Source organism: Sciurus carolinensis, chromosome 4, assembly GCF_902686445.1.
Source record: "Sciurus carolinensis chromosome 4, mSciCar1.2, whole genome shotgun sequence".
Taxonomy (NCBI): domain Eukaryota; kingdom Metazoa; phylum Chordata; class Mammalia; order Rodentia; family Sciuridae; genus Sciurus; species Sciurus carolinensis.
In genome coordinates, this window is record NC_062216.1 from 29,090,052 (window position 1) to 29,333,844 (window position 243,793).

The 243,793-nt window shown below is 35.1% G+C and overlaps 1 protein-coding gene and 1 pseudogene across 1 annotated transcript; both read left to right on the forward strand.

Moving 5' to 3' along the window:
• Window positions 1–87,508: 87,508 nt before the first annotated feature.
• Window positions 87,509–230,858, forward strand: LOC124982670 (disintegrin and metalloproteinase domain-containing protein 21-like). The gene is made up of 2 exons (XM_047549651.1): window positions 87,509–89,585; window positions 230,779–230,858. The coding sequence occupies exons 1-2, from the start codon at window positions 87,509–87,511 to the stop codon at window positions 230,856–230,858; spliced, it is 2,157 nt and encodes a 718-aa protein (XP_047405607.1).
• LOC124982671 (calcineurin B homologous protein 1-like) lies at window positions 230,858–231,549 on the forward strand (annotated as a pseudogene).
• The last annotated feature ends 12,244 nt before the right edge of the window (window positions 231,550–243,793 follow it).

Genomic DNA, 243,793 nt, shown 5'->3' on the forward strand with positions numbered 1-243,793 from the left:
GATTCAGTTACTCCACTCCTTAAAGTATCCCAATGACTATTATTTTCTGAGAAAGTTCAAATTTCTCTGTGAGGTGTTCTAATTTTTTTCTTAAATTTGCCCCAATTGCCTTCTGAGCTAAATTTCATATTGGTTAAGAGAACATACCTTACCCTCCAAAAATGCTGAAAATGTACTTTCCAAGCCCTTTTTTATGCTGCTTCCTCTGCTAATTCTTCTTCTGATTAAACTGTTTCTATGAATATTGCTTAAATTGCTAATTTACATATAGTTCACATTAAATTAGACTGTGTGTCTCAGAAAATCAAGAGGAGCAGAATATTTGTAGTGATAGTTTGCAAAGAAATAAATTAAGAGCAAAAAATTTCCCTGAAGCCAAAATGTTGGGCAAAGGGGTACAGTAAAAGGTGACAGAGAGTAATCGTGATCCCCTGGCAATCTGTGGATACCAGAGCCCTAAAACTTTTTAAAATGTGAGAGGGAATAAGCCTGAAGAGAAAGGGAAAGCACATTTTAATAATGAATTAAAGAATTAAAATACAAAAACAAGTTTAAGCTTAGAACTAATGCTGATAAATCAACAAAGGACCCAGATTTCCTCTTACCTAAGTATGAATATTAAAAATAGCTCAAGGGAAAATTTTTGGTTTATTATCTTTCTAGATAAAAGAAGACTCTGGAGTGGAAAAACAGAAATTCAATTAAAATGTCAAATACAAAGCCAATTTTATGGTGAAATATTGTAATAGATCTTGACTACTGTCATTAACTTATAAAGTAGCTTATGAAGTGAAATTTATTAAGAATAAATAACAGAATTTGAATGTTCAAACAACATAGGGAAGTGATTGCACTAGCAACATTCTTGATAGGAATCTTTTTAAGTTCAGTAAAAATCTTGATACATGCATCTATAAAAAATATTCTCACTTTATTCCTGTTTCTTCATTTGAGATTTTTTTCTATACAATTAGTTCACATATTTTCTGATGGCTTGACTTTTATTTGATCTGTATGCTTTTGCTACTGTGCTAAATATGTGTTTCAAAATTATCTGAGATATAGTAATGATAGAGAACTAACAAGAACCATATCTTGTTTTGAATCTAGACTGTTGGTGATTTATAAGAACTGCTCAATTAATATGGTAAAAACATTTAAGGAGACTGGATTGCAGCAAACAGATACCAGGCCTACTGAGACCAAGTAAAAGAAAATCATTTACAAAATATATATGAGTTTAAATGACAGCATAGTCTGGAGAGATGAAAGTCAAACAAATTAAATCAGAATCCAATGGCAATTATGTTTCTAAATGCCCTGCAGTCCATTTAGAAATGTAAAATACACAGGCATTTAAAAAATTTCATTAAGTTGTTCTTTCTCTACTGAGAGAGTACTTTCAAATTTATGGGTATGCTACAAGCTTTATACTGATTCAGTATATTATCTAACAGCTAGGTTTTTATCTAATAGTATAGTTATGTTTGAATTTGTTTGCTTTTAGTTTTATTGAATTTATTTTGGAAATGCAATTATTAAAAAAGCAACAGTTTTTCATTATGAAAGTGATATTTCTTTTTTGGTGGGGGGAGGACATGTATTCAACTAATTGCCAATAATTCTTAATGGAAAGCTACTTATTAAAAAAGTACTGTTTCACTTTTTTCTTCCCTACAGAATAAACACTGAATGTCTATATTAGAAGCTTCTTAATTAATAATGCATGGAATAATATTGGATTAAAAATTTCTAATAAAGTATTACTTATTGTATTGTCAACAATTTTACTTTTAAATAAGTATTTTAATTGTATATATAAGTATAGGTATATATATCTGTATGCATATATGTATATATTAATTTGTTATATATGTTAAATTAAAAGTGACATATATGTGTATACATGTCCCATTCGAGAAAGGAACTGAGAGCAAAAATTAACTCCTGACTCAGCAAGTTTGTGGTTGGTGGAGATCCTTTCCAAGGACTCAAATCTCAGGTCTTCAATTGTTGCACAATAGTGACAGGATTTGTTTATACTAGAGATGTTCACCTTTTAGTCAACTGCCCATTTGCCTTATATACTACATACTAAAATATCATTCTTTGCTGTCTTATAAACAGTGCCAAATTGATGAATGATGGTGAGGTGGATGGGTTCAGTGTGTGGGAGCAATGTTTAGAGTGACCCTGTAGCAGTGGGCCTCATGATACATCCAAGGCAATGATAAAAGACCAATATGCATAAAACTCAGAGTCACAGAATGGTAGTACTGGATGAAGTTGGTGAGGAAGTTAAGAGAAACATTTTTTGCGATAGGTAGGCCATACAAATAGTCTTATCATAACCATAAGAACAAAAAGCCTCAAAAATAAGAATAAATTTGCATTTTTGTCAAAGACTGTCTAAGTGTAGTATGGAGAAGATTTTCAAGGGGTACAGAACCATATAGATAGACCCAACGTCAGCTAATATTCACTGAAAGTGAAATAGACAATTGATAACACACACACGCACACACACACACACACACATGTACGAACAACATATAGGCAGCATTCATAGGACTTATCTAATTCTTAAGATGAGCCGGGTGTTGATGCATGTGAATATGATTTAGATTAATAGGTTCTATATTTGTTTATGAATACTTTCTTTTCAGAAAAAATACATGATGCATATTGATTGCATTGGTGAATCTACTTGATATAGACATTCTAAAAATCAACTTAGCGATGCACATTAGGCCAGATTTTTTCAAAGTTACCTAAAAGAAAGGACACCCAAAGAGATATTATGGGCAAACATACCCATTATAGCATACATTTAAATGCAAAAACCTGAAAATTTATCTCTGAAATTAAGAGAAAGATGAAAGATAGAAAAGACTAATAACTAAATAGGTATAGAGTGATTAATAGGCTGTCCCTTAAAATGATACTTTCAGCATAGAATATTATCATAAAAATATTTTGAAATAAAAATGATTATATTTAAATATACTAATATTGGTATTAAAATAAAATGGAGGGCATTTACTTTCTAGTTCTGAAAACCATTTCAGAAACACTAAAGGTCTATTGAGTATCAACTAGAAGGAGATAGTCTTTCAGTGGAACATCTAAACTGGCATATGTCAAGAATATGTGAGATAGCTAAGATGTCTGAGAATGTTAGCTAGTGGAGTTGCTGTTATTAAATGACTTTTTGTGGTTAAGGTGTTATGATTTTCTTCTATGGGGATTTACAAAGCTTAGAAAGAGTCCTGTTTCAGAATTTTTCCCTGTAAGAACACAGTTTCACTCCCTGGGGTTCCATTGACCACAGCTAAATTGGTTGACATGAAAGAAAGACAATCAGATTCTCAGACCATGGTAGCCTTTCTTTGCAGCCAAGTAGGCTGCAAAAAATTGAAATGATTGAAGCTGATGTACAGAAAGAAGCTTTGTGGTTTTCTTATAACTTTTCACTTACTGGCTCCCCCTACTTCCTGTTCGGTTCGAGCCTCAGGTTGCATTAAATGTATATGTATTTCTGTAACAAATTCTACCTTCAGCAGCACTTTAGAAATGCATGACAGAAATAGAGAATAGACGTGCTTTATTTGCTTGAGAGATCACAACAAAGGCCAAGCCATAGATTTTCTTAGAGCATCAGGTATTGAAATGTTTAGAATTTTTCTCCCTAGGCAGGTAAATTTTTAAAACAGAGTAGGTGGCCTCATGAGCTTCCCAACACTAGCAGTGTTCAACCAGAGGTCATGTGACTTATTGAGAGTAAAGTCAGAGGACTTCTTTATTAAATAGGAAGATGGGCTAAAATTCTCTCTTTTTTCAGAAGAAAAAAACCAAATGAGTCTGGTAAAGCTTTTGTTATCATCTTTTGTGTCAGCGATGCATAAGTATTTAATGATGTTAATGTTACTGATGAGTCAGTTGGCATAGTTAATGCCAGTGTAAAATATTCTTGAGAGGGCAAAAGAATAATTATTGAGAAATTTGTTTTTGTAATGAATTTGATAATTAACTCTGCAACTTCACATTGCACTAGAGGTCATGCAATTCATATCAATGAATAAAAGATAAATGATTAGAGAGAAATGGTTATAGAATGGACAATGTACATCTCAGGGAAATACTATAGTCATTATTGCCAATCCATGCTGATTAAGAGAAAATGATTTCCTGAAAATGAATAATTAATTTTAAGAAATGTGTTATCATTGTTGCAAGAAAAGTGGTAGTACTTAAAGAATTAAATTAGAAACCATATTTAGTAATAATAAATGCCAAATGTCAATCCTACTCTTTGATAGGCATTATGGAAAACATTTCATTTATTTAACATAATCTTTTAAATAAGCATTAGCGGATGAGAAAACTAAATCACAATTTAAGTTTGTTGATTTAGGATATGTAGGTGTAACAAGAATTAATACTCAGGTCAAATTGAGTCAAGGTGAGTCATGGCTGGCTTCTCTAACCATCAACCTAGAAATATTAGTAGATTAAAATGACAAAATAATAGTTCTTCCTCATTTCACAATTCGGTGTGATTTGGGCTGGATAGAGGAGATGTTAGGCCTCCAGAAATTCATGAAACCAGGTTTCTTCCATCTAGTAACTTCCTTGACCTCTGGGGTCTGAAGAGTTTTGCTACATTTTCTGCATTCAGTTAATGAATGAAGATAGAAAATCTGGAGGGTGGCTGAATGTAGCATATGTCACTTTCCTAACCAGAAGCTGCAGTGCAGAGTTACCTAACAGTAGGGATTCAGGAAACTTTCCTACATCTGATTTGCATAACCCAACTACTTAGTTGAACATTTCATTTTCTCATCACTCATTATGACCACCTACATGTATTGTGTTTTAAGTAGTCAGGCCTTTATTGCTTTTATTTAGAGAAAATAGAAGAGAAAAGCAATTATTTGGTCTGATGCACAGAAAATTAAGTGGATACACTAAGCTAATGAGGCTTTTCAAAACCAGACCAGAATACCAATCTTTCAAGACTCTTACAGTTTAGGAGTTGGCCCCTAAACATTTCCCAAAGGTTCATGTATTGAAAACTTGGTTTCCAGTTAATGGTGCTGCTAGGAGGTGTTGGAACCTTTAGGATGAAAGGAAGTCAGGGCATTCCCTGACCGGGGCATTCCTTGAAGGGGATATAGGGACTCTGATTCCTCCCTGCCTCTCTTTTTGCTTTCTAGCACCAAATGGTGAGCAGCCTTATCTGTCCTGCATTTTTGCCATGATGTACTGTGCTGCCACCAGCCCAAAGCAAAGTGGCCAAGTGACTATAGACTAAAATCTTTGAATCTAAGGGTCAAAATTAATTTTTCCTCCTGATCTCAGGTATTTTTTTCTTAGCAATGGAAAGCTGATAAATGCAGAAAATGGGTATGGAAATTGAGGTCATTACTGTGACTAAATCTGATAATGTGGTTCAGAACCTTTTAGAAATGGTTTATGGGAGGAGTTTGGAAAAGTTCAGCGAAATCCAGTTAGGGAAATCCTGGAATGCTGTAAGGAGAGCTTAACAGGAGATTTCAGTGGGAGCTCAGAAAACCAGAATGTTCATAGAAATGCAGACAGAAAAGGTCATGCTGATGAGTTTTCAGATGGAAATAAAGACTTGGGATTTGAAATAGTAGCCACTTGCATTCTATTCTGATGAAGACCTTGTGTCTACATTTTATCCATGAGACTTAGTGGAGGCTGAGTTTAAAGGTGACAAACTAGTGTATCCAGTAGAGGAAATTTCAAGATAACACAGCATGCAGACTGTGGTGCGGGTATCATTAGCTGCTTGAAACCAAAATGACAATGAAAACAGAGCAAAAAGCACAGCAGAAAAATCTGAAGCAAGTATTCTTTGAAGTTAAGAATCCACAGAGGCTTCTTGCTTTTTGTCTACCATTCTGACTTCTGACTTCTTGGCATTATCATATTATGATGCTATTTCCCTTGTCACTCTTGTTTGTATTTTATAGCTACTGCTTATTTCTTTGTGGCCTTTCAGAAGATTCTCTCTGTGAGCAGCCTGAGAATGTACTCCATCTTTTCTCTTTCTTCACCTTCTTAATCATCTCTTTCTTGTTCAGAATCAGGTGTTGTCCTTATGCCTGCTTTCATTCTTTCAGAGCTGCTTTCTAGATGGTTCTTCTCTTGACCTTTCTTTCTGGTCTTCTTCACTTACCACGTCTGTCACTCTCTGAGGACTGATCACTCTGGGGTTGTCTTTGGTGATAGAGTGCTGAAAACACAGTTGCCATTCTTCCCCTTTTGGACTCACTTTTGGGTTAGCAGATGTGCTTGCTTTCATTGCTCTAGTCTCAGAGTCTACTTGTTTCTCTGCCCTTCTCTTCTGAAAACTTTCATAAAGGTTTTGCCAATTATTCTAGTCACCTTCTCACTGTTGGCTTTTTCACTTTCTCACTGCTGACTTTTTCTTCATGGTCAGTATCTTGCTCTGAATTCCTACTTTCTCTTCAATGGCAACATCAGGTGACGCATTTGATGACTTAGTTAATGTCTGATGACTTGAAACATTACACTCTGGGCTTGCTGTTTCTCCTCTGTAAACCCTCATTAAAGCATATTCATTTATTTGGTTTGTTGTGCTTTCCCTTTTCTGAGCAAGGAAATGAGTCTCTTGGTTCTAAGAGAGCAGTCTCGTGAGTTACATAAAAGAAAATTGGTAGCATGTTTAGTGAATGGATTGAAACTCCCACCAAGAACTTAATCTACTCAAGCTGGCAAGAAAAATAATTTTTCATCACGGTGAAGTTGAGATCTCCAGTTTCAACACTGTGAGTCATATTTTAGTGGCGATGACAGGAATCTCAGCTTTAGAAAGTAGCTGTAGAGGTGTAGATAGGGAGGGGATGAGACTGGGTGGGCAAGTGTGAGCAGAGGCAGGAGACTGTGATGTGAGCTACAGCCTTCAAGAGAGAGGATTATAATTTAGATGTTAAGGTGTTATAGTTTTATGATGTCACCATATGTATAGATGATGCCTCCAATAAGTGCTTCTCAAGTCCAGAACTTCTGAATATTCAGCAGGTCCCTCTCTCCTCACCTCAGTTATTCACTTCAAGATTTTAGTCTAGATGTCATTCATACCAGTAACTAAGCCATTTCCAAAATCTAATTTTCAAATGATCCCCTTCTCTCATTATACAACTTTTAATTTTCCATCTCAGGCTCTTCTAGTCACCCAGCTCTAACAATTGCTTGATTCCCTGATAGTTGAGTTTACCTTCTTTGGATTGTCTCCATTCTCTGTCATTCTCTCATTGCCTTTTTTTAAACTAGCTTACCTTTCCCTTACCCATCCTTAGCTGTCTTTTCCCTCTTTCCCTGCATTTACTCATCCAATTCTTCATTGATGTCATGGTTACATTCAAGAATCTAAATAACTTCATTGACTGTTCTCATTAAATTCAACACCAAAAGCCCCAAATATGCTACCAGGCAATTCTTTTTCAATTCTTTTCCACTTTGCAGGGAAATCCTACCACCTCTCTCATGTACTCAGTCGATGACCTTATTTGTTAAATCACTGTGAAAATACAAGTGAACAGAAGCATAGTTCCATTATGTCACCAATACACCTACTTTTCCCCCCATACTCCTTTGCTCCTTTCACCACAGAGAAACAGAGTCATTTGGTTCTTTCTGTGTCTTCTCAAAGGCTTGACTCCTATAATTTCCCACTTTGTCTCTGGGATCATTAGTTTTCTCCTCCTAACCTTGCTGGTAATTGATATCGGCATTCAAATAACCCAAAATAAGCCTCACCTTAAAATCATTTTCCCATAAAACCCAAATTTCTTTTGATATCAACACAATTCATTATTTACTTGAGAGTTATCTGTATTTTTCTGCTCAATTTCCATTCTTACAAATCCTTTGCCTCTCAATAAGTTGATCATACTAACCATTATTTTGAAATTCCTCTATTAAAGACCTCCATTTTTTATATTAGCCATTCTAATCTAATAGGTATGAAATCATGTCGATTGTGGTTTTAAGTGTATTTTCCTGATGGTTAGTGGTCTTCATCACATATCTATTACCCGTTTGTATGTCTTCTTTTTGGAAAGATAATGAATGTTACTGAAATGTAGAGGAAGGGGAGACTCTTGTAGGCCCTTGTTGAAATGTAATCAATATAGCCTTTTTAGAAAAGAGTATAGAGCTTCCTCAAAAAAGTAAAACAGAATTACTGTATTATTCAGTGACCGCTCTTATGGGTATATATAAAAAAAGGATTTAGAATCAGTATGTTCAAGAGATACCCAGACACCAATGTTCATTGTAGCACTATTTGCAATAACCAAGTTATGGAATCAGCCTAAGTATCTGTCAACTGACGAATGAATAAAGAAAATGTGGTAAAAATATGCTTGTTGGGGTTTTCTGTTTATTGGTTTTTTCAACTAGCCTCCTTCTAATATTCCTTAACTAGTTCCTCTTTAATTTTTTTACCTCCAAAACTTACAGCACTTGAGTGCCTAGTCCTGAGCCCCCTTCTCTTCTATATCCATTTTTACTCTCTAAGAAATTCCATCTAAACCATTCCATATAACTACCATCAGTGAATTTCTCAGTTTTACGATTGTCTTTAAATAAGGTGACCTCCCAAATGACCTATCTCACTATTTTTTTCTTTATGAATATAACTCCATTCATGAAATTGCACATTCTGAAATTTTAATTTATCATCAATATCTGTTTCACTTTTTCTATCAAATCCATGAGAAAATCACCATCAGTCAAATTATGTTCTAACTCTTACTGATCTTTTTAAAAAATAATCCCTTTATAATACCCTAATTCAAATATCCCAGTCTCCTTAAACAATCTACATGAAATGGATTGTTTATTATCCTTCTTGCTAGTGGCCTGTTCTCCATTGTATCACATGAACTTTTGAAAATGTATATGAGACCTTCATCTGTTCAAAATTCTTCAATTTTTTTCTCTACATATCTAAACCAACAGACAAACTTTTGTTCACTAACATAAAACTCTTCATAGTCCAGACTCTGGCTACCACTCTCAACTCACATCCTCTTTATTCTCCATGCGCCAGACTCCAGACATCCAGGTCTCTTAGTATTTTTTGAATATACCAGATATGCCTCTAAATCTGCTGTGCCATCTTCCTGGAACAAAAGTCCTTGAGTGACTCATTCATTGACTTCCACCAGCTGTCTTCTGAAACCACATTATCATGGAGGCCTATCTTAAGTATTCTATCTCCAGCATCATCTTCAGTCTTACTATATATAGACCCTTATCTTACTTTAATTTTTTTTTTAGAATTTAAATCAACATGGGCTGGAGTTGAGGCTCAGTGGTGGAGTGCTTGCCTCACATGTGAGAGGCACTGAGTTTGAGCACTACATAAAAACAAATAAATAAAGGTATCGTATTCATCTATAACTAATATATATATATATATATATACATGTATATATATATGAATGTAAATCAACTTGCTAGGGTATATTGTCATATTATTAAAATACTCATATTTTATTATCTCTCTCTTGCTAATAAGATTTTCTTTTTTATTGCCTGCCATATCCCTGGTGACTAGAAAGAACTAGGCACATAATAAACCTTGAATAAATATTTGTGAATGGTTAAAAGAATAAATCAACTAAGTTCCAAAATTATACTGTATTTTAAGCATTTAAAAACTAGCATTTTATGCTAATTTTGCTGTTTTTATTGTTTTGACCTCTGTATATGTTGATGATATAAATGGAGCAATATATGCCTATTTATTTATTTAACAAATGCTTGTAAAATACTTAATAAGCACTCGCTACTATTCTAAGCACTTTGCACCAATATTAAATCTTAATAACTACCAAATTACTCCAGGAATCACTTGGTTTTTCCCTTCCTATCACTGAATCTCATTGCTTATTTATTTCATTAATTGATGCTCCTCCTTTCCCAGGATTCCTTATCTATTTAGTTTTACATTGGACTCTTTTATTCTTAACTTTTTAGTTGTATGGACTTGACAACTACAATATTTGCTCATCTTATTCTTGGCCTTCTTCCATGCATTCTAAATCAGTGCTGGGACTGTCCACCTGGTTTGGACTTCAAACTTCTCAAAGCATTTCTTGTTAGTTTGATGACATCATACAGGTGGGTATCTCTTCCCCTCACATGATTGGAGCAAGTTGCATGCCCAGCCATCTCATGGCCTCTCTATTAGGAAAAAACCTAATTGTCTATATAAAACTTCAAGAAGTTTATTTATTTCCCTATACCATGGAGGACATTTGTCATTTATAGATTAGATAAGGCGCTATGTGAGTACTGTATTTTTCATTACTAGCAGACACAAAGAATGAGAATGGTATAAAATTAGTCATTATTTAAAATAATGCTGGAAACTGTCAATTACCTGGAAAGGCAGAGTTTGAGTGGTGTTTGTTGAAAGTATAAATTAGCATTACACTTTGGAGAAGCAATTTGGCATTATGAATTAAGTATCTTTAAATTATTTATACATTTTACCTGGCAATTTTAATGTGAGAATTAAGTTGAAGGAAATTAATCTAAGCTCTAGGCACAAATATGTTGTTCATTAAATCATTTATGATTTGAAAAAAAATGGAAACTACTCAAATGTCCCAAAGGAGAAATATGAGGAAAAGGTAAATTCCATGAAATATTATGTAGCCAATTAAATTATGTATGAATAGTGCTAATGCCATGTAATACAGCTTCTGAATAATAAAAAAGGGAATGTATCAGTTCTCTCAGGAAATAGAAGGCATGCTCCAGTTGGATCATTTGAACTAATGGGGGGTTATTTACAAAGTTGTAGGAAGCAGAGGGAGTAGTGCAAAACCTGAGGCTTAGTCCTGATTGAGCAAGAACTGGAAATCTTTATGCTGGAGAGAGTATGGTATGGAGAGATCTTCCTTTTCTTCATTACCACACAGGGAGTAGATGGTGGAATAAAAACCTTGCTTACTCTCCTTTCTCCACTCTCCTGCTATAACTCACCATTGTTTGAACCTTGGGCCTTCTGGGAAACTGAGATAGTGTGAAGGTACCCCTTCAAACCCAGTTCTTAGGATCAAGACAGAAAGATTTCAGACACGCAGCTCAAGATAACAGGCATGAGTTTATTAGAAGCCTTAGGAAAGGGTGAAAGGATACACTCTCCAGGGAGAAAGTGAGTCCTCTCAGAGAGGAGAGAGACTGTATGCCTCTCCTGCACCCCAGTTTTATTGAGAGTACCAGGGAAGTTTCTAGAGAGTCCTGCTCCTTCCTCCTTTTTGGACTGACAGCAGGATGACATCAGACTTTCAAGTCCCCACTGCCATAACAACTCTAGGTCACTTTGGCTCATGCTAGCCAGTTTTAACCAGACCTTGTTCTGACAGATTTTCTGGTTAGGGGGAATTCTTCTTATCTCCACGAGTTCTGGGACCTGTAAGTGTAAAATTCACAAAAGCTTCCTCCTTCAGAGCATTTTGGGCTTACATTTGCCCTGCTCATAACAACAAGTCCTTTGCTGAGTGTTTTAGTCAGAGTTCTCTAGAGGAACAGGATCAAAAGGAAGTATGATTATTAAAAAGGGGATTTATTAGATTGGCTGACACAACCAGAAGTTGGATAGTCCACAATGGCCATTGGCAGGCTGAAGAACTGGAAGAATCAGTAGCTGTGCAGTCCAAGAGGCAGAAGCCCCGGAACAAGAGGGATCAACAGTGCTTCTCTAGTCTGAGACCAAGGCTTCTGGAATCTCCCTAGAGTATCACTGGTAGAGTCTGCTTTGGAAGAGTGAAGAAGCAAGAGTAGGATATCCTCAGACAATGGAAGCAGCAATTCAAGAAGAGTCCAACTTGTATCTGCATCTGCTTCCTTGTTCTTCCAAATTTTATTCCATCCAACCCCCACCATTCTATTGGGCGATGCTGCCCACGCTTAGGGAGGGTCTCCACTTCAGTTTTCTATCCCACATTCTAATCATTCCTAGACATAACCTCTTTGACACAGTCAGAGGCCTCTTAATTCATCAGCATCTCTTAATTCAACCAAGTCAACCATTCAAATTAACCATTACACTGAGAACTGTAATATAGACCCTGTTGACTTAAGCCAGGCAGGGCTGCAGGTAGAATGCCTTTTAGAAAAGAAGTCATGTGGGGATCAGCACAGTGGGCCCCTTTTATGGAATTATTTCCTATTCCTTATCAACATGATTTGCATATAGGCTGCTCCTGTGACTCCTGCCCTCCTGCCATGGGCTGTGGAGGGAGACTGACCACTGCAGCAAAGCCAAGAGTTCAAAGAGACATCCAAATTAACTACGGTTTACTGTCTATGCCTTCCTTTTTAAATTACAAGGCTTCAACAGACTCTATAGTTCCAAAATACATGTGGGCATTATGAATGTATTTCTCAGTTTTGGATCTCCTTTTCATTTTCTTAATAGTGTCTTGAAGTATATTTATTGGGTTTTATTATAGCTTGTGATTTTGTTTTTCATCTAGCATTTTTTTCTTTCTCAAAGTTTGTAAAGTTATCCCGTGTTTGTAAAAGTTAAATATTTCCTTTTTTACATTTAAATACACAATCCACTTAAGTTTTCAACATGATCTGAGGCAGGAGTTTAGGTGGTGATGATAATTAGTGCTGTCGTTTTATTGAAATGAATATTCAGTTGGTACAAAAGAGCTTCTTTAGAAATTTCTTTCTTTCTTTTCTCTCTCTCTCTTTCTTTCTTTTTTCTTCTCTTTTTTTCTCTCTCGCTCTCTCACCTCCTTCCTTCCTTCCTTCTTTCCTTCCTCCTTCCTTCCTTCTTCCTTCCTTCCTTCCTTCCTTCCTTCCTTCCTTCCTTCCTTCCTTCCTTCCTTCCTTCCTTCCTTCCTTCCTTCCTTCCTTCCTTCCTTCCTTCCTTCCTTCCTTCCTTCCTTCCTTCCTTCCTTCTTTCTTTCCAGTGCTGGGAATTGGGTTGGGCCTTGTGCATGCTAGGTGAGAACTCTACCAGAGTCACGTGCCCAGCCCCCAACCTTTCTTTTTTGAAAAACTTTGACTTTTTTTTTTCAAAAAGTTATTTACTATACATGTATAGGTCTACTTCTGGAACTCTCATACACTTCACTGACCTCTTTGGATATATTTTTCCCTATTACACCTATCTTGATTACTACAATTTTATTATAAGATTTGAAATCAGATAGTATTAATTACCTTACTCTTATTCTTTTAAAAAAATCATTTTGTCTACTATGGATCCCTTACATTTCCAAGTAATATTCAACTTATTTTTAATAAGTTGTATTATTAATAAACCTTTCTGAAAATAAAAGCTAATTGGTTACTGATTTAGGTTTCCTTAAATTTATTGACTAATACATATACTAAGAATTGGCAACAAATAATTTTGACTCTTTAAATCTGTAAATGTAATCTTTTCTTACTTATTTAAATAGTTTCAATTTCTCTTGGCCATATTTTCCTGTTTTGTTTTGGTACTGGGGATTGAACCCAGGGTGCTTTACCACTGAGTTACATCACTAGCCCTTTTAATTTTTTTTTTTCTTTTTAAATTTTGAGACAAATTCTTGCTAAGTTGCTAAGGATGGTCTTGAACTTGAGATCCCCCTGCCTTAACCTCCTGAGTCTCTAGGATTACAGGCACATACAACTGTGCCTGGTTAATATTTTCAGGGTTATTTTTGTGTGTGTGCTAATAACAGTAACTCATTTGCAATATTTCACCACATTTTTAAAATGTCGGTTTTCAGTTTTAAAAAAATTATTTCTTTTATTTTATTCGTTCTTCTTAGTTATACATGACATTAGTATCCATTTTGTAAAAATATACAAGCATGGGATATATTTTATTCTAATTAGGACTCCATTCTTGTTCGTGGGCAAAATGGTAGGATTCACTTAGATATTTTCATATGTGTACATAGGAAAATTATGTTAGATATATTTTACTGTCTTTCCCATTCCTATCCACCTTCCTTTTCTTTCATTCCCTGTATGGCTAATCTACTAAACTTCTCTTCTTTCTCTTCGCCATTTATTGTGGTTTAGCTTCTCCATTTCAGCAAAAACATACAACCTTTGGGTTTTTTGGGATTGGATTATTTCAGTTAGCATGATGTTCTCCAGATCTATCCATTTACTGGCAAATATCACAAAGTCATTTTTCTTTAAGGCTGAGTAATATCCCATTGTGTATATATACCACAATTTCATTATCTATTCATCTGTTGATGGGTATCTAGGTTGGTTCCATAGCTTAACTATTGTAAATTGTGCTGCTATAAACATCAATGTGGTTGTGTCACTGTAATATGCAGATTTTAAATTCTTTGGATGTATACCAAGGAATGGGATAACTGGGTCAAATGGTGGTTCCATTCCTAGCTTTTTGAAGAATCTTCATACTGCTTTCCAGAGAGGTTGCACCCATTTGTAGTCCTACAAACAATGTATGAGCATTCCCTTCTCCCCACATCCTCAACAACATTTGTTGTTACTTTTATTCTTAATAATTGACATTCTGACTGCAGTGAGATGGAATCTCAGTGCAGTTTTAATTTTCATTTCTTTAATTGCTTGAGATGATGTGAATATTTTATAACTATTTTTTGAAATTTGCTTCAAAATATTTCAAGACTTGATGCTGAAAATGATAGTGTTTATTATCATTTCCACTTATTATACAAAAATAAAAATGACTTTTTATATTACTTTATAATCTTCAGTTTTGTTACATTCACTTATTTTTTCCAATAATCTTTTTATAGATTTGTTTGAATTTTAAAATTCTTATTATCATGTCTTTTATAAATAATTTCAGCTTTGTTTTTCCTTTCCAATATATATGCCTTTAATTTTTTTTGGTACTGGAGATTGAACTCAAGGGCACTCAACCTCTGAGCCACATTCCTGGCCCTGTTTTATATTTTATTGAGAGACAGGGTCTCACTGAGTTGCTTAGCAGCTCTTGCTGTTGCTAAGGTTGACTTTGAACTCACAATCCTCTTGCCTTAGAGCAAGAACATTAGAATATTCAAATAATTCTTTTTTAATTTTTTTAGATATTTAATGCTATTTATTCCTTCATATATTCCTGATATTGGTATGTTTTTCTCTTTCCATTTTTACCATCTTTAAAAACTTTCTAAAGAACAAAATTCAGTATTTCTATATACTCCATTTAACCTGGGGATAGCATGAAAGGTGATTTTTATTTACTCTTCTTCATGATACTATATATTTTTCAAAATTTCCACAAAGATAATGTGCTTCTTCAAACAGAAAATGGAAACAGTGTCTACTACACAAATTAAATTTAAGGAAGTATGGTTAAATGAGTGTGGTTTAAAGTATCTCACGGGAAGAAAGCATATTATGTGTTTAAATATAAATGTATTGCTTACTGAAATATGCATAGAATAATGAATAGAGTAGTCACAAATAGATATTAACTTAAAATAAACAGTAACTATTTTCAGAAGCAAAAAATGCCTGCCTACCTTTCCTTTTCCTTTTCTTCTGTCCTTCATTTTTTCTTGTAAAATGCAACATTAAAAAATAACAATAATCCTATCCAACATTTTTCAAATGGCATTTGCCATATTAGATTGAAATTTTGGAATATAATTTTCTCAGTACAACCTTTGTCCTCAAAGTATTGGAAAAATATTATGCAGCAACTTTTACAGAACATGTGCCATTTTTATCATCAATCTCCTTCATTTCCCCTAACTCTATTTAAGAATATTGCTTTTAAAAATTCTTTTGGGTCTATAATTTGTATTAACACTGATAAATATGGTAATTCTATGATGATAGATGATAGGAAACCATGAAAGTAGTAAAACAGTGAATGTTAGCTTGTTCAACAACTTAAATTGTGGACTCAGCTGACCAGCATTTGACTATCAGTTTGCATGTGGCTTTACTTTCCTTAACCTGTTGTGATCATTTATTATTGATTAATTCATAGCTGAATATTTCATATATGTCATTCTTGCCTTCTGCATAACTTATTTCCTCTATTTTTTTCTATTCTTTTTTTTTTTTTTCTCTGTACCAGGGATTGAGCCCAGGGGTACTTAACCACTGAGCCACATTCCCAGCCTATTTTTTTTCTCTCTTTTTTTTTTTTTTTTAATTTTGAGACAGTGTCTCCCTAAGTTGCTCTTGGCCTGGATAATTTGCTGAGGCTGGCTTTGAACTTATGATCCTCCTGCCTCAGCGTCCTGAGCTGCTGGGATTATAGGCATGCACCACCACATCTGGCCTTCCTCTACTTTTCTTAATAATTGCTAGACTTATATTCTCTTTTTAGATAGCTAATGCTCTTTGCTCTTCAGAGAACCACATCCTTCTCACCCACAGGTTCTCACACACTGAAGGCCTAAGGTTATTCACCAATGATGCTGCAAGGTTCTGAAGCTGGGTGCAGACTCCATATGTATGCTTCTCAGGACATAAAAAGGGCATGTTATCGTGACTATAAGACATCTGAAAAGATCATTTTTTTGCGTGTGTATTAATGTAAAATTATGTAAGAATTTAAATTACAAAAATACATTTTATTTGAAAATGTGATGTCAGACACAGTTTGGTTTGATGGGACAAATTGATCATTTGGGAAGGAGAAATGTTGAAGTATGTACACAGATGATAAGATTGCGATTTATAACATGATGAAGCAGAGAGAAATAATATTTGGAAGCTCAAATAATGGTTTGTTATTTGTCACACTTCAGTGCAAAGTAACAGACAGTTTAGACAAAAAAATATTTTGCCTGAATGAATATTAAATAATGTATTAATGCAAATAATTTGAGTATACTCATACCTAATCAACTTATATTTTATTTTATGCATAATATTCTACAAAAAATATTATTCTCTGGTCAAATTCTTTTTTCTTTCTTTTTTTCTTCAAAGTGATATCAGATGCAAAAGTGCCTCATCTGTGTAGAGTTAATTGGCTGGCTGGATTAGTTACTTTCTGCTGATTTCATGTTATTGTGCATACAATATTTAAAAGAGCATTGCTAAATCTAGGCATGATTAACTATCTGGAAATGCTACAAACATAGCAGATTTGACTTATCTAAGTGGAAATGCTTTTTAGTTTTTCATGAAAATAATTTGGTCAGTCATTAGCTTACTAAAAATGTTGCTGTAGGTGTTGTCGATTTGAATTAACTAAAATCTCCATCTTCCAAGTTATATATGAATTTGATCTCCTCCTAAAAGGACCATGTTTTATGTATCATTTCCTTTTCTTTACCTTTTTCTTACCTCTTGCCCTACCACGGTACCTATCAGAGAAATTCTTCCAGGATATATTGGTTCTATACTGATACCTGTGTAGCCTTCAGTGACAACAATACAGGAGGACGGTGCATGTTTTTTGTGTAGAAGCAGTGACAGAAAGAAATCCAAAGAGTGGAGGTTCTCCTTCAGGAGCCAGGCAGTCTGCCTTTCAACTGAGACCCTGACAGAGGAAAAGGTGATTTCAATTCCCCAAGAAACTACAAGGTAGGTTTCCTCCACGGTCATAAATATCTCAAATGCCCTTTGGATATCTGTGTACAATATTTTGCCTACTCTTCTTAGTGAGAATCTGATACTCTTGTATATATTCAATATATTTAGTTTAAATGAAAAATTAGAGATGGAAAAAATTGTTTAAATGCAGAAATGTAAGTACCAATTATTTATTAGCCTACTTTTGTTCAAATGCAATCCAAAAAACTCTGTTCTTGAGTATTCAAACATGAAAACCAATTAGTATTAACTCAGAGGAAGTTTCTACATCAAATATCTTTGCCTGTCTCTTTTATGATATTGTTTTAAAAAAATGATGAACTGCCAATTAGGGAAAAGATAGATGTCTTCAGGTATCTCAGGCTAATGAGACCATCTGTCTTATAAAACTTTAACTGTCACTAAGAGAGAGAATTTACTTGACAACCATTTATTTAGGCATAAAAGGGCAGTGAGTATCTGGAAGCTAAATATCCTTATACTTTAAAGAATTGTTACATAGACAAAAGAGAATGATTATAACTATCGTAAAACATTGGAACTGAATTAAGGTCAACATCTGCAATGTTCTGACTAAATGGGCATGTTTGGGGCCTTTATAGTATCTGCAATTGAGTAGTGTAAGGAGAAAAGACAGGGAGACTTAAAAACAGAGAGCAAAGGGTCAGATGATTGGAAGTGTTCAAAGCTTTCAGGCAATTTTATTTGAAGATGTATCAAGGGGAATGTCAGATGGAGGAAGGAAAACCATTAGAAAGTGTGGACTTTCTAAGCCATCCTTGTGTGAAGATGAAGTTCCTTGGAGGGTCCCTGTGGTGCACAGCTGGTAATTTGCATCTTAGAGATCTTCCTTGTGTCTTTAGTTACATCTCATTTTTCTGTGAGTTTCCTGTTGTAGGCAAGACATCCTATTTGACAGATGACCACACAATTTTGTGTGATAGAACAGGGCCTAAAAACAAGGTCAGCTATCTCTGAGGCTCTGTTCTTTTTTAGCCGCACTGTACAAACAGGATGTTTCCCAGTCTGTCCTCATCTAGGAATAAGATGGTTCCCTTGTCCCCAGTTCAATATGCACTACAGCTTCTTACTTGAGTATCAAATGCAGAGACTACACAGGCTGCTGGAGGTTTAATTGAGAGTGCCTAGCATGCTTTGCTAGTCTCCAACCTCAGCAGTCTAGAAACAACTGAGCACTGAGTAGATGCAATTTCCTCTGAGCCGAATGCAGAGGTAGCAAAAGGACAGAGAGTGTACTGCTTTCTATGAGGTGTGGTGGAACATTTGCCAACTCTCCCCAGAAAGGACAGGGTCGACTCAAGTAATTTTCCTTCTCTGTTTAGTAACAACAGTTTACTGTGATTAAAAAAAAAAAGAAGAAGAAGAAAGAAAGAAAAAAAGAAAGAAAGAAAGAAAGAGAAAGAAAGAAAAAAGCTTGGTATTAAAAACGAACCCCCCCCCCACACACACACACAAAAAAAACATGTTGGTAAATCTTGAGCAGGTTCAGGTAAGTGTTTTTGAAGTTCATGTAATTATTTTGTATAACAGAAAATAACCTACAGAATTAATATCCTGATAGCCTACAGAATTAGGCTGTCCTAAGTCTACAGGTTTAAAACCCTGATTGATAGCAAAATATTTACAACATGAATTACCAACTTTAAGTAAACAGACTCAGGAAACTTCCTAAAAATAAAACAAAAACAAAAATCACTCTCAAAGTGGCCCAAGTCAGTAATTCTAGCAATTTGGGAGACTAAGGTGGGAAAATCACAAATTCTAGATCAGTCTGGGTAGTTTAGTAAGAGAGTGTGTCAAAATAAAAACTAAAAAGGGCTGGGAATGTAATTCAATGGTAGAGCACCCCTGGGTTCAATTCCTACTACTGCCAAAACAAAACAAAAACCACTTAGTACTATTTTCTAGTGAGCCCAATTTAATCTTGGTTTCACAAACCCCAAGAAACTTGAGGATTCTTCAGTATACAGACAACATTCATAGCAGTGGAATCATAATACTATGGTGCAACTTCTGACTCTTTGTAGTAGACCTGTTTATTTGGGTTATGGTTTAACTGCAATTTTCTATAACATGCTGCATTTTTTATTTGTGCATTCATTCAGTTTATATTTACTGGGAAGCTATCAAGTCTCTGCCCTATTTTCAAACTATAACATTTTATTACTCTGGAGAACAAATTAGCCCAGCTAGGTATATTCTCCTGACTTCAGGGAACATTTCAAATAACAAGATACATAGGGAATGCTGACCCTATGCAGACTACCAGCTCAGATATTCTTCTTAAAATGCTCTTAATAAGTACAATTTCCAGTTTGTTTGTTTGGAATAACATGGTATTGAATATTAACAAAGATACGAGTTCACCGGAGCTACAGCCCAAATCATTAGCATTCATGAGACAAAAATGAAATTAAGATAAAAGAAGAATTCATGATAAAAGTGGATGTTATGTCTTCTGATGTTTTCAGCAAAAAAAAAAAAAAAAAAAAAAAAAAAAAGCTTTCGTTTTAATTTTTCAGGTATTTGATAGTCAGCATCAATTTAAAATAACCTTGACTTGGATCTAGATTTCAATACTCACTTATTTGTTCTAACCAATAAAAGTAAAGTCCCTAAAATTATTTGTAAGTTGTACTCAATCCTATAAATTGTATCTGCATTAAGTTCATGACTGTCTTGATTTCCTCACTCTCTCTGACACCAGCTTAGGTCCTGGTGAAGCATACATGCTCAAGTTAGTCCTTTAATGATTAATGACATTTGCTATGCAATAGAGAATTGATCATAAGATGATCATTATGTATCTAATTTTATATAGTTTTATATATTTCTTAAGAAGAACTGCAAATTAGCACACTTCAAAATGAAATTCACCTGCCCATTCCTTTTCAAATTAGCTTGTAGGGAGTTTTCAGAGGACACTGTAGGAATGAAAGTAGAATGAGAAAAACAGTAAAGTGTGCATAAGAGAACATATAAACCATGATAAAGGTCACCAGCAAATTGTAATTAAGTATAAAAGCTGGCTCTATGATTTTTGGCACCCGGAGCCAGAGGTTAAGAATTTGGCTTTCATTATCAAAGGGGGAATATATGTCAGCTCTCAAAGGAACGCAAGATGTTCTAGGACTAGACTGGCTAGCAATAGTGTCTGGCAATTCATAACAGACACAGTAGAAAGGCAACTCAACACATCAGGGGTTCTTCTCACACACAATGAGATGTTTAAGGACAGGCAGTTGTGGTGTTGGTTTACTGGGGCAGGAATGTCAGGCAGGGTGCAGCTTTCTGCCATTCTCCTGATTTTTATCTGGTGTTCCAGAATAGATTTCAGAACTTCAGCCACCTAACTCCCAGAGAGATCATGTGTGAGACCCTAGCCATGTTTGAGAAATGTTGGTATTATGTCACAAAACCCCACAGGTAAAAACTGGAGTTCAAATTTTAAGGTCCTGAGCTCAGACTGGGTCTCTACTATAAAAGATGGGATTCATGCAACAGAGACAAGTCTAAGATTCTTTCTTGAGATCTGGCATAAAAAGTGGTGTTTGTGTACCTAGAACAATAAAGAAGCCAATGTTAAATGAAACAAATCTAACAAGGCTGAGGGTAGAGTTAATTTTAAGACTGTACTTCCTTTAACATTTCCTAGACTAGCCATGAGGTTTTTCCCAGAATATGATATGAAGTCAAGTGTACAAGTGGATGCAAATTATGGGAATTGAAATACTGTCATAGTAGGAACTAAATTAGTCCAAACACTAATTTACAAATGGATATCAGACACTTTGGTGCAAAAATTTAACACTGATAAAACAGAAAATAAAGGAAACACATTTTGAGTTAAGGGGGTAGAATTCACAGGATACAGATTTAATAAATCTAGTATCCCATTGAACATAAATGTATTTCTTCTAATATACCATTTAAACATTGCAACACATTTTGAGGAGGATTCCATGGTCCTTTACATGTAATTACATATAACAGTATTTAGGAAATGTTAAAAATGTTGACCCACTCAATTTAATTGCTTTTGCAAATTCATTGAAGATAGTATTTTTTGACAATGCCAAAATACAGAAAATTGCAATTCAATTTATGCTTCTGAATTTATGCCTTCTATGTGGAAATTTTAATCTTGATAAATGATGTCACTAAACATATATTCAATACAATTCTTAAAGTATTGCTACAGAGAATGGTGTATGTAATACACCATTAATATTTTATTCTTCCTGGGTTCCAAGAAAATTGTAACAATTCTAAAGTCATTGTTGTTTTGAATGCCCTAAGACTGAAAGTCCATATATCCTAGAATTTGAAAAAAGAAAAAGCTTTGGTTTTGTAAAGACTTTTCTTTAACTTATATTTTAGTGCATTTGGATGAAATGGATAATGGGAAGCTGTACTTTCCATCTGAAAGGAACATCTGTATAATGCTAGCACTTTGCAAGTGAAAAACTTAACTACCTATCTTAAGTGGTAGGAATTACGGAGATGTAACTGAAGGGAGTCATTTTAAAATGGAGATTGTTGCTGTTGTTGTAATGACTTAGAAAGTGTACCCTCAAGTTTCTTAACTATACACTAAAATTTAGACAAAACACTTTTGAAATGCTTATCCATTAATATTTGTATTATTTTTTGAGATGTCAGAATAAGTTTTTTAAAGAAGCACACATTTTGATCAATACTGATTTTTACATTCCCCACCAAAAGTCTCCCTGGAGATGCTGTAGGACTGCTTCAGCAACTGTTCCCACTGCGCTCTGAGAATCATGGAAGTAATTAATTTGAAAAGAAGGAGAAAACTGGCCACTTCAGGAGTGACTTAACAGGAATAAAGAATGAGTTTTCCAGTTATTTGTAATCATTGTCCAAAGGATCATGGTTTACCACTGAGCATAACAAATATAATGCAGATAAACAAAGGTGTAATACTGAGTAAGTAAGTATCAAGATAAGGTAGAGGATTTTCCCCCCAAAATTCTTTAAGTAATGTTGGAAAGAAAGTCTGTCTATCTGTCAAAGGGAAAAAAAAACATGTTGATGCAATTGAGATTTCTTTTAATAGCTCACATCAATATGAAAAGTATCTCTTCAAGTGCTTCTGCTTACCGTGTTTGAACTGCAAATACAGTGGGGGCGACAGCACATTCCCATGGCGAGGCACACTTATTTTCCCATTCCGGTGACAGTCCACTAGGATGTAAAAATTCTCTCCTTCAACCCATGACTCAGAAATCCAGGTTCTTTTCTTCTTGTGATCTTGCTATCTCCTGGGAGTCCTCTATTCCCAGCTGGCAAACAGAAAAAGAGAATAAATAAGGCAAACTCACTTCTTAACCATGTCCGCCTGGAAGTGCCTCCCATTCACAGTTCTCTGCCTGGAATATTTGTATGGACCCCATATGATTCCCCAGCAAGAGGAGCTGAGCAACCACTTTGTAGTCACATTTCCACACTATGAAAGGCGAGTAAGATTTTAGTGGATAGCTGGCTGACAGTAAAAACCCAAAATTATTTATTTTGATTTTGCATTACAAAATCTTGGTGGAAGATCAGAGCTGTACAGAATAATATTATGTAATATAGTGTCCTTATCTCAGGACACTATAATTTAAAAACAAAATAAAAGCTCTAACGTTTTATCTGAGATCAAGAAGTCAGTAGCAACATATTACAGTTGGATATGTGTACTCCAAGAGCCCAGATACAAATGTTACCTAGACAGACATTGTTAAACGTGCATTCCACACTGCAGGCATGAATTTATTATATATTAGCTGTGTACAACATGACATATCAAGCGAGTCAGAAAAAATGTATCAAAGATTCTTCTAGAATTCCATAATAGCTATCCTCCTTTCATTTCTTATAAGTGAAACACAAATCCCTTCTCTGTATGTAAATAAACAATGCGTGGCCATGCCTGCAGTAACTGAGACATTTTCTTCCCACATTATGTAAATTGAATCATCCACAGTGGATAGGATATTCTGGCTCATTTCATAAGGCACATTTTCAGAGTGTTCATATTGAGTTTATGCTTTTCAATTTTCTGATTTAAAATACATAGGCTATTAGACCAGAAGTCTGCTTTGATATTATGTACCCCACCCTAACTTTCTTTTTAAACAAAACTAAGAAGCAGAAGTGTCTGTTTACTGGACATGAAGCAGCTAAGCTGTGCAGAGCAGACACTGAGCTTGCATGTGGATCAGGCCCCCTAACCCATCAGGCTACTATCTGATTATATTATTGTCTTTACCAATGAAAGTATACGAATGTTGTCTGTATTTTATTCAATTAAGCATCAACTGAAAGTAAATCTAGAGACTGGTATGGTTTTTCATCATCATAAGCACATTCTTCTGACATGTAATCTATAAATAAATACCAAGATAAAAAGCCAAAATCAAGATGTGATTTATTTTTTTTTTCAGTCAACCGGTGACAAGGTTTTGAACTACCAGAGAATAAATAATTATAGCTGTTCTTGCAACATAAAGCAGATACTAGTAAATGTCATTTATTCCTGAGATACTTTGTTTACTTTCAGAAAGTCAAAACTCTTTATACAGAGGTAGAAAAGTAATGTGACCAAAATTGAAAATAACTAACTTGAATTGGGGAATCTTTGGTCAAATGCTTTCTTTACTTTCTTTACTGTGTCCAGAATATCACCTAGCATACAATAGTGGGAAATTAATAGACTAGTTTATTCATTCATATGTTCATTGATTATTCATTTTAAAAGGACACAATATATATATGAACACAAAGTTATAAATAAATATTACTATGGCTATTTTTTATTTTAAAGTTACAGACTTACAGTGACACCTGAAATGACCTAAGGTACTGAGCATTAATGTGAAATTATCATAAAAAAAAGAGATTTTGAAATTAGTAGCTTATTTTTTCTGCCCTAGGAGAGATGATGTGTATACAAAATATATAATCTCCTGTACTTAACAATTTAGTTGTTATTTACAGATTCAACACACTTAATTTTAATAAAACATTAGTTTCCTTAAGATGAATAAATTTTTTAAATTTAGGTAGAAATTACAAAATGGGAGAGGAGTTATTCAATGAACAACTGAACTCAAAGCACAAGGGTAAAAGTCTTTGTTGGTGATAAGCCAAGAATTATGCTCTGATTTGACAAGGAGATCTACTTGGACATATCACCTTTGCAAAGCAGAAATACTTTTATATGTGGTCCTAATCTTCCCACTTTTGACAGAGACAGGAAAGAATCAGAGAAGAAGTTTTCAAGTGGGACTAAACTAAATGATTTTTTTTTGTTTTTTTTTTTTTTTTATTTATTTATTTTTTTTACGTTTACATAGGGTAATGATGTTTATTATATTTTTCCCCTCCCCCCCACCCCTCCCACCCCTCCCACCCCTCCCACCCCTCTTTTCCCTCTACACAGTCCTTCTTTCCTTCATTCTTACTGCTCTCCTTAGCCTAACTCTAAACCTAAACCCTAAACCTAATGCTAGCCCCTCCCACCCCCCATTATATGTCCTCATCCGCTTATCAGCGAGATCATTCGTCCTTTAGTTTTTTGAGATTGGCTTATCTCACTTAGCATGATATTCTCCAATTTCGACCATTTGCCTACAAATGCCATAATTTTATCATTCTTCATTGCGGAGTAATATTCCATTGTATAAATATGCCACAGTTTCTTTATCCATTCATCAACTGAAGGGCATCTAGGTTGGTTCCACAATCTGGCTATGGTGAATTGAGCAGCAATGAACATTGATGTGGCTGTATCTCTGTAGTATGCTGATTTTAAGTCCTTTGGGTATAGGCCAAGGAGTGGGATAGCTGGGTCAAATGGTGTTTCCATTCCAAGCTTTCTGAGGAATCTCCACACTGCTTTCCAGAGTGGTTGCACTAATTTGCAACCCCACCAGCAATGTATGAGTGTTCCTTTTTCACCACATCCTCGCCAACACCTATTGTTGCTTGTATTCTTGATAATCGCCATTCTAATTGGGGTGAGATGAAATCTTAGGGTGGTTTTGATTTGCATTTCCCTTATTACTAGGGATGTTGAACATTTTTTCATATATCTGGTGATTACTTGTACATCTTCTTCTGTGAAGTGTCTGTTCATTTCCTTAGCCCATTTGTTGATTGGATTATTTGTATACTTCGTGTAGAGTTTTTTGAGTTCTTTATAGATTCTGGAAATTAGCGCTCTATCTGAGGTATGGTTGGCAAAGATATTCTCCCACTCTGTAGGCTCTCTCTTCACATTTCTGATAGTTTCCTTTGCTGAGAGAAAGCTTTTTAGTTTGAATCTATCCCAGTTGTTGATTCTTGCTTTTATTTCTTGTGCTATGGGAGTCCTGTTAAGGAAATCTGATCCTGAGCCAACAAGTTGAAGATTTGGACCTACTTTTTCTTCTATAAGATGCAGGGTCTCTGGTCTGATTCCGAGGTCCTTGATCCATTTTGAGTTGAGTTTTGTGTAGGGTGAGAGATAGGGGTTTAGTTTCATTCTATTGCATATAGTTTTCCAGTTTTCCCAGCACCATTTGTTGAAGAGGCTATCTTTTCTCCATTGCATATTGTTGGAACCTTTGTCTAGTATGAGAAAATTGTATTTATTTGGGTTTGTGTCCATGTCCTCTATTCTGTACCATTGATCTACCTGTCTATTTTGGTACCAATACCATGCCGTTTTTGTTACTATTGCTTTGTAGTAGAGTTGAAGATCTGGTATTGCAATACCCCCTGCTTCGCTCTTGCTACTGAGGATTGCTTTAGCTATTCTAGGTTTTTTATTCTTCCAGATGAATTTCATAATTGCTTGCTCTATTTCTGCGAGGTACATCATTGGGATTTTAATTGGAATTGCATTGAATCTGTATAGAACTTTAGGTAGTATAGCCATTTTGACGATATTAATTCTGCCTATCCAGGAACATGGGAGATCTTTCCATCTTCTAAGGTTTTCTTGAATTTCTTTCTTTAGTGTTCTGTAGTTCTCATTGTAGAGGTCTTTCACCTCTTTTGTGAGATTGATTCCCAAGTATTTTATTTTTTTCGATGCTATTGTGAATGGAGTAGTTTTCCTAATTTCTCTTTCTGAAGATTCATCACTTATGTATAAAAATGCATTGGATTTATGAGCATTGATCTTGTAACCTGCTACTTTACTGAATTCACTTATGAGTTCTAAAAGTTTTCTGGTGGAATTTCCAGGTTCCTCTAAATATATAATCATGTCATCAGCGAACAGGGATAGTTTGAGTTCTTCTTTTCCTATTCGTATCCCTTTAATTTCTTTGGTTTGTCTGATTGCTCTGGCTAGAGTCTCAAGGACGATGTTGAATAGAAGCGGTGAAAGGGGGCATCCCTGCCTTGTTCCAGTTTTTAGGGGGAACGCTTTCAGTTTTTCACCATTTAGAATGATATTAGCCATGGGCTTAGCGTAGATGGCCTTTATAATGTTTAGGAATGTTCCCATTACCCCAATTTTTTCTAGTGTTTTGAGCATGAAGGGATGCTGTATTTTATCAAATGCTTTTTCTGCATCTATTGAAATAATCATGTGATTCTTAACTTTAAGTCTGTTGATATGGTGAATGACATTTATTGATTTCCGAATGTTGAACCAACCTTGCATCCCTGGGATAAAACCCACTTGATCGTGGTGCACTATCTTTTTAATATATATTTGTATGCGATTTGCTAAAATTTTGTTGAGAATTTTGCATCGATGTTCATTAAGGATATTGGTCTGAAATTTTCTTTCCTTGATGTGTCTCTGTCTGGTTTAGGTATCAGGGTGATATTGGCTTCATAGAACGAGTTTGGTAGGGTTCCCTCCTCTTCTATTTCATGGAATAGTTTGAGGAGTATTGGAATGAGCTCTTCTTTAAAGGTTTTGTAGAACTCAGCTGAGAACCCATCTGGTCCTGGACTTTTCTTTGTTGGTAGGCTTTTGATGACCTCTTCTATTTCATTGCTTGAAATTGGTTTATTTAGGTTGTGTATGTCCTCCTCGTTCAGTTTATGTAATTCATATGTCTCTAGAAATTTGTTGATGTCTTCGAGGTTTTCTTTTTTGTTGGAGTATAGATTTTCGAAATAGCTTCTAATTATGTTTTGTATTTCACTCGTGTCTGTTGTGATGTTTCCTTGTTCATTCCGAATTTTAGTAATTTGAGTTTTCTCCCTCTTTCTCTTTGTTAGTGTGGCTAAGGGTTTATCAATTTTATTTATTTTTTCAAAGAACCAACTATTTATTTTATTAATTTTTCCGATTGTTTCTTTTGTTTCGATTTCGTTGATTTTGGCTCTGATTTTAACTATTTCCTGTCTTCTACTACTTTTGGTATTGGTCTGCTCTTCTTTTTCTAGTGCTTTGAGCTGTAGTGTTAAGTCGTTTATTTGTTGATTTCTACTTCTTTTTTTGAATGCACCCCATGAAATAAATCTTCCTCTAAGTACTGCTTTCATAGTGTCCCAGAGATTTTGATTATGATGTGTCTTTGTTCTCGTTTACTTCTGAGAATTTTTTTATTTCCCTCCTGATGTCTTCTGTTATCCATTCATCATATAATAGTGTATTATTTAGTCTCCAGGTATTGGAGAAGTTTCTGTTTTTTATTCTGTCATTTATTTCTAATTTCAATCCATTATGATCTGATAGAGTACAAGGTAGTATCTCTATCTTCTTGTATTTACTAACAGTAGCTTTGTGGCATAAAATATGGTCTATTTTAGAGAAGGATCCATGTGCTGCTGAGAAGAAAGTGTATTCATTCTTTGTTGGATGGTATATTCTATATATGTCCGTTAAGTCTAAATTGCTGATTGTGTTGTTGAGATCTATAGTTTCTTTATTCAATTTTTGTTTGGACGATCTATCCAGTGGTGAGAGAGGTGTGTTAAAATCGCCTAGTATTATTGTGTTGTGGTCTATTTGATTTCTGGAATTGAGAAGGATTTGTTTGACGTACGTGGATGAGCCAATGTTCGGGGCATAGATATTTATGATTGTTATGTCTTGCTGATTTATGCTTCCCTTAAGCAGCATGTAGTGTCCTTCTTTATCCCTTCTGACTAGTTTTGGTTTGAAGTCCACATTATCTGAGATGAGGATGGATACTCCAGCTTTTTTGCTGTGTCCGTGTGCATGGTATGTTTTTCCCCATCCTTTCACCTTTAGTCTATGGGTGTCTCTTTCTATGAGATGTGTCTCTTGCAGGCAGCATATTGTTGGATTTTTCTTTTTAATCCAATCTGCCAGTCTGTGTCTTTTGATTGATGAATTCAGGCCATTAACATTCAGGGTTATTATTGTGATATGATTTGTATTCCCAGTCAATTGACTCATATTTGTTTTTGACATGATTCGGTTTCTCCTTTATTTGGCTATTCCTTTAGGCTAGCGCCTCCTGTTGCTGATTTGCATCGTTGTTTTTCATCTCTTCCTCATGGAATATTTTGCTGAGAATGTTCTGTAATGCTGGCTTTCTTTTTGTAAATTCCTTTAGCTTTTGTTTATCATGGAAGGATCTTATTTCATCGTCAAATTTGAAGGTAAGTTTTGCTGGGTATAAGATTCTTGGTTGGCATCCATTTTCTTTCAGGGCTTGGTATATGTTGTTCCAGGCCCTTCTAGCTTTTAGGGTCTGGATTGAAAAATCTGCTGATATTCTTATTGGTTTCCCTCTGAATGTAATTTGATTCTTTTCTCTCGCGGCCTTTAAAATTCTGTCTTTATTTTGTATGTTAGGTATTTTCATAATAATGTGCCTTGGTGTGGGTCTGTTGTAATTTTGTATGTTTGGAGTTCTATAAGCCTCTTGTACTTGGTTTTCCATTTCGTTCTTCAGATTTGGGAAATTTTCTGTTATTATTTCATTGAATAGATTGTTCATTCCTTTGGTTTGTTTCTCTAAGCCTTCCTCAATCCCAATAATTCTCAAATTTGGCCTTTTCATGATATCCCATAGTTCTTGGAGATTCTGTTCATGATTTCTTACCATCTTCTCTGTTTGTTCCACTTTGTTTTCAAGGTTAAATATTTTGTCTTCAATGTCTGAGGTTCTGTCTTCCAGGTGTTCTATCCTATTGGTTATGCTTTCTATGGAGTTTTTAACTTGGTTTATTGTTTCCTTCATTTCAAGGATTTCAGTTTGGTTTTTTTTCAGTATCTCTAACTCTTTATTGAAATGATCTCTTGCTTCCCGTATTTGGTCTTTTAACTGTTGATTGGTGCGATCATTTAATGCCTGCATTTGCTCTTTCATCTCCTCCTTCAATGCCTGCATTTGCTCTTTCATCTCCTCATTAGCTTCCCTGATCGTTTTAATTACGTACATTCTGAACTCCCTTTCTGACATTTCTTCTGCTGTGCTGTCATTGGGTTTTATTGATGTAGTATCTAGGTTTGTTTGGGACATTTTCTTCCCTTGTTTTCTCATAATGGTCAGTTGTCAGTGGGACCCTGAGATATTGCAGTTTTCCACTATTGGCTTATAGTGTCCCAGTAGATTTCCAGTGTATCACCTCCCAGCCTTCAGTAGCCTGATGTCTTGGAGGAATCTGATAAAGCAGCTCATTCGAAGAATACTGCCCCTAGCCCCCTACTGGTTCCACGTTTTGGAACTGGCTCTGTGCGGAAATGCTCTCACTGTGGGCCTGCACCGTGCAGCTGGCCGTGTGGGAAGAGCTCACTGCCGGAGTGTGGAAGACTACCTTGGGAAGACTCAAGCTGCCCTGCCCGGCTCTGCTAAGCCACCTCTATCTGGGCCTGCCACCCGGGCTGAGCTTTACCCAGTGGGCAGACTCACCCGTGGCTCCACTTCAGTTCGAGTCTCTCAATGCCTCCCCTTCTTAACTCCTGGGTTGTGGAGCGACCGGAGGTGCAGTCTCCCTCTAGGCCGCCATCTTGGATCGCCCCGTGAAGAGAGCCCGCAGCCGGAGTGGGCAGAGCCGCCTGAAGAGGTCTCCTGCTGCCCTGCCCTTATCCCTGAGGCTGACTGCAGATCGAGGCTCTCCGCTGGTTCTTTGCAGGAGTACACTGCACTGCAGGGGCTCCGGGACTCGGAGCGTGCTCTGTTCAGACAGGCTCTCACTAGCGGGCCAGTTCCGTTCCGAGAACCTGGAGAAGCTGGCTGTGTGGGCGGGGCCCACCGCCGGAGTGCGCAGGACTGCCTGTGGATGACTCTAGCTGCCCTGCCCGGCTCCGATAAGCCACCTCTATCTGGGCCTGCCACCCGGGCCGAGCTTTACCCAGTGGGCAGACTCACCCGTGGCTCCACTTCAGTCCGAGTCTCTCAATGCCTCCCCTTCTTAACTCCTGGGTTCTGGAGCGACCGGGGGTGCAGTCTCCCTCTAGGCCGCCATCTTGGATTGCCCTAAATGATGTTTTATTATAATAGCACGCCATGCCAATAGACTTTCCAAACTTGCTATGCTTTAAAAATACTAAGTTATCTATATATTTACATTTTCTGACTAAATTCAACTGAGAAGAGAACGTTTTGATATTGCATCTGGCAAGGAATAAGTATTCATAATATATAAATAATTCTTCTATCTGTATATTAGAAGCAAAAACATTTAAAAGTACAAAATATTTGAACTAACACCTCACAAAACACAATATGAGAATTACCAATAAATACACGAAAAGATGCTCAGCACCTTTAGTCATCAATGAAGTATAAATTCAGTCGATGAGAAAACCACTAAACACCCATGAGAATGGCCAAAAGTTAAGCTGACTGAATGTACCAAGTGTTTGTGAAGTTTTGAAGCAACTAGGAACATTCATACATTGCTGTGCAAATGTAAAAGGGTTTGGCAGTTTATTATAAACTACATGTTTCCCATAAACAAAAATAGTGAAAATTATATGCCAATACAAATGATTGTACAAACATGTTCAAAAGAATTATACTTGTTACCCAGAAACCAATGTAACAGAAAATCCATCAATAAGTGAAAGAATAGAAATGATGATGATGCAAACACATAATGGAATACTGCTCAAAAATAAATAAGACATGACTGCTAATCTCTCACACTATGGCTGAAAGCACATTCAAAAGCACATGTGGCAGGATTCATTTGTATTAAATTCTGGAATAAACTGATCAGTGGTTACGGAAAGTACATCAATAATCATCTAAAGCTAGTCAAGTTGGGGGCAAGTGGGTGATACAAAGAGGGAAGAGGCAACTTGAAGGAAATGTGTGATTAATTTTAGCTGTGGTTAAAATATGAATTTTTCATGACTCGCTCAAATTGTACACTTTTAAAAGGGGGCATTTTATATTAATCATGTGTTGATACAAATGATATTTTAATAAGACACACATTCTAATAAGAAAGAATTGAGCAGACTTTTCAGTAAAGAAAGTATTCAAGTGGCAAATAATTACACAAAAAATTGCTCAATTTCATTAATCATGAGAAAATGGTAAAGGCAAATTAAACCTAAAGATACCTCTACACACCTACACAAATGGGTTACATCTGACAACAGTAAGTACTGGTGAGCAGAGCAACTAAAGCTTTCAGATGATGCCAAGGTTATATAAGTTCACAAACACTTTTAGTAATTTTCTTATCATGTTAGTATAAAACTAACCTGTGATTTGGCCATTTTACTCTTATATATTTTTAGAAGAAATATAAAAACTATGACCCTGAAAATACTGGTAAATTTTAAAGGTTCAAACTAGTTTAAATGTCCATAAACTGGAGAATGAATCAAAATTGTAGTGCATGCATAAAATGGAATATTATTCAGCAGAAAGAAGACTGGGGTACATGACAGGATGGGTGAATCTTGAAAGAAATTTTAAGTAACAGGTAAATTAATCTATTATGATGCAAATTAAATAGTGGTTGGCTCTGGCTGGTGGGTCTTGATTGGAAGTGAACATTAGGAATTTTCTGGAATAATAGAAAAATCTGTGTTGATTGGGTGGTGGCTATGCAGATGAATGCATTGATTAAATCATCAAATCATACACTTTAGGTTCATGCATTCTGATCATCTGACAGAAATGTTAACTCAACAGAAATATACAAGTTTTACAGAAAGTAATTTTAAAAGAAACTCTAAATGTATAAGAAAACATAACAAATGGGCAGATGTATCATGTCCTCATTAAAATGAAATCAAAGTTCAGAAAGATAGCAATTACCTGTAAATTAATTTAGGAAGCTTATGCCATTACAATAGTCCAGTCTTATTAGATATGTTAAAATATAATTCTTTAATAATTTACACAGTATGATATCAGTCATATGAATAAAGAGTCAAATTAATTGATCTTAAGGGAAATTTTCAGAAAAGGTACAAATGTGTAGGAACATAGGATATAATAAAGTTATCATTTAAAATTGATAAAAGAAATTGTGTTTTCCAATAAAGTATTGCAAACAACTGGCTAAATATCTGGAAAATAAATTTATATTTATGTCTTATAACTTATACCAGAATAAATCCCAGTTTGCTTGCAGATTTAATATAACATATGAAAACGGACACACTAAAAGAAGAAAGTTAGCTTTTCTAAAATTAGGAAAGATTTTCTAAAAGTGACACAAAGTAGAGGTCACATTAGAAAAGACTGATAAATCTAAGTACAAAATATATACTCTATTTAAACAAAATTTTAAAAGAATCAAAAGACAAATGGCAAATAAAGATATAGGGAGCAATTTATAAAAATGGTTCACAAAAAATGGGAATGCATATAGTCTTTTTTTCATATATTAAAATACTCATTAAAAGATAAGTTAAAACTACATTTATAACCATTTTCCACTTAGTAGATTCAGAAAGATTGTCCAGTTTAATAGTACACTGGCTTTTAAAAGACATCCTCATATATGACTAGAAAGAATATAAATTGTTAAAACCTCTATAGAGGACAATAGAGCAAAATTTATCAAGATACTAGAGGCAATTAAATTTGGAACAGTAATATCATTTTTAAAAATCATCTTAATATATGAAAGTAGTATATGTACAAATTATATTTGTATCCTGATGTGATATTCTTCCAAAGTATTGCTTTTCCCTGTTCCTCAGCTATCTCTAGGATTGTGTGAAGAAGTCAGCTCAGGAGAGAAAGTTCTGACCTGTTCCCTTTCTTCAACCTATTGTGGAACAGAATGAAAGAAAATTTGGTTCATATTTCTGCCATTTTCACATAGTTTATTTTACAGTTAATTTCATGTGGATGTACATGATGGTGAGATTTACTGTACATAGGAAAGTTATGTCAGATTTATTTCAATATTATCAATAGGAAAATTATTCTCACCTGGTAAATAATAATGATATATATTTTTAAAATAATATCTATCTATCTGTAATTGATAAAATTGCCATCTTATGGATATAGTGTAATAGAGTTGGTGTTTTTATACAATTTGATATATTTTAAAAAATAAGTCTGTGAAATATAATATTATATTCTCCCTAGAATAGATAAGTAAGCTGAGAGTCAGCAAGTTGAAATAAGTTACCAAAGTCCATATTACTAATTAAGCTAACAAATCTAGAATTAGAGTTTACTTTCAGGTTTAGAGTGAAGAAACATTTTTACACACATTTCGTAACAATGATCTCAATCCCAGCTCAATATAAATTGTGTTTGCTAAACTGTATCTTAATTATTTAACTGACTATATATATTTTTTTTGGTCAAAATCATTTATTCAGACTCTAAACTGTGGAAGTTCTATTAAACTCTTGAGGCACTAATCAAGTAAGCCAAGGATGTAATTTGCCATTTCTTATATTATGACTAATTTTATTAAAACAAATAAAAAAACCACACACAAAAGAAGACCCCACAAATAAACAATCAAAATAAAACCCTGATCCCTGACTTTTCTAATTTTAGATTACATATAAATGGGATAACCTGAACAATAATTGTACTATTGATCTTCTCTGTTTTTCTATCTTCAAAAAGATATATCATTTCAATGCACCAATCACACTATAAACCACATTCATCATTAGACACCATCTCTGTTTTCATCCTCTTTCAAATGAGGAAACATACCTATATGTAGACAAGAATAAGAGATTATCTTACACAAGGAAAGCAATTGATGATTGTTTTTAAAACTTTTCCAATAATTGTCTATGATCAAAGATGCTATAAGAGATCAAAATAGAAAGTGAATTTCTTTGAACTTCTTAGTTATTACATAGAAAATAACTAAATCCATTTTATAGAAATCATTTCCAGCCTGAAGAATGCTTCACTTCTGGAGGTTACCATATATGGTCAAGTATTCCCCCAAAGAGGTGACAACATGGTTGGACTCCCTGTGTTCTCTATGTCTGCATTGTCTAAGCAGCAGATGGAATGAGGAAAATGTGTAGGGAAGATGTCTTTGATGGAATAGACTGAGTTTGGAATGTAAGAGGCAATCACATAATCTTAGTACTTAAGCTCTATGAAGAAAGTTTTTGCATTTCTTTAAAAGTTCAATGTGACTGACAGCATTAATCATTTGTAAAGTCCTAAGTCAGTGCTTTTTAGTTCCCCATCAGAGTGCATTTCATCACATACTTGCATTCATGAATCTTATGTTTTAAAGACTCCTTTGCACTCCTTTTTCTAAAGGTGTGGGGTTGTGGAAGATGATTGCAATTTTTAAAAGGCAAATTAATGCAATAAAATAGGAAAAGGACTAAATATTTAGTGACAAATTTTCAGTCTTAGGACCTCACTTGAAAGTCCCAAACCTCCTTATATTATTAAGTCATTTCATTTTCCACACCTTTCTATGAACTTCTGAAAAATAATCCGAACAAAGCCTTAAAGTATTCTGTACTTTGTTATTGTCCAATTCCAAGATATGAAATAAAATTCCAGCTTGAGAATCATGAATTTAATAACTTTAGAGTATCATAGAATGCATTTAGAAAAAAGGCCTCCAAAGCATGGATTGCCTTCTGAAAGCTGAACAGGGCTTCTTAATGGTCTGGTTAAATAAAAGTCAAAGGTTCAGTTTCCAAAAACCAATTTAGCTATACTTGGTTTCTTGCCAAACTTCTTGATCTTCACAATTACTAACTTTTGTTGATAAAGAGGGATTTAGTGAGAGCCAGTTTCTGAAATGGTACAAATTCTTCCCACACTTCAAAAAATAGCTAAGGGCAAATAATATTAACAGAAGTGGGACAGTAATACCACTTTTATTTGAGAAGGCTTACAAATGAATAATATTTTGAAAACATTTCCTCTCTATTGGGGCAGAGAATTGAATGTGTATTTGCTGAAGTTAAAGCAATCCAAAATTTAATTTGTCGGCTATGGATCTACTTTAGGAGCATATAGGAAACACCTTTAGGCTGGCATGAAGATTTATTTCAGTGTGCATCTTGTGCATCCAGCTAATTCACTTTCTTTCCCTTGACAAATTTCAGTTTAAGACTGATATTGTGAGAATAACTCGGACTCAAATTCTAGTGTTTATACAGGGAGTGAGTTGACTACATTGGCCTGAAATAAATGGCCTACTTTTTCTTGTTAAAACCTTTACAAGTCTGTGCACTAAAATAGGTTCATTGATCATTGGTAAATGTTCATTTATCATTTGATTCATCCTTTGTGAAATTTAACACATTTGTTAAAAATGCAACTTTACTCAAACCAAATATTGAAGTTATAAAAGTTCAAAAAATGTATAACTGTATGTTATTCTGAAACCAGATGTTAACAAAATTCTCATTTTTGTTTCTTTTTTTCATTATAAATGAACAATTCTTATTTAAAGTGAGAAATCAAAATGAGATACTAAATTGTATTCAGTGATTGACTTTAGCATTTTATTACAGTGTTTGCTTGCTTGCTTGTTTTATGTGGACAATTGAAACTGGCAGGTAGAAGTCAAATAAAAAAAGTTAGTAAAAAGCAAATGTGAGACACCGAATGGAAGCTAAAATAGGGGTATTTCAGCATAAAGAACTTAAAGGAGTAAAAGGAAAGCGAGAAGGAAGGTGAAATCAGTACAAATGATTCAAATAAACCTCTAAGTTTCTATGGGAATCCTTGTATCAGGAGTTTGCAGTGAAGGAAGCTATAAACACTGAGTGGCAATCCAGAGAGGAGGTTGAATGTAATAAGAAGCACGTCAGGCAAAGTGCAGGGCTTCTGATATAATATAATGGCTGCAGCAATCCTGGACCAGTTACTAAAACTTTCAGCCTTAATGGCCTATTTTGTAAAATGGTTATAAGAATAGTCATTTGGAGGATGCCATTAGTATTGTTATTAGGATCTAATTATAAAGTAGGAAAAACAGCTAGCAAATGCTACTTACTCTTATTAACCTTCTCTGCAAGCTACCCAATCCTCCAAGCTTTTCTTGGAGGAGCTTCTTTCATTTCCTTTGGTTTGTGTTATGATTTAGATGTGGCGTCCCCCAAAAGCTCATGTGTGAGGAAAATGCAAGAAGGTTCAGAGGAGAAATGATTGGATTATAAGAATCTTAACCCAATCAGTGAATTAATCCCCTGATAGGGATTAATGAGTGGCAATTGAAGTGGTAGGGTGTGGCTGGAGGAGGTAAAATTGGGGCACTTTGGGGTATATGTTTGTATCAGGCCAGTAGAGACTCTCTCTCTCCTCCCTGGTCACCATGTGAGCTGCTTTCCTCCTCCACACTGTTCCACCATGATGTTCTGCCTCACCTCAATCCTCTGAAGAAAGGAGCCAGTCTTCCATGGACGAAGCCCTCTGAAACCATGAACCCTCTAAATAAACCTTTCCTCCTCAAATTGTTCTGATCAGATTCTTAAGTCACAGCAGCAAAATAATTGACTAAAACTGTTTGTCTCTCTCCAACGTGTGGTGATCTCACGTGGAACGATCCTTCCTTTCACTCCTCTTTAGCCCCCTATGCTTGGAACTGACAGCTTTCCTTAAGTCATTGGCAGTAGAATCTCCTGGATGCCTGCTTCTTGTGGGTATTTTTGTGCCCACCCCGAAATGACTGAACCTAAATCTCTGAGGGTGAAAATTAGAAAAATATTTTCACAACAAATCCTCGGATGATTTTTAACTGCACTTTGGAAACCACAACTGACTGATTACAGTTACCTCTTCTTTCAAAATAGATACTTGCAATGTATTATTTTTTTTTAAATCATATGCAGTTTTTATTTACTTTTTTATTATTTGTTCTGTTTAGATATATATGACAGTAGAGTGCATTTTGGCATATTGTACATACTCAGAGTAGAACTTATTCTAATTAGAATCCTTTTCCTGTGGTTGTACATGATGTGGAGTTACCCTGGTCATGTATTCATATACAAGGATAGAAAAGTTATATTGGATCAATTCTTCTTTCTTTCCCATTCCCCTATCCACTCCCTTCCCTTCATTCTCCTTTTTCTAATCCAATGGACTTCTATTCTTTCCCTCCCACCCTCCCTTGCGGGTTAGCATTCGCATATCAGAGAAAGCATTCCAGCTTCAGTTTGGGGGGATTGGCTTATTTCACTTAGCATGATATTCTCCAGTTCCATCCACTTACCAGCAAATGTCATAATTTCATTCTTTTTTATAGCTCAGTAATATTCCACATTTTCTTTATCAGTTTATCTGTTGAAGGACACCTAGATTGTGGCCACATCACTGTAGTACGCTGATTTTAAGTCCTTTGGGTGCAAACTGAAGAGTGTAATAATGGGGGTTCCACTTCAAGTTTTCTAAGGAATCTTCATATACAGAGTATACAACTGCTTTCTATAGTGGTTGCACCAATTTGTAGTTCCACCAGCAATGTTTAAGTGTACCTTTTTCTCCACATCCTCACCAACATTTATTGTTGCTTGTATTCTTTTTAATTGCCATTCTTACTGGAGTGAGATAGAAACTCAATGTAGCTTTAATTTGCATTTCTCTAATTGCTAGAGATGTTGAACACTTTTTCATGTATTTTTTTGACTATATCTTATACTAGACAAAGGTGCCATAAACATTCATTGGAGAAAAGACAGCCTCTTCAACAAATAGTGCTGGGAAAACTGGAAATCCATACATAGCAAAATGAAATTAAGCCTCTATCTGTCACCCTGCACAAAACTCAACTCAAAGTGGATCAAGCCTCTAAGCGTTAGACCATCTTGAGACCCTGTGCTTTCCAGAAGAAAACAGAAGGTCTAACTCTCCATCGTGTCAGTTTAGGAACCAAATTCCTCAATAAGACTCTTAAAGTGCAAGAATCTATAATTGGTTTGGTATCAAACTAAAAAGCTTCTCCACAGCAAAGAAAACAATCAAGAAAGTGAAGAGAGCCCACTGAATGGGGGAAAAAAAATCTTTACCACCTGCACCTCAGATAGAGCTTTAATCTTCAGGATACACAACTCAATGTATTAATTTTTCACCTTTGTTGGAAATTCTAGTACATAGACAGCTCCCTGCCCATTTTCTTGTCTTCTGAGGAGTACATAGACAGCTCCTTGCCCATTTACCTGTCTTCTGAGGCCAAAATACCTTTGTATGATATTCATTTCATGCTTGATCATAGGCGACTACAAGGCATTGCCTGGCAGGTCTCTGGGGAAAATTTGCCTTCCCCACATCAGGGTTGGCACACAGCAAATGCACAAAGGAACCCTGACCATTAGCTCTTCTATGTATCTGAATTCCTAGTCCAGTACCTTTTTATCTGGGGTCTTCCTTAGAGGTCTTCTTTTCTGGGAAAATAGTCATATGGGAAAAGGTGGGGAAACCCAAATACACATTTTTCTGCTTTGGCTCAGTACACAGTATTTTCCCACTAGAAATTCCTTCGCCTTTCCCTCTCTCTTCCCTCTGCTATAAAATTGCAGTAGACTTTTTTTGGTTTGGGGGCTCCCTCAGCAAAAAAGATGACCTACATTTTTTGTGCTGATGTAACTGACCTTCAACCATGGGGAGTCCAGTGTCAGAACTTACTCTGGTTTAGCCTCTCGTTTATATGATAGCAGGAATGATTGAAAGCTTGGCTGGTACTTTCATTTTCTGCTTACTGTTTTTTTAGGTGCAGTTCTGGCTCCTCAGCTCTCTCTGCAGCTCAGCAGGGCTCATGATAGCTCCATGTTCCCACTCCTGTGCAAATCTTCCCTAATGTTATTTTGTATTTTGAAGCATCAGGGAGAAAAAAGCAGGGTGTGGGGGGGGACTGTTTACAAAAAGATGAATCCTGATGAAACCTGCCTCTCTTCATTCCCTGAGCTCAAGGCTGCAGGAAAATCTCACCACCATCTAAAACTTCACAGCTGTAATTTGATAGTGACCAATCTTATCTGGGCTCTCAACACTGGTAGCCATCCTCCTGTTTCTTCCTGAGCCCTGGTAGTTCACCAACTGCTCATGACCTGATTTACATTTTCCACCATATTTGGCTTCTTTTTTTAAAAAAAATAGTGGTGCATTATAATTACACAAAATAGTGGGATTTATTGTTATATATTTGTATATGCAATGTAGTTTGGTCTGTTGAATTGCCCGGTACCTCCATACCTGACTTCTGATATCTTTGTTTCCCCTGGGGGTCCCAGGAGATTCTTTTATTCATATCTTATAAGATGAAATAGAAATGATAGAACAAAAATGTCATCAATTTCCTTTCAACAATCCTAACAAGCTCATCCTTTCTTCTTCTCTCGTTGATAGCAGTCTAATATCTTGTACTTGTGCTCCATTTATTATTTCATACCTTCTCAAAGACTTTATTATATGATTTTTTTCTCCGTTTTCTGAATTGACAAACCTCTTACATTCTTCTCTGATTCACATTAAATTTTAAATAGCCTCAAATTTCCCCACCTGCTAAGAAACTGATAACTAAATAGCCTCACTTACCCTACACACTTACTCCTTTCCACTATTTAATAATCCCAGTTGATAAACAACTCTATTTTCTAACTATTTAGTATTTGAAATGTAACTGGTGCAACTGAGGAACTGATCATCCAATATTATTTAATTTTGTTTTATTTTGACTTTAAATAGACATCAATGGATAGTGTCTATCAGATTGGACAAGCAGACCCCAAAATAGAGTGAAACTTGAATTTCAAAGCTTATCATGATAACTTAAGTAACAAAACAAAATCCCCATATAAACAAACTTTAAAGTGTTAAGAACTTAGTTATGATTTGGCATAACCAAAATCATGTTTGCACTTCACAATTTTTCCATTTCCAACAGTTTATGCTTCTCTAAGCACATCTATTCCATAGAGATGCCTAGGTATGGTTTTTTGGTTATAAATAAAAGATTGTCCTTAGACACGGTGTTATAATAAAAATAAGTGTGTATTATAGAATATTTCCATCACTGCAGAGAGTTGTAGGGGGCATATACCTTTGTCAAAAATAATGCTATCCAGCCAACGTGAGAGTGGTGGACATACGCAGGACAAAGGAAGTTCTATTTTTTATACATTAAAGGCATATATTTGTGGGCACAAAATGCCTGGTATGCCTTGTATTTTCACACACTGCTACCAGTTTTGCCACTGATTTTATATGAGTTATAAGTGAAACATGGAAGAGTTATTCTTAGATACACATTGAACTGTTAAAATTTCATAGCCAGTACCAGTTCCAGTGGACCATTCCAAAATACAGTTTCCAATTAGAATTCTTTTTATCTGTTTACTCACACACAATCTATAAGTCCCTCTTAAAATAACAACAGAATGCTATAGCTACAATTTTTCATCACTACTGCTTTCTACATCTCTTCTAAATGGTATGCATACAGTAATTGTTTTTCCCTCCCAGCATTAGTTTTATCAGTCAAGTACTGGCATATGTGAAATACCATAAACTATGAAAAGTATTAAAAAGTAAGGTATAATTGCTTTTCCTTAGAATGTTTTCTCTTTATGTAGACAAGGGTAAGAATGTGAATTACCAGCAGTTTATAAAAGCATACACTGAATTTTAAATAGTTCTTGCCTCTGTCTTCATTTCAGGTTGCTATAAGTGGGAAATTCTGTATCTTTCCAATCAAGTATGCAAGGAGAAACCTAGATGAAACTGAAATTTGTAGACTTTGACTTTCAAAGTCTCTTAATGATATTTCTGCCCACACACTAATGCTTTTTCACACCCACCACACTTTAGTGATGTTTCTGCCCACTGCTCACATTATTCCAAGATAAATAAGTTAATTTGAAACACTGAAACAAATAGTTACATTTACTAGTTATTTGTCCTCCAGAGTATTGACACACAGGATAACACAATCTATGTATATTTTCCCAATTAATCCTCACAATGTAGCATAATAATTTAAGACAGTGATTAGCAGAAATGTGGTCATAGTAACTAGAAGAATGTGGAGCCATATGGCATGGCTTGATTCCTGGTTTCCACACTTCTAGTCATATCTACCTGAACAAATTATCTAAATCCTCTGTACATTCCTTACCAGTATAGAAAATGATCACGCCTACCCACAAGAATCCTTACGAAGATGACAAGAGCTCATATTGTAAAAATTTAGCATAGACCTTAAAAACAGATATAGTCATTCTCTTAGATCCTGGGAATATAGCTGTTGAAGACTGACTTTCTCCATGAGAATTGCCTTCAGTCAGAGGAAGCATTATGCTCAAGGTTAAGGCCTACTTTCAGTTGGGAAACCCACATCAAATATGGTCAATGTGTTGGTAGAGAGGCTCAGTCCTTTGCCTCAATGTGGGACATTGCTGAAGGGCCACTGAAATATCAGAGCTCCCTATGCAGTCAGCAAAGGCCTCTGTGTGATTACATCACAAGTTAACTTTTCCTCTTTCCACTTCTACTTCTCTTCTTTTACAGGCAGTGTTTCTAAGATCTTTCTCACATAAACATCCTGCAGATCAAACTCTATTTCAGAGTTTCTTCCTTAAACCCACATTCACTCTTGGTTTCTAAGAGTAACTTGTGAAGCATTTTCTAGTATGTGATTGTGGAGCTGAATAGCCCACTGATCTCAATGGGATGACAGAGAAGAACTAATTACTGATGTCAGGTGGTACGCTGACAGGCAGGACAATCTGTGCCGGTAGAATTGTTAAACTTGCACCAGTAGTAAACTTGAATGGGGCCACTGATGGTGCAATTGCTTAGGCATTTGTGACATCCAGGTATTCACTAGTAGCTAGAAAGAGCATAGAATTCAATTGCTCTCAATCTGAGCACTACTGGTGCATTGTAGAAATAAGTTCAAAGACTAAGAGTGATAAGTCACCAACCTAATGAGAGGTGTGAAAGTCAGAGGGCCTCCACATGGACTCATATAACAGATTTTCAACTATTGCAGTTGAGGATTAAGCCCAGGGCCTAGTTAGAAGAATAGCACACTCCAGAGAGAGTTGAATTTTCATAGCCAGGAAGTCTGCTATTCCAAGAACCTGTTCAGAAAGAAGTGGGGCTCTTAGATCTGAGGTGGGATATCTGGAGGAATGCCCTTGGAACATTTGGGTCTACACAAGTGGCCCTCTTCTGCCACATAAGATTTTATGTCCTTTTCTTGCTTAAAGATGACACTGAGGACTCTGACTTTTGAAATAAATATCATCTCCCTCAGGACTTTCCTTACTTTCACCCCTTGCTACCTGGATAATAGCAAGTGCCAAGATGCAACATAAATGGATTAATAAAAGTTAGACCTGCTTAGAGATGAAGAGTCTATCTCCAATAAAAAATAAGGGTAAAGAAGCTGCAAAACAATGGACAGCCTAAATTCTATTAGGTTGTAACTGTTAATTTTAGGTTCAGCAACAGGTGGCTTAGACTCCAATGTCATCTATCATTCTTTCATGGGTATCTTTAGTTTGGACTTAGGAGATGATAGTACCTTATGTCTAATGAAAAAAAGAGTTATAGCTTTTGAAAGGTGTAGCTGAAATATAGACTTAAAAATAATACAATATGAACAGAATAATACTCTACCAAGCACCAATATACATCCACAAGCAATGAAAATCACATGGCATTGTGTCCCCATATATATAACACATGGGTTGATAGGAAAGATTTAGAAGTAGGCATGGATTCACTGACCATTGCTTGAGGAATCTTTGATGTTCAGCCCCATAGTTCCAGGCACTGAGGGTCCAGAGATCCTGACAACTTAGGAGATACAAACTGTTATGGAAGGGTAACAGTTCCACCAGGACACACAGTGGGAGTCTCACAAACACAAAACTTAAAAACTTACAAACAAAACTATGTATTGGTTTTATTACTATTATAAAAATGTACAACACAAAATCATCCAGGCTAGGAGAGATATGATCTAGAATCACACAGCCTTCAATATAACAGGAATATGTTACTATATTATAAATACTTTTTTATGTATGCACATGAAACTGATGGTCTGCCCATTCTCTGACATTCCCTGAAGACAATGAAACCATAGACCATGTTACACTATGCCCTGGTATGGGGGTCTTCTCTGCCACCTCCCACGTGGAGGAGAAAAGGGTTAACTGCCAGAGGAGGATGTTGGCGATTTTTCTAATACATATCTCATCAATAAACACACAAGAGTCAAAACTCTTTTTATATGAGAGGGGTCGTGACAGGTCTGGCCATACCCACTCTGGCCTCTTACAACAACATGGAGTCACTCATCTCTCCTTTAATTATAATATACAGGTAAATGAGTCAAGGTCCAGAAGGAGCTTCTTCTGTGATGGACAGGATAGGGTGGAGTTAGGGAAGCCATTCTTTTAGGGGAAAATTCCAGAAGGAGACAGGGAACCACTCCCACGCAGTACCACATACTTCCCGGCAGTTCCTAGAAGCCAGGCCTCTGCATCCCATGGCTCAACCTATTCTGATTCTGCTAAATAAGGATGGCATCCCACACTCTGGTGGTTTGGCTTAAGGGAGATAATCATATAGAGTACAATGTGGTTGACACTACCTGAAGAAGTTTTTCAGTACATTGATTCTGTATGTTCATTTTGGCATATTTAGGGTACTCCATTATTAAATACACACATACACAAACACACAAACAAGTTACAGAGAAGTCAGTTACCTGTAGTCACTTGGGTAGTCAAAGAAAATAGTTGTTACTCCAAATCAGGTCTGAATGTGGCCAACATTTGCAACCAAAGGATAGATTAAAATATCAGAAATGTTTGTAATAAATGTTAACAATCATAACACTTTAATTGTGATTACAACTTGACTCAGTGTGGATAATCCTTTTGTGTTCCTCAATTAAAACCCCTAAAGAATTTGTATGATGTCCACACAGTGACAAAATCACACAGGACACATTTCTCAGAAAGCATCCCCATTGTTATGTGACTGTATTGCCTTTCAAAACTCTGTACTGTTCCCAAATGGAAATTTCACTGGAACTATTTAAAGGTTACTGAAGCACACTGAGAAATAAAATAAAATAATTAAATACTTTAAAATAGTGACATTTGTTTTAAAAAGTGCCCTATATTAAGAACTACCTCAATTATCCCAAAGCTTATGAATACATTTTTAAAATGAACCTGAGAATAAAGTAAAAGACTGGGGAAAATTAAAGTTTTACCCTTGTCCCTATTCCTTTTCAAGGAGCTAATTTTATAATTAATTCTTTATATTTCTGTCAAAAAGTTTCCTAAGTCCAGTGTATATAAATAATAATAATTGTGCAAATAATTATAATTGTCCTAGATATGCTCTTTTGTGTATTGTTTTATTCACTTAATAATGCATCTTGGAGGTCTTCCAACACCAGGACATGTAGATCCTCCTCCTTGTATTTAATAACTGCATTCTGAGCACGTAAATTATTTTGTGTAACCAACCCTATATTCATGATTTTTAGTTCATATCCACTCTTTTGCTGTTTCTAAGTTGAATAAAGCATGCTTGGTTATGTATCTTGGAAGATTTGAGAGAATAAGCATGGGGTGAATTTCTAACTGAATCTCTGGTTAATGAGGACATGCACATTAACTTCTACTTAATACTGGCTATTAATTTTCCAACATGGTTGCACCAGTTCTTAAGTCCAAAGTGGCTAATAATAGGACCTTGTGAACCAGCATGACATTTTTGATTCCACAGTGGCTAATCTTAAAAGTACTCATATTCTCACAAGACAGTTAACAAATGTCTATACTTTGTTCCTTCTGCATAAGAAAAATAGCATGTTTAATCTTTCTTTCTTGTATTTTTTTGCCTATGTGAATTTGATTTACTATAAATTTAAAATGCATCTCCTTGGCATCTTTCCAATTAGTTTAGTCTCTTTTTTTGAAATTAGTCTGTAAATTCTCTCTACAAACTATTAGCTTTTTCTATTCACAACATGAGTTACAACTTCTTTTGCCTCATTATGCTTTCTTATAAGGATATTTATGTGCAAAATCTTATAAAAGACTTTCTGTAATTTATAAAAGACTATGATGCTAAGTGGAAAACTGAAGAACTGGAACAAAGTCTTCTATCATCATTTTTGTTTCTTTACTTTTTACATTTGCTTATATTTGATAACACTCTAAATTTTAAACTTATACTTGCATGAGTGGCAGTGCCTATTTCAACTAGAAAAATCCAGACAGTTTAAAAGTTAAAACCTTTGTCTCTGAGTAAGGAAATACCAATATTAACTGTGTACAATAAGAAGCTTCATGAATGTAATACTTTTTATAACATGTAGTGCAATTTCTCTTATCCCTTTTTAGAAGTGGAGAAATTAAAGCTCAGAGATATGAAGTAAATGTCACAGAGTTCATTCTGAACATATATAGTTCTTACTGATGTTAGTTCCCATCAATTTTTTTCTGTGTCAGTAGTTAAGTCTCAGCTTAACTCAAGTTTGTTTGCATAGAAGTTATTATGTCAAGGCTTTGTGTGTGTATATGTGTTTCATACTAACTCGCCACTTTTTCAGAAAATACTTCTTAGAGTAAATATGTCTTATTTGGTCACATTTTTAAAATGAGAAAATTAAGTACTTGAGCCTTAAAATTTTTAGCTATAATTAAAAAAAACAGGTCTGCATAATCCAATTTAATTTTGAAAAATTATATGTTAAAATATTATTGAGTGGAAGAAATAGGTAACCATAAAAAAAGATGAATTCCATAGATTGGTGGTTTGATACGTTATCATTTATTTTTGGCAAAAATTTATAAAAGTCAGTTGTACAATTGAGAGCACTTTCTCTTCATGTGTGTCCTGACTGCACAATATGCACTAGCATTCAACAATAATACTGCTCCGTTTTGGATTAAAAATGCAGTTAATTGCATCCTCCCCATTCCCTTCCTCTAAAGTGTTCTAAACTTTTGTGAACTATACTAATATTGCATAGTTATATTGTACTATAACTGGCAGCAATGGCAGTGTACCTGTTCCATGCTACTTCATTATTTTCACTGACCCCAGGGTACTGCAGGTGTTCTCACCAGAGATGCTGCTTCTACCTGATTCTGGTGATAGTTATTTATTGACATCTGCCATAAGTGGAGAAGAGCAGACTTAGGGTAGTTGCTATGGTCCCCTATGACCTCCTGTCCCAAGGGCTATACTTTTGGCATCCTTTTCCTTATGACCATGGACCTCCTCCAGTCTGTGGATTCCTTCAGCATTCCTATAGGAACTAAGTAATATGTAGCTATGTTGCCTTTCCCAATGTCTGAAACTCTTTTAAGTTAGCTTGATGTGTTTGAGATACATCCTTTCTATATGCTAACCTACTAATCAGGTACTGCCTTAGTTACAGAACTTGGCACAGTGGGTTTTTTTGTTTGTTTGTTTTGTTTTGTTATTGTTTTCTTTGAAACTCCCTGAATTACTGTGATTTCTATTACTTTCTTATGGTTTCCATGAAAAGCAGTATCTGGGGCAGAAAGAAGAAAGGAGTGATTGCCAGAAACACACTACTCAGGAAACCAGCATTTAAGATCTTATCAGATACCTCCAGTACTCTTTTTCTTGCCATAAACCTGTTGAATTTATGTCTTTTAGAGCAGAAATAACTTCCCTCAGCACCATGAGGTCTTCCCTATTCTGTGGATTATAGATTAAACTTAAAGCTCTTAGTTCACCAAGCTTTTGTTCTTTATCTTTAAAGTAATTTCAAAGACTCTTTTCTCTTCAAGGTCTCACCAGAAACTTTAAAGGACTTATTCTGGAATATAAAGATGCTACTCCTTTATCTCCATATATTGCCTTCCTCTTAGGACAGTGCTACAGAAATAGCTTGGATGGCAGAGGATGTAGAGAAAGTCCTGAGCATAGGGAATCAGAGGAGAGGTCTTGGGAAGGATCAAATAATCTTTCAGTATTTCAACTGCTAAACTGGACTCTTATACTAGTATAAGTTGGGGGCAGTAGTCAAGTTAGACCAAGGTGTCAGGAGGGGTCACATTTGCTCTGAGGGGACTAAGACATCCCCCTTCATTCCTCATAGCAGTGGCTGATCCATAACAGACAATCTTTGTTCTGCGCAGTGGACTCTCACTGCAGTTCTGCACAGCTGATGGCTGCTTTCTTCACTTTCTTTACTTAGTTTTGAGAACACCATACCTCAGCTTTCCTACTACCTCTCCAGTTGCTTCCTCTCAGTGTCCTTCACTTCTTTATCTTTTAAAATTGGGACATCTTAACCTCAATCTGTAGAGCATTTTTGTAATCAACCAGAGTAATCCTTTGTAGTCTTGTGGCTTTGAATAATCTAAGCTCTCTAATTATTGCCAATTTTTGACTTTTAATTAGGAGATTTGAGGATTTACTCATTTTCTCATACATATATATAATATGTAATGTATTAAGATATCATCTGTATGACATCTTAAATATGATATATTCAAAAACAGACTCACTTTTCCTAAAACATCTTCCCGTCTCAATAAGAGTAATTCCAACCTTCATATTTTTTATGGTTTGACTCTAAGGTGTCCTCTAAAACCTCCTGTTAATGCAGGAATATTCAGAGGTTAAAGGATTAGATTATGAGAGTTGTAACCTAATCAGTCCATACCAGTGGGAATGGACTGACTGGGTGGTAACTGTAGGCAGATGGGCTGTGGCTAGGGGAGGTGCATCTTTGGGGGTGTGCCCTGGAAGGGTGCATCTACCCTGTGACCCCTTTATCCCTTCCTCTCTGTCTCTCTGCCTCTAATCCATGTCCCTGTCAAGAGCTGAGCAGCTTCCTTCTCTGGGATCTTACCCCTTGATGTGCTATCTCACTTTGGGCTCAGACCAAGGAAGTTGCCCATATATGAACTGAGACCTCTGAAAGAAATCATGAATCCAAATAAGGTTTCCCTCCACTAAGTTGTTCTTTTTGGGTATTTTGGTCACAGCAATGCAAAAGTTGACTTAAATGCTATTATTATGTCTTAGACCACTTTTCTTCCCCTCACACCTCAAATCCAATCTGTAGTAAATTCTGTCAGTTTTATCTTCAAAATATATTCAGAATTTGATCAATTCTCCCCACCTCAACAGGTACCACCTTTACTTAACCACTATCATTTCATTTTGTTAAATAAGTGCTTTTTAATTGAAAATTCTTGATTTTCATTTTTACCTTGTCTTCTCCCAATCCATGCTGCATACCATTTCCAGAGACAGCTTATTCCAACATAAGAAGAAACTTTAATATTCCAAAATTCTCCAGTAGTTTTCAGATTACTTAAGAAAAAAATAAATAAAGACTAGAATTATAACTCAGGGGTGATAGAAGTGGTGGAGTGCATTATGCAAGGCTCTGGATTTGATCCCCAGCATCGAGAAACAAACAAACAAGCAAACAAGGACAGAACATTATCCTTACAAACACTAAATAGGTCACATATAATCAAGTTCTTGCTAAACTCACCATTAGTCCCTAAACGTTATTCACTTATGAATTAATGTCCAGCCACACAGGACTCCTTGCTGTGTGTTGAACATTCTCTTGACTCAGGGCTTTTGCACTTGCTGCTCTCACTACTTTGAGCAATCTTCTTATGAGTTGCCTAGGTAACAGAGCCTATGGAAACATTTTAGGGCTCATCTTTTGTTGGTTGTTGTAATAGCAGGAAAACAAGAGCATGGGAAAAAGAGAAGTAGGTCAAGGAGGGATGAAGGCAAATAGAGTGTTGTGTGTGCCTGAGCTGGTGACTGACTTACTGAAAAATATAGCTGGTTCCTCCTTGGGCAATTCGTTACTCTGGAGAGGTTGCATGGATATACTCTTTCTTAGGAGAAATTATGAAAGGAATGAGGGAGAAGAATTTAGTTCCAACCTTCTTTTTATCTCCCATTGCTTAATATTCAACCTATAGAAATTCAACTCCCACATACTTCAGTAACACTGAAAAGCAAAAAAGCATAACTGAATGATTTGGATCAGCGTTTGCACTGAATCTGGCACAGCCCACCCATTGTACACATTCAACACCTACTCAAAGTCAGTCTTAGCATTTCTATCTAGAGAGGGAGTACAAGTTGATAGAGATGAACCAGTTACCCAGAGATCCAAAACTGCAACTCCTGGGATTACAATTAGTCCTGGAGCCATAGCCGATCTTTTTCAACATTCCTCAACTTCCTATTCCAGATTTCCTTTATTTGCTGCCAGAAATTCGGCATACTAATTTTGCATGCCTGGAAAGATTCCCCAAACATGAGAGATCAGAATTCTTTGTGGCCTTGTTCTTCACAGAGCATGGTTGTTATAATTCCCATCTTGTTATTATGGAACATACATGTCTCAAAAGATGCCTCAGTAAATCCTGTGGGCTTCAGATATATTCCTCAGTGCTTCATTGTGTAATAGCAATTTCAGTTCCCAAAAGTGCATTTTACTGTGAAGCTAGTTAATCTTAGATCCAAAACCGTTAGACTTCATGGGCCCCTACTAAAACTCTGAAACTAATTTTAATAGCAATTTTTATTTTCTTTTTTAAAAAGCATGTCCCCATTTTATAAGCCTCAGGCCAAACAAAATTTGGATATGTCGGAGTAAATTATTTTAAGTATGGCTATTCCTTTTCTTTTTTTTTTTTTTCTGTTGTTCTGTTGGTTTAAAACATCTAAATAAGTGGTATTAACTTTTCTAGTTTAGTGCAGTGCATATTAGGTCTCCTGATAGACACAGAAAAATATGACCTCTGACAAAACTTATAGTTGCCAAACCAGCAATTTCAATTCCATAATTGGTCACCAGAATGATATTAGAAGAACCAATTCTATCTTCACTTTTTTATTCCTGGGTTCATATATGCCATTTTTTTAAGAATACAGTACCATATACAGGTCATTGGTTCAAAGCAGAAATTGCAATTTGGAGGACAGAATCCTTAGCCTAAGGTAGAATCTTAAACAAGCTTTTGACATGTTTGCCCACTCTTCTATTAAGTGAACTAGCTCTAAGTTATAAGGTACATGGTATGACCATGAATTCTATGATTATAAACATATCATGTGTTTTCCTTGCCATGAGATTGGTCATTTGTCTGAAGCAAAGTTTAATTGAATACATGGTCAATAGAACATTCCTTCTGTGTGGCATTAGATAGGGTTATATGCAGTCCTTATACCCCAGGCTCAATCACGAAGACAATGATGATGTTCAGTGATTTCAATAAAAATTGAGATCTCATCTATCCTGTTGACAATAATGTGATTGATATCAGGCAATCTTTTTAGTGGGTCATCAGATGCACTGAGCAGAAAACTATGACTGAGCAAATCTGGGGAGGTGCATAAACAGGACTTGTGCCTTTAGTTTAATCCTATGTATCCTCCTTTATTTTCTTTGAAATACACATTACCATCTAACATATTAAATATTGCATGATAACTTTTAATGTGATATCATCACTCTAAAACCTAAGTTTCATGAAGGTACATGTTTTGCCCTTTTAACCCAGTAGCTAAAACATTTTGGTGAATACTTGGTTATCAATACATACTTCATAAATAAATAAATAAATGCATTTGGAGTATTAACTCTAGAGTCACTGAGGTCTCCACAAGTAATGGTGTATCATTCGGAAGTAGCAGAGCTCATTAGGAAGTCACCGTGGAAGAACACAGTTGATGGTCAGGAGGCTTGCAACCGAGACACACGTGCTCTCTGCTCTTCACTCAGCCAGTGCATTCATATTTGGGAAGTAGTGTAAAGAATTGAAGTTTTCTTTTAAAAGAAGAAAGAAAAATTTAAAAAAAAATCCCAACCTAATTTTTGGAGGAGAGATATGCAAAATTACTGTTAAAGATGTTTATTGATTCCTGAGCCAGGAAGATTTAATTTGTACAATACATTAACATTTCTAAAGAACAAATGTGTCAATCAGAAGAAAGGGTAAGTTTGGTTAGTCACAAAAGCATACAGATATGAGAATTACAGGGTGAAAATTTGTCCGTGCTCATATAAATGCTGTCCATGGGGCAAGGTTTGCTGACTTAGTGACAGAAAAAGCTTAGTCTCCGTGACATTTATAAAATGTTAACATTGATCAAAATGGATATTTCTGTCTATCCTAGCCCAATACATTAAATATTCAAATCCTGTAACTAACTGTTTGTTATAAATCCATGTCACTTCTGTGCTTTTCATCATGAAAGTAAAGCTTCCCTTATGGCTTCCTTTTTGAAGAGAAGATGTGAGAAGAATTTTTGGAACATCCATACGCAATAATATTGGATAATGTTGTGTTCCTTCATTTTTTTCTGCAAGTTTGGAAATTTCATAAACCAAGATATTTCAGAAAGCATTGTGGGAAAAGCACAGCATTTTAAGTTCTATTTATTTTGCTTTGGAATGTTATTTTTTTAAGACTCAAAATTAATGTCACCAAAATTCTATAAAATAAGAAATATTTTAGTTCCAAAGCAGTAGAAAACATAAAACTCAGAATTAATCATTTAAGTTCAGTATACTGAGCTTTATGAATACTCACTGTGAACTTGCACTTTTTCTTCCAGTTTGAGCAAAGACTAGTACATTTGTTCTCTAATCCTGTTGTCTGGCAGTATTAGTCATTGTTTTAGAACAGCTTGGATGACTCTCCTATATAATTTTATAGGTTCCTGGACTGTAGCACTTCTCACTGTGATGTAATTTCCTGTTTGCTTGTGTACTGGATTTGAATTAGTTTAAGTTCATAATTAGAGGACATTTTGTTCTTTATTCTTCCAAATGTTAAAGACTTAACTTGGCCCTCAACAGGATGAGTTGTTAAAATTTTTTTCCTAAAATGTTTTTGTTAGGTACATTCCTATTCTTACTGTGATAAAATGATTCTAAGTGACTTAATTTTTTTTTCAGAAAGTATGGTCATTTGTCCTCTGATCTTTAGTTTAAAAATGGTTGTTAAACATCATGGAGAAGAGTGTGGTGGAGGAAAGCGGCTCACATGATGATCAGACAGCGGAGAGACAGAGACCAAGCTCAGTCCACCAATATATAACCCAAAGGCATGCCCCCCATGACCCACCTCTTCCAGTCACATCTCAGTTTCTACTCAGTTAATCCCTATCAGGGGATTAATGCACTGATTGGGTTAAGACTCTCATAATCCAAACATTTTACCTCTGAATATTCTTGCATTGTCTCGTACAAGATTTTGGGGAACACCTCACATGTGAACCATAACAATGGTCATTTCTGAACTGTGTATTACTCATCATCTCATGCCCACTATCCTCACTATTTAAATGTGTGCTTGAATCCACATCAACCAAAACAGCACCAAAGGCTCTTTTCCCAGTGCAGAATGCCTACTTGTTTCACAGGTACACACCATCCAGCAGTCTTGGATCTGAACAGAAGTGAGGTGCAGGCTGATGTCACTACTGGGATCTATTGTATACCTATATTATAAAATATATATCTTTCTTATCTATCATCTATAGATAATATATCTATAATTCATAGTTTACTATAGATTGTACTGTCTTTATTTTGGATCTACCATTTCCTCAAATCCTAAGGAGGAGAGATATGCAAATTTGCCTTTGAAGATATTTATTGATTCCTGAGCCATAAAGACATATATTGATTCCAACTCCATTCCATCATCAGCAACCTAATGTCATCAACTTAATTAGTTATCCCATGTGATTTGAAAGTTCCATTAGTTCTCCACTACAGGCAAATGAAAAAAACAATTTCCTGACTCAAATTTGAGTTCCATTATGCTCTTAATGTTAGGATGGATGGTGATAAGAAGAAATTGAGTAAATAATTTTTCATCATTTGGCTTTTTTTCTGAACATTCTATAGAAGTGACCAGAGATCAGAAATGAATCTTCGATTAAATTATTCATCCGCATTTGTCAGTCTCTCCATTATACCACAAGTTCCTTGGTCCATGGACTTTTTTGTCCATTGTCACTCTTTAAGGGCCTATTCTGGAAACTGGAATATAGAAAATGTTCAAAAAGTATTTGTTCAATGAAAGACTGAACTTGAAAAACAAGTGTTAGCTAATAAGACAAGGGAAATTGTCAGTCGATTAATGTGACTTTCTTATAGAAAATTATGAACTCATTTTAGCAGCTATCTACTTCAATATAAATTAATAAATGGATATTAAACTTGTATGTGTACATTTCTGGCAGTATAATTCATTTGTGTCCATTACTGAAACACAGGTTAATGCTTAAATACTGCCAAACTTACTTTCTAAAACATGAAATGTTAAGAAACAGTTTATAACCATTTGCCCCTTTTCATATGCTTTTTCTTTGGGGAATTAGATAATTTCTGTTTGTTATTTTATACATTTTGCTTTCTGACAATCTTGGGAGTTTATTCTACGAGTGTTTAGGTAATGTTGTGTGTGATTGATATGGTTAACATAGTCAGAGTAGGCTAATGTATACAGAACAAGCTCCCCTCTTATGTCTCTTCTGGACATTATCATCTAACTGATCTTCTTTGAACCCTTCTTTATAGCAAAGCTTGGAACCAATTTATCAATTCACCTATGAGGCATAGGTTGCCTGCATGTTATATCTTTGGAAGAAAAAACTTAGCATGACTTTTTAAAAATTTTAACCGAAGGATATTTTTGACTTTCCCATTTCGTTGGTTAATTTTGGATGCAACAGGATATCAGCTCTTTATGTCCCTCAACACACAATCTAATTTAATCATACATGCTTACTTTTTCATAGATACTGTTAATTCATAAACAATTTACATTAATCATATATTGCTGGTATATAAAACAAGATTGTGATATGTTTATTTTAGTATTCTATTGCACCAGGGAATACACAAATGATAAAGTAAATAAGTTCAACCTTCTTAAGAATCAAAACAGAAAATACTACCCAGTCAGAATTTATTTTATTAATTTCATCTATCCATTGGGCAATTCGTCTTTCCAAAATTATTTGGCCTAAGTGAATTCATTGAGCTCAGAAATCCAAATAGGTTAGGGTTAATTCAGTTATATCTTTTAGTTATCAAATACCTCACAAGAAAAAAACAAATTTAGGATAAGCAACCCAGAGGCTAGCTCTTAGGAATTTTTGGATGGCTATGGTGGCACATGCCTGTAATCCCAGCAACTTCAGAGGCTGAGAAAGGAGGATCACAAGTTCTAGGCCAGACCCTACCTGCCTACAGTTACCAGTTAATCTCTATCAGGGGATTAATGCACTGATTAGATTAATACTCTCATAATCCAGTCATTTCACCTCTAAACTTTCTTGCATTGTCTCACAATGAGTTTTTGGGAGACATCTCATCTAAACCATAACAGGGTGTATACCAAGGATTGGTAGAGCTGGATCATGTGATATTCCTGTTTTCAGTTTTTAAAGAATATGCAGACACTTTTCTATAGTGGCTGTACATTTTTATTGCCATGAGGGCTATCTTTTTTATTAGGCATATATAAATTCTATTTTCCCTTGACTTAGTTAAGCAAGGTTTGAAATTCTCCAAAAGATTCTCATTCTTAAATGAAAGAAACATAATACAAAGTGAAATAGAACAGAAATACAGAAAACCAGAAGATCTATTCCATTTTACTCCAGGATAAAATTCAAACAAAAAGTCAAAACCCATCTGACACACAAAAGGTCACAAGTTTCTTCTCCTTGAAATGTCTCACAGGATTTCACTTCTAACAGAACTCTCACAAATTTTTCACAAACTGACTTCAGTATGGCTCTCTTGTCTTCCTGAAATATACTGTATTCACTTGTCACTTTTTCTTGTTTTATCAGCTGTTCTTTCTCTCACCAGAAATCCCTATACCTCTCTCACCAGAAAAAAATGTCAGTTCCACAGCAAATAGCACCTCATCTCAGATGACATTTCATGGCAACTGCAGAGGTAAATGTTTTTTTTTTTTTTAAATCTCACCACTTTTTGATTACAATGTCCACATTTATTTACCCCTTCATTATAATGGATTTCTTCAATAATTGCTTCAAAAACTTCCCTATCAAATGAAGAACTTATTCAGGGTTTATATGTATTATTTTTGTATTTTCAGTGATTAACAAACTAGTTTGTCCATAGTAGCATATAATAATTTTACCAAACTGATAAAATGAAAATTTGGGATACTTAGTCTCTGAATCCCAAATACAGTTTATATTTATTTATATTTGTTTAAACACATAATAATTCTATATATTTATGGGTGCAGCATAATGTTTTTCAAAACATATTTCTTACTTAATGATCAAATCAGGATATTTAACTTATCCATAATGTCAAACATTTATCATTTCTTTTTTGATAAAACATTCAAAAATCCACATTTGTACCTATTTGAAATATGTAATGCAATATTTCTGATTAAATCACCCTTTTGTGTAACAGTACACTGAATTTATTCCTTCTTACTTAGCTGTGACTTTGCACCTACTAAACAATCTCTGTATATATCCTCCTTACCTTCCCTAGCCTCTGGTGGGCACTATTCTACTTCTTACTTCTATGAGCTGAGCTTGTGAGTGAATCACATAATATCTGTCTTATTTCATTTAGCATTATGTCCTCCAGATCCATCCATGCTATAATTTCATTCTCTTTTTGTTAGTGAATATTACTCCCTTGTGTATGTCTGCACCACATTTTTTGGTATTTCATTTACATGTAAATGAACACCTAGGTTGATTCTGTATATTGGCCATTGATGATTTTGTTGCACTAAATGGTGCAGATATTTTTTCAACATACTCATTTCATTTCCTTTGGGCGTATACCCCCTAGTGGAATTGCTGGATCAACATTTGCTGGATTGTTTCTTTTTTTAAGTTGTCTTTAATCACCTCTATACTCTTCTCTTTTCCTTGGTGGTTGTGTCAACTTACCTTCCTACAAATAGTATAAAGAATTCCCCTTTTTTAATATCATTGATGACATTTATTATCTTTTGTCATTTTGATAATAGTCATGGTAACTGGGATGAGAAGCTATCTTACTGCAGTTTGGATTTTCACCTCCCTGATGATGAGTGATGTCTAGCGCTTTTTCATATACATGTTGACTATTTGTAAATCTTCTTTTGAGAGGTTTCTATTCAGTTCTTTTGCCTATGTTTAAAATCAAATTATTATTATTATTATTATCATTATTATCACTTTATTCTTGAATTGTTAAAATTCCTGGTAATATTCTGGACATTAACTTCTTTTCAAATATGTACTTTGTAAATATTTTCTCCCTTTCTATGGTTATCTCTATATTTTGTTGTTTTCCTTTGCTATGCAAAAGGTTTTTTAGTTTGAGGTAATAAATCCTTGCCCAGACCAATGTCATAGAGACATACAATCTTTCCTTGATGATTTCTTCTAATAGTTCTTTAGTTTCAGTCTTTACATTTGAGTCTTTCTCCATTTTGAATTGATTTTTGTAGATGATGAGAAATAGTCTCACTTTTCTGGATGTGGACCTTATTTTCCTAGAACCATTTACTGAAAAGAAAGTCCTTTCCCAAATGTGCATTCTCGTCATTTTTTCCAAAGATAAGTTGGATGTTCGCATATGGATTTATTTCTGGGCTCTCTATTCTATTCCATTGCATCATATGTCCATTTTTGTACCCTTTCTTTGTTGTTTTAATTATTATAGCTTCATAACATAATCATGGTTTTATTGTTCTGCTGAATACGGTTTTTCGTTCCTAATGGTGACAATCATATGTGAGTGTTTGCCATATTTCAATGCCTCAAATCCCATGTATAATTTCTATGAGAAACTATAATATTTAGTTTTTTTTTCATGACTCAGAAAAAATAATTTTCTCATAATCAAGTTGAATAAATAATCTGGTTAAAGATTTTTCTTTCAATAATTGGAAAATCATTAGTCTGCAAAGAAACATTGCAAATTCACAATATCCTAAAAGAGTTTTATTAGCACAACAAATATTGAATGATTTGATCTTGTATTGGACATTAAAATTTTGAAACCCATAATCACATGTATAACTCTAAGTTATTGAGAAATTAGCGGTAACTGTAAAAAGCCAGCAGAGATAGAAGCTACCAAAGTTTTTATTAATTATAATTATCTGGATTCTGTCTCCCACGTGGTATCATAATTTTGATTTGTTTGAAGTTCTTTTATCTGTTCTATTAGGCTGCATAGCACAGGGAAAATCAATTAAGAAGGTCCTGCTGTTGAATCTTGATTTCTCTTTTGACTACATGCTCTTCTTGAGTTTTATAATCAAGGTCTCTGAATTTCAATTTGGTCTATGTAAAATGGATAGCACAATCCTTGTTCTTAAGAATATTAAGGGTTAAATAAGATAATTCAGGTGAAACTATTATGCACATAACATCTTCATATGAATAAAAACTAATTGATTTTATTGTTGTTGTTGTTACCAGGAATTGAACTCGGGGCATTCAATCACTGAGCCACATCCCCAGTCCTATTTTGTATTTTATTTAGAGACAGGTTCTCCCTGAGTTGCTTCGCGCCTTGCTTTTGCTGAAGCTGGCTTTGATGTGGGAACCTCCTGTCTCAGCCTCCCAAGTTGCCAGAATAAAACTAATTGATTTTTGATACCCCAAAACATTTTGTTTGTATAATCCTTGTTTAGGAGGATGCTTTGAACATGCAGATAGTCCGTATATAAGTAAGGGACTTTGTATTTCCATCCAGTCAAATATCTAAGGGCAGTGTAAACAAATAGGCTTATGCTTTTTATCATCTAGAACGAGGAATAAGTTGGGAGTGCTTCTGGTATCATTTTGTAGGAAGTGGTGGTGCCAGCTGCATCTGTCTTTAGCAGGAAAGTAAGATTTTCCATTATGCCTGGGGTCTGGAAGGGTAACTTGGCTACACCTTGCTGCAAGTTTGGAAAACCGTATCTCATCTGCCATCATCTTAAGGAAATAGCAAGAATGAAGAGTGTTCAAATTGCCTTTTAGCATTTCTCTTATTTTCCCACTTTGATGTTGCTGTGTTAATAATATCCTAGAAACAAATGCCATGAAATGATCACATTGCTCTCATTTCAAAGCAAACATTACCTCTTAGTTACATTCAGAATTTAGCCAGGGAACAAAATATATATTTGATTTCATATCTCTGAAGGCCTTAGTATAAAGGAAAGAGTCACTATTTTGTTTCTTCCCTTCAATGTGTTTGTTGTTCATTTGAAATGCTGTTAGATTATTTTATTTCTATATTCTTCAGATATTCCCAGAGGCTACTCTGATCTGTGTTATGTGTGTCTCAGTTCCAAATTGCAATTCTTGTATGCTATTATTCCCAAATAAATCTTTTACTTACAAATTCATCTCTCTATATACAATAGTCATGTTGATACCACTCTCTGTTTATAAATAAATAGTCTCATTGGTCTCTGATTTATGCTCATGTGTGTGTTATTCCAATATAAAACACATGTAGCTTTGTTTTTTCATTTGGTTGTTTCCCATTTTCTATCTGGCTTTTGATCTTGTTCTCACTGCACTAGAGTCATTTGTTTGGGATCTTAGCTCTTTATCTGTGATAGGTATTGCAAGTATTGTCTCCCATATATTGTCCCAATATTATCTCTGGTCAGTAACCTCTTAGTATTGCTTAAAACTTTTTGTTTCACATACAAATTGTTTTTCCATTTTAAACAAAATATGAAGGCAAATTTTTATTGCACTTTTTTGTTACATCTGGCTTTTAAATCATAGCTGGACAACTTTTATTTATACACAGGTTATAAAGAAATGCATATTGACTTTTGAAAATATTTGAATTATTTCATTTTTACATTTAAATCCATGATATTGAAATTATTTATTTGTTAAGTCAAAGATTGAGTGTCAGAAATTTAAAATTTATGCTCTGAATATCAATTATTGATATTTAATTATCTATTGACTGGTACACATTTAAATAAGATTTATGAATAGTCATAGATACAAATATAAGGCTATATATAGGAAAATAAGTTATAACAAACGTGTTAGCTTTGTCTCTTTTGTGTCTAAGATTTAACTATACAGACAAATGTAAAAAATTATTTTAAAACATTTTCCAGTTTATGATTAATTTTTCAATTAATGTGGAAATTTTTGTATTATTTAAACTTATCTCAAGATTTTTTAGAATAGTTTGCATAGTAAAAATTACTTCAAGAATAAGGTTGTAGTTCTTCCTTTGACTCCTAGTTCTGATTTCATTAAGTTAATTATGTACTTCAATGAACTTCAAACCATAATCATTGAATATAGCATATCATACTATTTCAAAGTAACTCATGCTAAGAATTTTTCATCTTGATGTTGTTAACTTTGATTTTTAAAAAATGCAATGAAAGATCACAGCACAGATGTTTTTAAACTATATGTATAAAAGCAAAGGGACAATGTCATCCTGGTTTTATTGGATATTCCTACAAGAAATGAAGAGAATAAAGACATAAATGCTCATTTTGACACATGAAAACCACATAAATCCATAGAAATTTGCATTTTATAATAGAAAAGAGTCATAAACACAAATTGTTTTAAAATGTGATAGTTGTATCTGTTCATGGTCTAGGAAATGGAGTCAAAAAATTAAAATATCACATTAAACAGAAAATCATTTAAGATAATCACTACTCTTTTTTCAGATGAAATAATGAGGTGAGCTAAAGCACTTCAATTTTGTTCATCTGTAAACTGTTTCTCTTCACACGCTATTTATTCCATTACTTTCTGAATACCTTATCTCAATCTGAGGAATATAACTTAAAAAATGAAAATGCCTTGAGGAAAAGCATTTCATAAATTGTTTATAAAATTAATAAGAAAATGTTTGTATGGTACTTTTTAATTTTAACTGATACACAATATTTGAATACTGTCCCTAAGCTATTTCTCTTTGAACATAGTTCCAGGATATCACTTTTAAGGTGAGCCATGATGAATAAATTTTTGTGTTGGAAAAGCAGCAAAGATTATATTGCACTTCTTATATTTTAATTCTGTAAGTTCCCCAACCCAATTTTCCTGAGATGGTGCTCAGTACAATAAATACTCAGTCAGCCTTTCTATCACTTTAAAATGTATTAATGGTGGCCTTTGACAATTTTTATTCTGGAACTAAATCTTCTATTTATTCCCAGTTGCTCAATAAATGTGAGGAGGGAGTTGAAACATAAAATATATTTATAAGAATTTGACCAACTCAGCAGAGGGATTCTAGAATCACTAAGGAGTGTCATTAATATTATTTTGTGTGTGTGTGGTATAGAATCATAAGAAGTTTTCTGCTTGGGAAGATCTGATATCTGTGTCATTACTGTTATGGTTATACTTTCTCATGCAATTACTTTGACATTTTAAATTTTCCAAAAATATTAATTAAATCAAATTTGTAATGAAATTTTTATTCAAAAAGTTGTCCTTCCTTACCCTAAAGCTCTTTTTAAAAAATTAAATAACAAAGGAAATAGGGTGAGAAATGATTCTTTTTTTTTCCATTTCAGTAATCTAATAGTGAGATATTTTATTTACATATTCATTTACTCATTTAGGAAATGTTTATTAAATGCCAATCACTGGGCTCAAACATTGGAGATATGATACTGACATATGTCCCTGCTTTGTTGAAGTTCTCATATTATCAGAAAGATATTATTAAACCAACAATTCTTTAAGTCAAATGTACAATTTAAAATGATGAATACATTCTAAGAAGAAAAATAAATTACAAAAAATAAAGAGGCAAAATTTATATTAATCAGTCAGGGAAAGCTTCCCACACCCCCCCATCCACACACACACAAAATTCCTATTCATATTATTCAGAAGTCAGAAAGAATGTCAAGTCATTGTGATTGCAGAACAGTGAGCAAGCTCAGCTATCTGCCAGCAGGAGTTAAGATCAGAGCAGACTATGGGGTCAAATTATGCAGAGCTTTTTTGGCTGCATCTGAGAGTTTAGAGTTTTTCCTGATATAAAAGACTGAAGGATCTTAAAATGGTGGAGCAGAAGGTTCCTTCAGGTTGTAATGCCTGCCATTATCTGGGCAGGCATGGGAAGTAATTATGAAAAGGGAGAATTTAGGTAGGAGTCTGTTGTCATAGTGCCAACAAAAAGTGTTGGTAACTGGGCCAAGAGGGTCATCTTTTTATACAGAAAAGGTTAACAGAAGTGAGAATTTTTGAAGCAAAGAGAGTGTTCGGTTATAGATTTGTTGGGAGGTGAAAGAAAAGTTTGGGGCAAGAGCAACTTGGTGGATGGATATTTGATGAAGCATACTGCAGGAAGAAACAACTCTCAGGGGTACCCTGAGGGATTTAGGTCCTGCCTGCTTAGTTCCAGATGGCCGTGAGCCATCTAGTGGAGATATCAAGGAGGAAAATTAATGCCTAAGAATGAAGTTCAAAAGAGGCTTGAGATGTGTGTGTTCCTCTGGCATACAGACAGTGCTCAGAATTAGGGAATAGATGATTTCACCTAAACTGAGATTATTGATTGAGGAGAGAAGCTCCACTATGGAGTACAAATGAAATTAACATGATAAGAAAGGTTCTCAATTTATTTTATGTGTAAAATTTCTCTGGTACCACTATTTGCTAAAAATATAATCCTAGTTCCACACACACAAAGATTAATTTAGAAGTTTAGGAACAAAACACCAAAATATGCATTTTTAAAACATTTCTTATATTTCTGAGGGAATTTTTTCATGGTTCAGCTTGAAAAAAAATAAGAAAAGGTCATCTTATAGTTTTATGTGGAATTTATTTTTAAAAGAAAACTAAGAGTTGATGGGAAGAATTGATAAAAATTTAGACTGGAGGAACAAGTAGAGACTAAGTCATGTTATGTCTTATAAACTATAACAACAATTTGGAGCTTTCTCTTTAGGATCATAGGAAAACATAAAAGACATATAGGCATAAATGAAATAAACAGATGCATATTTTAAAAAACAAATACATGGTTACAGAATAGAGATTTGTTTTTGTGAAGAAGACTGAATATGGAAATTCCAGTTAATAGTTGTAGTTGTCTTGGTAAGAAATCATAGTAATTAAAAGTAGGAGGATGACGTAGGTAGGGATGGAAGGAATATAGAGTGAAAGAAAAGGTAGGAAGAAAAGTGGTCAGGGATTGGTGGTTGTAGGATATGTGAAGTGGTTAAAAATTAGGGAAATGTCAGGGGTTATCTTAACAAACCCAGGTTTGGTCATGTCCAGGTGCTTGGGAAGGAAACCCTGGTGAGCTACACTATATGTGAATGAAGATAAGTAGGTCTCACAGAGAAGACGGATGCATGTCTGTGGATGGAAACAGAGACCACAGGGGTGTAGAAATCATCCACAAATGAGAATTAGCCTGAAAAGGATAACAAGTCCTTTTGAGTCACAGTTAGGAAGAGCAGCCCCTCACTGGTGAGAAGCGCCTCTTATATTACATGTATGTATAGGGGAAATCGGAAATAATTATAAAGGACAGCCATAGAAATCCTCATTTTGGGCAATGTGTATGTGTAACCATGTGAACCAACACAAGGAATTTTATCAGAATCGCTCAGAGCCTCCTTTAAAAAAATAAAAAAATAACATGCATTGCCATGGGAAAAGACACAATGAATGAAACTCTATTAAAGTTTTTTCTAAAGTGTTTTCAGTGTGTATATATCTGAAGTGCAGAACATTACAGACCAAGTCGATATTGACCTCAGAGACTGAGAAGCATTCCATGCGGGCATTATGTTTTTATTAGTTTGTCAGTTCCTTAACGGTGACGCGTGCCAGTTTACATCCTCAGCTTGAGTACCTAAGTATAAGTGTGTTTGTGCCAAGGGCCAGATTATTGGGTTCTTTGAATCTTTTGAAATGTTGACTCAATTCTGATCTTGTAATTAATATCCATTAATTTTTTTGTTTCTACATAAAAACCATTGGAACTTTTGTTTCTGCTATTTTTTTCTCTTTTCATATTTGTTCATTTTAGTTTTGTATAATATTAGGGTTCATTTTGACATAATTGTACAAGCATGGAATATAATTTGCACTAATTCAGTCCCCAGTACTTCCCTTTTGCCTCCCTCCCTACTTCCCTCTGTTCCCTTCCTTCTACTCTACTGATCAGTCATATTTATTTATAGTTTTTTTTTTTCTTTTTTTTAGTGCTTTGAGGATATACATGAAGGTAGTTAGGTCAGATTAATTCCACTTTTCTTCTCTTTTCCCACCCCTTTTTCCTTTCCTCAACCCCTTCCTCTATTCCACAGATCTCTCTTCTATCTTCATAGAATCCCCTCTTTTCTTTTTCCTCCCCACCCCCTTATTTTAGTCTACCCTTGCATATCAGAGAAAACATTCAATCTTTGATTTTCTGAGTCTGGATTATTTCACTTAGCATGATGGTCTCCATTTCTATCCATTTACTAGCAAATGCCATAAAATACCATAATTTCATTCTTCTTTAGGGTTGAGTAGTACTCCAGAGTGTATACATACCACATGTTTTTTATCCTTTCTTCTGTTGACAGGCACCTAGGTTGGTTCCATAGCTTGGACGTTATGAATTGTGTCGCTATAAACATTGATGTGGTAATAGAAATAGCAGTAAATTCAAAACTAAAACAAAAATGAATGGATAAAAATATGGTATATACATGTAATAATATTCAGCCTTAAAAAGGAAGAAAATTCTGACATATACTGCCACGTGAACGAAATTTCTAGTACATTACTCCAAATAAAATAAACCAGCCAAAAAACAGACAAACACAATATGATTCTGTTAGCTAAAATCATGGAAAATACATTTGTAATTTTGGGTAACCATTATTACCATCTATCTCCATTATTACCATCTATCTCATTGCGGGAGTAATTATGGGGTCAGTGGGGAGTTATATTTTAGCAGGCACAAAAGTTTAGTTTTATAAGACAGAATCATGGAGATAGATGGTAATAATGGTTGCACAACATTACAAATGTATGTATCATCTTTTATGATTGAAAAGATAAGCTTAAGACTACGTGCAATCTAGCATAATAAAAATAAATTAAAAATAAAGCAATATTAAAAACTATTAGAACTAAATATGCTAAATGGAAAATTATGTGAATTTAATTTTATACATTCTAGAAGCCAACATCCAGATAGTCTCCTACTGCTAAAGAGGAAGCTACTATAAATGATAAAAGATGAATAATAAAAGGAAGACTAACTTGAAAATTCAGATGTTACAATTATGTCTACTACAAAAGGAAGAAGCACATTTTATTGAAATTAATACATTTCATTTATATTACACTTAATAAATGACAGGCATCATGAATATTTACTAACAAAATTCTCCTCTTCATGAAAAGTAAAAAAGAATTTCTTTACATTCGACCAGGATAAAAAAGGTTAATCTTTCAGAGTTCACACACACATAAACATGCAAACACTATTTTAGACTGTTTTCCTTATTTTGGTTAAAAAGATAATGAGCACATAAGTATATTGATCAAGACACCAAGACCATAGCCAACTGGGATCTTAGAATTTTTCATTTTCAACTTATTATTTGCAGTCTATGAAGAATAAGGGAGAAATTCACAAACCAAAACAAAGCTCTACCTCATAACATTTTTGAGGAAAAATGACTATGGAAAAATGAAAATAACAATAAAACAAAAGTGAAGTTGGAAGGAACAAAGGAAAAGTAATTAGCCTAAAGGGACCATTGGAGGAAGTGTTGGAAATAAGAGGGAAAGAGAGAAGCAGGGGAGAAGGAAGGAAAAAGGAAGAGGGACTGAGGGGTTGGTGAGCAGAGAGAAGATGGATGAAGTAGAGGAGGAAGGAAGGAAAAGAGAAAGGAATGTTAGGGACAGAGGAAGGAATGGAAGAAGGAAAGGAGAGAGGATAGGAAGTCTTCAAAATTTTTTTAAGGTACAGTGTTCTCAAAATATTTTTTTAAGATACAGGTTTAGTATCTTGTTTTTTTCTAGTAGTGGATATTTTCATTTGCACTATAGGACATGCATTCCTTTTTAGATGGAAATAGATTCTGGGGAAATGAAAAATAGCAGTCAGTCCAGAGGATTCTTGACCCTTGGCAACGATGCTCTCATATCTTCCCAAGTCCTTTAGAGTCCTGTGAACGCTCAGGGGCTCACTACTTTATCATCACACCTACCACAGCTCCCCTCTCTAGAGGGAAGGAAGAGCCTAAGGGATTGTAAGGAAGCCTAGAGAGAGCCTGGAAGTGCCCTGCCGTGCCAGATGACTTGAGACTAAACTGTGTCCTCAGAGGTTTGTTTCCCACAATGAAGCATTGTGGAAAGTGGTACCAGTCAATCTGTAGAATTAATCTTCAAGTACTTTGTGTCTTAATCCATCTCTTTCTTAAAACAGCACCTACCCAACCCTTCGAATATTCACAATCTTTTTATATTTCTCATCGCACGATCTACCAGCTAATTATGTGTGCATTCCCGTATTATAACTATTGTGGCATACAGTTACATCTCCTGCTGCATCCAATTCCTCTTGCCAAGTAATTTGTACCCTAATTGACATGTAGCATTGAAAACAGAATTTATGGAAATGAACATAGTTTATAGACTATGTTTATAATAATATTTCATTTAATATAGACATTATGGTTACTAGGATTCATTACTATAAAATTCTAATGTTATGAATTATAAAAAGTGAAAATAGAGCCATACATTATTTTCCTGGATACTTAAATATGTTATCTTCATATTTAAGCTTCAGTTTTTCAGATGTCAGAAAACACATTTTAAACATTTTGATGCAACTCTTGACTTCTTGAAAAATTTAAGATTTGTGTTTTAGATACAGTGTGATTTAGCAATTCTACCTACAGGTATTCACCATCCTGTTACACCATTTCTTCATTCCAAGAATACACTTATGTGCTTATTAGTAGTACTGAAGACAGTAGAGAAGATGAATCAAATAGCTAACACACATATTTGAGCTAGCCTCGGTTAATCACTGAGACCAAGTCATAATGCCAGCAAGCACGTACTGTGTTTATGGTAGGACTCCTCCACATAGGCAGTGACCTCCATCCATTTTGATGAATGACAACAGTTCTTGCAAACTTCTCTGGCATAGTTGATCTGCATTCAGATGGAATTTTACTCCTGCTTACTTCCCTGATCTCATTTTATGTTACATGAATCACTCTAAAACCACATCATTTTAACAAGGGATCACTTATGACTGCTCATGGACTCTTACTGGGCACAAGGGGAATGCTGAGCCATAGGAACCAGTGGGTTCTCCTCATGATTCTTTTCTCGTTCTGCCACCCCACTTCCTGTATTGTTTCCTCAAAGTCTCATCCTCCCTGGTGAACTTTGCATTTCCTGTGAGGGCTAGTGCCCCATAAACTCCAGCTAAGGAATGAAACCTTCCCATTTTTCTTTGGATGAATTTTTCCTTAGGATTTACCATCTCCAGTCCCCTCAAACTTTTTTCTCCCATTTCAGTGTTTAAGACTGAAACGAGGGTGTTCATAAGAGGAAACGAATATAGAATATAAAGGAAACAATTGTTACATCTGAGTCCCTTATGACTGGCTAAAGAACCAGAACATGTAACCATAGTAACTTCTTCTCTCTGAAGAAAAACTGGATAGAAAAATCCAGCCCCATGGTGTAGATGAAGTGGCCCTTTTTATGTTTCTTCTACATTGATTTTCTTTTGGAGCTTTATAGTAGTATCTGGTGACTTAGTTTAGTTGGGAAGTGCTGTGGATACCAGCTGCTCCTTAACAGTCTTCTAAGAGACCCTAGAATAAAACTGACTTGAGAGTTCATTTCCCTCATGAATAATAGCCAACAGTTTATATCAGAGCCTGTCTGAACCTGTGGGAAAATCCATAAGGTGTGGAAAGCACAACTTAAGTTGACTGAAAATTGACAAGGACCAAATTTACAGTCAGGGAGAGCCAGAAAAGAAGCTAAGATCAGTCTCCATATTCTTTTTTTTTTTTTTTTAATTAAAGCTTCCAATGAGATTAAATGATAAACCCAAAGTCACAAACCAAGGTAATTACAAGTCAAGACCAGTACAATTAAAGAGCCTCTTAGGATTTTTCAAGTTAACACTTTTTCTACTGTATCACCATTTGAAACCTAATGATCTTCTCAATGCATCATCATTAAGGCACTGCAGAGCAGACTACTATCATTTATTATTATTAGTGTGCTAAGAGTTGAAAAAACTTAAAGAAAATATTTGTTAATTGCCTAATTGTTGATAGGTGCTGGTTGGGATTTTGGAGTTAGGATGCATGGGAAGAACATTAAAAAAATCATTAAATAGCAGCTTCTCCTTTAGGAGAGGAGAAATTGACAGCAAGAGGGTATTTAAAAATTCAAGGAAATAGAGGGAAGACCCTAAGCAAATATTTTCTGTAATTCATACCACCAAAATTCAGATAGGACTCAATTCATTACTGTTGAAATTGTCTCAAAAGACTTTTTGCACCTCTTAACATCTCTCCGAATTCTGGATTGACAGTGATATTTAGATAAAGATGGCTTTATGATGAAGGAATGGTACAGGCACTTTATTAAGCCTTTAAAATACTAACAGGTGGTTCTGTCCATGATTGCAAAATGACAATGCATAAGTGCAACTCCTTTAATGTCAGAGTTCTTACATATGTAAAAAGTTTTATAAAATAATAGGACCATGCAAAAAGCATTTCTGAACCCTCTTCTTCACATCCTTTATTTTCTTTTATTCTTTTTCTCTCTTTTGTTCTTTCACTTGTCTTATTCATTCAGTAATTATAGAATATCCATTCATCTTCAGGCAGATCGCAGGAAAGAAGTCCATGCACCTTGCCTTATGCACATTTTCTGTTGCTGAAGGTCTCTTTTGCACTGGTTTTCATAGACAGCTAATGAGGAAATGAGACTAATAACTCAAGTTGGATCAAAACCTTGTTCTCTGACTTAACTCTATACTTGTTTATATTTCAAAATTAAGATATACCATTAAAGGACAGGGATTTACCAACTTACAAGACACTGTAAGTAACTGTTATGGTTTAGATGTGGTGTCCCTCAAATGCTCACGTGTGAGACAATGCAAGAAAGTTCCGAGGAGAAATGATTGTGTTATAAAAATCTTAACCCAATCTGTGAATTAATCCACTGATAGGAATTACCTGAGTGGTAATTACAGTGGTAGGTGTGACTGGAAGAAGTGGAATTGGGACGTGACTTTGGGTATATGTTTTGTATCTGGAGAGTGGAGACTTACTCCCTCTGTTTGCTGATAATGTGAGCTGCTTTCCTCTGCCACACTCTTCCACCATGATGTTTTGCCTCATCTGAAGCCCTGAGGAATGGAGCTGGCCTTCTATGGACTAAGACTTCTGACACTGTGAGCCCTCAAATAAACATTTCCTCCTAAAATTGTTCTGGTCCAATCCTTCAGTCACAGCAGCAAAAATGCTGACTAAAACAGTAATGTATATTATGTTCTGGACGCACATCTGCATAAATCATTCATGAAAACAGAAATCTACATGTGTTGTTCAAATGACTGAAATTGTGAACTGAATCATTATAGCTCAATAAGTGTACGTTAGTCATTTGATAATCAATACCTTTCTCAAAGTAGAAGAATATACACTAGCAGTAATTATTTATGTGTTAAATACCAGCTTTCATTTTTACTTAAGTATCTTCAGATTCACTAAGAACTGATTGACATAAGCAGGCAGCCACAGGAACTCACCCTTTACTCTTTGTTCTCATTGCCCTCTGCATCTTTATTCCTCAATCAGCTGATCCATATCCTGCTCCTTATTCCTAGAGGGTTCAAACCAGTCCAGAGTGTGTGGAGTGGGGAAGCAGGAGGAGATGAGTAAATGGCAGAGCTGCTGCTTTTCCAGTGTCCCACACCTGGTTTATTTCTCCAGGCATCTCAAAACATCCAAACCATAGACCATTATCTGTTATTTACCTCAAAATCATCACCTCAAGCTCATGAAAAGATTGAGTCTGGCTGTGAAGACTCTGAATTACGATTCCTTATAAATATGCTACTACCTTATTTGAATCATTTTTCTTACTCCTTGAACATTTATCAATCTATTAACCAATATCTTAGGTCTTAAACTAAAAGTTATTAGGGATTATTATGAGGGTTTTGTTTTGTTTTTATTACTGTTGTTGTTTTATCTTTAAATTCTTTTCAATTAAATATTGCATACTCTGTTTTTAGCAGTCCCTCCTTTAAAAGTTCCTTTGATTGCAAGTCTATTTATTAAAATAGATTTAAATTTAAATCTGATGTGCCACTGGAAGATCTGGAAAGCAACAATGGAGTTATAATAATTCCTGGAGATTAGAAGCAATGGAAGCTGAGAAGGCAGTGAGTCAAGGGTAGCCAACTGGGCTAACAGATAAGATTGTAAATAGGTACACTCTGCTTCCCACTGCCACACCCACAGCAGATGACTGGCTTCCTCTTTAAGATGGTCAGGAGAGAGACTCTCTCGGATAGGGTTTCAGCAGTAAGAAATGTCTGAGCCAGACTTTGTAAAGAGAAATGAGTCAAAAAGACCAAAACACCTATGAAGACAATAAATAATGCAAAGACTTATGTATCCCAAAGAAAATCCTTGCTCTTCTCCATGGCAAATCTCAAATCAATAAAAAAAAGGACTTATGCTCAATTATAGCAGAGAAGTGAAGGATATAAAGAGGCGCTTTAACAAAAATGTAGCCTATACGAATAAATAAAGATTAGTCCAATGATTAAATAGTGATATAAAACTGCTAATGCTACTAATATTTAGACTGACATATAATTGTGCAACATAAAATACTAAGCATGTTCTAGGATGAACTAATTTGATTATCACTATATCATAGGAATCATTATCCCCATTTTGCAGATAAAATAAATGAGATTTAAAAAATCATAGACCTGCACTAACTTCTTACAGCAAATGAGTGAAAAAACCTTAGAAGCAAGATTTGGCTTAAGATTTGGCATATTTATTTCAACAACTAAGGTCTAGCTTTAAATTTCCAATTTGAACAATAATATTATTGTTAAATGGTTGGTAATAGTTAAATGATTGATAATATTAATGTTGGTTGATGGGAATATACATTTATTAAAGATTTTTAGCTGATATTGTCAATAATTTGATACAATCTAAATGTGCTTGAAAAAAGGAAAAGTAAAATAAATGATTGGTCAGTATATATATAGTGGAATTCTAGGCATTCTTCAGAACTTTGAGGATCATATCTAATTATTGACCTGAAAATATATGCAGATTATGATATGACATGTAAAAGCATTTTGTTACATGTAATAAGACCGTATCTTATTATTTGCATAATACTCTCTGGAATTTCCATAATCATATGTAAAATAGTCTAAACTTTGGTCATAGTGATATAATCACTTCTTAGAAAACCTGTTATCTTGTTTGTTTTAGAGGTAAAACATTGTGAGTGATTTTAATGGCAGTTAACCTACATCATAATCACTAGCACTTTATCGCCATTCATTTTACTGATCTTCTAAAATATCCTATCATTACACTGTTTACATGAGATTATAGATTTGAAATATGGCTAATACTTGATCTAACTGGAATAAAATAAGCTCTGTCATATGGAAGAATGTGCAACTTATACCAAAATCTTCATTAGTATTATAGCATAAGGTATTGGATTAGTCTGCTCTGGCTTCCATAACAAAATGCCACAAACTGGGTGTTTTAACCAACAGAGACTTCTTTACTCATAGTTTTGGAGGCTGTAAGTCTGAGATCAAGGTGTCGGGAAGGTAGGCTTCTCCTGAGATCCCTCTTCCTTCCTTGTCGAGAGCTGACTTCCTACTGTGGTCTCATAAGGACTTTGTGTGTAGATGTTCAGAGACGGGTTTGCTGAGGGTGAGGACTAAGGATACCTACCCTACCTAGCCTTACCCAGCGCGCTTGCTCAGGCATTGGAGATCGAGCTCTGAAGGCATGGATCTAATTTTATTTAGGGTGCACAGGACATATATAGGCACATTATCCAATCAGGTTAACACACTTGTTAAAGTATAACAGAGTCAGCCTATAGATGAACTATATGTCGAGGGTCCAGGTAGTGTAAACAAACCAAATATGCCTAAGCAATTCTGCCCAGCAACAGGTCTGAGACAAAGGACTGGGGGAATGGCAAACTCCTGCACACAGCATGAGGCAAGGCAGTGTGGGCAAGCTCAAATCACAGCTTTCTGTGATGCATGACATAACAAAGCCTCCCCTCAGCTCAAACTCAGTCTCAGCAACCGCAAAGACCTTCATTCCATGGTAAGTCTTTACCATTACCTCAGTTTCTCTGTTCAGACTGTTTGGCTTACTTAGACCATGGTGTCAGTGACTGCTGTCAGATAAGCCTGAAGAATATTCTCTACATTTGTGCATATAAAAAAAGAGTTCTTAACTGTCTCTTCTGCTTCTTGTAAGGACACCAGCCCTATGGAATTAGGGCCCCACCGTAATGATTGCATTTCACCTTAACTCCTTACAAACCTTAACTTCAAATACAAAAATATTTGGGGTTAGGAATTCAACATGCACATTTTGAGGGATGTAAGCATTTAGTAAGATGTAAAAGAAGCTGAGTGTGAAGAAACATAACCATAAAGGTCACCAGGGCTCTGCTTCGTATTTGACTCTTCCTCATGGTCTTTTATGGTTTGCATCTGGAATGTTCTCCAAAGGTCCATGTGTTGAAGGCATGGTCCTGATCCTGAATGCAGCATTGTTCAGAGTTGGAGCTCTTGGCAAGTGATTGACTTATGAGGGCTCTGACCACATCAATAGATAATCATCTGAAGGGTTCATTGTTGACCTTATTGAGAGATGGCAGAATCTTTAGGAGGTGGGATCAGGTCAGAGGAAGTAGGTCCCTGGGGACATGCCCTGGAAGGATGACCCCAGCCCTTGTTCTCTCTCTCTCTCTCTCTATACTTCCTGGAAGCTATGAGATGAACAGTTTTCCTTCACCACACCCTTGAACTGTGATGTGTCTTGCTTGTTACAGGCCTAGGAGAAATGGAACCAGCAAGATATGGAACTTGAAACTGTTATCCAAAATAAATCTTTCCTCCCTTGTAGTATTTTTCTCAGGCATTTTATCAGTGATGAAAGGCTAACACATATTCCAACTGAAAATAGAAAGAATATTAAAAATATTTCAAGATACACTAAAAAGTTTCATTTCTTTTAGAGACAATAGAATTTCCTTGTTTTATCTTTCTGTACTATTTTAAGTAAATTTGACTTATTGTATACAAAAATCATTGATTTGGGGTATTTTTAGAGTTTTCTGGAATCTTTTTAATGCCTCAATGGTGAACTAATACACAAAATCATTCTTCATACAAAAGAATGAGCCTAAAAATTTGCCCAAAGATTGAAGGGTCAATATGTAATTTTTTATCCTTATACTTACTTGCTTTCAAAATAATGGACTCTTTATCTAAATTCAACCAGTTCTCTTTACTTCATTTTGTTTTTCAATTTACTTGCTTGTCTGGTCAGCCACTGTGCATATGCAGACATGAAAGAAAAAAAAATAAAAAGGATAGGAAAAAAACATTTATACAAGCTGGACTCTTTCCAGACACTCTAAAAGATTTGAGTACAAGAAAGGGAAATTGTATTTGTATTTGTATTGCTTGGAAGTAGAAAATCAAAGCAAAATAAGCCATTCTCTCTCTCTTATGTGAACATGAAAGAAATTAATATTTTTTAAAAAGATATCTCACTGAGAAGAATCTTTTCTCTTATTATTATTTTGGCAAGAGATACCATTTTATGGATGGTGATTGTGGGAACATGACCATGAATTTAGCTTCCACTCCTCATTATATTTTAAACCTAACAGGAGCATGCATAATTTTATCCTTGCTACTAGGTGATGTAAGTGTGCTTATTATTGTGTCTCCTCTGAATTTACAAGTATGTTTCATCGCTTATTTTGTTTGTCAGCAAGAAGAAGATATATACATATATACCTATATATGTGTATACACACACACACACACATATGTAGGGGGATGCTGTGTATGCAAAGTTCTAATGGAATAAGGAGACCAGCTTTTAACAAAAAACTGATTATATCAAAACTTACATAATGTATCACCCAAATTACTGTTCATGAAATAATTATGAACTTTAATAAAGCCCATTAATATTTTTCTCTAACTTCCAAATTATGAAGGTATGTTTGTAATAGATAGCAACTATGTTTTCACTTTTATACTGTTTGTCTAGCAACTTCTCTACATAATGATGAATTTAACATCTTGTTATTCTTTTAGAATTAACATCTTTTCTTACTTTTCAAAGCTGATGATGTATTTAGTACTAAGGTGTTTTAGAATTCTGATGAATCTGACTCCCTTTAAAAGTTTCCTTACTTAGGCTGTAGGGAAGACAGTACTCTCTACTGATCATCATTTGTTTTAAACTAAGAATATAAATCCAAATTCTTCTCTTCATCCATGCCTTTTTAATTTTCTAGTGAATTTCACACTCAACAATAACAGTGCTGCCGTGGTTACAATCACTAATTTATTTTTAATTTTTGATTTATTTCAATTTATTTTTTAATAAATGAATGGAATGTCTCATGTCCTTTCTCCTCATCATTTATTCTATGCCAGCTGATACTAGGATAAAACACCAGGGAAATTTTAAATGGACTATAACAATCTAGTGGTCACCAAATGCTAAAGAATAAAATAGAGTAAAATAGGATCAAGAAAAACCCCAAAGAAGATAAATCCTAGGGAAACTCAGAAACACAGACATTAAGAGCAAGCAAACTTTAAAAATAAATGATGTAACCAAAGGCCAAATGTTTTCCCTGATAAGTGAATGACGATATATAATGGGGTGAGGAGCATGGGGAGTGAGAGAAGAATGGAGGAACTTTAGATTATGTAGAAGGAAATGAGAGGGCGGGGGGTATGAAAAATGGTGGAATGAGATAGACATCATTATCCTATGTACATGTATGATTACATGAATGGTACGAATCTACATCATGCACAACCATAGAAACGAAATGATGTACTCCATTTGGGTACAATGAATCAAAATGCAATCTGTAAAATATTAAAAAATAAAAAATAATTAAAATAAATAAATAAATGATGTACTTTGATCATTGTGCTTTTAAATTACAATGCACTTCCATAAGTAAACAGTCACAATTTTTGCCTCATAATGAAACAGGATTTCTCAATTTTTATACAAAGTATATTTTCTTACACCCTGTCTGCTCTTTCATCCAAAGGTATTCTTTTCCTATTTGAAAACTCTAGGCACAGTGTTCATTCAGGAAAAGTATCAGCTCTTCTCATGTGTTAGACTGTGAATTATGTTGTCAAGTTCTCTTTAACCTACTTGGATAATACACACACAGTTGCAGAGGAATGGGGAGGGAGACTCCTCAGAATAAAACCGTGTCTCATGGGATCAAACTTCAGCTTTCTCCACAAACAGCAAAATCATTTCAGTGTGTTGGCCCTGTAATCATTCATTTGTTTTCTACACTCATTTTTGGTTTATTGCTTTGTTCATCAGTTCATTCATCACCCAGTAGCTCATTTTATGTCTCAAAGTCTCAATTTATATGAGTGATTTGAAGTCCCAGAAAACCAAAGAGTTTTGAACCTAATTACCTTCTCCATCTCCTAGTTGCGTAAGTTGAAATATTATAGTCCTTCAAGGCATACACCTTATGTTTAAAATAGAAAGCAGTTATGTACCCTAGGAGCTGAGGAAGAGAAAAGTAGATTGTCAGCCTAAATTCATCCCAACATTTTTTTTATCTTGCCTTTGGAAGATTTCTGGAATTCAGCATCCCGAGTTTCCTAACAGCAAAGTAATTTGGGTTATTTTAATTTAGATCCATTAATTTTTTTATTTTCATTTTTTCTATTAAGGAGACAAGGAATACAGCATCTCAAAATGCCTATTCTTCCATGATGGGGAAGGAAGACTTAAAGGAGAGAGGGGACAAGCACCCTTCAAGCACACAGACACTGCAAGGAGTGTCGGATCAGAACAACACTGGCTACTCAATCTCTCTCCCCATCTTTAGAAGCACACGGTGTACTGGTTTAGATTCATAGAGCTGACTCCTAGCTTATTCAAAGCTTCCTCTGAAGGTGTGTGATGAAAATATATGAATTGCTGGCGTTCTCGTTGATGGTAAGAAGAAAGACAGCCCTAGCTTGATGTAGGGACCAGCCTCCACCTGACTGTCTCAGACCTCTGGCCAACAAAGGCCACTCACAGGGTCTCAATGCCAGAGGCTACAGCAGTCCCCTCATTAGCTGCTACAAGAAGGTGTCCTCACTGTCACTGATACTAAGAGTAGTGAGCTGGTGACAGCCAGGCAGAGGCAATTGCTGGAATAAATTTGAAGCAACGAGACAGTTTCCATAAAGCACTTGAGCAAATGGTGTTTTGTTTATAGCATGAGAACCATGCTGTAAACTCCTCTGACTAAATGTCATTTTACTGCAAATTGGAGGCAGTGACATAAAGTCAATTATTAGCTTTCTGCCCATGAAAAGATGGGTATAGAAAAGTTAACTTGCTACACTTGCAATCCTTGAGGCTTACGGAGTCTCCAGAAACCTGCTTCTCCTCATCTGATTACAGCAGGCCCACCTGGGATAATCAAACTTTTTATTCATTTAAAGTCAACTGATTAAGGATTTTAACCAAAACTGAAATATTCATTTGCAGCAGTACCTAGATTCCTGTTTGAGTGATTCAGAACTGAAATTCAGACTAGCTAAATATAGCTAAATTGACCATTGAAAATTTGTTATTTATTATCTTGGCCTGTTCTGCTGGTGGTAACACATGGCAAAGCTGCAGTACAGCATTATAACCAGGATATAGTTAAGTCAGAGTATCCCATCATTCATAAGGATTTTCAATTTGCCCTTTTTTAGCCACGCCCACTTCTCTCCCACTTACCCCTCCTCCACTCCTGGTCACCAGTAATCCGTTTTTCATTTTATCTTGATAATTTTATCTTCTCAAGAATGCTATATAGCTGGAATAATGCATTTTGAGTTTGGTTTCTTTCACTCAGCATCATAGTTTGGAGATTTATCCAGGTCGTTGTATATGTCAATGAATAGATTCTTCTTTTTTATTACTGAGTGGCACAGTTTAAGCACACACTGTTGATAAACAACAGGATTGTTTTCAGCTTTTGGCTATTTATAAATAAATACTTATGTTGTATTGTTAAAAAAAAAATTATTACTGCAGGGGTTGTTCCCACTTCCTCTGAAAAGACCTTAACACACAGAGGCTTACACACCTGTAATCCTAGACTCAGGAGATGGAAGAGGAACTATCACAAGTTTGAGGCCAGCCTCAGCAACTTAGTGAGACTCTGTCACTAAATAAAAAATTAAAGCTCAGTGGTAAAGATTCCCCTAGGTTCAATACCCTGTACCAAAAAAAAAAAAAAAAAAAAAAAAGACATTAACACACAAATTCTTGGGATTCCATCTGATGGTAAGGCCTGAGACCATTATTTTATTTCTGTAATCAAGGAAGTTAAACCATTTCCCCACCAATTCCAGTGTGAAGGCCATCTTGGGCCTGAGACACTGGGCCTGGAACAGGCTCCAGGACTGACGTAGTCTGAGGACAAATAAGCTGGAACTTTCAAAAGGATATTCTGATAAGCCAGTCCCCAAAAAACAACAGCCAAATGTTCCCTCTGATTTGTGGATGCTAACTCCAAACAACGGAGGTGGGGTAGGGGAATAATAGAAATTCACTGGAATAGATAAAGGGGAATGAAGGGGAGGGGAATAGGAAAGACAGCGGAATCAATTGTTCATAATTTTCCTAGTCTTGTATTTGTATAAACGAACAGGGTAACTCCACATCATGTCAACCACAAGAGTGGGATCCTAAATAGAATAAGCTATACTCTATGTATGTATATTCTGCCAAAATACATTCTACTGTCATGTACAACTAAAATGAACATAAATCGAGTGTCCTGGGACTTGACTGAAGGAAGTGTCAGACCCTGTTAAGGGGAACACCAGCTGCTAGGTGCCTTTTTTTTTTTTTTTTTTTTTTTAACCACCAGCATTAAATTTTCATTATAAAGGGAAGATCTTTTTTCTCGTGAACTAAGTACCCTGCCTCCTCTTGCTATCTGTACCAGCAATGTTTGTGCCATACTTACTACATGTTATCTAAGACACCAAGAAACTCACAGTCAAGTTTTTTCACACACACACACACACACACACACACACACACACAAGGATATTCTGGTTTAGCTTGGTCTGTAAGGACCAAAATGGTCCATGGTCTACGAGGACCAAAAAATGACTGGATGAAAGCTCTGAGCTTTGTCCTGTAGATCTTTGCCTAGCAAGTGTCACCTCAGACTCACCTCACCACAGGTGGACACTGGAAGGAAGCTCTATACAGGTTATGGCCAGACTGGAATTCAGTCATACACAGAAAATAATAGACATGATGTGATAACTTAAGCAAGATACAAAAGTCAAACTTCCTTCTCACATTGAATTTGCTTTCTGGGTTTTGATTGTGGTGGTGTTCTGTCTTATGGGGTGGGGGGTTGCCCTTTCCTGACTTCCCCTTCACCTACACTTCCCTTCCCTTCCACTTCCTTTTAAATATTTTCAAAATTGAAGTCAAGAGCACTTTCAATCAAGTCTTCAACAGGAGAAGAAAAAATTCAAGACAATTGCTGGAGTTCTTCTTTCATTCAAGCAGAAGGGAGGCATTCCAAGACCAGTGGTTTGGAAAATGAATCAGTAAAAATTAAGCCCAATATAAGAAAGTGAGAGGGTACTTCAAAAATGGGGAAGAAATTCACACTTTTTTCTTCTATCTTTTTAACCTTATGAACTGCCTATAAATAGAAGTTTTGGGATAAATTTGGTCAGGAAAAGAAACAGCATTCAATGCGACGAGAATAAAGGAATGGTTATTAAAATATAGTAAAAGGAATTAGATGAGACCAGATTTTTATCTTTTGTTTACATTTTATCTAGACACCTTTCATACTGGGGAAATTGTAAAAGGTTGATACCTGTCGCAAGGATCATCAAGCAGCACACATGACCATTTTCCTCCTAGTCTTCTATGTAGGGTGCCAAAATGCACTGCTCTGGAGCTCTGGAGCCAGAACCATTCATGCAGATTATAAAGTATCAGTTCCTTCATTTTTTTTCAACAGATTGGGATTCTTACATTGATTTTTATGATCCTTGGAGACTTCTTCAGGAAAATGGGGCGGAGGGTGAAGTTGTGGAAGGTCATTAAGCAATCTGAGAGACTGGATTAGTTGGTTGGTCTGAGTTGCTGGTATTCAGTTCTGGGCGTGAATTAGTGACAGAGTTGCCCTGGTTACCAGTGTTAGCCTGACCAGTCATCATGTTAAAGGTGACCCTGGAAGGTTCAAAGTTACTGTGCTGGAGAGTATAATCTGATCCCAATGTCCTCTGTCATATGGAGTGACGTTACCAGCACAAGGGTAGGTATCTCCAGAGGGTCCAAGGTCCAAACTCTTGACTCAAAGAATCGAGAAAGATGCAAGAAACTAGTAGTCAAGGCAGAGGCTTATTAAAAGCAAAAGTAACCTTGTGGGAGACCAGAGTGGGCTGAGCTGTGGAGTAGCTGAAGGTCCCATCTACACAGTGGAGCTCACTTTCATTGGGCTCTACTAGTTCTCCCTCTTCTCTCCTGGGTGAGATCTGGGGTTGATTGGCACCTTGATTGACAGTTGAATTTTACATAATTTCTTTTCTACTGCCCATTCATAAGTTTCTTTTTCCCTCTGAAAATGCACAAACGGGGGAAAAATTGCAATGCTAATGCTATGTTAGCCAGGTCAGTCTCTTGGGTTATCGTGCATGCCCAAGAAAGTGGCTTTCCGTTTATGGTCTTGAATTCACCTTGTGGTTCTCTAATTTTCTCCCCTTAATGGCAAGATGGCACAGTTTCCCCTCAGAGTAAGGGACTTCCAGTGAAGTGTCCTGAGGGCCCTGGCTGGGGCTGAGAGCTCCTTATCTCCTACCTAACAATGCCATGAATAGTCAGCCCCTGGTCAGTATAAATGTCATGGAATGCCCAAGAAGTCTTTCATTCCACCTTTGCAGGTTTTATCAAACTCCTTAATCAGTCTTCTGCTGATCCCTAACTTGAATCTAGGGCTTTCTCCACTATTTTTTCCTTTTCATGTCTTCATAGTAAGCATGCACAAATACAACTACAGTTTGTTTTGATGGAGTTCAGTTCACTGCTCAAACATCACTTGTAGAACACAAGGATAGTGATGTTTTATACATTTGTACCACATAATATTAAATGTTATAGATTCTATTGGTTATGTGAGCAATAGAATGCAAAATTTTACAGTAGAAATACTTCGTCATGATTTATATTTCAAAATAGAGTTTGGTGGCCTTAATTTTGTAGTTCAGCTTGAATTAAACTGTCTTAAAGAGTTCTATCACCAAATAATATACTTAATAATAATAATCTTAAATTCCAAAGCTTGTTTCCAACCCTATAATCTTGGTGACAACTGTAAGATCTTAATCACAAAGACAAGTCACCATTAAGCAGCTAAAATCCAAATATTTAAAAACTATTCTATTTTCTACTTTTAAGAAGAGAAAGTCACTATATTTCTCCAAATTAATCTTGTTAAGTAAAACCCAAAATCCTGAATATTGTGTATAGCCCAACTAGAAAAACAGATGAGCTAGGGAGGAACACCCCATCAGGGTGGAAAATTTTAAATCATAATTGCTCTACTCCACCTGAAAAACTCCAAAGAAAAAATATGGTCAGTAAAAGATCAGGGGTAGCTATGAATTTCACTATGGTCAGGGTGTAGTAAGGAGTCCCAGGTTCCCTCCTCCCAACCCTGGCCAGCATCAGAGTGTCCTCACACAGGGTCAAGGGAGTAGCTGCTATTTTCAGGTACACTGGGAGGATACTAAGACTCCCCCACCTGAGTGTCAGTGGAGACCATGTGGAGAACCTGTGTTCCTATGTCACCCAGCAGTAAGCGAATGTTCCACCCTTTGTGTTCTGGTGGTGCTGGAGGAGGCCCAGAGGAGGGTCAGGGCTTTCACTACTTCCCAGCAGTAGATACCCCAAGTCCCAGGGTGTCCACAGGAGGTGTAGGAAGGGGGCACTTCTACCTCTCCCAGTGAGGGAGGTTCTGTGGAGACCCAGTGGGAAGCCAGAGTTCCTCTTCCACATATAATAAGGAGTCACTGCAGCCTCGTGGTAAACCTGCACTGCTACCCAGATCTGCTGTGAAGAGGCAGCATCCAGCCTTCCCCAACCAGAGTAGCATCAAAGTGAAAGAAAAGAGTCACGTAAGGCCCAATGACAACACAAAATCCACGAAATACCCACAATGAAAATGAAAATCACGAGTTATGTACACAAGAGCTAGGAGGAACTAAAACTAGATGAAAAGGAAACTGAATAGATGTCAACCCTAAGGTATCAGAATGTTAGAAATATGTTACAAAAATTTTAAAGCAGCTCCATTGAAATGATTAAACCAGCAATTGCCATCATACTTGAAACACATTAAGAAATAGTATCAGCAAAGAAACAGACTCAGAAAAAAAAAGCATCCAAAAAGAAAAAAAAAAAAAAAAAGATGAAAATTTTAGAGCTGAAAAATACACCACTGAAAGAAAAACCAATAATTCCTTCAGTTATTAGCTCAAAAATAGAAGAGGCAGAGGTAAAAAAAAAAAAAAAAAAAACAGTGAATGAAAGGCAGCTGGTTCCTGAGATATCCATACAGGGAATCTTTAAGTCCAAGAAAACTAATTGTCACATCAAGGACCCTGTTGTGGCATTGATGATCCTGGTCTTCCAAAAATATGTTATAATTACGGATCTCTGTGCATCTGGACAGTCTTTGTGATAACTGAAGGAGCACTTGTTAAAGACATCCACTGTTCAAAAACTGAAATTTCAAGAGGGAAAGTCAAGAGCATTTAAAAGGAATCACTCCTTAAGTTATGAACCTATGTGGTCTGAACTTCACTTCCAGTCAGCCATCTGGGGACTCACAAGATGCTCAAATAATGAGCATCTACCCATGTACCTTTTTACTGAGCTTTAGCTTTGATAACAAGGAGCAGTTTGAAGTACCAGAAAACACTGCATAGAGGCAGAGTCCCTGCTAAAATCTGATGCATTCTGACTTTGCAGTATCTTAGTATCTTAGTAAGTTCAACAAGTTCAATATCTTCCCAGTGAGATTTAAAAGTGTTTGGTGATAATAGCAGCTAAAATACATTAACTGCTTACTTTGCAAAAGACAGTTTTTGTACTTTTCAATATTCTCTTGATCTGGAAAGATTCTAAGCTGGCCAGGCTGATGCTAATGTGGACATTACTTTGGACTCATGATCACCATTATTTAATTCCCTTTCTTATCACCAGGCTTCCTCAATCCTTGCTCATTTTCCAAGAATGTTGTGCTGTACAGAATATGAGTTACACATGCTTTCTTTCCCTTCTTGATATAAAAATCTCAATCCTGACTCACCTTATTGAAATACTCTTTCAGTTTCTAGAATGAACTTCTGTATTTCAGTTTGCAAACCTATTCTGTACCCGAATAGAACTGCTTGCTTTTACTTTGGCATTATTTATGATTTCTGGCTCACAATCCCCATGACAAATGCTCAAGTATAATAAATGGTTAAGCTTTTACTGTGGTTTACCAGAACCAACTGTTTAATGCTGTTGTTGTTCTATATCAACATCTTATAGGCTGCTAGCTCACCAATTTACCTATGAAATTCTTTCATACATTATTACTTTATTCCTCTCCCTTTTCTTATAACTTCTGATTTTTGCCTTTTCTTATTATGCATACTTATGCACAGATATGAAATGTCCCCATGTTATTCAGTGACCTTAAAAAGGAAGATGTAAATGTCTGTTTTCCATGGAATATGTTGTAGATGGCTTTGAAGATCCATGTAGTTTGATATATTTCAAATGTTTTATAATGTAGTTTGATGTGGAAGAAATACCCTTGGACCAGGGTAGAAGTATGAGCAAAAGTACAGATATACAATGACTATGTTATATGGAAGGGCAATATAAGCTAGGGTTAGAAAATCAAATTAGTAATATACGATGAATTGCTGGTGCACTTTAATGGGGCAAGGGAATCAGATTCATTCATGTCCAAAAGCTTAGCAGAGATTGTGGGAAAAGAGTGGGAAGGAAATGTAGTCATTTAAGGTGTTCTATAGCACTGAGACACTTGTTTTTAAATGCCTAAAACAAGTTTTAGCAATTAAATTCTAGCAATTAAATATGAGACAATTGAAAGAGGAAATTTTTATTTCTCCTTGTCATGTAAAGTCTCAAATAAAAATATTTGTCCATAAGATGAGTGCTACAAATGACCCATGAAGAAGGTTGTAATAAATAGGATCATAGGATCCAACAATTCATCTCTTGATAAGTCATTCAAGTGTTTGCTTCTACAGGAGAAAGGTACCAGTTTTTATGCATGAAGTAACACACATATCCATGCACACATACACGCTCATACACACACACACACACACACACACACACACACACACAGCTCTGTGATTCTTTTCAAAATTCAGATCTTTAGGAAGATCTCTGTCCTTTATAGTGTCTTATTATACTCATTTTATAATACAGTGCCACTAAATTTTTATATTTTTATGTTGTTACCCACAGATTGAAAAACACGGAATTAGGCTGAAAATTACAGCAATAAGGGATGTTATAATTGGGATACAGAGTTTAATGAATGGAATAAAAAAGTGGAGAAAAATAAACAATATTTATCAAAGATGATGCATAGTCATTTACTTTGAAGTCTCTGAACTATTAATGTACTCTTATACAAAATTAATGAAAATGTTATATTCTTTCAAGAGGTATGGTATCTGGGTCCAAAGTATAAAATAACGTTATAAGTGCAAACACAGTCTGGCTCAAATAGTTTACAAGTTGGCTAACTCCCTATTACTTGCTTCTGGTATATGTAAATTATCTAAGTTCATTTTCAGGAGTGTTGGATTGTTAATAGATGATTTTTTCCATCACAACAAAAATCCACTCTCCTTCATAATTACAAATATATTAGCAAGAGAAAACTGGAGAGCAAATCAGAAAATGAGAATTTTATTCACAATCTAAAGGTGTTGTTACTAGGGATTACTTCTGGGAATTTTGCTTTCTTTTGTGGGGGCTTGGAATTGTGTGAAGTAAACCTCCCTTATGTTACTTGATTATTTTACCCAAGCCACCTGGGCATTCTGTGGCTTTAATGATGATGAAATGAGTTCCCTGCCACATATCTGCAAACACAAAGCAAAGACTAATTAAAATATCTGATTTTTAATTAACCATACATTGAATGACAAATTCTTGGCTTGCCAACTCACACTAGCATTAGAATTCCATAGTAATAAAAACTTGTGAAAGTGAAGACAATGCTCACTTTTGATTTAGGCTCCTATGTATTGGTGAAGAAATTTTAAAAATCAGAAAGTTAAAAATTAGTGTGAATGATGAGCAAGAGATTATTAAAAGAATTGGAGTGGCTGAAATAAACATCTGTTTATTATTTCATCCTTGAGACTGAAGTATGAGGGTATCTTATCCTCATTTTATGTTTTCCCCTTATAAAAATTTCCCTAAGTAGACTGTGATTTATTTTTCCTGTTGTATTGGTAGCATGTTGTGGGAGGGGCAAAATCAGGTGAAAACATTAATCTAGATTGAGTTGAGGATTTTGGTCAAATGTGGTTGAACTGATGGAAACTGGAGCAAGGCTGTAGGGATGACAGATACCATAATGGGAACTTGAACAACAGGAAAACATGGAAAGAAAAGATGAGTCTTCCATAAATTTAATGGGTAAGTTTTAATTACGAATAAAATTGTTAAATTTTTAAGATGTAAGTAGGAGTGCTCAAAGGTGCTGATTCATATCATTAGAGGCTGATGGCAAAATGTGGTCGAAGAGATGAAAAAGCGTTAAAAAAAAAAAGGACAATACTAGGTGGTGTGTGGATTGCCCAGATACTTAGCAAACACGAGGAAGACATGGGTAAAGTTCTTGGCAGAGAATAAAGTGGTAAATCAGCTGTCTGATTTTTTTGTAGTTTGTATAAAAGTATTTTGGAGATTGGTTTATGAATAAGAAAAAAAGGGCTGATAGTTTAGTGGTTTGGAAGTAGATTTAGTGATCAAAGTAAATTAAAACTTAATGTCTAGCATGTATGGCATATGGCAATTCTGAGAGTGGAAAGCTTCTCCTCTGCTTGGATGAGATAAAATTTTCGTAACATTATGTAGTGATAAGGCTCTCTTCATAAGGAAATGTGAATAGAGAAGAGGTCGTTGCTGTATTTCATGAAAGGAAGATTCCAAAAGTGACATCAAAATGATTCTCAATGGAATAAGTCAAAGAACTTAGAATTCAGATAAAAAAAAAAAATAGAGAGAGAAATGGGTCCTGGGTCTAGGAGATGGTAGGTACTGAATCTGGCAACTTTCATTTTCTGTTACCTACTCTGGGATGTGATATTTCATTCATGTGTTTTAAACTGCTTGTAGCAGATCTTATTCTCCTAGAGGAATATTTTTTTTTTTCTACTAAGCCAGCAATTCTTTTTTTTAAAGATGGTTGAAGGGACTGGGAATTTAACCCAGAAGTGCTTTACCACTGAGCTACATCACAATCCCTTCTTGTTTTTTATTTTAAGACAGGGTCTCACTAAGTTGCTTAGGGCCTCACTAAGTTGTTGAGGTTGGCCTTGAACTTGTCATCCTCCTGCCTCTTCCTCCTGAGCTTCTGGGACTACAGGCATGAACCACCACACCTGGCCTAAACTAGCAATTCTTAATCTCATTACTTCAATGATCTGATAAAGACTGGATATTTTCACTATCCAAATAACTATTTTATGCAAAATATTGACTGCAGTTTTCCAAATTCATAAAGTGCACCTTTTCCTCAAATACTGTGCCTAAATGTATGATCCAGACCACTAACTTACTTAGGTCTACATCATTCACTTATGTTTTCCCCAGCAGGCAGTTCAGCATCTACATACTATGTTTTATTAATATCTTATCCAAGGTACAAAGCAAGAAGTCAAAGTTGCCCATCAACTCTGTGCTAGTAGCAGATTTCTCATTTTCATGTTATTACTAAGCTTTCTAGTATTTGTATTTATATTGATATCTATCTATATACTTATTTAATTTATGAAATAAATATATTTGAGTGTTGATTTGGGGAGTTAGTTGGCCTCTAATCCTAAAAATGCCAGGAGATTGAACCCTTTGTTCTGGAAAAACACTGCTACATTACCACACTTCTTGCCTCCTCTTGGCGTTCACTGATCTTTTATTCACTTGGTTTTGCCTTCAGCTTTTATCCATTTGCCACTGTTGCTTTTCCAGCATGTTTGGTTTCCTTCCCACTTAATCTATGCAGAGATTTTGAAAAATGTTTTATTTCCTAAGAGCAGAAACAAATATAAACATCTGTGACTGTCTTCAACCCAAGATAATCCCTCCTCTAATTTTACTTTCTTGTTTTGTTTATTGGACTATAGTTTTCTTTACAGTAGATACCAGTACTTTTAGAGTAGAGGTGATGTTTGGATACTTTGTGGTTTAACAGGTTTCAATGAAGATAGGACAAGTACTGATTTGTGGCATGAACATAATCCTTTACATATTAAGGACCATGAGAAAAATTAACATGTGAGCACTTTTGTAGATTGTATTTCTCATGATTAATGTGATTAATTGATCCTATGAAATACAAATAAAGGGAAAAAATCATTTTTTTTTTCAAGTTCTTATGTGTCAATCAAGATTCTCTCATCAAAAGAAGATATGTTTTCCTTTCAATAAACACACTTCTGATTTAAAAATTTATGGAGGAAAGGTTCACATATAAACATACATGTATAATGAATCCATGTGACCTTCACCAAGGTTCAGTTATCAACCATCTGTGGCCAATTGCTGTTCTTTTGTACATCAGAGGCTGAATCTGCCTAAGACACTCAAGAGCAGATTCAATGCACTATCTGGAACCAAACACTCTTCCATTTTAATCCATGCTTATTCTTTCTCCTTCATTCTGGCCTGCTCAGACAAAAACCCCATCTCTGCACTTCTTTTTGTTCTTACTTTTAGTTGCTGTTCTGATGGATTGACTCTGCCAGAAAAAGACCATTAAATATCAGTGCTACGTGCAACCAGCTCAAAGGGTGGAGATTCCTGCCCTCCCTTCTTTGCTCTCAGCCCCTCTTCATAATGACTGTAGGTGAGACCTTGGTGCATGTGAAGAACACTCTCCTCCTGTTCTGGCCATTGGTGTCTCTGTTCCTTTCTTGTTGGCCCCTGATTGGGCACTCTCAATACCGCAATCCCCCAGAAGTGGTGATACCCTTGAGAGTAACTGGCCGTGGAAGACACATAAGCACTCGAGACTGGCTCTCCTACAGCCTGCACTTTGGGGGCCAGAGACACATTGTCCATATGAAGACCAAGAAGGTTTTGGTATCCAGAGATTTCTCTGTGTTCACCTACACTGACCAGGGTGCTCTGGTTGAGGATATGCCTTTTGTCCAAAATGATTGCTTCTATCATGGCTATGTGGAAGGGGACCCAGAATCCCTGGTTGCCCTCAGTACTTGTTTTGGAGGCTTTCAAGGAATGCTACAGATAAATGACATTGCTTATGAGATCAAGCCCAAAACGTTTTCTGCTACATTTGAACATTTGGTATATAAGATTGACAGCCAGGAGACACAATCCCTACCCAGATGTGGATTAACAGAAGAAGAAATAGCATGGCAATTGAAGTTTCAAAAGAATGCTACTACCACTCTAATGCAAAGTTCCCTTGAGGGTATATGGCTCCACCAGTGGTTTCTCGAATTGGCAATTGTGATAGAACATGAACAATTCATTTTTCGGGGAAGTAATATCTCAAAAGTGGAGTTGGAGGTACTCATGGCTATTGATTTAGTAGACGTCTTTTATAACATAATGGGTCTTGATGTGATTCTCACTGGACTTGAGATTTGGAATGAAGAAAACCCCTATATAGCAAGCAGCACACGTACAATGTTGCGTGCATTTTGCAATTGGAAAAAAGTCAGCTTTAATTCTCGCGTGAGTCATGATGCTGCACATATTGTCATAAAACAAGATTTTTGTAATACAAAGCCTTTTACATCACATTATAAAGGAATATGTGACATAAATAGAAATTGTGGATTAGAGTGTATTTTAAGTGACCAACTGCTTCCATTTGCATCGGCAGTGGCACATGAGCTTGGCCACAATTTGTGGATGCGAGATGATGATAGTACTTGTGTGTGTGGGAAAAGCATATGCATCATGAATAAAGAGGTTAGTCCTGCAGAGGTATTCAGCAACTGCAGTTATGCTGCTTTTTTTAACATCATTAGCAATAGTACTTGTCTGCACACAGCACCAAATCCAGAGCACATCATCACATTTAAGCGCTGTGGGAATGGTGTGGTTGAAGAGGAAGAACAGTGTGACTGTGGCTCCATGAAATCATGTACAAATGATACATGTTGTTTGCAAAACTGCACTCTGACACCTGGGGCTGATTGTGCTTCAGGGCTTTGTTGCAAAGACTGCAAGTTCAGGCCGTCAGGCACACTCTGTAGAGCACAGGAAAATGAGTGTGATCTGCCAGAGTGGTGCAATGGCATTTCACCTAAGTGTCCAGATGACGTGTATGTGGAGGATGGAATCCCTTGCCTGAACGATAGCTTCTGCTATGAAAAGAGATGCAACAGCCATGATGAGCAGTGTAAGAAAATTTTTGGCAAAGAAGCCAAGAATGCAAATCAGATTTGTTACAAGGAAATTAACATCCGAGGTGACCGTTTTGGTCACTGTAGTGTGGAAGACACTAGATATGTACCATGCGATATCTCAGATATCTTGTGTGGGCGAGTTCAGTGTGAGAATGTGATAGCAATTCCTTCACTGGAAGAGCACACTACTGTGCATTGGACTCAAATCAATGGGGTCACCTGCTGGGGAACAGACTATCATTTTGGCATGAGCATGACTGATATTGGTAATGTGAAAGATGGTACAGTGTGTGGTACAGAATACATGTGTCTCCACAAGAAGTGTGTCCCTATGCCTCTTTGGGAAGATGCTTGTTTGCCTGACAGCTGCAGTATGAGAGGGGTCTGCAATAATAAACATCACTGCCATTGTGACTATGACTGGGCCCCACCCAACTGCCTGAAGGAGGGCAATGGAGGTAGCATTGACAGTGGCCCACCCCCTCAGAGAAGGAGGAAGCCACCATGGTGGATTTACCTATTAATACTGATATGTATTCTTCTTACAATTTTGTTGTGCATTTGCTGTCTTTGCTATTTTTTAATCTGGAAAAAAACTAAGGAATCAAATAAAGCAGAAGAGCCAATTATTAAAACTTCACCCATGGAAGAGGAAAATGTTGAAATTTCACCCCCGAAACCAATGCAAAGTGTTCGAATTTTGATTGAGAAAGAAAAGGAAAGTCCTGAAACTTCAATTAAGAAAGAAAAGAAAAGTTTTACAACTCCAAGTAAGAAAGAAAAGAAAAGTTTTACAACTCCAAGTAAGAAAGAAAAGAAAAGTTTCCAAACTGCAACTAAGAAAGAAAAGAAAAGTTTTCAAACTTCGACGATGAAAAAACAGCCAACTCCAAGTATGAAAAAAGAACAAACTTCAAGTGTGAAAGAAAAGCAAAACATTGATACTATACCTCAGAATTAACAGCAAAAACTTACAATTTCAGAAAATAAAGTCAATCCTAATGAAAGCTTGCATGTATTAATTTTTACTAATCTAGGAGTGGAAATATGTGGTTTATCAGAGACCACTGACAGAAAATAGGAGAGATCCATTATATTTCAAGATCATAAATATTAGTCTATGAATAAAGGTAATTCCCAGCACATTACTATTTTTCAATATTTTAAGACATTTTAGTGCTTTGCCTTTCATTGAATTAATCTCTTTGGGTTTATTTAGCAAAAGCACAGTTCATAAGTATATGTGCATGTGTTTGTATATTTGTGCATATGTGCATATTTTAAATTTGCTGTCTCACAACCCAAACCTTCCTGCCCTTTTTACATTCCTTAGTCACATGGAGACAGGAACAGTACAAATAACATTTCTTCTTTGACCTCCCTCCTATTAGTTTCTACCTCCTGGTGTATCGCGCTCCCCGCCCGCAGAGAGACACGACACCTGGTTCTTTTCAGCCTTTTTATTGCGCGCACCCCCATCCTCTCAGTTCTTTCTTTGTTCTCCTCTTTCTTTGTTCTCCCTTTGTTCTCCTTCTTCCTCTTAGAGGAACTTACACTCCAATATATATATTACTGTAACCAATCAGCTTTTTAGCACGAGGGGAGAGCATGAACAGATACAGGCAGTAAATGCAGACATGCAGTGATCATGCACTGTCCACGAGGGAACTCAACCAATCCCTGGAACTTCCTCAAAATAATGTCAGTTGTTTGTGCAAAAGTTAACTGCTCTGGCTCACTGCCAGGCGCCATCTTAGCCTTACCTAGGGCCAGGGGTCCCGGGCACCCCGACAGTTCCCCCTTTTTTATTATAAAATTAAGGCTCGGGACCGTGCCTGTCTTAGGCGGAGTGGTCAACCACCGTCCTTACCCGTCATCGGATGACTGTAGAGCATGCTACAGCTCCTGTCTTAGGTCAGTACAGGTCACCTCCTTCCTTACCTGTATGACTACCGGCCCAGCATCGTGAGCCATACTTGTGGGGAACTGCTGGCCTCTAGGGCGGCCATGGCCTGATGGAAGATGATGCGATCTCTAGCATAATCTTGGCGCATGCGCATGATAAGGCGTGTGAGGAAGATAACAGTAATAACCATGAGTGTACATAGAGCTCCCATTCCTGTCCATTGCTTTACAAAGCTGAAAGAGGAGGATAACCAACTTAGCACTTCAGACATTGGAGCTACATCAACTCTAGTAGCATTAAGGCTAACAATTTGAGATCTAAGAATAGCAGTAAGATTATCAAATTCGTAAGACCAATTTGTTTGTAGCTGAGCAGACAAGATTCTAGACAAGTTTGCTGCATAGCTAAGGTTATGGTAAGCTACAGGTGTAACGCACAGTCCCGTCAGACGATAAATACATCCCACGTTTAACAGTTCTTGTAAGATGTCCATTTGTTCCTGAAGCAAGTCCACTCGCTGGTTTACTAAAAGAATCCCTGCTTTTAAGTGTTGATCCACTGTCTGCTGAGTAGATAAGGCAGTAGCAGTCTGTTGAACCACCTTATTGATTGTGGCTGCAGATTGTACAGATGTAGTTAAGGCTACAGCTGCTGCAGTGGCAGCTGCCGCTGATGCAACTATAGCGGTAATGACTGCTGCGGTGATTCCAAAATCTCTCCTATTTCTGGAAAGCAATACTGGCAATTCATCATCTGTAACAGAAACTGGTATGGGCAAGAAAGTAGGAACACACATTAAGTCTGCCAGCAGGAACCTAGAAGCATTTTAACATTGAGAGATAGCACAAATCTGAAGTACAATTGAGAGAAGCAGTTGTTTTGTTACATAGTTGAACTGTTCCTCCTAAGAGACTAAAAAGAGGTAGTAAGTTAGTTTATTCCGTGGAAACACACAAACTGAGCCGCAGCTCCAGTAAAGCACCGGGTTACCCTTATTACCCAGAGTTAAAAAACCCCAAACAAAGAGACAAAGAGAAAGTTTATCTTTAGGGACCTGAAGGTCTCCTCTATTCCCCCTTTTTGTTTATAAAGAGCATTTTTGAGGGTGAGATGTGTATGTTCGACAATACCTTGTTTTTGTGGGTTATAAGGTACATCTGTGGTTAGAGTTATTTTAACTTTAGTGAGGAATTGGTTCTTACCAATTTTAGTTTTTAAAGAAAATTTAGACTTTATAACGTAGTACAATCTTTAACAGTTGCTTAACCATAATTGTATAAACCCCTATTTTTAAGACAATTGTTTTAAAGAATAAAACTTAATAGACACAAAGTTAAGAATGAATTAGTTTTTCTAAGAAATCCTTGCCATTTTACCATGTCATTTTACCATATAGATTAAACTTTGGCTTATATTAGAACATTAGTATTTCACCTTAGGAAAAACCTTAAATAGCTTTAGCTGTTTTACATACATACAACCAACTTAGTTATACACAGACTTGTTGAAACTTGCCCTTTACTTACACACAGACTTTCTTACCCAGAAACATTTCCTTTTTCCTTTTACTAAATACATTTCCATACCCAGAACCCTTTATTTTCTCTTTCCTATTTGTTGACCCCTTTTTGTTCACATTCTGAAACAACTCTTATGAAATTTTTGAATTTAGATAAATCACTCTATTTTAATAAGATTAAATATTTTGTTGTTTATAGTACTCTTAATTGAAACACAGTTGAAACTTTTGGGACCCTTTGTCTACAGAATTCCACTTGTTAGGACATAACTCTTAGTAACCTTGTTTTTAGTTTAGTGATGACACAAAGCAAGTTTAAACCCTTTTATTTACCAACCTATGAAAACACCAATAAGGTTTAAGTATGATACCTCATGTAATTTAAGGAGTTAAAAGTACTTGATGTTATTCAACAATTAGCATTTCAACTTTGTAAATTAACCAGACGTCTCTACAAACACATTTGAGTAATCCCATACATGTTAACTCCAATTTATTTATTTTATAAAAACCAAGATATCAGACAAGTGTCCTGAACAGGATCTGTTGCCTCTTTCCTGCTGAAGAAAAGTCCTAGAAGCAATTGATATTAGACATTGTTTAACATTAACATTTCATTAGTTTGACCACCTGGAGACTTGCAAGTTATTTTTAAAGATATTTTACTTTTATTAGTTTACCCAATTTAAATTGAACCTTTTTAAATCACGTGAATAAAAGTATTTGGATCCATTTTTAAATTTTAATTTTAAGAGCGCTCAGTTTTGACAAAACATGACATTAGACAGCACAACATAACACATAACACAAAATCAAAGGCCTTGTAACTTTATAGGTAAATGTTCATTGCAATGAAACAGCTGTTTAAAAACTTCAGTTGAATAAAAAATAGAACTGATCAAAAAGAAAAAATCATTAACCTAGGTATGTTGAATCAAAATTATGAGCTCAAAAATACAGCATTAAAGAAAAAACAAAACAAGAATCCTGAAGAATAAGTTAGTTTTGTGTAGTGGCCCAGGAGTTTAAAATGGACACTTCTCTTTTTTTTTTCTTTTTTTTTTCTTATCTTCAGGCTACCCCCCTTTTCTCCTTGAGAAGCTGTAGTTACATTCCAATGTGGCTTCAGCAAGGCCAGGCAGGGGGAGGGAGGATCACCCAGGACTTTTTAACCCTTTTTTTACCTGGTTGAGAAATCAGGTTAGGTTTGAATGCAGAAAATCACAAAACATTACTTTTTACTACTTTTAAGGAATGGAGCTGCTGAGCTCTCTGCCTAGGGGACCCTCCCCTAAACTGATTTCCCTCTTTCTAACAAGTTGTTCCTTACACCCACTTTCATTTTTATTTTGTTTGTCCCTGATCTTATTGACGCCCTTTTTGATGTTTTAGACCTTTTCTCTTATATTTTCTCCAAAACCTGACTGTCCTCAGTCAGAGGCTCCACAAAAGAGTGTTTTTTAACTATTGCCCACAGGTCTCGAGTCTTCACCGGTGTCAATGTCATCATTAATAGGGCGCTTAGACTGCATTGTTAGCTTCCCAAATGTCCTTTCTAGCTCCCCCCCTGAAATTCCTCTTTTGAATCTTCCCCTTCTGAGTTATATTTTCTTTCTGAGTTCTGAGAACAGAACCGTTTCTCTTTAATCTCTTTTAAAACCTGACTTCCCTCTTCCAGGGGTCCCTGTAGATTTTGTTTATCTTTATGTTGTAAGCAAGATTTAATCAGGGACCAAATGGCTAAAGTTCCAACAGGTAACAGCTTTTGCTTTTTTGTTATGTGTAGATCCTCTCCCAGGTGCTTCCACTGAGGAATATATTTAACAACCCTTTATCTAAAAACCACGGAGAGACCTTTTTTATGGTATCAAGGAATGCTCAAGCTGTTCTGCCTTCAGCGGCGTTCCGTGATTCCCCAACAACTCCCTAAGAGGCTGCTGCATTCCAGTCTTAGACAGTTCTGTTCCTATGATTAAATCTTACAGCACTAAGAGCTCCAAGCACACAAACAAGCCACACAACAAACACAAAAATAACACACCACACACACAATTTGGTACCACTGCATCTATCTATGTAGACTCAATTTTGCTGGGTTCCCTACCCTGCACTGCCGGACTCAAGGTCTTGAAATGAATATCACTGACGGACTCAAGGTCTTAATATGAATAGCACTGACGGACTCAAGGTCTTAATATGAATATCACTGACGGACTCAAGGTCTTAATATGAATATCACTGACGGACTCAAGGTCTTAATATGAAAATAAATACTTACCTTTTACTTTACCTGTAGAGCTCCCGGGTTTCGGCGCCACCTATCGCGCTCCCCGCCCGCAGAGAGACACGACACCTGGTTCTTTTCAGCCTTTTTATTGCGCGCACCCCCATCCTCTCAGTTCTTTCTTTGTTCTCCTCTTTCTTTGTTCTCCCTTTGTTCTCCTTCTTCCTCTTAGAGGAACTTACACTCCAATATATATATTACTGTAACCAATCAGCTTTTTAGCACGAGGGGAGAGCATGAACAGATACAGGCAGTAAATGCAGACATGCAGTGATCATGCACTGTCCACGAGGGAACTCAACCAATCCCTGGAACTTCCTCAAAATAATGTCAGTTGTTTGTGCAAAAGTTAACTGCTCTGGCTCACTGCCAGGCGCCATCTTAGCCTTACCTAGGGCCAGGGGTCCCGGGCACCCCGACACTGGTGGAAACTAGAGGGGGACTGGAAACCTTGGGGAATTTTTTCAGAGCTGGTTATGTCAATATCACAAGCTTTCACCTTGGTAGCAGTCATAGTTTTAAGTCTCCACATTATTACCACTGTTAATAGAATATCTTTAGACACATTAAATACAGCAAAGTTTATTTGAGCAATGAAAAATTCATATTTGGGATCGAGCTCCCCCAGCTCACAGTGTGATGAGGGGTGAGCTGGTATATGCCTTATATGGACATATTTTGACCATTTGGCAACTTGAGGTTGGTTGGATCTTGGCTTCTGTGATTGACTGCTACTCAGGTATTTGTTACAAGAACATACTCTTGAATTAGGTTGCAGTTTGTTTATATATTAACTTAGATTGTTGTTTGCTACATAGGGATTCAAAGTACAGAGATAGTTTAACGTAACACTACATATATTTAGAATGGTTGCTCTCTCTATGGGCAATCCAACTTTCTATATGTTTAGTTACCCATGGTCGACCAGTTTGAAATCATTAAATGGAAAAATTCAGAAAATATCATGAGTGTTAAATTGCTTTTTGTTCTAAACAACAGGGGGAGCTCTCTCAAGACCCTTCTCTGTCCCTCCTGAGATAAGAATTATCTTTTGTTCAGAGTATTCATGCTGTATAAGCAACCTGCAAGCTAGGAGCTCAGCAGTCATTTGGTTATTAGAATGACTGTCATGATATTGCAGAACTTATTTTCAATGAAACTATCAAAATAATAAGAATTTAAGAAAACATTTTGAGAAAGAGATGGAAGGAGGAAGGGAGACTGTTCACATCACTTTTATTATAGTATATTGTTGTAATTATTCTATCTTGTCATCAGTTATTGTTAATATTTTACATGACCTAATTTATTAATTAAACATTAACTGAGGCACATTATTTTGTTCTTTCTTACTTTTTCTACCTCTTTTCTACTTTATCTGGTTTATTGGAGAACATTTTATAATTCTGTTGTATTTGGTTTATCAGTTACACTTTGATTTTTTTTAATTTTAGCAGTCATACAGTTTTTCAATACATATTGTTTAATGATGTAAGTATACTTTCAAATAGTACTGTATTTTCATGTTGGGTAGGTGCCTTTTAGCAGTTTTCAATCTTCCCTCTTCTATCTCTTCTAATATCACTTTCACTGCCTTACTTTTCCATATTCTTTTATCACCCGACGTACTGTTATTGTTTCACGCTAACTTCTTCAGAAAAAGAAAAATACAAGAATTTATTTTACTTTCAATTATTCTTTCTTTGATATTCTTCTTTTAAAGTAGGTTTAAGATTCTTATTTCATTTTTTTTCTTTTATCCCTGAGAACCTTATTTAACACTCCTTACAAGGCAAGTCTGTTGTCAGAAAATGTCCTCAGTTGGAAGGCTTTTAATGGCATCTTCTACTTGATTGCTTGAAATTGATCAATTTAAATTGAGTATGTCCTCCTGATTCAGTTTGGGTGGATCATATGTCTCTAGAAATTTGTCAATGGCTTCAAGATTTTCTATTTGTTGGAGTATAGGTTTTTCAAAATAGCTTCTAATTTTATTTTGTATTCCAATAATGTCTGAAGTGATATTTAGTTTTTCATCACCAGTTTTAGTAATTTGAGTTTTCTCTCTCCTCTTTGTTACTGTGGCTAGTGGTTTATCAATTTTGTTTATTTTTCAAAGAACCAAATTTATTTTTTGTCTATTTTTTCATTTTTTTCTTTTGTTTCAATTTCATTGTTTTCAGCTCTGATTTTAATTATTTCCTGTCTCCTACTATTATTGGTATTGATCTGTTCTTCTTTTTCTAGGGCTTTGAGATGCAATGTTAAGTCATTTATTTGTTGACTTTTTATTTATTTATTGAATGAGCTCAATGCAATGAATATTTCTCTTAGCAAATGCCTACCAACCAAGAAAATCCTGGGATCTATGGATTCTCAGCTGAGTTCTACAAGTCCTTCAAAGAAAAACTAATACCAATACTCCTCAAAATATTCCATGAAATAGAAAAGGAGGGTACCCTTCCAAACTTATTCTATGAAGCCAGTACACCCTGATATCAAAGCAAAACAAAACAAAAGACACATCAAGGAAAGAAAACTTCAGAACAATATCCCTGATGAACATAGATGCAAAAATTCTTCACAAAATTCTGAGAAATTACATACAAAAACATATTTAAAAAGACAGTGCACCATGATCAAGTGGGGTTCATCCCTGGAATGCAAGATTGGTTCAACATCCAGAAACCAATAAATGTAATTCATCACATCAATAGACTTATAAGCAAGAATCATATGACCATTTCAATATATGCAGAGAAAGCACCCCTTCATGCTCAAAATACTAGAAAACACAGAGATAGTAGGAACATACCTCAACATTGTAAAGGTTATCTATGCTAAGCCCAAGGCCAACATCATTCTAAATGGAGAAAAATTGAAAGCATTTCATCTAAAAACTGGAACAAGACAGGGATACCCTCTTTCACCACTTTTATTCAACATAGTCCTTGAAACTCTAGCCAGAGCAATTAGACCAAAGAAATGAAAGGGATATGAATAGGAAAAGAAGAACTCAATCTACACCATTTGCCAACAACATGATTCAATATTTAGAAGATCCAAAAAATTCCACCAGAAAATTTCTATAACTACTAAATGAATTCAGCAAAGTTGCAGGATATAAAATCAACACTCATAAATCAAATGCATTTCTATTCTAAGTGATGAATCCTCTGAAAAGAAATTAGGAAAACTACCCATTCACAATAGCCTCAAAAAAATAAATACTTGGGAATCAATCTAACAAAAGAGGTGAAAGACTTCTACAAGGAACACTACAAAATACTAAAGAAAAAAATTGAAGAAAACCTTAGAAGATGAAAAGATCTCCCATATTCTTGGATAGGTAGAATCGATATTGTCAAAATGGTCATACTACCAAAAACCCTATACAGATTCAATGCAATTCCAATTAAAATCCCAATGACATTCCTCATAGAAATAGAGAAATCAATCATGTAATTCACTTTGAAAAATAAAAGACCCAGTATAGACAAAGCAGTCCTTAGCAGGAAGAGTGAAGCAGGAGGTATCAGAGCTATAGTAACAAAAAAGGCATGGTATTGACACCAAAATAGGCAGTTAGGCCAATGGTACAGAATAGAAGACACAGAGACAAACCCGCATACATACAGTTTTCTCATACTAGACAAAGGTGCCAAAAACATACAATGGAGAAAAGCCTCTTCAATAAATGGTTCTGGGAAAACTGGAAATCTGTATGCAGCAAGATGAAATTAAATCCCTATCTCTCAACCTGCTCAAAATTCAACTCGAAATAGATCAAAGACCCAGGTATTAGACCAGAGACCCTGCAAGAAAAAGTAGGCCTAAATCTTCATTATATAGACTTAGGACCAGACTTCCTTAACAAGACTCCTAAAGCACAAGAAATAAAAGCAAATGGGATGAATTCAAACTAAAAAGCTTTTTCTCAGCGAAGGAAACAATAATGTGAAGAGAGAACCTAGAGAATGGGAGAAAATCTTTACCACACACACTTCAGATAAAGCCCTAATCTCCATAATTATAAAGAACTCAAAAAACTTAAAAATTTATCAACAAATATGTGAAAAAATGTTTAACAACTCTAGCAGTTAGAGAAATTCAAATCAAAACTACCCCAAGATTTCATTTCTCTCCAATTAGAATGGCTTTTATCGAGAATACAAGCAACAATAGGTGTTGGCAAGGATGTGGGGGAAAAGGCACACTCATACATTGCCGGTCACTTTTTCATAGTATTTTGAAAGAAATTTACTTTTCATACCTAAGTTATCATCAGTCTGCCAAATGATTGTTTATAATATTTTCTTGATAACCTTAAGTATGTATAGAATCTACAGTAATTCCTCTTGTATTCATGATATTGAAAACTTGCATTCACATACCTTTTTAAAGTTGGTTTACTACTTTTCCAGAAATTTGAAAGAATAACCATTTTTCTGTTGAGTTTTTCATTTCCCTATAGTTTGGAATATTCATTAGTTTCTCTTGTATTTATTGTTTACTTATGAATCATTCAGAATTTTTTAATCTACATATTTTAGGATCTCAAAATATCATATTGCTTCTTTAAATTTAATTTCATTATTGCTAATATATTTAATCAGTATGATTTTAGTCTTTTATAAAGGATTTAGACATGTTTAAGAATTTATATATGGCCTCTTTCTGGGCATGAACTCTTTGCATTTTTTAACTCTATTTTTCTAAAAAATATCAATTGGTTATCAACTGCCTTACAATTAAAACAAAAATAATTTTAAAAATATATTTTAAATAATATCTATTATTCCATTCCATAGATTTATCATATTTTGGTTATCAATTCATTGCTTAATAAAAATGCAGTTTTTCCAGATTGTGACTATTACATATAATGACTGCTTGATTATCAAGTAGATATCCTTGTGTGGTCCTGTTCTTATTTCTCCTAAACCATATGGACATATACTGAGAGTTTATAAAAACTATCACACAACAACATTGTCCCTTTCCCCAAGCAATGTGTAACACTTTGTTTCTTCACATCCTCACCAAAAGTCAGTTTAGCCTTTTTTTGTTATAACTTGCATAACTTGATAATTAGTGGTATGTCTTTATGGTTTAAATTTGCATTCTTAATGATGAGAACCATTCTATGCACCTATAGGTCATTCATATATCTTCTTTACATGTGTGTACAAATCTTTTCCCTATATTTATTATATTTTTATGTTGACAAGTTATAAGAATTTGTTAGTTTCTGAAAGTCTTTTACAGATACATTGCTTGCAAATATTTCTCTTGTTCTACAAGTTTTTTCTTCATCATAGTTTCTTTGAAAGAACAAAGCTATTCATTTTAATGAGCCCCAATTAAGTATTTTGACTTTTATGAATCACATCTCTGATTATCTCCCCATTGAAGCTCAACACACTCCATTGAAGCCACAAGAAGAGAAAGAAGAGACTTTTAGAAGGCACAAAAATTAAATTTAATGGATAAATAAATTTCAAAATGAAAGAAAATGGATTGAAAGATTAATATTTAAAAAGTAAGTGGTAAAGAACCACTGCTCACAATAAGTAGAAGAAAGTCACTGAAAAGTTAAGATAATTCTTCCTACAACAATACTAAAAATCAGACAAATGTATAAATACTCGAGTGGCCTCAAAACTAAGTATCAACAAATTTGGAGGCTAAATTGCAGCCTGTAGGTATACTCAGGGTTTAATAATTAATATTACCTTGGGTATGGCTAGAAAAATTGGATTAATCATCTGTCTCAAATAGATCACACGTTTAAATATATAACTTAGGAGGCTTGGAAAGAAGGCTATGGTTAAATTCCTTCTTACAAATGTCTATTAAAGAATGCTACATAACTAACTGTGTTAGCTCTTTCTCATTGTGATCAACAATAACGGTTTGGAGAAGTTCATGGTTTTAGTCTATGGTCAGCTGACTCCATTGCTCTAGGCCAAGGTGAGGCAGAACACCATGGTAGAAGGGAGTGGTAGAGGAGTGTTGTTCACTTCATGCAGCCAGGAGACAGAGAGAAAGGGGTAGGGGCCAAAAGAAAGATGAAGCCTTCCAGGGCACACTCCCAATGACCCACCTCCTTCAGCCACAATCCACTACCCACAGTTACCACGCATTCGATTTAAACAAGGATGGACTGATTAGGTTACAGCTCTCATAAACTAATTATTTAATCTCTCAATATTCCCATACTCTCAGATAATTTGGGGGACACCTCATATCCAAACCACAACTCTAATATTTTTAGAAGTTATTCTTTTTAATCTAATCTTTTGTCATTTTATAGTCATTTTGTATGTCACTAAATACTTTGTATCTTCTATTTCCTTTGTACAGGTATGTATCTTATATTTCTTTCATGAAGTATTAAACTTTATTCCCATAAATACTTATTGGGAAAAAAAAGACAAGAAATAGTGAAAGAAAATAAAGCTAACAAAATGTATGTGAAGGAACAACTCTTTCAAAATGTGACATTGGAAATGTCTTCAATATTGTAGCCAAATTGCCTTGCTTATCGGGGAAATCTCTGCTATACGGTATAAACATGAACCCAGAAACAAAGTATAAAGTGGTGTAACATGGTATTTTCTTTGAACTAGATGTGTCAAATCTCTGGCTCTTCAAACCATGACCTGTCTAATCAAGAAAGAAGGAAAAATCATCCCTCCTTCTGACCTAGAATAACTTATATTTTGTGTTTTGTGGGAGCTAAGGGATGAAGAAAACATCAACAAAGAATAAGACTGAACTCTTACTTGAATACAGGGGATGCTATGGTACAGTTAACTAATTTAATTTTAAAAATATTCTCAGTTCCTTTATGCAAACTTGGAGAAAGATTTACTCCTGTCTTCAGTGGAAACCAGCATTGCAGTTATCTTCAACTTATTGAACATGACTGCATTCTTCTAAAACTTAAAGCAATTTTTAAAATACTAGGAGAAATATGTAAGCATACACTAGTTATCAATTACAGCTAAAGAAATTAACAAATACTAAAAAAACATAAAATTTGACATGAACTGCAAATCAGCTTATTTTACAATCGCATTCACTTAAAAACATTCACCCCAATTTATTCCCCCGTCCCAACATTATGAACCAAATGATTGGTTGTAAATATCAAGTGTACAGGTTCAAATCAGAAAGGTCAGAGGTATCCAAGTTCTTCCCTTTCAGCCTGTTCAGCCACAGTTGCCTTTAACAACAACCAGAAAGCAAACGAGTTTGTGTCTCACTTACCGATTATCCTCTTACCATCTTTATTGGTCAACTGCTCTCCTTTCTCACCTCTCTGCAACGGAAACTCAGTGCTTCAGTCAACAGAGCTTCTTACAAGGGCATTTTCCCTGTCATATTTCCTACTTAGAACACTAAGTTCTTACCCACTTGGTCTGTATGGAGTGAAGGAACAGGAGGCAGGATGCATGGGAATCCAGGCCCAGGCCACGCAGTGCTGATCTCTGAGCGGCCATCAGCCTTCCTCTCACCCTCTCCATTGCGTCTCTCCTCCCTTTACCCAGAGGTTTCCCCAACCTGTCTCAGTGGATGGTCAATGAGGACTCCTTCTGCAAAGTTAAGCACAGATCTTGCCCCCGCCTCCCCCACTCCCCCCTGTGAACTTTTCTGATCCACCTTAACATCTGTACACACATCTTTAAGTCAAAACTTTGATCTCATAAATGCATATTTACTTGTGTCTTTGATTTGTGTATTTACTAGAAATCTTTAAAGAATTCTTTTATGTTTTGTGGCATGAAGTTCTGACTAGGAAAGTACCATATGTAAGTTCTTCAAACCCCTGTTTTTAAAAGGGGTTGGGGTTTAGGCTCCCTCCGCTTGTATGAGCCTGCTTTGCACTTGGTACCCTGCACATGATTGTGGGCTGGCAGGGAGCCAAAGGGCGTGCTTGGTATGCCTGGAGAAAAATAGGAAGCTATTACAATTGGCTACGTGTATGCTTGAACTCGTGATTGCTTGACCTTTAACAGGATTGGGTGGACATATCTGATCGAAATTGCTTATGCATGAGACCGCTTATATATTGAGGGTGAGACTGCCTTTTGGGGGTTGTTGTTGTTGTTGGGATCCGAATAAAGAAGAAGCTGCTTCATGACAATCTGAGGTGTACGTGTCTTTATGTCCTGCGGGATAGTGACACATGATGGTCATGAGAATGGGGACAGCATGAAAGACCACAGACAATACTTGTGCTATCCACTGTATGGAGCATGATTTATGGGTCAGCTGGTGATTTTCTGAAGATGAGAATTACACATATGGAACTTGAGTAATTAGTTCAGGAGATCAGATTCTAGATTACATTCTAATCACAATTTTAGATCTCTTTATAAAGTACACATTCAATTTAATTATTTAGTTAAACCTCTTTATGTAAACCCTTTGGAAATCGAATTCTGCATTTTCTGAACTTCTTTGTTTCATGTATGTTACAAAATGCTTTAAAAATCATCAGAGCCAAAAATGACTGATTCATAGTCTCATGTTAATAAAGCTATTTCCCTTTGTCATACATATATACACAGAAATAACATTTCAGATGTTTTCTCTTTTGGATTAATAATGATAAATTATAACATAAAACCTTCATATATGATAAATGAATTATGCACTCTTAGGACATAGAGGACAACGTTCCTGAATCTTCCAAAAAATCAGCTCAACAGAAAGAAAGATCAGGTCATCAGACTTCCTGTAGAGGAAACAGCCAGAATTTGGCTTGAAAATCTCTGCCAAGAATCTCAGACACAAGTGAATGGGACCTTCACTTGTGTCTCCTGGTATGGTCTCTAGAGGTGGTCATTGGAGGGCAAGTCCAAGCAGGCTGTGGCCAGGCTGGAATGACATATGATCAACCTTATGTGACAATATAAGCAGGGTTTTTATATAAGATTTGGGCTCCTTTGTCTACATTGGTTGTGTTTTCTGTTTTGTTTTGTGAAAGAGGAGGGTTTTATTGGTTTGGTTTGGTTTTGTCCCTTCCCTTCCTTTATTTCATTGTACTTTAAAGACTTGAATGAAATTAGACTTGAATGAAAATAATTTCATTCAAGTCTCCTACATGAGAAAATTAAAAACCCAAGAAACACCAGAGACCCTCTCTTTCCTCTTTTCAGGTAGGATGAAAAAATTCCAAAGGAATTGGGCAGGAAAAATGAAGAAGTTAAACTTAATAAATGCAGTTTAGTGAGAGGGTACTTCAAGAGCCAAGAAGTTAGTCACACTTTTTTCTTCTACTTTATTTTAACCTTATAAAGGTTATGGATAAATTTGGATCAGAAAAGAAACATTCTCTCAAAGGAGACTAAAGAAATGATTTTTAAAATATAGAGAAAGGAATGAGAACATTTTGGAGTTTTTAAAATGTTTGTATTAGCACATTATAGTCACAGAAAGCTAGTAGGAATCAACATTGCAAATTTTTAGTCTTTTGTTCATGTTTTATCTAGGCACCTTTTATACAAGGGAAATTGTAAAAGGACAATACCCGTGGCAGTGATTGTCAAAGCGTGGCATGTGACTGCTTTCTATAGGGTCTTCTATATGGGGAGTCAAAATGCACTCCTCTGAGGCACTGTACACACACACGTACCAGAACCATTCATGAAGATTACAAGACATAGTTTCCTTGTTTTACTTCTCCCCTGATTTCTTCTGCTTTCCATTCAGCATTCAAAGGTGTATTATTTAAACTCCAGGTGTTAGAGTGGTTTTTGTTTCTGATCATTGATTTTTATTTTCATTCCATTATGATTTTACAGAATAGGTATTAACTAATATTTTTTTGTGTTTGCTAAGATTTGCTTTGTGACCTAAAATATGGTCTAGTTTAGAAAATATTCCAGGTGCTATTGAGAAGAAAGTGAATTCAGTCAATGATGGATGAAATATTCTATAGATGTCTGTTAAGTCTAAATTATTAATTGTATTTTTTAGTTCTATAGTTTCTTTATGTAGTTTTTGTTTGGAGGATCTATCCAGGGGTGAGAGAGGTGTATTAAAGTCACCCAATATTATTGTGTTGTGGTCTATTTGATTCTTATAATTGAGAAGGGTTTGTTTGGTGTATGTAGATGCTCTATTGTGTTACAAATATCTATAATTGTTTTGTCCTGTTGATATTTATAATTCCTTTAAGCAGTATAAAATGTCTTTCTTTGTCCCATCTGATTAACTTTGTCTTGAAATCCATTTTATCTGATATGAGAATAGAAACCCCTACCCATTTATTAGTCCCATGTGAATGGAAACTTTTTTCCTTCCTATCCTTTCACTTTCAGTCTGCGAATGTCTTTGCCTGCGAGGTGACTCTCTTACAGCATATTTTTGGGTCTTATTTTTTAATCAAATCAGCCAACCTATGTCTTTTGATTGCAAAATTTAGATAATTTTTATTCAATGCTGTTATTGAGAGATGGTATTTATTTCCTGCCATTTTGATTCATTTCTAATGTTTAAACTGGACTTGATTCTCCTTTAATTGACTATTCTTCTAGTGTAATTCCTTTCTATGCTAGTTTTATTTTTTATTTTTTATTTCTTCTTCATGAAATATTTCATAGAGTATGTTTGGTAGTGCAAACTTTCTGGTTATGAATTCTTTAACTTCTGTTTATCATAGAAGGTTTTTATTTCATCCTCCTTTCTGAAGCTTAATTTTGGTGGGTATAGTATTCTTTTTTGGCAGCCATTTTCTTTGAGAGGTTGGTATATATTACTCCAAGCCCTCCTGACTTTTAGGATCTGGGTTAAGAAATCAGTTGAAATTTAGATTAGGCCAGGCATGGTTGTTCACAACTGTAATCCTAGCAGCTTAGGAGACTGAGGCAGGAAGATTGCAAGTTCAAAAGTCAACCTTAGCAACTTAGCAAAGCCCTCAGTGACTTAGCAAGACCCTGTCACAAAATAAAGAATAAAAATGGGCTACTGATGTGGCTCAATGATTCAGTGCCACTGGATTCAACTCCTAGTACAAAAAAATAAAATAACATATAAAATAAAATAAAATAATAAAGAAATGTGGATAGTTTTACCTCTAAATGTGACCAGTCATTTTTCTCTTGCAGCTTTTACAACCTTATCCTTATTCTGTATATTAGGCATTTTCATTATTATGGGTCTTGGAGTAGATCTATTGAGATTTTGTGTATTTGGAGTATTATATGCCTCTTGTATTGAATTCCCATCCTGTCACCACAGGTCCCATGTGGGCAAGGGAAAGGGTTCCTATAGGAGGAATGGGCTGGCTGAAAAATAAAAAGCTATGAAATTTATTTTTCAGGAATAATGACAGAAGAGAGAATAATCTTAGAAGCAGGGGCATGACCAATTGAGCCATCCATGAGGGTCTGGCTCTAACCAAGGAAGGAACCCACACTTCATTCATTTATAGCAGTACGTATCCAAAGGGGACTAGTAGGAAATTCTTCTGTGAAAAACAGGATGGGGGTGGAGTTAAGCAATCCATTCGGCTCTAGCAGATCATTCCCAGATCTGGGGCTTGCATTGGAACCTCAATGGTTAACGAAAGGAGGAAAACCACAAGACTCGGGCAGTTCTCGAACCCAGATCCTCCTGTTTAATAGCTTAACCAAGCTTGGTTCCTACACAAGCCATAGGTAACTTCCCCCACCATTTCGTTTTTAAGGTTTGGAAAAAATTCTGATATTATTTAATTGAAAAGCTTGTATATCCCTTTAGCCTGTATTCCAGAGCCTTTATCTACCCCAAATAATTCTTAAGTTTAGCCTCTTAATGTTATCTCAGATGTCTTGAATATTCTATTCATGGTCCCTTAACATTTTTTTTCTTTATGGTCACCTTTATTTTCAAGATTATATACTTTGTCTTCAAGGACTGAAAAAATATCTTCAAAGTGGTCTAATCTGTTGGTGATGCTGTCCATTGAAATTTTAATTTGGTTTATTGATTCTTTTATTTTAAGGATTTCTGTTTTGTTCTTTTCCAGAATCTCTATCTCTTTATTGAAGTGATCTTTCACTTCCTGTATTTCTCTGATTTCACTCCTTACATCTTCTTTTAGTTTATAGAACATTTTAACTATGAACTTTCTAAATTTCTTCCTTGACATTTCTTCCACTCTGGTAACTGCAGCCAGTTATTGAAGCATTATGGGATATTTGTTCTCTGGCTTTTTCATATGTTTGTATGTCTACCCACTTACTGATATAGTTCTCATTTCTATTAAGAGAGGGACCACTTTGTGAGCATATTTCTGTTAGCGCCCTAGGTTGGGCTAATATTCAGATATTGATATTTTTAGTCAATGTGCAACCTCTGCTGATCCCAATATCAGCACTACTTTAAGATGTCATTGAACCCTAATTACTATAATCACTTCATAGACAAGCCTTGTACTACTCAACATTATCAGAAACAAAAACTTTTTGCTATTGTTCTCCTCAGTTCCTCATATCCAGGTATAAACTTGCAATAATATTTTATTAATTTTGCTCTTCCTTTGATGCCTCCTTTCTATGTTACGAGGAAATCAGAGGTAGCTCCCATCCACCATCTTTTTCTCTCAGAGTAACAGATTTCTGAGATTGCTGGAGCAATAACTCTTTTCTTAAATAAAAAATTATCAAGAAAACCATTGAGCTTTCTCATAGGCATTTTTTCTCAGAGTTGTTTTGGAGACTGGGATCTGAGTTATGAAAAATGTAATAAAGGCAGTTACTTGGTAATTGAGTGAAGGGATAAGTGTTTTCTGGAGAGTTATTACTTGCCTATTGCTATTGTAATAAATTACAATAAACTTAGTGGGTAACAAAAACAAATTTTCTATCTTACAGTCCTAGAAGTCAGAAAACCAAATGGGGTTTACTAGGAAAAAGCCAAAGTTTTGTCAATACTGTTTCCCTCGGGAACTATAAGGTAAAAATTTACTCTTTATCTTGTGGATTCTGTACATAATACCTGAATCCCTTGGCTCATGGCTTCCTTTCAGCATTGAAATTTCTGAACCTCTGCTTTGTCACATTTTTTCTGGTCCTTGTTATTGGGTCCACCCATCCAGTTTACTCTCTGTATCACAAAATCATTGATTTAATCACAACTGCAAAGTCTGTTTTCCATTTTTTATTACTTTTTAAAAAAATTTGAAATCATGCAGACTGTGTTTTCTGCATGATTTATTACTTTAGAAATCAATCACCTTAAGGTATGTAGAACTCCACATATCAACTATTTCAAAATTAAATGTCATACTTCTAAATATCTCAGAGGTCAAGGAAGAAAGCACAAGAAAAGTAAATAAAAAGTGCTTTGAACTAAGTGATAATAAAAGCTTAAAATATTAGGGACTCTGCAATGAAACAGTACTCAAATGAACATTTAAAACTTAGAGTACTTGTATCAGAAAGAAGGTAGATTAACAATCAAATTACTTTCAAATTAGACAGTAAGAAGGAAAAACTAAAAGTAGGAGCAGAAATATATGAAATAGAGAAGAAACAATACAGCTAAAATTTGATTAAAATCAAACAAGTCTAATCAAGAAAAAAGCAAGAACACAATAATTAATATCCATGAAAAGAGAGCTATCAAAATAACTTTACAGATGCCAAAAATATATTACAGTAATATTACAATAGTATGCAAACAGATGTGATAGCTTACATAACATGGTTTATATTAGAGAAGAATCCATGTGTTGCTAAGAAGAAAGTATATTCAGTCATTGATGGATGAAATATTCTATAGATGTCCATTAACTCTAAATTATTAATTGTATTTTTTAGTTCTATAGCTTCTATATTTAGTTTTTGTTTGGAGGATCTATCCAGTGGTGAGAGATGCATGTTGAAGTTACCCAGTATTATTGTGTTGTGATCTATTTGATTCTTATAATTCAGAAGGGTTTGTTTGATGTACATAGATGCGCCATTGTTTAGAGCATAAATATTTATGATTGTTGTGTCTTGTTGATGTATATTATGTTAAGCAGTATAAAATGGCCTTCTTTGTCCCTTCTGGTTAACTCTAACTTAAAGTCCACTTTATTTTATATGAGGATAGAAACCCATGCTTGTTTATGTGATCCATGTGAGTGATGTTTTTTTCCCATTCTTTCATCTTCAGTATGTGAATGTCTTTGTCTATGAGGTAAGTCTCTTAGAGACAGCATATTGTTGGGTCTTGTTTTTTAATCCAATCTGCCATTCTGTGTCTTTTGGTTGATGAGTTCAGACCATTAACATTCAGGGTTATTATTGAGATATTATTTATAATCCTGTTCATTTGGTTTTATTTTTAGTTTTTAAATTGAATTAGTTTCTCCTTTGATTGACTATTCCTGTAGTGTATGTAATTTCTCCCTTTGCTGACTCTTCCTTTATGTATGTAATTCCTCCCTTTGTTGATTTTCATTTTTTTAAAAAAATTCATCTTCATGGAATATTTTGTGGAGAATTTTCTGTAGTGCAAATTTTCTAGTTGTGAATTCTTTTAACTTTAGTTTATCATGGAAGGTTTTTTTTTTCCATCTTCAAATCTGAAACTTAGTTTTGCTGATATAGGATTCTTTGTTTGCATCCATTTTCATTCAGAGCTTGGTATATGTTGTTCTAGGACCTCCTGTCTTAGAGGATCTGGGTTAAGAATTCAGCTGAGATCTAAATTGGTTTCCCTTTATACATAATCTAATATTTTCCCTCTCACAGACTTTAAAATTCTATCCTTATTCTGCATGCTAAGCATTTTCATTATAATGTGACTGGGTGTGGGTCTGTTGTAATTTTGTACATTTGGAATCCTGTAAGCATCTTATATTTGATTTTCCATTTCATTCTTTAGTTTTGGGAATTTTTTTGATATTATTTCATTGAAAAGATTGTGAATTCCTTTGATTTGTATCTCTGTGCCTTCATCTATCCTAATAAATCTTAAATTTGGTCTTTTCATGTTATCCCATAGTTCTTGGAAGTTCTGTTCATGGTTTCTCAACATCTTCTCTCTGTGGTCAACCCTATTTTAAAGATTATATATTCTGTCTTCATTGACTGAGGTTCTGTCATTCAAGTCTGTTGGTGATGCTTTCTATTGACTTTTTAATTTGATTTATTGTTTCTTTAATTTTGAGAATTTTCTGCTTTTTATTTTCAGAATCTCTATCTCTTTATTAAAGAGATCTTTCACTTCTTGAATTTTCTCTCTGATTTCATTTCTTACACCATCCTTTACTTTGCAGATCAGTTTAACGATGTACATTCTAAACTCCTTCTCTGACATTTCTTCCAATGTGTCATTGGTGGGTTCTGTTATTGGGATATATTTGTTTGGGGTAATTTGTTCCTTTGTTTTTTCATGTGGTTTATGTGTCTACCCATCTAACAGTATTGATATGAAGCAGTAGAATTTCTACCCTGTGGACTTACAGTGTCCCTAATGGTTTCCAGTACTTCACTGTCTAGGAGGAGACAAATAATAACAACCAATGCAAACAATTTATAACATTAAACCAAATATTTCCAACTATGACATCTACAATGTTAATTATCATAATAAACATAAATGATATTATCGGTTACTGTCTATAATGAAAAACAGCAATTTTGCAAAAGGGCTTATCATTTCAAATAGTGGACAGGGAGAGAACAGATGTGATATAGGATGTGATGGTTATGAGAAAGGAGGAGAGATAAGAAGTAAAAAATTAAAGGAAGAGTGAAAGAGACAACAATAGAGATTGGCTGTTAGCAGAAGAGAGAATCAAGGAAAACAGGTAGGAGAAAATATAAATATATAAAGTAAAATATTTTTTAAAAATTAAAAATAAGAATAAAAGAATACAAAACTAAAATCAAATATCCTAGTTCACAAAAAAACTAATCCATGAAAAATAACTGGTTTCAAAAATCCTAGAAACAAGAAAAAAACAAGTATGAATGTGTATAAATGTCCACATAACATTAAGATCACAATTAAACAGAGAAAAATAATTTTTAAAAAGTTCTTGATTAAAAGCTAAAAAATTCTTTCTTTTGGAGTTCAAAGGAGTCTCAGTTTCTCTTCTCCACAGTTTTAGGTGGGGTGTTCTGGCATATGATTCTCCACCCTCTGGATTGCTGGAATGTGACAGGTAATCACATAGGTAGGGTTCCTGGAGACAGGGTTTCAGCTTAGGCAGGTTCCAGGCTCTTCACTGAATGCCAATTGGTCTGGAGATTTTAAATCAGTACATCTCCAGCACCCAGTACTTTCTGGTCCATGCTGAAAGACTGTACCCCAGGGAATCTCCCCTGGGTTTGACTCATGTCGTCAGGGAGCCAATTCTTAGTCCCCTAAGTCACCTTTGGACACCATGTTTCCTGGTCTCAGGTTTAGTCTCCAAACAATCTCTCTTGCCCCAACCCTTCCAAGTTCCTGGCCAAGTGTGTCTTTCCCAGGTGGTCCTGCAAGCAGTCAGATTGGAGGGGTAGGGAAAGAGTTGGGTGGATTCCATGACCAGATATCCCTGTGTAAACCTCCTCCATGTTTGATTTTTTCCTGGTCACTTAAGCACACTCCATGTCATGCAGTGTGTTTACTGGGCCTGTATTTCATGTTTGCCAGGAATCAGTCCCCTTAGCTGATGGCTCCACATAGCAGTGGCAAAATGGTTCCTTCCTTTGTCCTCTGCATGCGGCGTGAAGAAATGGCAGCTTCTTTCCCTGCACATGGATATTTTGCTGCTTGTCTTTCAGCTTTGTCAGCAATTTCCTTAATGTATAAATGCTCCATACCCAGACACACCTCAGGAGTACCAAATGTGGGTTCCTTTAATTCCCTTATCCCTCCACTACGCTCATGGAGGGATCACTCTGGCTGGTATTTCCGGCCTGGCCATGGCAGTGGCTGTGCCAGTGGGGATTTCTTTCTTATTTTATTTTATTCAACCTCCTGAGTCCCCAATCTACTTTAAATATCCAGTTTTATATTCCAGTAAAGTCCCCCCACTTTTTATTTTTGTTCACCCACCTTACTGAGAAGCTGTCTCTCTGCATTCTTGGTTTCACTTCAGGCAGCAGCCAGGAAAGCAATTTCCTCTATTCCGCCATTTTGAAAAATCTTGGTTTTGCCATTTTCAATAAACATATTTATAGTTTTCAGGAATTAAGGCAAGAGCACCTGTGTGTGTGTGTGTGTGTGTGTGTGTGTGTGTGTGTGTATGCGTGTGCACGTGCATGTGTGTGTGCACAGAGGACATTTATCCTGTCTGCCACAAGTACAGTGTAGTGGAGTTCATCAATATGTCCCCGCAGAGTTTAGAATCCCAACTCTAGCACTTACCAACTGTGTTAGTTAGGTAATCACTCTCTACCTCTCTTTCCTCCTCTTGAAAAAGGGAATCATGGTAGAATCTACCTCATACACTTGGGATTACATGAACTAATATGCATGTAAGAAGCTTAGAATAATGTTTCATGTAATCACCAAATAATGTTTTTGTTAAGCGAAGGTAAGGAATGATTGCTACTAAAGCTACTTTTCTGTCCTTAAGACTGCCTGATTCTCTTCAATAATTGCATTTATTGTATACTTCCACCCATTCACCAATAAAATAACCAGAAATAATTTTGCTATGTTGGTGGTCATGACTGAATTTTTCAACCAACACTAATATCTTCCAAAATTTACTTCAAAGATCTTTAAAAAGAGACACTTTGTTGAGGGGTGATTGTTATGTAAAAGTTGTACATATTGAATGTATTGAACTAGATAGGTTTTCAAATAAGTGTATACTTGTGAAATTTTCACCACCAATAAGGTCATAGGCATTTCCATCTCCTCCCCTAAGTATTCTCCTGCCCTCTTTATTATTATTATTTTTATGTATGCACACACGTATATGTGTGTTAAGAATATTAATATAAGATCTATCCTTAAATATTTTAAGTGTATCACATAGTACTGTCACCTATAGCCCCTTTGCTACCTAAATAACCAGGATTTATGTTTCTTTTTTAAATGAAACTTTATAAGCATTGGTCGTAAGACTCCATGTACTCTTTCCTCCAGTGCCTGGTATTCACCACTCTATTCTCTGTTTCTGTGAGTTTCACTATTTGAGATTGCACAGATAAGTGAGATCATGCAATATTTGTATTTCTGTGGTAAGCATATTTCACTTATCATAATGTCCTCCTGGTCCATCCATATTTTTGCAAATGCCAGAGTTCCTTTCTATTTTAAGGTTGGCTAATATTCCATTATATGTATGTACCACACTTTCTATATCCATTCTTACATCGATGGACAGGGTGATTTTCTATTTTAGCTATTACAACTAATGCTGCAGTGAACAGGAGAGTAAGGTATTATTCAAATTCCTGAATGGTTCTAGTAGTGGGATTGCTGAGTCATATTATAGTTGCATTTTTAAGTTTTGAGTTGCTTCATATTGTTTTCCACTGGAACAATTGGCATTCCTACCAACATTATACCAGAGTTCCCTTTCCCCAGATCCAAAGACTTGATGTCTTTTTTTGTTTTTTTTTTAATAACAGCTATCTCAATATGGGTAAGGTGATAATTTCTTGTAGATTTTATTTGCTTTTCCCTGATGATTTGTGACATTTGGAGTATATTTTTATATTTTTTGATTTTGAGTATATGTATATGCTGGCTATTTATATGTCTTCTTTTGAGGGCAATTTACTCAGGTCCTTTACACATTTTTCCATTGGATTATTTGGAATTTTGTTATTTGTTTTGCCCTTGAGTTTAGGAGTTTCTTATATATTTTGGCTGCTAATTCTTTATGAGTAATTTTGTTTGAAAATATTTTTTTTCCATTCTGTAGATTACCATTTCATTTTATTTGGTGCTTCCTTTGTGATGCAGAAGATTTTTAGTTTAGTCCTTGCTTGTATTTTATTTTGTTCCTTTGCTTTTGTTGGTGTATTCTCCAAAATTAATTACCAACATCAAGGTCAATGATTTTTCCTTATGTTTTCTTTCAGGAGGCTTATGATGTGAAGTCCTGTGCTTCAGTCTTTAATTCACTTTGAATTTATTTCATATATGGTGTAAGATACTATTTCATCATAAGTGAATACTGTGAATAATTACATGCAAAAAATCTGGATAAGTTAGAAGGAATGAATAAATTCCCAGAAATATACAACCTACCAAGACTGAATTATGAAGAAATAGAAAATGTGAATATATTCATAACAAGTAAGGAGTGATCATAGCAAGCCCAAGACTATGTGGCTTCACTGGTGTATTCTATCAAACATTTAAATAAGTCAATCTAATCTTACTCATATGTTTCCAAAAAAAGTCAAAAAGAAGGGAACACATCCAGAATGATTAGGTCTTTAGTCAAATCTGTATCATCTCTGACTCTAATGGGAGAAAACTAGATATTAACAAAAGGAACTTTAGAAATTGTACAAAGGTGTGAAATTAATCAACATTCTATTGAAAGACCAAGGATTAAATGAAGAAATCAAAAGGAAAATTCACCAATTTCTTGAAACAAGTGAACATGAGAAATCAATCTACTGAAACTCATGAGATACAGCAAAAAAGTATGGTGGGAAGTTTGTAGCAATAAGAGCCTATGTTAACAAAAAGAAAGATTTCAAATGTAAAAACTTAATTCACCCTCAAGAATAAGAAAAGTAAGAAGACAGTGAACCCAAAATTAGTAGAAGAAGACAATAACAAAGAATTGAGCAGAAATAATCAGAGGTTAAAAAATAAAATTTTGAAAGATCAATAAAGATTGATTTTTTGAAAAATCTAAAAATATTAATAAGCATTAAGTTAGGTTAACCAAAAGAAAAAAATAGAGATGGAAAAGGAGAGATGGTAACTATTGTAGGAGAATACAGAGGATCATTAGAGATTATTACAAAAAATTATATGCTAAGAAATTGGAAAGACTAGAAGAAATGAATAAATTTTTGAACATATAAACTTATCAAAATTGAACTATGAAAACAAAGCAAACCTGATTAATAACAAGTATTGAGATTCAATTAGTAATAAAATATCCCCCAATAATGAAAATTCCAGGATTAGATGATTTCACTGCTGAATTTTACTAATTTTTAAAGGAAGAAATAGGGCCAATTCTTCTCAAACTATCTCACAAATTGAAAGGAGACAGGGTAAACTTGTCTAAATTCATTCTACAAAGCTAGCATTAGACTAATTAACATTATCAAAACTAAATGAGAAAGCAAAAAAACAACAACAAAAAAAAAACTACAGGTCAATATTCCTGAATAATGTAAATGTAAAAATTCTCAACAAAATTCTAACAAGCATAACCCAAGAGCATATCAAAAATAGTATGCAATATGATCAAGTGGAATTTATCCCAGCAGTTTAAGAATGGTTCCAACATATACATATCCATTAATGTTATAAATCACATCAACAGAATGAAGGAAAAATTACATATGTTCATCTTCAATGAATGCAGAAATGCACTCAATAAAATTCAACATTACTTCATGATTAAAACATCTCTAAAATTAGGTGTAGAAAGAATGTATGTACTTGAACACAATAAAGATTATCTATGAGAAACTCACAGCTAAAGTCACACTGAATGGGGAAAAGCTAAAATTATTGTTTTATGAGGATTGGGAAGAAGACAAGGATGTCCACTTTTACCACTCCTACTCAGTATAGTATTTGAAATCTAAGCCAGAGCCACAAGACAAGAGAAAGAAATAAAGGAAATTCAAACAGGAAAGGAGAAAGGTCAAATTACCTTATCTGCAAATGACATGATTTTATATATAGAACAGCCTGAAAACTCCATCAAAATTTGTTTTGTGATAAAACTAATAAATTTAGTAAGGTGGTAGAATAGAAAATTAACATATGAGTTCACAGATTTTTTTATATACCAATAATGAAATTACTAAGAAACTAGTCAAGAAAGCAATACCATTCACAATATCTATTAACAAAAGCAAACAAAACCTAAAAAACAAACAAACAAAAAAGTCACACTAGGAATAAATTTAACTAAGGAAATGAATGACCATTAAAATGAAAATTACAAAACTTTGTCAAAAGAAATTGCAGAAGATACAAATATATTGAAAGACATTTCATATTCATGTAATAGAATAATTAATATTGTTAAAATTTCCATATCACCCCAAGTAATCTACAGATTCAGTAAAATTTCTATCAAAATAGCAATTACATTTTTCACAAAAATATCAATTACCTTCTTCACTCCTAAAATTTATATGGAATTTAGAAACATTCTATCTATTCAAAGTGATCCTGAGCAAGCTCATAGTTGGAGGCATTACAATCCCTGCTTTCAAAACATACTAGACAGCGTTAGTCACTAAAAAAGCATGGTACTGACATAAACACAAACAAGTAGAAAAATGGAGCAGTATTGAAAACCCAGAAACAAATTCACATATTTACACAAATTTATTTTAAACAAAGGCTTCAAGAGCACACATTGGAGAAAGTTTTTTCACTACATGGTTCTGGGAAAACTATATATTCATATTCAAAAGAAACTTTCTCTCGCCATATTAAAAAAAAAAACTCAAAATTAATCAAAGATTTAAATGAAAAGTACAACCCAAAACTACAAAACTCCAACAAAGACAATAGGGAAATGCCTTAAGACATTGGACTGGTATTAACATTCAGTATAAAAAACTGAAACAATTCAATAGTAAAGCATATGATCTGATTAAAACACAGGCTCATCTAAATCGCCATATCTCAACAGAAGTTTTAAATCAACAAGTCTTTGAAAAAGTGCTCAACATCACTAGTCATCAGAGAAATGCAAATAAAAACCACAAGATAACTTTTCACCCCAGTTAGAATGGCTCTTATCAAAAAGAAAACAAACACTGGGAAGAACACAAAGAAAGAGGAACTCATACACTGTTGATGGGAAAGTAAATTAGGACAGCTGTTATCGGAAACAGTATGGAAGTTCCTAAAAAGTAAATTAAATAAAATAACAGTAGAAGTGCCATACAATCCAACAATCCAGCTACTGGGTCTATATCCGAAGGCAATCCTCCATTGTAGCATGATTCACAACAGTCATAATACTGTATCAACTGAAAAGTCAATCCACGGATAAATGGATAAAGTGTGTGTTTTACACACACACACACACACACACACACTCAAATATCAGTGATTTATAAAAATGAAATTATGTCACTTGCAACAACATAGATGGAACTATAAGACATTACATTAAGTGAAATAAGTTAGGCACAGAAAGAGGAAGTTCACAATTTCTCACTTATGTGTGAAAACTAAAGTTGACCTCACAGCATCAGAGAATGGAAAAGAGAAACTACCAGAGCCTGGGAAGGATATGGAGAAGGGCAGATGGAGAAAGGATGGTTAAGGGGTACAGGGTGTGGTTGAATAGGAAGAAGAGCTTAGCCCTACAGCATAATAGGATACTCATGGTTGACCAAAATTAATTTACTATTGTGAAATAGTTAGTAGAGAGGATTTTAAATATTCCAATACAAAGAAATGATATATATCTAAGATAATATAAATGCCAATTACCCTGATCCAAACTTTATGCAAAGTATACATGTATTGAAATGTCACACAGTACTCCATAAATAAGTAAAATTATTATGTATCACTTTAAAACACTTTTAAAAAGAGATATTGGTATAATAAAAGGTTTTCTTAATGTTCAGCTAAGAGAAAATAGTTGTTCTTTGCAAAAAGTTTCCAGGTTACCATATTTGTACTTTTCAAAAACCTAAGACCATTGTTTCTTTTATGTTCCTGGGGCCACATACATAGTGTTTATTTTTTGGACCACCTCACAGTAGACTTTATCTCATTAAAGAACTGAAGTCATTGCTGTTCTCTGCCAGTTTAATACTTCCCTAGAATATATCCCATGCACACCTTTGCAGAGAAGAACAATGGTTATAATTAAAATAAAATTATGACTACAATTAAACAATGATTACAATTAAAACTGAACATAGCAAGTAATTTCTATTAGATGCTTATTAATGATAAGATTAAATTAAATATATTAGCTAATTTAATATTTTTGGGGGGTACTAAGGATTGAAGCAGGGGTGCTTAACCACCGATTCACATTCCCAACCCTTTTAATTTTTTTAAATTTGAGACAGTATCTTGCTAAAGTTGCTAAAGCTGGCTTTGAACTTGTGATCCTCCTGCATCAGCCTCCTGAGCCACTGAAATTCCAGGCATGTGTGACTGCATCCAGCTAGCTAATTTAATCTTAATAAAATTTTCAAAAAGTATATTCTATTATTTTCTACTTAATTCTATAGATGAACTTTTCCAAAACTGTCACAGAAAAATACATTTTCCAAGATGAGAAATCTAGTAAGTAGAGAATGCAAACCCTGGCATTTAAAATCATGGTATGTCTGCTAGTTCTTAAATATCATCTCCTATTGTTCCCCTATTCTAAAGTAGAATTTCACTATGATTAGTTCAACATTTTTTCCCCAAATCCAGTTTTATGTAAGGCATTGATCTAGGCTTTACTGTGTTTCATTGTAAAGGAAAACAGTTGGTTATTATAAAATTGTTCTTTAAATATACTTTTAATCCACTGAAGGACCTAAGTAACCATAGAAGATCATTAGTCTTCACCAGTTTTACTTTTGTACCATTTATTTATAGTACCAACAGGTCATGATATGTAATCATTTTTAGTTCTACTCTGACATGTTTAAATTGGGATCTCTCTGATGCTAATTTGTATGTATGAATCACTCAGCTAATGAGTAAATCATAACCAGACTTCTAGCACACACATCTCAGCAAAGGAACTCTTGAAAAATAGTCCATAAAAGAAATGCACTAGAAGTCAACTTCCAGTACTGTGAAGCTAGTGAAGAAAAAGTAGAGATATCCAAAGAAGTTTCTCCATCCTCAATTTTTATCAGAAAAGAGATATTTGAAATAAAAAGTTAATGGAAAATTTATTAAGAATGTAGTTGAATATTTTGTTATATTCTGTGGAAGAAAAAAGAAAAAGTAGAATTGTCTTAATATAGCTAGGAAAGAAAAGAAATAAACTAAATTGTCATATTTGATGATTTTTATGGCAATATGCTTTTCCTGGATGTCAAAAGTTATTAGAGAAAAAATATATAAGGTGTTAAAATGCTCTAACGGGTCATGCAAGGTAGACCCAGGAGACTCAGGAGACTAGGAAAAAAGTTAGAAGAAAAGCACAATGGAACTAACCTTTGAGGGCGGGAGAATTTTGACAAAAATAGGTGGGCTCAGTCTTTGTTTTGGGGAAGTCCAGTTCCAGAGTGAACTGTGTTAATAAAGATACTGTTAGGTAAAAATAAAGCAAAAAACAAGACTGCAAATAAAGGACAACCAAATCAGAAAGAACAATAAAACTGGAATAAATGAGTAAACTCTGCCTTAGAGATGTCATTCATCTGGCTACAAAACAGTGGTGACCCTTAAAGTCTCCAAAAAGTAGAAAAATAAATTTAGTGAACTAGAGAATGTCACTAAAGATTATAAATGCTTTCTTTTTATTGGGAAAAAAATCCTCAAAATACACACGCACACACACACATGCACACAGAGAGAAAGAGAGAGAGAGTTCATGAAAGAAAAGTCTGTTTAGTTAGTTTAAAGATGGATGAAATTGACAATAAAATACCTTGTATATATGTTTTCCCCTGTCTCAAATTAGAAAGAAACTAATTATTGGAACTTTGATTTTCATTTTATCTCCTTCTGTGACTTTATATTAGAGATATAAATGAAAGGAAAATTATTTTCTATGCTAGTTAAATACTCAATGGTTATTTAGTTATCCAAATGTGGATGGGGTTGGGGTAGGAGGAAGATTTTTAGTTGAACAGGTTGCTTTGAAATTAGTGTCAAAATAAACTACCATGAATCTTTTATAGAAGCTCTACATACAGGCTACCTCTCCTCATCATCAGTCCACAAAATACTGCTACTTGTATGAGAGCTACTGAGAACAGCTGTGAAGGAACTGGATAAGTCAGAACAGGAAAGAAGAGGCTATAAAGCAGAAGGCTCCTGGCAGGGTTGATATAAAGGGATCTTGCTGGAAAGGGCTCTTCTCTGGTATGCTGTGTGCTCTGACAGTCCTAAATGATTCTGAGGAAGAAGTGTCATCTATTTTTCATTTTTTTTTCCTTCCCCCCACCCCTCCCACCTCTCTTTTCCCTCTACACAGTCCCTCCTTCCTCCATTCTTGCCCCCCTCCCACCCCCCCATTATGTGTCATCATCTGCTTATCAGTGAAATCATTTGTCTTTTGGATTCCTGAGATTGGCTTATCTCACTTAACATGATATTTTCCAATTTCATCCATTTGCCTGCAAATGCCATAATTTTACTATTCTTTATAGATGAGTAATATTCCATTGTATATATATATACCACAGTTTCTTTATCCATTCATCAATTGAAGGGCATCTAGGTTGGTTCCACAGTCTGGCTATGGTGAATTGAGCAGCTATGAACATTGATGTGGCTGTATCTCTGTAGTATGCTGATATTAAGTCCTTTGGGTATAGGCCGAGAAGTGGGATAGCTGGGTCAAATGGTAAGTCCATGACAAGTTTTCTAAGGAATCTCCACACTGCTTTCCAGAGTGGCTGCACTAATTTGCAGCCCCACCAGCAATGTATGAGTGCACCTTTTTCCCCACATCCTCTCCAACACCTATTGTTGCTTGTATTCTTGATAATCGCCATTCTAATTGGGGTGAGATGGAATCTTAGTGTAGTTTTGATTTGCATTTATCTTATTACTAAAGATGGTGAATATTTTTTCATATGTTTGTTGATTGCTTGTAGATCTTCATCTATGAACTGTCTGTTCATTTCCTTAGCCCACTTGTTGATTGGGTTATTTGTATTCTTGGTGTAGAGTTTTTTGAGTTCTTTATATATTCTAGAAATTAGTGCTCTATCTGAAGTATGAGTAGCAAAGATTTTCTCCCACTCTGTAGGCTCTCTCTTCGCATTGCTGATAGTTTCCTTTGCTGAGAGAAAGCTATTTAGTTTGAATCTATCCCAGTTATAGATTCTCGCTTTTATTTCTTGTGCTATGGGAGTCCTGTTAAGGAAGTCTGACCCTAAGCCAACAAGTTGAAGATCTGGACCTACTTTTTCTTCTTTAAGATGCAGGGTCTCTGGTCTGATTTCAAGGTCCTTGATCCATTGAGTTGAGTTTTGTGCAGGGTGAGAGATAGGGGTTTAATTTCATTCTGTTGCATATGGATTTCCAGTTTTCCCAGCACCATTTGTTGAAGAGGCTATCTTTTCTCCATTGCATATTTTTGGCACCTTTGTCTAGTATTAGAAAATTGTATTTATTTGTGTTTGTGTCTGTGTCCTCTATTCTGTACCATTGATCTACCTGTCTATTTTGGTGCCAATACCATGCTGTTTTTGTTACTATTGCTTTGTAGTATATTTGAAGTTCTGGTATTGCGATACCTCCTGTTTCATTCTTCCTGCTAAGGATTGCTTTAGCTATTCTGGGTTTCTTATTCTTCCAGATGAATTTCATGATTGCTTGCTCTATTTCTGTAAGGTACATCATTGGGATTTTAATTGGAATTGCATTGAATCTGTATAGCACTTTTGGTAGTATGGCCATTTTGACAATATTAATTCTGCCTATCCAAGAACATGGGAGATCTTTCCATCTTCTAAGATCTTCCTCAATTTCTTTCTTCAATGTTTTGTAGTTTTCATTGTAGAGATCTTTTACCTCTTTAGTTAGATTGATTCCCAAGTATTTTAATTTTTTTGAGGCTATTGCAAATGGGGTTGTTTTCCTCATTTCCCTTTCAGCTGTTTCATCGCTTGTGTATAAAAATGCTTTAGATTTATGCATGTTGATTTTATAGCCTGCTATTTTGCTGAATTCATTGATGAGGTCTAGAAGTTTTCTGGAGGAGGTTTTTGGATCCTCTAAATATAGAATAATGTCATCCGCAAATAGTGACAGCTTAAGGTCCTCTTTTCCTATTCGTATCCCTTTATTTCTTTAGTCTGCCTAATTGCTCTGGCTAGAGTTTTGAGGACAATGTTGAACAGAAGTGGTGAAAGAGGACATCCCTGTCTTGTTCCTGCTTTTAAAGGGAATGGTTTCAGTTTTTCTCCATTAAAAATGTTGTTGGCCATGGGCTTAGCATAAATAGCCTTTTTTCTTTTTTTACAAGTATTTCCAAAAGGTACAACAAACACAAGCTCCAGTACCCTTGTTAGTGTAAAATGTGCAGTTTTAGTAAAAAAGAAGAAGAAAAAAAAAAACATGTTTCCATGACAACGTGTTATTTCTTATAGTTGATCTTGTTAGGGTTTCTGTTGCACTTACTACAAAGATCATATCCTTTGTTGACATTTACATTTGCATACATTAAAAATGAATAAGCAAACAATTCTCTTCATTTCCTTTCCTTTGTTTTCTTTTTTTGAAATTATTAGAAATATCTAAAAAATAAAGCTAATCTTAACCATTGTAATTTATATATTACCCCTATATAATATTAAATAAAATATTCAAAAGGCAATAATTTTGTATGTAGTAAGAAAATCAGTTATCTTTGAATAAATTGCTTGTTTCAAAGATAAGTTTTTGGGAAAACTTACAGTAGCAGTGGCATAATGTTTACACCTTCTCAATTCCATCCATGAAAACAGTTGGATCACAAACAAACAAAAAGAAAAAAAAAATAAGAAAAAAGTCCCCCATACTTCCCATATAAAAATGTTATATATAATACAATAAATATTATATTTATTTTATACAATAAAAGTAGATGTAATGTTGTCCCCAAAACTTGAGTGTTAGCTGTGGGAAAAAAAATGATATCAGACCAAATTAGTTGCTACGGTTTCACTGAGCAGAGAAACTGGATTAATGAATTAGCTGATAAGGCCAGAAGTTGCTCTAATTGTTAACTTGTTTGAATGATTGAAATTTGGAATTCAACATAGGTGATCTATACTGAATGAAACTGAGTTGGCTAATTTCCTTTTCTCCTTACATAAAATATTATCCAGATGCCACAGAATTATTAAAGTGAGGTGGCTGGTCCTGTAACTCACGACTATGTGTCCACTGTGAAAGTACAGAGGGCATTCCTTTCATCGATGCTTAGAGAAATATATTTTGAGGGGGACAGAGAAGCCCTTTAAAAACACCATAGCATCTAATATCTTCAGCCCAGGCATGATACTGAGAAATATTGCTTCCTAATTTTGGAGGTGATGATAGGACCTGGGACATAAGAGGCCAAGTGGCATCATTTTATTTCAAAAAGGAAGTGTTTGCTATCACTATAGTGCACAGCAGAGTTGATGCAGTGATGGAAATGGTTTGACCATCTGAGATCTGTGATATTGCCTAATTATAACTCAAATAATTGAATAGTCTACTACAACCTTAGTAGTATGAATAAGTGGCAAAGATCTAGATTTGGTTAGCAAAAGTCTGACTTGAATGACCAAATTCTTAAATTTGTACCTGTTCATGACCTAGAGTCCTTGGATAAGCTGGGTCCCCTTCAGGAAGAGCCATTATGTACTGTAAGTGCACTAAAATATTTGTACTATAAATATAAATCTTTCTTACAACTCTCCCCACTAGCCATTTAACAGGATGACTGTGTATTAGTAGAAACAACAAGGATTTGGGGATTACTCATTCTCCTGAACTCCTATTATTTTCTAGAGACTTAACACCAACATTACCAACCTGTCAGATTAATGGGGTTAGGCTGTATGTCTATCTCACAGGGTGCACTGTGGGCTCAGAAATAGCCCCCAGTTATTTTTCAAGTTCAGAAATATATGCTCAAAATAGAGCCACAAAGCAATTGGCATAAATCCACATTAGTTTTCTGACCAATGGACTACTGTATTAGAAAAGGTCAAAAGGGAAAAAGAAAAAAATGTTTCTATCTAAAAAAATACCATAAATAAAAAAGCAATATTATGTTTTCCTGGAGAGATGGCAAAGATTAGCGCCAACATCAAGGTGACTTTTATTCTTTCCTCCCTGCAATTTGCCTTTTTGGATGGAGCAAAACACAAATGGATCTCAAGAAAAGAAAAGGTTGTGGTAAATTTTATGAGATAGTGATTCTAAATGCAGTGTTGCTTTTAGATTTGGCTTAGATAGTGGAGAAAATCAGCATCTTTCTTGGTACATGGAATGCAGCTACCAATATGTCAAATACTTTTCTCTATGACTGTTAGTAAAGACAACATACTTTCCCCCAACAGTGTTATATTACTCCCACCTCTCAGTCATAATCTAGTCTAGGGACTTGATCACATGTTCATGTTACAGAACATCAAACTGATCCACCTTGATGATGTAATGATTAGAGGAAGTTTTAATAATTCTGATGACATTGCTTTGATGCATGCGTGAGAAAAGATAGCAAAAAAGAATTTCAAAGATCTCCAGAGATTTTTCAATGTATACCTTAGAAGTTGATTGATCTGGGGAATATTGACTTGTCTTCCCAACCTGAAGGATAAGGTCTGAAGTACCACAAAGAAAAGGTTCACAGCTTATTGGGCCACTTCAATTTTAGAAAAATATATAACCCACTTTGGGGTGCTACTTTGAACATTTTCTGAGTGATCAGAATTGCTAACAGATTTGTGAGAGGTTTAGATTAAGACAAGGTTCTGCATCAGGTTCAGGATACTATGAAAACTGCTCTACTATTTGAGTCATACAAAGATCTTACCATACCTAAAATACTGTAGCAATTAAATATGCTCTACGGAGAGTTTTTAGGCATCTATAATTAAATCACAACATTGACCTTTAGAATTTTGGAGTAAAGATACGTAGTCCTTCACAGATTAATATTTTGCTGTTGAGAGCAGATTCTAGCATGCGGCTGGATTCTGATAGAGACTAAATCTTTATATGGGCCACAACCCTTGGCTGAGTTCTGACTCATCATGGCATAAAGTTGGACACAGACATAGACAGCAATATTCCATCACTATTTGGAAGTGGTATAGGTGAAGCTGGGCTTGAATAGGTTCTGAAGGCACAAATAAGTTAAATGTGCAAGTAATTAAGATTCCCATGGTTTCTACTCCTGATGTTTTATCTCCTCTGGCTTCATGGGCAGTATATATGACAATTTGAGCGAGGAAGAAACATTACAGATTTGGTTTAGAGATGGTTCTATGTGCTAAGGCCAGCAGGGTCTGAAAGGGATCTGTAGCACTCTTCCCTCACTTAAGGATGTCCCAGAAGGATAATGATCAAAGCAGAATGTTGAGCATTACAACCGTTTGCTCATTTTTCCTGGAACAAGACATGACCAGAAAAACAATTGAGCACTAGCATTTGAGATCTGGCTCACAATTTGGTTAGACATGTAGAGACTTGGAAGAAGCATAGTTGGAAATTGATGAGTAGGGGGAGTGCAGAAAAGGTATATAGAGAGCCCTTTCTGATTTGGTATACACTGAATATATCTAAACAGCAACCGTAGCAGAAGAGGGCCTTATTAATAAGCTGAACAAGCTGAGCCATTCTTTTTCTGTCCCCCATCAATCCTGTACTTGCTCAATGGGCTCACGAACCACATGGCCATGGCATCAAGGCCAGAGCTGAGGCATGGATACAGAAGCATAGGTTAGGCTGATCTAGCTGCACTTCTAAGTGGCTGCCATTAGTAAGCTCAACACTGCGTTCTCAATATGGCATCATTCCCCAAGGGGACGCTCCAGCTACTCGCTGATTTCACTGAATGCTTCCATCATGGAAGGGGCAGTACTTACTTCAGATGTGAATTTGCTTTTTCTACACAATTCTTTCACCAAAACATCATCTATGAGTTTACAGAATGAATTGTTCACAAACATGGTACAATACATGCGTGGTTTTCACTAAAAATTTCTTTTAAATAGGATTATGATAATAGAATTTGTTGACCTTTGTGCGTCCCCCTTTATTCTGAAGCAGCAGACCTTATAGATTAGTGTTAATGCAGCTGAAAAAAAATCTGTTTCTGTGCTGTCTGAGGGACAATATTTTGGAAAGTTAGGATCTTGCATTATTTTTTCCATACCAAAATTTCACAGATCTGGGACTCAAGGGAAAGAAGTGGGAATAACTCTTCTTACTATTACCCCCAATAATCCAAAGTATTCTTTCCCCAAAGAATTCTTTCTTTAGGAAACACATAGCATTCAATTGAAAATTCAGAGTGTCACCTGGTTACATAGTACTTTTCAAGCAGTCAATCAATAAGTAATTAAGACAGTATTGACTCATGCGATTGGCTGTCACTATCAAAGAAAACTTGGGTTCCTACTACTTGATAGAAATAAGGAGTATATCTATAAATTTGGGAAGTCTCCTAAGGCTCCTAGAAGTACCTTTTAGACCTGTATAAAAATGCATCAAAATAAAACTAAGTAAACATAGCTGCTAATGAACCAGCATCATCAAAAATGAAATTTTGAATTACCTCACTTAGCAAATAATCATGACCAATTGAAGAGATTGTTGAGTTGAGAGAGCAGGAAATAAACAAAGAGAAATAGGGAAGAATGTTATAAATATCAGTGTCCTATCTTGAAATCAAAGTTATGAAATTTACGAAGGATAAATGATTTGCAAATGAATTACAAGGAAACAAAATAGATGTAAAAATAACTTGTATCAGTAAGAGAGGCTGTAAGAATTTATTGTGAAGAATTGACTTCTGCAATTGTGCAGGCCTAGCTAAGCAAGCTCAAACACTGTAAAGAAAACCATCAGGAGGTGGAAGATAGGAAAAGGTGGGAATCCTATTGGCCAAAATCTTCCACAGTCAAATTTCTCCCCTCCCTTACCAGGACTTGAAAGCTTTCCAAATGGTTATCAGAACAATCTAGATTCTTCAAGATAATCTTATTTACCTAAATTCAATTAATTTGGATCATGATTTAAACAAAGAAAATGAAAATAATGAGCAGAAATTATTAAAATCATTAAAGATGTATTACTACTAGTATTTTGCCAAGTTGTTAATGTTTAAAACAGAGCCCTCATTTTGTCTTAGACTCACTATAGTGTAGTACAAGAGAAGAAAATAATTGGTGGAGGTATAAAGGAAATATGAATGGGTATAAATTGATGATTATTGAAGCTGGATATAGGTGCATGGAAATTTAATTTTACTATATTCAATTCTGTTTAAAATTATTGAATTTTAAAGAAGACTTGGAAATATGTCATGAACTGTCAGAACACTCACTCTATGAGAAAGGAGGGTAGCCAATAGCCCAAACATGCAACACTCAGTCGCCCCAAGAATCTGTGCCAGCCTGCAGCCAAACTCCTCCAGGCCTTCCCCAAGATTTATTCTCACTGATTTTTCTTGAGCTAGTAGTAAACAACTTCTCTCAGAGTAGTTTCTCACAGTGATGCTTTTTGGGGAATCTCCTTGCTTATTCCACAGCCCATATCCTCTCATAAACATAAACATTTGGGAAGAAAGGGAGGGTCTGGATAGGAAGATAACAATGTAGAAATTCATCTCATTTTCCTCCAAAACCCAACCAATGCTCATAATTCTGACTCATTCTCTGTGGCTCCTTCCTTTGTCATCACTCATAATGACCTTTTACAATTTCTATCTTGAAGGCTGGTTTTCTTTTCAGGACCTCACCTATTCAAGTGTGCATTCTAATTAAGGGTATGGTTAAAGGATTCCTTAAAGTTTCATACACTCTTCTAAATTCTTGCCATGATATGTGTTTGCAGCTCTGTATTTTATTTTGAAATTTGTATAACAACTAACCATGTTTTCAAAACAAATCTAACAGATTCGAAGTTTATCCTCCCATGGAAATCTGCTGTTGTCTCGGGTGGGGGGATGTTGACTAAAATTTTAGGTTGCCTCAGACATACAAATACACCTGGTCAAACTGGTAAAGTCTGCAGCACTCCAAGTGAATATTTGTGAGTTTGAGGTTAGACAGTAGAGGTCAGAGGTTAGCAACATGATGGAATAGGAGGCCCAAGACCTCATCCTTTCACATGTGGAAAGATCAACTGTCGACAGAAAAAAATCCCTCAGTGCAAACCCTAGAATATGGGAATACGTCTGATCCACCTGCATGTTCTGTGGAATTGAATTAAAATCCTCATTGAAAGGGTTGGAAAAATGGTCTAGCTTATACTGTATCACCCCACCCCATTCTCCAATTAAAACACCACCAACAGAAAGGATTCCCAAGGGCCCACTATTTCTACAATGGGAAAAAAAAATAAATTAAATTAAAAAAAAAACAGGGAGCTGGACACAGAGTTTCCTTAATATTAAAAAATGTTCTCATTTTTGGGCAGTGGGGAATGTAATGAAAAAATTACATGACCAGATTCTTCCAAGTCAGATAGACACAAAGCAAGGAGGCAGAACCCACAGAACCTAGCATGTAGGTTTTGGTGAATGTCCATTGTACGGACAGCAGTGATGTTTCATTAGAGGTACCAGCTAGCAGCATAGCTCACCTGCAATGCTGAGTTAGCCATTCCCAGAAAAGTGGAAAGTGCTATCTGTCTTGAATCCCTAGACAGCCAGCTTCCAGGCCCAGCCATAGACCCCACTCAGAGCAGGTGAAGATACACCCCAGCAAATGCCTGCATCAATAGACAACAGGTATGCCACATCCAAGGGTTTAATCAGTTATCCTCATAACTTCAAAGCATAACCTCAGACCCCATCCAGGAAGGGAGGCAAATCTTAAGCATACATTTCTTCACAGCAGTTGGTTATGTCCATTCAGATCTGCATATCATATCCCTGGGGTCTTACCTGCAACACTGTTCAATTGCTAAACTCAAACAGCCATACCTTATGGTCAGGGGATATGCCCTCTGGCCCAGGTAGATCACAGCCAATTTTATAGCACATACAGTAGTACAGCCTGATTGCAGAACTCAGTCAGTGAATATACCCTATATCAGAATCTGGCCAGCCACCACACTGTGCATCACCTATGGGAAACCAAGTGCTACTCATCACAGGGGGCAAAGTATGGTCCTTCAAAAGGCACAGAGTACATTAATCAGTAAAACAAGAAGACCCAACTATACACTGCTTACTAGAGACTCACTTCACTTTTAAGGACATACACAGACTTACAGAAAAGGAATAGAAAAAATTATACTACACAAATGAAGTCAAAAGAGAACAAAGGTAATAGTGTTTATATTAGACTAAGTAGACAAATGAATTATAACTCAAAATGTAAGAAGACAAAGAAAGGCATTATATAATGATAAAGGAGCAATTCATAGAGAGGATACAACAATTATAATTATATTCTTGTACCCAACAGAGGAGCACCTAAATATCTAAAGCAAACATTGAAGGATGTGAAGGGAGAAATAGACAATAATAGTAGGGGACTTCAATATACCACTTTTAATATTGCAAAATCATCCAGACAGAAAATTCATAAAGAAACATTGGACCTGAGTAACACCAACACCTTAGAATAAATGGACCTAAAAGAAAAACAGACCATTTCATTCACCAAAAAAATAATACATACTTTTTAAGTGCTCAGAGATTGTATGTTAGGTCACAAGGCAAGTCTTAGCAAGGTTAAGAGGAATAAATCATATCAAGTATCTTTTCCTACCACAATAGCATGAAACCGGAAATGTTCATAACAGAAGAATTTCATAAAATTCACAGGTAGAAGTGAAAAAATACGCTTCTGAATAAGCAATGAATCCATGGTGAAATTAAAAAGGGAAATTGAAAAAATATCTTCAAGTAAATAACAACGGAAACACAAAATTTGTAATGCAAAGCAAAAGCAGTTATCCAAGGAGAGTTTTTAGCAATACGTATGTGCATCGAAGAAGCAGAAAGACTTCAGATTTTAAAAATTAACCTTACACATCAAGGAAATAGAAAAAGAAGGAAAAATTAAGTTTAATGTTAGTAGAAGGAAAGAAGTAATAAGTATCAGAGTAGACATAAGTAAAATAAATATAAAAACAGTAAAAAAAATTCAGTAATACGGAGTTGTGTTGAAAGGATAAAATTGATAAACTAATCTAGCCAAGAATAAAAGAGAAAAGACACAAATCAGTAAATCAAAAATGAAAGTGGAGACCTTACAAATGACACCACAGAAATACGAAGAATCACAAGAGAACAATTATGTGCCAAAAAATCAGATGACCTGAAAGACATGGATAAATTCCTAGACACACACAACCTACCAAGATGGAATGATAAAGAAATACCAATGCTGAACTGGCCTAGGACAAAGGAGGAGATTGAATTAATAAGAAAACAACAGCAAATCCCCCCTAAAAAAAAAAAAAGATCTCAGTGGTTTCACTGCCGAATTCCAATCCCATTCAACATTTAAAGAACAAATACCAGTTATCCACAAACTTTTTCAAACCACCAAAGAGGAGGGAATGTTTACAAACTCTATAGAGCCAGAATTATCCTCAGATAGGAGGAAGAAGTTTTCTTTCTTTTTTTAAAAAATCTACTGCATAGCATGGTGAATATAGCTAATAATTGCATACTCCATATTTTAATCTTGCTAAGAGTAAATTGCAAGTGTTCTCATTACAAAAATGTCACATATTTAAAGTGATGGATAGGATAATTATCTTGATTTAATCATTCCACATTGTACTGAAAAATCATCATATCGTTTTGTACCCCAAAATAAACTATAATTTGCCAATATATAATTTAAAATAACAGTAAATAAATATAAAGGAATTTGAGGTTAGAGTCTAACCATGGCTTCTATTTCAGCAACTCTAAGTTTTGCACTTGCCAATTCTTCTGACCCAAGCCCAACCTATCAGTATTCTACATTATAAAAATAGCCCCTCACTAGGAAGTATACCTCAGTCTAAAAATGAGACAGTAATCAAGACAAAACTTGAAGATTAAAAGGCTGAAAAGAGTTGATGAAAATTAATTAGGTTCATAAACTGTGAGAGCAGATCAAAGTATTCTAAAAGTATTCTGTAAGATTAAGCTTATAAAGAACAGTTTAAGTTTTATATTCCCTTCCATGAGTTTCCTAAAATTTATACCTCTATTATAATTAAGTCCTATTCTTTGGCATTCTCCTATCTGTAGCAAAAGTTACTCTATTTTTTCAATTAGATTTTTTTATTGTTTTTACTGATTCTTTTGAGTTATGTATAATGTTAGTATTCATTTTGACATAATCACAAAAGCATGGACTATAACTTGCTTTAGTTCAGTACCCAGCATGCATCTCCTCTTCTCTTATTCCTCCCAGTCTTTCCCTCCCTCTACTCTACTGACCTTTCTGCAATTTATATGTCTAGGTTTTCACCATTGTTTAAATTGATTTCTGAATCAAACTATCTTCTACTTTTTTCATTTTAAACTTAATGACCATTTACATATTATTACAAAGCAAGCACTGGGCATCTCATCATGAAAATACAAACCTGGTGACTGCCCCTACTGTTTTGCCTTCCACCTAGGAAGGCCACAAGTAAGTAGCAAGCAATTTGCCCTAATTACTGTGGTCAAGGACATGGAGACATACAGAATGATATACATACACAGTACCCCTCTTGAGCTGTGGGATCAGCATGTCCTTATGGAAGGGAGTGATGCTCAAGCTTCACAAGGACTGGAATTCTACCATGATCTATACCTCTCAGGTGTGGTTTAAGTGGGTGGAGTCAGAGTCAGCGTGAGATGTATAGTTATTGCTGAGGTGCTGGGAAACATGAATTCCTTTGCCCTTGACAATTTCAAGGAAGGCCCTCATAGTACAATGGTTAAGGGAACCTTGACTAATACAGGTGTCTGTGGAGAAATGGAACATAATGACAAATTGTTCTCTCCTGTGTTCAAAGCAGTCCTAAAGAAGGTAGAACATATTTATGATCATATTTTCAATCTCTGTTCCAACTCTATCATCAGGACTTTGTTGTGTCATTTTTCTGAATAATTCTATTAAGCAAGACATGTCCATTATGCTATTTGCTCATTCTGGAACCAAAATACATGCTTTTAATTAGTATTTTTTTTCTGACTTAGCATCACTCACATTTATTTTTCAATTGTATGTAATTAGCCAAAATATTCTAACTTTTGTTTTAGACTTCCAGGATCATAGGGATAATTAGTAGAAAGTTCAGACATACCAAATGCTGTTGTAAAATGATGACAACTATATGAGACAAAATTATAACTCATTCATAAGTATTTACTAACTATATTTAATTAATTATTGCTTAAAATAACTCATCTAGAAAAAAATGTGATTACTCTTAGAAAGAGTAGAAGTTGTTACAATGTTTTTATTTATTTAACTTCAAAAAATCTCACATATTGTGTGCATGTACAATTAATTTTACTATTATGTATGTTACTATCATGTTACAATGAATTATATTATTATGTATAATTATAATGCAACAATAAAAATTATTGCTGAGGGTTCAAGATGGCGGACTAGAGGGCGGCTGCATTTCATGTTGCTCCAGGACTCAAGATTCAAAAGAGGAGATAGTGACTTGGGACCAACTCAAAGCCGCCGGGGGAGTTTCTCCCATAGGGGAGGCGTCCCGGATGGGGCAGTAGCCCCGAAACGCAGAGAACTTTGTGAAGTAGAGTGACTCGGTGGGACGCCCCTCCCCCGCCGGAGCGGTAAAAACGGACAGTGAAGCGGAGCAAAAAATGGCGGATTGAAGTTTCCAGGACCGCGGGCAGATTCTCTAACCTAAGGAGACTCGTCTGCGAAGGGTGAGGCTCCCAAGCCCAGGAGGGAGGTCCGGGCCCCTGGGAACGTTGCCTGCGAAGGCTGCCCTGCCCAGGCGGCAAGACACACCTCCCCCGCTGGAGCAGTGAACTCGGAAAGCGGGGAACTTTGCAAAGGAGGTTGTGCGACACACCGCTTGGTTTTGAAGCGATCTGCCAGGGCTCAGGGGGCTGCCAGAGAAAGAGTTGGGTGGCAAGCTATTTGGATTCAGCAACCACCTGAACAACGGGGAGGGGGCTGTCCTGAGGAGGTGGAGGTGCGCAGTGAGTGGCTTGGTCTCCAAGCGCCCACACAGAACACCGGGTGGCTGCCTGGAGGAAGAGACGAGTGACGGGTCACTGGGGCTTGGAGCATATGTACAAGGCTCCAAGTGACTCTTCAGAGGAGGGGTCGCATAGCTAGGCGATTAGGTGCAAAGCACAGTCCGAGCCGGGGATCTAAGCACCTTTTCTTGAAAGAGCTACACAGAGACCAGCTGAGGGGTGGAGCAAAGGTTCCAGGTCTGTGGGCAGCTTCTCTGAGGAGGGGCCACCTAAGGAGACTCGTCTGCGAAGGGCAGGGCTCCCAAGCCCAGGAGGTAGGTCCAGGCCCCTGGAAACGTTGCTTGGGAAGGCTGCCCTGCCCAGGCGGTAGTTGTGGACTGAGGGGAACCTCTAGGAGGGGAACGGACTAGCGAGACCTCCCCACCGGGTGGGTCTTCCCCGCCGAGTGAGGTTTTCCCACAAAGACGGTAAAACCAGAGACACAGGCCCAAACAGGCATTGCCTCAGCCCACAGTCTAGTTCCCCTTTGGATGACCATTGGTCAACAAGTAGAGGCACCTCTGCCCTCTAGCAGGGAATATACCCCACCTGAACACCACCACCCCTAGAGAGGCAGCTACCTAGGGGAACACCGAAGTATCAACTTCCTCTAAGACTTCAGGCTACTGAAGGATAAGAGGGGATACACTAGCAATCTTCAGGGACATTATAAGTCAATAGAGGAAATCTGCAACATCTCTGCAGTCCACTGATACCTGAACAATATGAGAAAACAAGGGAAGAAAATGCCTCAAACAAATCTGGATGTTATATCAATAAAATCCAATGACAGCATGGCAGAAGAAATGTCAGAAAGGGAGTTCAGAATGTACATAATCAACATGATAAGGGAAGCAAACGATGAAATGAAAGAGCAAATGCAGGCATTGAATGAACGCACCAATAGACAGTTAAAAGAGCAAATACAGGAAGCAAAAGACCATTTCAATAAAGAGTTAGAGATATTGAAAAAAAACAAACAGAAATCCTTGAAATGAAGGAAACAATAAACCAAATTAAGAACTCCATAGAAAGCACAACAAATAGGATAGAACACCTGGAAGACAGAACCTCAGATATTGAAGACAAAATATTTAACCTCGAAAACAAAGTCGAACAAACAGAGAAGATGGTAAGAAATCATGAACAGTATCTCCAAGAACTATGGGATATCATGAAAAGACCAAATTTGAGAATTATTGGGATTGAGGAAGGCTTAGAGAAACAAACCAAAGGAATGAGCAATCTATTTGAAGAAATAATATCACAAAATTTCCCAAATCTGAAGAACGAAATGGAAAATCAAGTTCAAGAGGCTGGCAGGACTCCAAATACACAAAATTACAACAGACCCACACCAAGGCACATTATAATGAAAATACCTAACATACAAAATAAAGACAGAATCTTAAAGTCTGTGAGAGAAAAGAACCAAATTACATTCAGGGGGAAGCCAATACGGATATCAGCAGATTTTTCAATCCAGACCCTAAAAGCTAGAAGGGCCTGGAATAACATTTTTCAAGCCCTAAAAGAAAATGGATGCCAACCAAGAATCTTATACCCAGCAAAACTTACCTTCAGATTTGACGACGAAATAAAATCCTTCCATGATAAACAAAAGCTAAAAGAATATACAAAAAGAAAGCCAGCATTACAGAACATTCTCAGCAAAATATTCCATGAAGAAGATATGAAAAACAAAGAAGCAAATCAGCAAAGGGAGGAGATATCCTAAACGAACTCTCAAATAAAGAGGAACCAAGTCGTGTCAAAAATAAGCAAATAAATGAATAAAATGAGTCAAATGACCGGGAATACAAATCATATCTCAATAATAACCCTCAATATTAACGGCCTGAATTCATCAATCAAAAGACATAGACTGGCAGATTGGATAAAAAAGAAAGATCCAACAATATGTTGCCTGCAAGAGACTCATCTCTTAGAGATACCCATAGACTAAAGGTGAAAGGATGGGGAAAAACTTACCATGCACATGGACCCAGCAAAAAAGCTGGGGTATCCATCCTCATTTCAGATAAAGTGGACTTCAAGCCAAAGTTAATCAGAAGGGATAAAGAAGGACATTTCATAATGCTTAAGGGAACCCTAAATCAGCAAGACATAACAATCATAAATATCTATGCCCCAAACAGTGGCTCACCCATGTATGTCAAACAAATCCTTCTCAATCTCAGAAACCAAATAGACCACAATACAATAATACTAGGTGATTTTAACACGCCTCTCTCACCACTGGACAGATCTTCCAAACAAAAATTGAACAAAGAAACCATAGATCTCAATAACACAATCAATAATTTAGACTTAACAGACATTTATAGAATATACCATCCAACGAAGAGTGAATACACTTTCTTCTCAGCAGCACATGGATCCTTCTCTAAAATAGACCATATATTATGCCACAAAGCTAATGTTAGCAAATACAAGAAGATAGAGACACTTCCTTGTATTTTATCAGACCATAATGGATTGAAACTAGAAATAAATGAAAGAGCAAAAAACAGAAATTACTCCAACACCTGGAGATTAAACAATATGCTATTATATGAGGAAGGGATAACAGAAGATATTAGGAAGGAAATTAAAAAATTCTTAGAGGTACGAGAACAAAGAAACATCGTATCAAAATCTCTGGGACACTATGAAAGCGGTACTTAGAGGAAGATTTATTTCATGGAGCGCATTTAATAAAAGAAGTAAAACTCAAAAAATAAATGACCTAACACTACAGCTCAAAGCCCTAGAAAAAGAAGAACAGACCAACACCAAAAGTAGTAGAAGACAGGAAATAGTTAAACTCAGAGCTGAAATCAACGAAATTGAAATGAAAGAAACAATACAAAAAATTGACAAAATAAATAGTTGGTTCTTCGAAAAAATAAACAAAATTGATAAACCTTTAGCCACACTAACAAAGAGAAGACGAGAGAAAACCCAAATCACCAAAATTCGGAATGAACAAGGAAATATCACAACAGACACGACTGAAATACAAAACATAATTAGAAGCTATTTTGAAAATCTATATTCCAACAAAATAGAAAATTTCGAAGATATCAACAAGTTTCTAGAGACCTATGAATTGCCTAAACTAAACGAGAAGGACATACACAATTTAAATAGACCAATTTCAAGTAATGAAATAGAAGAAGTCATCAAAAGCCTACCAACAAAGAAAAGTCCAGGACCTGATGGGTTCTCAGCCGAGTTCTACAAAACCTTTAAAGAAGAGCTCATTCCAATACTTTTCAAAGTATTCCATGAAATAGAAGAGGAGGGAACCCTCCCAAACTCATTCTACGAAGCCAATATCACCCTGATACCTAAACCAGACAGAGACACATTGAGGAAAGAAAATTTCAGACCAATTTCCTTAATGAACATCGACGCAAAAATTCTCAACAAAATTTTAGCAAATCGCATACAAAAATATATTAAAAAGATAGTGCACCACGATCAAGTGGGTTTTATCCCAGGGATGCAAGGTTGGTTCAACATCAGGAAATCAATAAATGTAATTCACCATATCAACAGACTTAAAGTCAAGAATCACATGATTATTTCAATAGATGCAGAAAAAGCATTTGATAAAATACAGTACCCCTTCATGCTCAAAACACTAGAAAAAATAGGGATAGTGGGAATGTTCCTTAACATTGTAAAGGCCATCTACGCTAAGCCCATGGCTAATATTATTCTTAATGGTGAACAACTGAAAGCATTCCCCCTAAAAACTGGAACAAGGCAGGGATGCCCTCTCTCACCACTCCTATTCAATATCGTCCTTGAAACTCTAGCCAGAGCAATTAGACAGACCAAAGAAATTAAAGGGATACGAATTGGAAAAGAAGAACTCAAACTATCCCTATTTGCTGATGATATGATTATATACTTAGAGGAACCAGGAAATTCCACCAGAAAACTCTTAGAACTCATAAGTGAATTCAGTAAAGTAGCAGGTTACAAGATCAATGCTCATAAATCCAATGCATTTTTATACATAAGTGATGAATCTTCAGAAAGAGAAGTTAGGAAAACTACTCCATTTACAATAGCCTCGAAAAAAATAAAATACTTGGGAATCAATCTCACAAAAGAGGTGAAAGACCTCTACAATGAGAACTACAGAACACTAAAGAAAGAAATTAAAGAACACCTTAGAAGATGGAAAGATCTCCCATGTTCCTGGATAGGCAGAATTAATTTTGTCAAAATGGCCATACTACCAAAAGTGCTATACAGATTCAATGCAATTCCAATTAAAATCCCAACGATGTACCTTACAGAAGTAGAACAAGCAATCATGAAATTCATCTGGAAGAATAAGAAACCCAGAATTGCTAAAGCAATCCTTCGCAGGAAAAATGAAGCAGGGGGTATTGCAATACCTGAACTTCAACTGTACTACAAAGCAATAGTAACAAAAACGGCATGGTATTGGTACCAAAATAGACAGGTAGATCAATGGTACAGAATAGAGGACACGGACACAAACCCAAACAAATATAATTTCCTCATACTAGACAAAGGGGCCAAAAATATGCAATGGAGAAAAGATAGCCTCTTCAATAAATGGTGCTGGGAAAATTGGAAATCCATATGCAACAAAATGAAAATAAACCCATATCTCTCACCGTGCACAAAACTAAACTCAAAATGGATTAAGGACCTCAGAATCAGACCAGAGACCCTGCATCTTATAGAAGAAAAAGTAGGTCCAGATCTTCAACATGTCGGCTTAGGACCAGACTTTCTCAACAGGACTCCCATAGCACAAGAAATAAAAGCAAGAATCAACAACTGGGATAGATTCAAACTAAAAAGCTTTCTCTCAGCAAAGGAAACTATCAGCAATGTGAAGAAAGAGCCTACAGAGTGGGAGAAAATCTTTGCCAATCATACTTCAGATAGAGTACTAATCTCCAGAATCTATAAAGAACTCAAAAAACTCAACACCAAGACTACAAATAATCCAATCGACAAATGGTCTAAGGAAATGAACAGACACTTCACAGAAGAAGACCTACAAACAATCAACAAACATATGGAAAAATGTTCAACATCTCTAGTAATAAAAGAAATGCAAATCAAAACCACCCTAAGATTCCATCTCACCCCAATCAGAATGGCGATTATCAAGAACACAAGCGACAACAGGTGTTGGCGAGGATGTGGGGAAAAAGGTACACTCATACATTGCTGGTGGGGTTGCAAATTAGTGCAACCACTCTGGAAGGCAGTATGGAGATTCCTTAAAAAACTTGGAATGGAACTACCATTTTACCCAGCTATCCCACTCCTTGGCCTATACCCAAAGGACTTAAAATCAGCATACTACAGACATACAGCCACATCAATGTTCATTGCTGCTCAATTCACCATAGCCAGATTGTGGAACCAACCTAGATGCCCTTCAGTTGATGAATGGATAAAGAAACTGTGGCATATATATACAATGGAATATTACTCAGCCATAAAGAATGATAAAATTATGGCATTTGCAAGCAAATGGACGAAATTGGAGAATATCATGCTAAGTGAGATAAGCCAATCTCAAAAAACCAAAGGAAGAATGATCTCGCTGATAAGTGGATGATGATACATAATGGGGCGTGGGAGGGGTTAGTTTTAGGGTTAGAGTGAGGGTTAGGGAGGGGGGCAAGAATGGGGGAAGGAAGGACTGTATAGAGGGAAAAGAGGGATGGGAGGGGTGGGGGGAAGGGGAAAAAATAACAGAATGAATCAACCAACATCACCCTATGTAAACGTATGATTACACAAATGGTATGCCTTTACTCTATGTACAAACAGAGAAAGAACATGTATCCCATTTGTTCACAATAAAAAAAATAAAATAAAATAAAATGCACAGAGAAAAAAAAATTATTGCTTAAAAAAATCTCTCACCTGCCTATCATTTGATTTCAAGTACATAACAATGTTGGCCCTTTCTATGCACATAGTTTTACAAAACATAAAATAAAATAACATTCCTTGAAGGAATGCTAGCAATTAACATATTTTTTTTCTATCTTCATGTCATAATTTCTAGGAGTTGAATGGATCCTGGAAAAAATAAAAGAAAATTTGCATCTATGTGACTTATCTTAACATGATATTCACCCTTCTAGGAGAGATTTTTTCAAAGACAAATTATGTATGAATGATAAACTATCATTATGACCATGTTTCAGTCCACTGATAAAAAATTTAAATAGCTTTCGATCATTCCACATCCCCAAACACAACCTTCTTTACTGTTTTGCTGCCTCTACTAAATGGAAAGCATCCAGAACTGCAGGAGTACACACAGAGATTATGAACACATGTGTATTTAATTCAAATTTAATTCTTTATGCCCACATTGAAAGCACCTAGAAAACCACTCTGGACAAGGAAACTCATGCAAGAGATTTTATTAAGTAAACAAGCAGAGTGTCTGCCTGCAAGGGAGAGGGGGCGAGAGAGAGAAAGAGAGAGAGAGAGAGAGAGAGAGAGAGAGAGAGAGAGAGAAAATGGCAGGGGAGTTATTCTTAGGTAGTGGAATTTTGCGGGCTAATAACAATCTGACCAATGACTGACAAGGAAGTTGGCGGGCTGACAACAATCTAGGTTGTAAAATGGTTGGAGGGGGCGCAGAATAATGGTGGCAGCAAAATGGCAGGGGAGAAATGGCTGCAGCCTTGTTAACCCCTTTTTCCCTTCACACATAATTCATTATTTCATGATTCCTTAATTTATTGGGAGCTTTAGTATGAAAAATAAAGACACATCTTGTAAATGAAAGGACATATGTCAGGTTTATTGTTTTATTTTTAAATCTTTACTTTCAAGGGCAAAGCTGTTGAATTTTAGTTTAAGATATTCACTGGACTGGAGGAAATACCCTCATACTGAATTGAGGTGGCAGAACAAAAATTTGTTAAGTAATTTTTCTCTTCTTTTCCAAGAGCTCTTTATGATCTTGTATGCCAAAATTCACTTTTTCATATTTACATGCAAATGTAAAGAACATTGCCAAGTTATATCAATTCTCAATTGTGTTCAACAACTTATAAAACTAAAAATCGAACATAGAGTTTTAAATTGGTGAAAAAAGCAAACGGGTTTTACTTCAATAATATTTTTACAGCTTCTCTCTGGAACCAACACATCAAATTCAGAAAGGATTCTCACCTTGAAAAAGAATAAATGAACAGAAATGACATGAATGAAATTCACAAAATGAAAGTGAAAATGTACTCTGAGCTTTGGAAGTCAGATTTACTTATAAGTTTGTTTATTGGATAATGTTCAGTGATTCAGAAAACCCTGGCTAGCAGCTAATCCCCTATCCTCTTACCTCACCTAACCTTTGGAGAGGCAGCTCTACAGGATAAAATTATATGTCTGTAGAATATGCAAAAAACAAATGTCTAAAGTGGCAATGCAAGTCCTGCCTACAAGAGTGACAAATCAGAGCAACTGTACTGCTTTTAGTATCTTGAGAGAGACCCCAACCCCAGGAGCTAGGTACCTCTTTCCCAGAACTAACTCTGAGGCATTCCTGTGCAATAAAGAGGCAGATACTTAAGTTTTTTAAAGACAACTATTTCCATGCACATAAGCATTTGCCAATGATCTTCAACTTTCACCCAGCCAAGGTGTGCCATTAGCCTTCCTCATTTTCACAAATACCCATTGGCAAACTGTGCTTATTTAAAACTATTTTTTAGTCATGATTGGCTTTTCATTTTCCAATTTATCTTGTACAGACACAAACTTATGCTTGTATAATATTTTAAAGAAGTATGGACCAGTTAAGATTTTTTAGGTCCCATACTCTCTGGAATCATAATGTTTACAAATAACATTGACTGACTTGTCTTAGATTTGGGTAGTATTTGTTACTGGACAATGCAAAGATACTCATTTTCATTTTTTTATATTGGGGTCTCACTTGTAAAACATCTTGATGCTTGTTCATACTATACGACTTTATTTCCACAAATTTAAGCTTACTTACAGCTATATCTGAGGAGGCAACCAATCTAGATGAGTCACTCTAATCCTGTATAAATAACATGTAAGGAAGAGAGCACAATAGACTGTACTTAATAGAAGACATCACTCATATGGTTGGAATTACTGAGAGGGAGGAAAAACATGTAAGACACAGTGAGAAAAGGATAGTAAAATAATTTGTATTTCCGAAAGGTAAAATAAGAGAAAAAAATATTGTTTCAAAAGCAAACAGGACTGGAGATATAGCTTAATTGGTAGAGTGTTTGCCTTCCATGCAGAACGCCCTGGGTTCAATCCCCAGCACCACAAAAAAACAAAAACAAGAACAAAAACAAAACATGCCGTAAGAGTCAGATCTTACATGTTTTTGTATGCAATGGATGGAAATTCTTACAAAGACATTTTCTAGTACACATCTACATCATGGCAATGATAGACAAAAGTTTAAAGAAATTGATTTTGTAAGAATAACAAATTAATTTGAATCCTCCAGTAGAATATCTTAATCCTATCCTTAATATTTTGTAACAATTACCCAAAGTCTTCAATATTTGTAATATGAATTTCAAAACTGATTATTCTCAAAGAAATTCTCCAAATAAACAGTATTATTTCAACATTTGGAGGCCAAATGATTACTACAGTGTCTGAAATCAATTTGAATATTAATGAAAAGGAAAGCCTAACTTGACCTTAGAAACATTTGAAATATTCTCTTACAAAATGCTGGTGGGAATATATGGGTCACATCAGAGATTTCTTATGCAACACTATCCTTGAGCTGTTGAACACAAAAGGAATGTTTATCAAGGTTAAATAAAAAATTATGATGGCACTCATGTTTCTAACAGGAGGAATCTGTTTTTAGATTGGACTTCAATCAGTTACCATTTTGCTAAAGAAAAAAAATATGCTTCTTACCTACCTGCTGTGTTTCAGACAATGCAGACAAGTCTAGGAGCATATGGAATAATAGAGAAAATATAAAGTAACATTGAAATCTTTCTCAGTGAAAAATAAGCAACATTCAGAGTACATTTGAAGGAGAAAAATCTCTGAAGGAAAGTTCATTACTCAGCTTTGAGTTTCCAACCAGATTTATTAAATTCCTAGTGGACTAGTAATGTGGAAATATAGCCTTTGTTGAAAGAGAATAGGGTTTTCTAAATTCCAGAGAGATTCCTTTGAATTAATGAGAACAAGGCTTAGAGACAAAGTAGAACATGCAGGGTCTGTGACATGCAAAAGACCCCTTAGTTACAGGAAGTAAGAAAGACTTCTAGCAGTGGAGTGAACAGTGAGGTACCTAGAGAGGAAAAAGTCTCTTAGAGCTCTGTTGGGACTAGGGAGGTAGCAGTGAGAGGCAGAGGAAAAAGCAAGAATAGGGAAAGTTAAACAAAAGCATAGAATTCTTTTTTCCTGTCTCTACTTGATATTCTGAGTTTTTCTACCATTGGATCAGCAGGAATAGTTTTGCCAATTAAAAAAATCCAGTTTTAGAGAAATTAAGAAAATAAAAATAAAAATTAAAAAATTCACATCTGAGGTCCATTCAGAGCCTGAATATATTATCTTAGAGTTCCAGAGGCAAGAAATCAGATATTAAGGGGTTGGCAGGAATAAGCTTTCTCTAAAACTATTATGTTAGTCTGATTTTTCTTATTTTGGCCAAAATACCTGGCAAGAATATCTTAGAGGAGAAAAGCGTTATTTTGATTCAGAATTTCAGAGAATTCAGTCCATGATCAACTGGATCCAAGGTAGAAACATCATGGTGGAAAGGCTTGGGGTAGGAAACTGCTTAGGTCAGGGAAACTGGGTAGCAGAGAAAGGAGAAGTCAGGGATAAGATAGAGTCCCCAAGGACACATCCCTGGGATCTACTTTCTCCAGTCACACCCCATCTTTCCATTGTTACCACTCAGTAGTCTATTCAAATTATTATTCATGAAATAGATTAATCCATGTATAAAGTTATAGCTCTCATGATGCAATCATTTCACCTCTGAGCACTACTGCATTGCCTATCACGTGAGCCTTTGGCAGACATTCCAGTTCCAAACCATAACACCTGTAGAAAAGAATTATCAGCAGGGTCTAAAATTAAATTTCTCTCTGTCTGTCTGTCTGCCTCTCTCTCTCTCTCTCTTTCTCTCTTTCACACTATATATATATATATATATATATACATATATATATATATATATATATATTTCATATGCTATTTACTTTAGAGGTGCTAGGCAGGTGCTCTACCACTGAGCTACAACCCCAGCCCCACATGCTATTTACTTTAGATAAATCAATATTATCTTATTTAAGCTTTGCCAGAAAATGGGACTTTTTTGTGTGGAAATGAGAAACAGTTGTAACCCTGCCTAAATTAAGTCACTGAAACACTGGTTGGGGTAGTCAGCCTACAATGGAGGTTTTATGAACTCCCACCTCCTAAAATGCCCGTGAGTATTCCCTCCACTTTGTACCAGGGTTGGTTTATGTGACCAAGAACAAAAGATGACAGTTTGTAACTTTCATGTTTAGTTTATGAAACACAGACTTCCATCATGAGCATTTTCTCTATCTTGAAGCCTTCACTCAGGAAGAAGGAGGATACCATGTTATGACCCACACTTGTGCAGAGGCCCACGTGGTGAGTTGAAGTCACCAAGCAGGATAAAACGGAGTCCAGGAAAGAACCCAAGTGAACTTGGAAGGAGATTTGCCATCCCTAGTCAGGTCTTGAGACATTCGTGGCTCTGGTCAAATGCTTGACAGTAGCCTCATGAGAGCCTCTGAGCCAGAATTACTCAGAAATGTTTTCACTGGGTTCCTCAGAAACTGTGAAAAAAAATAAATTGCGAATTTTTGAGGCTATTTGCTACACAATAGATTATTAATACATCAGCTGAAGGGGCTCCATTATATAACCCTCCTTCTGCTTTCTCTCCTATTCCCTTTCCCACATACAGGAAAATAAGATTCCACTCTAAAACAAGTGAAGAACTCTGAATAATTCCATTTCCTATTATTTCAGTCCTATAAGAGATTTGATTCATTAATTAAAATAATTAACTTTAAGTACAACTGTTTTTTTTCTTTTTTTTTCTTTCTGCTACTGGGGATCAAACCCAGGGATGTTGTCACACTGAGCTTCATCTACAGTCCTTTTAATTTTTTATTTTGAGCCAGGGTCTTACTGAATTGCCAAACCTGAACTGAAACTTTAGATTTTCCTATCTTAACCTCCAGAATAGCTGGAATTACAGGTATGTGCCACCACACCTGGCTGTAAGTACAAATATTTTTATGACAAACATGAACTAGAGTGAACTAATTTAGTAAAAAACCTTAATTCATGGAGAAAGAATCATAATATGATTTTATTTGTCTAAAAATTTCCACAAATTTCATTCTTCTAATTCAATCTTCCTACTTCATTGGCCTCTCAATTCAGTTGACCTGAGTGGTCTCCAATAAACTCACTTAACCATCTGATTCCCATGCCAACTCTCATCCTTGCTGACACAAGCAGAATCCACCTTTCATCCCTCTAAGGAACCAAGAACAGGAGAGGGAGTAGAGATCATAGAGATCCTTTTTTTTTTTTCCTTCTTTTTTTTTTTTTTTTTTGGTACCAGGGATTGAACTCAGGGTACTCTACCACTGAACCACATCCCCAGTCCTTTTTTTGTTTTTTGAGACAGGGTCTCTCTAAGTTGCTCAGGGCCTTGCTAAGTTGTTGCAGCTGGCTTTGGACTTGAGATCTTCCTGCCTCAGCCTCCTGAGCTGCTGTCATTACAGGGGCATGTCACCGTGCCCTGCTGGAATACTGATCCTTGATCCTGACCCTCTTTCTATCCTCCAGTCCTTTGCCACACACTATCTCCTTCCAATACTCTTCTTCTCTGGTGCCACCAAAGTAGTTAAGGTAAACCAGTAACTCAACAGATATCCACCTGAGAAGTTAAATTTTAGCATCTGTTTGTTTACTATGGCATAGCAAGTTTTGAAAAGAATTCCCTTTAGTCCCATAGCATCAATCTATACTCCTCTGTAGTGGCAAGGCAAGCCACACTGTCAAACACTGCACTTGGCCAAACTGATTTTCACCTCCCTCTAATACCTTGTCTGAGCCTGAGGAGTGGAGTGAGAGTGGAGGGTCAGTTTAGCCCATTGGCATTCCTCAACAAACCTTGCATAAGAATGCAACTATTTGTGATTTCTCAGAGCCTAAAATGCTTGATTCTTAGTGTCTTTTTACAACAATGGACTTAATATCCTGTATTGGTATTCTGTATATAATATCATATAGCTACATGGAAAAAAAAATCTCAAACTGGACTAGTCCAGATGCAAGGCCCTCTTTTTGCAATCTGATAGGTTTTTTTCTAACAACCAGTCATCTCTCACTGACTTCTCTACATAATTAAAGTTTGTCCCACAACATATATTTAAAATTTCATTTCAGATGGCAGGTATACAAATCTCCCTTCTACATGCTGCCTTCCCTGAAGAATGCTTCCTCCGGAAGCTTCTTGACATGATCATTCTGATGATTTCACACAGCATAATTGCTACAGGCTGGCTGAGACATCCATTTTTGAAGATCACACCCCAAGCAATTTGGAATATCTCAGAGAGAGGACCCACCTCCTCGTTACATTTTGCTAATAGATTGAAGCCAAAGTGAGTGTGATCCAGCCCAGACAGGCTTTACGGTGCACATTGCCATGCTATGCAATTTCAGATTGGCTTCCAGATGTTTCATAAGAAGTCTGAACACAGAAAAATAAATGTAATATTGCATAATAGAGTATATTAAAGGAAAATAAAAGGAAGTTCATTTTCAAAATACATTCCTCAGTTTCTTCTCTAACATAATTTAATCCATAATTATATTTCCAAAACATTTCTAATCCTTCTGACTCTTGGCCTCTGGGTCAAGCTCTGGCTCAGTTATAATTGGTCTTCCTTGTAGAAGATGGGAAGAAAACAAAATCTGCAGATCCCATACATCGCTGAAAGGCAAAGGTTCCTAAAGGTTGCTGGAAGATGGCCTTACCTGACTAAACCTCAAATTGAAAAAATAAAACAAAAAACTACAAGACAGGCAATAATTTTCTTGCTAAAATACTAGCTTTTCTAACCGGAGTTCAGTCCATTATTCCATAAAGAATACTTGTTTTTTTTCTCCTCTTTCTTTTTTTCATCTCCCACCTTCCAACCTCCCCGTTTCTAGTCTCATTGTCTTTATGGGCCAAGACACCAGATGTGTGTATAGGTGAATGTCACAGTCCAGGAAAGGTCTAAGGGGGTAAAACAAAATTCTACAGATAGAGAAACCAGATATTTTCATTCAATATTAGGGGGAAAAAGACACCTTCTAATGGTTATTTGAATTATAGCCCTTGCATAATAGCTCTGACATTTTTCTCAATTTAATATATGTAGAAAGGAAATCTGATTGTGAAGATATTCTTTTAAACAATAAAAAAAGGAAAATGACTTTGACCAGGGGCTACAGAAAGCAGATCTTATAGAATCAGAGAGTAAAACTGTAGTTAGCCTAGGCAAGGAGGGTAGTGGGGAAAAGGGGAAGAAGGCAGACACTTTAACAGGTACAAAATTCACAGGCAAACAGAAGGAAAAATTGTGGTGCTCAGTTGCATAGTAGAGTGAGTATAGTTAACCATAATTTACTGTATACCTCAAATAACTAGAGAATTTTGATTTTTTCACTCTGAAAAAATGATATATTTTAGATGGCAGATATACTGCTTACCCTAATGTGCATGATCCAATAGACAATGTGCATATCTATTGAAATATCACACTGTACCTCATATGTATGTACAGTACTATGCATTAATTAAAAATGAACTAAAACTTAAAAATGAAATTAAAAATTAAAAAATACAGCTGTGGTACATGTCAAAACAATTAGGAAAATATGGTTGGCTTATGGCATATTGTTTAGTTAATATCTCAGTATTTACTTTGGGTTTTGAGCAGTAACAACTTTTTTTTACTTGAAAATATTACTGTATTCAAGGGCAACATATAGAGGAATAATATCCTCATAATAAAAACTTTCACAGGTAAATGTAATAGTCAACTAAATAAATTAATTATACTTGTTAAGTATACCCAGTGGGAATAATCTGTTCTGGTGAAAGAAATGAGAAAAAGAGACATGAAAAAAAATCTGAAAGTGAAACAGCAACAGCTATCTCAAGGCAAAGACAAGATAGCTTGAACCTTCTGCAGTTATCATTTCTTTGAAGACAGAGCAATGAGATCTCCAAAGGTAATCTTTGCCCATGATATCCCAGTTGGTGCACTTGCTGAAGCAAAGAGAGAGAAGAAAGGTTAGAATGCTTCATCTGTCACAGAAACCTGCAGTTGCCAGAGGATGTATAAGGAAAGAAGGAAAAGGAGAATAAGAACAAGTGATTTTAAAAAGTAGTAGGCTTTGTTAGTAACAAGTTTCCATTCCAGGAGTACAGGGAGGGATAAAACTGAAGACAGCCTCCAGCTTGCACAGAGCTAAGGGGATGAAGATAAGAAAGGTCAGATGACTAGCTGGAGGTCGTTGTTCAGAAAAGCTGAATGCACTGAGACACCTTTCTGATTTAACTACATAGACCTCTACACCTTAAGAATTTTTAAAGTCTCAGCAATTATTTTCAATTATTTATACCAGATTTGGTTTTCCAATATCAATATTTGAGAAATGAAAGTTCTTGCACAGTAGGACATTCTTCTGCTATAGAAAAACTTCCAATAAATTGGTTGAAAAAAATCAATAACATGAATATAATTGTATTTTAATTATTTATGTAAGCATAATTATAATTATAAATATATGTATGCTACATATATTTCCACACAATTATAGAAAAAAACTCAAGGAAAAGTGTATGTGACTTTGTTTGTAAAGTTATAGAAATAAAAATACTGATAACAATTTAGTTAAAATATGATTTTTTTACTATGTCTTGAAAAGAGAAATCTCTTTAACATCAAAATATGACACAATAATGGTGAACATGTAATTTTCCAATAATTAAACCTTTGTTCAGCAAACTGATTTAATATAAATAGTCTTAACTCTGTTAACTAGTTATAGTTAAGCTGCAAATTTCAACTATACACAAAGTTGCTGAGCACATTTACTTAAATAAAATTTTAAAAAAGTGTTAGCTGTAATGAAAATTATCAGAAAAATAACTTCTTCAGGTATTGTCTAAACCATAACAATATATAATTGTTGTTTGCAATACCTTAGTTAATTATACAATTACATGTAATATGTCCTATGCAGCAAGAATTCTACCAGGTATTGGAGATCCAAAGAAAAATAAGATACTACTTTCACCCATAAGAAACACATAGTCTAAAGAAGATAAGCAGCCAGGTGTGGTGGTGCATCCTGTAATCTCAGCAGTTCAGGAGGTTGAGGCAGGAGAATCGAAAGTTCAAAACCAGTCTCAGCAAAAGTGAGGTGCTAAGCAACTCAGTGATACCCTGTTTCTAAATAAAATACAAAATAGGGTTGGGATGTGACTCAGTAGTCAAGTGTTCCTGAGTTCAATCCCTGGTACTGTCTAAAATAAAATAAAATAAACAAGATAAGCCTAAAATGTGCTTTCTGTGTGTTCTAATATATGTGCAATATGTTCAAATATGTAGCAATAAATCACACTATTTATGTATAAATATAATGCACTAATAAAAAAGAAAAGAAAAAATAATAATGCTAATTAGAGAGAAAATTATAAGCTGATAGTTCTTTAATTTAGTTATAGCTAGAAAAGTATGTTTAGAAGTAGTCATCTTTAGTATTTGTTGTGTTTTGGACATAAGGTGTACCTCAAAACCTCCTGTGTTAATGCACAAATACTCAGAGGTGAAGTTATTAGATTATGACATCTGTGACTTAATCAGTTGATCCTCATTTGAATGAACTGACTGGGTGGTAACTGTAGGCAGCGGGGGCATGAATGGGGGAGGTAGATCACTGGGGGTGTGCTCTGGAAGGGTTCATCTTTCCTACAGTCCATTCCCCTGGCTCGCTCTGCATCCTGGCACCATGAGCACAGTAGTACGCCTTTACCACCGACTGTGATGATGTTCTGTATTACCTTAGGCCCAGAGCAATGGAGTTGACTAATCATGGACTGAGCCTCTGAAACCATGAACCCAAATAAACTTTTCCTTCTCTAAGTTGTTCTTGTCAGGTCTTTTGGTCATTGTGTAAAAAGCTGATGAACACAGTATTTAATGAAAAAAAAGATTCCTTTTAAGAGAAGGTGCTCTCAACTAGCTCTTACATTTTGTTAAATGAAGAAAATCTTTGAAGAATTATTTGCATACCAATGACATAAAAGTATACTTGTTTCATTTTTTTTGCATCCTAAATTTACATTTCTGAGTCTGTTTATAATGAAAGCAAAAAACTTCTCTTTAATATTATTTCTTTTAACTACCTCTAAGTCATATGGACTGAGAATCATGGCATAATCACGCAAGGATTATTAATAACACTTTATTAATAAGTTAAATGTCTGATAGAAAGGGCATACTGTTAAGAAAATAGACATAAACAAGTTTGTTGTGGGAAAATCTGCATATCCAGTCAGCATAATGAGAGTTGTCATGGTAGACTCCCTCTCTGGCATCTAGATGACCAGCACTTAATTAATTAGATGACTCCTTATGCTATGTCCCAGTCAGGCTTTCCCAAAGTCCCAAAATTTTCCTTTTTTTTTTTTTATTTTTTAGCTGGAGTTTTGGATGGTTTTATTGCTTAAGTATTTTTTAGGAACTGCCCTTTACCTGCATTAAATGTCATCATATTGGTTCACGTTTATAAGCAGATTGATTATGTGATGAAATGACAAAGTCCTTAAGGAAAAGTTAGGTAAATAGTCAAGGAGTTCAGAGAACCTTTTATATATGAATGAGGTAACCAGAGTTTTCCAAAACAGCCTTCCTGAATATACTGTGGCTTATTGTCTCCATTAAGCACATTCTTATAATTTTCCCATCCTGTAATTATTTTTAATGAAAGTATGGTACAGCAATGAAAGGTGGGATGACATACTTGGTAACTCTGAAGAAGCAAAAAGGGAGATGAAGGACTCCTCCTTGTAAAAAAGCCCATCAAAAGGAAGACAAGCAGAGTATTAAGACTATGAAGAGTTGGTCACACTCACTTGTAACCAGTGAAATGTTAATGAAAACATCACTGAGACAGTATTCTAGTCCTTCCAGCTGGCAAAAGTTAGAAAACAGAAGGATAGCATGTATTAAAGGGATACAGCAAAATGTGAACTCCTATATAGTAAAACTATGCTCCTATGCCACTCTTCCTTCAGGAAATTCTCAATCACGAATTAACAATGCAAGAGAAGATTGTAGGAGTGAAAACTATAATGTTTCATGATGAGAGAATGGAGAAAGAAAAGATGGTAGATAAACACTATGGAACACTGTACAGCAGAAGTGATCCGAAAGACAAGCAACTAAATAAAATACCAAAACTGGATAAACTATATAACATGGTACCATCTATACAAATAAAAACATCCCCCAAATCTACTTTTTTCCCTCAGAAATTACATAAAGATTCAATATTTCTTTCATTCATGTATTCTTTCACTTAATACATTTAAGAAATTTCTGTTCATTTAATGTTGGATCCTGAGAAGATATTGGTGAGTTAAATCAGATAAAATCAAAACCTTCATGGAAATTTGAGTATAGCAGAATGTTATGGGTTGAAACACATTCCTCAAAAATTCATGTTTTGAAAAGCTCACCCCCAATATTTCAGAATGTGACTGTATATGGAGGTGGACCTTTAAAACTCTACTTAAATTAAAATGAGGCTGTTAACATAGGCCCCAGTCAAATCAGAATGCTATGTTTATACAAGGAAATTTGGACATTGAAAAAGACACAAGAGTATGCACTGTCACAGAGATCCATGTAAAGAGGTGGTGGGAAGGCAGTCAACCACAGTCGAGGAGAGAGGTCTTAGGAGAAATCAAATCTGTGGGCACCTTGCTCCTAGAATATCACCCTCCAAAACTGTGGAAAAATATATTTCAGTCATTTAAATAACCCAGTCTGTGATATTTTGTTATGGTAACCCTAGCAAACTAATACAAGGAGAAAGCAGAGCTATTACATCATATAAATAAAGGAAGAATAAAATGAATGCTGGAACTATAAAGAAATATGTGTCCTTGGTAATTTCGTCCAGAATAATACAGCTGCTCAGTGAGTTCTGTAAGATCTTTCTTGTTCATTGATTGACCCTTTTTTATAACTTTCTGAATGAGTATTATTGATGTAATAGCCTTTCAAATTCCTCTAAATATAGAAAGTTAAATATTTGAAGACCTCTTCTATTTACTAATTAGGTAGTTTTTATTTTTCCCCCCTCTGGGGTGTGTTGTCCTATTGATTTATTGACTTATCTTCATCATTTTGTTCTATTGTTTCATAAAATTCCTGATAATCAAAAGTTCTCCATTCACATCAATGGGTAAATACTTCATTATTTAGTATCAGTAGCTGCTGTGATTTTCTTCTAAAGATGTATGGTGTCTTTCATTAATTTATATCTTTCCTAAGTGGGGTAGCTAACTATGGGCCCTTTGCAAGCAAGTTGATGAAGTCAAGTCTTCATCTCCAATTTAGGTTACAGGGAAAAGAAAAAAAAATAATATAGGCAAAAGAGAGGAATTTATTCTAGAAGTAGAATAATTCAATATACCTTTTACTTAGAAAACACTATTTTCTTTGTTTCATATTTTGTATTTATTTGAGGGTCCAGATTGCCCTTTTCTGTCCTTTGATTCTCTGTCTTAACCATTAACATTAAACTGATAGACTTAGCTTTCCAGAAGTAGATGTTCTACTTAAAACTAATTTTTGGTTTTCAAAATGGAGTAAATGATACTATAGTTGGTGCACTCTGTGCTGGTTCTGATGAGACAGTAGGAGTAGAGGACCCAGTTCTATAGATAAAACTTTAATCATTTACCATAATCACTGCCTCAGAGCCCACTCCTGATCTCTCCTGTGTAGCTTCTCTGGGGTCCTGGAAAGAAAAATAATTTCCATCTCCCTTGTAGGATTATCCTGTGTGAATCTGGATGGCTACTGTCTCTTCTCTAACCAATCAACAAAATTCCATCTTGCATTTCCCATATGTGTATATAAATGTTGGTTTTGATGGTGGCCAGTGCCTGTCACTCTTAGTGGTTTTTTTGTTTGTTTGCTTGTTTGTTTGTTTTTGTGCCTCTGTATTTTCATTTCAATATAATTTGGTAAGGCAAGAGCATTTAAAACACATTAGGAGGCCATACTTGCAATGTAGATGCCAACATAAGCATTTATACCTCTAAAATTTTGGTCCAAAACCTAGCACACTTTAATTTCCCTTCCCAAATGCTATAAAATCTTGTAAAAAATATATATATATATATTTTTTTTTTGATTGAACCCAAGGGGTTTAACCACTGAGCCACATCCCCAGTCATTTTATTTTTTATTTGAAGACATGGTCTCACTAAGTGACTTAGAGCCTCACTAAGTTGCTGAGGCTGGCTTTGAATGGGCCATCCTCTTGCCTCAGTCTGGGATTACAGGTACGTGCCACCTTACCCAGCAATACCAGTCTTTTTAATGTGTCTTCCTTAATTTTTCAGACTTGCTTGAAAGATGCACCATTGCTAAAATTGCGACTATATTGCACTCTGTCTGAAACTGTGCTGAATGTGTGGAAATCTTGTCTTTTCTTACATTGTTTAGTACTTTGCCTCTTTCCTGATGTCTGGTCTGTCTTCTTTGGGTTCTTTTTATGCATAGGCAGGCATGGTGGGAGGCCTGTGTTCTAACCTCAACTCATTACTTATATGTTCTTGGGTTAGTTACCTAATGTCCATGAACTTCAGGGTCCTCATCTGTAAAATGGGAATAATTACCCTTCTTTGGATGATTGTTGTAAGAACTAAGATAACATCTACATAGTTGTTGTTTAGTAGATTCCTAGATATTTTGTGTGTGTGTTGGTTTTATTTTGGCACTGGGAGTTGAACCCAGGTGTACTCTAACACTGAGCCACATCTCCAGTCCTTTCGATTTATTAAAATTTTGAGACAAGGTCTCTCTAAGTTGCCAAGGATGACCTTTAATTTGTAATCCTCCTGCCTCAGTTCCCAGAGTCTCTGGGAGTACAAGTTGGTGCCTGGGCATCTTTAAATTGTAACTTGCACAGACACCTTTCAGGACTGCTGTTTGGTGATTTTAATGTAATATAGAAGACTTCTCCTGGAAATAACAAAGTAGCAATCAGTGCTGTAGAATTAACTTTTTAGAAAGGAAGTTTGAAGTATACTTCTAATTCGTCCATTTAAATGATGGTTTGGTACTGGGGATTGAACCCAGAGGCACTTTTAACACTGAGTTGCATGCCTGGCCCTTTTCATTGTTTATTTTGAGATAGTCTTACTAAGTTATTGAGGCTGGCCTCGAATTTGCCATCCTCCAGCTTCATTATAGGTTGTTGTTTTCATTATAGGTGTGCACCATCCTGCCCTGTGTGCATCCTTACTATTCAGAACGTTTTGTTTTCAAAGTGCCTTATCGATATTTTAAATATTTTTTTTCCTCATCTGGCTTGTTGTGAATGGGTTTCTCTTTAATCTTATTTTGAAGTATTAAAGACTAGATCATAGGTTTTATGATTTCATCCAGTATTTTGTTTTACTTAATTTACGTTTAAATGAGCATATTATCTTACTTTTCTTTTTTTTTAATTTTAAGTTTTATTTTTTCTAAATAGTTGCACATGACAGCAGAATGCATTTCAATTCATCGTACATGAATGGAGGAGCATAACTATTCATTTCTCTGGTTGTACATGATGTAGGGTCCATACCATTCATGTGATCATACAAGTACCTAGGTTAATTATGTCAATCTCATTCCACTATCTTTCCTATTCCCCTGTCCAATCCGAAGTTCCTCCATTCATACCCCTCCCCCCACTTATGGGTCAGTATTCACATATCAGAGAAAACATTTGGCCTTTGGTTTTTTGGAACTGGCTTTTTTTATTAGCATGATATTCTCCAACTCCATCCATTTACCCGCAAATGCCATAATTTTATTCTCTTTTATGACTGAGTAATATTCCATTGTATATATATGCCATTAATCTATTAAAGGGCAACTAGGTTAGTTCCATAGCTTAGCTATTGTGAATTGAGCTGATATAAAAATTGATGTGGCTTCATCACTGTAGTAGGCAGATTTTAAGTCTTTGGGTATAAACTGAGGTATGGGATATCTAGGTCAAATGGTGATTCCATTCCAAGTTTTCTAAGGAATTTCCATACTGTTTTCCAGAGCAGTTGCACTAATTTGAAGTCCCACCAGCAATGTATGAGTGTACCTTTCCCCACATCCTCGCCAATGCTTTTTACTGATTATATTCTCAATCATTACCATTCTGACTGGAGTGAGATGGTATCTTAGAGTAGTTTTGATTTGCAATTCTCTAATTGCTACAGATGTTGAACATTTTTTCATATATTTGTTAATTGATGATATGTCTTCTTCTATGAAATGTCTGCTCAGTTCCTTAGCCCATTTATTGACTAGGTTATCTGTTTTTTTGGTGTTAAGTTTTTTGAGTTCTTTATATATCCTGAAGATTATTGCTCTATCTGATGTGCATGTGGCAAAGATTTTCTCCCACTTTGTAGGCTCTCTCTTCACATTATTGATTGTTTCCTTTGCTGAGAATAAGTGTTGTAGTTTGAATCCATCCCACTTGTTGATTCTTGATTTTATTTCTTGCATTTTAGGAGTCTTGTTTAAAAAGTCAAATCCTAAACCTACATGATAGAGATTTGAATCTGTTTTTGCTTCTATTAGGTGCAGAGTCTCTGATCTAATTTCTTGATTCTTGATCCACTTTGAGATGAGTTTTGGGTAGGGTGAGAGATAGGAATTTCCTACCACCATTTGTTGAAGAGATTATCCAGTGTAGGTTTTGGTTCCTTTGTCTAGTATGAGATAATTGTATTTATGTGGGTTTGTCTCTGTGTCTTCTACTCTGTATCATTGATCTACTGTCTTTTATAGTGCCAATACCATGCTTTTTTTGTTACTATAGCTCTGTAGTACAGTTTAAGGCCTGGTATTGTGATGGCTCCTGCTTCACTCTTCTTGCTAATGATTGCCTTGGCTATTCTGGGTGTCTTATTTTTTCAAATGATTTTAATAATTGGTTTTTCTATTTCCATGAGGAAAGATGTTGGGATTTTAATTGGAATTGCCTTGAATCTGTACGGTGTTTTTTGTAGTATGGCCATTTTGACAATATGAATCCTGCCTACCCAAGAACATGAGAGATATTTCCATCTTCTAAGGTCTTCTTCAATTTCTTCCTTTAGTGTTCTTTAGTTTTCATTGTAGAGGTCTTTCACCTCTTTTGTTAGATTGATTCCCAAATATTTTATTTTTTATGAGAGTATTGTTAATGGGGTAGTTTTCTAATTTCTCTTTCAGAGGATTCATCACTGATGTATAGAAATGAATTAGATTTATGAGTGTTGATTTTTTATCCTGCTACTTTGCTGAATTCATTTATGAGTTCTAGAAGTTTTCTTGTGGAATTTTTTGGATCCTGTAAATATAGAATCATGTCATCTGCAAATAGTGAGAGTTTATGTTCTTTTCCTATTCCTACCCTTTTAATTTTTTTCATCTGTCTAATTGCTCTGGCTAGAGTTTCAAGGACTATGTTGATTAGAAGTGGTGAAAGAGGGCATCCCTATCTTATTCCAGTTTTTAGAGAGAATGCTTTCAGTTTTTCTCCATTTAGAATGATGTTAGCCTTGAACTTAGCATAGATAACTTTTATGATGCTGAGGCATATTCCTACTATCCCCATTTTTCCTAGTGTTTTGAACATGAAGGGGTGGCTGCATTTTGTCAAATGCCTTTTCTGCATCTATTGATATGATCATATGATTCTTTTCTTTAAGTCTATTGATTTGGTGAATTATGTTTATTAATTTCCATATGTTGAACCAAACTTGCACCCCTGGAATGAACCCCATTTGATCATGGACTTTGAGTTTAACAGAGCTCACTTTCTGCCAAAATAACAAAGAAGCAAACCGACAAAAATTTCCTCCAGAGAAACCTTAAAATTTTTACAATATATAACCCTAATGCTCATTATATAATTAAAGGTTACTGGTTGACCAAAGAAGCATAAGTATGAGAATATGGCCAAAAGAAAAGCAAATAGAAAACAAGGTAGCTCATATAGGGGAGATAATAAACAAGAATGTCAAAATAATCCTAGTACTTATAATATAACCATATTGCATGAACAGAAGCACATCTCAGCAGAAATATGGATAGAGTGAAAATAAATTTTAGAAAAAGTAGAATATATGAAAATAAAAATATACCACATAGACTTAATTGCAAATTTCAGGCAAAAAAAGAAAGTGCCAGTGAACCTAAAGTCAGGTCCATAGAAACTGCTCAATCTAAAGACAAAGGAATAAAAAGGACTGTAACCAACTGGTTTAATATATAAATAATTGGAGAAACAAGGAGACAAGAACTGAAAAATATTTGAAGATATAGTTGACAAAAATTTCACAAAATTGTGGCAAATAGTTACCAGAAGCTCACCAAAGGACAAATGACACAAATATGAAGGAAACTACACCTAGACACATCATAATCAAACTTGAAAACCAAAGATAAAGAGAAAAACTGGAAAGTAGTCAGAGAAGAAGAGATAAATTGTGCTCAAAGAATAGGAATCCAAAGATAATGCAATAATATTTTTAATGTGTTAAGCGCACCTCTGCTTTTGTTCTCTCTGCAAAGTTTATTGCATTTATTCCATTTTGCATATCATTTTCTCCATTCTAGTCTATGTAAACTCATTCTTCAAATCTTAGCTTAAGCATTTTCTTCTCTTACATCTTTTCTAACTTTATGCTGATAGAGTTATCTTTCTCTCTGCTAAGATAGAACATTTTTGTGTCCCGGTGGTAACTCAAACATCAACTTACTAGTTCTTTTAAATAATTTTCTCCACACAGATTTGTGAGTTTTTGATGGCAGGCACCTTAGTGTATTGATTTCCTTGTATACTCTCCTCCTCGTGCATCGCCTGGCAGTAGTAGATGCTTAGCAAATTGATTTATTCACTCAGCCGTAGTACAAGATGCCACATATTTAGAAGTGAGCAAAATATGTGTCCACACCATCTGCTTAGAATCTCATAGGGAAATAGATGTTAAAGAACCAAAATGAAATTAAGCATAACAATTTTGATGACTGAAATAAATTTGACACAAAAGTTTGACACAGAGAAAGGAAGAAGAGAAAAACAACTTAGTAAACCCAATTTGGACTTGGGGTCAAAGAGAATTTAAGAGAGAAAGTAGTAGTTTAATTGTTACCTTGAAATCAGTACTTTTAATTCCTGAGAATAGTTTGTTTTGTTTCATTATTTAAGAATTCTACTTTATTTTCTAAAGACACTAATATGGAAGAGGAACATCTTGCTTGGGTTTTAAAATTAGTTTTCTTCAGATTTTATTATTTTATAATGAGTTGATAATGAAAATAATTTTGTTGTTACTTATAAATAAAGTCAGTGCATGACAGTGGTGCTTTTTATGATTAAAATAATGACTAAAATAAGTTTTTATCTTTTGAAAAATATTTTTTTCAACAGTTAAAATTGAGTGTATAAAACTAAATTTTTACACAAATGAAAAATTTTAATGATAAATTGAGAGCAATAGCCATTTCATCTCTATATTGGTAGCATAAATGTTAACATTATACTGCACAGGAAGGAAGAGGAAGAGTAAAATCAAAACTGATAATTTGAGGAGATAATGGCTAATATTACAGAAATTTTGAAAGAAAATTAATGGAGTGTGTCATTCATTATTTGCATTAAATAAAAAAATGTTATACTAACAATAGATAAAACTTCTTATTTAATTGCTAGAACATATCTGAGTTTATTGCCAAGTTTATAAGTAGATAACACTAAGAGTAGAGTCAGGAAGAAACTCAGTCATAAATAGGGAGAAATAAATGTGGGAATGATTTAATCTAGCACTTCTATTTTCAGCCTAATTAGAAATTAAAATCATATAAATGTATTGAATAAAAAATATCTGAAATCACCTGTACATACTGAATTAGATAAAGAATTTTCTTGAATGAAATGATAAACCAGCAGATAATGAACAAAGAGTTAAAGCAGAAATTGAATACAAATGGAAATAATATACTTAAAAATGCAGTAAATGGAATAATAAATGATCCACATGGTTTTGTGATAACCACATGAAATAGAATTTTATCATAATTCATGTACTAGCAGGACAGAAGTTAAAACAGTAAGGAAACAGTGGGAATTTCATGTTTTATTTATGCCAGGACATTGGATTGTGTTTTAGTGACTCTGACACATTTGGTCCTGACAACATCTGACAGTTCTGGAGGAAATGGCATGCAATATTTTGCTAACACAGCAAAATGGCATTAGGAAAGCAAGTGTCCAAATAGCAAATGCACACATACTCATTCATAATGCAATGTATGTAGAAATAAGAATAATCTGATTACACAATTATGCAACTTGATAAAATAGTCATGTTAAAATATGCACAATTTTTATAAAAGTAGGGCACACCTGAAGGTTCATTTGGTGAATGCATTAGCTGGATGTGCACTGTTCATTTGGTGAATACATCAACTTGATATGCACCATGAGTTATTTATTTATATTTATATTTAATTTATTTATTTTGAGAGGGGGTCTTACTGCCTTGTCCAGGCTGGTCTCAAACTCCTGGGCTCAAGTGATCCTCTCATTTCAGCTTCCCACATACCTGGGACTACAGGCAGGTGCCATGGTGATCTTTTATTATGAATTGTTACAGTGAGCTATAGCTCTATTCAACTCTGTTAATGAACAATTGCTTTTTTTTAATTGCACCCCACTACTTTTTACTGATATAACATAGAATGTATATTGAAAATACTTCTCAAATTGATATTTTTAAATTTGAATGTTAAAATGTTATGAGAACCTAGCCAGCCCATTCAAAATGAAAGGTCACACAATATTATTTTCTTTTAAACTACCCTAAAATAGATTAATTACTTAGAAGCAGATGAGTTCTAAGACAGAAGTTACTGAGACCCTTCAAACACCATGAAAAGTCCATTCGACAAGATCATGTTTATTTAGAATGCATGTAAATCAAATAAAAATGGGCCACATCACCATTTTTTCAATCAATAAGAATATTTGATGTTATTTCAATGTAATAAAAATTTAGTTATTACACTTTAAAGATAGTTATCCATTCAAACTTATAAAAATGTTTTCAAATTATAGAAAATATAATTACATTGATTTTAATTGTATATGTATTGTTTTAGTCAGTTTTTTGCTGCTGTGACTAAATGATCCTAGCAGCACAATTATAGAGGAAGAAAGGTTTATTTGAGGGTTCACAGTTTCAGGGTCTTAGTCCGTAGGAGGCCGGCTCCATTCCTTGGTGCTCGGGGTGAGGCAGAACATCATGATGGGAAGCATGGCAGAGGGAAGCAGGTCATATCATCAGGAAGCAGAAGGAGAGAGACTCCACTCCCCAGATACAAAATATATACCCCATAGCCACGCCCCAATTCCAATCTCCTCCAGCCACACCCTACCACTTCAATTAATCCCACTAGGGATTAATTCACTGATTGGGTTAAGACTCTTACAACCCAGTTAGTTCTTCTTTGAACCTTCCTGCATTATTTCACATGTGAGCTTTTGGGGGACACCTCACATCCAAACCATAACATATGTTATACTTAAAAACCCATATATGTATATACAATTATACATAATTATCTAAACTATTGCTAACTTGAATCCATTTTATCAGTTAAAATAAATTTTATGACACTTATCTCAATAAGATAACACGGGATTAGTCAAGATAATCAGAACCATATACTAAGTACATGTACTTATTACATAAGTAATAAGGCAAATAATATAAGTCATTCAGACATATCAATGGCATGTTGAACATTCATCTGGCTCTTATGAGGAGGGTGGGTATCATGTGTCTTTCTTCACCTCTGTATTTAGTGTTATCAAGTCTGTAGCTTAAAACCAAATTGGTAAATGCTCCAGATCAGATCCATCTCTTTTCTCAATAGAGAGCCAGTTGGAAGTGATCAAATTCACAACAGAATATATGGGGGAGATAGACTTATATAGCTACTGCAGAGAGTTAACTAGTAGACATTATTTTTTCTGGATTTTATGATGCTTGGGGCATCTGTTTCCTAATATTTATAATGCAGTTTGATTTCACTCTAATTGAATGGAATACAAACTTTTGTACTTAAGTTTGTGTTCATACTACTATTTATGCTTCTTAAAAAGGGGAAAAAATCTAAAAACTTTGGGCTCCTAAAAACTGAAATCCACCCTTACAAGGACCTCAAAACTCTTCAATGCTTATCACACTCCATTTCCTTGTGTACTTCCATTGTTTTGAATTCACACATTTTAACTTTTAAAAAATTTTAATGAAATAACACAGAACATTAAAGAGAACCTACAAAGTTGAAATATAATTCATTACAGATCGGAAAACTCCAACTGAAAAATATCTTATTCTTCTCAAATTTATTCAATGAAATTCTGATAAAATAGAATGAGCACAATTTTGATGGGTAAAAAAGTCATTTTAATTCCAGTAACAATTGAGTTGACATATTCAGGAGTTTATTTACATAATCAGGAGGTAAGTGGCCAACACATTTTTAAGGCCAGAAACACTTGGGGAGGTTACCCTCTATTCAATGTCAAGACAGTGTGCATCTGTAGTAATTAAGAAAGTGGTGATCATATAAAGACAGCAAATAGATCAAAATGAATCCAGAGTATAGGGCAGATTTGGTATGTTAGATGAGTGGTGAAAGTATGAGTTTTCAACAACCGTTGCCAGGATGTTGGGTTATCCACGTGAGTGGAAATATCACAACACTAAAATATCAAGTCCAAATTTATTCCTAATCTGAGTGCAAAAACAAATTCCAGTATAGGTGTATTAATGAAAGAAGAACAATGAATGTAATTTTAGAGGAAAATCAGGAGGTTATCTTTATGCCATCAAGGTAGGAAATGGTAACAAACAATAACACAAGCTACAAAACTAAATATTGATACATTCTAATGCATTAAAAGTCCATTCATTTGGGAGTAATATTGGCCAAATCATATTATTATATTATGTATGTACAAATATGTAACAACAAATACCATGATTATATATAACTATAAAGCTAATAAAGATGTGAATAAAAAGGAAAAATTAAAAAATAAATTCATGAAGAGACATCATTAAGACAGTGGAGAGAAGATATATATTGGGAGAAGATATTTGCAAAATTCCCAACAAAATTGGCAAAAAAATGTCATTAATATTTTTTTAATAAAGAAGGAACTACAAATTTTCAGAACAAATCTTTTAAAGCTGAGGTAAAACAAGTCTTCATGAGACATAAAACAATAGAAACTCTTATTTCTTACTGGAGCAAGTATAGCTGCATTTAAATGGTTTTGGAAAACAATATGGCATTAGCTAATAATACCAAACATAAATTTATCCTGTAGTACTCTTGGTTCTATGTGCTTGGATTCAGTCTTGTCCACACAGAAGTTTCTCAGCTGATTTTTGTGAGAACTTTCATTAACCTCATTTAAATGACAGTTCAAACAACAGACCCTCATTGTTCGTGTAATGAAAGCTAGCTGCATTGACTTTAAAGGCAAACCATGATTGCTGTTGCTATCTTAATTTCATTTTTTTTTTAAATTACTGACTCCACTAGGAGCACTTAAGTGCTCATACTGAGACTATTTCTGAGCTCATTATTTAGGAGATTTAAAGAAAGAAAAAACAACACTAATAAATAGTAGAAACATAAATTGAAGTATAGAACTTACCAAGAGGCCAGATGATGCATGTTCTAAAAGCAGATTTAAGCAGAAAACTGTTACTGATGTGGGTTGATGCTGATGAAATGTGTTACAGCTGTGAATTCACTGGAACAGGTGGATTATTTTTTGCATGGAATTTTTAGCTTCTTTGATCAGTCCATAGATAGCATTTTTGAAAGAGTTTAAATTTAGGCTGGGGAAAAAAATAAAATAAGCAAATAGTTTTTATTTTTAAGTAGCTTCTTTAAAACTTTAAAAGTTAGAATTTCCCCAATATAACATTTTGTCTCCAAAAATGTTGATTATTTTTACTATATTCCTGTTATTGGAATTAAATATGTAACAGACACAAATAAAATCTGTGCTTCAATTTCAGTGTTCAAGCATCTTCAAAGTCCTGTTCTTCACCCTCTATTCTTCCCTTTTTTGGTTTGTTGTACTTCAAAAATGCAAAATCAAGACAAGGACCTGGAATTTATTATTCCCCCTTATCCTCCTCATACAATGTCTTACAGTTTCTCAAAACTATCTAAATTTCTTGTGAAGTTTTCCTTTATAAGTTACCACACTGAAACCTTTCCCTGAACTATTGCAATAGCCTGTTCATTTGTCTCCCTGCATCTGATTTTGCTACCATCAAACTCATGCTAAACATTAACACCCCACTGATTTTTCCAAATGCAAAAATAATTTATCTCCATGATTAAAATATGTGGTTCTTCATGATCAACAGCAAAAGAAAAAAAAAGTGACTTCTATACTGAAGATATGTCCCACATCTTCATTTAGCTTTATCTCAAGCTGTTATGTGCCTTGAAATTTACACATTGGTAATTCTACAATTATTTTTCTTTTTTTTTTTTTTCTTTCTTTTTCTTTTTAGCAGTGCTGGGGATTGAACCCAGGGCCTTGTGCTTGCAAGGCAAGCACTCTACCAACTGAGCTATCTCTCCAGCCTGATTTGTTTTCTTCTCAATCATCATGTCCCACATTATTCAGAAGGAACTCAGATGCCCCTGGACTAGAAAGACTTTCTTACCCAGCTCCAATAGGACCCCCTCATCTTTCCTCGTGCTGCTATAGAATTCCATCTTTCTCATTCTTTTTCTGATAGCATCAGTTACAGGTAAGAAAAACTGGCAGCTGATATTGTTAAATATTGCCAATTTCCCCTACATATTTCCTATTGATCTACTGGAGCATTGACCTATTGGCCTCTTAACATTTATTGCCTTAGGAAGAAATGTTTCATCAGAGAGAAAGTTGGTGACTTCCAAAACTCAAGTGTAGGCCCTGAAGGGACTCAGAAGATGCAAATATTACCTCCTGATTCAGACACAATAATATTGTCAAAAGAGTAGTGTTATTATGGGAGGGAGGAGCTTTAAATGCTGTTATACCCAAATTCAAGTCAACCCAATGGAGAAAGGTACAAAAGAATATTCATGTAACTGTGTAATCTAATTGCAGATGTGATCTGTGCTCTCACCCTGGATAGTCAGAGGAGAAGTTTAATACTTCCAAATAAATGTTGAAAAACATTGCAAAGATGCAATGGCAACATGCATAAAATCACTTATCAAGGTTCAACGAGAGAAGGACCATCTCAGCCTAAATCAGTCAGAACTGAAATTGCCCAAGCACAAGAAACCCAAACCACGGTGGCTCAGAATCAAAGGCAAACCTTGGGAAAGGGACAAAAATTCTGATTTGATGTCAAGTAGGGACTTGACATAGGAAATAGAGAAGTAGAAAATTAAAGTTTCTTTTCTTGTGAACACAACTTGTGGCTGAAAATGTAAAACTACTGAGGACCAGACACTAAGACCAAAGAGTAATGGGGCTCAAGACCCAGATGCTTTTGTAAATATGGTCAGACACACTTTAACATTGAGAAGGCCCTTTGGAATCTTGCACATCCTACTGGAAGCTGCTGATAACTTGTGATGATTTTTTTCTTGTAGGATTTTTATTTTCCATACTGCCACAAAGAGAGCTGATTCTTTTAGATTCATATTAATCTCTGAAATGAAAAGGTTATTAACTATATTATCAGTTAAAATGAAAAAGAACTTCTTAAAATATTATTTGGCGATTTTATTAGATCTCATTTTAGAAAATGCCCTGTTTATACAATTTGGCCCTTGTTTCTACCATGTTGTTTTATCCTAATGATACACATTATAAACTTTCCAAGTGTGATAAGTAGTTTTCTCCAGAGCAGCTTCATTATCCTTTCCCCTTATTTTGACATTATGGAGAATTTTCATTTTCATATTTTTGTCAAAATGAAGTTTAATTTACATATGTCAACCCATGAATTTATTTTGGATTTGTGGTTTCACAGCATAATTTAAAAAAATACTTTCTCATTTAAAATAATTAAGCATATTAAATGTGCAAAAATATATATTTTCTTTTCAAACTTTTTGACTTGCTGAACATATTCTGCTAAAAGGAATTAAGATTAGACTCAGCTTCCTTTTCTTTTTCATTGCTTGTGTCAGAATTCATTTCACTAGCAGACCATGACAACAGCTCTCTATTTGAGTTAGTGTCTCCTTCCCTATCCTCTGTTTCTGTTTACTTATCTCATCCTTCAGACACACTCTGGAATCATTTTGTAATGTTTCCCTATCTACTCTGGGAAAAAAAATTTTAAACTTTGTATTCTTATTGGGCTTACATATCATCTATTGATCTATTTAAGGAAAATTTATATTTAAAAGATGGAATCCTCCCAAATAGGATAGATTCTTTGATTTATTAAATTCTCTTTTAATAAGTGTGTCAACTTGTTTCCAAAGTTTTGGTTGCTTATGGGTTCAGTATATTCCTTGTTAAACTTACTCCTTGGCATTTTATTGTTTGTGTTCTTAATGTGAATATAATCTTTACTTCCTTTTATTTTCTTCCCAGCTTTTATTTATTCATTTATTTTTTATTGTTTTGCTGTTGATGATTGAAGATTGAATCCATGACCTTGTGCATGCTAAGCACATGCTGCACAAATGAACTGCACCCCTCCTTGGTTCATATTAGGAATTTTATGATTCAGGTATGTTAATGACATAATCAGCTATATTAGTTAACTGTGTTACCATTTTTTCAGTGAAATATCTTGAAATTTGAAGTGTGTGAGAGAATGTGCTAATAATTATATTTTTCATCTGGGTTCACATTATTTATACCACTCATTTTTTCTTTGTTTTTATAGTTACACTATAGTATCAATGACTGCAATAGCAAGCAAAACTGAGAATTAACTTCAGATATAGAATTGTTAATCTGCAGCAGAAGAGTGAGTTACTAAAATGAGATTTCTGTTCATCTCTCCCTGGGTCATGAACACCTCCACAAGTTCTTAATTTTTGAATTTTCTTTGTGTTTGCTTTCTCTGAAGTCCTTTTTTGTTGTTGTTGTTGTGAGATACAAGAACTTTGATATTTATCAGGTCACCCCACATTTCTTCCTTTTTTTCCAGAGAAAAACAAATTTTATAAACCCTGAAATTCTGAAATGCTATTTCTCTATGGTGGTAGACCATGGCTGACTTGTGGCCTCTATACTTGCTCTTCCAATTTACTGCCAAACTATATCTCTGTTCTGGATCCTTCCTTCCAGTTTTTTTAAAAATTATTATTGCTAAGAGTTTTTAAAAAACATGTCCTCTCACTTTGCCCCACTAAATTGTTTCAGAAGGAATTGGTAAGGATACACTCAGTGATTCTTGGAAAATTCTTTCTGTGGCTGACAATTTTCAAAAGTATATGGAATGAATTTGTGCCTTTTCTTTCTTTTTTGTTTCTTTGATCCTACTTATTTTTGTCCACCTTATTGAATTTGGGAGATTATTGATCCTTTTTAGGAAAGCATATTTACTCTGAGGATAAGGTTTTTGCTAAGGAAAGATGGCTAGATCTAAGGGAAAGACTGCCAACCAAGAAACCAATCAAAGGGCTATTCTCATGCACCTGGTGAGAGATAATGGAGCAGATAATGAAGAAGGAGTTGCATGAAGGCACAGAAAGAGTGCATATGCACAAAATAAATGCATTTCTGGTTCAGATGCTAAATAAAAAATATGATCATATTATACAGGTACTAACACAAACCTACTGTTGATTTTATACCAAAAATATGAAGCAGGATCACTAATTTTAAAATGGTGACTCTAATTTTTCAAAAAGCTACACAATTAATCCTTATACTCATAGCCTCATAAACCATAGCAGTTTAAGTCCATATCTCCAAATAAAAAAATACATGTTTTTTTTTTTTTTTTTGGTTTTTTTTTGTTGTTGTTGTTTGTTTGTTTTCCTGTGCTGGGGATTGAACCCAGGGCCTTGTGCTTTCAAGGCTAGCACTCTACCAACTGAGCTATATCCCCAGCCCACAATATGTGATTTTAACCTTATTATTGGCAGAGGATGCTCTTCGATTAATTAGTTTGGCAGTCATCCTTTTAAACATTTAAAATGAAAGACATTTTGTTGAATTAGATTTGTCTTTTGTTCCTCTTAGTACTCTACAGACCTAAAGCAAGGCATGAGATATTCAGTAATTTTGAAACTATATGACTAAGACATGGTTTCCTAGCAACCAACATTGCCAAATGCTTTCTTCCTTTGTTTCAAATTATTTTCAGTCTACAATATTTTTTTCATCTTTTACTGTCTTTCACATTTATCTTCCAGTAAGAAAACTTTATTTTGAAAAACCAATTATTATTTAGAGTGTCCACAATCTTCAATACTTAATTTCTTCAAATCTTTAAAGAAGGTAATGTACAAATGAATTAAAAATTCACATTTAAATTAAAACTATTATATGATTGAGATTGAGCTGTGTATGAGTTTCCTGTGTAAAGAACCTCTTAACAGCAGGAAGAGCTGCCAGAAGAATGATTGTTTGCACACATACAAACATGAATGGGTGCTTCCTTTGTTTTTTTCATGAAATAAACATGCAATATCAGGGACTAGTCAGCAGTTAGGCAGAGAGAAAGCAATGAAAAGTAAACATAGGTGATTTCTATCAAACAAGTAGGGACTGAGGTAATTTTTGAGCCAATAAATAATGGACAGGAGAACGTTACTTGAGCATAAGGTGGTTAGAAGCAGAGATTTTACAGTGAAAAATCTAATCATACCTCTGCTGATTATTAGCTGTGTGTTTTTTAGCAGTGAGTAATCTTTCTCTTCTGTTAAATGGTCTTGAGTTGTCCTTTAAGGTTACTAAGCATATGAATCCTCTTTTAAACTTGATAAAATTTGGCACCCTATGAATCTTTTTGGAATATAGAGTTCAACAGAAGTTTAAAATGTCACTATACTGCCTGCCTTTCCTGCTTTGATGCTAAGTGAGGTATGCCTGTTCCAGATTAAGGACCTCAAATAATTATCTTTGGATGTAGAGGTAATTAGATCAAAATCCTGCTCCTTAGGCAACAGTGCAGCAGTACTGGGCTCAGCAGGCAGCATTGCCTAGGGTATCAGCTATTGGGTGGAGGGTGATGGTAATTCTCACTGGCCCAGATATCTGGTATCATCACAAGACTTCTTCATATGTTTCCAATACCAGTGGATTTCTTGCTGTCTAGGGAATCCTGTTAGCTGTTGAATACCATGTTGATAATTTTCATTTTCTTACTTAAATCAGTCTAGTTTAAGCTTGCAACTAATGACTCGAAATTGCATACAGCTTGAATATTCTTAATCCAAAAATCCCAAATCCAAAATATTTCAAAATCAGAAACTTTTTGAGACCAAAATGAAGCCACACTGGGAAAATTCACATTCTGACCTCATGTGATGAGTTGCAGTCAAATAGCAAGCACACAACACAGTTTATTCAGTGTCCTGAAGGTAAAAAAGATCTTCCCAGCCCTGTTGAACTGCAATATATCTCCTCTATTCTGGCCCAGATTCGTCCATGCAAGCACACACACATGGAAAAATAAAATGGTATCTATGCAGACTGGTTGTGCAAACAGCAAATTCCCCAAGATGCCTCAAATACTGCCAAACTCACCATGGTTTTTTTGTTGTTTGCTTGTGGTTTTGGCTTATTTTCTGATCTGTGGGTTAAAGGCATTGTTGAAAATGTCAGAAAGGCTTGCAGATATCCATAGAGTAATAGCAATGTGTTCATCAGTTTTTCATCACTGTGACCAAAAGACCTTTAAAAAAAAAAAAAAAAAAAAAAAAAAAAACTCAGAGGAAGAAAAGTTTATATTGGCTCCTGGTTTCAGAGGTTAAGTTCATGGTTGACCAACTCCATGGCTCTGGGCCTGAGGTAAGGCATGGCAGATGGGTTTGGTGGAAGAGCACTTCTCTGCTCATAGCACCAGGAAACAGAGGGGCCATAGGAAAGAGGAATCTTACCATTATATGTCCTAACTGATCCTCCTCCACTGATGCTATAGCTGTCCATAGTATAATATTCTAATAGATTAATTCTGCAAATGAATTAATCCACCTATTAGAGAACAGCTAATCACTTACCTGGGGTGCCTGGTCTAGCACTTAAGCTTATTAGGAGACACCTCAATAAGCTCCAAACCATAGTAAGTGATAAGAAACAAAATGAAGCATTTATGTTTATCTGAAGTATAGAAACTGAAGCTGTTGGAGAACCTGGACAGCAGTATAAGTGTGAAAAAATCTTATAGAAAACTAGGTTGTTGAAATGACCACCATATGTGACCTGAAGAAACAGAAGGGTAAACTACTGAGATTCTGTGCTAAAAGTAATCAAAAGAAGATAAAGAAAATAGGAAAACAGTGTATAAAGCAAAAAATGGAAAATCTTGATTGTGTATTGCAGTGTGGATCCATCAGCACCACAGTGAACGCATGCTACTTAGTGGTATGCTGATCATGAAACTAGAAAAGATCTGTCACAGTGAATTGAATATTCAACATGATGACTTCAGAATATTAAGAAAAGATATGGAATTAAAATTTTAAAGACTTGTGATGAAGCATCTGCTGATCATGAAGCAGTGGAGAGATTCAATGATGAGTTTGCCAAGGTCATTGCTGATAAAAATCTGCTGCCAGAACAAGTCTACGATGCTGATGAAACATCACTGTTTTGGCATTATTGCCCCAGTGAGACACTGACTACAGCTGATGAAACAACCCCTATAGGAAATTAAGGATGCCAAGGACAGAATAGGTGTGCTGAAATGTGCTAATGCAGATAGCAACATCAATGTAAAATTGCTGTGATAGGCAAAAGTTTGCATCTTCACTGTTTTAAAGCAGTGAATTTCTTACAATCCATCATTAAAGTAACAAAAAGAGCAGGATCAATAGGGACATGTTTTGTAATTTTATGATTGATTTCATTATCATTTTGTACCAGTCGTTTGTTTTCACTGCAGGGAAGCTGGACTGGATGCTGATGACAAGAGCATGTTATTCCTTGACAACTGTTCTGCTCATCCTCCGATGAAATTCTTTTTATGCCATGGACATTCCCCTGAAGGTGACTTTGTTAATTCAGTCTTATGACCAGGGTTATCACTTAATCAATGAAGCATAAATATGAAAATACTTTCTTAACATGCTATCAGTAGTGAACAGAGACATGGATGTGGAAGCTTTTCAAAAGAAGTTTAATCTGAAGGATGCCATTTATGTGGTTGCAAATGGTGACCAAAGACACAGCCTAGCTCTTGCCTGCAACAATGTTCAGGGATGAGGATGAACACAAGGGTAACTTTGAAGGATTCTATTTATATAGTAAGGGAAAAAAAATGGTGCCTGAACTCCTTCCATATGCACTAAATATCAGAGTTCATCAGTAACTTGAAAGAAGTGAACATTGAATTCATCTACAGTGTGGCTCCACTTGTCCACTCATTGAGAGATGGTTAAAAAAGTCAAAATGGTGCTTTATTAAGGGGATGTTGGTAATAGTAATAACAAAAATGATGTAGTTAACACTGCAGAAAAAATGCCTCTGTGTGGCCTGCTGAAATGCTTAAGGAGCTTACAGAAAGACTAGAGCAGTACACACTCAAAACAAGAATCATGCCAGTTTATGAAGTCAGGGAGACTTCTAAGAGAAACAAATTTTGTTAATGAAGCAGAGAGTGTGGCAGAAATATTTTTAAAAAACATCCAGCAGAATGCCTCCTTATCCCTAGAGGAACGGCATCCTGATCCCTCAACCAGGATATTGCTTCTCCCTTAAAAAAATAAAATAAAGGTGCAGTAACTTTTCAATCAACACACAGCATGGTGAGTGGAGTGGAGCTTGAAGCTGCTGCTGCTTACTGGTGCTGGCACTGAATAACTGACATGGGGATTCTGATGATGCCACTCTCCTGCTCCCTTACCCTGAACACATGATTTTTTCACGGTGTCAATGATGTGTCATGTATTTTACTGTAAAGTACTTATATGTGAATAAACATAAAAGAATAAATGTTTATCAGTAGCATATAAATTCAGAGTCAGGTGTGTTGGTGATACCAGGTGACAACAGATTGTTCACTCAGGTGGTAAGATAGTGACCCCTGTGTTTCCTCATAGTCCAGTGTTCCCAAACTGTTTTGTGCCAAAAAAAACATTTAAAGTATTGTGTAAAATTACCTTCAGACTCTGTGTATAAGGTGCATGTAAAACATAAATGAGTTTTGTGTTTAGACTTGTGTCTTATCCCAAAGATAACTAATTTTGTACATGCAATATCTGTAATCTGAAAAATATCTAAAATCTGAAAACCTTCTAGTCCCAAGCACTTAGGGTAAGGAATATTCACCTGTGTTATGCAGCAGCTTTGTGAATGGTGAATAATAAAATTCAGTTGCATAATAGCAAGAGGAACTGGAAAACAGTATGTGTTTAATGAATATTGATATAATTATTAATTAAGCATACCTTGGTCCCTTAAAAGCTATTTCCATTGGATAAAAATGTCACTTATTATAAGATCATTTCAACCCTTAATCTTCCAAAGGTTTATGGTAAAAGAAGAAGGCAAAAGAGTAAGAAAAAAGTATCCATGTAAAATAGCAAGAAAATGAACACTGAAGACAGATGGATGCTAATTCATTTCTATTTTTTTTTTTTTTACTTTCTTGAGTGAGGGCCTTTAATCTTTCTGAATCTTAGTTTGCCATCTGTTAACTATGCATAAATATTTCCTAACTTTAAGATTGTAGTGACAGTGATAAAAAAAATATATACTCAAAACACTTACCATGTTGCCAGACTTGGAGAATGAGACTAATAAATTATAGTATTGTTACTAGAATTTTGAGTTTGCTTCCCTCATTCAGTTTATATAATACACAAGCAGCTTACATCACATGTTAGCAGTTGTGAGGTTTTCTACCTAATATCAGTACTTGTTTCAGTCAGATTTGTGTTGCTGTGACCAAGAACTCTGACAAGAACAACTAGAGAAGTAAGAGTTTATTTGGGGCTCAATGCTTCAGAGTTCTCAGGCCATAGACGGTTGAATCCATTGCTCTGGGCCTGAGTGAGGCAGCACATCATGACAGAGAGGTGTGGAGGAGAAAAGAAGCTCAGGGTGCAAGAAAGAGAGTCCTACTTACCAGGGACAAAATATAAACACTAAAAGCATGCTCATAGTGACCCACCTCCTCAGCCACACCCTACCTGCCTACATATCAAGGACCCAGCTAATCCCCATCAGTGGATTAATGTACTGATTAGTTTAACTCAATCATTTTGGGGGACATCTCCTATATGAACCATAATAATCCCTTCAAATGCTTTACATTTGTGTATTTATTTTAAAAATTTTGGAAAGTTTACTATGTCATTTGATGTGGTAGGATATGTTACTCAGCTTTTTGTCATTGAGACAAAAATACCTGAGGAAAACAACTTAAAGGAGAAAAGATTTCTTTTTGTTCACAGTTTCACTCCATGGTTGACTGACTCCAATGCAGAAACATCATGGAGGAAGAGTGTGGTAGAGCAAATCTGCTCAGTTTGTGCAGCCAGGAAGCAGAGAAAAAAGAAGGGGCTGGCCACAAGATATATCCCCCAAAGGTGCACCTCAGGGATTCACTACTTCAACTAGTCCCATCACCTATAGTTTTCACACACTCCCACTCACACCATCAAATTATTGACCCACTGATGAGGTCAGAGCCCTCAAGACCCAATGACTTCCACAAAGATCCACATTTGAACATTACTACATCAGTGACCAAAGTTTTGGGGAGCATTCCAAATCCAAACTATAGAATAGTATATTATAAAGAATTTCATAGTTTACATTTAAAGAATTATGTAAAACTTGAAAATGAAACAAATGAGTACAAATTATTTTATGTCATTTAGGGATTTTGTTTAACAGTTTAACTCAGGGGTTATTGAATTATGTTGAAGAAGGCGTCTATAAATGTCTTTTCTTTAAACAATTTGAGTAGAGTTCAGATACTGTGAAACTCATATTCTCTTCCATCTGTCCTGTTCATAATAAAAGTTAACTAGAAAGGTTACCATTTTATTGCCACAAAGGGCATTAACCACTGTAGGCCTATTAGTAAATTCATCTCATCAACAATTTGACTGTGCAAGAATTCTTGAATTCTTCTTAGAATGTTTTCAAATCTCACTGACACCCTCGTCACTTATGGATTAAATAAAATATTTGGCATGTGTTTATTCTATATTTGCATGAGAGTCTTGTTTCAAAATTTTTGGAAAATAAGCTTTGGCTTGCTAAACATTCAGCAAACATATTTAAGCAAACATAGGATCTGATAATGCTAGAGTAAACTAAAAACAACATCTATTTCTGTTACCCAAGTGTTTCCAAACTTGTTACACACCCTGATGATAACATTTGAGGCTAATTCTTACTATAGTCAATTTCTTTAATGAAAAGTAGGAATGCATTCTACAAGTGGATTCTGAGATACATCTCGAAATAATTAGGGTACCCTGTAATTTGGTTAACTAATTTAACCTTTGAAATGAAGAAATTGAAATGACTCCTTGAAATGAAGAAACTGGATTAAATAATCTTTAATTTCTCATCTCTTTGAAAATTATATTTTAAATGTAATGCTATTAGATAGCATTTTGGATTACCATCTGAATTTTTGATGGATTTTCAACAAATTAAATCATAAATGCATTCAAACAAGTCAGGGAATATGTAGACTATGAAACAGAAGAGTTGCAGCAGTTCCAAAAGTCCAATTTACTTAGAAAATACATTTTTGTTTAAGTTTAAATGAACCTAGGAAAATAAAAAAGAAGCTTATTCTATGAAAATGCACATTGTGAATACTACAATATACCATTCTCAATATCTGGCAATCATAAACTCTAAAATGTTGTAGCTTAACTATCTGAACTGACAAAGACAATTTTGGTAAAATTATTGGAAGAATTAGATTTGTACCTCCTAACTTAGCCCAGGGAGTCTCTCACAAAGAATGCTATTTCTCATAAGTACTCTGGACTCCTATTTATGTTAAAGAAACATTATTAGGAAACCATAAGCTAAATATTCAGACCTGCATAGGTTGTGGTTTCATCCTCAGTTTTTTGAGAAAAAAGAAACAAGGAACCAGTAGAAGAAAAATAAAATATATTTTGATGGAAAGAGTAGTAGTAGAGAAAGAACTCTGGCATCAACCCAGAGAGCATTTGGAAGATGGCAAGAAACTGAAAGTTGAATAAGAATTGTAACTAGACAAGGAGACAAGAGAAGAGTATTCCAACCAGAGAAAATAGCAGGGATGATAACAGAGAATATAACAACATTATAAATTTGAAGAACTGCTAGTATTTTTTTTTTACAGTTTGTTGTGGTTTATATATGAAAACTCACATGTGAGATACTGCAAGAAAGTTTAGAGGGGGAATGGTTGGGTTATGAGCATCTTAACCTAATCAGTACGTTAATTCCCCTGATAGATATTGACTGGGTGGTAACTGTAGGAGGTAGGGTATGACTGGTGGAAGTGGATCACCGGAAATGTGCCTTTGGGGTACATATTTTGTCCCTGTTGAAGGGAATCTTTCTTTCTCTGTTTTCTAGTGCGATATCCTGATATCATTTCCTTATCCATGCCCTTCCACCATGATGTTCTTCCTCAGCTGGGACCCAGACCAATGGAGCCAGCCATCTGTGAATGGAGACCTATGAAACCATGAGCCCCAAATACACTTTTCCTTCTCTAAAATTGTTCTTGCCAGGTCTTTTGGTCACAGCAACAAAAATCTGACTAAAACACAACTGAAACAAAAATAGTTGTAGCAATAGAAAGTGAGGCCCAAGAAATAGGAAAGGAGTGATAATGAACATCTCAAATGATAAACTTGATTACTTTTAAATATATCTGATATAAATAAAGATGCCTAACATTTTAATTAGGAAGGCAACATGATCTATATTGTCTAAAAGTTGACAACAGCAGTATTAAAAATCTGACGGCAGAGTCAACGATTTTTGTTGCTGTAACTGAATTTAAAATAATGACAATAAGAATGATCGTAAAGGTCCAAATTAAAGTAATGGTATTGAGAATAGGCAGAAAAACTGGAAATTGAATTTGAACAATAAAAAGAGTAAATGATGAGGGGACAGCATGATGAGCAAGAAGGATTCAAGTCACCACTGGTCACTAGATTCTGTCTTAGGAAATTGGGTAGATAGAGGTGACATTTTCTAAATTGGTAAATACTGGAAGTTAAGACAATGTGCTATGTAGAATGATAGAAGAGTGTTATAAATAAGTTTTTCATGGTTTGTTTAAGGTGCTTTTAGATATTTGAGCAGCGATTTCCATTAGGCAGTTATAGATAGATAAAAACCATGAGAAATTAGGATTACAAATATATATCTGGGATAAAATCAGTAGCAGACTACAAAGAAGAGATTATTCTGCAAGAACTCATGGTAGGAAGAGAATGTAAGGTTAAATATAGAACCTAAATCATCAGGGATATCTGTGAGTAAAGCAGAGGAGCGGCATTCAGAAAAGGACTAAAAAGACCCCAGAGACTAAGGGAGAAAACTAAGATTTCTTTTATATGAGTCAAAGTTAAGGAAAAGTTTGAAGAAAAGGGTCCAAAGCATCATAAACTACAGAAAGATGTAATTAAAGAAAACAACTCATTTGACCTTGACCACGTGGAAGTGAATGTTGATATTTTACAAAGAATAATTTAGGGTAGAAATTGAATCCAGGTCCAGACAGGAAATGGCATCAAGAATGTAGAGAAAGCTTGGATGACTGGCTATTTCAAGAAACTTCTCTGAAAGGGAAGGGAAAGCAGCTGTAGCTGAAGGGGATTGTTGTACAGATGGAAGACACTGGTGTACATTTATGGGTCAAGTAAATGGATCATTATAAGTCTGTAGGGTAACAATGCAAGAGCAACTGAGTACAGTTCTGGGAGTCAGGAGAAGATATGGCCCACATCAGTGGAAGATAACGTTTCAGGAGAAGGAGGAGCAGGTCTTCCATGACTAAGAGGAAAAATACAAATCATAGTTTAGGATTTTTAGAGCACAACTTAGAATTTAAAGTTATTAAGCTGCCAATTATTATTAGTAAGCTTAGGAAATGCATCTGATGACTTGATATTGCTTAGCTGGAAGGTTTTTGCGTTTTAGAAGACAATTTTGAAACATTCAGACATTTAGAAGAAGAGATTTCAGGAATAAAGCATACGTATGTATAGTGCATCTTATGCCAGGTGCTTTGTATGTGCTATGTCCAACAATACTCACACTAACCTTACTCCAGTTTAAGAACAAAAGAATCTAAACCATGGAAATCTGTAGTATTTCATCTGAAAGTTGAAGAAGAATCATTAGGGAATAGAAGGGGATGGGGGAAGAGGGGAGGGCAAGAGAAGGTAGTGGGGACAGTGGCTATAATCAAATTACAACATACACGTGGATGGAAATGGCCCACAGGAACTTATTAATTTGTGCAATTAATATGCATTTGTAGTTGAAAAATATGGATAAAATTTTCCATTCTAATTTAAAATATTGGGTAAATATTCTTGCTCAAATACTGTTGTCTCTTTCTGATTTCAGAGTTCATTCTTCTCTCACCTTCAAGTATATCAATTATCTCTTAAATTATCACATTAAAAAGCCAATTATTATCTCCACTTATAAATGACATCACCCATGGATCTTTCATTGTAAATTTGGCTTGGATATTTCTAAAGAAGTCTTTGCATTCAGGCACCAGAGAAGAGGTTAGAACCCAAGAGTCATTTTGTTTATTTCCCTTAAAGAATTCACTAGTCTTAATAAGTGGTACAAAAATTCAATTGAACATCAATATTGTTAATATAATTATTTTAAGAAAAAATATTGTAATTTCCTTTTCTATTTGTAATTTTCATATGAAAACAAAAAATCTGCTGTCAATATCTAACGTTCAAACCCATTATCAGGTTCTACTTGAGTTTGTGGGCTTCTGAAATTCAGTCATTCAAATATGCTTATTATTGACTTGAAAGATTCTGAAAAGGGATGTTATCCCGTGACACCCTTTTAACTCTTGAGAAGAGGTACTGTCCATCTACTGACTGTCAGCACAGGGGTTATATAAAGCTACTGCCTGAGGCAACACCAGCTACACCCTGGATTGCCAAAGCATCTCTTCTAGATTAGAAATTAGAGCTCCTCACTAGTGGCCTCAAGCTTCATACTTCAGCACCCTGGGGCTCAGCAACACAGGCCTGCCACCATCCAAGTACTCTGAGTTCACAAAGGAGTCTACTTTTGGTGAGTGCTTTGATTTACTCACTTTGTCGTCTAGATTTTTAAAAAACATGTAAATCGATGGTGGAGACATCACACTAAACTTCATGAACTCACCTCGGTCATTTATTTCTTTGACATTTCTTCCAAAACAGTGTTCTGCTGAATCCTTTTTTTTAAAAAAAATACATCTGTTACTGTTTTACTTCAGTATTTATTTCACTTTCCCTGTGTGTAAGGGAGTTAAAAGAGAAGATACAGCAATGAGCTTTTATAAAGCAAGCATTGCTTTTTATTGTGGGCTCACTTTTACTATTTTATACTCACTTTCTTTGCTTCCAATTATCGCTGTCCTAACCATTTGTTCTTAATTATCTTCTTCATTTCTCAGATTGAGAGGAATTTGCAGTTTGATGACAAAACTGCCTGAAAAAAAAAAATCCATGCTCTTTTCATTCTTTCCTTCAACAGTGTTTTCAGAGTTTATTTCATTTCACTGGAAGCCTTTGGAATGCCATATAACAGTCATTAGAGATCCAAGACAAAACTAGTACCAATCAGTCAGGGTTCTTTAGCAAGCAATACGAACAAAACAAGGCTTTATTGGGGCATATGCTCTAGGATGAGGGAGACAGTATGTGAGATGGGGTTCTCAGATTGCCTCTCTGAAGGAGGTTTTAGGTGAGGTTTTTATAACCCTGCTGTTGTCTGGTATAGGTGCGCTTGGTGGTGGTTGCACACAGCTAGGGATTACCACATATGATCCATGTCTTCTGCTCCAGGCACCAGGATTTGCCCTTGACATGGTAATCTACTCATGTGCATTGTGTCTGCACTCGGCTTACAAAAAATGGTAGAGGGGCTCACCACCACCACCCAAGGAAGGTTATATGGTGGTCTGAGTTGGGCATTGTGTGCATGCAGGAATTGCATAAAAGTCTCTTGTAAGATTTGGATCAAGTCAGTAACTCCTGATCCTGATCCTGGTCATTGGTGGAAACGTCTTTAGAAAAGTTTATGACATGGATAAAACCCCAGAGGTGTAATCAGAGCCTATCTATTCTGTGCAAAAAAACAAAACTGACTTAGTTGACCCAAACTTTCATTGCTTTTATCCTGGCTCCTGGGTAGAACATGGTGATGAATTTGGATATACTTTTGGAGATTACATAAAGTTTAATTCCAGGGTGTTCAGGACTCCTGTGCCATGGTTAAATGAGTTAAATTATAGATCGGGAGTTTAAGAGAAAGGTTTATGGTGATTGAATAAGATGATTTCCTCTGTTGCTTCCCCTCAGTTTTGTCCACCTAAACAAATCTAGTTTCCCACTGATGCCTTACCCACATGGATTCTAGTTCATATTTGGGATAGCTCTTGGTTTATCACCTCTGCAAATCAAATCAGAGCTTTTGAAAGGGAAGTATGAATAAATCAATTATCTTTCTGTTTTATTAAGGTATTATTGATGAAAATGTTGTATATTGAAAGAGTGCAAGAGGATTTTCTGATGTAAGTATACATTGCAAAATGATTACCACAAGTCAACATATCAGAATACACAGCACCTCACAGTTTTTTTGATGATGATGAGGAGGAGGATTAAAGGATGAGGATGATTATTATTATTTGTAGTGAGGATACCTAAGAGGATACCTTACCAAATTTGGGGTTTACAATATATTATTGTTAACTACAGTCTTCATGTTGTACATCGGCTCTTCAGAACTTATTTAAAATGGTTAGCACGTGCCCTTTGTCTGATCTCCCCATTTTCCCCAATCTCAATCCCTAGTAACTACCTTTTGTCTCTCTATAGATATGAATTTGACTTTTTTAGATTCCATACATGAGATCATACAGCATTTGTCTTTCTGTGGCTAGTTTATTTCACTTAGTATTATAGTCTCCAGGTTCATCTATGTCACTGAAATTAGCAGAATTCTCTTACCTTTCAAGCCCAAATAATATTCCTGTGTGTATACATGTGTGTTTATGTGTATGTATGTGTGTTTGTCAGATTTTCTTCTCCATTCCTCAATGGACATATAGTGTGATTCTAGATCTAGGATATTCTGAATAGTGAGCAATAATAAGGGCATGCAGACCAATTATCTTTTCTTTTATAGAGAAAAAAATAAGGAAGCATAATTTTACTTTCCTCACTTACCCAATACAACTCTGGAGAAAAAAATTTTCATGTTAATGAATAATCATCTTTCTGAGGAAAGGACACTGCAACTGGAGTTAAAGAACAAATCTTGGAAGTTGAAGTATGATTGAGTAGCCAAAGACCCTAGGAGAGATACAGAAATTGCTCTTTTACAATTTGAAAGGGAAGGAGATATTGATCTGAAGATTTATTTTCCAAAGGTTGTAAAAGAATAAAGAGCAAAGCTTTCTCTCTTTCCCTGAGGAGGAAAAGGAGGCAGTACATAGTTCATATAAACTAAGAGATTTACAACTTTGAGGTTCTTCTTCTACATACAGATAGCTGTACATATTTTCTTAAGTAATAATACATTTCTTATCCTTAGAAGTTTATATTTGCTTCAGAACAATAGAGATATTAAAAGTTCACAATGCCTATAGAAAGTTATCTTTTTACTTGATTCATTTTGAGTCAAATGTATTAGGCATTGGTTGAATTTTAAGGGAAGAAAATATGATAAAAATGTTTGGATGAGAACATTAACATGCAAAGATAATCACCCTTTTTGTATTTTGATGCATGCTTTAAGGTTAAAAAATCATAAAGAGAAATTTTAGAATTTTCTCTTTCTTTTTCTAGTGCTATTGAAATGTAGAAAAAAAATTTTTCAATATGCTCTACTAGAAGCTTACAGATTAAAAATAAATTATTTTGTATTTATTAGAAAGGTCAAAATGAAAAAAAAAATTGTCATCACCAAATTTCTGACAACTATGTGGAACAAATGAACTTGCATTCATTGTTGGATTTCAAGTGATACAACCATCTTGGAAGACTGTTTGGGGTTTTCATTTGTTTTGTTAGTTTTTTAACTGAACATACTCTTACCATACCATCCAACAACTGCACTCCTTGAATTTTACCCAAATAAATTTATAATCTACAGAAACCTGCATCCATATGTCTCTTACAGCTTTGTTCTTTTTTTTAATCTGTTAATTTTTTTATTTTTACAGACTGTATTTTGATTCATTGTACACAAATGGGGTACAACTTTTCATTTCTATGGTTGTACACAATGTAGATTCACACAATTTGTGTAATCATGCATGTACATAGGGTAATAATGTCTGTCTTATTTAATTGCTAAGCTAAAATTCTCAGAAGCAACTAAGATGTCTTTCAATGGGTGAATGGATAAATATACCAGGGTATTCAAGACAATAGAATATTACAAATTACAAAATAGAAAAAAAAAGGAACTTTCAAGCCATGAAAAGACAGGGAAGAAACACATATTTTCTACTAAGCAAATGAAACCAACCTAAAAAGACTAATATGGCATGATTTCAACAATATGACATTCTAGAGAAGGGAAAGCTATAAAGATGGTGAAAAGACCAGTGGTTGTCAGGGATGAGGAAGGAGGGAGGGGTGATAGACTGACTCCAGAAAATTTTTAGAGCTGTGAAACTATTCTGCAAAATACCATAAATGTGAACATATGTTCTTAACTATTGACAAAACCCATAGAAGGCACAACACAAGGAGAGAATCCTGCTGTATTATGGACTTTGGGTGATAATGATATACCAGTACAGGCTTTCAACTGTCAACAAATGTGCCACTGGGGGTAGGGTATTGATAATGTGAGAAGCTGCAATGTGTAGGGACAGGTAATACAGAGGAAATCTGTGTACTTTGTACTCAATATTGGTATGAATCTAAAATTACCATAAAATAAAGTCTATTTTAAAAAAGTATTGTCTGAAAACTGTGTGATCCATTCAATTATTCAACAAATAAGCCTTTATGAAATAACTACTCCTTGCCAAGTACAATAACCCTTGCTTCTGAGGAATTGATCCTCTATAGCATGGTAAAAAATATTAAATCAAGTGTGATACATTGTGGTAGATTTTTTTTTTTTAACAGAGGAAAAGATCAGGTTGTATGCATGCAACAATCTTTGAAGCTCATGACCACAAAGATGAAGTTATGTGGTTGTATCCAGAGACATCATTTTTCTATTGATTCAGCAGTCCTTTGAAATTATTCCTCTCCAACAATGGAGAAATATCATTTCAGAGATGTAAATGTAGGGTGGAGTGTATAAGATGAAAGATTTTTGAACACAGACATTGTAGTTTTTCACTTATAACAGAAGTGGCAGTGAAGTATGTGGGAAAAAATAGAACACCTCTGTTGCAGATTGAAGTCCTAAACTATGAGACACTCAGAGAAGGGAAATGTTAGTCACCTAAATTATTTGCTTATAATCTGATTTGGGATTTATACTGCCCATATCTTATGGGCAGTTAATTCTTCTTCCTTTTGAGTTGTAAAATGTACACATGCATAAATAATATAATTTAAAGAACTGCCAATACCGGGAAATTTAACAGTCAATAATTTACTACAAATAGGATGGATTTCTACTGCTCAGATACAAGTGTAACCTGAAGATAAAGTAATGGAGAAAACAGTAGATAGTAATTATATAATTAGAAATACTTGAAGATTCAAGTAGAAATTCCAATAGTCTGCAGTTTAAGTAAGTGTTTTTTTTTTTTTCATATAAAGTAAGGTATGATGCTAATAGCAGATGTAGTATGGTAGTCAAAATGTCATTTAGACCCAAGACTGAGAGATTTTTATGTTCTGGCTATGTTGTCCATTTTGTCCTCAGGTTTCCCTCATGACCATGAGGAGGCTGTTGTGACAGTATCAGACCTGAGTTCAAAGCAAAAGGATCAGAGGACCAGGACATGCCAGTCACACTTTTGTCTGAACGTTTAAGTTTCTGTTGCCAAATCTGGAAATAATTCCCCTATATTTCTGAACTTATTGTATGAAAACAAATATAATTTAATATCAGAGATGTCAACTATATTTAGTCTCCATTTTCCCAATTTTTGTTTTGACTTTCCTGAAAACATGTAGTCAATGGGGTTTTAGAGGTGTGCTTTATAGTACTGTGAGTAATATTCAGTAGGAGGATGAGGGATTGAGTAGGAAAAAAACCTCAGAAACTAAATAGAACCTTTATTGTAATTATGTTTTGCAAACATATTCCATCTTTTCATCTATTATATTTCTTAAAATGTTAACAGACACTCACACATATATCGTTTAATGTGGTGAGTACATATCATGTTTTTGGATAAAGGCATCGCTCTTTTTATTGTGGCTTCCCTTGACTGTGCTTTGCAGTAATTGTTATGTCAACAAATTTCAGGTTCATGACAACCCTTCCTCAAGCATGAATAGTGGTGCCATTTTTTCCAACAGTAAGTTCTCATTTCAAGTTTCTGTCACATATTGGTAATTCTCATATTTCAAACTTTTTCATTATCATTACATCCACCATGTGATCTGTAATCAGTGGATTTTGATATTAGTATTGTAATTGTTCTGCAGCACTATGAACCACACACATGTAAGAAAGAAAATATCTGAATGCTATGTGTGTTAAAACTGCTCCACTAACTGGCTGTTACTCTGGCTCTCTCCCTTTCTTTGAGCACCCCTATTTCCTGAGACACAACAATATGGAAATTAAATCTAAAGCTTGAAGTGATTATGATTAGTGAGAAAGGCATGTTTAAACTGAGATTAGTCCAAGGCTAGGCCTCTTAGCTAGCTAAGTTGTGAATGTAAAGGCAAAGTCTTTGGAGGAAAGTAAAATTGTTATTCCAGTGAACACATGAATGATAAGAAGTGGAAACAGTCATATTGCTGAGATAGAGAAAATTTAAATGAATCTGGATAGAAGATGAAACTAGTCATCACAGTCACTTAAGCCAAAGCATGATCCAGAGCACGGCACTAACTCTCTAATTCTGTGACTTTAATTTGAAACTAAAGTTTGTTTACCATTCCAAGGTTCTAGGACCCTTAAGAACTACACTAACTTACTTTGCCTGTGCTTCATCAATGGAACAAGGCCTAGATAGTAGCACATCTGCTTACCACATGATATTTGGGTAATCTATGCCCAATATTGAGACCTACTTATTAGAGAAAATACTGCAACCAGCACAGCTGTTAATTCAGAAACCATAGGGGCAATGGGGGATGAAGAAAAAACAAACAAACACACGTAGATAAAAAGCTGGGGCCAGGTGGGCAGACAAGCCCTGATAAGGATTGACTGACACCTGATCTAGCTCAGCACTGTTTATTATACATGTTTCATCAAAAGGTTATCTATGGGAAAGTTTCAGCAAAGCAGGCAATCTGAAGGACACAGCAAAACTTGTGAGACATCAAGGTCATCTTGTTATGCCCAGAATTCTCGGTGGGGCTGTGGAGGTGGTTGGTGCCTGAGCTCAAGGTTAGGGCAGATACAACTGAACAATCTAGTATGCAACTTTTTCTGGCTGGGCATTACCAAAGCAACTGGGCCATCTTGACCTGCACCTTCTTACAGTAAGTTCCCAGGCAAATGAGGGAATCAGGAAACATGACTGAAGTCACCACTCTACACAAGAAAGATTTCTTTCAAAATGCTAAAACTCATTGACAGTGTACCTGGTCACCCGAGAGCTCTAATGGAAAAGTACAATGAGATTAGCAATGTTTTTATGCCTGCTAACTCAACCTTCATTTTGGAGCCCACGGATCAAGTGATAATTTTGACTTTCAAGTCTCATTATTTAAGAAATACATTTCATAAGGCTATAGCTGCCATAAGTAATGATTCCACTGATGAATCTGGGTAAAGCAGTTTAAAATCCTGACTGAAGACTGACAGCTGCTAAACCTTCTTTCTTTAAGTTGAATTACTTTATTTCCAAACTATCTTTCAACTCTGTTATTATATTATTTTGAAGTCAGTTCTGTAATAACCTTATGTGCCTCTCATTTAGCCTGTTAAATTCATATTAACATCCTGGGCAATTTAATTTGTTATGGAGATAAGCATAGCAAAATTCTGCAGCTGGAATTTAATTCTGTAGTAGAGAATTTAAAATGTTGAATACCTTTAAATAGCCTGTGAGATTGTTGCCACAGAATTATCCAATATAACATTGTCAGCCAAAAATAATAATTCAATAAGCAATTTTAAAAGCTTTATAAGCACTCAAGTTTGTTTCTGTACTTGCCTGTTATTGAACAGCCAGAGATTCAATTATAGTTGTCAAAAAACTCATAGCTCATCATGTTATAGTCATAATGCATTATTCTTAAAAACCAAGGCCAAATATTCATTGTATCTTATCAGTTTCATATTGATTTTTAAAAATTATTTAGGTCGGTCAAAACACCTCAAAATCATGGTGAGTTTTGAGAAATTTGAGAGGCATTGTGACATTTAATTCTATATTACCTTAAAATGTTTAAAACTGTTAAAATGATAATATATGTGTGTTTTCACTATGCAACCATAATGCTAAGCATGTATCCCAAAAGCAGGCAAATAGAATAATTATCTTTTTTTCCTAGATTTTTCTACTAACTTGCGTTTGCTTCTTGTTTATTACTTATATCATCTTTAGACAAGTGATAACTGGCTTTCAAGAAAAAAACTTATCAATAATATATATAAAATTGGTGATGAGTATAAAGTTGGCAAAGAGTGTAAGCAGTCTATCCTACTTCAAGGAAAATAATATGACATGTAAATTGTATGAAAGATTAAATAAACCAAAAAAGAAAGAGTAAAGAATAAAAAAAAAAAAGTAGAAGTGAGGTAATGAGAAAATACTAATAAATGCCAGAGCATCCAAACATTGGTGTATGTGTGTGCAAGCATGTGGTGCTGATATACATTCACACTACATTGATATGTAACCATGTCAGTGACAGATGTTTCTTCTAATCATTACATTTTTATAGGATTGGGTTAGGATTATGGTTAGGGTTAGGGTTAGGGTTAGGTAGTTTTCAATTTTTGAAATCTAGAAAGTGAATTTTCTTTGTGATTTACTTAACTTATGTGTAGTTTCAATTTTCTTCTTATCTAGTTGTCAGAGAAATAATCATTTTCTTTTTACTTTTGTCATTAATTCATCAAAATAAAAGCAAGTAACGAAAAGAAATTGAAAGATAGTTAAAATACGATTATTTACAACTGTAGCATATTTTGAGAAACAAATTTTTTAGTTAGTTCATGAAGGATTAGAAAATGTAAACAACTAAGAATTAAGAAAACTACTAATAGTTTTCAAATAATGAATTCTTCAAAATATTATGAAACTCATGGCTTGTGAACAATTTAGCACCTTCGTCACTGATGGGTGTGTAAAATGCTGCAAACTTTCAGAAAAGCAAATGGCGCTATAAATCATGAGCCAGAAGATTTTCCACACCAATAATTCAACTTCCAGAAGCTATGCTCCTAAATAATATAAAATTTAAATGATAACTTAGAATCCAAAATATTAATTATACCATTATTTATTATACTAAAAAATTGGATTATTCTTAAATATTCAACATTGGGAAAATGGACCAGTAAATTTTAATATATATAAAAGAAGAAATATTATAAGACTTCAAAAACAATCTCACTAAACTAAAAATGTTAATGCCATCAGTATGATCAAGATTTATTGAAAAACCATGACATGAAATTATGTATATAGCATCACCCAATTATTTTATACAGACAATATAAAGTTTACAATTCATAGTTAATACACTAACACACTTAACGAATGAAAACAAGAAAATGGTGTAGTAAGTACCCTGAAATGGGAAATTGAGGTATGATTTTGATTTCCAATCTTCAACTTTTCTACTTCTTTCATGCTAACATGTATTTTGCTATTTTGGTCTTCATTAGAGTAGACAAATCTGCATCTTAACACTGTTTTTGAGATTGACTTTTTTTTGAAAAAGGATACTTTAAGAACAGTTTTCAAAAGTACTGTAGGATAATTATTCAAATTTCTGGATTTAAAAAAAATAGATGACTTTGAGAGTCCTTGTTTTGCCAAAAGAAATTTACTTTCCCATAGAAAGTCTGAATCCCTGTCGACATCCTACCATAATCTAGAAACTGCTGTGCTAAATTTACTCACATTCAGAAAGCCCAGAAATAATCTCATTGACAGATACCAATGACCCATTCTGTTCCTTCACTGTCCCCCATATGATTACTCCAAAATATAAGCCATGTTCTTGATATATTTTACTTTAATTTAGTAACTCATTAAGGACTCATGGGCATTTAGAATACGGATTCAATTGCTTCTCTGAACTTCAAGGAATGAAACAATATTTTAATGTCCATTTTTGTTTGCTCTATCAACAATATTGCTTTACTATAACACATTAATAAGTCTGGTGCTTCTCTTTCAATTGTGTGTGTGTGTTTGTATGTGTGTGTGTGTGTACACATGTGTGTGACTTGATATTATTACTGTTGAGTTTTTAAGAATACTTTTTGGTTGTAGATGGTCACAATACCTTTTATTGTATTTATTTTATTTTCTTAGGTGGTGCTGAGAATCTAACCCCATGCCTCGCACATGCCAGGCAAGTGCTTTACCAGGAGCCACAACTCCAGCCCTTATTACTGTGAATTTTAATTCCTAATTATGCTTTTATAATGTTTGTCTTTCTATGAGGGTGAGGAGGGATGTGATGGACTCTAGGGCCAGCTGCCAATCTGTGCACAAAGCACTGAGTGCCCCATTTCCTCTGAGTGTAACTGGATTTGGGTACAACAACTCCATGTTTCCAACCAAAGTACAGATACATTGAGGGAAAGTATAATATGGAACTAATTTCAATTCAAAGCTTAGCTTAATGGTAGTGATATAGAGATTATATACTGTGCTCTCTCTGAATAACTCCTAAGGCTCCAGCTTCTCATGTCTCCCACATTTATATGTGGCTCACCTCTGGAACCACTGCCATAAGTTTTGTATTTCTCTCCTTGACACATTTGGGTTGAGTTGTCTTCTTATTTATTCCAATTGCCTTCTTGATGCAAAAGCTTTTTCCTAGCTTCTGGCCCTGCACTGGAAGCTCATTTGTTTGGTTTGAGTCATGGATTTTGTTTATCCACACAAATGCAGTCAACTGATCTTTGACAAAGGAGATGTACAAGACCCATGGTGGTTTTTGTCATTGTTTTTCTCCTACATGAATATATTCTGTCATATTTTTTCCTCTCCCTTTTCAACCTGAAAAATACTATGAAGTCCTTTCTTTTTACAGAACCCTGGTTATAGGTTTTTGCCTCTTCATATAGTCATACTAGGAGAAGTAAAGAGGAAAATTCCCTAATCTCTATTGTGGATGGTACTCAGGAATCCCTTAGTGTGAGTAGAGTCTCACACACACCTTTGTCCCTTCTTTCTCAATCTATGCTTCCCAGAAAATTTTTCTTCACTTTCCTAGTACAAATTTGCCAATTTTCCTCAGGTTTGAAAGCACTCTAAACAATATTCAATAGCTGAAAATTGGATTTGGGGTTTGTTGTCAGCCTCTAAATTACATATTGTCTCTCTTTTTTTTTTTTTTTTTTGATTTGGACAATCACCGCATGTTGTTTTTAGCAGTATTATTACTCCAGATTTAAGGTGCACATAATACCAAATCTGCAAGTCAGTCTGTTCCAACACATAATATGTAAACGGATACATAAAATGCACTGATGGCCTAACATACCCTGAGAGCAATGATTCTGACATACCAGTAATGAAGGCAGCTAGAGCTGTGTGCCCTTTCAAAGCAGTCAAGATTGTTCATCATCAAAAGCAAAATAGTAGATATTGTCACAATGCAAAAGCGCATTCTGATTTACATACACTCTGCCACAATCAATTATACAAATAACTGACCGAGTTATCTAATATTTTGCATAGAAGGGCAGGCAGTCTTTAGAAAACACAAGAATTGACAGGGATACCTTACTGTAGAACATTAAAACTGGTGATATAAAGGAGAAAAATAAATAAACAAAATTGCATCAGTTTCTTTAATAACTAACCAAATGAGATTCAAAAAAGTGTTATTTTTCAGCACATTCTTAAATATATGCAGGTACATAAACTGCTTATTATAGACTCAAGATACACCTCTCTGAAGAAATTATTTTTTCCTAATCTCTATGTTCAAAAGCCATGGGATTTTATCAACATGTAAAGGTCTTTTGAGGATAAGTGCTTTTCCATTCACTATTTAGAGCAAGACTATATGAAACATAAACAAAATCTGAATTTCATTGGCTTTTCAATACTGTTTTGAAATATCCAAATCGTTTTTGCATTATTTATTATGTGGAATTGCATGAATGTAAGAAATTCCATAGTAAGAATATTTCAAATTGTATTTATATGAAAGTTGTTATGGGAAATAATTTTGCAATAATCAAAATAAAAATTTTTAAACTATAAAATGTGCTCTTCTTTTGACATTCTCTTGAGGAGAAGGGAAGGCCTTCTTATATGATATTCATAATTGTTAGAATTCTCAGTTTTCTTAAAAGGATGCTAACCCTAGTTACACATCAGATGTGACATATGCCTATGAATTCAAATGACATTCACAAAATAGCTGCAGGGAGTTAATTCTCAGAGAATAATCCACTGTTCTACATATTATTATATCTGCCTTTCTATAAATCTGAAATGATTGAAAGGTGCATGCTGAGTATTTTATTTTTATATCCTCTAAATTATTTTTACTGAACTAAACTTTTGTGTAATAGCCTTGACACAGAGATTATTGCTACAGCCCTGAAACAATGTAAGAGTATTGTCCAAAAGGTTGTATGAAACATTTGTATCAACTACACAACTTCTTTAAATTGGATGGCAAGAGAATTTCCTAATGACTTTAAGTTCTGAAATAAGAATTTAGTACCAATACTTAATCCTGTGAAATAGTTTGAATTTATTTCCTTATATTGTGATTTGGTTAGTTGTGAGACTTTCTTATTCTTATTTGATCATGGTTATCTTAGAACCAAGTCTGTATCCTTCTAGAAAGTACAGCCATTATTGTTGTGTAGATTTTGGTTTCTTTTCTGACTAATCTGTTGTCCTCGTAATTATTCTACTTTCTCCTTTGTCTCATCTTAAATTGTGAATTCTGATGTTGGTGACACTAGTTATGGTTATAAATTAGAGTAATAAATAGCAAAATATGTGAAATGCACAGAAGTTGATGTCATATTGAAATAAGCCATCTCAAACAGATTTTTCTGGTAGACTGAGCCTGCCTCCAACTAGTTATTTCTTAACTCAGCCAACAAAGACTTTGCCATCTACACTATATGTCTTTCAATGAAACAGGGTCCATATTTATTCCATTTAATAGAAAGACAAAACATAGAGAAGTACGCATAGAAGTTTCTTGTGAACCAGGTTTGAAGGTGTACACATAACTTTTGTTGACATCCCCTAGCAAAATATTTGTGGCATGGTTATATCTGACTCATAGGTAGCTGAGATATGCAGTCTAATTATAAGGCCCAAAGAGATTCCAACATCAATTTGCTAAACATCTAGTAGTATATATTACAGAAGCACCACATGTAGTTCTGTCCTAACCTTGTTCTGACAGGTAAAGTAAGTTTAAGTAGAGGAAGAATGTTATTAAAACATCCTTAAAGCACTGAATGTTCTTTTTTTAGATCAAGTAAATGTATCTTCACTTTGGAAAAGAAAAAATAACCAAAACTAAATTGAGGTTATTGCATAGTGTTTACATTTTGTGAATCATATTTTTTCAGTTTTAATATTGACTTTGTTAATTCATGTATACAAAATGTCACTGGGGTGTTAGCGTAATCTTTCATTAGCAATGTTATCTTGTTGCAATGAATTATATATAATTTTAGAGACTAAGTCAAATGAGGAGCAAAACTCTTTTTATGTAGTGTCAACAGGAAGGCAAGAATGTCTCATAGATTCAGTTTGAACTACACATGAACTACAGATATGCCATATGAGTCTTGACAGTGGTTTACGCAAATTCTTAAGTGAACGTATTCTTGTGATGGAAACAATATAGTTATTAATAGGTTTTCATATATATAGGAACACTTTCAACCACAACCTTGAGATGGCCATTCATTTTCTTCTTCTGTTATTCTTTCGGAAATAAAGATACTACCAGAGCAAAGCAAACTGACACATACTGGGATCATTAACCTTGTTTCCAAAAAGTAGTTATTTTCTCAAAAATATTAAAATATATGTTCCTTAGAGTATCACTTATAAAATAAGAAAGGATCCATAAAGAAAAAGCTCAAATATATGTGAATATATACATGCTGGTGGATATGTATGTGTATATTCACAGCAGGGGTCTTAAATCATTGAGCAAAGAATATAAGAAAATCAGTTTAACAGATATTAATATTGGCCACAGAATTATTCATCATTATATCAAGGGAATTTTTATCTCAAAGAGTCCATAACTCTTCATCCCTCTGTGAATGTATGAACCAATTCCTCCACTAATATTTATTATAGAGGTCACTTCTGTTGCTATGTGGAGAACATCCTGAGGGGTGTGTAGCAAGAAATGAATTAGACAAACAATAGAAACTTGGGTGATAATGGAAGAGCTCATGAAAACTAACTGGATTGTACTTCATTCAGAAGACAGAATAACAAAATTTTCTGACCAATTGGAAGTGGATTGTAAGGGTAGAAGTGGAGTTCAGTAAGAATCTACAGACTTTTCACCTAGGCAATCCAATCAAGAGGATGGAGATGACATCAACTGAAACTGATTTGCTGACTAATGTAAGATACATTACAGCTGAGTTGCCTATTGATATGATATGCATATTTTAGGTAGGTCAATGTATATAGAAGCTTAGAACTATCCATTGGGTCAACTTTGAGGTATATGCTCAGGAAGCAGCAGATGTCTGAAGATGTGGTACTTGGTGATTATTTAGTAAGTGTAGACAGCAGGAAGTTTGTGCACAGAATGAGACATGACTCTGTTTAAGGGTCGGGTAGAGTAAGATGATTCAGCAAAGGAGACAGAAGAAAAGGAAAGCTAAAGATGTTGGAAGCAAAGTAAAGAAAGAAATTTCAAGAAAGAAGCAGCGAACCCCCTGTTTCTTTCAATTTCCTTATGAACATCTATTGGTTTCTAGTTGGGCTAGTTTTCTAGGCTGGCTGTAACACCGTACCACCAACTGGGTGATTCAAATAGCAGGAACATTGTCACAAATAACAAATACAGAAAATTTTTGTTTCAGTTTTGGAGGTTAGAAAGATCAAGATTAGGATTTCAGCAAGTGTGAACCCTCCTGAGGTTCTGAGGGAGAATCAGCTCTGTGCCTTTCTCCTTGTTTCTCATGAGTTGCTGGCAGTCTGTGGTATCCTTTGGTTGTAGCCGCATTACTGGTTCTCTGCTTTCATCTACAGTGGAGCCGCCCTGACTGTGTGCCTGTGTACAGATTTCCCCTTTTTAAGAGGACACTGACCGTACTGAATTGAGGGGCCAACCTACTCCATCATGACCTCATTGTCATTGTACCCATAGAAAACTTATTTCCCGATAACATTCTGAGATGCTCAACCCGTAAATCTACTTTTGTGTGTAATAGTTGTGGAGTTGCCAGTTTGGACAGAATTAATAGGTTCAACACTTTGGAAATGTGGTATTGATTATTTCCTTCTTATTATAATGTATATGCAATTAAATAAATATATAGATATTGATATTATAGTTTTATTAATTCAAATAAACTGATTTGGGCATTTAACAAAACCTCCAAACATGTTTAGTTTTAATTTAAATTGAAGTTATCCTAATTGAGATGCATTGAAATTTCCTTGGATAATCAAACTAGCAGATAGTGACATTATGGAATTTCTTTTCTTTCTTTCTTTCTTCTTGCTAATCAAATAAAATTTTCATTAGCCATAATTTTTAACATATTCTTTGCAACTAAGGGACTTTATATTTGCAGTACTGGAAGACAGTCACATTCTAGGAGGATAAAGATGAATGTCAAAGGTCAAAAAGAGAAAATATTAACACAAATATCTAGAAATGGCATTTTGAAATGAATCCTTGATACATTTGATTTATTACAATCTTTCCCTTACAAATTGAGTTCAATCACAATAAAACAAGAATCCAATAAAGAATGAATCTAGTTAATGAAGCTCCTATTGAACTTGAATAATTCAAACCAATCTGTTCCTTTGAAGTTATATGTAACTCAAGCTCTGTTGTTTTATTAAATTTTCAAAAAAACCCTCAATTTTAAACAAATTTGTTCATCATTATTATATGTAATAGTGAGATTCATTACACCATAATTGTTCAAGTGCTAATGTAATTTGATCAACTTTATTCCCAGTACCCTCCCACTTTCCCTCCCATTCTCCTTCCTCCATTCACTTGCTCTATTCTACTTATCTCCCTTCTATTACTACTACTACTATTATTATTTTAACACCCTCACATTTTAAAAACTTTTCAGAACTGTAACATAGTTCACCATAGAAAATATTGTATATTTTCTGAATCTTATGTTCATTAAACCCAGAAATTGGTAAATAACTTTGGAAATTACATCATATATGAAATAAAAGGAGGTAAGACAATAACTAACTTAGTATTGGTGGGTTTAGTAAAACAAATTTAGCTTTCTAATTCTGTTCGTCTGGAGATCCAAGTGACTTCACTGAAGACGAAGAGTGACATCTTGTGGCTAAAAACCATCTCTCCTCTTTAATAATTTTGGGTTTGCAAGGCAGACAAGAGATCATAGCTTTTCTGAATGAATACAGAGGAGCGGATTTAAGAGATGTAACTATATAATAAAATTGAAAATAAATGTTCCATTGGCATACCAATAGAAATACAACTAAAAATAAAATGAAGATAACTATAGTTTTTCTTTTCTTTTAAAGTTAATATTTAATGTTATTTGAAACTAATCACCTAAAATCAAATAGTGAAAGCACACAATAGAAAAGAGTATTTTGTTTTTAATAGCATTATTCAATATGAATGTGTAAGGCAAATTGACAACCCAATTTCCTCCTGCAGCTTTGATTCAGGTAAAAGACATTGTAGCAGAATGCTCACATTTGAAGCAAACGATTGGGTAATTTTGTCCTAAGTACATATAAACCCATCATATTCATTCAAAATACTAAAAGACAAAAGAAAACTTAAACCTTTTAGTTTTTCCATGACCTCATGAATTTCTCAGCCTGAATTTAAAGCTTTTTTTATATGCTGAAGTATTATTTAGAAGATCTATTAAAATCATTTTCTTATAGAAAATATTAGAAGCAATAAGAAGTGTCAAGAATATTCATAATTTTTTGTAGATTGAAGTAGCTGGTCCTTAAGTGAGAATTACATAACTTTTCCCATGTGTATGTACACTTCATGTTAGTCTTCTGATAATGCTTCTACTTAAAATCATATGAATTCCTAGGTTCATTGACTGAAAAACAAAATCCCCTCATCCTTTTACTGTTTGAATTGTTGGCTCAGACCATTTTATCTAAGACTTTATTGTAAACCACTTTTTAAAAGAATAAACATAATGAAATAAAAGGGGATACAAGTAACTAACATTAGCTCCTCTGGAAAACTTGTGACTGGAAGGCACTGTTCTAAGTGTTTTACATGACTTAGATGTTGTTTTTCTTCATAAGACTATAAGTGGTAGATACTATTCCCATTGTACAGATGAGAAAACCAAGGCACAGATCATGTCTTTACCACAATCTTGCAGAGCTACTAAGTGGCATTGCTAGGATTAAACACAGGCAACTGTCTAAAGGTTGCCACTTTAATTCAAGAGCAAAGGGAAATGCCATTGGTTCCCTACCTGGAGACAAATAACAGATAGAGCAACTGTAGCTTGATCAGGAGACCTCAGACAAGCTACTCAGCATTCCTACTGCTTTCCCACTTACTCCAGGGATTCAGTGAGATTTCTCTTAAAGCATTTGCCAAGTGACCTCCACCCAATAGCTAGTAAATTCTTATGTCATAAGGAAAAAGTGTAGTTAAGTTGGGTCTATCCTTATATTTCAGTTAGGCTGCCAGAACAACTGTTTTGTTTCCCCAGCCATCATGATCACTTAACAGATAAATAGCTACCTCTGAAAAAGACAAAGCAGAGCACCCACCACATTCTAAGTTTTGACCCTACCAGAATATCTCTCATTGTGCCAAGGCATGTTAGTAAATGACCAAAGGTTTTCTAAGGAAATTTCATGATTTAAAAAAAACCAAAAACATAATCTATCCAACATTTGACAGAGCTACAAATCCCACAATATAGAACTTGGGGAATTTAGGATTATCTGAACAGTTGGAGCAGAAAAATGGAAAGTATAAAATTAAAAATTGAAATTAATCTTTCTGAAAATTCTTGAGCATAAGAACATATAATTTGGTACTATACTTAATGGGATTAAGTAACTTACAGGAATTTGGAAATGAGTAAATTAGAATTTTTCACAGCAGAGTAGACAATTCTAATTCCATTTACCCGTTGGGTGAAGAAATTACATTAGTTCATCTGAATCTCCAGAGCATTGACACAAAGTGGATCTTGTTTGTAGTAATTAGAGTTCAGAGAAACAATATTCAATGGCTGGGCAAAGTGGCTGTAAAATTTCCAATGCTTGAGATATTCAAGTGCTACCTGGAGAATTAGCTTTAAATTCCTGATTTAAATGTGAAGGCTGCCTACCAGCATCATATTTACAATGCTGAATACTTGTCACCTTCTAGAAAAGTACAGACAAATGCCAATGGTTGAAAAGAGAAATTTTTATTTATTCAAATCTCTAGAGGTGACATTTTGAAATGAATTCTTAATTTCTGTTTGATTTGTTACAATCTCTCCCTTGCGATTCTAGTTCAATCACAAAACAAGGATCCAATAAAGAGTGAATCTAATTACTGATGGCCCTCTTTGAGTTGAGCAATTCAGATCAATCTGTTCCTTTGAAGTTACGTTTAATTCCTACTCTGCCATATTATTGAATTTTTTTAAATCCTCAAAATTTTAAAACTTTTTAACAGTGGCACAGACCACCACAGATGAATATCTGTGGAATTTAGAACATAATGTGACTCCTAGTAATTGTCCAGTAACTGCAGCTTTTTTTTAACATTAATAGATGTAATTTAATAGAGTATATATCATAGCAATTTATCATTGAACATATGTTATAAAAAGAAGGTGTAAGAAAGGAAAGAATCATGTTAAGATGTCCTCATAACCTAAGTTTCCCTGGAAATTTAATTGACTGATATGTATACCCACCTAGATTAAAGACTCTGGAAATAAAAATCATCCCTCACAATGGTCATATTGCCTAAATCATATTGCCTTAAAAAGAAGATAATGAGGTCTTTCCTTTTAAATTCAATAGATGTAGATCTTTCCAGACACAAATGGAGAATATCCTGACGTATCTAGCATGGCTTTAGCTAGCAAGTCATCTTAATATGATAGAGGACTAAGCATGGAATTTCTCCCAGTAATTTTCCATTCAAATTTGTAAACTCACATTTGATCTCAGTGTGTACGTGTGTGGTATCTATCTAGACATACAGTATTCTGATAAAAAATAAATCAATAAAATTTATTCTCTACTGTTACTTTCCTCTAATTCTCTCTTCTTAAAAGTTCACATTTTTAGCATTGTTACTTACATTTTATATACTAATCCTCATGAATCAATGAAGTACAAGAACGCCATTCTAAAAGAATCAATTAAATTGTTGGTTTTTGATATGTTGGGGTTTTTTCCCTATTTGATTCTCAAATACAATCTTCTTTCTTTGAAGCCTATTAAAGTGAATTTGATTAAGCCAAGAAGAATGGCAAGTCATTTCAAGAAAATGCAGCTTTAGCATTATTGTCTAAGACAAATGTACTTAAATTAATGTGATGGTTAGTATACTACAATTCTACCCCTCTAAGATGACTATGTCCTAATCTGTGAAATATGCTGTATTACACAACAAAAGTAAATTAAGTTTGCCAAACAACTGACCTTGACCATAAAAAAATGGAGGTTATCATGCATTATGGACCCAGTAGAATTATAAACATCCTTTTACGTGGAAAGGGAGTCAGAAGAGACTTACAGGGAATATGCCACAGCAAAAGGTCAGAATGATGTCTTGTGAGAAGGATTTGGCCTGCCATTTCAGGCTTAGAAAATATAAGGTGGGTATATAAGCCAAGAACTGTGGGTGATCTCCAACCTCTGGAAAAGGTAAGGAAACAAATTCTTTCCTTAAGCCATCAAATGAAAAATAGAGTTGGTAGCACCATGATTTTAGCCCAATGAGACCCATGTTGGACATCTAACCTACAGAATTCTTAAATTTTAAATTTGTGTTGCTGCTAAGGCACTAAGTTTGAAGTAATTTTTTTTATTACTGCAATAGAAACCAACATAAATATTAACCAGAAGGTTTTGGTATACTGAAGTGAGACCTACAGATAGGGAAATTTAATCCAGCTCATCCAAGTACTTTGGTGAATATTTATTTCTAATTGGGGTTAGCTAAAACATAGGATGTCCAGGTAAATATAAATCTCAGATAGACAATGAAATGTTTAGTATAAACATGTACAGTATTCAGCATATACTATTACTAAAAATTATTCATTGTATCTTACACAAACTTTACTATGTTTCTTGTATTTTATTTGTCAAATCTGGCAACCCTACTTTTAATTCGTATATCCAGAAAGTTCCAGGAATTACTTCTGCTCAGTGGAATTGTTCCTTGCTAACTATGCTGAAACTCACTTCTTAATTATGCCTAGACTGTAGTTGGGATCTAATTTATCATGCACTGCCTGACTTTCTCTGTGATGATATGACTGCCTGGTTTCCATCTCTGGTCATGCTCTTATTGCCATGAATTGCAAATAAGGGGCAGTAGATTTTTGCTAAATGTGACAGTACTATAATCATGTGGAGCCTCATGTGCATTGTCCTCCTTGGACTTCACCCAATTTTCTCTTCTCCCCTTGCCAAAATACCATGCTGACTATCCAAGCACTACTTAGAGAGCAATATTCAGGCTCTGACCTTGGTCGTAAATGTGCTCCCTCTGCTTGTTTTAAATAATCTCATTTCCACAGCAGCTGTTGATTCTGCTCTGCTGAACTGTTCAGTAGCTTGTGCATTAATGCCATTAAATTGGAACAAATTAACGTGCCTTTTCCCACAGCACTCTCATCTGGCTGTTAACTTATGAAAACCATGACTCAGGAATACTGCATATTTGATAGTCTAGTGTTTTCCAAAAGAATTACGTAGTTCTTTTAAATAGGCTCCTATATTGCCAAGTAGTGGGTAAGTTTAAAATGTCTTTTCTGTAAATCAGAAAGTATATTGTGGTGCATGCCTAATTATGGTAAATTGACAAGCTTCTCGTCACAAAATGTAGAACCTATTGATTGAAATAATCTGTTTCTCATTCAGCAGAATACAATGAAGAAGATAAGATGGAGATTTTAGACATGACTCAGGGGTATAATTGTAAATTGACATTAAAGTTCTATCTCCCCTTTAAAATACTTGAGGATTATTCTAGGAATCTTTTATTTTGATGATACAAAAATTTTAATATACATTCTTCAGAAAACCTATCATGCATAACAAAATTATTTTATAACTGTGCATGATTTCCAATTGCATACAATATCCATTGGTGTTCATTAAATTTCTGAATTATGTCAGGTTTTTTTTTTTTGCCATTTTATACATTCAGGAAAGATTCTAAATAACAGTAGATAAAATTTTCATTCAATACAATTATAATATTTCCCTATGTTGTCTTTAAGTACCACTAGGCTGTATAGTTACAATTCTTACTATCTTTCCTTAGGAATAGAAGATCAGATATTATTATGAAAGATAATTATCTTGAAATGTAGAACCTTCTAAATGCTATTTTACAGGTGGAAAAATAAAGACTCCAGTAAGGTAAAGAACTTGGCTAAAGATGTGGGGAATAATAAGTTTAGATGCCAGATAAAATGTACATATTGTAAAGCAAGAGCAGAATAATAAAAAGGTTGAGAAATGAAAGTAAAAAATTAGGATACTGTACAGACCAATATCTTGCATGAAATATCTTATAACTTTGGTTATATGCCTCCTGGAAGCCAAATAACAAAGAAAAATGTTGCCATTTGTGCATTTTAAAGAGCCAGTTGAACCAATTACTCAGGAAAAGCACAGATATTATTGGTACTAATGATGGACACAAAATCTTCCTTGAGTTCTTCATAAAGATGACACCATGCAACATAAGTAGGAGCATCTTACAAACTCCAGACAAGAACCAGGTCAAAAATTCAGTCTTCTGATTTTCCACCAGTCTATGCAGAAGTGTTGTTGTCTGATTCTTCCCACAGGTCTGTAAATTCTCGAAAAGATCTGTTCCTTCCACCCTTCAAGCAAGACAACACATTTCCTCCAAGAATGGCAATTCTTTCTGATCATAACACAAGGTCATTTTTTATTGTAATTTTTAGTTTTTAATGTTTAAACTGAAATCTCCAAGATGATGTGTTTCAAGTATCAAAAGAACATAGACAATGTCCAATGAGTTTTGATAAATGCGATCCTAGCTTTAGCCTCGATGAAAAAGAGTATGCTAATCTTTGTTCTTGGCATAGGTGCATATGAAAAGTCATTGCAATTTGGCAAAAGTACTCATCAGATTTTGGTAAATATTACATTTCTAGAAAACCATGAAGCTGAACTGGTAACATGCAAACTTTGGTGAACCAGCTATCTTTAGCTTTCTCAAAGCAGCCTTGGAAAGATAGCCCGTCACTCCATATGATATCTTTATTCCACATATCTAAGTATGAGTTGAGTAGAATAAGAAGATAATTCATTCAAAAATTCAAATAAAATACTCATCTGCATCATCTTATTCAAAAAATTTAAATGCAAAAATAAAATATTTCAAAGAACTAGATTCTTTCAGGGCCAATTTACAAGTTGAAATTAAAACAGTGTTACATACAACCTAGAACTTTTCTTCATTGTTTCATATGATTTTTCTGGTTCTGCTTTGTACCTATTCGAAGTCTGTTTGTCTACATTAATATACAGAGTTAAAAATAAGTAGTGTGCTTGATCACTTTTCTTTATTATAATATATAATTATATAAAATATATAATCTTAAATAGTTAATTAAGAGAGGCCTGATCGGAAAGGCATCATTTAAACATAGGCTTGCAGGAAAGATGAGTAATATGCAAACACATGCGGCCAAGAGACAGATCCCAGGACCAGGCCTACTTGAAGGGGTAGGAGAGGGGAATCCTAATTGGTCTTAGGAGGTAACTTCATCCTAAATTAAGGAGCATTTGCATTGCCTCAATTCATTTTCTCTTCACTTGAAATTTGGCTTTTGCTTTTTCTACACTAATGAAACTGTTCTGGAAAAGATGTTTCTTTTTATTTCTGTGTCTGTGATTTATTAGATTATTTGAGCTATCTTTATAGCCCAGCATATAAAAATGCAACTGTAAATATTAAAAATTAAGAGAATTAAAAGGAAGTTTCACTATATTAATGTAAATTTTGTGTTCCTAAATATATGTATGAATACTAGGGCTAATAAATTCAACAGGAGGACAAAATGTATGCTACACAAAAAATAATTTAGTATGATGCATGCAGTCTTATAAATACTTCAGGAGATCTGTGATATTCATATTTTAAAGATTCATGATAAGGGAATAAACTAGTTACCAAAGGATGTATTTGCTTGTCTGACTGTTTTAAGGAATACTGTTTTTAATTACATAAGCAGATATTTATATCTTAACACTAATTATGATTTATTAATTCTGACATTAATTAAGCAACTGAAAAAGAAATACTGTCACTCCTACAGATGTCACCATCAGAAAAAATTATCTCATAGCTCTAGCTCTGTAAGTCGTCATGAGTTTTTAAAAGCAAAATATAAGAATAGCACTTCAAATTCAGTGGGTTAAAATCGGGCAATTTTTCAAAGACATATTCACTAGAAGGCCAGTTCACTAAGTCACATATATCAAGACAGCAGAGCATTTAAAAAGTCTTTTAAAAATTCTTACTTGAATATAGAATATAGTCCAAGTGAATATAGGCTAAAACTTGATAAGCTCTGTCAATAATAATGAAATGAATATTTTATAAAGATTTAGTGCAGTTTCCTACCTGAGAGTTAAAATGCTTACTTTCTGTTGTGAAACCCACCATCTTAAATGGTGATGGAGGACAGAAAAGTATAGCCTTTATTAATTCTTTTTTTTTTTTTTTTTTTTTTTTTTTATTTATTTATTTTTTTTTTTTACGTTTACATAGGGTAATGATGTTTATTATATTTTCCCCTCCCCCCCACCCCTCCCACCCCTCCCACCCCTCCCACCCCTCTTTTCCCTCTACACAGTCCTTCTTTCCTTCATTCTTACTGCTCTCCTTAGCCTAACTCTAAACCTAACCCTAAACCTAATGCTAGCCCGTCCCACCCCCCATTATATGTCCTCATCCGCTTATCAGCGAGATCATTCGTCCTTTAGTTTTTTGAGATTGGCTTATCTCACTTAGCATGATATTCTCCAATTTCGACCATTTGCCTACAAATGCCATAATTTTATCATTCTTCATTGCGGAGTAATATTCCATTGTATAAATATGCCACAGTTTCTTTATCCATTCATCAACCGAAGGACATCTAGGTTGGTTCCACAATCTGGCTATGGTGAATTGAGCAGCAATGAACATTGATGTGGCTGTATCTCTGTAGTATGCTGCTTTTAAGTCCTTTGGGTATAGGCCAAGGAGTGGGATAGCTGGGTCAAATGGTGTTTCCATTCCAAGCTTTCTGAGGAATCTCCACACTGCTTTCCAGAGTGGTTGCACTAATTTGCAACCCCACCAGCAATGTATGAGTGTTCCTTTTTCACCACATCCTCGCCAACACCTATTGTTGCTTGTATTCTTGATAATCGCCATTCTAATTGGGGTGAGATGAAATCTTAGGGTAGTTTTGATTTGCATTTCCCTTATTACTAGGGATGTTGAACATTTTTTCATATATCTGGTGATTACTTGTACATCTTCTTCTGTGAAGTGTCTGTTCATTTCCTTAGCCCATTTGTTGATTGGATTATTTGTATTCTTCGTGTAGAGTTTTTTGAGTTCTTTATAGATTCTGGAAATTAGCGCTCTATCTGAGGTATGGTTGGCAAAGATATTCTCCCACTCTGTAGGCTCTCTCTTCACATTTCTGATAGTTTCCTTTGCTGACAGAAAGCTTTTTAGTTTGAATCTATCCCAGTTGTTTATTCTTGCTTTTATTTCTTGTGCTATGGGAGTCCTGTTAAGGAAATCTGATCCTGAGCCAACAAGTTGAAGATTTGGACCTACTTTTTCTTCTATAAGATGCAGGGTCTCTGGTCTGATTCCGAGGTCCTTGATCCATTTTGAGTTGAGTTTTGTGTAGGGTGAGAGATAGGGGTTTAGTTTCATTCTATTGCATATAGTTTTCCAGTTTTCCCAGCACCATTTGTTGAAGAGGCTATCTTTTCTCCATTGCATATTGTTGGAACCTTTGTCTAGTATGAGAAAATTGTATTTATTTGGGTTTGTGTCCATGTCCCCTTTTGAAGAAAAATTCTCTTTAGTAATTTTTACCATTGGATAGTCCTTAATTATCTATAAAACCGGACTTGTTAACATTTACAAAAGATGCATTTTCATGATGATCAATGTTATATTTTTGTAACATCCATCTGATGGTGGTAAAGAATATTTACAGAACAGTATTGTTTATGTTGGATATTAGGGTAATTCTGAAGGAGCTACAATTTTGCAGTGATTTTAAGTTTTATCCACCCATCCGTACTCCCAAAAATGTTTATTCTGCTGTCCTGTCACCTCTGGGTCATGGACAGCTTAAACCATTTCTCCTGAAGAACTCTGTTTGTTACCTACATCATTCCCAATCATGCATTTTTCTTGAAACATGTAGATTCTCTGTCAGTCTCTACCTGCCAGGATACTAAGTGATATGCACAGAATAAGTTGACAATGTTCACATGACAATAAAATTTTTCCAAATGGCACTATAAAATTTCCCATAATGTTTTCACTTGACTGGTGCCCTTGCTTTACTTTCCCAGAATACCTCCATGTGATAAGCATCTTGTCAAACCTTTTGAAACACTGATAAAACTAGAAACACTTTGTGGGTTTAGGTAGCATCCTTTCTTCTATATTCATACATAGAAATAATGTGTAAAATGAATATCTAAAATTTAGAACATGCCACAGTTCCAAAGAAAGAAATTTCTCTGCCTATCAAAGTGGTGAGAGAGAGACTGTTAATTTTGAAAGCTGGAACTGTTTCATGAGGTGCATGCACATTTGAGATGGCTGTCTTCCTGTGGAATTGATTCCTTTACTATTATGACATGTTCTTGTTTTTCCTTGGTACAATTTCTTTACTTCAAATTTTACTTTGATATTTAAATAGTCACGCCACTTTTATTTGTGTGGTATTTTTGGTTTGATTATTTTGCTTCTATTTTTATCTGTGCCCTTAAATTTAAAATGTCTTTAAAAATAGCATATAGTTGGATTTTACTCTTCTTATGTAAACAGTTCTAAATATGCTATTTTGCTTTAGTCATTGTTTTATTTATATTCAATGTTATTACTGATCCAATTGGAGTTATGTCTACCATCTTCTTCTTATGTTCCCTCTTTATCATATCTGCTCTTTTTTTCCTTCATCCCCTTTCTTAATTTCTTTTGAGTTCTTCAAGTGTTTTTTGTGGTCCCATTCAATGTCCTCCAATAGCTATTTTCTTACAATTTTTATGTGATTGTTTTGGTTATTACACATTTATGACTTACCTAGATCAGTCTTAAATTCGAATTGTATCACTTTCCATAAAAGAAAAACATCTTACCACAGTTTAACTCCATTTATCCATTTTTCTTTTTCCTATTGTTGTATATTGTGCTTTTAAATCACAAAAAGCATAATTTTTAACACAAAAATTAATGTCATTTAGGTGGTTACTGTTTTTTCACCTTTTTTCCATATTTTTGTCCTTAGGTAGTCTTTATTTCTAAAACTTGAAGTTCTATTTGGAGTTGTTTTCCTTCTACCTGAAGAATTTAGCCTTCCAATGGAAACACATTCTCAGCTTTGTCTAGAAGAAAAAAAAAACAAAAACAAAAAAACAAAAAACTTCCATTTTTGCCCTTATTTTCTAATGATATTTTTCTTTTAAAAAAAATTTTGTTTGGTTGTAAGTGGGCCAAATACCTTTGTTTTATTTGGTACTGAGGCTTGAACCTAGGGCCTCACACATGCTAGGCAAGTGCTCTACCACTGAGCCACAACCTCAGCCTTAATGATATTCCTCTTAGTGAAGAAATCTAAGGATGATCATTTTTCCAAGAACAGTAAGTTTTTGTTTTCTAGTTACATTGTTTCTGTGCAAAAGGAGTTTGTGATATTATTTTTGTTCTTTTGATATAAGTATGCCTCACATCCCAACTCTCGTGGGCTTAAATTTTTGCGTTTGTTTTGCTGCAGTTTGCAAAAGTTTGTTATTTTCTTTTTTTTTTTTTCATCCTTTTAAGAGTAAGCCAAAGTTCTTCACCTGTATGTTGTATCTATCATCATTTTGGGAAAATTCATGGCTCTTGTCTGTTCAATATCATTTCAGTCACAATTTCTTTGGGTCCTGTTGTCACTACAATTATACAAAATACTTGGCATTACTTCAGAAAGAAGAAAAAAAAATCCATTGTTGGCAATTTTATTTAATGGATTTAAAGTCAATTTTAAAATAGCTTATCTCCTTTATCTTGTGTAGTATCTTACAACATAGTATAGATCGTAAAACATTTCTGTACTTGAAAAATATCTTTTACTGGTGCCTTCTATTTTCAAATTTTCAACCAATACCTGTCAAGGCTACTGGGAATAATATTTCTACACAGGTTGAAATACAATCTTGCTGTAGGTATAATTCATTCATGAACTGATACAAACTAGACGATTTTGCTGCCTAATTTTGTTAAATCTTAAGTGAATAACCACATACTATGCTGGTTGGACATACCACCATCTGGCAGTAGACTTTATCACTGTGAAGTAGCTGCTTTCCTGAGATTTTTTTCCTACTCATCCCACAGCTTGACCTTCATATCAGGGACCACAACTTTACTTTCATGTTTTCAAATCACTCTGCATCTTTGCAGTGAATTCATTATTATTTGCTTCAGAGTCTTTATTTACTTTATTATTTTATTAGTAGTAATAGTAACTTTTTCTTTTACCAATCCTGTTATTGTCTGGTTTCAATGCCCTGAGACTTTCAACTGCTCTTTCGTCCATCAAAATTCATGTTTAGGAAAATTAAAATCTACGTTTACCATTTACATTTACATTACTCATACTCTTAAATTTTTTGGTTTCAAAGACTCTTTGAACACCTAAAATTATTGAGGACCCCAAAGAGCTTTTGTTTATGTGAGTTAAATCTACTGGTACTATATTAGAAATTAAAACTGAGAAACATGTTTACAATACTTGTTTATTAGTTCATTTAAAATACTAATTATTAAACTATTGGAGGTTAACTTATAAAATATTTCTATGAATAGTACTGTTTTTCATTATACCTGAAAACTTTGCAAAAATGAGAATTTATAAAGGCAAAAAGAATCTTAATGTTTTTATAAAAATTGTTTTGACCTTGTAGACTCCTGAAAGAGTCTTACTGACCTATCAGAAGCCTCCAGACCGTACTTTGAAAATTGTTAATATAGATACTAAGATTTTGCAAGAGTGGGAAGTATTTAACTAAATATGCATTCTAATGTCCTCATTTCATGATGAAAAACTAGAAATTAAGAGTTAAGAAATTTATACAAGAGCTCTCAGCTACTTGTTGGCAGAAGCATAACAATGACCCAGATCTGCTTTCCCTCCAGCTTTCTTTACAGAAAGTAAACTGAATATTCTTGGCAATGAGGATTACATTAATTAGACAGAGGCATAGAGCATTACTTATGGAACCTCAAGCATCAGTTAATAGACTGATAAGTATTTTAGAAGCAGCAGGCCTTTTCAGCATCTCCCAAAATCACACCAATTAGAAGGTTCCATATTTGGTCTGTGTCAAATCCATGTCCAGTAATGTTTAGCCTCATCTTCTATTGTGATACAGGCACAGTGACAATTGTAAGAAAAATAATGAGAGCAACAAAAAAAGATCTCTTTATTGGCTATTACCAACACAGCAAACATCAAATAGGGACATGGGTTTTCCTCCATACTCGTGGTGACCCATGCTGAGGATACTTAACTTGGTCTGCTGTTATTGGTCGAACAGTGCCAGTCAAAGGGGGTTTGCATTCTCCTAGCTAAGGGATTTGTTACAGCCAGTGACTCAGATAATGCCTCACTAGGGGCCAAGAATATGGTTCAGCCATAGGACCAGAAGTTCACCCAATTAGAGAGGCAAAAGTATTTTGGGCAGCTTTACTGAATGTTACAATGCAACTTTACAAAATGCATCTTTACAAAAATGTTACAATGCAACTCTCCTGTTAACTTACTTAATTAGGTACCAGTAAAGGCATACATTTAGGAATCAGGGTGCTTGAGTTTGAATCTGAAGCTTATAGTTTGCAAATTAAATGATTAATTTTAATTAAATAGTACACTTATCACTTCACTTTTACTGTAAAATCTACAATAGTTTCCTCCTAGTTATTTCTTGACAATAGTTTGCAACTCCTTCAAATAAGTGCCAGACTTTAAGAACACTTATTCTGAAACATAATACATAAGCATTTTCTATAGAAGTATTTTCCACACAGAAAATTAACAGTTTAAAGCTTCCTTTCATTTAAATTTTCTTCTACTAGAAAGCATAATGTTAACCTGAAAAATATACTGATAAATTAACTTATACTTCTTCAGTAATATATTATTGGTGAAAATCTCTCTTATAAATTACAGAACATTAGTAGTTATTTCAGAGGTGAATAACAAGGAACATGTGGCATTTTAGGACTTCCTTGTTTTCTGTAGCATTTAAGTTTGTTAAATTGTTTATTAATTTTTCATTTCCATCATTAAATCCAGGCATTTAAAGTTTCATATAAAAATAAAATTGCATTACTTTTCTGTTTTTAAGGAAGTTAAAATTTGTCTTCTTACTGTTCCCTCATTCCTACCTATAGTGTCATGGATATAAGATAGATAAAAACAGGCGGTTCCTAAGAGAAGAATTGCAAAGAATCAATAAACAGACAAAAAAATGTTCCATCTCCATATATTTATTGTAAAAATGAAAATTTAATCCATAATTAGATGCAATTTTACTTCTGTCACATTGGCAAAAAGTAGTAACTCTGACGATCCAATATGTAGAACATTATCTGAAGAAAAGATAATTCTCATATTTTACTATTGGGAACTTTAATCAATGAACTAGCTAGGAAACTTGCACATTTTCACAATTTAATGACAGAAGAATTCTGCTATTGACTATGCATCTAAAGGTTACCCTTTTCATATGCACATTAATGTTCATTGCAACATTGTTCATAAAGGAAATATTTGAAAACCTAAATCCTTATTTAAAAGAAGGGATAAAGAGTCATAATACACTCATATATAACATAATCCAATAGTGTATAATATACTTATAACTCTGGTATATTACGTGCCAAATAATAGGATAAATTAAAGCTGTATAACAATCTGGGCAAATCTATTTAAGGTTAGTTACATAAAGTTATGTATTAACATGGTTCTATCCTTAAATCAGTGTTGAAAGAAAAGAGCAAGCTGCATAAAATCATGTAATGTGTTAAATTACATAAATGTTAAAATCTAATTTATGAAAATATATATGACTGATGCAATTCTATTTATAATAGCAGTTAATTCTGAAGAAGGAAAAAGGTGTGAGGTGTTAATCCTCATAAGGACAAGGCATAGAGACAGGCTCAATGAAATCAGTAATATTTAATTTCTTAAAATAAGGAATATAGTATACTATGCTTTGACAAATCTGGATGACAGGATGAGGTATGTTTAATATGTTAATGTATCTTCAACTGAGATTTTTATATTTTGATTGAATCATCCGCAGCTGCAGTGGAAACAGGCAGAGGCAGCCTGACAGTTTCCTGGATTGCAGTGGGGGTGATTTCTCCACAGTCGGGACATCAAGGTAACCAGCATCACCTTCAGGAAAATGTCAGTTTTAACTCTAATGAGTCCAAGTCAGAAAATTAGGACAACATTTGGAAACATTAAGAGCTGTAGCCAGGAAAGAATTCAGGATCTGATCCAAATTGTAGTTGAAGAAAAATCTTAGCCAGGAGTGATGATTCAGTTTTATAGTTTGAGACTAGCCTGAGAAACATAGCGAGACCCTGAGAAACCTGTATGGAAATGAGAAAAGGAAGGAGGAGGAGGAGGAGGAAATGGAAGAGGAGGAAAAGAAGAACAGAGAAAAAGAAAAAGAAAAACCTGAAAAACAATGATCAGGGATAGAATATGAAACAGGCGCTCTATAGTTTTCTTCTGAGATATAATTTTTCTTTTGTGACTCACCTCAGTTTTACTAAATGCAATCATAGTAAGCCCAATTATTCGTGAAGTAGGATAACTCTCATTAAATGTGTGTTGATTGTTTTCACAAAGTGTCGGAAGAACTGATTGATCATATAAGTTCTTTTAAAATGTGCTTTGTTGGATCTTTTAATAAGGATTAGATTAGAGGTTTGCAAAAGTCTCTGAACACTAGGAAGTGAAATCACGACTTGACTATGCTTGTGATACGTGGGCACTTGGGATGACTTCCTCTCTCCTCAAGATTCCCCAATTCTGATGTTTCCTGAGCTTGTCAGAAAGTGAGTGTATATTTTCTGTAAGTCCTGTAACTGTATACAAATCAGGTAAACAAGGTCTTAGGTCAGTTTCCAGGGGCATCTATTGACTTCATAAAGTCACACTTGTAATGACTCCTTAAAGCATACTTGTAATACCTGAAAACATAACACCAAAGCATTTTGATTTCCTATTGCATCCTGTTACAAAGTCCCCAGATCCTTATCAAACTTAAAGAAATTATTATATTGCCATATTCACAAATGGTTTCAAAATTCTGGGGGCAGAGGACCTGTTTTAAATCTGGCTATGAGAAGAATAATTTACCAAATTGCTATGAGCTAAAAAATAGTCCATTTAAAAAAAAAGGATGTTTTCTAGTATGGAAAACTATAAAAAGAATCAGCAATATTTTAGAAAAAAATCATAATACTCATTAGTTCATTTCCACATAATTAATTATTTTCTTTGCTCAATGATTGATCAGTAATTTTATAAGTCCAGTTTTTAAGTTCTGGAATTCTTAGACTAATTATATGGTCTCAAAGTTATCAGAAGCTATATTGAAGAGTACAAGTCAGTGATTTTGTTATCCTTTACATGAACCTCCTTGAAGATACAATAATATAGGATCACAGTTGCTTGCAAATACCTTCTGGAAAAATCATCAGAATAGAGCAATTTTCTGTAGAAGGAAAGACTTAAAATAGTCACAGCTAGATTTGATAGGAGTTCACTATAATCAGCAATTGACAAATAAATTTGGTTATCTCCGTGGCACAGAACAATTTAACATAATCAGAATGATGATTGATAACATAAACCAAGACATATCAGATTTATAGAAATCCCATACAATTCTGGAACACATTAGTGGTACATTTACATGATTATAAATCTAAGAATACTTGTCAAATATGTCAAAAGTTTAAAACATTTCATCAACATAGGATCACAAGTCACTGAAAAATTATAGTCATCCATTTACCCAGAGAGAAAATTAAAAGAGCAAACAGCAAGCCATTCAGCAGCAATGAAACAAAGCAAAATAAAATTAAAACCCAGCTTTTCCATAAGAAGGAACTCAACTCTCCCAAGTAACAGAACAGGATAGGGCACAGAATCTGCCCTTCCTTCTCCTTCTTTTAAATTTTTTTTCAGTTCACTCAGAAGGTGAGCAAAAATCCTTTTTCACCTCCTATCAATGATCCTATATTTAGAAGATCCAAAAAACTCCATGAGAAAACTTCTAGAACTAATAACTGAATTCAGCAAAGTAGCAGGATATAAAATCAATACACGTAAATCTAATGCATTTCTACTCATAAGTGATGAATCCTCTGAAAGAGAAATTAGGAAAACCACTCCATTCACAGTAGCCTCAAAAAAATAAAATAAAATACTTGGGAATTAATCTAACAAAAGAGGTGCAAGACCTCTGCAATGAAAACTACAGAACATTAAAGAAAGAAATTGAAGAAAACCTTCAAAGATGGAAAGATCTCCCATGTTCTTGGATAGGTAGAATTAACATTGTCAAAATGGCCATACTACCAAAGGCACTACATAGATTCAATGCAATTCCATTTAAAATCCCAATGACATTCCTCATAGAAATAGAGAAAGCAATCAGGAACTTCATCTGGAAGAATAAGAGACCTCGAATAACCAAAACAATCCTGAGCAGAAAAAGTGAAACAGGAGGTATCACAATACCAGACATTAAACTGTACTACAGAAATCTTGTTTAAAAGAGCAAACTCAGTTCTACTTTTTGACCAGCCTGCTTTAGACATTAAGGTCCAAATTTTAAATTCTTGTTATAAGTTTATTAATTTTTGTTTATCCATATAAGATTTTCTTTTATTGTATTTCTTTTTCCCAACATTCTTCATCCATTGATTTTCATCTATAATATTATTTCCTTCATTACTTCTTTTTAAAGCAATCTTTAAATAGCAAACTAAACAATATCACTTTTCCTTAAACATAAATCGTGTATTTATGCCTTATCACCTCCACCCAAACAATCCCCATTTCCCTGCTTTGTACACATCTCTGACTGCTAATCTACAGCAGTTTAACAAATACATTAAATAGATAATATATTAAAGAGCTAATAAATATATTAACTAGAATTTTAATCCTTAGCAACTAGAAGCCAATATTCAACAGATTTGATCATTTCTAGAAATATATATTTCCTTTTAGAGTAATAGGACATATTTACTGACAGACCTAAATGTATTTAGTCTTTTTCTATAATATGAGAAGACAAAAGTAAGTATGCTTGAACCCATGTTTAGTATTTTAATATTTTAATGTTTTATCCTACTTGAAAATGACCCCACTATTTAATGAATATGTATCTTTAGTATAACTTAGTAAAGTACATTTATAAACTTTTATCCCATACATATCTACTTGATTTACTCATTCCTAGGTCAAACTCACATTTTTATGATTGTAAAACAGTTAATCGAGATAAAAGCTTTGTGTATATATTGCACTTGCTTTTTTTGCTTGGTTTTGTTTTGCTTTTTTGGTACTAGGGATTGAACTCAGGGGCATTCAACCACTGAGCCACACCCTGAGGCAGGAAGATCATGAGTGCACTTAATTTTAATAGAACTATTTTAATTAGACCAAAATAGTCTTATTTACTAAAGATTGTTAAAATCATGTGTACTTGAAAAATATTTGAGTTAGTTTTGTTCAATTTACAAGCATTCTTTCGTTCAATCTGGTAACATACATGTGTAAAAAGATACCCCACATACGTACATATACACATATAAAATACAGACAAAATTAAAGATATTGCAGATTTATTTTCAAATTTTAGTCATGAAACAGGTACAAAACCCCACAAATATATGAAGTTAGATCAAATAGAAAAAACAGAGACTTCAAATATATACATACCACCTGATTATCAGCTTCCAATTAATATCAGCATACACTGTTAATTTGTTTTCCTACAAGATATTTCAATGAATTATGTAATTGCTTGTTTCATAAGACTTAGAAACTAATTTTTGTGCCTTTTTATAATTTGATCTTCCCATAAATGCCAGTAGCACAATTGTTGAGGGTGAGAGTTATCTAAGAACTCTTTAAGTATAGAATTCTAATTCAGAGGATTCACCATCATCCTACCACTGACCATTAACATCTTCAGTGGTGCATTTATTCCATTAACAACTTAATCTTTTCATTGAAAGAGCAGGGAATAAATTCTTGTGTCTGGAATAAATCTTTACCATAAAGGCAGTAGGTTTTACTGGTGTGGGTGTAGAGGAGTCAGCCCCCTTTTTCCCTCCCCAAAGACAGTCTAAAAAATGAAAGCAAGGAAGGTTTAGACAGCAAAGACAAACCCCTACAGCTTGGCATAGTTGGATCAGCAGGCATTTGGACTCCCAGCCAACCGACTGACCACCTTATGCAAGCTGACAGCTTATACCCTCTGAATGGTAGAGACCAGAGATAGACTTGCTGGTTACAAGATCAAACTTCTGAAGCACAGAACCACACAAAAGGAAGATCTTATGATTTTCCTTTTGGCAATGGGCCACACAGAAGACAGAGACATGGAAAATAAACACCAACTCTGAAAGAAAGATAAAATTAGAGTACTCAACATGCACACAAAAACACACCAGAAGTCACTTTTACTAAAAGAACTAGTTCACACAAACCTTTCCTTTTTCCAATCAAAATTTGGAAAGGAAATAGACAAAATAGACTTTTACCACTCTACTGAACAGATTATTCAAAGGTCAAAGAGACAGACATGGGATGAGAATTCCTATCTGTACCAGCTTAGTCAGGGTTCAGGTCCCCAGCCATCACTTCTAAAGCGAGCAGAGCGATTTTTTTTTCTTCCTTTCTTTCTTCCTTTCTTCTTTCTTTCCTCCTGTCTTTCTTTTCTTCTTTCTTTTTTCTTTTAATTAATTAATTAATTAAATAATTTCTTGTGTGTGTGTGTGTGTGTGTGTGTGTGTGTGCACGTGTTTGCTAAAACTATTGGTAAGTTTTAAATATACACTTTGTTCTCTAAAATTTTAATAATTTTAGAGCAATTAAAAACTAACAATAGGCAAATTATGGGTGGGTAATAAGCAATTTTATCACATGCCTAAACACAGAAGAAGTCAAACAGTATGCGACTCAAAGAATGGCAAGATGGTTAACCTTATCTACAGCCAAGCCAAGAAATAGGTCCCTGGGTTTCTGGGAGAATAGTGTAGCATAGGCCGTGTAAGACTAGGGAGTGGAGGTGCGACTAGGGAGTGGAGGTGCACAACCAGTAAAGTTTGTCTTGGTAGACAGACGAAGTCTCCCAGGTAATAGACAACTGTGGTCATCTCTTCCTGGACCAGGTGTCAGTTCCCCAATCTCTTTGTCCCATGGAAAGAACTTTCCTAGGCAGGAAGAGGGATATCAGATATATCTCTTTAGATCCACAGGCTGTCTATTTCCCAGAACAGATTTGCTTTCTAGATGTAAATTTCTTTGACAAAAGGACAACATTTCAGAGTCAAGCCTGTGTCTGTAAAGGTCTGCAGTTTCTCAGCATAATCATCTTGAAATAGACCAAAGAAATATAGTTGGGGCTGCCATATTTGAGGTTCCACAACTATTTTGTCTTGTTTGCAGAAATGCCATTCAAGTCCTTTGCCCATTTTTAAACCAGTTCATTTGGATTTTGTCCTTGATTTCTGTGACTTTCTAATATTTTGGATATGAAAGGCTTATTAGACATATGGTTCACAAATATTTTCTCCCATTCTGTAAGCTGCCTTCCCATTCTGTTGATTGTTTCCTTTGCTGTGCAGAAATCTTTTAGATTTGAAGTGAATTAACTTATTTTTTCTTTTGTTGCCTGACCCTTTGGTATGATGTCCCAAAATATCGGTGCCAAGACCAGGATGGAAGAGCTCTTCCCCTGTGTTTTTTTCTAGGATTATTATGATTTCAGGTTTTACTTTTAGGTACTTCATTCATTTTGAGTTGATTTTAGTGTATGGTATAAAATAACAATTCAATTTCATTGTTTTGTGTGTAGATATCCAGTTTTCACAGCACCTTTTATTGAAGACATACTCCTTTCCCCAGTATGTCCTCTTGAAAATTAGTTGTTGAGAATTAGTTGACTGTATATGCTTGGACTTATTCCTGAGCTCTATTTTGCTCCATTGACCTAGGTGTACATTTTTATGCAGTCCTATACTGTTTTGATTACTATAACTTTGTAATACAATTCGAAATCAGAATGTTTGATATCTTCAACTTTTTTATTTTAAATCAGATTGCTTTGATTTTGTGGGGTCTTAAAACCTAGTGAGAGGATTTAAAAAGCTACACCAAGGTCATGAAGCCTATTGAATCTCTAGGTACAATTATGTTGAAATAGTCTCCCAAAGACTTTGATAATATTTAGGAAAAGTTTTGCCACATGGTTTAACAAACCTAGCCCTGGTTCACTCAAATTAACAAGATTTTCCCTTCTGAGCCTCAGTTCAAAAATCAGTTTGATCTTCTCTTTTGGCCATGTTCCAAAACCAACTTTAAGTGTGTGTGAAGGAGAGAAGCAGAAGTGGGAAGGAGGAGCAGGTACAGTTTTCAGAGTTCTGCACTTCCCTCCCCCGGAGACTCTGTGAGGCCCTTTAGGCCTATCTTAAATTTCCAAGCATGCCTAAAACAATCCTACAGCTTATCACAGCTGAAAACAGGGAGTAAGCTCTTCACCACCCATGGGAACTGCAACCTGTCTCTTTCTTTTTTCTTTTTTTTTTTTTTCCTGTCATATTTCTGGGTTTCTAACAACTTATTTGACAGAACTCGTGAATAAGAGCACCAAATGGATTATTTTACATTTCTTTTGCTACAGAACCATTGTCTGAGCAATCTACTGGAGAAATGAATGTGAATTATACAAGAAAGAAAGTCCATGCTTAGAAAGCTCCTTGCAAACACACTAAATTGATGACTTTGGAGAGTGATCAAGGAGAGAGTACATAAGGGAGGAGGGGTCAAGAAAACATTCAATATGATCTGCTTTTAATAATGAGGGGGAAGGAAGGAAGAAAAGAAAGAGGGAAGGAAGGAGGGAGGGAAGAAAGGGAAGAGAAATCAAGCTAAAAATGCATCTGAGAGAATAACTACATACATACAATATATATCTTTAAAAATGTTAACTATATAATGTAATGAGAAAATGCCAAACAGAGCAAAACTGGAATGAGAACTATTACCAAGTTAAACTTTACATGCATATCTTCAAGTATAGTGGAAAGCAGGGCAGAGATGGGAAGTTTAGGGTTGTAGTTTAAATTGTCAGATTTATTTAAAAAAAATAGTACTGGCACATTATAATTATACACAATAAAGAGATTTGTACATATTTATATATGCACAAAATATAACAATATGATGTGTTAATTTCATTCCCCAGTACCTCCCCTTTCCCTCCATTCCTCCCTCCCCCTGGTTCCCTTCCTCCGTTTTGCTGTTTAAAATGTCAGAATTTAGTGCATGAGAAACTTATTTCAGATTACAAAAGATCTAAAGTCCAGGAGGTGGCAAAGCTAGTTACAAAGATATTAGCCCTCACAATAACAAAAAGGGAAGGGAAAAGAAAAAAGAAAAAACAAAAAAGAGGAAAGGAAGAGTTTTTTTTTTTTTTTTTTTCCAGCTTTTTGCAAAATACATAGTTCTATTGATCAAAAAAAAATTTCACTGCAGTTTTTCATTTTTCTAAATACCAGCAGGGTTACATATAGATAACCATAATAGAATAAATAAAAAAGATATACCTATCTGTGCAAATGTGTACATTTGCATTTGGATGCATGCAACATACACAGCATAGAGCATTAATTAATGTAACAATGGCTTCTGAGAGCCACTAGATGTCAGCATTGGATAATTTTTTGAAAAGACTTAAGACTTTATTTTTTTCCTGCGACAGACTTTCTGTTCAGCCATTTTCTCTGCATGTTAAAAAAGAGAGTGAGAAATTATATGTTGTTAAAATAATCATATCCCAGGTAAGAGGATCAGCAATTGGGTTGTTGTAATTATTTTTCCAATTTTGATTTAATGGTATGTTAAGCAGAAATATGTTTAAAAATATCTGTGTGTACAATGTGTATTATGCTTACATAAACATGTACATGTATATGTACACATACAATGCAAATTGCCAAGGTGTAAGAAGGAATTGCTTAAAACATATTTTGACCTCCTAAAGCCCTCAGCAAGTGCTTCCTTCCTCTTTGGCAGAGTATTTCATATGCTGCTTCATGGAAAAGAATAAAAGCATCTGAATTTTTCTTTCCTGTTTTTACTGTATTGTGAATTTAATCCTTCCTACCTTTTGTATGGATATTTTTGAGACTTCCAGATCTCTGCAGATCTATTATTTCTTTGAGGGCTAAAAGAGTTCTTTGTCCATCCTGTATGCAGGCTAAAATCAGTAAATTTATGAATGAATTAGTGTTTGAATTAATTCATCATAAGGAAATAATTTTTAAAGTCTTGTTGTTTAAGTTTGTCCATGAGTTTTGAAAAAGTTGTGCCATTACATTTCTTCAGTCTACGGATACTTAGTGTGTAATAACCAAGAAATTGCAGTTGTCTTTGCTCTAATATCAATCACTTTCCTTCAGTACCTGATTATGGAGAGAGAGAGAGAAAAAAAAGTTGATGGGGAGAGAGAGATTCAGTCTTCATTCCAATCATGATGTATACAATTAAATGAGACCTACCAATGCCTTCTGCCTACAGTTAACAACGAAATACACAGTCTATATGTGACTAAAGGGCATAGATGAAACCAGGGACTGTCACCATAAAGATCCTCAAGATTAGTTATGCAATTATTTCCTGTTGTGAACTGGCTACAGTTCGGGTACATTTATCTTTCAGGCCTTTAGTGTGAGATCATTCTTTCAATTCCAGTTCTAAAATAAGGCCTCTTCATTAAGGCCTCTTCATTACTCTGGGAAATTGTAACTACAGACTGAGACTGTAAAATCTATTCACTTAACAAAAATCTATTCATCTCAACTCTCTGAGGCACTGTGCCAGGTTCTGTGGGGGGATACAAAGATGTATTCAAAACAGTTCCTCTTCCAAGAGCTTAAAATGAATCATCCAAATAAATCACAACATTTTATAGACTTAATGTTCCATAATTTATTATTAGTATTTGAAACCCATATAGCACAATTAGTAATAGGACATTGAATCATATTGCAAAAATTCTTGCTGGTACATTTGACATACAGAGAAATCAAATCTTACCAGTTGACTTTTTTTTTTTTTTTTTTTTTTTTTTTTTAGATAAAGTAATTGAAATTCTTAGAAGAAACAGTTTGCTCCAGGCGATGGAGTGAGCTGAGATTATATAACCATTTTCACTAGTATGCTACTGGTATTCTTTTCTAACTCCTATAAAATCTTGATTGAAAATGATTTTTCAAACAATGGGTATGACAGTAAATGTGAATTCATAAGTATGTTTTCCTTCAACATCACTGTTAACATTGATAATGCCACAGGAAACCTCTGGGGCCAAGACAAGTTAATGGAGAAGAATTTATTTCAGTTTATCTTCGAAGAATATGTGTGATTTATTTCTTCTTTTACTTCAAATCTATTAAATTGAAACATTTCCCCATTTTTAGCTACTTTGTGTCTTGATCTATTGACTTTTTAGTAAATACATTAAAGAGAGATGATGAAGCAAGAGCTCAAATGTGTCCATATGCACCTGGACATTTTTTTCCCTCTTGTTGGTGAACGGGATGCTGACAGGAGCAGATCTGTCACTCAGGCAGAGGAAACAGATGGAGTGAGAATATTTCTATGTACAGACTGCTCTGAGGAGCTGTGCAGAGAACATATTCAACAGACATCTCATTCTCAATCTGTCTTCACATTGTATTTATGGTTTTGCAAAAATGTCTAGTTTCTTTAACTGGATATTGAGTTGAATTACCTCAAAAAGTTTCATCCTAATCAAACAATAGCTCTTTGTGCAACATGAGAAAAAAAATCACAGACTTCTAGGATTTGCTCATGAAAATCAAATAGCAGAATTTTGCAGCTTGAATTTTATTTTTAATTTTTGCATACTTTGGAGCATGATATTGAAAGCATGTTAGATAAGACTGGTAATATAATGGAAGTGTACATATATTATATATCCAATATTAATAAAATTTAGGCATAAAACTTATAGAAAAATAATCAGTTATAAATTTGAAGATAAGTAACAAGCTAACCAATAATTTACTGAGTTCAAATAACCAACTATTTTGAGCAGAAATTCATTTGAAAATGGAAGAGCCTGTGACAGTATTAATTTTACCCATGTGGTTCAAAAACTCTCAGAAAATGAGGAAGAGTGATATTTATAGGAAAATAGATGTATCTGTAGAAAAATAACACTGACGTGTATAAATACTATGGTTTCTCAAAGTACAAACATTTCAAAGAATTAGTTCAACTCACTGACCTCCAGTTTCATAATAGGGCCCCCACAGAAGTAGGGCACAGCAATTCACAGGAATAAATCTATCAATTTACCAAATGAAATGAGTGACTACCACAAATTCATATCATAGATGGGCTTTGCCAGAAAGCAAAATAAGGAAACAAAACAAAAATGATTTCCAAAGTGGCTGTATTACGCTTTTATAATTAGCACATAATGATCAAAGTCCTTTGTCTAAAGGAAAATGTAAGGAATGAGATCTACAAAGGAAAATACGAAATCATACCTGTCTTTGTTGTTGCTGTTCTGTTCCTTTTTGCCAGGTAATTGCCTCGTTTCTGACTGTGACAATGAGGAAGAATGGAGGAAAAGTAAGAGAGCATGTTGAACGGTGGTTATGGAATGATTTGCATCTCCCCCAAATTTATGTGTTGAAACCCTAGCCTCCCAAATGACCGTATTAGAGATAGACCATTAAGGAGGTGATTAAGGTTACATGAAGTCATAAAGATGGAACCCTAATTCTACAGCACTGGCATCTTTATCTGAAGAGGAAGAGACACCTGAGCTCTCTTTCTGCCACTGAGAATTCAACAAGAAGGGAACCATTTTCATAGCCAGGAAAAGAGCCCACACCAGAATCCCAATATGCTAACACACCCATTTCAACTTCCCGTCTCCAGAACTATGAGAAAGTAAATTTCTATGACCTAGTCTGTGGCATTATGTCAGCCGGAATAAACACAATGTATGTGTGTTGATATGATTTTGGTGGCTGTGGCCAAACGCCTGACAAGAACATCTTATGGAAGATTTTAGAGGTCTCAGTCCAACCAGTCCATGGTTGGCCTATTTTAGTGTTCCAACATCTGGTTTCTATCTTTCTTTGTTCCCATTCTTTCTTTATGTGCCCCTATTATTGTTCATGGTATGGTAGAAAATGATGGTGCAAAAAGCTACTCAGCTCATGACATCATCAGGAAGAAGGAGTGAGGGAGAATAGAGAAGGGAGAAGAGATAAATGAGAAAAGAGGAGACAGGACAAAGATATAGCCCCAAAGAACATGCCCTCAGTGACCTTATCCCTCCAGCCATACCCACCTGTCTAGTAGTTACCATCTAGTAGTTCAATCAAATTATTAATCCATCAAATGGATTAATCCATTCGTGAGGTTACAGCTTTCATGATCAATCATTGCATAAAAGCCCCAACTCTGAACCTTGATGCACCTGGCACCAAAATTTGAACACATATGAGTTTTGGGGAACATTCCCAATTGATATCATAACATTTTTCCCTTGGGCCCCAAAAGCTCGAGCGTAACCAAAACTGTATCTCAAGATGCAAAATGCATTCAGCCTGTCTCCAAGACTCCCCGTAGTCAACAGTTTCAGCACTGCTCAAGTCCAAGCCATCTCTGAGACTCAAGGGGAATATTGGTTATAAATTTTCTTTAAAAAACTACACGCTTCCAAGACACAACAGTACAGATTAGACATTTCCATTCCAAAAGGGAATAATAGGGGCACATAAAGAAAGAATGGGAACAAAGAAAGATAGAAACCAGATGTTGGAAGCCATGAATGAACTGTGGGCTTGTCTGAGCCATCTCTAAGCAGAGGTGAGCCCCTCAGAGAACTTTGTGTAATCTCACCGATCTAAGACCACTTCATTGCCTTGGCAAAGTCCTGCTCAAAGAGAATTCTGTGATACCACGGAATTTATGGGCTCAGACAGCCCTAGGTTCAAAGGCAACTCCCCAGAAGTAGAAAGAGATACCAGTGTGGTCCACTGGCCTTGTGGCGCCAGGAAGAATTACTGTGCAAGTGAGAAGTCCCCAATCAGGTCAGCTTCCACACAGCCTCTCCCTCCTTATTTACCTTGAAAGAGCCCCCTCCTCACAGTAAATTCCTTTGGTGCCTCACTATAAATGAAGCATTCACAGGCTTTTTCCTTTTGTTAGGATCAGACCCATCAGGTCTTTTCCACCCATAACAATAAGTTTCAGAACTCCATATCTGGCATCCAGGTCACTTGGTGATGGGATTTTGGCCCTGCCCCTACAGCCTTGCCAATTGCAGCCCACATGGCCTCTCTCTCTTGACCTGACTCTGCTGGCTTCCTCCAGTTTTCCTCAGCAGATGTTCCACATTCCTGGTATTTCTTAATTTCTGTGGTCTCCATTACGACTTCAGTTTCCTTTTTACTTCTTCATACATTGTCCTTCAGGGCCTTCCTGTAGGAATTCCAACCCTAATACACATTCCCTGACTTCCCAGGCCTTCCTTTGAAATCTCAGTGGAAATATCCATGTTCCTATTCCTCCAGCAGTTTGCATTCTGGCAAAATCAGGACAGGTCTATCACTAGCTCAGTAATAGCTGGATATTTTGGTGGGGATTGCATTGAATCTGTATATTGCTTTTGGTAGTATGACCATTTTAACATTTATTCTGCTTATCCATGTACATGGGAGGTCTTTCTACCTTTCTGTGTCATCTTCAATTTCTTTCTTCAATGTTCTGTTGTTTTCATTGTAGAGGTTTTTCACCTCCTAGGTAAGATTTATTTCAAAATTTCTTTTAGGCTATTTCAAATTGAATTCTTTTCCCAATTTTTTTCTCAGAAGATCTGTTATTGGTATATAGGAAAGTTACAGATTTTTTGTAGATTTTGTAGCCCACTACTTTGCTGAATTTGCTTATTAGTTCTAGCAGTCTTTTGGTAGAGATTTTGGAACTTCTAAGTATAGGATCATATCTGCAAACAGTGATCATTTGACTTCTCCCTTCCCTACTTTTATCACTTTTATTTCCTTCTCCTACCTAATTGCTCAACTATATTGAATAGGAGTGGCAAATGTGGACATACTTGTCTTGTTCCAAATTTTCAAGGAAATGCTTCCAGATATTTTTTTTTTTTTCCCCATTTACTGAAATGCTGGTTTGGAGTTTGTCATGTATAAACTTTATGATATTAATGTAATGTCCTTCACTCCCTAGTTTCTTCAGTTTTTTTATCATGAATGAGTGCTGAATTTTGTTGAAGATTTTCTCTTCATCTATTGAGATGATTATGTGATTTTTTTCTTAATTCTATTTAAGTGATGAATTACATTCCAGTTTTCATATATTAAGTCATCCTTGAATTCATGGGCTAAACCTGACTTCATCATGATGTATAATCTTAATTTATTGTTAAAAATTATTTACTAATATTTTATTAAGGATTTTTGCATCTATCACTGATAGATGTAGTTTCTTTCCTTGATGTGTCCTAATCTGGTTTTGGTATGAGGCTGATATTGGCTTCATGGAATGAATTTGGAAGTCTTCTATTCCAATTGTTAAATAATTTGACAAGCACTGTCATTAGTTCTTCTTTAAATGTCCAGTAGAATTCACCTAAGAATCCCTCTGATTCTTGGTTTTTCTTTTTTGGAAGGCTTTTATTACTACTTATATTTCACTGTTAAAACAAAGTCTTTTAAAGGAGATTTCTCCTTTACAAAATTGAGCCTGCAGTGTCTAGGATCTGGCCAGTTCCTGATATGCCTTCAAGGCATCTCTTGTATTGTCTGGGTGCAAACTACTTAGATTCTCTTTAGTGGAAGCATAATCTCTTTAGTAATTACACTTTCTTTGGTTGCAATTTTTTATACACTTTATTGGTCTAACTGCAATTTATTTTCAAATCCTTCTGCTCTGATTTTTGCTCCCAATTCTCACATTAAACCTGGATAAAATTAGGAAGCAATATTTGTGCCACTGCCTGAATGTTGTGCTGCCTTGAAATTTCCTCCACGAAATCGATTAGTCCATCACTTTTAAATTCAGTCTGAGAAAATTTTAAGACAGGGACAAAATGTAGACAAGTTCTTTGCCAGAATGTAACATGCATGGCCTCTAATACAATTCCCAATAGATTTCTCATTTTCACCTGGAACTTCTTGAGCACAGTCTTTTCTGTCCACATTCGGCATTGTGATCTGAGTTCCCACCAGAATCATCTACTAAACTCTACCAATAACATTGAAGGTTTTCATCTTGCATCTCTAAACTGAACTAAACTTCTCCCTTATATCTGTTCCAAAGTTTTGTGAACCACGTGGTCATGTGTGGTCATAGTAATAACCTCATATCTAAGTTTCCATTTCTGTTTTAGTTTTTCATGACTGTGAACAAATATGTGACCAAAACAACTTAGAACAGGACAGATTTACATTGGCTCATGATATCAGAGGTTTCAACACATAGTCAGCTGACTCTGCTGCTCTGGGCCTGAGGTAAGACTACATGTTGGTGGCAGGGTATGGTGAAGAAGAGCTACTCAGTTTAAGGAAGTCATGAAGGAGAAAGAAAAGCAAGGGACAAGACGTAGTCCCCATGTGCATGCCCCCAGTGACCTACTTACATCAGCCAAATTCACCTTCCTACAGTTACTATGCAGTAGTCCATTCAAATTATTGATCCATCAAATGGATTAATCCACTAATGATGTCATAGTTGCAGAATCCAATTATTGCCTAAAATTCTCAACTCTGAACCTTGCTACACTGGGGGTCATTCCTTGAACACGTGAGTTTTTAGGGATACTCCAGATCCAAATCATAAGAGTACATCTGCCCAGAATCTGTGGATGTGATCTTATTTTAAAATAAAGTCTTGACGAATATAATTAAGAATCTCAACAAGAGATCATCCTGGATTATATTGTGATCTAAGTCTAGTAGCAAGTATTCTTAGGAAAAATAGAAGACACAGGAGTTGGTAATGGAAGACAGAGACTTCAGTAATGCTTGTGCAAACCAAGGAACACCAGAAGCTACCAGAGACAAATGCAAATTAATTTTCTGTCAGGGTCTCCAAAAGTAACTCTGCTGATACCTTGCATTAAGACTTCTAGCCTCCAAAACTATGACAGAATAAATTTCTGTTGTTTTAAACCACCAAGTTTGGAGCAACATGTTACATCAGCCATAGGAAACTAATACATTTAATTACCCATTCTATAAACAATCCATCAACTAGGTTTTACTGTACATATTTCTGAATAAAAACTTGTGAACAATGACTGAAGTAGGAATCAATGAAAGATTTTGGTATTCTTTATAATCAATTACTATTCTGTCTCTGGTCCTACAAATAATAATTTGATTCTGTCACTATAGAATTTCTTCTGAATGGGATCATGGAGTATGGAGTTTTTGTGATTAGCTTCTTTCACTTATATAATGTTTTTCAGATTCATCCATGTTATTGCATATATTAGGAATTTGTTATTTAAAATACAAAGTAGTATTCCATTGCATGAATATGCCATAGTAACTTCTCCATTCAGCAGTTAATGGGCATATTTTTTATTTCCAATTTGGGGCCATAATGAAAAAATGTTAGCAGTCATGTTAACATATTTGTGTACAAATTTTTTCATTTTGTCTTTTTCCAGAGTTTTTATAGTTTTAATTTCTACACTTAAATGCATGATGTTTTGTTTTATTTTGTTTTGTTTTTGTACTAGGGATTAAACCCAGGGGCGCTTAACCACTGTGCCACATCCCCAGTCCCATTTTTGTATCTTATTTACTTATTTACTTATTTTTGTATCTTGTTGAGTTGTTTAGGGCTTCACTAAGTTGCCTAGGTTGGCTTTTCCCCTTTTTCTATTTTTTAAGCATGAATGATGTACTGGTATTTGTAGTTGTCAAATTTCTCCTCAGAAGATAGAGTCCTTTCATTACAGCCAAAAGAGAATTTGTAGCAAACATGTATTTAAAAGGAATGTGCCATACTGTATGTTTTAACATATTCCAGGGATTAAAACCATTTAAGTCATCAAGTATTTGTTTCAGAAGTAATGCAGAATCCCCAGGATCATTCTGACTTTCTTGAATGTCCTGGATATGATGATGTAACTCCAGAAGGTCCAGACGATCATTATTTCTCTACCAAATGCCCATTAGATGATTTTTTTAAAATTTATTTTTATTGTAAACAAATGGGATACATGTTGTTTCTGTTTGTACATGGAGTAACAGCATACCATTTGCACAATCATACATTTACATAGGGTAATGATGTTTGACTTATTCTATTTTCCTTCCCCCCCACCCCTCCCACCCCTCTTTTCCCTCTATACAGTCCCTCCTTCCTCCATTCTTGCCCCCCTCCCACCCCCTATTATATGTCATCATCCACTTATCAGTGAAAACATTCATCCTTTGGTTTTTTGAGATTGGCTTATTTCACTTAGCATGATATTCTCCAATTTCATCCATTTGCCTGCAAATGCCATAATTTTATTATTCTTTATAGCTGAGTAATATTCCCTTGTGTGTGTGTGTGTGTGTGTATATATAATATATATATATATATATATATAACAGTTTCTTTATCCATTCATCAATTGAAGGACATCTAGGTTGGTTCCACAATCTGGCTATTTTGAACTGAGCAGCTATGAACATTGATGTGGCTGTATCTCTGTAGTATGCTGATTTTAAGTCCGTTGGGTATAGGCCGAGGAGTAGGATAGCTGGGTCAAATGGTGTTTCCATTCCAAGCTTTCTGAGGAATCTCCACACTGATTTCCAGAGTGGCTGCACTAATTTGCAGCCCCACCAGCAATGTATGAGTGTACCTTTTTCCCCACATCCTCTCCAACACCTATTGTTGCTTTTATTCTTGATAATCGCCATTCTAATTGGGGTGAGATGGAATCTTAGTGTAGTTTTGATTTGCATTTCTCTTATTACTAAAGATGGTGAACATTTTTTCATAAGTTTGCTGATTGCTTGTGGATCTTCATCTGTGAAGCGTCTGTTCATACCCTTAGCCCATTTGTTGATTGGGTTATTCGTATTCTTGGTGTAGAGTTTTTTGAGTTCTTTATATATTCTGGAAATTAGTGCTCTATCTGAAGTATGAGTGGCAAAGATATTCTCCCACTCTGTAGGCTCTCTCTTCACATTACTGATAGTTTCCTTTGCTGAGAGAAAGATTTTTAGTTTGAATCTATCCCAGTTATTGATTCTTGCCTTTATTTCTTGTGCTATGGGAGTCCTGTTAAGGAGGTCTGATCCTAAGCCAACAAGTTGAAGACTTGGACCTACTTTTTCTTCTATAAGATGCAGGGTCTCTGATCTGATTCCAAGGTCCTTGATCCATTGTGAGTTGATTTTTGTGCAGGGTGAGAGATAGGGATTTAGTTTCATTCTGTTGCATATGGATTTCCAGTTTTCCCAGCACCATTTGTTGAAGAGGCTATCTTTTCTCCATTGCATATTTTTGGCACATTTGTCTAGTATGAGAAAATTGTATTTATTTGGGTTTGTGTCCGTGTCCTCTATTCTGTACCATTGATCTACCTGTCTATTTTGGTGCCAATACCATGCCGTTTTTGTTACTATTGCTTTGTAGTAGAGTTGAAGTTCTGGTATTGCGATACCCCCTGCTTCATTCTTCCTGCTAAGGATTGCTTTAGCTATTCTGGGTTTCTTATTCTTCCAGATGAATTTCATGATTGCTTGCTCTATTTCTGTAAGGTATGTCATTGGGATTTTAATTGGAATTGCATTGAATCTGTATAGCACTTTAGGTAGTATGGCCATTTTGACAATATTAATTCTGCCTATCCAAGAATATGGGAGATCTTTCCATCTTCTAATTTCCATTAGATGATTTTTAACTTTCTCCCAATCACATTGAGAAATGTTATACTTTGCTTTTGTAACCCAAGCATATTTGTAGTTAGTATGGCAGGGAAGCCTCTGTCTGAATTTAAGAGCAACAAATTCATTTCCAATGTTAATGACTGTAGTTTCCAAGGCATTTCATTTAGCCTCTAATTTGTCATCAATATCTGCCTGGTTTTGTAGGACTTTGGAAGCATTTTGAGCCAAATCATTAAGAAAGTGAACATTTTGAATGCTTTGGACAAAGCTATAGTGGAAGTCATGGCAGAGACCAAAACAGATATCAAAGTGACTATTCCAAATACAATAAAACCAGTAGTAAGCAGGTGTCTTTCTAACTGGACATGAATCTGTTGTATGACTTGAACTCCAGTATCAGAATACCAAGGTTCTGAAATATTAGCTGGAGTCATAATAAAGAGGTTGATGTAACACAAGTACTCCTTGTCTTCTATTAGACCTTGTCATGCAATTAGTCAGATGGCAGCTTTGATAAGTCACATAATACATTTTGCTGTCCTGTTTACTTTTATATCATCAAAATCAAAACATAGGGAGATTTTTACACATGCCCAGAGGGTATAATAGGGAGTCACTTTACAGCTTTTGTCCACAAGATCAGGTAGGGGGCCACTGATAAAATTAATGAAATCTAGGGTGGCTATTAAATGCCACAGATCTCTTTGTATGCCACCAGCACTGAAGATCAGAACCTTACTTATAAATCCTCCAGGAGTCATGTATTTTTGATGTGGAGACCCGTTATCAACTCTGTGAACCAATACAAAATACATCCATTACCAACATAGACAATATGCCATATGAGCCAAATGTTGTCCCACTCCACCCATTTAGAAAAGGCACCCAATTTCTTTCTTTTTTTTTTTTTTATTATTGTATACAAATGAGATACACGTCGTTTCTCTATTTGTACATAGAGTCAAGGCATACCATTTGTGTAATCATACATTTACATAGGGCAATGATGTTTGATTATTTTTTTTCCCAATTTCATAGTAGTATGGATTAGGATGTTCCATAGTTATGTCATTGGCAAGTCCTATTTTTTATAACTGTCTGGATATACTTTGTTTTGTCTCAAGGGCCAACAACTTTGGCTAACTTAATTCCCCCATCTGCTGCTATCTTTTCCCCTGAGACCACTTTTAAATAGCCAGTATTTTCACTGTGGCACCAACAACTAGGTAGACTACCACTATATCCAGTATAATTGAATCCAGTTGAATAAATACAGGTAATATGTTTATCTGAAAAGCTTCCCATAATGTGTGTATCATCAGTAAGTACTGGAATGGATTCTTAAGTCCACACTGCTGGATGTACTGAAGGTGAATCTGGGAATTAAGTCCAATAAGTTTCCTCATGAATGCTACTTACCTGATAGTTCAATAAAGCCAGCATAGCCACAAACATGATGGCTGGAGATTTAATGCCTCACTGCTGATTGACCATCTGCTTAGCCTGATAGGTCAGGTTCTTTATTTGGTACCATGTTGGCAATTTGGTATTCTAGGTCCGTCAAGTCCTCTTCCACTTCTACTTCCCTAACATCTTGCTCCTGGTGGATGTTGGGATCAACACATGTGAGCTTTAGTCATTTGAACTTAGGCTTGAGATGCTTCATGGTGATGATGAATAGTGCATTTCAGTACCCAGATAGGATAAGCTGCACTTTCTGGAAAGATACAAGCAAGACTTCTACCTCACATTTATCACTGGATCTGGTCCATTCCGTTGTCCTGTTTGTAAGTCTTTCCACCAGACTAGGCCTGTCCAGCCTACTGCCATGGGAGCCACGTGTCACTCAACTGTAGTGTGATTCTCGGCTTCACAATTTAAAAAATTTGAAACAAAGAGAGCATTATTCAAACAATTTTCTGGGGTTCTATAATCTTCCTCTTTGTGTTTTTGTAGTTGTAACTTAAAAGACAAGTGAGTCCACTCTACAGTGGCTACTTTAATTCCCCCATCTGCTGCTATCTTATCCCCTGAGATCACTTATAAATAGCCAGTATTTTCACTGTGGCACCAACAACTAGGTAGATTACCACTATATCCAATATAATTGAATCCAGTTGAATAAATACAGGTAAAATGTTTATCTGAAAAGCCTCCCATAATTGTGATATCAATAAGATATTGACCACCAAATTGTTGAAAAGAAGAACTTGTGTAAGCAGGAGCAACAAGATCAAGGGTGATAGGAGATTAAAACACACACACACACACACACACACACACACACACACACACAGCTACAGAGAGAAAGCTGGGATCAGATGGAACACTGCACTCTGATTGAGAAACAGTGACACAGAGCAGTTCAGCAACTTTATTATATGCGGTCTCATAATCAGGAAATTAAAAAAATATAGAGACATTATTCTTTGTGCACAGGGCTAGAAACATTCTTGCAACCATTTCACTGTTGCAATAGTAGGAGCTTCCTGTTGTACCCAGGAAGCCCATTGTCCATTTTTACTGAACAGGCAGGCTTAGAAGTCACAGCACTGGTGAAACATTGTAGTTATCTTGCTATGTTCAGAATCCTTCTTCCTTTGAGAGTCAGTGCCTGTGATTCAAGGTTTAAATTGATATCTCTGAACATTTGCCCAGAGGGACCAAGGGCCATCATTTCCATAGCATTAACACTGTACCTTTGCACAGGAGAATGCCAATCACCTTGATTCAATCACCTTGATTCACACCAATACCTGCCATAGGCTTTGAACTCATGATCCTCCTGCCTCAGTTTCTCAAGCTTCTGGGATTACAAGTGTGCACCACCACACCTGGTGTAGGGCCTAATACAAGTTTAATTAATTGGGAAAACTTTAGGATATGTGTGAAGTAAGAGTCAAGGTTTTTTAATTTTAAATTTTTAAATATTTTTTGCATAGGATAGCCAATTATAATAAGAAATTAATTCAGATTATTCTTTCCTTCATGAGTTGCATTAACATCTTTGTCAAAATCAATTAATGTATAAATAATGATGTGTAATGACTTTTTATTGTTTCATTTAGGTACACCCTAGAAACTGTACTATCCTAAATAAGTCAGGAAATCAAGTAGTGTAAGATCTTCATTCATTTTTGTACTTTCATAAAGGTCAAAAGTCATTTGATGTTTAATTTAAATTTTAGAGTCAACATATCGCTTTCAAAGAAAAAAGTGTTAAGATATTGAGTAAGATTGCATTTCATTTACAAATCAGTTTATGGAGGTTGATATTTAAGAATATTGAATCTTCCTAACCATGAAGATGTAACTCTATTTACATTTTAAAAAATATCTTTCAGCAATCTTTGTAATTTTCTATGTAGACACTTTGATTCATTTTTAAAGTTTATACCTAGTATTATTAGTTTTTTATGCTACCATATATTTTACTTCAATTTCTTATTGTTTATTTCTTATTTGATTTATATATATATATATCCATTTTTTATATTAACCTTGTATCTTATAATCTTACTAAATATAATTATTGATTCCATTGGCTTATGGGATATTCAATTTTATCTGCCAATTTGACTGGGTCAAAAATGTAACCAGAGATTTCATCAAATATTCTTCTAGATATTTCTGTAAGGGTGTTTCTAGATGAAAAACATTTAAATAAGTAGATGGAGTAAAGATTATTCCTAATGTATGATGAACTCATACAAACATAGGCTTGAATAGGACAAAAATGATGACACATTTCCCCATAAAGAGATAATGCTTCCTGCCTATTACTGAAGGCCTTCCTGCTGGAATACTGCTATGGTTTAGATATGAGGTATTCCATGAAAGCTCATGTGAGACAATGCAAAAAGATTCAGAGGTGGAATGATTATGAGAGTCTAACCCAATCAGTGGGTTATCCACTGATATGTGTTAAGTGGGTAGTTACTGTAGCAAGGTAGGGTGTTATTGGAGGAGGTATGTGCTGAGGGTTCCTATATTGCCTGTGGTGAGCAGAACTTTCTGTCTGCTTGCTGGTGGCCATGTCCTGAGTGCTTTCCTCTGCCATGTTATTCTACCATGATGTTCTGTCTCATCTCAGGCCCAGAGCAATGGACATTTATGGTCTGAAAACTCTGAAACCATGAGGCCTAAGTAAACTTTTCCTCCTCTAATTGTTCTTATCAGATCTTTTGGTTATAGCAATGAAAAACTGACTAAAATGGGTTTTGACTTTTTTTCCGCCTTCAGACTTGAACTAAAACAGTGTCTGTTCCCGGGTCTTGAGTTTGCTGGCATTTGGTCAAAGTACAATACCATTGGCTTTCCTGGTTCTAGGGCATTCAGACTCAGGTTGGAACTAAGCCATGAACTCTGGCTCTCTAGCTTGATGACTAACTCTGTAGATCTTGGGCATTGCTAGATTCATAACTCTATGAAACAATTTCTCATGATAATTTTTTCACCTATTATATATACACACATCCTAATGATACAGTTTTTCTGGAGAGCCTTGATTAAGAAAGCTCACTTGTAAATTCTTAAGAATTTCATACATTGGCAATGATAAAGAATATCTACCCCTAAAGTTACAGTTAATATCATAATTTGTGGTGATAAAAGCAAAACTTTTCTTGTGAGATTAAAAAAAGACAAACCTTTCATTAAAGATATAAATGGATTAGGAAGGAGGAAGTGAAAGTCTTTATTTGCAGATTATATGATTATCTATGTAGAAAATCCTAAAGAAAAAAAAAACCTTTTGAAACTAATAAGCTATAATAGTAATGGGTAGGTTATTACCAAAATGTCAATTGCTTTTCTATACACTAACAATGGACAAGTGGATTATGAAATTTAAAATATGATACCATTTATATTCTCGCCCTCTGAAATAAAATTCTTAGGTATAAATCATCTAACAAAATATGTCCAAGATCTATATGAGATCTACATGAAGAAAACTACAAAATTCTGATGAATAAAATCAAACTAAATATAGATATTACATGTTTATGAATAGAAATCTCATTATCACCAAGATACTAGTTCATCCAAATTTATTTATGGATTCACTGCTATCTCAGTCAAAATCCTAGAAAGTTATTTTGTGTAAATCTACAAAATAATTTCAAAGCTTAAATGAAAAAGAATAAGACTCAGAATAGCCAACAGAATATTAAAGAGAAACAAAGTTAAACTAGAATTACCTTGCTATGACTTACTATAAATTTATAGTAATCAATTAAATCAGGGGAACAGAATAGAGAGATCAGAAATAGACTCACATAAATATGGTCTACTTGTCTTTCACAAAGGAACACAAGCAATACAATGGAGAAAAGTAAGACCTTCCAATTAATGGTGCTGGAAAAACTAGACATGAATATGCAAAAAAGAGAGGAGAGAGAGAGAGCTTACACCCTTCACCAAAGATTATCTCAAAAAGATTAGTGACCTAAATATAAAATACAAACTATAAACTACTGAATGAAAACATGAGATAAAACCTAGGTAGCCTCAAACTTGATGGTAACTTTTTAGTACAACATGAAGGACACATTTCATGGAAGATAGAATGGATAGCTGAACTTCATTAGAATAAAAAAATTCTGCTCTGAAAAAGACACTGTCAATAAACAAAAGATAAATCAAATACCAGGATGCAATAGACATCTGATAAAGGATTATTAATCAAAATTTAAAAAGAGGCACTACCCCTGGGTTCCCTCCCGGGTCCGCAGTAGAAACACTGCCCTCTCCCTTCTTGACCCCTAGCCCTTTCTTCACTCCCACCCTCCCTTCCACTGCCTTTGCTTCAGGCCCCGCCGCTCCCGGAGGAGCTCCTGGAACAGTGATGGGGTCTCGGGCCTCCACGTTACTGCGGGAGGAAGAGCTCAAGGAGATCAAGAAGAAGACCGGCTTTTCCCACAGTCAGATCACTCGTTTCTACAGCCGGTTCACCAGCCTGGACAAAGGACAGAATGGGACTCTCAGCCGGAAGATTTCCTGAGGATTCCAGAACTTGCCATCAACCCACTGGGGGACTGGAATCATTAATGCCTTCTTTCAGAGGGAGAAAACCAGGTAAACTTCCGTGGATTCATGAGAACTTTGGCTCATTTCTGACCCATTGAGGATAATGAAAAGAGCAAAGATGTGAATGGACCAGAACCACTCAACAGCCGAAGCAACAAACTGCGCTTTGCTTTTCGACTGTATGATTTGGATAAAGATGACAAGATCTCCCGTGATGAGCTGGTACAGGTGCTGCGCATGATGGTTGGAATGAATATCTCAGATGAGCAGCTGGGCAGCCTTGCAGACAGGACCATCCGTGAGGCTGACCAGGATGGGGATAGTGGTATATCTTTCACAGAATTTGTTAAGGTTTTGGAGAAGGTGGATGTAGAACAGAAAATGAGCATCCAATTTCTTCACTACAGGACATACCAAACTGTTCCTTGCTTTCTAGTATTTAAGAACTGGAACTTAAGAGTCCTCCTGTCCACCAACCCCACCTCCACCCCATCATTACCCTTCTCCTAAAATACTACTGCTGTTGCATGACAACCCCAAATATGTTCTGTCTACACAAACCTGCCTTTGGTGTATAAACAGGACATTGCAGAATGGTACACCCAGTCTATTTTCTGTTCAGTATCCATCCATCAGTCCTCCATTTATAAATACCATGTTCCCCTGTTCTGCTGCTCAATGCCACACATTCATCCAGTTTGAGAAAGAGATGGAATCATGCCAAGAACCAGCCAGCAAAGCTCTCACTGGATGTAGACTGTACCATGCTGCCTTCCCTCCAGCGAGGCTTTAGTATGCTCCTGCTTTCTTCATATCTGTCCTTTGCTTCTTGCTTCCCTGTCACTCAGCTTACCTTAGCTTACCTTACTTAGTCTTTCAGCCTCCCCGCTTTTTATTGAACCTCAAAATTCCCTGTGTTCTACTTGATACCCCAAACTATGCCTGTTAAATGTATTTCTGACTTGGCAGGATATTTCAGTGGTCTGGCAGTTTTTATCTACCTTCGCTCTTAAATGGGTTCCCAGGATGTTACCTTTCCAGGAGCTTTTTGGTAACCAACACTTCTCTTGGAAGAATGTGACCCTCTCTTGGTCCTCTGTACTACTCTGTCATAAAAGGGCTTCTAGGTGGAGATATCCTTCTCGGAAACTGGACTTGGTGAAAAGTGTAGAGCCACCTGAGCTGGGTGGCTTGCCTGGGTTGCTCTACCTCTGCCCTCTGACACTCATCTTATGTACCTACATGGCTTCTCCTGAGAGTGCAGTGTTGACTGTTCAGAAAATAGTCAAATGCCTACAGATCTGCTTAGCTTTGGGATACTGTCAGTACCAGAATAACTGTTCTTGACAGCATGCTTGTGGAAACTTTCATGACTTTTTGAACAAGACTGCTGTTTTGAAACCTGCTACATTTACACTCTGCAGCATGATTTATGTCTCATTGTTAGTGCACTGGAATGTTTTTCATTTCACATTTCCAACTGGAGAGACTAGTATTATGGAAGTGCCTAACTTATCTGAGTCCAAAAGAATTAAAGACTGTCCTCAGTATCAGTTTTACACAAAATTATGAATTTTACACTTGGCAAATGTTGATGCTAGAAGCCATAGTCAGCCCCTAATATAGATCCAAAGCATTGAATGTATAGTGTCATTAGCTGCCTGGTTACAATACCTTCCTAGCTCCTTGTATAGGCCACTGCTAATCCCTTAGAAACAAGGGATCTGGCACTGGTAAGACAATGTAAGGTGGCATTACAGACCTTTGAGTAAGCAATGGTTCTGCCAAAGTCAGCTTCATTAGACTTCATTGAATCTGGCCATTACTATCCTATGTCTGTGAGTCTTCATTTATTTGCTGCCCTTGGCTGATTTTTCTCTGATTCATTGCTTGCTTGCTTGTTTCTTTGCTTCAGAAGACTATTCAAGATGTGTGAACAAGTCTTTAGGAAGGGACTTGCTAAAAAATACCACTACAAAGGAATGGATAAATGTGGGGAACAGGGGAGTGACCAGGCAGGATGGCTTAAGTATAAGTGAATGAGAAATTCTTTATTAAGTATCGTTTTTTGTGATCAAGCGATATAATATAGGAATTGTATAAAAGAATTGTCTGATACTGATCTCTAGAGAGGTACTGACTTCAAAGTCTCCTTGATTTTCATTTTTAAAAAAAGTTCTTAAAATTATGGCTTCCCCCCTCCTTTGGCTGTATAGTGAACTTCTAATCCACAGTTGTGCCTTATTGTCCCATTACAGTTGTATTCTTCAATCCATCAATAAATACTTGTGGTTAAAAAAAAATTAAAAAAGAGTTCTTAACACTCAAAAATAAGAAAATAATCAATTAAAAATGGGCCAAAGAATAATAGACACTTGAAGAAGATACACAAATGGCAAATAAGCAAATGAAGATGCTCCATATAATATGTCATTGATATCATGCAAATAAAAATAATGATGAAATGCTATATACACACATTAAAATGGTCAAAATTTAAAATATTGATGATACCAAATACTGGTGAGAATGTGGAACAAGAGGAAATCTCATTCATTGCTAATGGAAATACATAAATATCATGACCACTTTGGATCATGGGTTCTCTTTTTCGAAATAAAACAAAACAAAACAAAAACACAATCTCCTCAATATGGTTGGCAATTATGTGCCTTAAAATTTAACCAAAGTGTTTGGGGAGAAGATAGTGGAATAGAGGGAAGCTGTATTTTTCATCAATTGGTGATCCCAGATCCAAGCAGTGGGAATATTGCTTCTCTCCTACATGGTTGAAAGATAATACTCAATATTGGATGGTCAGAGTGCCTTAAAGACTTAGAAATTTTGGGTACATTAAATTTTAAAAAAGGGACAAAATTAGAGCTAAGCTGCTCACTGAAGTAATGGCATTAGCATACATGGATGGAAAAAGGGAAATACTATGGTCAGTCTTAGTGTGGGAAATCCTGAGATTGGAGGGGGAGTCTGCCCTAAGCTGATCCAGAGGGTGTTTGGCACAGTAAATTGGTGAATGGAAGATGCTCCATGTTTCCCAATTGTTCCTGGAGAGCTGAAGCAGGAGCCATCTTGAGTTGACAATGCTAAGACAGTGCCAATGGGAACTGGGAACTGGGAGCCAGGAGATTGGGACTGGGTCCCATATACAGTTCTGACAGATATCATCTGTGTGACCTAGACTGTGCCTAGAAATCCAGAGAAAATCAGGCATGGAGAGCATTTTGCCTGGGGGAATACAAGTTGGGGAGGCTGGGGAGAGCCTGGCTCCCTTCCCCTTTTGAGTCTTGTGGCTCATAGGACCAGCTAAGGCAGGCTGGGAATTTGAACAGGCTGGTGTTACTGTGCTCAGGGATTGAGCCCAAGATTCTGGGAAGTATGGTATTTGTGGGCAACAGAAGTGGCAAAGGATTTGTTCCCCTGTCCCAGGAGAGGATCCCTGAGAGATTTCTGGGTTACAGTCTCTAAGCAGAGATTGGCAACTGCCAGGATGTAGAGGGGCATTGATTTAATATCTCCGGACTACTGACCTCATCATAAAGCCCTTGGGGCCCCACTAGATCTAAGCCCTGCAGTCAGTAGCTCCATCTATAGGAACTTAAATCACAGAACCCAACAGTCTTTACCCCAGGAGTGGAGTTGACAGTACTTCCCATCCTACCAACCTCAACCAAGAAGGAAAGCTGAGGATTATTCAATTCCAGCTGGCATCTCAGTGAGTAACACAAAAAAGGAAGTGTTTTACAGTCCATGGTCCCTACTCTTACACTCAGTGCATACCCAAGAAAAAAATGGAAAGAAAGACATTAGGGCACAAAGAGTGAATATACATTTTCATTGACTATTTTGTTCACACAGTGGAAATGATTCTTTAATTTTTCATCAAGATTCTTTCTCTTTTTATTCTTTTGTGAGTGTGATATGAATGACTCATGGACATTTATTTTAAACATATACATATTTGTTTCTCATTTCTCATTTCTAGAATTTTTGGAAGGCAATTATTTTTTACCTTGCTCTCTCTTTCAGAGTTAGGGATACTGATTAATATATTTTGGTTTTCTTTTGTATTTCCCCCCCGCTATTCTGTTTACCTTGTTTCTCTTTCTCCTTTCTTTTGCAAACACCCAAATTCTATTGTTCTCTATTTCACTCTTTCTTTAAATTTTTCCTTCTATTTTTTCTCCTCCCTACCATAACCATCACATCCTATGTCTTTTCTGCATTTTCCCTGTACACCTTTGGAGATTGCAAACTATTTTCTACCCTCCTATCTCTTGTTCTTTCCTCTTAATAAAGTCTAGTCTTAACATCTTTTAGCACTGATTGGTTTATATGATGCCAGTCCTCACCACTAATGCTGTAGCAAATATTAACACTGCAGAAGACATAGATAAACTTGTTGTTTGATTTTGTGCTAGAAATAATATATAATTACTTACTGCTTTTATTGATGGAAATTGTTGATGCTTCCATTTCTGTTTATTGTTCCAATTAATGTTGTAGATGTCATAGTAGAAACCAAGTATTGAGTTTGCATTGCTGTTGCTATTACTTGTCTCCCCTAATCTGTGAAGTACCGGAAACCTACAGAGAAATTATAAGTTAATAGGGTAGAAACTCTGATGCTTCAAATCCATTCAAATAGATGGGGGACACACACATAATATGAAAAAGCAAAGAATAAATCATCCCAAACAACCCAGAGTTCGTAGACACCACAGTGGAGGAAGTGTCAGAGAAGGAATTTGGAAAGTACATGGTTAAACTGATGTACAAGGTAAAAGATGAGTTAAGCAGTGAAATCATAGAGAAAATACAAAATGTGAAAATCACTTCCATAAGGACATAGAAATTCTGAAGAGGAATTGATTGAAAACCCTTGAAATGAAAGAATCAATAAACCAAAGTAAAAAAAAAACATTACCAATAGACTAGACCACTTTTAAGATAAAGTTTCAAGCAAAGAAGACAAAGTAAACCTTTCTCCAGGATAAAATAAAGTTTATCATGGAGAAAAGAAATTAAGAGACCATAAACAGAATTTTCAAGAAATACGGGACATCATTAAAAGACCAAATCTAAGATTCATCAGGATAGATGATAATTTTCAAGCACAAATGAAAGGACTACACAATCTTTTCAATGTAATAATATCTAAACCTTAAAATTGAAATGGAAAATCAAATGCAGTAGGCATACAGGACTCCAAATATGTAAAAATTACAACAGACCCACACCAAAGCACATTATTTTGAAAATGCCTAACATATAGAATAAGGATAGAATTTGAAAAGTTGCTAGTGAAAAATGATGGGTCACACTTAGAGGTAAACCAATCTGAATCTCAGCCAACTGCTCAACCCAGACACAAAAAGCTACAAGGTCTTGGAATAATATACAGCAAGGTCTGAAAAAAATGGATGCTAACCAAGAGTACCATATCCAGAAAATCAAGTTTCAGAATTGAAGATGAAGTAAAAATCTTCCACGATAAAGAAAAGATATAAGAATTCACAACAAGAAATCCTGCACTATAAAACATACTCAATAAACTATTTCATGAAGAAGAAAATAAGAATAAAAATGAAAACCAGCAGAAATGGAACTACACTTAAAAATAGACAATCAAAGGATAACTTAATTCAATGTAAAAAACTAGGAATAAATCATAATGATAGGAAATAATCATTTCTCAATAAAAACATTAAATGTAAATGGTCTAAACTCATCAATCAAAAGACATAGGCTGAGAGATTGGATTAAAAAACAAGACACAACAACCATGTTGTCTCCAAGAGACTAAACTCATGAGCAAAGACATCTTCAGACTGAAGGTGAAAAGTTGGGAAAAAATGCCATTCACATAGATATCATAAACAAGCAGGAGTTTCTATTCTCATATCAGACAAAGTGGACTTCAAGTCAAAAGTTATTCAGAAGAGACAAAGAAGGACATTTCATACTGCTTAAGGGAATCATATAAAAACAAGAAATAAGAATTGTAAATATTTATGTCCCAAACAATGAAACATCTGTATACATCAAACGAAGCCTTCTTTATATCAAGAATCAAATGTATCACAACACAATAATACTGGGTGACTTTAACACACCTCTTTCATCACTAGATAGGTCTTCCAAACAAAAACTAAGTACAGAAGCTAAAGAACTAAAAAGTACAATTAGTGATTTAGACTTAATAGGCATCATTAATTGTATTTTTAGACTTTTAAAGTGCAAGAAGTAAAATTGAAATGCAATAAATGGGATGGCATCAAATTAAAAGCTTATTCAAAACAAAGGAAATAATCAAAAGCATGAAGAGAGAGCCTAGTGAATGGGAGAAAATCTTTACCACCTGGACCTCAGATAGAGCATTAATCTTCAGGATATACAAGGAAACCCAAAACCTTACCACCAAAAAATGCAAATAACCCAATCAAAAAATGGGCAAAGAAACTAAACAGACACTTCTCCAAAGAAGAAATATAAACAATTGTTGGCAGGGCAAATGAATTGTTGCTTTGAATTCCATGGCCTTAGACAACGAGAATGCCCTTTTGGGTTTCTCTCAGTACAGTGGTGCTGAAAGACATACCCATTGGTATTTGGCCACTCTCATTGAGGTAGATTCCATGCCTGGCATGGGATTTATGGGTTCAATAGCTTTGAACTCAGATGCCTGCTGCCTTGGGGTGAAAGAAATATGGGTGCACTCAATACCAGCTATCCAGAGCAGGAAGAAGGTATCATGCAAATAGATGAGTCCCAATTAGTCTTTTCCTGCTGACTTTGTTTTCCTTTCAGAACCCCTCCTGACAAGAAATCCGTTTGATGTGCTTCCTTTTAAATAAAAGATTTGGGGGCTCTTTCCTTTGTCAGAGGTCTGATCCACCCACTAGGCCCCTACTTTTGAAACTATTTTCTGTGTGTGTCTTTTATCTTTATTTCTAAATATTTCTTCAGACTTTGAGTTTCCCCAGTTAGTTCACCCCTCTGATCCTTTGCTGTGTGGTATGTCACACAAAAAAATCAACAAATATATGAAAAAAAAGTTAACATTTCTACCAATTACAGAAATGCAAATTAAAACTACACTGAGATTTCATCTCACTCCAGTCAGAATGGTAATTATCAAGAATACAAGTAATCATGAATTTTAGCAAGGATATGGGGAAAAGGGTACACTCATACATTGTTGGTGGGACTGCAAATGGGTGCAACCACTCTGGAAAGCAGTAGGAAGATTCCTCAGAAACCTAAGAATGGAATCATCATTTAACCCAGCTATTCCACTTCTGGGTGTGTATCAAAAGGATTTTAAATTGGCATACTACAGTGATGCAGCACATCAATGTTTATAGTAGCATAATTCACAATAAATAATCCTTCAACAGATGAATAAATAAAGAAAATGTGACATATATACACAATGGAGTATTACTCAGTCATAAAGAAGAGTGGCTTTATGACATTTGCTGGTAAATGGATGGATCTAGAGACTACCATGCTATATGAAATAAGTCAATCTCCCCAATCCAAAGGTTGACTATTTCCTCTGACATTTGGAAGCTAACCCATAAAAAGGGAAGTAGAGGGAAGAGTAGATGTTCAGTAGATTAGCCAAAGTGGAATAAAGGGAAGAGAGAGGGGACAGGAAAAGGAAAGAGAGTGCTATGAGTCTGACATAATTTTTCTAGGTACATATAGGAATACACCACAGTGAATCTCTCCATCAAGTACATCCATAAGAATAGGGTCCTAATTAGAATATGATATAGTCCATACTTGTGTAGTTATATCAAAATGGATTCTACTGTCATGTAAAACTAAAAAGAACCAAAAAATAGAAAAAAATATTCACCCAGCAGACTTGAAAACAAATATCCAAGCTGAAACTGCATGCAGATGTCATATTAGTATAATGGGTAAGTGTCAAAAGTTGGAGGAAATTTGTCTTTAAGTGTTTTAATGGATAAATAAGGCATGGTATCTCCCCACAAAATGGATTATTATTGCGATCTAAGAAGAAAGGGACTATCAAACCACAAAAAAAGATATTTAAATGCATAAGTGAAGTAGCCTAATTTGAAAAGAACACAAATTATATAATTAACAACAATAAGACATCAGAAAATGGTTAAGCTATGGATATAATGGACAATGTTTAACATATGTTAGTGGGAGAAAGAGGGAAAACCCTCTTTCTCAGGGTTGCATGATACTATAATGGTGGATAACATTTCACCATACAAATGTTTGGTTGGGTTAGGGTTAGGGTTAGGGTATGGTGACATGTTATCCACCTAACTTCCTAGAACTTTTGCTATTGGAACACTGTAGTGTACAGAGAACTGAATACTACAGAGTTATTGTATAGGCTATAGAAAAAGCCCAGTTTTCTGGCAATCCATGTAAGAAAGACAGACTGTGTGTAAACATATCTCAAACCTTAAAACAAGTCAAACCACCCACTGAAGGCTACCAGATAAACTTTGGTCAACATTACATGAAGCAAAAGTTGCCTAGCCAAAATCTGCCTGAATTCCTGGTGTATACATTTGTTAGAAATGATAAAATGAATTTTGTTTTAAGCACTAAGTTGGAGAAACTTGTTTTATAACAATAAGTAACCCAAACAGATTGTCCATTCAGAGAGAGAGGAGTTTCCAGTTCTATTCTAATACATAAAATTTCCAAAAGGGAACAACTATAGCATGTCTCTGAGGGAATCAATGCAGATGGTGTCTGATTATGAAAAGAAAATGAAATGACATTTGTTGAAGAATGTTTCTGCTTGATTACATTTTCTTGGGAATTTATACCTTCCCCTAGCTAAAGAAAAAAATAATTAAAACAGAACAGAATCCCTCTTAGTGAATTTTGGGTCAACATGGATGGGGGACGCCTACCTTGGTTGATGGTCTGACATCTCTGTAAGATTCACTCCAGTAAAATCTACCTTTGATCTCTCACTGCACTCTCACCTTAGTCTTTGTGTCATTCTTGACATATATTTGGAATTTGTACTGAGATACTGATGAGAAAATGTGATATTCAAATGTACACTGTGGGCATGCTAGGTGGAAGAGGAAGACCTTCCCCAATAGAGGAGGACCATTCTTCAGGCAAGGGTATACGAGTAGCTGTACTCTCCTGCTAGAACTTCCAAACAAGTTCTCAAAAGTACACCCTGGCCCTCCCAGAACATTTAAACATTTGGTTCACTGTTTGAAATTACTCCTGTAATTGGCAAGTGTTTTTATCCAGAATATTTCTGCTTCTCATTTTGATTTACACATTGATGACTATTAGTCTTCATTGGAGACAACAGAGAAAATTACGATTTTTCATTTCATGGTACTTCCATTTTGAGTTTTGTTTGATGGCAGACAATCTATTATCTTTCAAATGACAAAGAAGAGTAAAGTTGTGGCTTTTTCTTATTTGTACAGTTTTCTTTTACTTTAGAATTTAAGATTCTAATATTTGCTAATACTCAAGACTACAGGTTTAGAAACACTGAAGATTTTCTAATTAAAAAAAAATTCTAATTATGTTCTAATATGCTGCTCCTGTAGCTCATGGAGGAAAAGTGGCTTAGACTTCATATTAGCAGCCTTGGTTACTGGATTATAAAATAAAAAGCAAAGGAATTAGTGGGAAATTTTCTACTTACGGGGGATGCAAAAGTTGACTATTTCACAAGTAATTGCAGTTAAAAAGTTAATGCAATATTTCCAATCAAGACTATTGCTAGAAAAATTGCACCTGATAAAGAATTTGGTTTTAAAAACAGGTTCACCTGGGGATCTTTAAAAACACAAGTGCTGGTTTGGCTGGATGGCAATATAGAGGGGGGTTGCTTCCCCAGTGGTTCTGTGGTGGGAATTCAGAAAAGCAGACAGGCAACTTTTCAACAAGCTTTTGGGCAAATGGTCAAGAATTAGGGGGAACTTTACTGGAATTTAACACGAGATGGTCAAAACAGATTAGGGACACAGGAGATCTCATAAAACTAATTATGGGAGTAAGATCCTCAGCCCCACAGCCATGCCAGTGGCTGGAGGCATAAACGAGAACAGTCCCTATGTGAATGCAGTAAAGAGGTAAAGAAATTAAAGGAACCACCATTCTTGGGAAGACTGAGGTGTGCCAGGGTACAGAGCACTTACAGATCAGAAACACAGCTCAAAATAACAGTGAGCTATGCTGCACAGTATCTGTGCACTGGAGGGAAGGTCCATCTCTCTGTGTAGCATGCATACAGGACAGTAGAAGGAACCATTATGCAGCTGTGGCACAGGGGCCAGTAGCTGGGCAGCCAATTACTGGAAGACCAGAGTCTGGCCTGAAAAATGAACTGGACAAACCCACACTGTGTGACAGAGAGTGCCTAAGTGACCAGGAGAAAATCAAACATGGAGAGAGATTTACACAGGAAATATTGATCTTGGAAACCCACCTGTCTTCCCCCTCCTCCTCCAATCTGGTTGCTTGCAGGACTGACTGGGAGAGAAACACCTGACTGGGAATTTTAAAGGGCAGGGGTAGGAGAGATGGAGCTTGGAGACTGAATTAGAGACCATGAATATTGGGGTCCACAGTCAAAGTGACCTGAAAACAGGCTCCTACACCACACAAGGAGATTCCTGGGTTGCAGTTTTCCAACATGGACCAAAAATCACTAGGCCTTGGAGGTGCACTGACTTAATTTCCAGACCAATTAGCACCCAAGGAAGAGACCAGAGCATACCTAAGCCTACACCCCACCTCCAGGAGATTCACCTCCAAGACTAACACCCTAAGCTAGCAACAACCCCATCTAAATGCTGAGAAGGGAAGCTGAGAAACTTTTGAACTCCAACGGAAATAATTGCATGATTTTTCATCGAGATCCTTTTCTTTTTTCTTTTTCTTCTTTTTCTCTCACGTTTATACCTTTTTTTTTTTTTTTTTTTTTTTTTTTTTTTTTTTTTTTTTTTGGTGCTGGGGATCGAACCCAGGGCCTTGTGCTTACAAGGCAAGCACTTTACCAACTAAGCTATCTCCCCAGCCCTACGTTTATACCATTTTTGATACCATCAAGTTATTGAGGACCAGGATCTCTGAGTATTGTTGAGTATTCTTTTAGCTTTACTTTTTTATTTCTATTTTTAATTTTTTTAAAAACTTTTTACTTTACATATATTTTTCCTTTCACCTGTTTCTATGGATTCTTTTTCTTTCTTTTCTCCTGTTAATAGCCAACCTCTAATAATTCCTGTTTCATTCTTCCTATAATTTTTTTCTTCTATCTTCTGTTCTCCTTCCTCATAAGTACCACATCCTACACCAATTCTGTTCTTTGTCCACCATTTGAAATTGTAAACCCTTTTGCAAACTTACGGTTTATACTGTAGATAATAATTGAACTCATCATTTCTGTTTATTGTGAAATTACTGTAGATGTCTTAATAGGAGATATAGGTTTAAGGCTATATATTATTTGTATTGGGTGCTGTTGTTATTGGGTACTGCCTCAGATCCACAATATTTGTTGAGTAAATACATAAACAACATAAAAAAAAACAAGGGAGCAAATCACCCCAAACAAACCAAAATGCTCTGATAATAGAATCCACTGACACCACAGTAGAAGAAATGTCAGAGAAAGTGTTTAGAATGTACATAGTAATCTGTGAAAGAAAGGATGACGTAAGGAGTGAAATCAGACAAAAAATTCAGATGATGAAAGATCACTTCAATAAAGAGATAGATTCTGAAAAGAAACCAAACAGAAATCAACAAAATGAAGGAAGCAATAAACCAAATTAAAGATTCAATGGAAGTTATCGCCAACAGACTATACCACTTGGAATACAGAAACTTAGGCACTGAAGACAAAATATATAATCTTGAAAATAGAGTTCTCTACAAGAGAAGACGTTATAAAACCTTGAACAGAACTTCCAAGAATTATGGAATAATCTGAAAAGACCAAATTTAAGATTTATCAGGATAGAGGAAGATGTGGAGATACAAACCAAAGGAACGCACAAGCTTTTCAATGAAATAATATCAGAAAATTTCCCAAACCTAAAGAATAAAATGAAAAATCAAATACAAGAGGCTTACAGAACCCCAAATGTTTAAAATTACAACAGACCCATACCAAGTCACATTATAATGAAAATGCCTAACACACAGATTAAGGATAGAATTTTAAAGTTGGCAAGAGAAAAATATCAGATTACGTGTAGGGAAAACCAATTCAGACATCTGCTGATTTCACAACCCAGTCCCTCAAAGTTAGGAGGTTCTGGAATAATTTATACCTGCTCTGAAAGAAAATGGATGCCAACCAAGAATTCTATACTCAGAAAAATTAACCTGTGGATTTGAAGATGAAATAAAAAATTTTCATGATAAACAAAAGTTAACAGAATTCACAACTTGAAAGCCTACACTACAGAACATTCTCAACAAAATTTTCTATAAAGATGAAATTTAAAAAAAAGTAAAAACCAGCAAAGGGTAGAACTACACTAAAGGAATAGTCAACCAAAGGAGAGACTAATTCAAATTAATAACCAGAAATAAATCAAAATGACCAGAAATACACATTATATCTCAACAATAACCTTGAATGTTAATGGCCTAAACTCATCAACCAAAAACACAGACTGGAGATTGGATTAAAAAACAAGACCCAATAATACGCTGCAAGAGACTTGTCTCATAGGCAAATACATCC

Excerpts from the sequence above, each read along its gene's own strand:
- LOC124982670 (XM_047549651.1), top strand. The coding sequence starts at position 87,509 with ATGACTGTAGGTGAGACCTTGGTGCATGTGAAGAACACTCTCCTCCTG. Across the intron at positions 89,586-230,778 it reads TTACCTATTAATACTGATAT|CCCTTTCTTCACTCCCACCC; the intron begins GTATTCTTCTTA and ends CTTGACCCCTAG.